Source organism: Ursus arctos, unplaced genomic scaffold (genome assembly GCF_023065955.2).
Source record: "Ursus arctos isolate Adak ecotype North America unplaced genomic scaffold, UrsArc2.0 scaffold_34, whole genome shotgun sequence".
In the NCBI taxonomy this organism is placed as follows: domain Eukaryota; kingdom Metazoa; phylum Chordata; class Mammalia; order Carnivora; family Ursidae; genus Ursus; species Ursus arctos.
In genome coordinates this window covers 20961317-21195727 of record NW_026623030.1, presented here as the reverse complement: position 1 = coordinate 21195727, position 234411 = coordinate 20961317, and the positions used below count along the sequence as shown (strand labels likewise).

Genomic DNA, 234411 nt, shown 5'->3' with positions numbered 1-234411 from the left:
ACATGTAAAACCGTGAGGTCTTAATGAGCCTGGTGGATTGTATTGTTGCCAATTTCTTGGTGGGGATATTGTACTGTAGTGTGCAAGATGGAACCACTGGGGGAAATGGGCAGAGGGAAATGGGATTTCTCTGTGTTACTTCTTCAACGGCATGTGAATCTACAATGATCTCTAAATAAAAAAGTCTTCCAGGAGCTACACATCTATTAGAATGACCTTAAAAAAACCCACCAGTACCAACTGCTGGCAAGGATACAGAGTAATGAGACCGCTCGTGCATTGCTGGTATGAATACAAAAATGGTACAGCTCCTTGGAAAAAGTTTGCAGTTTTTTATTCAGTTAGACATAGACTCACCATATGACTCAGCAATCCTACTCCTACGTATTTATACAGAGCAGAATGAAAGCTTATGTTCACACAAAAAACTGTACATGAACACAGGCTATATTTGTAATTGCCCAGAACTAGAGATGACCCAGCTGGAGGCTGACTAAACAGACCATGATATATAATCAAATACTACTCGGCAATGAAGAAGAAGGAAATACGGGTACACGTGTCGTCTACATGAATGAATCTCAGATGAACACTCCTGGGTTACAGAAGCCAGACTCAAGCAGCTACAAAGTACAGAATTCCATTTCTGGAGACACCTGGGTGGCTCAGTTGGTTAAGCATCTGCCTTTGGCTCAGGTCATGATCCCAGGATCCTGGGATGGAGCCCCCACGGAGCTCCGTGCTCAGTGGGGAGCCTGCTTTTCTTTCTGTCCCTCCCCCTGCTTGTGCTCTCTCTCTCTGACAAATAAATAAAATCTCAACAACAACAACAAAAAAGAATTCCATTTCCAATATTCTGGAAAAGGCACAACTATTGGGACAGAGAACAGGTCAGGGGTTGCCAGGGGCTGGGGCGGGGACAAGGGCTGACTATGAGGGAGCATGGGGACTTCGCGGGGTGATGGAAACATTTTGTATCTTGGCTGTGGTGGTGGTTACGTGACTTCACGCATTTACCAAAACCCATAGAACCGAATGTAAAAAAGAAATGAATTTTACATTATGTAAATTATACCTCAGTATTTTTAAATCAAGAAAAAATTAGGTCGTGTATCTTATAACTTCACATCAATTTATGCAGAAGGATATATGGGCAATTTAATGCAACATGCTCAAAGAGGAAAATGTATATTATTTTTGCTCCTTTCTAAAAATATGCTCTAACAAAATGCTTAGGAGTTGTTTTTAGCAATGTAAGCATTATAAGTATAGTTTTTTCCCTAATGGTGTTATTCTACAATAAGAAAATGCATTTCTTGACATGAAAAAAATTATTTAAAACAGGAAACTAAAACGATAGAAAGCAAAGATGATGAGATGCTAGGGTGTGTTATTTCTGGGTGGAGGACCCAGGGGTATTACTCTGGGCATTTTTCCCTAATACCATCCCCTGGAGTGCTGTTCTAAGAATTAAATTGCTATTATATAGACAGTGCTTGGCACAGTGTCTGAGCCACAGTAAGGGCCCAAAGTATGTCAGCTCCTCCCCTCCCCTATTCTCCAAATCTAGATCATGGGTCCCTTCCAAGCTGGTCTCCACTGGGTGGTGCTAATCTCCCTCACCGGGCTGGGGGCTCCATGAGACTTGGCCAGGGTAGCCCCATCCCCAGCAAAGGGAGTTGACCTTCAGTGAGCTGCAACATAGTAGGCCCTCAGCATCTTGCCAGGGAGTGAATGATCCTGCCCAGGACCTGGCAAACAGTGGGCGCCCAATAAGTATTCTTTTGAACGGGACAACTGAGCATGCAGCCATGATAGAGGCGTTCCATCCCACCCATCCAGAAAGGGGCTTGACCAGACGTGGGGCGCCAAGAAGGTAAATTTTTGGCTGAGGGACCCACCTCCTCCTCGCTGCACCCCAGTTTAGACTGGGAGTTAAAGCCGCCTCTGGAAGGGGCAGAGCCTGCTCCCTCCCTCTGCCTCCCAGGATGGATGCCCCAGGCCTCAGGCAGGCAACGGAATGTTGTGTGGTTGGTTGCCCTGGCAACCAAAGCCTGCTAGGTGGCTGACTTCTTAGAGCACAGAGCTCGCCGCCTGCTGCCCTCCATCTGAAACCCCCAGGGCCTCCGGAGCTCGTGCAAGACTCCAGGCTGGTGGAAAGAAAGCCCGGGGCAATTGCAAGGAAGATGGCCGTGCCCTGGGAGGAATATTTCCAACTGGCCTTGCAAGAGAAAATGCCCAAGTGAGTGCTTCAGAACAGCAGGGAAGGGTGGAAGGGGGGAAGAAGTGGGTGGGATGACCCATGCCTTCCCCTTGCCTGTGGCACCCTGCTTCCTTCTGCAGTTCCTGGTGGCGGATTACTGTCCCCACTTCCCAGAGGGAGAAACTGAGGCTCAGAGGAAAGTGGTCTCTGGGCTAGTTAGGGCAGAGCTAGTTAGGGCAGAGCTGGGGGGCCAGCCCAGGCCTCTCTTCTGGTCCTGATCCCCACCCCGGGCTGACGTCCAGCTGAGATTAAATCGTTTGGACTGAGGGGGAAAGGAATTCTGTGAACTCGTGCTCCCCTCTTCCTGCGAACTCTGCATTTTCAAGGAGGAGTGGAGGAAGCTTGTCGGGGGCCTGCTTTGTGCTCTACAGCGACAGAGAGTCCCAAGCTCAGTACTGGGAATGCCCTGCTGGACAGAATGTTCAAGCAACCCTTCTGCTCTCTACACAGCACCGTGGAGGGCTGTGTGCAACTCCCCTTCCCCCAACACACACCCCAGCTAGACTCCAGATCCCAGCCTCCTCCTGGAGCCCCCGCAGGGAGGTCTAGGGGAGGTCTAACAGCCTTCCAGCCACAGCTTGGCCACAGCAAGGAGCTGACCTCCCCTGTGCCCCATTTAGCCTTCCACCAGCACCTTCCTTCCAGTTCACCTGGAGTTCACCGCGCCCCCCCAACCCCGTCACTGCACCAACCAACTGTGCTCTCAAACTGCAGCGTGACCACCCTCCTCACCCCTCCCCTACAACCACCTGACCAGAACCAAACCCCATTACCATCTCCTGCAGCTGCCCTGCCTCTCTTATGGTCCTCGCCCCCCACAGCAGCCTCAAGTGTCTTCTACAAACCAAGGTCTTTCTCTTGGAGCCTTGGCATTGGCTGTTCCCTGCAGGTATCCACGCGCTCACTCCCTCTTGCCCTTCCAGTCTCTGCCCAGATGACCTCAGGTCTCCTCGGAGACTTTTTCACCTCCCCATTGAAAGATGTCCTTTTGCCTGCTTAATGACCTACCATGTCCTAGCATTATTTATTGTTTGCTAGCTTTGTTTTCTGTGGCCCCCCAGCAGAACGCCGGCTTCTGGAAGGTGGGGATTTTTGTCTGCCTTGATCACATCTGCAGCAGCCCCCCCGCCCCCGCCCGTCCTAGAAAGGTGCCTGGCACAGTGCAGTTGCTCAGTATAATTTGTTGAATGAGTGAACAATTCAATAGCTAGTATATGGCTAATGGGGGCATTTTAGGCACTAGTGGAGAGTCTGGGGGCCCTGACTCTTGCCTCCTTTATCCCCACCTCCCCCTTGGAGCCCCTCCAGGAAGATCCCAGAGCAAAATGTGGACCACCTCCCACCAGTGCTGCGCCTCCTGGAGAAGAGGCAGGAGCTGGTGGATGCAGACCGGGCTCTGCAGGCCCAAAAGGAGGTGAGCCTCCACTGCAGTCCCTGAGATTTTGGGGGACCCCAGGCAAAAAAAAAAAAAAAAGATGGTGAGCAGGGGTTGCGAAGTGATAGAACCAACTTATTAGCTACAGGGTCGGAGACAGGTCATTTCATCACTCGGAACCTTGGGTTCCTCATCAGTGATCAAATGAGGATCAAATGAGATCAGCTGGTGCAAATAAATGTGCACTGAGCACCTACTATGTGCACCACACTGCACCGGGATCTAGAAATCTCGCCATAGTCCCCGCCCTCATGGGGCTCACGTCTAAAGAAGGAGACAGACAAGTGTCCAGGTAGTGACGGCTATCAGGTGGGGAAGCACTGAGAAGGCTGTGGGAACCCGGAGGAAGCCCATATCTCCACAAAGGGGTGGCCAAGGAGGGCTTCCTGGAGGAAGTCATGTCTGGGGATTGGGGAAGGGCATGTCAGCTAATCCGGCAAAGGGGGTGAGGTGAGGAGGGAGAAGTGGGCAGAGGGAACAGCGCATACAAAGATCGGAAGGCAAGGACAAAACACAGGTGGATGAGTGTCTGGAAGACAGTGTCAGAGGAACGGGGTAAGATGAGGCCAGAAGGAAGAACAGGGACAGCGGCATTCAGGGGCTTCAAGAAGGCATTCAGTCTTCATCACCTGTGGTGGGAGCCACGGCGGCGGGGGGGGGGGGGGGGGTGGGTGTTTGAGCAGGAATGTACTGACAAGATCCAGGACAATAGATGACAGAAGTTAAGTATGAACCCGAAAGCACTGGATAACTTGAACCCCCAAACGCACACACACCCCCACTCCTCACCTCTCCCCAGGTGTTCCAGACCATGATGGCAGCGCAGAAGCAGCGCTGGGAACAGGTGGAACAGAAGGAGCGGGAGCTAAAGGGGTCTTTTGTCCGCTTTGACAAGTTCTTGCAGGTAGGTGGAGACGGCTGGGGGAGGGGAGGCAGGTCACTGGGTCACAAAGTCACCATCCCCTAGGGGCCAGACTTGCATGTGAATTCTAAAAGTGGGCTTCCTAATACAAGAGAGAGTAGTACGAAATACTCACGCACTGCCTGATGCATTGGAGTTTTTTAAAAAGCATGGGGGAGAAGCGAGGGACCAAAACCAGAGATACTGGCTGAATCTGCCCACAGGCCATCTGTTTGCAACCAACCGCGCCGCGTGCCAGTGTTGGGGCAGGTGGAAGCGGTGAGCCCCGCCGGCTTCCAAGTACTGAGGGCAGTCGCCTCCTTTCCATCCGCCTCCCCAGGACACCGAGGCCCGACGCAGCCGCGCACTGCGGAGGGCGGCAGAAGAGCGGCTGCAGGCAAGCCGCCAGGAGGCCGAAGCGCTTCGGCTTCGGGCCCAGCTGGAGGAGCTGCAGCGGGAGCGCGCGCGGCTACAGCGGCGGCTGGAGCGTCTGGAGCCCTGCGCGCGCCTGCTGGGCCAAGTGCTGGAGCAGCTGCCCGAGGTGAGCGCCCTGCCGATGGTTTTGGGCCTCTGGGACGGCTCTGGGTGTTCACTACTGGAGCGCCGCCTGTATGCCAGGTATCACCACTTATTGAGCACTGACTGTATGCCAGGGACAAGGTTTGTCCTTGAACTCTTCCCAACGCCCGGTGAAGTGAGTCCTGCTCTTGTCTACAGCATTTTATAAATGGCGAAACTGTGGCTCACAATGGTAACTTCCTCTCTGGGAGACACAGGCGAAAGGCGGGGGGTGTATCCAGACACTCCATAAATAACAGTGGAATGAAACAATCCGAGGTAGTGAGGCTTGGCTAGGCTTTATGCTGGGGTGGGGAGGGCAGGGGTAGCCCTCATTCCTGGGGTAATGCCCTCCTTTCGCACGTGGGCTAACCGAGGAGGTGCCCGAGGGCCAGGTGGCATGGGGACCCCATCTCGACCCCACCCCAGTTCCAGGAGGTCCCCGAGCTGGTGGCGCGCTTCGACGGCCTGGCCGACATGCAGGAGGCGCTGAGGCTCACGGAGCGCCAGCGGCTGGCCGAGCTGGAGGAGGCGCGCGCGCGCCTGCAGCAGCTGCGGGACGCCGGGCAGGACGAGCTGCTGGGGCAGGGCCAGAGGCGAGCGCAGCTGCTGGAGCGCCTGGAGGCTGCGAGGGAGCGCACGCTGCGCGGGGTACGGCACACTGGGAGGAGGTGGGCACAGGGGACCCCAGCCTCCTATCGCCCGGGACGAGTGCCAGGGTTCATAGGAACAGAAGCGGCAGCGCTTACCCCCAGAGGGGCGTTGGCGGGAACGCGCAAATGCAAGCGTCAGAAAGCGCTTTAGGGCACAGGGGGACGGTCCTAGCGGACGTGACCCCGGGTTTCTGCTTTCCTCTCCCCGAGGCGCCCATGTGCCCCTGACTGGAGGGAAGTGGCGGGGCCCCAGCCCTCCTCAGCCAGCTCCAAGCTTGATCTGGAAGGGGGCGGGGTGTTCTTCAGGAATCCAAGTGGATTGAGATCCAGAACACAGCGGCCGAGAAGACCCTTCTCCTGGGCCGCACTAGAATGGCGGCGCTCAACCTCTTCCAGCTTGTGTGCCAGCACAAGAGGCAGCCCCCCGCCCTGGACATCGAGGACACTGAAGGGCAGCTGGAGCAGGTGCGCTCCCTCCTTACAGCCCCTCCACCCCCCGAACCTTCAGGAACTTCCCCGCGCGGGAAATCTCACCCACTCTGGGTTAAGCATGACCCTCAGTGAGCCGCACAGACGCTGCCCGCACCACAGATGTGGGCTCCATGGCCACTTGGGAACCCTGCCTAGGACGCCTGGGTTGGGTCTCGGCTCCGAGGGGCATCTGGTCTGTGGCCACAAGGAAGTCGGGCTCCTCTCTGGGGCCCAGTGTGCTGATGACACCGCACGTTCATGACAGCAGTCTGTCCTTTGTCCCAGGGTCAGACAGCACAAACAAGTGACAACATCGATGAGAAACCAGGTGGAGACTCACCTTCAATTAATCCCTGAGCCTCTTGCTCCCTGCATGGACAGGCCTCAGCTTCCCTAGGAAGGGAGAGGGTGGGGCTGGGTCCTTCCTTGTCTTTCTGCACAAGTGCATCACAAATGTCACTGTGGACCAAGTCATTCAGGTTTGCAAGGTTGTAGAATGTTTGACATGGGTTATAACGGAAGGAGGGGTTTCTGACTTCGGACGACTCTGTTGCTTCTAATGGGGACCCAAAGCACGGTCCCTTTTACTGAAGAAACACGTAGAAATGCTTGCCTGCCCCTGCCACCCCTGTCCTGTGCCCAACACCCTGGATCCCAACCAAACACCAAGAACTTGGGCCCCGGGAGCCTGCCTTTGTGCCACATGCTGAGTGGGACAGATCTGTGGACATCACTGCTCTCCCAAGTGTGACCCAGTACCCTGAGCCACACAAGATGACACCAGGAGGGACTGAGGCTCAGTATGACAGAGTGGGCAAAAGCCTGTCCCTTTTCAACCGACCCTGATCCTACCAAGGAGAAAGGCTCAGTGCAGGGCGAGTGTGCCTTTAACCCCTATAGTGCTCCCTGGGCCTGGGCCCGGGCCTCACACTCCCTGTAAGCAGCAGCGGCGGGCCAGAACCAGGAGTGCAACTGGGTTTCATGTTCATCATAGTATTTTTCCATTGCCCCGCCAGTTACGACAAGGGGTAACTAATTCTATTTTTGTTAGAAATACAGTTTCCTTCTCAAGTGTTTATTTCAGTGACAAATGTGAAGGGAGGACCCAAGGGTAAGTTGGCCTCAAGTTCTGGCACTTGGCAGTGGGCCCATGGGCATTAAGTTCATATCAATAAGTGTTAATTAAAACGAAATATGGAAGTGTTAACCCATGGAGATGAGAGCAGGTCAAACACCAATGAATATGACTGATCTATTAAAAGGGGGAAAATGAATTAATAGAAGTGAAAATACTCATTTAATTATAATGCAGGTGATAACCAGCTAGGAAACTGAGGGTGTCTGCTCACAGACCATTCAGGAGGCTTGGACTGAGGCTGAAGGACCCAGAACAGCCTAGGGCAGGTTGGCTGGCCCCTGGGAACCACTGTCATCGCTTTTAATAGGGATCTCCACCCCCAACCCCTGCTCTGTGGCATCCTGGGTTGGGGGGGGGGGTGGAACTGGACACTCAGGGGCTGGGATGTGACTGGCTGTGCTGGGGACCCACAGGTGAAGCTGTTCATCCTGGACCTCTCTGCCATGCTGGCCAGTATTCGTCAGGCCGAGCCCACACCTGCCTCCCAGCCCTGACCCAGGTGAGTAGGGGGTCAGGGGGTCCCCCAGAAAAGAGGTGCACATTTCCTGCGGGGTGTGTGCTGAATGGTCCTCACCTTGAGCTCCGAGCGAGATGGGAGGGCCGTGCCCGCTCAGACTGCTGTGGGGAGTAATGGAGGGGCATACAACAAGTACTAAATAAATGTGGGCTATGTCCTTCATCCAATCCCTCATCCACCACATGGCCTGGGCCAGGTCCTCCCTCCCAGGGGAGTTATGGCATTAAACAAGCCAATGTGTGTCAGGTGTCTGGAATGAAGCCCAGTGCAAATTCTGGTAAATTCTAGATGAGTGTTTGGTAAGTAAAGTAAAACAGAGCAGCAAGAGGGCCACACAACAAGCACCCACACATGGGGCATCTGCTCACAAAGCTTCCTCTATTGTGGATCCGTGGCCTGAAAATCCAGCTGCTGGAGGCTGCCCTTGACCTTCCCAAGACCCCACACTGGGGCTGGGGAGCCCAGGGCTTGGAGGGCAGAGGCCAGGTCAGGTTCTGACCTCTGTGGGTGTGGTGGGGCCATGTGAACCCCTTCACAGCCAGAGGAGGAGCCGCTGAGCCCTGTGCCCCACACCCCACTTCCCAGCTCCTTCCCCATCCCCCACTCTCTCAACTCAGCAGGCATAGTAGCTGGGACTTTAATACCTGGGTCTGCCCCTTCTGGCTCCTTGGGTAGACTGCACTCCCGGTCCACTCGAGGTGCTTAGTAAAGGTTTATTACATTAAAAATACATCACTGGGCCTTAGGCACGCAGGGCTTGGCCCCATGTGGCCACCACCTTGGAGCTCAGGAACCACCTAGAACACATGGAAGCAGCGGCAGCTGAGTGTCCCGACCTTGCCAGCAAACCGCCGGGCACCCCTGAAGACCCTGTCTGAATGGCTCCATCCCAGGCAGAGGCAGCACCCCTCTTCTGCAGGGGGCTCCACGGCCAGCACAGGGCCAGGCGTACAGTGGCACACAGGGACATCCGCTGACGGAGGAGCACGGGGCTGGCTCACCTGCCTCACATCCTCTTCCTCATCTTGCCCTTCTTGGCGGGGGCGCCGCGGCCGAAGGCGGCCCGCTGCAGCTCCTGCGCCCGGCGGCGGTTGCGGGCCGAGAGCTGTTTCAGGCCCCCACGCTGTAGGAAGCGAAGCTTCTGCGCCCGGCGCCGCTGCTTCAGAATCTGCTGCTTGGTCTTGAGCTCCGAGCGCACGCGGCCTGCAGGGGCGCCAGGGGTGCGGGGCTGGGATGCACCTGCCAGGACAGGAATTCAGGGAGCGTGGCTTTCCAGTCCACTCCGAAAGCCGACTCCTACCCAGACCCCTCCAGACCACTCCCCTCCCCCTGCTCCCGCTCTGGGTTCACTGCTGTGGCCCCAGTGGTCTGGCTCATCGTAGGTGCTAATAAAGCTTCCAGAGTCTGCTGTCGTGGTCAACAGCGTGGACCCTCAAGCCCACACTGCCCGGGTTCAAATCCCAGCCGGGACCTCCCGGACCTTGAGCAAGTCACTTAACTTCTCTGAGCCTCCGTTCCCTACTCTGAATTAGAGAACAGCACCTACCCCACGGGTCCCAATGTGGAGATGAGGAGGAGGTGTGCACCGTGCTCAGAACAACAGTCAGCCCACAGTAAAGGCCTCCGAGGTGCGCTATCACGAGTACAGACCATCCGATGGAAATTACTGAGCATGTGCTCTATGCCAGGCACTGGGACCCAGCACGGACTGAGAAAGGCTCCAGTCCCTGTCTCCATGGACTGCACGCTCTAGGCTTGTTAGCTTAACTTCCTTGCACAGGAGAGAGGTCAGAGAGGGCCAGAGAGGGGAAGGGATGTGCCCACGGTCACACAGCAAAGTGGTACCAGCAGACGCCAGTGGCCCCACCCCAGCCTGCTCTCCCAGGTCTCTGAGAGGGCACTTACTCTCTGCCGCCCTGGCTCTCCACTAAGCCCCGGGTCCCCTTCCTCTACCATGTTCCCTCTTCCTGCCTGGCTCCTCCCTTCCCACAAGAGTGAACTTTTCGGGGCTCCCACACAGATGATCAATAAGGCAGCCCCAGATGTCTCCACAGGGGCCAAGGTGCCTGACAGGGACCCATCACCTCCAAGGAGGACAAAGCACGGAGGGAGAACAGCTGCTCCTTCCCGAAGCCCATAGGCCATCCTCACCCCGCGGCCCAGCAGGCCCAGAGCAGCGGGTAAAACCAGGAGCTGGGCCATGAGGGGTGAGAGGCCCAGAGGAGGCAGGAGCAGAGGCACAGAGAGAGGGAGACGGAGGCACCAAGCGGGAAAAGAGACACACAGAGAGACAGGGAAGGAGAGAGACAAAGACTGAGAGATGCGTGTGTAGAGAGAAAGAAAAATGACGAGGGAGACAGAAGGAGACAGAAAGACCAAGACACGGGAAGAAAGGAGACAAAGACAGAATGAGGAGAAAGGCAGAGAGAAGAGAGGAACAGGGACGCAGAGTCAGAGAGGAACAGGGACCCAGAGAGGAAGCTTCCAAGAAAATCAGAGACAGAGACAGAAAGGGAAAACTGGAAGAGACCTAGCCAGAGAGGCGAGACGCTGAGGGAAGAGGGGAGTCCACACGGAGCACTGAAGGGGCCCAGAGGAAGGTGCAGAGGACGAGCTAGGGGCTGTGACAGAGAACAGGGCCCAGACTGAAGGACCCAGACCCAGAGACACCCAAGAGGAAGTGAGCAGCCCCGCAGGGTTGCAGGGAGACAGCAGGGCTAGGCCCCTGGCCCGGGAAGGCCCTGGGGAGGGGAAGCACCTAGGCCCAGTTGCCGCTCTCGTGAGCTAATTCGTTCCCTGTGCCTGTAAGACAGACGTTCCGTCTTCTTGCTGCCTGATCATGTGGGGAGTGTCCAGCACAGAACCTGTCCCCACACAGCAAGGGGGAGCCCGCTGACAGAGGTGGGGGCAGGGTGGGGGCCATCCCTCCCGCAGGGCACGGTGGACGTCCTGAGCCCTGCCACCCCGTGGCCCTTCTGCCCTGAGGGGCTGACCAAGGCCCTGGCATACAGGGCGGCTGAGCCGCTCGGTGGCTGTAAAGGACAGGCTCTGGCGGACAGAGCCCGCTCAAATCCCACTGCAGCCTGGCACGGGCGGAAGGGCTCAGCCCGGCCAAAGAGAACCAAGTGATGCTGATCAAATGGACCACTTGGCAACCTGTTTTGAGGACCATCCTACCTTGGCCTCTGCCCCGCTTCCCACCTCTTCGCTCTGGGCCTCGCTGGTGGGATGTTCCTTCATCTTCTGAGTCACGATCATCGATTTTCTGTTTCTGTTTCCACTTCTGGTAGCTGGGAAGCCTCGTTAAGGAGGCTGCGCGGGACCATGATGCCCTAGACTCCAGTGGGCGGGGAGCAGGTCCTGAATCCCCTCCAGCGGATATAGGTACCACCTCTCCGGGTGGGGCAACAGAAGCTGCTCACCCCGCCCCCACATCCAGAGTACGCACTGAGAGAGGCTGCTCGGCCCCTCCCCTGACCCACTCCCACCTCCAGGGGCTGCTCGGCCCCGCCCCCTGGCCCCGCCCCTCTGGATACAGGTCCCGTTTGTAGGAGCTGCTGATGTAGCGGCCACTCTCGGTCTTGATCTTTTTCTTGTCTTCCTGTCCTGATTGTCCCACAAACCGTTTCTTCTTCCGGTCCCTGCGGGAGACGGAATTGGGAGAGCTAATGTGGAAGGAGGTGGCCTGGGGCGCCCGCTTCCCCTCGGCGCCTGTTTCCTCCCCACCCCCTCAAGGGAAGCAGCCAGCCCAGGTCCAGCATACAGCAAGTGCTCAATAAAGGCCCATTCCCTGCCCCTCTTCACCTCTTCGTGGCAGCCTAGGTCTCAAAAGGTGGTGTGGGGGTCACTGGGAATTGGGGGGCTTGTATCAGGGGTAGGGGCCCAACGGGGGTTCCCAATCCTACTCCACCACCTCCTGGCTCTGTGACCCTGGGTTAAGTCACAGCATTTCTCTGGAACCAGAGTCCAAATGGGAGAAATGTGTCAGGAGCTCTGTCGAGAAAGACGAGCTGGCAGCAAGGAGAGACGGATCGAGATCCGTGCTGTGTACGGTCACATCAAGGGGACAGGACGTGGGGGTGGGGGCGGTGGGGTCACTGTCCTTGCTGTGTGTCATCACGTGGGACAACCCAGGAGGGCTCACAATCCATGCTGCATACAATCAAGTGGGGGGTGTGATACTTCCTGCTCTAGGGGAACAAACGGGAGTCAGGACAGATAGGGGCCACCTGCCCGCTGTGTGGGACCGCAGGGCAGACAGGGGGGCACGGGGGTGCATGCTCACTTACTCACCACTTGAGCTGCTGCCGGCCCCTGGTCAGGTTCTGGGCCTCGTCCCCCATCAGGTCCAGGACAGCGCCAGCCACCTGCTGCTCGAATGCCCCCCCATCCCCACCGATGCTCAGGCTGCAGACGAAGGGCGGGGACATGCCACAGGGTCAGCGGGGGGCCCATCAGGCCCCACCTACCCCACCCCAGACCAGCCTGCCACTCACCCACGCTCACTGTCGAAGTCCTTGGGCCGGTAGGGGATGTAGAACTCCTGGTCCCGACGCCGGGCTTCCTCCCTCCGCCTCTTGGCTCCCCGGTTGGGTCCCGGCTGCTGCCGTTTCCGGCCCATGACCTCTGTGAAGACATCCTGGCAGACCAAGGCCCGGCGTCACACCTGCAGCCCCCGGGGAAGCCACCGCCAGCCTCTCCACCCGCCAGTCCAGCTAGAGTTAAGGGCCAGCAGCTTCTGGGACTCTAAAAGTTTGGAACTGCCATCTGCACCCTGTTTCCTCGTCCGCACTGCGGGACGACCGCAGCACCAGCAAAGCAGGCCAGGTGCGGGAGGAGGGGCTGTGGGCCAACCGGGGTAAGACCCACTTTCCAGCCCCAGGCCCAGACTCTAGTGTCACCACAGTGGGACCTGTACCTCCACACTCTCTCCCGCTGCCTCCTCCTCCTCCTCCTCCTCGGGCTTCTGTTCCAGGGGTGCCGGGCAGCCGGGGGCAGGGCCAGCTGTGTCCTCCTGCCGCCCCTGCCGCCCCTGCCGTCCCTGCTGGAAGCTGGCGATGGCCTTGCGGTCCTTTTGCCGCTTGGCGCGCATCACCTGGCTGCTCAGGTCCCGGCTGGAGGCGTTGATCTCAAAGATGGTCTGTGGCGGGAACACATGAGTCCTTCACCCATGGGCCTCCTTCTTCCCAGCCCTGCCCTCACCAGCCTGGTGGGCTCCCTACGGCATTCCTCCCCAAGTCCTTTCAGCTCTGTAAGGTGCGTACTCTGGTTCCCTGTATTTCACCATTAGAAAGGAGGCCCAGAGAGGTCAAGTAAGCAACCCGAGGTCACAAAGCTGAGACAAGCGAGTGGCATCTTGATCCTGGTTCACCTGGTTCTGAAACCAGTACTCTCAACTAGGACCCTCTCCAGCTCCTTTTCCCTGATACTGGCTGCCTGCCAGGCTTGCCCACTCCTAGGTAGGTCCTTCTGAGCTTCTGTGCATGCTTGGCATTGGCCCCAGATGGAGTGCCCAGTGGGAGCCAAGAGGGGATGACAGGTGAATGAAATCACAAACAGGCCTGGCACATATCACTCCCCTCTGTGAGCCTCAGTCTACCCCTCTGGAAGGGGCAGGAAGTGGCTACCACATGGGGAATCTGCTGCAGACCAGCAGGGACAGTTCTAGAACAAGAGGCATCTCTAGGGATGCTGAAGAGGCAGTGCCTCAAGCTCAGAAGAAAAGCCCCGCTGGGGTCCTGCTGGGGGTCAGGAGCTCAGCCAGAGTCCTGGCTCCATGGCAGCCACCGTGACCCCTAGACCCCGTGGGCTCTCCCACTCCCTGACTCACCGTCCGTGAGCGGTAGCTCTTGATGCTGTCCACCAGCTTCAGCCGCTGCAGCTCCTTCTCCTCGAAGCGCGAGCCTGGTGGGCATGGGGAGGAGGAGGTGTGAGGCCGGGGAGGCTCCACGGGGCCCACCCGCTGCCCACCGCCCCACGCCCCCTGCAGGGACTCACTGAAGAGGGGGTGTAGGCCCAGCCCCGCGAGGTCCAGCTCCTTGGCCCGCTTGATGGACTCGGGCGAGGGTGCGGGCCGGGAGCGCACGTACTGCTGCTGGGCGTTGTCGGCCACCCGGCCCAGGCCCCGCAGCTCCAGCGCCGCCGCCAGGGTGCTCCGCAGGCTGCCCTCCTCGTCATCCACCACGCTCTGCGGCACCCGGCCCAGCACGCCATCCGTGCCGCCCGCGCCTGCCGCCACACACGCAGCCCATCAGAGGCCTGCCAGCCCGGCGTCCTACCTGCAGCCGTCCCTCCTCTCCCCGGCCCTGAAGCACGAAATAATCCCCAGCTACGGAGCGGCTGCTCCGACCGGCCGCTCAACAGAGCTCGACCCGCAATTACAGCCCGAGGGCCGCTGCCTGTTCTCCCGAAGATCGTTTTCTTGGAACTCAGCCCCCCCTATGAAGGTTCTTATTGTCCTTGGCTAACTTGTCACCAGAAGGGCGGGACTGAGGAGCTGCCGCAGGTCATCGGACCTGCGGAGCCTAAGCCATTCCCTCGCTCGCTCTTTCTGTTGACTCTCCCATGAGACCATGGAATCCCCCAACAATCCCACGTTACAGAAGAGGAAACTGAGGCTCAGCAGAGGTTTAGCCTTGCCCAGCAGCATGCTGAAGGGTTGTGTCAGGATTCGGCCCCCGCATCGGGTTAAGAGCCTGGCCGCCCACCTCCTCTGGACTACGTCGGTCCCGGGCCATGCTGCCCACCCTGGAGAGCTTCGGGGCAAACCCCCCAACAGTGAACTACTCCACAGCTGGCTTCTGTTAGGACCCTGCTATAGGGGCTCCTTCCCTCTCCCTGCCCCTCCCATCCCCACTGCTGGGTCTCAACCCAGGGGGTCTGCCAAGGGCTCCAGAATCTACATTTGGACAATGGGCCCAGCGGCTCAATGGCAGACACTCCTGATGCTCTGAACCTCAGATGCAGCACACAGTAGGTGCTCAGTGAACACGTGCAGGGCTGCCCCGAGTGCGGGCTCCATTTACACCTGGCTTCCTGAATCCAGGCTCCCACCTCCCTGCTGAGTAACAAGCAACGTGGGATGCGTGGCTGGGCCTCACCTGTAAAGCGACCCTCCCGATGTTCCCAGACGGACACAGGAGACGATGTACATTAACAGTTAGACACACAGTAGGACCACAGGAGACTACCATGATCGCTGTTGCCCGCCCCATGCAATTCCGCCCCACAGAGAATAAGGGAAAGCTCTGTGAGCTCGGCCTGAATGAACCTCAGTCTCCCTCTGCCTGCCCCGGAAACTTAGTCAAGGGCAGGGTCTCAAACAGATGCCCGCAGGGGCCAGACAAGAGGAGCAGGGGAGGCAGGGGCTGCAGTGAACCTGGGGACCCATCTATCCGGGGCACATGGCCCAGACCAACTGCGCAGCAACCTCAGGAAAAGGTAGACTGAGCAGTCAGACCCAACCGTTTTCCAACAGACATCAGGAATCTGGATTTCTATGTGAAATTCTGAGTTTAAAATACAGGGATTGCGCCCTGGGGTCAAGTCCAGGCCGGCCTCCTCCCAGAGCCAAGACAGCTTCTCCCCGGCCTGCACCAGGAGCTCCGCAGGTGACCCACAGGGACCTCCTGCCTCAGTGTCCCAGCCTCCACTCACCTGAGAACCCCTCATGGCGGGGGGCAGGGGTGAGGGCGCGGCCGAGGAACAGGTGCAGGTCCAGCAGATAGGGAACCTCGTCTGGGGCCACCAAGGAGTAGGCTGTGCCGCTTCGGCCGGCCCGGGCCACACGGCCTGTGGCGAAAAAAGGTCAAGCTGAAGCAAAGACAAAGGGCCCTACAGCCCAGCATGAGTCCCGCTGGCCCGACTCTAAGGGTGCGGGCCAGGCCAAGGCCACACCTCACTGAGCTGCTGTCCTCCACTACGAAAAGAGAAAGGGCTGCACAAGCGTGTGAGCCCAAACAGTGCTCTGGGAAATGAGCAGAAATAAAGGTAAGGCCCTGTGTTCATTATCAACATCAAAAGTCTTCAGCACCCCCACTTCGGGAGACTTTCCCCAAGGATCCAAAGATGCATGTTCAAGGGTGTCTACGGCAGCTCTGCCCGGAACAAGCCCAAGCGGGAAACCACTTCAAGCCTTGACAGAGGCCTGGCTAAACGACTTAGCTGATGACCACATGATGGGACAAAAACACAGGTGAGGAAAGGGGCCGGCACGCTGTAGCCAGTGACCAGACCTGGCCCCTCCCTGTTTGTGTCAATAAAGTTTTATAGGCACACAGCCATGCTCCTTCATTTACATATTTTCTAAGGCTGCTTTCGAGCTACAATGGCAGAGATCAGGGAGATTACAAGCCCTCAGAGCCTAAAGCATTTAGTATTTGGCCCTTTACAAACACAGATTTGCCAACCCCGTCACAGCGTGATGTTTAATGGTGAATGGAAAACACGCACGACACGCACGACACACACGCGCTGACGCAAGACAAAGGTGACAGGAAAAGAATGTCCAGTGTGATTCTAATTCTGTGTTAAGTGAATCCAAGTGTAACGTTACCTCTGGCTTGTTTCTGCATCTTGCAAAAACAAAGAGTCACCACATTTGCAAGATTCGTTCGGGGTGGTCTGACTCTCACTGTGGGTCACACGGCACGTGAGAAACTTGCTTTGCGGGGGGGGGGGTTCTGCAGACCCCTCAAGGAAGCTGAAGCCAGCTCTTCCCAGAGCCATAGACACCAGGGCACAGCAAGCAGCAACCAACAGGGAGCCCAGGCCCCCAGACCCGCGGCCGGGGACCCGGATGGAGGCCTCCCACACGCCCCGACTGAAGGTGGCAGCAATTCTCCCGGGGCCCAGCATGGCAGCCAGAATTTACTTATTCAACGAAGTTCAATCACATGGAACCTGCCCTCCCGATTCTTCTCTCACGGACACGCACTGAACTTATTTGTACTTACAAACGAAGCACGAAGCACGCACAGTTACGAGTTAAAAGAAGGCAAAGAGAATAGAATGGTGGTTGCCTGGGGCTGGGGGAGGGAGGGCAGGGAGTTAGTGTTAACGAGAACAGAGTTTCCGTTTGGAAAGACGAGAAGGTTCTGGAGGCGGACGGTGGTAACGATTGCACAACCACACGAATGTACTTAATGCTTCTGAACTTATGCCTAAAAACGATTAAAATCGTAATCGTGCATGATGTATACTTTACCACGACTTTTAAAGAGGCAGCAGTGACAAGAGACATACTAAAATGACAGCCATGTCACCAGGGAGGCAAGCAGGGACAGTGGGGAAGAGGAGGTTCCAAACCCAGCCATCCCACTTTGCTAACTGTATGACCCCTGGCCAGTTATGAACCTCCCTGGCCTCAGTTTCTTCTTCTATAAAATGGGGCTGATGCTGCTGGCACCCACTACATAGGATGGTTGTGCAGACAGAAAGAGCCAGTAAAATGCCCGCACCCAGGCCCGACAGGAGCGCTGGGGGGGGGGGCACCAGTTGCTGTCGTATCCCCAATAACAGGCACGTGGCTTACTGCCTTCTGTGTGCTTTGCTTCAGTTTCCAGTTTTCCTACTATGTGGGAGCCTTACTTTCATCCCTGAAAAATTACAGAGTACTTGGCCTGGGAGGGCAGAGATGAAGGTGGGTCCCACGTGCTGACTTAACAAGGTCAGGAGCCCCTTCCCGTCTGCCCTCGATGAACAGGAGGCAGAGGGGTCTGTGTGTTATTTCGATCTTGCAAAGGTTTGAAGGAGAGGAACTAAAAAGACAGAGTTTCAGGGAGAGGACTGTGATGAGGAGGGGGGTCAGGGGACATGCCACCAGGCCCCAGGACAGGAAAGGGAGAGAGAGCCCAGAACGGGGCATCCAGACAGCGGGAGGATTGCAGCTGCTCGGAGCTGTGGGAATCAGGCCTGGGCCACATCCCCCAGAGATGCGAACTCACGGGGCCCTTGGCCAGGCCTCGATTTCTCTGCCTAGAGCACTGAGCCCTGCACTGTCAGCTCCCACCCTGGGCCAGGTCCGGCCATGGGCTCCTCACCCACGCGGTGCAGGAAGAGCTTGCCCTTGGCAGGAAAGCTGTAGTTGATGACGTTGTCCAGCAGCGGGATGTCCAGGCCGCGGGCTGCTAGGTCCGTCACGATGAGGGTGGAACACTTGCCGTGGGTGAACTTGGCGAGGTTGATCTTACGGGCCGTCTGATCCAGGGCACTGTAGATGTGGGTGCAGCTCACCCCCTGCGTTATCAGCAGCTGTGCAGAGTGAAGACAAGAGGGAGGGAAAGGGGTAAGAGGGCTTCCGGGAGACAGGAGAGGAAGCCAGGCCACGGCGGGGGTGCCACGCTGTGCTGGGAAGACCGACGGCTCTGGAGGGGGACACCTCCGGTCTGAATCCTAGTTCTGAGGGGTAGTGTCATCAGTACAAACGGGGCCTCTATCACCTCCTATCTCTCTGCAGGGCCAGAGGGGTATCAAAGGAGATGACATGTGCAGAGGTCTCCTGTAAAAGTGCCAGCCCAGGACACCAACTTCATCCCGCCTCTGCCACTAACAAGCTGTGTGACCTTGAGCAAGTTACCTAACCTCTCTGTGCCTTTGCTTTCCTTATCTGTAGAATGGGGGAGACTAATAGTTCCTTCTTTGTGGCTTTGTGACAAGGACTAAATGAGTTACTACACATAAAAGGCTGAGCCCAGGGACATAAGAAGTACCGTGACAGTATTAACTGCTCTTTAAAAATTACTATTTTGGTTTTATTCATCAGTGATCCCAGCAGCTGCACAAAGGAAGCACCGTTAAACGTACGTGAAACCCAGCGAACTGCGTCCTCAGATAACAGACCCCAGGTGTGGCCACCGGGGTAGGTGGCAACGACTGGCAAGGGGCGCCGGCAGCCTCTGGGGCACCTGGACTGCCCCAGGCCAAGGGTCCCAGGTATATACGTATGGAAAAACTCCACCATGCTACTCCCGGAAGCTCAGGACACTTTACCCAGCTTCCAGCTTGCAGGGCACACCTCCATTTTAAAATGTGAGATACACGGAATGCTGAAAATCTACAGAAAATGGGAGGACTAGGGGCTGGGGAGGTACACATCAAAACAACCCGGATGTAGGGGACTATCAGAGGAATCAAGACTGGGCCTGAGTTGATAGAACTGAGTACTTGGGAGTTCGTGATGCTATTCGCTGACGTTAGTATGTGCTTGGAATTCTTTTTTGTTTTTTTAAAGATTTTATTATTTATTTGAGAGAGAGAGAAAGAGACAGAGAGAGAGCGTGCTCATTTGAGAAAGAGCCGGGGGGAGCAGCAGAGGAAGAGGGAGAAGCAGGCTCTCTGCTGAGCAGGGAGTCGGCTGCGGGGCTCGATCCCAGGACCCTGGAATCAGGACCTGCGCCCAAGGCAGATGCTTAACTGACTGAGCCACCCAGGTGCCCCAGCAATTCTTTATGACTGAAAGTTAAAGAATAAAAGAGGACCATCCCTGGCCAGGCCTGTACCCAGCTCTGGTGCTGCCCTCTGGTGGCCGCACACGGAACTGCAGCTCCAAGCTTGCCACAGAGGAGGTGCTGCTCCCCAGGAGGGTGGCCCACTGGTGGCTTCCCCAACCCGACCCCCTCAGGGCCCCCTCACCTCGCTGAGGTACTCGGCGTGGTGCTTCGTGGCCACAAACACCACCGTCTGGTCCTGGGGCCGCACCACGGTGCGCAGCAGGTGGAGCAGCACGGCAGCCTTGGTGTCCTCGCGCACGACGAAGAAGGCTGTCTGTGGGGAGAGGGGCCGCGGTGGGCTCATGGGGCCTCGGCTGCAGGCTGGGGCAGGGGCACGGGTGGAGCCTCACCTTGAGCTGCTCGTTGAGTTTAGCATCCACATCGAGCCGGATGAGCACGGGCTCCGTGAGGCCTGCGGTTGGCACAGGGCAGGTGTTGGGGGGTGGGTAGTCACGGAAGGACGAGCACCCCAAGGCCCCAAACCGGCGGTGGCCCCTAGCCGCGCCCCGGCTCACTCACCCGCCCGCGCGAACTCCACCAGCAGTTTGGGCAGCGTGGCAGAGAACAGGACGGTCTGGTGGCCCCCGGGGAGGCGGCCGATGATTTCCTGCAGCTGCTCAGCAAACCCCATCTCAAAGAGCCTGCGGACAGAGGGCGGGGGTCGGGAGAGGGGCTTCCATCCCAGCGAGCTCCAAACCCGCCGCCCTTGCCCCCGGCGCACTCTCTGCACTTGCACTGTGTGTGCCCCATGTGATTCTTCACGTCACTGTTTAGTTCACCTTTTCTCTGCGTGACCACCTCATCCCCACAGTGATGACCTAAAATCCTTGAGTCTGTTCTCAGTTACATGGCTCCGTGTCATGCTGAAGCCAAAGCTAGCGGCCCTCCCTCGGCGCCAGGCACGGTTTGCGTGCTTTCCAAGCACTGACTCTCCCAGCACCTGCCAGTGTGGGCTAGTGGATCCCCTGTCCGTGGATGAGCCCACCAAGGGCCACGGACCCTCAGATTTGCCCAAGTTCACAGAGCTGGGTTATGATCCCACCCCGTCTGGCTCCAGTCGGCGCTCCCCACGTTGTGCTACTTTGTATTTCTTTGAAATCATGTGTTTGTTGTTGTACTGGTTCCTTCCATATCCCTAAAAAGAAATACAGTGTACAAACACAAAATAAAAACTGTCGGTGCTGCCCTGGGTCTGTGGCCCGCGTTGGGGGAAACGCTGCCTTGAGTACGGCCACACAGGCCTCTCCTGGCGAAGTGCTTCCTCCGGGCCTCGGGGCCAACCTTGGCGCAGGTGCGCAGGCAGCACGCGGCCTCACCTGTCTGCCTCGTCGAACACCACGTACTCCACACTCTGCAGCCTCAGGTTCATCTCCACAGCCACGTGCACCAAGCGCCCAGGGGTAGCAATGATTCTGGAAGGGGGTGTGTAGGCCAGGTCACCCGGGGCCGGGGCCGCCGGCAGAGCCCTCCTCGCCCTCCCCAGCAGCTGGCCGTCGGGGAAGAGACCCCAGACTGCCATCCTCAACCCAAACTCACATGTCGGGATTTTCATGGAGGGCGGCAAACTGGTCTTCCATCCTGCGGGGGAAGGGGAGGTGTCAGCTTGACACACAGGCCGCTTTAGTCCCTCTCTGTCTCCAGAACCAGGTGGCCAGGTGAGGCCCACACCCGCCCCCAGACACCGCAGTAAGGAAAGGCTGTGGCCGAGCTACTGGGCAAAGGCACTGCCCCGACAAGACATGAGTTCAAACATACAGAAGGACTGATACTGCAGAGTTCCCCAAGAGATGGGCTCAGCCCTGGAGCTCCCCTCACTCCCTCTCTGGACTGTCACCTACCAGCTAACCCCGGAACTGCCAGCTCCCCAAGATGCCAGGCTGCTGGGTCTCTGTCCTTGTTCTTAAACCCCCAGGGCACACAGCCCTAACGCTGGTCCTCCTCTGAAACACCCTCGGGACACCCGTAGGAGCCAGAATTTTGAGTCTGGCCTAGCCCAGGGAGGCATTTCGGACAATCAGGAGCTCCAGAGATAACAAATTACAACGTGGGCAAAGGAACCCTTAAAAGCCAAACATTCTTCTCAGAATTCAAAGCGACCGGTCACAGTGACATTCCGAGAGAAGAATAAGGAAGGGGCTGCCCTGTGAGGGAGAAGCTGTGGGACGGGGCAGGAGGCTGGGGTCCAATCTTAGCTCGACCACCAAATCGCCACGTGGCTCTGGGCCTGTCATAGCCTCGGTCTGCTCATCTGGAGAACAGGTATGGTGACTGCCACCCCAAAAGATGAGACCACTGCATCGGGCAATCTGAGCTATTACAAACACTCCTTGGTTTCTGTGCAACAGCTCACTATTAGGTGTGCGTATTAAAGTAGGTACAACCGAGCAGCCTGAGAGTCGACCCTGTGCACCGCCGGCTCCCCTAGGAGCACCCGAACCCCTGTAGGAGCGGCGTGGGAAACTCCTGTGGTATTTCACTGCCTGTTCCCCCTTCTCTGTGGGGTGCGCAGAGACGCTGCCACTGTTCCTAAGCCGCCCGGGCTCCGTTGACCCGCACCCTGGAGACTCGGCTGGTGCTTGCAGGGTGGGGCCCATGGCAGGGGGCAAGGGGGTTCTTACTTGTCCCCGCCCAGGATCAGGGCGGTCCTGAGGCCTGTGAACTTGCCGAGCTGTGAAGAGAGAGAGAGGGAGAGAGGTGACTCAGCTCACGGAGGCCTCCCCGACCGGCCCGGCTCAGCCCAGCGGCCCCAACAAACCTCCTTGGTGAACTTCATGGTCTGCAAGGCCAGCTCGCGGGTGGGTGAGAGGACGAGGGCGCGGGCCCCGGTCTGGGCGCTGCGGGTCTTGAGCCGCTCGAACATGGGGATAAGGAAGCAGGCCGTCTTGCCGCTGCCGGTCCGGGCCATGGCCACCACGTCCTTGCCATCCAGGATCACTGGGATGGTCTGCAGGGAAGCGGGTGGGAGAGGGGCAGGGTCAGGTCCTGCCCCCTGCACCACACGCTCCAGAGCACTGAGCCCCCAGGGAGAGGGTGAACTCAGGGTCTCGCTAAGTGGGAAGGGGTCTGTTGCCCGGTCCTGAGCCCATTCCTACCAAGGCTTATTTTGTACACTTCCAGGGATGAGCAGCTCACTACTCCCAACTCTTTCCACTGCTGGAACACACCCTTCTTAGGTAAAACCAGACTCTACCTCCCTGTCTTATCCTCGTCCTCGGAACCCCAGAGAATCATTGTCCACCTCTTGGCTAAATGTCTGAGAACAATGCTCATGACCCAGGGGTGATAATGGGGCACCTGCGAGTTGCCTGGGCAGGGGCTTAGCAGTGGGCAGCCTTGAGGAGGCTCAAATGGCAAAGAGGACAACTTTCTCCACCTGGGAAACGGACCAGATGTGACAGCTCAGACAGGGGGCAGGGGTCTCGAGGCTGGACAGGAGGGTCAAATCCCTCCCCCCAAGCCCCATTAACCTTCCCCGTCTCGTACCTTCCTCTGGATGGGTGTTGGCACCTTGTAGCCCTTCTTCATGATGCCCTTGAACACCGGGTAACTCAAGCCTGGGAGAGAGACAGGGATGGTCGGGGGAGGGCAGCCCCCGTGACACACCACAGGAAGCCAACCAGGCCAGATGACCGTATCATCAACATCAACAGCAAGAAGAAACGAAAGGCGGCGGAACAAAACTTAGGAGACAAACCGACCCCCGGGGTGAGATTCACCTCACGCGGATTCTGACTTGAATACACGCTTAGTGCCGTGAGACAACTTGGGGTCTCAAGGTGGCGGGATCTCAGCCCTGCTGAGGACCTGTGCCTGTTGCAGGCAAGGGTAAGGTCACGTGGGAAGTATTTAGGGCTACCGAGAGGGGATGTCTGTGACTCGCGTCAGAATGCTCCAGGATGCGGGGGACAAGCAGGGGGGTGGTGTGGAAGAAACAGGATGGTCGACTGGCGATGGGTACGGGGAGACTGTTCTCTATTTTTTTTATACGTTTGAAATTTTTTATAGCTAAAAGAAATGGATGGGAAGTCGTCAGGGGCTGCGAAGGGCGCGGGTGTGGGTGCTGACCAATGAGGCACGTGGCCCCGCATGGGGGAGGAGGTGGCTTTGGAGACTGAACGTGACTCGGCCTTGTGGCAACGGGAGGACAATCGGAGGCCTGGGGACAGGAAGCACCGTGGCTGTAGCTGCTTTTTGGTCAACCCTTCATCTTTCTGATCCAGAAAGGCAAAAAGTAACCACATGTAGATATTTTTATTTGCTTTTTCTCTAATCACTGATAAAAGTTTAGCAGTTTTAATATATTAATTCACCGTCCAGACTCCTTTTGTGAGTCGACTATTCGTTTTCTTCACCCAATGTTCTGTCAGGGTATCTTTTTCTTACTGATTTGTAAAAGCTCTTTGTATGTTAGTGATGTTAATTCTGTATCCGTCCCCAAGGTGGCAAGTACGTCCCTGATACAGCATTTACTGTAACTTAGTTTACAGGGTTTTTTGGCGAACACACATCTAAACGAAAAAAAGTCAGACAAGGTTCAGATCATACCTAGGGCTTCTTCTTTTTAAAACTATAAAAATATTCACCTTGATATTTATTTATTTATTTATTTATTTATTTATTTTTAAAGATTTTATTTATTTATGTGACAGAGAGACAGCCAGCGAGAGAGGGAACACAGCAGGGGAGTGGGAGAGGAAGAAGCAGGCTCCCAGCGGAGGAGCCCGATGTGGGACTCGATCCCATAACGCCGGGATCACGCCCTGAGCCGAAGGCAGACGCTTAACCGCTGTGCCACCCAGGCGCCCCTCACCTTGCTATTTAAATCTTGGCACCAGATGCTACTGACTGGTAAAGAGCAAGCAGGAGAGCTCGGCATTATTTCCCGCTAGCCAGGTGTCCCCATCCCCCCACTACACCTTTCCGCCCTCTCCTCTGAAGTGCATTCTGTCCTGTAGTAAATCCCTGAACGTCCTCGCCTGTTCTGTGGCCAGCGCTGCCCTGAGTCTGCTTTATCTGCTCTCTCACTGCGCCAGTCCTCAGCCTACCCAACACCTACCACAGAGCTGGGCCCCGAGCACAGAGGGCATGACGAACCCCTGCTGCGCCTCCCCCAAAGTCCCCGGACGCCTGGCTCACCCACCCATGGACTGGAAGCCTCCGGACTTCTTCTTCTTCTTGTTCTGGGCGCGTACCATCTCCCGTGTGTCCGGCTCCACGTCTGAGGTGCATTCCGAGGTAGGGAAGGTGGGCAGGGGTCTGCCAGGTCCCAGCTGGGAGGGAGGAACAGAGAGGCAGCGTCACCCCAGGCACAATCAGACCACTGGGGACAGGGAGAGGGACTACCTTGTTGTGGACACCCCTCCATTCAAGCCCATGATGCCCCCACCAGGTCACATGACTTCTCTACTAAAGGGCTCCCCTACGACTGGGCCAGGGCAGGGCAGAGGGTCAGAGTGTGGGCCATGCAGATTGACTGCCTAGGTTTCAATCCCAACTCTGTCACTTTGTCACTTACCTGTTGTGAAACCTCAGGCGAGAGACTTAATCTCCCCGAGTCTGTTTCCACGTCGGGGAAACGGGGATGACAGACAAGAGCACGTGTCTCACAGGGCGTGTGAAGACTAAATGGGTAAGTGTAAAGCCCAGAACAGCACCCAGCACATAAATGGTATCCTGGTCTGTCATCCAAAGCCCTCAAAATTAAAAACCCTAGGGGGCCAATCAAAGCACATACTGTGTGTGTGGTTCTAGACTTCTCCAAGCTGCCCTGTCCCCCTCTCCTGAGCCTCGTTCTGATCCATCACCCCTCCCAGCTCTGCGCTCTCTCGTGCTGGCCTCCTTCCTGCCTAGCCAGAACCCACTTGTCCTAGAACAGATATATCCAACCCAGACACCTCCTCTGGGGAGCCTTCTCAGACCACAGAGCTGTCCCCCTTCCTCTCGGAAATAACATTTCTGGAGCACTAATTCATAATAATGGTTAAAACTTCTGCGGCACCCACTCGAAGCCGGGTGCTGCTCTGAGCATTCGTATAAATTAGCCCACTTTGAATCCTCACGGCAACTCTATGCAGTAGCTACTATTAGTTTGTCCATTTTACAGAGAAGGAAACTGAGACACAGAGCGATGAAGTGACCTGCCCACGCTCACACGGCCGGCAGGGATTTGAACCCTGGCTTCAGAGTCTATGTTCTTTCCTCTGTGACCTTCTGTGGCCCCCTACAACCGTCTGGGTCAGAGCTGCAGCGGGTCCAGTGTGGTCTGTGAGCTAAGAATGGATTTTATACATTTAAAAGTTTGTAAAAATATCAAACAAAGAAGAGAATGACCTTACATGGCCCCACAAAGCCTAAAATATTTACCACCTGGTCCTTAACACGTAAAGTATGCCAACCTCTGCTGAGTGAGCAGAATGCGTGAACACTGTAATTTAATCCTTTCATGAGTCTTTAAGGCACATGTAATCCTCTGTCTTGTACACATGTGGAAACTTCTGCCTTCTACAGATGCGGCACAGAGAGATTAAGCAACTTCTCCAAAGTCCCACAGCCAGTACACGGTTGGGCCACATTTGAACACAGAACCGCACCAGGGCAAAGCTCTGTGTCTGAACTGTATCTGTGGGCTCATCTTTGGCACCTACTACCTTGCCCTCTTGTGTGCTTTACCAATGTCTCCACGTTTATAGAGCACCTACTGTGTGCCAAACACTGGCTCCATTGGGGTGGGAAAACATAATAAGATCCAGTCTGGTCCCTGGAACATAGATTCCTCCCTTACCTAAACACCCACTCTTTCATCTACTCACCCAAACCCCACTCTGTGCCAGGCACCGGCTGGGCACAAGGCTGTGGGAAATAATGGGCTTTTAGCTCTTCTGCCCCCCTGGTGCTCACATCCGACCCTCCACCTTTTGCATACAGTTGGCACTCAGTAGTGGAAACAGCATGGGCCCTAGAACCAGAGGTTTGAATCCTGGCTCTCCCACTCACAAGCTGTGAAGTCTTGGTCAAGTTCCTAAACCCCTCTAGGCCTCAGGGTTCTCCTCTGGAAAACGGGGACGGCAGCACTTAGCTTACAGAGCTGGTATGAGGATTAAATGATAAGGCTTGTAAAGTTCTTAGCATGGAGTCTGGCACACACTAATCGGTCAGCAAACGCGAGTTTAATTTATTATTTGTTACCCAGGGGCTTGGGGGCGTCGCTGCCTCAAGCCACGAGGCCCGGCCTCCGCTTAATTCAACCTGGCAACAATCCCCCAAAACTCTTGGAAGTCCGTACTTTGGCACCCGCACTTTTCATTGGACCAAAGGGCTCTAGGACCCGCCCCCTGGGCAGGAGGTAGCCAATGAGAGGCCGCGACCGAAAGCCGGCCAGGAAGGCCCGAACGCCCGGGCCCCTGGAACGCATAGGCTCTAGCGTCGGGGGCCGGGGCGTGACGGGTGTGGAGACACGTGCTCAGACTGGCGGTCCTGTCCCCGACCCCCGGCCAGCCGACCTCTCCCCACCCTCAGCCGTGCCCACTCCCCAGCTGGGGAAACCGAGGCCGCAGGGCAATGCGCGGAGCCGGGGCCCGGGCTCCAAAGTGTGCCCCGGCGCCGCGCGCCTACCTTCTGGGCCCGGGTGTCATCTTCCGCCTGGATCTCAAACTCGCCGTCCTCCGAGTCGCTGCTGCGGGCCTGGGAGGCCGCGCCTCGGCGCTTCCGCAGCCCCTTCTTTTTCCTCCACTGGGCCATGGCAGCGCGGGACCGAGGTCCGGCCGCCGCGCGCGTGCCGGCCGCCATGCGGGCCCCGGTGCAGGCAACCGGGGAGGGGGCGGGGCCTGCAGGGACGTACCAACGGCGCAGCCGGGCGGGGGGGGACACCGCGCCTATGCTGCCCGCCTGCGCTGCCTCTCCTTCTGTAGCCCTAGGAGGATTGGCGCGCACGCGCGAACACACACCTGACTGGCGTGAGAGGGACCTCTCCTCGGCTTCGGGGAAACTCCTGGTGCGTCCGAAACGGGGTGCCCCCCCCGGTGCTAGTGGTTCCGGCCGTGCCGCCCAGTCCCTCGCTGGTTGCCTTGGGCTGCGCGCGCCGGACACACGTCTCTAGGGCCTGGCTGTCGCGCGAGCCCGTCCGCGCGGTTCCCGGGGCTAGGGCTGGGGGTGGGGGTGGGAGCTGGGGGCGGCTCGAGCCCCCTGGGCTCTGGGACTCCGGGCTGCAGATAAACTGGGATCTCGGAGGCATCCACGGAGGAGTCCAGACCTGGTGAGGAGGGGCCGCTGAGTTTGCTGCCGACATCCTGGAGCCGAGATGCTCAGGTAGGAAAATTAACTCAAGAACGCAGGGACCTCGGACATCAGCCGGGGCATTGACTTGGGGATCGGGGAATATGGGGCAATTGGAGGGATGGGCGTGATCTGCCAGTAGTAGAATGGTTAAGTGCGTAAGCTCTGCACTCCTCTGTCAGGTTCAGATTTCTCTTCCACTGTTTTAGCTTTATTAGGTGCGACTTACAGGTGTGACTTCGGCTTCTAAAGCCTCAGTTTTGTCATCTGTAGAATGGACAGAACCGAAGCTACTTCGAAGGACTGTTAAGATGATTAAATGAAGCAATGCTCGTAAAGCTTTTTGCACAAGGTAGGCATGAGATAATGCTGGGTATTATATTCACCGCATAAACACAGGATTTAAGGACCTGCCTTGTCTCCCTCATCCCACCATGCGAAGTTTTCTTGTTGGTGCCAAAATAGGCACAGGCCCCATCTCTTCTTCATCCCCGTAGTGTTCAACATTGAGCACTGTATGCCAGGAATGCACATTTATTCATTAAATATTTGCCAGTAACACCCCTCTCCCTATTGTTGTGACAGCCAAAAGACAGACGAACAGATTTCTGAAGTGTCGCCTGGGGTTGGCGGCTCCCCTTTTGCCCTTGGGTTGGGAACTTAAGAGACAGCCCATCTTCCTCTGCTGGCACTGACAATGACAGGGGTGTTTCACAGGGAGCCCTGGAGGCACGACCTGGCAGGCAAAGCATGCCTGCGATCACGCAGAACTATGGGCAGCATGAAGACCCCTGTGGATCTGGCCATCAGTGGGATGCAGACCCTCCACCTTCAGCACCGTTGCCGGGGCAGCCACCGGGTCAAGGCCAGGGCGTCATACGTGGATGAGTCTTTGTTTGGCAGCCCTGCGGGTACCCGGCCCACACCACCAGACTTTGACCCACCCTGGGTGGAGAAGGCCAACAGAACCAGTGGAGTGGGCACAGGGACATCACGGGCCTCAGGGGCCAACGGGAGCTGTGAGACCACCTCCTCCAGCGGCAGCACCCCAACCCTTACACCAAGGAAGAAGAACAAATACAGGTAACGGGATGGGAAGATGCACTCCTGTACTTGTGAAGCCACCTGGGTTCCTATTAGAGCTCTGCTGTTGACGTGCTGTGTGACTTTGGGCAAGCACCTTGACCTCGCTGAGCTGCAGTTTCCTTATGTGGAAAATGGGACCTAGTGGGACTATGGAGAGTAAATGAAGTGAGGTGTGTACAGGGCTTGGCACAATATCCTGTCAGGAAGCTCTCAAAGTGATAATGATGATGGTTGAACACCCATTTCCAAATGCCACAGACCAAGCAAGTGAGGCCCAGGGGGGTCAGGTGATTTGCCCAAGATCACAGAACAGTTTGCATAAGAATATTAATGTGGTTGATCCACGAAATGACATAGATGTAGTGGGTCCCAATTTCAGCGAGTCATTTCGGAAATGGTTTTTGCTGCCTTTTCACGAACGACCTAGAAAAACAGGAGTTGATGCTAATAGTTATTATTGTAAATTAATAAGTTAGATTGTTTGGATTATTTCAGGTTGATATCCGCCTGGAGGAAGGTGTCTAGTGGTGAGCCACAGGGCTCTATCTTGTTTATTGTTATCGGTGGTTTGGACAAAAACACAGAAGACTGGAATATTCGTCATTTACCGCCGCCATAATAAAATACCGTAGACTGGGGAGCTTAAACAATGGAAATTAGTTTTCTCGCAGTTCTGGAGGCTACACGTCCACGTTCAATGTGCTAGCAGACTGAAGCCTCTCCTCGCCTGTTCTCTCGTGGCCTTTTCTCTGTGAGCATGTACGTTCATGGTGTCTCCCCCCTTCTCATAAGGACACCAGTCCTGTTGCTTTAGAGCCCACCTTTATGACCTTGGTTAAGCCTAATTATCTCTTTAAAATTCAGTGTGAATTTTGGGAGGGCATTGTTCAATCCATAACAACTAGCCAATCATATTTGGGGTCCATTCTGAGCAGGAGGGGCATAGACTGGTGGAAAGAAGTGAAAATGGGAATGGTGCCTATTTAAGGACATAAAATTCAATGAGAGAAAAGCAAGGCTCCATTATTATTATGCCAGCTTGAGCGTGCATCTGACGTAGGGGCCATAAGGTAGGGTCAGGTTGTCATTAGCAGCACTGACACCTACAACGTAGCTGAAAACGCTGTTGTAGTGTGGGCTGCATTAACAGGGATATGGTGTCCATGATGAGGGAGGTCAACTCAACGCTCTCCTGGAGGACAGAATTTTGTGCAGGATGCTGACAAGTAGAGGGTGTCAGGTGAGAAGGTACATAAAAGAGAGAGAGGCTATTGAGTAAAACCTTTGGCGCTGGACAGACAGGCAACAAGCAGGTGTGGTTTGAGAAATTAAATCAAGTGGCAAAAAGTTGACTTTTCAAAGACTTGCAGTTTCAACACAGAAGCGCTTTCAGTCCTGGCCAAAAGCCATCAAGCTGACACCTTGTAGGTGTGCCATGAACATTTGTGAGATGAACAGAAAAAAATAATTGCTGAGTGAATCTAATTAAAGGTGAGAAAGCCTAGAAGTCACTTGTGTCTGATACGCTGATCCCAGAGCTTGGGCCCTTGAGCCAGGCTGGATTTGAATCTCGTCTCTACCCTCCTTGCTACAGGGGCCCCCTCCCTATGCCTCCTTTATTTGTTTGTAAAACGGGATTATTCTATCTCCCTCCTGTGGATGTTTGCGAGAGATAATGAGATGAGGCACATGACAGGCCGGAAGAGCCCTCAGTAAATATGCAAAAATTTTAAAAGCTGCTTTGGTGAGGAGGCCAGGTCAGCTTTATAACAAAAGTTCAAACTGAGCACCCTCTCAATGCCAGGCACCTTGCTGTGTCATTTCAAATACTGTGGGACGGGCCACAGGACTGCAGAGGATTCGGCTGACAAGGCCACTAGAGAGAAGGAGAATTGGGGGTAAAAAAGTAAAGACTGTAAAGATTAAGGTTATATTAACTGGGACTCTGAGATGCAAGTGACAGAAAACTTAACCAAACTGGCTTCAGCAGAAAAAGGACATGTCAGGCTTGCTTATCCGGGGCCCAAACTGTTGTTGGATCCTGTCTCCCTCTTAGCCCAGCTTACCCCCCAACGTTCCAGCCGAGCCAGCCACCCTTACATCCTGCTGGCCGGCTTATCAAGGCCAGTTGGCAGACAAACATCTCTCCTAGTAGCTTCAACAAGGGTCCTAAGGCAGGCGCTCATTGGGCAGGATGGGCCATATGGCCTTTCCCAAGCCAATCAGTGTGGCCAGGAAGGTGTAATATGCAAATTGACCAGGCCTGGGACATGTGGGGGAGGTAAAGGGGGAGGTCGGGATGCCGGGGACTGGCTGCTTGGCTGGGGAAAAACAACAGAGATGGGGGTGGTGGGACACCAGAGGGCTGTGGCGTCGCTGTGGCTGCCAGGCTGGGAGACAGGGACTTTGGGATCGACAGGCAACCCTCTCTGCTACTGCAGGTGCCTGGCAGGGGATGGGGGCTTAAGGTTTTTAGGGTTTGTTCGTTCATTCCCTCAGCTGACTGCATTTCTCTTCCCTTTATCAGACTGATCAGCCACACTCCTTCATACTGTGATGAGTCGCTCTTTGGCTCCCGACCATGGGGCACCAACTGGGAAGGACCGTGGATGGCAAAGGGGGATGCTGCCAAACTCCATTCCCTCTTCTGGACACCCCCAGCCACCCCTAGGGGCAGCCACTCGCCCCACCCCAGGGAAACCCCGCTGCAAGCCATTCACCCAGCTGGTCCCTCGAAGACAGAGCTCAAGGTGGCAGCAGACTCCCAGAAGTTGTCCACGGATGGGTTAGACTCTCCACATCCTCTGAGGCGGGAACGTTCCCATTCCCTCACACACCTGAATGTCCCCAGAACTGGTCGCCCACCTACCAGTGGCCCCCACACCAGCGGGCCCCGGGATCCCAGGCCTTCCCCATCGGGGGTGACCTTCCAGAGTCCCCTAGTGACACCCAGGGCTCGCTCGGTTCGTATTTCAGTGCCAGCCGCCCCCCAGCGAGGGGGGGCCACCCAGAAACCAAAGCCCCCTTGGAAATGAGTTTCTTGGCCGTCTCATCAGGTTTTCCCATGCGGTCATGGTGAGGGGCCCAGTTTCAGAGGAGGGCAGCCCGGAGTCTCCTAGGTAACCATGAGTCATTGGAGAAGCTCTCATGGGGGCAGACATAGCGAGAGTGGGCAGCGCCTCTCTTTATGCCGACAACTGCCTGTTTCTTCCTTTACCCCATCATGGGGTTTTGACGGCTGCCCCCTGAGATGCCTGTTCCAGTCTTGCTAGAGCCATAGGCCGTAGAAGTGCCAACCCAGGGGTGCTCCTGGGAGGGGCCCACCACTCCCCCATCACTTCCACATCGTCTTGCTGCCAAGCGTGAATAAATGGCACAATCGCCAACCTGAAGGGTCCCTTCTTCCTTCAAGCCAAGCTTCCTGCTCAGGATGAGTTTCCAGCTGAGTCTGGAGTTTTCCCAGGCACAGTGAATGGACCATGGGGAACAGGATCTGGGTGATGCATAGGTGGACATGTTTTTATTTTAACAATCGTGTATTTATTTTCACATATTAAAAATATATCAGTACCTCATCAAAGCCATGACTTGGACTAATTTTATTTTCCTTAGGGTAAGGGCCAATAGAGGCCTGAGTGGAATTAAATAACAACGTTTAATAATATAATAAGGAAGTGGCAGAAATCATAACTCTGGCCAGTTGACAACTAATGTTTGGGAACATGGGCCTCATACATTTCCCACGTTTTCCCAAAAAACAGAATGACGAGGACTCTGCCAAGTGGAGAAGTCCAAGAAGGCCAGAAGGTTACACATGGCATCCGAGAGCACTTGGGACAGAGAGCGGGGTAAGCACTCCAGGAGCGACCTGCTCTCTGGCTCAGGTGCCTGTCATCTGCACCACCCTGGGTCAGGTCACTTACCCTGCTCGGATGGAGTTGCACCCAGAATCCCAGGATCCTGCTGGATTTGTGTGGGGGCTAGGCTTTGGCCTCTTTGTGTCCCCATTTCCCTCCAGTGCACCTCCAGGAAGCACTGGGGTTCTAGAGAGCCCAGTTAGAAGCCACATCCTTGGTTCTGTACCTCCCCCTCCAGGAGGGGAAGAGCAGACACGTGGGGGAGCAGTCTGGGAGGGACCAACGGTGGCCAGGACCAGGGACACCCATGCACATGCCTACAGGGGTCAGGTGGGCCATGAGCGAAGCAAGCCCACCACACTCTTGGCACAAACACTTTGCAAACATGTAGGATGTTTAAACTCCTAGAATTTTCACAAAGAATTAGTTTCCTCCTTGGTTTCACCAGAGACATCTAGCTCTCTGCCTTTATCTCCTCTCCCTGTGTTATAACAGACGAACCAGAAATGCCTCTCCTTCTGAATAAAAGGGTGACAGCCCGAGTGTGATGATACTGGCGCAACTGACACAGGCCGCGTGTGTGGAAGGCAGCTGGGGGTGGTGGGGACTGGGGCACCCTGCAATGTCTGCCATCTAAAAGGGACTGCTGCTCGGCTCTAGAAGACAGGCAGACCCCGGGGTATCTGGATGAGATGTTTCCAGGAAAAGCAGAAAGCTGGATTTCTCTGGGACAGCCCCTGACCTGAAAACCTGATCCTGGAGTTTTCTGCCTGCCCTCCCCACACCCCCCAACCTCTTGCAGGCAGCTGTGACCACAGCCCACTGCCCTGGTGGCTGGTTATGTCCACTGCAGTCGTGGCAAGGAGCCTGGGGCCAAGAAGGCTGCAGCCCAGGGTCTGGCTTCCCACTGAGGCTAAAGGAAGGAATAGCTCTGTGCTGACACCCTGGCCCGCGTGCTCTCCCCATGGGCAGGGCATCTACACATATGGACACACGCAGCCAACAGCCCTGGGCAAAGTGACATTTATTTATAGGGTATGGTTTAAACGGCTTTTAACTTTGAAAAACCATTCAATCCAGGAATGGCAAGGCTTCCCCCTCCTTGTGGCCTCCTGGCCTGCTCTGTGGGAAGTGAGGAGCCCACTGGCACAGGCCAGGAGCCGGGCTCCCAGGGGGAGACTTATTTCTTGGCCTTGCCCTTGCCCTTGGCCTTGGCCTTGCCCTTCTCCTTGATCCTCCCTTTGCTCTTGCTCCGCTTCTTCTTCCTGGACTTGAGCATGGAGCGGACCAGGTAGCCCCTCCACAAAGCCTGGATGAGCGTGGCGGCCCGAACCATGCGCAGCATCTCCTGCTCCGCCTCTAGTCTCTTCTTGGCATTGACCTCCCGCTTGGCCCGGATCTGGGAGAACTCCTCCACTAGGACGTCGTGCTTCTGCTGCAGCTCCTCCAGCTGGACCTTCTCCTCCTTGTGGATGATGTCAAGCTTCTCGTACTCTTCCTGGGATGAGGGTCAGGGGGTGGGGGTCACCAAGCATAGGGCGCCACCTGCCACCCTCTCCCGCATGCACCCCCACCCATCCTGAAGGGGCTTCCGCCCCAAAAGCGCCGCCTGCACTAAGCCTTTCTGCATCCAAGGCCCGGATGAGAACAGGAGAGGTGCTGTGGTCCATCCCCTCTTGAGGTGGGACCTGACTGAAGTCATCTCAGGAGGAAGGAAAGAACCCAGGCTGGTGGGTTGGGCAGACCGGGTTTCGCATCCCAGATTGGCTATGCCTTGAGGGGGCCTTCACTGTCGGAGCTTCATTTGTCCTCTGAAACATGGGGACAATTCCAAACCCAGGAAGTGGGTGGGAGCTTTCTGCAGGATTAAATGATGGGGTGGACACAGTGTACCAGATGCAGGGCCAGGCACATAGTGGGGACATAAAAATGCAAGCTCTGGGGCGCCTGGGTGGCTCAGTTGGTTAAGCATCCAACTCTTGCTCTCAATCCAGGTCATGATCTCAGGGTCATGAGATCGAGCCCCACATCAGGCTCTGTTCTCGGTGTGGAGTCTGCTTGGGATTCTCTCTCTCCGTCTCCCTCTGCCCATCCCCTCACTCATGCTCTCTCTCTTTCTCAAATAAATAAATCTTAAAAAAAAAAAAAATGGAACTCCTGCCACTAAAGCCATGTGTTTCACAAAGGTACTCAGAGTGGAACTCAGGTGACTGAGTCCCACAGTTCTTTCTTACGTCCAACTGTTGCCTCCCGCTGCAGTTTACATCTCCCTCCCTCCCTTCCACTCCCTTACCAACAGCCTACCAGAAGTGGAGGGCTCCCCAAGGACACAGAGCTGAGTAGACTCGGTCTCTGCTGACAAGGAACCCACCACCCTCATTGGGACCAGAGAAACAAGAGCACAGCCTCTGAAGTCCCTCCTCCCTGGAGCACTCCTGATCAGACAGAGCAAGACCCCCACTTGCCCTTCTCCTGACTTGGGACCACTCAGAGGCTGATGTCATCTCTAGTGCTTACCAAACCTTCCTGGCCCTGAAGTCGGGACCGTGGGCCACCAATGTTATCACAAAGCTGTGGGGAGGGGCCGGGGAGGAGCTCGAGGGCACCCCGTTTTCCAGGCCACCATTCCCTAAGCACTTCCTCCAGGCCAGATCCTGTGCTGCGTGCAAGCATTTGTGACCATGGTGCCCCACTGCATCCCCGTCATGGTCCCAGCACGGTCAGCACTGCCTCTGGGGATCACAGGCACAATCAAGCTCAGAAAGGTCAAGCATGCCCCTTGCTTCAGGTCACCCAGATGGTCAGTGACACTGGAGTATAATCTCCAGGTGATAATGGGGACCATCCTCCCTGTGCTACTCCAGCACATGGCACATCTCAGGCCCATCTGGGTGACTGAGTGAAGCAGGGGAGGCAAGCTCATGCCTGAGTCTGCCGGGAAGGGGCCCCGGCTTGTGAGGCTGCTGGCAGGAGCTGAGCGTGGAAGGGACAGAGAGTATGGGATGTGGACACTAGATGGAGCCAAGATCGTTGGGCCTAGTGACAAGCACTTAGTAGCTTCCAGCTTCTGGCTTCTTCCTTTTCCATCTCTCCCTTCGCTGCCCCAGGCCAGACAAGCCTCAGGCCTAAGGAAGGGGGCAGGGAAGCCTGTCTGGAGAGGCCCAGAGCTTGGCATAGTTCATGGACCATTCCTAGAGGATCATGGGAAATGCACCCGAGAGACGTATTGCAGCACAAATACCTGCTTCTCACCCATCTCCATGTCGTACTTCTGGATCCAGTTCTCGATTTCCGTCTCCACTCTATATTTCTTCTAAAAAAATTCAGTGAGTCAGTGTTTGATGGATTAATATGAACAGTAAACTGCACCAAGCTCACTCTGCTCCAGGGTTATTGCCTTGCCCACCGAATCTACACAACAAGGTAGGTTCTCCTCCATTTCACAGATGCGGAAACTGAGGATCAGATGTGCTAACTCACTTGCCCAAGATCACAGAGCTGACAAGTGGTAGAGCCTGGAACTGGGAGCCAGAGGTCTGGCTCCAGAACATTCTAGGCAGAGGAAGTAGCAAGTGCAAAGGCCCTGAGGTAGGAACAGGCTTGGGGTGTTTCAGAACAGAAATTGAGCTGGTGTGGCCAGAATGGAATGGCTGAGGAGGAGCAGGGTCCCCAGGAGGTCAGAGTGAGAAGCTGTCTCGTAGAAGGAAGGGTCAGCAGGGGAAGGAGTTTAGATCCTAGTGTAACGGAGAGGGGAAGCCATTGGATGGATTGAGATGTAGGAGAGGGACAGAATCTAATTTGTTTTTAAAAGATCAGCTCCCATACGTACTGTGGAATGTTGTTATTCAGCCATAAAAAGGAATGAAGAATTGATCAACGCTTACGTGGATGAACCCTGAAAACATGATGCTAAGTGAAAGAAACCAGACACCAAAGACCACATATTGTGTGATTCCATTTACGTGAAGCATCCAGAACAGGCAAACCCACAGAGACAGAACACAGATCAGCGGTTGCCAGGGGCTGGGGAAAGGGGAGTGGCTGCGAATGGGTCCAGGGTTTTATCTGGGGGGACGGAAATGTTCTGGAACTATCCAGAGGTATGTGTTGTACGGGGTGAAGGTACTAAATGCCACTGACTTGTTCACTTTACGATGGTTAATTTTATATTATATGAATTTCACCTCAGTGAAAAAGAAAGAAACCAGCTCCCTAATCCTGCAGAGCAAGAGCTCTTCACTTGGACACCGCGAATGGGACGGCTTCAGGGGGCCTGTGGCCCCAGGAATCGTCCACCAGTTACGAGTAGGTGTATCTGCACCTCCTTGTGGAGGAGAGGCCCATGGCTGCCACCAGATGCTGTGACACTAGACAAGAACTAGGAGCAAGTGTTGGAGAAGGCGCCCTTTGCGAGGAAACAGATTTGAGAGCAAGCTGGGTGCGTGCACGCTGGGGCTCCGCAGAGGCGATGGAGAAGACGAAAGAAGAGATGACGTTTACCGAGCGCTTACTACGCACTCATTCTTAGGAGAATCTCATTCAATTCTCCTAATGACCCGTTAGCCCAATCTGATCACTTTGGCCTTGAAAATGGCAAAACTGAGGCTGGAGGGGATTATGAAATTCACACCCTTTGTACAACAAGGTGGGTATTATCACCCCTGGGGGTGGGGGAGGGTGTGCTCAGAGCAGTTAAGGAACTTGCCCAAGGTCACACAGCCAGTTCGCTGCAGGACGGGACCAGTCCCTCTGCCCCAGTCCCCGGGCCTGTGAGCAGCCCGCTCGCAGGGGACGCTGGCTCAATCCTGGGCTTCCCCTGCTCCGCTGCCCTCCTCCTCAGGGGAGCTGTTCCCTGGGTGCCTGGAGCAGCCCTACCTTGCCCTGCCCTCACGCTAGACCTCTCTCTGCCCTTCCCCTGCCCCGCGGACCTCCCGTGGTCTCCACCCCTTCCCCCCTGTGCCCTACTGTCCCCCGCACCTTCCTCAGCGCCTGCTCTGCCTCCCGGTTTTCCACAACCAGGTTGTGGTATTGGGACCTCAGCATGAGTAACTCCTGCTGGATCTTGGCCACCCTGGCCTGCGAGGCCCGGAAGTCGGCCTTCTGCTGCTTCTTGGCCTCCTGCTTGGTGCGAAGGAGGCTGTTCTCTGAGAGCTTGAGCACCTGGTGCAAGTGGTTTTTCAGTTCTTGGATCACAAAGTTCTCTTTCTCCACCTGGGCCGGGAAGACGAGAGGCTCCGTTACTACCTCCCCGACGCCCGATAATCCCAGGAGAACCGGCATTCCTGCCCGCTAGGAACAGGCGTAGAGCGGAACAGGCGACCTGCCTTATTACCTTGCAGATTCCTACCCCTCACGCCCCAGGGGGACAGAGACGGCCCGCTTGCAGGCAAGGAAATTGAAGCTCAAGGGGTCAAGTCGTCTGTCTGGGGCTGTACGGCTGAGCCGGGACTCGAGGCCAGGTCTGCCTGATTCAGAGCCCATGTTCTTGGCCGCCCCCCTCTGCTTCCTGGCAGGAGTGATGGGCACAGGCAAGCCGGAGAGCGGCAGCCGGGCAGGTCTGGGACAGTGGCGGTGCTCCTGCCTGGGGTATAGAACGGGAGTGCTCAGTTGGCAGAGACACTTGGCATCATTCTTGAAAGTAAGAGATACACATACTGTGGGGATTGTCACCCGCTGACACTTGAGGGCCTGACTTGTCCCCTGCCCTCAGCTGGTTCTAAGACAGGAATGGGGGTGGAGGATGGGGACTTTTTGTAAATAGGTTCCAAAGGCTGGTCCCAAGCCCTAGAGTCTCCCTCTGAGCACATCACTGCGGCGACTGGCTCAGGCCAGCGGCCTTGGGCTGGGCCGCAGGGGGTCTGAGCTCGCCTCCTGCCCACAGGGAGCAGCGGGGCGGAGGGGCCTTTGGGCAAGCCGATCCTGAGGGCAAGGCTTCCGGCTCTAGGTGTTGGGTTCTAGAGCAGCTGGTATTATCAGCAGTCAGAGCTTTTCTTGACCCCACAGCAGCCTAACTGGCGTCACCCCCTCATTTTACACTGAGATCCAAGGGACGTGATAAGATTTGCCCACCTGGAAAAATGGAATTCGACCCCAGATCTGTCCAACTTGGAGGCCTGAGCTGTTTCCACCACCTGATTGGGACCAACAAAGCCACTCGGGGCCCCTCTCCCTGTCCCTCACCGGCACCCTTCTAACCTGCGAGTGGTCTCCCTTGACTGACCACCCAAGAGCCTGTCATCTCTCCGCTCAGAAAGAGCTTCCAGAGGCGACCGGGCGGCTCAGTCAGTTGTTAAGCATTTGCCTTTGGTTCAGGTCATGATCCGGGGATCCTGGGATCGAGCCCCGCGTCAGGCTCCCTGCTCAGCAAGGAGTCTGCTCCTTCCCCGCCGCTGCCCCCAGCTCTGCTCTCAGTCTCTCTCTCTCAAATAAATATAAAAAATCTTTAAAAAAAGGAAAAGAAAGAAAGTCATTTCCATGCCCCTCCTTTGTGCCAGGCTTACTGGGGACATGACAGCGGGCCGAAAGAGCCAAGGTCCCCGTCCTCTCATGGGGTTGCCAGACCTACACCAAATTACCAAATAATCACATAAACATTTACCAACAAACTCGGATGAATGCCTTAAAGGACGAAGGCGGTGAGAACGTAAGGACGGGGCAATGGCCTAAGCCTATGGGCTACTTCCAGGCTGTATCCCTCCTCCCCTTTCTTCCACTTGCTGGTTGGACCAGGGGTGACATGATGGGGGGGGGGGAGTTTCTGGGTCCACAGGTAGAAGTCCTGTATGGGGCACAGCAGAATGGCCAACACAGAAGGAGCCTGGACCCCTGACAATTTTACGAGGCAGAGTTCCCGTGCCTGCTCCAACTCTTCCACAAGAGAGAAATACATTTCCATCTTGGCTAAGCCACTATTATTCTGGGTCTCTGTTTCGGCAGCCAAGCCCTATACTTAGATACCATCTCACAATGTACGTAAAGCGTAATACATAGTTATGTGTCCCAAATGGTTATTAGGTTGGGATCATGTTAGCACTTCCCTTCTTAAAAATTCTTCTAGAGCTTCCACCTGTCCCATCTGCCCCTTGTCCTCAGAACAGAGATCACATGCCTTGATCAGGCCTCAAAGGCACAATGGGATCTGCTGGCAAGGCCTAAAGTATTTACTATCCAGCCCTTCGTAGAAAAAGTTTGCCTGCTGCTGGCCGGCAGGTCCCTGCCTACCTCTCTTGCCTGCTTCGCTCCCTCCCGTTCTTCATGTGTTGGCTTTGACGTCTCTGACCCTTTGGGTCTAAGCTCAGTTCTCTTGTAACACCGTCTTCTAGCACTCTATGCTTCCCCTTCATTATACTTCTCAAAACTGTAATTAAATCAGCTCTTGAAGACCTACCTCCGGTGAACTGCATGAGGCGGGGGCCATGTGGACTTACATATACGACCTGGTACCTGGCAAGCACTCACGACAATCTTTGTCGAGTGAATGAATGACAGCAGGCATGGCAATCACTGAGGAAAAACCACCACTGCCCAAAGGTCTGGCTCCTCTGTGCGGCTCCTTCCGTAACCTGACCAATACCATAAAACCATACCTCCGCGTCCCTGTTCTTCACGCTCGCCGCCAATTCATTTTCAAGAGTGTCGATGATTCCTTGGTTCCTCCTGTTCCGTCTGTTGATATCCTGTATGAACTGACTCTTGTCTCGAGCTTCCACGGGGCCAGTGAGTAGCTTCTCAAAGAGGAAACCCCGCAGTTCTATCAGGCAGTCGATGAAATTCTGGGCTTCGGCGCTTCTGCTCGGGGTGTACGTCTGCAAGAGCCTCACCGCCTGCGGATTATTGAGTAAGAGTCTCAGGGTGTCCTTGGTGGATTCTTTGATCTGCTGCATAAGGGGCGGGAGGCTGGATTTCTGCAGTTCTATGGAGAGAATGCGATCTCTGAACCACCCTTCCTCCTTATACTCTTCCTCCTCCTGCAATCGCCTTTCTTTATCCTGCAGGTAAATGACAGTGTCCAGGAGGCTGCGGCAGAGGTCCTCGTGCTCGCTCACGGCCTTCATGATGTCCTGCCCCAGCACCCCCTCCAGGGTCTCATAATTGGAAGCCATGTAGGACAGCAGGGTCACCAGCTCCACCTTGTGGATGGTCTCGTCCAGTACGGACATGACCCTCTTGGCCTCGATGGTGGTGAGTTTGGACTTGGACGGGACCAAGGGTTTTAGCAGGGAGGCTGGCTTCTTGGATGGCTCTGCCGTCAGCTTCATTCTGTTGATGTCGGGGCCCTGGTAGAGAGGGGCCACACCGAGGGCATCTAGAGCCATTTTCTGAGCAGTCTTCTTGCCTCCTTACGCCCTGGGAGATCAAGACGTGGCTAGACTGCACAGGTCTCCAGCTGTTATTGTCTCTGGCAACCCTGCGAAGGAAGGAGTGAGCGGTTAGTCGAGTCGTGCTGCCAGGATGTGGCTGGTGTGGCCCTGGCAGCCACACACAGGGTCGATGTCGAGAGTTCATCCCGGGTGCCCCACAGCAAGTACACAGAGCCCCTCACTGAAAGCAGTTTCTAGCTTTGTGACAGCATCGGGCCACAAGGGTGGGACGACCAAGGGGAGAGGTGTCAGGCAGGGAACACCGTTCTGTGGAAGCGACTTAACTATGTAGGATAGTAAGTAGCCCCTGAAATGGATTTGTTCAGTCATTTATAGTAATGAGCATTTAAATGCAACAGATATCATTTCGGGTGACTTAACATGAATGAATAAAAGTCAATGTGAGTGGACTTATTAAAAAAAAAGTATCTAAATATGGAAAACGAGTTACACGGGTGGTGGAAAGAGTTGAGAGGCTACCCAGGGAAAGGGAAGCCATCCAGCCAATGTCAAAGGCAGGAGTCTACCACAGAAGGAGGTGGTGGTGAGCGTGGGGACAAGGGTCACCAGGGGGAAGCTAGAACCACAGCCGTTTCCTGTCCAGGAGGAGCTATAGCCCGGAGGAGCTGGGACCACTGCTGGCAACGCAGCCCAAAGCAGAGAGAAGAGGAAAACGCCATGGTTTCTTCTTCCTCGTGCCCTCCAGTCCAACACCAGTGCCTCCCATTGGCCAGACCCAGTTGGGAAACCAGATGACAAGGGAGCGTGGGCCCTGCAGCCTGCAGGTGTCAGCGGCCTGAGGCAGAGCAGCACAGGGACAGAGCAAACAAGGCAGCTGAGAGCAAACAGGACTAGGACCAGCACAGCACTGCCTCACTGGTCTTTAAGTGTGGACTGCAAACATCAGAGTGGGGGTGAACAATGACATCGAAACACAATTTTTAAGTCCTGTTTCACTAAATGTGATGTCGTATCCTGGATTGGATCTTGGAATGAAAAACGGACACTAGTAGGACAACGTAAAATCCAAAACCAAGCTGATAGCATAGTCAGCAGCGTTGTACCAATGCTAATTTCTTGCTTTCGACAGACACATCATGGCTATTTAAGATGTTAATGCCGTGGGAGCTGAATGAAGGGCATGTGGGACTCCTGAGCTTATCTTTGCAACTTTCCTGTAAATCTACAATTATTACAAAATAAAAAGCTTATTTAAAATTCAAGACACTCAGAAAAATGTAAGGCAGCGATCAGAGACCAATCATCGATGTTGCCCACATGGCACGATGGCTGAGGACTAGATTTGCAGTGGCCCTGCTTGGGCTCAGACCCGTGCTGGGGCACCCTGGGCTGGCTGTCTCATCCCCCTCAGCCTGGGCTTCCTCAGCCATAAAACGGGGATCCTACGATTCAATGGGAAGTTTCTGGCACAGGGCCTGGGCATTGTGAGTGCACAGTAAATGATAACTAGCACGATTAGCCCAGGGAAACCGCGATCCCAAGTCCAGGACTGTGGTGATTTCCTCGTCTCAGTGTCTGGGCTTGGCTGGAGATCTGGAGGGACAAAACGAACACCTCCTGCCCGGGACTGGCTGGCCTTTCCCAACACACCATGTCTAAGAGGGACCCCACCATGTCCCCATCCCTCACCCTGCTCCTTCTTTATCTCTCGTCCTGATGATTGGCAATGCTGTCACCCTAGTTGCTCAAACTGGAAACTCGAGTGCCTCCCCCCCACTTCCCAGTCCCTGTTCTCTCAGTGTTCTCTCCTTGACAGCTCCCAGTCCTTTCGTTCTTGGCAGCCTCTCTGCCACTGAGTGAGGGCCTTCTAATCTCTCACTTGGATGATTAAAGAGCTTCTTAACTGGTCTGCTTACATCTGCTCCTGCTCCCTGCAATAAGGATCATCCCCACAGTCATCTATTCGAGCATTTATTGAGCCCCTGGGGATATAAAAGAGATGCAAGGTATGGTTCCTATTCTCCCAGAGTTTATAACCTAGCTTGAAATGTGAAACATGCACACATGGAGGTTCAACAGCTATAGGAGGAAGGGCATGAAGTTGTATTCACAGAATAGGTTGAGGTCATGACCAGCCTTCAACAGCAGACTGGGGACTTTGGAGTTTATCTTATAGGAAATTGAGATCCATTTTGATTTCAGGAAACAAGTAACAGGATAAAATCAGATTTTTGAGAAAGATCGGTCATAATGGATGATTTATAGGGAAAAGTTTGGTGGCAGGTAGGTGGGCTGGGATATTATAAACCTTCCACCACAGGGCCTTTGTGCATGCTGGTTTTTCTTCTTCTTGAAACACTCTTCTCCCTCCTCCTTGCTAAGTTAATTCTTTGTACTCAGAGCTCAGTTCAGGTGTCCCTTCCTCACAGAAGGCATTCCTGGGCTTCCAGAACGGGTCAAATTCTTGTAGCAGGTTCTTATAAGGCCATGCCCCTTTTTTTTTGCAGGCACCATCCCCATCCCAGTCTCCTTCCCTCTTGCTTGCCTATACTGTAGTGGCTGGAAATACTCAATGCTCAACTTCCCCACCTCCTTTACAGTTAGGATTGGCTATAGACACTGTTAGAGCCAATAAAATTGAGAATTTTTCTAGGGGCTCTAAGGGAGACCTTATTCCTTCCCAATACAAAGGAAAGACATTGTTGGCTTGACCTCCATTCCCTGAACTTGGGCTTTAATGCTGGCAATGGCAGCCACTTTGTGAATGAGAAGGAAAGGTTAAGAGAATTGCAGGAATGCTGTCCCTAATGTCATTGAGCCTCTGGACCTTCCGAGGGTCCATCATCTCTTACCCAGATGACTGTGATAACCTCTTTACCGGTCACCCTGCCTCTGACCCCCTACCCCACAGTCTCGTCTCAGCACAGCAGCCAGAGGGAGACTTTAAAAATGTCAGATCCTTTCACTCCTCTCTTCCAAATGCAGCTCCCCAGAGCTAATTGTTAAAATTTCGGGGTATTTGTGAGCTGGTTGTGAAGCCATTGGGAAGCTTGAAATCAGCCATGGTGGAAGTATTATGCCATGGAAATTGTCAAATACTACAAATCAGCACCCCTCCCCTCCAAACTGGCTATTGAACGTTTACCAGCACACCACCACCTCCCGACAGCTCCCCATCTCACTCAGGATAAAAGCCAAAGTCCTTACAGTGACCAGGAAGGCCCTACATCATCTGGCCGTTGCGACCACTCACTCTTCCGTCCTCATACTGACCTTTTTGCTGTTCCTTGAACATATCAGATGTGCTCCAACCTCTGACAAGGCCTTCTCACTTGCTGTCTGCACACCACTACCCCCAGCCCTCCAGCCCCAGGTCTGGAACATTCCTCTAAATATCCTCAAAGCTTGTTCCCTCCCTTGCTTTCTTCTCTGCTCAAATCTCAGGATAATAGTGAGTGCTTTCCAGATTCTCTTCCTAAAATATAAACCCTCTCCTCCTCCCTGCCCTTATCCTCTTATCCTGTTTACTTTTCTCCCAGTTAAGTATCACCATCCGATGTTTCTAAATGGGCATGTTTGTTTACTGTCTGCCTTTCCCCTCCCCTAAAAAGTCAGCTCCAGTGAAGGTAGGGGCTTTATTTTGATGACTGCTACATACCCGGCCCTGAAAAATACACGTCAGCCTCGTCCTGGGGAGAGGTCTTGGGCTGGCACGGACAGTCTCCCTGTGCCATTCTAATCATCACACTCCGTCTGTGGACGCCAGAAACGTTTTGAAGAAGGAGTCACCAGGACTTAATGAGCGAGACCGTTTTGCATTTGGCGGCCTGAGAGAGAAAGATGGGGCCCTTGAGAAACTAGGAAAATTGGGGGCAGAGGTTTGGAAGGGAGGACAAAGAGCTCGGTTTTAAACTCATTTAGTTCTCGCTCTTATCACTGGTATAGACAGTGGACAAGGGAGTCTCCATCTCCCCACGACCTCTCTGTCAGGTGATAGCACCCCAGTTTTCCGTTGGGGAGCTCATCCTCTCTCCCACTGTATGCAGTCCTGGTGGGACTGCCAATCAAAGAAGGCTGGGAATCCTGAGGAGTCACACGTGGGTGGGAGATGGTGGGAGCTGGGTCATGCTAGTGGGGTGTTCCTAAAGATCCTGCACTAGGACCTCCAGAAACTTCCTTGGCTGCTGTCCTTTCTGGAGCCCGTTCTTCAGCTTCTCCTTCACCGTTTTGCTTTAGTCACAGTGTCTGTGGCTTGCTATCCAAGAACCCTAGCTGAGAACACTCTAGGCATCGGACAATGAACGATCTAGATCCAGGGGGCTCCAGGGAGCCCTTGGAGATGGAGACATAAATGTCGCTGATATCTGAAGCCACAAGAGATATTCGGTTCTCCAAACCAGAGTAAAAGGAGAGAAGAGTGCGCATCAGAGGAACATCTCAAGTGACTACGAGCCAGGAAGAAAGGCAGTCAGATCAGACGCTAAGGATGTTTCGTGGTCACTTGGCCGGGCAAAATGGGTCCCAAAGTCAGAAGCCCCTGGGAAGTGACCACTGAAACGAGAAGAGGCGTTATCTTGCATCTTTGTGTTTCCCACGCGCTTTTTGCTCCCAAGTCAATCTCGTGAATTCCCTCACGGCTTTTCCTGAAGATAACGTTTTAGGGACAGCCTGGAGTTTCCTCAGCTCCTCTCAGGGAGGACGAGGGACCTTTGCCCCATGACCACAGGATGAACTTGAACAAAGTGTTTCACGAACGCTTTCTCCCCCATTGTCCCCCCAAAGCTTTCAGGCATAAATCAAAACGCCCGAATTCTTCAGAGATTGCGGCTGGAAATGCAACGTTATTCGAAATGTTTCCAATTTGCTTTCAGCCAAATTACCTCTTTTGCTTTAAAGGGCAAACTTGTTTTCTTTGATTATGATGATGCCCATCGGTTTTTGACAGCTCATTTGGGTGAACACGAAAAAGCCAGTGGAACGAGGATCGGGGGAAATGCATGACTCTGATGACAAAAAAATCACTGGAGAATCTCTTTTCCTTGAATCCTAATATGATTGTTTCATGTCCTTTTTAATGCCACCAACCTTAATATTTAAATCATTTCCAACTTAAGCCTCTCCTTTTAAAATCCCTGCCCTGAGAGTGAAGCAAGATTGTTAATGGATGGGGAACTTTAATTGGATCTTCCTTTATTTGTCATTAATTCTGCTGATGAACTTTATAAATGGAAATATATCTTTATCATGCAAATTATACCTCGTCTTCATTCAAATGGGCTTGTTGGATATTTTATTACTTTCACTCTCAGAACATTTTGAAAAAAAAAAAAGGTTTGAGTGAAATTATATTTTTTTCCCTCGGGAGAAAAAGAGGAAGAAAATCCAACCCTTGCAGATACCCCACAAATCCAGCAATGGTACGTGGCATAGTCAGAGGGGTTTAAACAAAGTTGGAGTGTGTGTGTGGGGGGGGTCTCATTTTACTTCATTTTATTCTTGGGGGGGTAGAAATCTCATTTTATTTTTTTTTAAGATTTTATTTATTTATTTGACAGAGATAGACAGCCAGCGAGAGAGGGAACACAAGCAGAGGGAGTGGGAGAGGAAGAAGCAGGCTCATAGCGGAAGAGCCTGATGTGGGGCTCGATCCCTGAACGCCAGGATCACGCCCTGAGCCGAAGGCAGGCGCTTAACCGCTGTACCACCCAGGCGCCCCGGAAATCTCATTTTAAAGAATGCCATTTTAATGTTAGCAAACTCTTGAGAACTAACTCCATACCAAAGGCTGTTCTAAATGCTTTGAGGGAATTAACTCCTTCATTCCTTACAACAACCTTTGAGCTAGGTGCTCTTGTTAGCTCTTCTTACAGGCAAACAAAGGGAGGCAGGGGGAGGTTAGATGCTTTCATGAGTTTACAGCTCCTAAGTGGCCAAGCTGGGGTCTCAGCCCAGGCAGCCTTTCTTGGGAGCCTGCCCCCTATAACTGCTGTTCTGTCTGGTCTCACCCTTTTTGGATCGACTTCTATAGTGGTAGTGTTCCTGCTGGTGTCGTGTTCCTGTAGGTATACCCAGGATTAGACACAGTTTGCCACAATAGAGCTGTCACCCCATCCCTCTCACCTAGCTCAAGAGAGCTTATCAGGATGCAAGTGAGTGAGTGGCTGAATTATTTTAGGGTGAGCCTTGAATCATCTCTCATTGACTTTTATGTTTTTGAGTCAATCATTACATACTTTGGAGCCCATTATAAACCAATTACCGAGACACACCTCATAACTGATCACGACACAGGGATCATTGGGCAGCAGGAGGCTGCCATGTATGAGGCAGAACGTGGGTTCTGGATCAGGAAAGAAGCCTTCATGAGGGTTAGTTCTAATTCAGGGTTGTCCAAATCTCTCTCACTAGCATGCCACCTTTGGGATTTCTGCCAAGTCTATAGACCAAGCTGTACTATTATCAACTCAACTTTTTGTTTTTCCTGAAGTATACTTTCATTCGTAAGTACTTTTCATTAAAAAGTATCTCCACTGTAACTGGAAAAATCTATATCATTTTCCTTACATAGAAGGTAATAATGTCTACAGCCTGTTATTTTACTCTAACTGGATGCTATTGCCCAGGACGATAAGTGTGAGCCCAGATCTCTATGGTTGAAAAGCAAGATTCGCAAGTGGTAGGGAGATGTTACAGACATACTAACAGAGAGAGAGAAGAGATAAATGACTAATGTCAAGAAGGAAAGAAGGGCCATCACTACTGCTCCCATGGATGTTAAAATGATAATAAAGGAATATAATGAACTACTCAATGGCCATAAATTTGATAACCTAGATGAAATGGACCAATTCTTTGAAGATACAATCTACCAAAACTCTCACAAAGAGAAATAGATAATCTCAATGGGCCTTTATATATTAAAGAAATTGGTCAATAATTAATAACTTCCCCAAACAGAAAACTCCAGGTCTAGAAGATTTCACTGGTGAATTCTACCAGACATTTGAGGAAGAAATGACACCAATTCTCTAACATTTCTTCCAGAAAATAGAAGCATAAGGAATATTTCCTAACAGATTCTACGAGGCTAGCATTACTCTAATACCAAAATAGACAAATACACTATAAGAAAGGAAAGCTACAGACCAGTATTTCTCACAAACGTGGATGCAGAAATCCTCAACACAATATTCACAAATTGAATCCAACAAGGTATAAAAAGAATTATATTCCGTGACCAAGTGGGATTTCTTCCATGTCTGCAAGGCTGGCTCAACAAAAATCAATTAGTGTAATCCATCACATCAACGAAAAGAAAAATCATATTAACAGATGCAAAGAAGCATTTGGCAAACTCCAACACCATTCATGACTTAAAAAACAACAACAGCAAACCTCTCAGCAATTGAGGAATATAGTGGAATTACTTCAACTTGATAAAGGAGGACATCTACAAAAACCCTACAGCCAGCCTCATACTTAATTGTGAGAAACTAGAAGTTTATTCCCTAAGATCAGGAACAAGACAAGAATGTACCCTCTTATCCTTCCTGTTTAATATCATATTGGAAGTCCTAACTCATGCAACAAGACAAGAAAAGGAAGTAAAATGTAATACAGATTAGGAAGGAAGAGATAAAACTATCTTCATTCACAGTTGACATGATTATTTATGTAGAAAATCCCAAAATATCAATATACACACTTCTGGAATTACACGATCACAGCAAAGTTGCAGGATATAACGTTAATATACAAAAGACTTATTAACACCAAACTGAGACTTTCTTACTGACATAATTAGAATTCTAAGAGACCTGAAAGGGGTCTTCGGAATAGGCTTCTCACCAGGAATCAATGTAAATACCATGAGTGCCATGTGTGTGTCTCTCTTCCTAAACCAGGTATTGTTGAAATAAAAAAGTGAGCTAAACACATCCTCTCTGATACCAGCCTTTGTAGTACGTGGATTCCTAGACAAGTTCATAGTACGTGGATTCCTAGACAACTAAATATTTCCTCAGTGATTCTTAGCTTCGATGGAGATTTTTTTTTTGCCTTCCTAGCCCCAGTCTTGGTACTTCCCACAGCTAGACATAAAGGCTGCTTGCAGCTTAGCTGTGAGAGAGCTAAGAAAGAATGGTTGGAGGCAGAGCAGGCAAAGAGATGTTGTCACAAGAGATGGACCTCATGGGGCGCCTGGGTAGCGCAGTCGTTAAGCGTCTGCCTTCGGCTCAGGGCGTGATCCCGGCGTTCCGGAATCGAGTCCCACATCGGGCTCCTCCGCTATGAGCCTGCTTCTTCCTCTCCCACTCCCCTGCTATGTTCCCTCTCCCACTGGCTGTCTCTGTCACATAAATAAATAAAATCTTTAAAAAAAAAGAGAGAGAGAGAGAGATGGACCTCATGGTCTTTGTTTTTATTTTCTACCTTAGTGGAAAATTGCAATTCCAGCATGACAGCAGATTGAATAAAACCATGTTGTGGATTCCAAAATTTGCATAGCTGTCTCACGTACTTGTGACAGTTCTGCCAAGTTTCTGAGATATACAATTCCCACCCACCCCAGGCCTTCAGGACCCAACACTAACACTAACCTAATACTCCCTGCTTCACTCCCTGGGGTCCTGCTTAGGACTCAAAGAAATCTTTAATGGCTAAAGGATTCCTGGTCACTTAGTTCTGATTTTACCCTCCTTGCTGGGTTAATAGGCAAAGGTTTTTTTGCCTTTGAAGCAGGAGGAATATTCCTTTTAGCCTCAGAAGATCCCACTGGTCTGGGAACTATGCAAACAGCTTTCTTCAGAAGAACTCTGTAGGCTTTATCTGAGCTTTCTAAGTCTAGAGTGGAGAGAGTGAGGGGCTGGAAAAAGGTAGAAAATCCCTGCTGGAGACTGCTCTCCCAAACCATGGTGGCATACTAGGCATTCAACAAATCACTGTTGAATAAAAGAAAAGATAGCACGTCCAGCTGTAACAATAGGCCCATTTCCTCACACCGAGATGTCGGCCTAATAGGATAATGTTATTTCACAAAATACATTATATCCTGAATTAGAACCAGAAAATAGTGTCATGTTTTAATAATGAAAACTATGGGCCAAGATTTGGCCTATAGATTGTTTCCCATCTCTGTACTCGGGGCTTGGAATTTTTAAACAAAAGATTTAAATCGAATTTGTTTTTCTCTTTCATAGTTGTTGTTGTCGTTGTTGCTGTTTTCCCTACTGCCGCTTTTGAACTATTACCCAATCCTCTCTTGTCCTTTTTGAGAACCTATGTTTTGTGGATTATATTTGGTTTGCAAAAGATTCCCAGGCGTGCGCTGTAGCAGGGAACGCCGGAGGTATTAACAGATGGGATCTCATCTGGGGTGATGACTCCGGGGCTGCAGGCTCCAACGTGACCCTGTGCTTTGGAAACAGACGACAGTGCAGAGTGACGGAGCCTAGGAGGGAATGTGCTCCTGGGGACAGATTTCTAAACTTCTGGTTCTAATGAACACTTTCTACTGGACATTGGCCACAGCTATAGCCCTGGGCAAATTCACTTGACCTTCTGGGCCTTCATCTCCTCCTCTCTGAAGTAGAAAAGAAACACACGAGCCTACGGCACCGTGATTAAGTTTGTGGGTTCTCGTGTCAGGCAAATTTGGAGTTCAATCCTCGCTGTGTGGCTTTAGGCAAGCCAATCAACCTCTCTAAGCTTCGGCTTCCTCATCTGTCAAATGGGGACAGTGATGGAACCCATGCTCAATAGAACTGTCGTTGAGTACGAAGTAAAATCCTGGCTCAATAATGTTTAGCCTTTATGACTTTTATTATGACTTCAAAAATAATATAGTTTCGTATTAACATTTGAACATTTATTTCTTAAAATAGGAGAGGTATTTTTCCTCAATATATACATTTTTTTTGTGCAGAAGTGTTTATAAAGAACTAAAATGGACCACTTTTGACTCTTTTTTATTATTTGCTTTTAATTTGACTGGTTCGTACATTATTTTCATTTCTCTGCTGGTGAAGGAGGAGGGCTGGAGCCTCTTAAGCCTCTCCTTTTCCGGTCTCCTCTTCCTTACAAATTAAGTCACCATGATTTTGAATTCTTCTTTTGCTTACAGTGTCGCTTTAGGAGTGTTTATTTCTGGTTATATCCAACTGTGGGTAGTATCCCTGTGGTCGTTTGAGACAGAAGGAAGAATTTCCTGGTGGTGCATTTAGAGTCTTCTAAAATAAACTTCCCCCACTTAAGAAAAATATTTAAATCATAATCTTATCACATGCAAAACACTGGCTTTTCCTGACTGCTTGATTACATTGAAGAAGTGTCTTTTTTTAAACCAAGGATCGTGGCCCTTTAGTGAATGGTGAAATCAATTTGCCCGTGGGGACTAGCATTCAAAATAAATGAAATAGAACAGAAAATATTAGGGTGCATTGCATGTAGTAAGTATTCATGTGTAATTAAACACGCGTGTGCTGGGTCGAGAAGGAAAATGTATTTCTTTGTCTGGTTTGTGGTTAAAAAAAAAATCTGTGTTTGAAAGCCCCCATGTTAAAGGCATTTGATTGGTCGTAGAGTAGAATCTGCCGCTATTATTTGAAAGCTAAGGCCAAAGAGATACTTTTCCCCGACGCTCTGTGTTTCAAATGATCTTGATTTGCAATCACATTTGCTTTTAGTTCCACTAACTAGGGCCTGCAGGGAAAGGTAGGTGTATGTGTGTGTGTGTGTCTGCGCGCACGCTCGTGTGTGTGTGTGTGTGTGTGTGTGTGTGTGTATACCATTTGCCTTGTATGAAAATATCAAGCCAGGGGCTCCTAGCTGGCTCAGTGGGAGGAGCATGCAACTCTTGATCTCAGGGTTGTGAGTTTGAGCCCCACGTTGGGTGTAGAGAGTACTTAAATAAATAAAACTTAAAAAAAAGAAACGAGAAAAAGAAAATATGTCAGGACAGGGTTTCTCAAGCTTCACACTTTAGGTCAGCTCCTTTTTTGTCGTGGGGGCCCTCCTGGGTGCTCTAAGATGTTTAGTAGCATCTCTGGCATCTACCCATTCGATGCCAATAGCACATTTCTCCCACCAGTTCTGACCAGTTGGAGACAACATGTCCCCAGACATTGCCAAATGTCCCTGTGGGGTGGGGCTGGCGGGTCGGGGGATGCCCCTGGTGGAGAGTCACTGGTCTAGCCCACAGTGGCCTTCCTCCTCTATAAAACTCCTGGCTTCCAGTGAGTCCAGCACTCCATCCAGGTTCAAAGGAAGGCTTGTGCCTGGCTAGCTCAGCTCTGTCTGACAAGCTGAGCTCTGTACCATCTGAAGCTGCCATCAGTTACAGAGTCAAGATCAGGTTCACAAGCTGGATGTTAGGAGACCGAGGGGGCATGACTCTCCCCTGCTCTTGGAATAAGTCTGGGCAAGCCCCTTATCTCTCTGGCATCTGGGGATACAACACCTGTCCTAGCCACATCAAAAGGCAGCTGGGTGGAGGAGGGCTGATTTACTAGATGGGAAAGCCCTTTTGAGAGTTAAAAGCCCTCTTCGAAGAGGAGTGATAATTATTATACGTCCAGGCATCAATCAGGTGGGGCCTCATTGCCCTGAGCGCTTGTCTCCTAGGGGAAAAGTGTGGGGGTGAATTGAGCAATCAAGCAGAGAAGACTCACCCTTTTCATTGAATTTTTCACCATAAACGGAGTGAAAACCCAAGCTAAAGCCATGGCATTTATGTCTGACCACATAAGCCTAGAATGCTCCTGAGGGATGCCTTGCTCAGGGCTGGGGCAGACTTCTGTCTGGGATGCCCTGGGCAGACTGTCCAGCCTGGAGGCAGGGAGATTGATGCTGGGACTCTGTCACATCTGTTACCACTGCTTCCAATCTGAGGCTGTTTGGGGCTTTCTGGGTGGAGGGTGGAGTCTGGGAAAGGGAATGGTGGGGTGGATTCTTGCCTTCTACTCACTGCTTGTGTATATTGAGATGATGCATGAACAGTGACCTCAGACCTCACCCCTGCTCATGCTTGCCTTTCCTGCCATTGTCACTACTTTGCCTTTTGTTCTGGCCTGGCCTGGCTATCTGGCTCTGAGTCTACTCTCACTTCCCCTTGACCACCTTACCGGGGGCCTAGGGAATAAGAAAGTCATCCTGATCTGATTGGTTAGGAAATTCAGCCACTGGTCACCTGGGTGGCTCAGTCGGGTAAGTGTCTGACTCTTGGTTTTGGTCTCACTCTTGAGGTCGTGATTTCAGGGTTGGGAGATCAAGCTCCTAGTCAGGCACTGTGGTCAGCATGGATCTGCTTGAGATTCTCTCTCCCTCTCCTCTTGCCCCTCCTGCTCATACTCTCTTTCTCTCTCAAATAAATAAACAAATCTAAAAAAAAAAAAAAAATTCTGGCCACAACAGCTTTCCTCATTGCTCAAGAGGAGGAATCAAAGGCTTGGGTGGGGGGTGGCGGGAGTTTTAAACAGGGAGTAGCTGACAAGACCAGACCAGAGCCTGGGAAATTGTGGTAAAAGGGTTGGCAGGCGCAACATGACAAGAGGATCAGGTTTGGAAGGCTGTCGCAGTGTCCAGGGAACAGATAAGAGTGGCCTCAAGGAGAGACAAAGCAGTGGATGGGCTCCAGAAACATCAAGAAGGCAGAATCAATGGGATGAGGTGAAGGACTGGACATGGGGGGTGGGGGAGAAGGAAGTAAGGGATGACGTCTAATGTGCTGGCTCAGGTGTCTGGATGGATTGTTTTGGTGTTGACCCAAAGGGTGACCACTGGAAGAGAAGCAGGGGTTGAGGGGTTAGGGTGTTTATTGTTGGTACAATTTGCTATTTGCCAACCCTTGAAAACTATGGGGTTGTGTGTGCCTGGAAGGAGCACCTCTTCCTAATTCACACCAAAGCACTATATATGTATAGACTGCACCACCCAAGTGGGACCCCTATGAGATATGCAGGAGTAGTTGGGTACCTGGAGTAGATTTCAAGAAAGACCCAGAAAGATCCAGAAATGTGAGAGCTGTCACCGCACAGATGGTGACTAAAGCCATGGTGGGGGCAGGGGACACACAGAGTGAGAAGGATGAAGCCCCTTCACTCTTTTGATGACATTCCTTCTCACTGGCTTCAACCTACCCGAGCTCCTGCTCTCACTCTCTGTGCTGCAGCCACACTGGTCTCTAAAGTGTTCAAAGCACGAGGATCTTCACATACCATGTTCCTTTTGCCAGAAACCAATTCCCAACCCCTAGATGAGCTAATTCCCAACCTTCGAGTCTCAGCTCAATGGCAGCCTCTCCCCAGACTGGAAAAGAAAGTGCACTATTATCTCTGGAAACCCTCTTCACCTTTTCTGCATGGTACTGATCATGGGTGTAATTTTTTTTTTTTTACAGCTCTATTGGAGTATAATTTACATACCATAAAATTTACCCATTGTAAGTGTACAACTCAATGACTTTTTTGGTAAATGCTTTTTTGGTAAAAGTTATGCCACATCACCACAAAATTTCTATCACTCCCTAAAATTCCCATGAGATATTTTGCAAACAATTTCCATTCCCACCTTTAACTTTTCTAGATATATCATATAAATGAAATCATATAAATGGAATCATATAGTATGTAATCTTTTGCATCTGACTTTGTGCTAACACAGTAGTTTTTAAGCACTACTTAAAACTACTCTGGCCTCCAGGAGACATCTGACAATAATGTGGAGATAGATTTGGTTGTCCCAACCGGGAGGGGGTGTTACTGGCATGTAGTGGGTAGAGAAGCTGGGGAAACACTAAGTATCCTGTTCCGCACAGAACGGCCCCCTACAACAAAGAATTATCCAACCTGAAAGGTGCCAAGGTTGAGACTTAGCCTAATATTTTGACCTTCATCCATGTTGTAACGTGTGTCATCATTAGGTCCACTATTCTACTTTCTGTCTCTATGAATTTGGCTATTCTAGGCATTTTACATAGGTGGAATCATACATATTTGTCCTTTTGTGACTGGCTTATATTCACCTAGCATTGTGTCTTCATGGTCCATTCTTGCAGCATTTATCAGAATTTCATTCCTTTTAAAGGCTGAATCTAATTCCGTCGTGTGTATACCACATTCTGTTTATCCATTCATCCATTGATGGACTCGAGTTGCTTTTTGGGGAAAGGATTTGTTGACCTCCATGCTGCACCATTCTGGAAATGAATCTTTAATTATACATTTATCTGTATATTACTAGATTGATGACTACATCCCACATTAGACAAGCTCCCTGAGTGGAAAAATGAGGGTTTTGTTGTTGTTGTTGTTGATCACTTTACCCCAGCACCTGGCAGTACGCACTCAGTGAATACTTGTTGAATATATGAATATTTAAGGTATGGAACGAGATGACTCCCCCTGATCCATTTTAAACAGGAAGAGTCAAGGACAAATGTGCTTTAGGAAGAAAAAAAATTGCCTGTATTTACTGAGCTCAGCTCCATGCCAAGCTTTTCTTTGCCTCACCCCTTTAATTCTTACAATAAACCTTTTGAAGGTACAACGAAATCACATTTTAAGGCCAAGAATGGGAGTTAAGTTCTAAAGTTGTTAGCACAAAAGGCAAAAATTGGTACAATCAAAATGATCTAATCTGAACACTCACTCAAGTAAGATGCCTTTCGTTGCATGCTCACCTTGGAATGCATGGCCGTTGGGTGGAATGGTAGGGGACTTATAAACAACCCTTTCCTCCCCATCACCTATGTTTGACTTGAAGTTAGCTAACCAGGATGTGACTCCACTGGACTAGTTTCACCCACGCTTTAAGGATGGAGAAGCGGGGGGGGGGGGCATCTGAGTGGTGCAGTCGTTAAATGTCTGCCTTCGGCTCAGGGCGTGATCCCAACGTTCTGGGATAGAGCCCCACATCACGCTTCTCCGCTAGGAGCCTGCTTCTTCCTCTCCCACTCCCCCTGCTTCTGTTCCCTCTCTCGCTGGCTGTCTCTCTCTGTCAAATAAATAAACAAAATCTTAAAAAAAAAAAAAAAAAGGATGGAGAAGCGGGGATGCGAAGTGGTAAGCAGACGCGCAGAGTAGAGACAGGGACACAGAAGATGTCCGGGAGTCCTGGCAGGCAGTGGAGAGGGAGGTCTGGAATGAGGCAGGGGCTGGAGAGCACTGTTCTGGAGCACGAACGGGATCGCGGTGAGGGCTGCTGATTCCTCGGGCAGCCAAAAGATAGCAGACTGGACCCCATTCCACATCTCCCGCTCATTCCCGACCCTTCCCCACCTGGTCAACTCACCTGATCCAAGGGCTCCACGTTTCTCAGCGCAGTTCCCACCGCTGTGCCTGCGTTGCTAGGTTACCCGCCAAATCTCTGAAGGAGGGACTCGGCACCTGACTGACTTTCCTTTCACCATTCAATTTCTTGTTCCGCTCAGTTCGCCCCACCTCCTGAGGCTTGACCAATCAGAAGCACTACCTCTCTGACCCTCCACCAATTGAAAGACCCGGGACTCTCCCTGGGTTGGGCTGAACGCGTAAGGCAGGGAGGGTGGGAGGGGAAAGGGGCAGAAATTATTTGTCCCGCCCCTTCCCAAGGAGGTGGGCAGGGACTCGGGCATCAGCAGCGGGAGAGAACTGGGGAAAGACGTGAGGCTTGGCCAATCAGAGCTCATCATGCAGCCTAGGTAGCCAATAGGTCGCGTCAAAGGAGAAATGGGGCGGGGCCGGCGGGGTTGAAGGGACGGTAGGCGGCGGATGGGAGAGCGGGCGCAGCTGCGGTGGTGGCAGCGGCTGAAGTGGCGGCGCCTGCGGTGGCTGCGAAGGGTCCAGGCTCGGGGCTTTGGTGGCGGCGGCGCCCGCGGGCTGGGCTGCGCGGTGCGGACCCCGGCGCGCGGTCCGGGTTGCTGGGGCGGCGCGTGTAAGAATCCGAGGGGTGCGAGCGATGGCCTGACGGAGAGGTCAGGGGTCAGGGGTCAGAGGGCGCGGAGTGAAGGGTTGCGCTGTGCCCTGGGCAAAGGGAGGCGGGCAGGGCGGGCCCAGACGGGCTGCGGAGAAGTTATCGCCGCGCTTTTCTCCCTCCAGCCCGGGTCGGGGCTTGGCGCCCGCTCTCCTAACTCCCGGCTTCCTGGGGCGACCCCCACGCGGGGGACCAGACCAGGGCTGGGAGCACGTGGGGCTGGAGCCCGCATTCCTTGTCCCCCACCCCACCCCGCCATCTGCTCAGCTCCCTGGCGCCCTGAGGCGCCCCACGCACAGAGACTCGTGCCCGGGTCAGCGATAGCTGCTGGCCCGCTTTCCTGGGACCTGACCCCACGGATGACCCTTCCCTTCTGGGTCCTCTGTAGAGGGAGAAGCTAAGCCTGCCGAAGGAGCATTGGGCTAGGACTCAGGAGTCCTGCACTGTGTGACCTTGGGCAAGTCTCTTCTCCCCTCTGGGCCTCAGTTTTTCCCTCTCTACAAAATGATGGGCTTGAATTCAAATTGGGGGCCTGGACCTGCCAGGAGGTAGAGGGTAATGATTAAGTGGGGAGGCCCCTGAATTCAGACTGCCCTGTGAAATCTGGGCTCTACAACTTGCCTGCTTGTAAGAGGTTAAGTTAACCCCTCTAAGTCCCGGTTTTCCTCATCTGTGAAGTGGGGTATTAGCTAAAAAGGATTTCTCAACAGCAGCGCTACTGACATTTGAGCCACATATTTTGATATTGTGGTAGGTCTCGCCTGTGCATTGTAGGATGGATGTTTAGGGGCATCCCTGCCCTCTGCCTTCGAGCACCACCACCCCGTAGTTATGATAATTTAAAATGTCTCCGTATGTTGGTATCCCCTGGGGAGCAAAGTCACCTGGGTTGAGATCCACAGAGCTAAGATACTGCATGTGTTGCAACCAAACAGTCACGTATTAAACAGTTAAAATAAAAACCTCTAACCATTACAATAACAGCAATAAAAATTTAGAAACCTCTTCTCGAGACGAGAAGGTTGATTGATTCTCTCGCCTGTAAAATAAACATGGGAGAGAGTGGCAAGATGTTAATTGTCAAAGCTGAGTGATAGATGGATACGAGGAGGTTCCTTTACATATTCTTTCTATTTTTGAGTATATTTGAAAATACCTGTGGTAAAAAGTTAAACCAAAATGAAAATAAACAAAACATATAATTCTTAAGACAGCTGAATGGTAGCATCTCATATGGGATTTCCTCTTTTGTCTCTCCACTATTGAGCTTGCAAAGTAAAATTAATCCCCAGACCTGGGGAGAACTTAAAAAAAAGTCTTACAGGAAGTTGGCTGGACAGAGAGCGACAGGCTTAGCAAACAGAATGGCGCTCACTTTCGCTGCCTAGTTTTAAGAAGATATTGACGCACAGGAACTTGCGGTGGTGATGTGGGAAACATGCAAATTGCCAGGTTGCCATTTAGTGGGTGAGTTTGGAGGCCGACTTGATTGAGCCCACAAGGCCTCAGCTTGAGGAAGGAACCTGCTGCTGTTTTCAAGTTCAAAGGTCGGCTGTCAGATCTGCTGAGTCTTTACTTTGCGTATGGTCCTACTCAGCGGAAATGGGAATGTGTATAAATAGGAACTGTAACAGGCTAGTTCTGAGTGTTTTAAAATTGGGAGTCCAGGATGAGTGCTTTTGCTGTGTGACTGTGGACTTCATTTTAAAAAACACTCTTCTCCTTCCTCCTAAAACCTAAATCTAGGAGAATAATGCCTATATAAGAATGATAGGGGCACGCATAGGTGATCTGGCATGCTAATGCTACACGTCATTGAAGCTAGGTGCTTCGTAAATACCAAGGCTGGGTCTCGGAGAAACTGTAGTGTAGTGGATAGGGTAACAGGTCTGGAGCCAGACTGTGTAGTTCAAAGTTTGGCTTTCTAGCTGTGGGTTCTTGGGCAAGTTACTTAATCTCTCTGAGCCTAGACTCTCCCACTCTGTAATGGGGGCTAATAATCCTACTTACTCTTATGAAGTTTCAATCAGATTTACTTAAAAATTGCTTGAAGAACCCCTGGTACCTAGTAAGTGTTCATTGAGTATGAACTACTGTTATTTTAATGGTTGTATTTTTTTTTAAAATCTTTAAAATCCTCACAAAACACATAAACAAGGATAAAGAGGGATGGAGGTAGAACATCTTAGCCATAATCTCAATCTCCAGACATAATTATGCTTACATTTTCAGTATTTGTTCTTACAGAGTCCCCCCCCATATTTAAATGCTATTACAGTAATAGTCTTTATTGAGAAATGATTCACATACCATAAAGAATCCACCATTTCAAAGGGTACAATTCAGTAGTTTTTAGTACATTTGCGTGGTTATGCAACCATTGCCACCCTCTAATTCCAGAACATTTTCGTCAGTAGTGGTTGTATTTTGATCATTGTTTTTCTCTTTTTATCCCCCAAACCCTAGAAGATGCCTCCGATGGAGGAGTTTCTGGGAAGCACCTCTGGGCCAGTGGCTTTGAAGGGGAGCTCAAAGCAGAGACTATTTAAAGCTCTGGACATCGCATCCTGAGGGCTGCAGGAGAAGAGAGCATGGCCGTGAGTTTAGACGACGACGTTCCCCTCATTCTGACCTTGGATGAGGGTGGCGGTGCCCCACTAGCTCCCTCCAACGGCCTGGGCCAAGAGGAGCTGCCTAGCAGAAGTAAGACTGTGGGGTGCGCCAGGGACGGGGCACAGCTTTTCTGTTTCAGGGGGTGAATTGTGGGCTTGGTCATCTGGTAGCTAGACACATGTACGCTAATGCCTGACCCCACATTGGACACAAACTACTGGGAGACCGTGGGGTCCTATCTTGCATCCCCAGCTTAGAGATGCTTCCAGAGAGGGAGCAGCCTGCCCTCCCAGGGCTCTCCCCTCCCTCAGAGTCTTACTTCCCTTGCACTTGAGGTACCCTGGCTTTGTTTGTGGGTGCTTGGTGGGGCAAAGGCAAATCTGCTCTTTGGCTAGTTTCCCTGCCCCATTCCGTGTTAAAAAAAGAAACAGATTTCAACACCAGCCTCCTCTGTCCAACCTGAAACTGTTGGCAGGAAAGCAGAGATGACTGCTTCTCCACTCTGGAACTCAGTCCCTGCATTGCCCAGGACAGGGCGGGAGGGGAGCAAGCATTTGTCGTGATCCATTGATTTGAGGGTGTGAGGTTTTGCTTTGTCTTCCTCTTAAACCAGAGCCTAGCACAAAGTGAGCCCAAGAGAGGTGAACTTTAAATTTTTTACAGTTTAATTGTATTTCTGGCAGAATGAGAGACCTTAAAAAGCTTTCTGGTCCTTGTCCCGGAGCCATTTCCCTCATAAGCTCAGGCCTTGGGTCCAGGAGAGCTGAAAATAACTTTGGTTTTGTGGAGGGTCCTAAGATGTCAGGTACTAACACTTTAGGATCTCCTCCATCCGCTAGCCATGCTCCTGAGCCAGGACAGAGAGGGTACTGCTGTCCTCCAGTTCACAAGCGAAGACACTTATGGCCAGGGAAAGACGAGCCTGGCTCTCCCATCTCCTTTGTCCAGAGAGAACATAGTTGAGTCTCAGGGAGCTCCGCAGCCTTCCCTTGGAAGTGATGAAGGACAGCAGTGTTCCTGTGGATGGGCGTGCTGTGGGAGGCCTGGCTCCCTATAAACTGGCCTGTCCTTGCCACAGCGTGTTCACCCCACTTAAAATGGTAGAGCTGGGTGGTCCAGGAAGGTTAGAATAGAAATCAGATTCTTTCCTAAGCACCATTCAGGGCCCAGAAATCGGTGGCTCTGACTTCAGGCTCACTTCTTAAATGCCCTAGAGCCGGCAGGCTAAGTGTTAGGCTCTTTCTTATCTATTATCTTAACTGAGATCCTTTTGCAGGGTAGGCAGTATTATCCCTATTTGACAGAGGAGGAGACTATGAGTCAGAGAGATAAAATAGCATGCCCGAGGTCACACAGCCAAGCAAGTGGTTGAGCATAGATTTGAACCCAGGACTGCCTGACTCCCCTCCCCCTCCTCCCTGTTTGGCTCTCCTGCTTCTCCTCCTTGTTCCATCACAAGCCCTTAATAAATGCAAGTACTAGCCCTTAGCATTTACGTATAGTAATCTCATCATATAACCTGAAGATAAAATTGTTATTTTCCATATTTACGGAGGAAGAAACAGCCTCAGAGAGGTTAAGTAACAAGTCCAAGGTCACACAGCTAGTAAGCAGTAATGCTCCTCTGATATCCACCACCACACCACTATGTAAGGTGCTTTGAAGAGAGTGATGTAAATGAATGTGACCTAGCCTCAGCTTCATTTTTATTTCATTTTTAATGTTTTATGTAATGAGTTGGATACTCAACCGACTGGGCCACCCAGGCAACCCCTCTTAGTCTCAGCTTCAAAGTAGGATACACCCTAGTGAGGGGGGGGTGGTCAGGTCCACGGCCAACAAGGGAATGGACTGCAAGGGTGGGCGGTTGACATACTAAGGGTGTGGATCATTCTGGAAGTCGTCGGGCTCAAGATTCTAAATTGGAATCCTGGTCATTGTCATGGGTGCCTCTTTTAGGTCCTTCCACAGGATCAGAGCTGATGGCCAGGGTGTCTGGCTGTCCTGCAGATCAAAGTGGGAAGAGCAGCCTAGTTCTGTGTCAAGATCAGGTTTTGAACCACTGATGGAGCTTGAGTGGGAAATAGGCCACATAGACAATAAAACCAACCTTGGATGGGCCGCTAGTGAGGCTATTCCTATCTTGGCGAAGTTGGTGGCTTCTTTGGCTGTTTCAAAACAATGAAATATAAAACCATCAAGGTCCAGGGAAACTGTGCTTTCTGCACAGTGTGTTGGTGCCTCAGTTTCCCCCCACCCTCTTACTAGGTCATTTGCTCAAACCTCCAAGAACTAATAGGTATAATCCACTAAGGCTCATTGGCAAAACGGTCGGGCCTGTCCGAGGACAGTTTTGGCCTGTGTTATTTCGTCCTTGAATTTTGGCATTGACCTTCTACCCAAGGTCCCCCGTCCCTGCTGTCTGAGCAGCCTGTCTAAAACACAAATCGGACCCAGTACTCTCCCCAGCTTGCGGCTCCCCAGGACCTCCCTGTCCCCCACGGGATGCAAGCCAGGCTCTTTAGCCGGCGTACAAGGCCTTGCATGCTCTGGCACCTTCTTGCCTGAATGGTCCCGTTTCCGGCCTTAGCCCGCAGTGTCACACTGCTGCTAGGTCTGAGAAGCCGCCGTGCATTCTTAAACCTCTCTGCGTTGCTGGTGTTGCTGTCTGGAGTGCCTTTCCCAGCCTCTTGTTTGCTGTTGTTTCTTGTTTCCAGTTCTGTCTTGGAAATCCTGCTGATAATCCCATCTCTTTGAAGGCTTCACCGAACCTCCCCTTCCTGACACGGCTAATTACTCACTGCTCTTTTCTGCTTTGGTATCTAGATGAGGCTTCCACTGTTACAAGTAGCTTACTGTGTGATAGTGACTTGTTTAACCATCTGATTACCTCCTGGGCCCCGAGTTCCATTCATCTTGGTATCACCCGGCTTGATGCCTGCAGTATTATAGGTACTCAACAAATCATGGTGGAAATAAACCTCGTTGGGTTTCTGGAGCCGTGTAGCTAGCTCGAGGGAGTGGCCGTCAGGGCCCTGGTCAGAGGTGGGCAGCATCTCCCCCTGCCTCTTCTCCTAACCAGTGCTCGGAGTCTCCTTGCTCACAGTACAGCCGATCGTCCTAGAGGCTGCTGCCATCACCCCCAGTCTGTAGCTGATGTAAACCCTTGCGGTATCAAGGAGTTGGCAGAATTCAGGCAGAGGCCTTCAGCAGAGTTGGCAGCAACGTGGGCATGAGCCGCTGAGAACCAAGCCAGCTTTCTAAGGGCATAAGCCTTGGTCGGGCCTGGGTCTCCACCCAACCCAGCAGCTGTCCCTGAGGCCTTCTGCTGGCTCTGTACCTGTATACTCCTTTGTTTTAGTCCACTCCAGCTGCCATGACAAATAGCACAGAGTGGGGGGCTTAAGCAACCAAAGTTCATTTTCTCACAGTTCTGGAGGCTGGAAGTCCAAGATCAAGGTGTCAGCGGGCTTAGTTTTTTTTTCTGAGGCCTCCATGCTTTCCTTGCAGACAGCTGCCTTCTGACTGTGTCCTCACATGTTTGTCCCTCAGACTGGGTGTCTGTGTCTTAATCCATTCTTACAAGGACACCAGTCAGATTGGATTAGTGCCCAGCCATAGGACCTCATTTTACTTTAATTACCCCTTTAAAATACAGCCACATTCTGAGGTCCTGGGGGTTAGAACTTCAACATAGGAATTTTAGAGGAGACACAGTTCGGCCTGTAACTCTCCTGCACACTCCTCAGATCCAAGTATACAGGAAACTGGCTGTGCTGCCTATGACCTTTGACCCTACGCTAGGGGTGGCCTATGGTGGGGTGTTATCTCCACAGGAAACTGGAGGGTTGGGATTGTTTTTTTCCCCTTTGTGGGCAAGAATGGATTTTATCCAAGACTCAGACGTCTCTGGGCTATAAGAGCGGCTGCCGAAATGCTAATGAATGACTCATAGGCAGAAGATGTCAGCTTGATAAAGGACGCAGGTAGAAGCAGAGGTATTTAAAGCCTGGAAATTAGGAATAACCTTGAAAACGGGCAGTGGGGCTGGCGTTTGACAGCGTCGTTTCGAAATAGCCCACGGTCTGCATTGTGTATCATGGTCTAGACCGCAGCTAGACCATAGTGTCTGAGTGCTGCGGGCAATACGAAGGATTTTCCAAGGGAATTCTGGTCACACTCACCGTTTGCCTTCTCATTGTCTTTTGACCCAACAGTTGCCTAAGATGGGCCTGCACTACGCTTTCTCTGGGTATAAAAAGGATTGGGGTCGAGGGGCAGGGCCAAGACACTTCGTCTCATGGGGCTACTTTGGTGCCGGTGGTCCCTGGTTTCCAGGTGACAAGCCATGCAGGGATAAGGCCTAAGGTAACAAAACAGAGGAGCCCCCGCTTCCTTCTTCACCCTGATGCGTAGCATGTCATCGGGAGTTACCTCGCTCAGTGCCGTATCTAACAGTGTAGAGGGCCACTGTCACCTTGCAGGGGGCCAACATGTGGCATCCTGGCTCCTTTTCTAGAGTCTTCATGCAGCCAGAGGCAGCTGGCACCAGGCTCAGTCAAGGTGGGCCAGAGCTGTTGGCCTTGGGGCAGGTGTAGCCAGGATGAGCTGGGAAAGAGCAGGGGGGGCTGTCCACCTGAGGATGATCAACCCCAAGGTGACCTCTCCATCACAGAAGTCTGGGCCCACGATTCTTGCCCAGTGTCCTCGCCAAAGAGTGAACACCGCCCAAGGGACTGATGTAGCTTTTGCCACTTGTGATACCCTGGGTGGTAGACTGATTCAGCATGTGGACTCTCCTGGCTTCCAGTCCTAGCCACGTAGGGATCTTCGCCTCTGTAAGCCTCAGCCTCCTAGTCTGTAGAGTGGGGTCACACTAGCATCTCCCAGGAGGGTTGTTGGGATTTAGTGAGATCATGTGCATACTCCCCATGAGAAGTGCTCGGCCAGTCACAGGCATTGTTGTCATCGCCGGAGACTGGGCTGCTTCTTTGGAACATCATGGTACACGAGCAGGGGTTCTGAACCCAGGCCAGGATCTGAATCCTGTCTGCTTCCCCCCTGGCACTGCGGGTGGCCACTGGCAAGCCAGGAAGCCGAGGTAGCATGGCAGCTGGAGACCAAACAGCAATTAGATTTTCACAGCCTCCCGGGGAGCCTGGGCATTTGGCTCCGCAGAGTCATTCCCTGGGCTTTCTTCGGGCCTCACCAAGGCAGAATGCTGGGTGTCACCAGGCCGGCGGAGGCACCCATTAAAATGAGCTAGCACCCAGCCTGCTGGGTTCCAGCCTCATAACCCAGACTGGAAGCCCTTTGTTTCCTCGGCTCTCCGCGTCTCAGACGGGGGATCCTGTCTCTTGCCTTGGGCCCCCCGCTACGAAATGCCATCTCTCCCCTCCGCACACAGAAAGCCGCCGTGGCGAAATGGCAGTCGTGGCAGCTGGGTGCGGGCTGGAGCACCGGCTGCTTTGCTGTCTCCCCCATTGCCTCGTGGGGGGGTGGTCTCTGTTCACATTTGCTCTGGAGTGCTCCATGAGCCAGAGCAGCCAGCTTCTCAGCCTCCAAGTCAGGGAGGGAACATGGGAGGGCTTGGATGGCTCACAGCAGAGCGTCTCTGGGGCTCCTGATGGCGGTGCCTTCCCCGAGGCTGCCTCAAATGGTGGCCCAGGAGGGAAACCCAGGCTCTTGAGGGGAAGCCCCAAGACCGACGGCGGTCTCCCAACTGCCTCCATCCCACCTTGGCATTCAGGGAGCCCACGGGGCAGCTCTCCATTCTTATCCCTTTGCTGGGGCAAATTCCCTCATTTGGACGTGTCTTCACTCCTTCCCTTCTCGCCCCGTCAGTCCAGCTGAGTAAGGTCATACACAATGAAGATCGTGGCTCTCGGGTACGAAGCCCCTACCACATGCCAGCCAGTGTCCAGAAGCACTTTGCTCGTGCTGGCTCTCTCGTTGGGTGGTCCCAGCAGGTGTGTGTGGCCGGCGCTTTCAGGAGCCTCGCACACAGGCGAGGAAACCGATGCTCTGGGAGGTTGAAACTTACCCAAAGTCACACAGCCAGGAAGGGCCACAGCATCTAACTCATGTCTTCTGACCCCAGACTCAGGCCCTTAACTCATGTGCCGCGTGCCAAGAGGTAAGCTCAGTGGTAGAGGGAGAATTTTAGGCTGAATTTTCTCTTCTAAAAGGAAGTCAGTTTCCCTCTTTCTCTCTTTCTCTCTCTCTTTTTTTTTAACTTTAATTTCCTACGAGGCATGTTATTCTAAATAGGAGTTCCATACCTAGAGCTCTTTTCATAGTGTAAAAATAACCAAGCTGATGGGGTATCATTGTACAAACTATTGAATCATCACAGAGGAACCAGAAAACATGGGCACGTGAAAAACCAGACCACAAAGGACACCCATGATTCCCCCCAGTAGAAAACTCTGGCTCTCTGCTCCACACATGCCCTTCCTCAGCTCTTCCTCCACACAGGCATTGGGCTCAATTTTCCATCACGGTGGTGGGGCTGAAAATGAGAACTTACAGGAGTCAAGATTGGGGAATAGAAAGGAAGGACAAAGGAACACCAGCGTGGGAGTGTGGCATAAGGCTCAAAAGGCTGGCTGGGGTCCTGAGGAGGGCGACCCCCTGAGGTCAGTGGTTCCCAGGGTATCCCCCTGGAGGACGTCCTTGGATTGGATAACTGAGGTCATGGGTGTTCGGGCTGCCTTTGGCACCAGGGGCCCCTTTTGCCTTGTTTGTTCTTTGTGGGAGGGACTTATTTCGCTGTAAAAATGTGCAGTTCTGCCTCTACTCGAACCACTCATGAGGATCTGGTTCAACGGAATTGACCTTGTAGCATAGGTCCTGGGGCCCGGCAGGCCTGGGGCTTCACTTCCCAGCAGCTGCCCCTTCACCTGCCCCTTCACTCTGGCACCTGCTGCCCTGTAGGATCACAGGCTGGTTGTTACCAGATTTTCCACTGTATCAAGAGAAGTCAAAACCTACACTTTTAATCGGAAGTCTTCTGATTTTTAAATCTCGGTAACCAGTTCTCATTTCTTAAACACAGCCAACCGAATAAAATCTGGTTGGTGGGCTGCTGCTTTATGACCTCTGAGCGAGAGCACCCCGATTCAGCCTCGGCTTTCTGTTTAGAATCAGCTACTTCGAAACAAGGGAACAGTACACAATCGACCAAGGAACTGTGGCGTGTGAGATGTTCCTGACCTTTGGGTGGCATTCAGTGGGAATCAGAACCGGCCGGGAGGTTTTTCTCTCTGCTTGCACATGATTTGCCTAGAGAAAGACCAGATTTCATCCATCCGTGGAATGGAGGCCGAAGCTAGGGGGTAGAAGTGCCAGGCACGTAAGGATAAGCGGACAGAGCAGGCGGGCGCATCTCCCCACAAACCCCTTCGTCTTCCTTTTCTGTTTATCCTTTCCTCCCTCTGGGCTACGATTCACATGACTCTGCTGGAGCGCCCATTTTCCATTCTTCTCATCTGCATTCTGTCCAACTTTAAGGTCCTCCTCTCTGTTCTTAGCTATTTGATCCAAGCTGGCTGGGACTTCTTCTTCTTCTTCTTTTTTTTTTTTTGGCTTTTATTTTGAGATGTAGAATACTCAAGCAGGTGTTAGAAATTAAAAAAAAAGTAGTAGTCTGATAGCTAGTGTCCGTCTCCTAATTCTCCTTATTTTAATAATCACTGTCGTCTTGTCAACTGAAAAACTAAGTAGAGGTTTTCAGCTGGCAGCTGCGTAGTTTTTGAAAAACTTAGAACAACTGCTATGGAGGTCAGAAGGAATGTATCAGATGTAGTTATGGCTTGTGAAGGAAGGATTGATAGTCTGGTTGGCTGCGAGGCAGACGAGTATGTAACGTGTTCCTTTTGCGGCATGTATAACCGTGGAAGGGATTTGGAGGTTGGGAGAATAAGGAAGGCAGGGGAGGTGGGATATGGGGTAGGAGGAGTCGGTCTGCCTGATTTGGGGCTGGAGCAGCATTAGGAGAAGCTCTAGAGAGACTGTGTTTGAGCGTGCCGAGTCTTTAAGGAGATGCGCAGGGAGTGAAAGACCGTCCCAGAGGAAGGGAGCAAGGGGGCAGAGGCCTGGAGGTGTAGGAGTGGGTGGGTGTGGGGGGTGCTTGGGTTGGAGGGTGGGGAGGACAGACTGGCTCTCGATCTTGGAGGTTCTGTCCCCCTCCACCCTCAGGGGCAGGTCAAGGAGCTGGGACCTCATCTTGGGTGATGGAGAGGCCCAAAAGGGTGCTCTCAACTAGAGAGTGACATGGTCATGTTTCCAGGGAGTGTCTGAGAATTCATGCAGGACGCTCTGCGAGGAGTGGTTGGAGCTGGGTGTGGAGACCGGGTAATGTGGTGGCAGCCCAGGGACCTGGTGGGCCTGTTTTGTTCTGCCTGAACAGTGTTTTCAGAAGTGGCATCATCAAGCAGGCCTGATGCTTGGTCACGAGATGAGCATGGAGCACCTGTGGTCTCACACACCCCAGCTTCCCATGTTTGTTACCCCCTGGGGCCTGTAGGCATTGGGTTTGTTGCCCTTGGAGTAAATTCTGGTGGGGACGGCGCTGGCGGGGGACAGCGCTGGCGGGACGGCACCAGGGCAGGTGTGACACTGTGGCAGGAGTCAAGAGACCGAGTGACAGTGAAGGCTCAAGTAAGGGAGTAGCAGACGGGCCTGTGGCCGGGTGGCATGTAGCAACAGGTGGGCATTGGGGATGCTGGGGACACAGGCAGGGGTGGTGGCATGGGCAGAGGGATGGGGGGTGTGCCCTTCCCTGTGCAGGCCAGAGGCCAGTGCTGCAGGGGCTCATGGGATGTGGGCCGTGGTTAAGAGTATGCGCTCGTGGGTCAGACTAGCTGAGTTTGAATCCTCTCTGCCACTTACTGCCAAGGGTTAAACAAGGTGGCATGCCTCAGACCTTCCGTACAGGGCCGCATTTGCACCAGATGGAGCCCTTGGTGGATGTGAGCCATCATTAGGGACAGAGCAGGCAGACCTATTTTCTGGAGAGCCTAGAATGCCAAGTTCAAACTTGGTTGAGTAGGGCTTGGGAGTTTCCGTGTCTGTTCGGGCCAGAAAGTGACGTGATGACAAAGCATCTCCCCTCTGACCTCTTGCCAGCACTGGCTGCCTTCCCCAGCCGCCATTATGCTCTTCCTTAGAAGCCCTGAGGTGGGCGAGCCCTGAACAGGAATGACTTTTCTCCCTGGAGATTGGTGGAGAGGAAACTCCTAGGGTGTTCTCTAGCGGCGGGATCCAGGTTTGGTGTTTTTCTCACTTTCCCAACCAGGCTCTGGCCTTCCCCAGGGCTGGGTCACGCGCACAGCCTTGGAACTCAGCACTGCGCCTGCCTCGTGCTAGGCGCTCAGGAAACATCTGGACGATGCAGAACTGGGGAGTACTCACACACGCTCACCTGGCCCGGGGCGTAGGTGAGTACCTCCTAGACACATCAGGGGCTGCATCTGACAAGGGGAAGGGAGTCAGGGAAAGAAGAGTGAGGTTGAGATGAGTCTATTCCGCTGTGCCCTGGCCCACCATGCCTTTCCTAGGTCCCCTGCGCCAAGCCCTTAGGATCAGAAAGGACCTTCTCTCCTGATTTAAAAAAGCATGGCGTCCGACTGTATCCGGCAGATAAGTTTCTGCTTTGTTCCAGTGCACTGGCACAACCCCCGGAACAATCCATTGTAATCGAGGGTCGATCAGGAAGTTCTTAGTCGGCTCAGCCGGGAAGCTAGATCTAACTTTGTCTGTCCTCCTAAACGATAAAGCCTTCGTGTGTCGCATTTCCCCTCCGTGGGGAAAAAGAGGGTTGGGTTCTGTCCTCGTAACCACCCTTCATGTACTGAGGAAGTGAATACAACTGGGGTATTTGGATTGCAAATTTATAAAATACGTATATCTCTCTATATATATATCTGTGTTTTAGCTATAAAAGCAAGCACAGAGCATGATATTGCAGCCGTAGTGTCTTTTTATTTTTATTTTGGAAGGCATGATTTAGGGGCTTTGTATATCCACGAAAGCTTCAATTACGTTTGGGGACTCTCCTCGGTGAAGCGGGTGGCTTCAGCCAGCTTATGGACCGACACTCACAGACATCTCCCATGAGCGCCCTGTGAGTTCCACCCCTGCTCCCAGGCCCGACACTGAATCCAGTAGCTGCAAATCAGTGTCCTTTATGTTGCCTTAAAGTCTGTCTTCCCCGAGCCAGTCTCCTTACTCTCTTGTTGGAGGCAGCAAGCACTGTGACACTGGATTGCAGAAGGAAAACACGTGTGCGACAACGTTTCTAGCTGGTTTACCCTAGCAGGCCGTGTGCAGTAATGGTGTGCATCCCCATTTTGCAGATGTGTGGTTTGAGGCGTAGAGAGCGAAGCAGAGGGGGACCCATTCATTCCGTCACTGATGGTGGGCGCTGGGGCAGGCAGGTGTGTGGCGAGCCCTAATTCCAGACCCGTGCCACCTCTGCTCTCAGGCCTTGCACGGCGGGAGCGCTTCTCTGCCCAGGCTCGAGCGGCCTTGAAAGTTTCACTAACCTCAGAGCGTAGACAAGGAGACCGTAAACTTCCACCCGCTCCTATGGTGAAGGTTAGGCCAAGTTCTCGGATCAAGTGTAAGATGAAGCCCTTGGAAACCAAGTGCTCTGACCCACCTTCCCTGCCTGGCTCCAAGCCCCTGGCAGGGGTCCCAGCACTTTCCAGGCCATGAGAAATTTCTTCTCAGTTACACTCTGGGCTGAGCAGCCTCCCTTCTTTTACTCCACCCCAGAACTCAGGACCGATAATCAGAAGTCTGAAAACATGGCACCGTTCATATAATCTCATTTGCTTTCTCATTTAAACCACTTTTCAGTACCAATGTCCCTGGGGGTTGCTGTCTCTTGCTTCTGATCTGTCCCCCCTCCAACTTTCTCCAGCTAAAGGCCTTTGTCCTGTTCTTCCACCCAGCCTTCCCCAAGCCTCCCTAACCAGTTAGGGTAGTGGCTGCCGGTCCACACCCTCCCATTCTCTACACTGTCTGTACCTCCTTTTCTGCTTTCCAGGTGCAGAGGCCTGTTCCCTCCCCAGCACCTGCGTGTGATAGATTTGATTAATGTCTTACAGACTGAATCGAGGTTCGTGTTGTGCCATGATGGATTCCTAAAGGTTGTAAGAAAATGGAATTTTGGTGAAGTAGATAATTTAAAATATGGGCAAGAGGGCTGAGTTTGGCAAAGCATCTTCATAGTCTGATTAATACCCCTGAGTTCATCCTGGGTCGAGTTGAGTATTATAAACCAAGTTCCTTTTAATCAGGGTTTAACCTGTTTGTGGATGTCTTTCGAGTGTCCCTGTGATGCCCGTTGGAGGCGGCTGGACAGGGGAGGAAGGCGTAGTGCCCCCCACAGTGTAACGTCTGGGTAGCTGCTGTTGTTTTGGGTGTTGATGTGGGGCACAGATGTACCTCTTTCTAGTAGTATAAGTTTTGCAAAGGCAGAGACCGTGTCTTTTCTACTCATAGCCTGAGCACTTTATAAATAGATGTGAAATAACATATCTGGGAGTGACTCACCAGGTTCACAGAACATCCAAGGCCCCAAGTGACTCTGTGGGTCACAGCGTAGCCAGCTCCTGGAGCCATCTGGGGTGACAAGGAGACTCATACACATGTGACGGGTCAGAAATAGTCCAGGCAGGGCCTGGTCTCTGTTGCCTCTGGGAAGAGCTGACTTTTTGGATGGTTCTAGCACTTTGTGCTTCTCCGGGAGCCCATGCATGTCCCATAATTGCCGTGGCAGCCTGGGGTGCTCAGCTCCCACCTTCCCACCCCTCACCCCACCACCCTGCCATTAGTAGGCTGCCTTTTTTCTCTTGCTATAATCTCTCTTTTTGTTGGATTGGGTATTTATTTTTTAAAAAAATTTATTTTATTTTATTTTATTCCTTTAGCTCTTGCTGAAAATCAGCTTGGGCAGAGTGATGGTGCGCAGTGCTGGCTAATGGCTTGGAGCCCCTCCAAGCTGCCGGATGTGTTGGCTCTCACTTGTGGGTGGTCGTCGACAAGCGTGATGCCTCCTCTCTATGACTCCCGAGGGTGCCCTCTTCTTGCGGGCTCGGCTGTTCACACTTGGCTGGCTGGCCTCGTCGTCTGCAATTGCAGTTTTTACGGCGCACCCCAAGGCCGGTCTGGTCGCCTCGACAGGGCCCAGATTTGTTCAGTACCAGAGCCCGCTCAGCCTGCAGGCCCATTGGCCCGTGTGCTGGTGCTGCAGGCTAGTTTGTGCTGTTTTCGTGTGTGGCGTGCCCAGCGTGTCTAGAGACTCACAAGTCTGGAGACAGGGTTTGCTTGGGGAGTTGTCAGGCCGTTAGAAACGTGTGTGTGTTGGGTGGGCGATGTTGTCTGCCGGCACTCTGCAACATTCTACAGTTTCTCCAGGGACTCTCGGTCTACAGCAAAGGATGGGGTTGAAATTTTGGCGTCACCAGCTGGTAGCTGTGCAGGCTCGGGTGAGGAGCTGAGCCTCGGTTTCTTCATCTGTGAAATGGGGATAAGAATACCTCCATTCAGGGTTGACACAAAGGTTAAGCTGGAAATTCCATATAACATGGCCTAGGACCAACTCAGGAAGTGGAAACAATAAGTAATAATAAAGTATCAGGGTTTCATTTTGAACAAAGTGGCGATGTTGCCCCTTCCTGAGCCCTGAGTAGGCAATTTAAGGACTCTGGATGGAGGGCGTGAACGTGCTCTTCCTCTTGTTAAATTCCCTGACCTCCTCTTAAGGAATGTTGGCTGGTTTGGGCATTTTCTTAAATGGAAAATGGAGGAATAATGTGTTCACTCACTTGACCACCATCCCGGGCGCACTACAGGGATTGTGTAATTCAAGCAGCTCTGTCTCTCGCCCACTCATCAGGTTGGCTTCTTGGTTTCCATTGTATTTTTCTTTATCCGTGATGCCTCTTTTGGGCTGCCTGCCCCACTTGACAGGAAGGGAAACTGAGGAAAAAGGAAGAGGAGGACGAGGGCAGTGCCTGACCACCGACTGCACAGGCTCTCGGACCCCACTTGGCTCCTGTGGGTGCAGCAGGAGCTAGACAAGCGCAGGTCTCTTGTCAAGTGGCATGCCTCAGCCCTCCAGCTCTCTGCAGGATGTCGGCTTCCGACCACTGTCACTTCCCCAAGAGGCCCAGGCCTCTGGCTACCTCACTCCTCATTGCTGCTCTTCCAAGCATAACTGCCAGCAGCCACAGAAGGTCCAGATGCTGGGGCGTGGCCAGTGTTTGTGAAAGCTGGGTCCAGCCAGCCCGGCAGGTGCTCCCAAGCAGGGGCTGGTGCAGACCTTCGAGCTGTGCTGACGCATCAGCTGACGCAACAGGGGCATCGTGGAGGGTGAGTCTCATAGCCAGACTCGTCCTCTGAATGCTGCTTGTCTGCTGACCTCTTGTAGGGGCTCCAGAAGTGCCGCATGTGGTGAAAGATGCCTCTTCTCCCCGCACACTCTTCCATAGCTCCCTTCCTCGGCCCCGTGTGGTTCACAATTAGCATTTCTGATGCTTCCAAGTGAACGCGGGACAGATGTTCGCACAGGTGCTGCACTCCTCATTGGGTAAACAGAGTGGGGCTTGCAGCCTCTGTGTGTGTGTGTGTGTGTGAGAGAGAGAGAGAGAGAGAGAGAGAGAGAAGCAATGAAGGGAGGGCTTTTGTGGGTACGCAGACCTAACAAATGTCTTTTAAAGGCACCCGAAGCACTTTGCACATGGTAGGTGCTCAGCAAACAGTGATGGGTGATCGGTACCAGTGAAAGCCCTTTGTTTCCAGAAACCCAGTGACACAGGAGCAGGAAGCAGCATTCCAATTCGAGTCTTGGAATTGACGGATGAAGGAAGGAGAAATCCCATCCTTCCCGCAGGCATCCGGCAACCGCTTGCTCCCTCTCCGCCCTAGCAGAAGTGGGGGGTGATGCTGGGGCTCGCAGTAGTGGCCAGCGCAAGGTGGTAAGGAGGCTCAGGCAGTGGAGGTGAGCTTTGGGGGCTCCCAGCGAGGCACCTGCCCTACACAGGTGCGCTCACGGTGTTGCCCTGGGAGAGCGAACTTGCAGTTTTGCCTCGAGGCATTTGTAGGTGTGGTTGCTAGGGTCACCAAGACCGGCCACCTCCTCACGTGTTTCCGATCGGCACACCTGGTCAGGTTACTTCCCTTTGGAACCCACTGGCTCCAGCCCGTCTCCCTCAGCGGGTCCTGCTCCTCCTGCCTGGTCTCTGCCTGGGTCAGCTTCAGGATCACCTAACCCTCTCAAATTTCCCAAACATGCCCTGCTTTTTGCTTCTTTGAGCTTTATGCATGACCGTCCCTGTTTCTGGAATGTTCCCCTCACCCCATCCCATCCCCCTTGTGAACTGTCTTCGTCCTTCATCCTTCAGCATTGGCCCAGACATCACGCCTAAATCCCCCCGCCTCTGCCCATGAGCCCCCGTGGAGGGCAGTTCTCGTACTCTTTTCTAGGTTGTTGTAACTAAGAAGTGACTTTAGTGCACCAGAATCACATTCCTTCTCTTGCCTCCTGATGGTGAGCCCCATGAGGACAAAGTACACGGTTTGACTTTTTCAAATCTGACACCTGGCACAATGGCTACTATACAGTAGGTGCTAAATAAATGTCTTTAAATTAAACCATATTTATATCAGGAAGGCCAGCCTTTTAAAATTCCACCCTCCCTTGTTCTCCACCAGATGACTGCATGATTTATGAAGCCTGGAGAGTGGCTGTCAAGGTTATGTTTGCAACGTCAGGGTGCGAGTGCCCTGAGTAGCCAGCTAGGGGTGAGCACCTGGGGCAGTAATCACTACCCTTAATTACTAAGAGGCACTCATGTCCCCAGTCCCTCCCAAGAACCTCTGTTTACAGCTACTGCTCTCAACCTTCTAGCCATTTCCCTGCCAGTTCAAGGCCCTTCTGTGGCTGACCTCCTGTATCCAGAGACTCTCTCTGGATTTGGCCACGTCGGTCTTTGTGAGCTGGCCAGAAGCGAAGTTGAGTGGCACAGGGCATTATCCTGGCTACTTCCAAACCAAGGCTCCTCCTTCTAGAACAGTGCTTGACCCATAGTACTGGCCTAGTTGAGCCTTTTGTTTTTCCTTTCCTCCTCTTGGCCTGAGCCTTTGGCAGGACTGGTTTTGGGCATGAGGCCAGTGATTCAGCTACGTTGGCTCAGTGCCAGTCCTCGCCTTTCTGGAGGTCAGTATATCTGCCCGGGGCTCTGTCTGTGTTTGCAGTCTTTCCTAGGGTGCACTGATAACGTGGGTCTACCTCCCACACCATCTCGCAACCAGTCATCTGAAAGAGAAGGCCTGAGCAGGAGGAAGTGTGCACTCTGCTTTCTTGCGGCAGGGTGTCTCTTGCCCGATTTTTATCTGGGGGCCTTTGAAGAGCCAGCCAGCAGCAGAAGCAGTGCCCGGAAAACTCATCAGTGTCACTCTGGTTTATTTTCCTCTGCTCTTTGAGTTTTTTCCCATGGAGTGGGGCTCTCAGCGACAACTGGTGAACGGTTGGGTGATGGCTCATTGTCATTCGGGTGGGCACTGGTTTCCGGAGGGTTCCGGGTGCTTTGTCTGTGCTGCCCGGAGCACAGCTGGCCCCAGTCCCAGTTAATGGGTGGAGAAACTGAGGCTCTAGGGATTCCGACAGGCGAACCGGGGGAGGGGAGGGGCCCAGTAGGGAGCAAGGTTTGAAGAGAATGTGCAGGGCCTGTGTGTGTGTTTGAGAATGGGCGAGGTCGTGCACATATAAGAGGAGCAGAAGGAAAAGGAGCAGAGATGGAATGAGATCTCGGCATACACCTGCCCAGCAGCCGTCACAGTCTGGTGTTCCTCGCCATCCCGGAGCTCATAGGCCTTTTATCCACAGCAGCCTCTGGTCCTAGGCCTCAGAGGAAGGTCTCGGTGGCTTCCCCAGCCCACGCAGACCCTGCCCTTGCTGGGCGGGGGTTGGATCACAGAAGCCCTCTGCCCGTTCTTTCCCTCTTTCCCCGGTGCAGCTTTATGGCGGCATATGGAAACTGTTTCTATTTACCCAGCCCCGCCAGGATGCTGCTGCACGCTGTGCTCCAGCGAACGGAAACCTTGGATTCCCCGCAGGGTCATTTCAGAGGCTGCATGCAAAGCAGCCAGCTGTTTTGCAGGGAGCGTCTGGGCCCTGTTACATCAGCACGGAGGAAGCGTTACCATCTGTGCAAACAGGTCATCCTGGTTTGGCGGCCTGTCCTCTGAATGGGGAACTTTCCTACTTGGAGTCAGTTTTTTGTTACTGTTGTTTCGTATTCTAATGCCTGCCTGGGCTTTTTCTTTCAGCCAGTGATTTTATGTTCATCTCCCGGGGCTGGTTGCCAGGATTCAGGGAGGGTAGTTAAGGAGTGGGTGTTGCATGAATCTTTAGTGGCTGAGGTCTTCGTCTGAAGAGGCAAGAGGCCCAGCCTCGTTTTCACAGGAGCATTCTCTGCCCAGGGCAGCAGAGGTGCAGAACAAAATGTTTCTCTTCGGGAACTTTCCCCGGAGGCACAGAATGGGATCTTACTGGTTGCCAAGAATGTTCCTGGTCAGCTTCCTCCGGCCCTTTTAAAACCTCTTTTAAAACCTCCTGCGAGCAAGAGCCACTGGAGAAGCTGGCTTGCTGGGAGGGCCTGGAAGCCTGCTCCTCCCACCCTCCTGCACCTGCTGTGTCTTTTTCCCTTTGTCCCTCCCACTCCCAGTCAGTCCGGCCGCCTCCCAGGAACCTGGACATGCGGAGGCCAGGGCTGCCAGCCATTGTCTTTCTGGAGGAGGTGGTGGAGGGCCAGGTCCCCGACGGCCCCGTGGTGAGGTCATCCCGTCTCCACCAGCTGGGCCCTTGCGGTATGCCTTGACCTTGCCTTTCCAGCTCACCTGGAAGAGCCCACCCTACTCCGGGTGAGGACGGTGCCAAAGTCTGAGGTCGCATGTGTTAATTCTCATGAGGTCGGTTGGGCCCGACCTGGGGTGCTGTGGTGAGAGCCCCCCTGACTGCTTGTTATCCAGGACTCTCCTGTGCAAGGAGCACCCATGGGAGCACCAGCCATTCACCTGGAGGCCTGGGGGCCGGTATTTCTCCCAGGAAGTGCAGATTCAACCAGGGTGGGCAGGCGTAGGCGGGCAGGGCAGGTGGCTGCTTGCAGCCCCCAGGGTCTGAGGCTCCCCAGGCAGACGATCCGGAGGAGACCCAGTGGGCAGGATGTGTGAGCCGTAACCAGGATGTGGGGACATGTTATCCCCTGGCACTTCATGCCCAGTAGTGACCAGTCAGGGGAACTAGGAGTCCCTGTGCCGCCTCTCACATCCTGCTTTGAGGGAGTCTTTCCTAAGGAAGCCCACAGGGATCTGTTCCCCAACAGGCAGGGCCTTGTGCCCCCAGGCTCCCCACCATCTGAACCACAGGCCCACCGTCTGTGCTTGGGCTCAGCTGCCCCCTCGACCCTCTGGCCCCTGACCTGCCCCCCGCACCCCTGCCTTCCCTCCTTTATGGGCTGTAATTGTCCTGCCCCTCTTGGGAGCTGCTGAGCCTTTGAACATGCCTTATACTGCAGCAATGAAGCACTTGGGATTTGGAGCATTTCCATCACCTCCGTGGCTACTTTTCCAGCCTAGGAAGTGGGAAGCAGTGTTCGGGGGCAGGGAATTAGGACCCACGTGGTGCCCCAGCCCCCCCATTTGCGGTGCACTGAAAGTGCTTCTGGGCTTGGCTGCAGGGCTGCCCCCTCTGCGTGAGGCCTGCCTATAAAAGGAACAGGGCAAGCCAGGGGCTCCCTGCCTTCCATTTGCGCCCTTTGTATAATCCCTAAATGTGCCGCCCAGCTGCTGGAGCCAGGTGTGAGGGAGCTCTGTGAAATCTCCCATGGCTTTCCTGAAAAGCCTTGCAGCCTGTCCACCGCACCCCCCCCCCCACGGCCTTTCAGCTCTCCCCGCATATAAGAGCCATAAACAAGCTGTGGGGCTTTGCCTTTGGGGACCTAGTGAGCAAGCCAAGTTCTGTGTTCTGAGCAAGCATCAGGTTGAATGGTTAGAACAAAGTCCGCCCTGGAGGGGAGACTCCTCCATTCTTTCTTCTTGGCTCTGCCAGTCATATTTTTCCTTTTCTTTTTAAGGTTTTGCCCTGAATTACTCTTACACGAAATAGTGCCTCTCCAGCAAATCCTTAAAAGAATGATCTTTAGAAAAACGCTGAGATCAAGTCACTGCCCCTCAACGCCCTCTGGCACTCGCACTGTAGTCCTGAGGGAGCCTTCCTGCCAAGCTCTGTGCATACTTCCTGGGCCCTGCCCCCCCCCGGTCACCGGCCAGGGAGTGTGATTCTGGAATCTTTGGGGAGGAGCTTCATTTCGCTTCAATGCAGATGTTTGTGTCCATCCTGTCCAGCACTGTTCTGGGCCCTGGGGACTCCACAACAAGACAAAAGTCCCTGGCCTCACAGAGCTGACATTCCAGGCAGGGAAACAGGCACTGAACAGGCCAAGAAGTAAATAAATGCCTTTCCAGGTGGTGATACAACCCCAGGGGGAAGCGCAGAGCCGCATAAGGAGGACAGGGCGTGCCAGTGACTTCCAAAGATGTGAGAAACCCGGGGAGGGCAGAGGGAACAGGAAGTGCAGAGGCCCCTAGGCAGAACCTTCCAGGCCTGTCGCAGGACAATAAGGAGGCCAGAGCGTGGGTGGGGCAAGATGTCTCAGTCTCATAGGCCATTTTAAATCCGGGAAGGACCGTTCTCGAGAGCTGGAGGCTGCAGTCTATTTGGAGCAGAGGAGTGAAATCATCTGGCTTAGGTTTTTAAAGGATTATTGTTACACTGAACTACAAAGTTTACTTAAAACACACACACACATACAACAAAGGACTTCTCTGACTGGCCTAGAGACTAGATAGAGGCAGGGCAGGGGGCAGGGAGCCCAGCTGGCAGAAGGGGTTGTGCTTCCCTGGTGGAGAGGTGGCTTGGGCCATGCACAGGGCTGGAGCGGATAAGCTGTGGGATCTCACGGGCCGGGTGCAACCGGTATCTGGGCGTCAGTCAGCGTAATGAATGAAGGGCATATGAGGGGCTAAGCCTCCTGACTTCCAAGGAACCTTCCTGCTCTGGGTTTCCTATGGGTGTAGCTGCTTGCTCAGAGCTTTAGGTCAAGGAAAATGTTTTCCCACCACCCCACCAAGACCTTCTGCCTGTCTGTCATTCACTCGCCGCCCTCACTAGGCGTCCCAAGTGCTCCAGCCACTGGGAATGGCAGTCTGTGTGAGGCCCGGTCGCTTCTCTTTGATGGCTCTCACAGCTAGTGAGGGGTGAGTGGTCAGTGGCTCTGGAGGGCGAGCCAGGAGGCGGGAGTGCTAGACTGGGCTCTCCTGCCCACTCCCCAGCCCCCAGTCTCCCACCTCTGAAAGGTGGGCATTGAGTTAAGTGGTCTTTACCATCCATTCCAGATCTGACAGTCATTGTTTCTAAGATGAGCAGCAGAAAGTACCCCCAAATCTATGCAGTGCTCTCAAACTCACAAACACAAGGAGAAAGAATCACCAGGAAAAGGAAATGCAGCAGCCCGGCCAATGACTATGGCAGTGTCCAAATGCGGACTCTGATTCCCAGCCCATAATACACCATTCACGCCCCCGCTCCCCACCTGCCCGAGCACATGGGGTGACCCTCCACTGCATTTAGCATGGTGCTTCCGAACACAGACCTGGTTCGCTTTCTAAACATGTGAGACCCGGGGCAAGTTCACACATCGCTCTGGGCAGCCGTTGCCTCATCCGTAAAATGGGGACAATCATGGTCCATTGGGAGGATGAAGTTCTTATGTATATGGAGTGCGTAGGAGGGTGCCCAGCACAGGGGACCGGCGCTGTAGGTGCAAGAGTCTGTTATTTGGGCAGAAGCTGAGTTGCTGAGCTCAAGGCTATGTAGATCTGTGGGGCTGCGGTTACTCAGGGGAGCTGGAAGGATGAGTGTGCTAAGAGACGCCCTTACCCTATCTGTGCAGCCAGGCGGTATTGGAAGCCTGTCGATAACTGGCAGGGTCTAGGTGGCTGCCCCCCCCCCCATGGGAAGCTCCTGAATTTGAGTTGTTTTTAAGGCCATCTGCCCTTACCTGCCTGTCCCCTCGGAGTCTCTATGTACCGGGAAATATACAGATGCTGGGAATTGCAAGGGCAGCTGGTCCAACTCCCCGCTCGCTGGGTGAACCTCCTTTCTGTTGAAATATCCCCATGGATGGCTGTGGAACCTCTTCTTGAGGCCCCGTGGTGATGGGACCCTTGCTGCAGGGCCGGGGCTCTCCAGGTACCTCCGGTTCCCCCCAGGGCACCTGGGCACCTCCCTCCGCCCCTGGGGATGCCCACCAAATACATGAGTGCACAAACAATTCAATAGTTGGTTTAAAATAATTTTATGAAGAATTATTTCCAACTTATAGATCATGTTTAGAATAAAATAACAACCATGTACCCAGCTATATATAATAGGGCCTAGCATTTACTAACTTACTTTAGCAAAGCAAATATGACAGCTAAAGCCCCCTCTCCCCAGGGCATCGTTGGTCAGCTCTGCTTGGTGGCAAGGCCCTCCCTGTGACATCCCCTCTGGGGTCCTCGTTCTGCCCTTTGCAGCCCTGTTACACGTCTGCTCTTGCACACCAGCCAGCCCTGTGTGATCCGTGGCTGTGGAGCACGTGTTTTATCTCTGCAGTGCTCCCTGTCACGTGGGGGCCCCCGCGTCCTCAGTGCTCCATAGTAACCAGCTGCCCTCTGGAGCCCAGCCTGTAAGCGCCAGGCTGACGAGCCACCCGTCTGTTAGAGCTTGGGAAGGAACGCGATTCTAAAGACCCTTGCTTGCCCGGATGCGTATCAGCTCCTTGCAGGGCAAAGAGGTCTGAATTTTTCCTGATGGCAAGCCATTATGAGATTTTAAGCAGCAGAGCACGGTCTGATTGCTGCTTTGCTGACCTCATCCTCCAACAAGATGCCTGGGGTCAGGTGGCCTGGAAAGCCTGGGGCAGTGGAGCCAGTCCGATGGCTAGTGCTGTCTTGTAGGTGAAAGGCAGGAGGCCAGCGAGGGTGGGGAGTGGAAATGGGTTTGGGAGAGGAGCCCTGCCAGAGCCGGTGACTCACTGGCCAGGATGGTGGAGAGAAAGGCAGTGTCAAAGCTTTCCATCAAAGGCTGGAAGCCTGCTCCTTCTCCCCGTCCCAGTGGTCCCTGTGGATTTCAGAAATGGGAGGGAGCTGTTGTTTGTGGCTTTGAGGAGAAGATGCCAGAGGGCACCTGCAAAGCCGCTGGTGTGGGTGTGAGTGAGGTGCGCGGGTAGCAAGGAGTGACTCGCGCTGGAGGATACTATAGCCGCCCCCCACCCCACCCCACCCCACCCCCGGTCACAGTGGTGTGTGGTCGAAGTGGGGAAGGCTAGAGGGGAGGAACTAGGAGGGCTGAGGGAGCTCCTGGGTGGGAGGAAGAAGCTGGATCCATCTGCTGAGAGCCCCAAGAGGGAGGAAGGGCTGAGGAGGTTCGCACGGAGGGCCTCTGAGGCAGGGGCTCACACAGATGCCAGCATCCAGCACCGGCTGGGAGAGTGGCACTAATGTCCGCTGCCATCTGTGTCGGCTCATCGCCGCCCACCCCACACCGGCCCCGTTATTTCTTTCACCTAGGACTGCTGTGGCGCGGGCGCAGGCTCCTGCTGCGGCGTGTGAAGGTCGCGGAGGACGAGCGCAGGCACGAGAGGTCACAGCACCGTCTAGCTGCCTGCCGGCGGCTTCTCCTACTGGGGAGGCCCATTCCGGCTCCTGCTTCCCTGGTCCACACCAGCACATCCAGGAAGGAGGTTTGACCTTCTCCTGTCTGCGCCTAGGGCTTCATTCTTCCAGAAATGGACACTGGGAGTGGAGTTGGGGAGTGTCGGCCTCGGGCAGCGAAGGACCAGAATGGTCAAGGGCGAGCTGCAGCCAGATGTGCCTCCTCCTGCTTGTAACGTCGTTGAGGGACGGGACTGCAGCTCTGTGTTTCAGCCTTTTGGCACTACCCTGACACCCTTTCTAGGCTTCCGTTTCTTGAGAGGCACGTAGCCTGCTGATGAGGAACTAACCACCCAGTTCGGTGTCCCAGCCCTGCTTCCCGCTCGCTGCTTGGCCTCAGGAATGTGCCTGGCCTTTCTGCAGCTTAGTTTCCTCAAGTCTGAAGGGGAATAATAGTACCTCCTTCATAGGCTTGTCGGGAGCATTGCACAGGTCAGTTGGTAGAAAGCACTTAGATACGTGTCAGTTATCTATCGCTATACAGCAGAGCATCCTAAAACACAGTGCTGAAGATACTGCCTTGAGATATTTTGAGCAAGAACCTGCAGTTTGGGTAGGGCCCAATGGAGGGGCTTATCTCTGTGCCACACGGCGTCAGTTTGGACACTTGTCTGGGGCTAGAGGATCTGGTTTTGAGATGGCTCATTCAGCTGACTGGCAAGTTGCAGGCTGTTGGCTGGGCACTCAGCTGGGCTGTGGACAGGGGGCCTTGCTTCTTCTCCATGGGCCTGTCCACCACACAACATGGTGGCTAGGGTCCAGGAGCAAGGGTCCCAGTAGAAAAAGGTGGGGCCTTATGACCTAGCCTCAGAAGTCATTAGCATTATGTCCTCCATCCTGCGTTGGTCAAGACAGGCACAAAGTCTCACCTGGTTTCAAGAGGGAGACACAGGCTCCACCTGTTTGTGGGGAAGTGGCAAGGTTCTAGACGAGCACGTAGGATGAAAGATCATGCTGTGGCTAGATTTGGAAAATACAATCTGCCACAGCATAGGTTTTGGCATGCAGGAAGCCTCAACAAATGTTTGTTACCACTGGTTTAAAACCATTGTCAGCTGTCCTTCTTCCCAGACTCCTGTCTCTTAGAGGGTGGTCGTAGAGCATAGTGGTTAAATCCATCTGTTCTGGAGCCAGGCTGCCCCTTAGAGCTGGGTGACCGTGGCTGAGTTGCTTAACCTCCTCGTGCAGTAGCATTTATGATAGTACATACCACTTGGGGTTGTGAGGATTACGTCAGCATGGAGCACAGAACACAGAGCCTGCAAGGAGTGTTAACTCCTGACTTATGTGCTTCATTGGTGCAGCCCCTTCCAGAAGGATCTTCCTAGTTACACATCCTAGCAATGGAGATGAAGCTCAGCGTGGAGTAGGTCTGTGAACTGGAAGTCTCTGCATTTCCAGAAGCCTGAGGTTGGGAAGGGAGAGAGGGAAGTGCACTGTTAAAAGGATAAGGTTCTTATCCTATGCGTGAAGTGACACAGTATCACTTGAAAATAGGCTGTGGTAAATTAAAAATGTGTACCGTAAACCCTGAAGCAACCTCTAAATAAGAAAAGAAAGCATTGTAGCTAAGCCAACAAAGGAGATAAAATGGAATCATAATAAATATTCAGTGATCCAAAAGAAGGCAGAAAAAGGGAACAAAGAACAGATGGCACAACTATAAAAAAAATAGCAAGACGATATATTTAAACCTAACCCTATCAATAATTACATTAAATGTGAGTGATCTAAATAGTCCAATTAAAAGGAGGAGATTATCAGATCGGGGAGGGAAGCAGGATCAAACTATATGCTGCCTCCAAGAAACACAGTTTAAATAAAAAGACACTAAGAGATTAAAAGTAAAGGAATGGAAAAAGCCACACTAATCACTAATCAACAGAAATAATCAAACGCTGGAGTAAATATGTTAATAATAGATAAAGACTGGTGTATATTTTGAGAATGCATGTATGTGTATAGATAAGAACTCTCAAAATTCACAAATAAGAAAATAACCCAAAAAAAGAAACAAGTAAAAGATTTGAAGAGGCTTTAACTAAAACATTACAAATGGCAAATAGGCGCATGAAAAGACGCTCGAGATTATTAGTCCTAATGCATGTTAAAAGCATTAGAACAGTCAAGATTAAGAAGACTGAGCATGCCAGGTGTGGGTGAGGGTGTGGAGGAACGGGGGCTCCCCTGCAGTGCAAGTCATTTGGAAAACAGTCTGGCAGTTTTGTTTTGTTTTTTAAGATTTTATTTATTTATTCGACAGAGAGACAGCTAGCGAGAGAGGGAACACAAGCAGGGGAAGTGGGAGAGGAAGAAGCAGACTCCCAGCGGAGGAGCCTGATGTGGGGCTCGATCCCATAACACCGGGATCACGCCCTGAGCCGAAGGCAGATGCTTAACCGCTGTGCCACCCAGGCGCCCCTTAACTGCTGTGCCACCCAGGCGCCCCTGGCAGTTTCTTAAAAAAGTTAAATGTATGATCTAGCTATTTCACCCCCTAGGTATTAACCCTAAAGAATTGAGAGTGTGTGTCCATACATGTTCATAGCAGTTTCATTTGAAACAGCCCCAAACTGGAAGCAGCCTGTCCGCCAACAGGTGAGCGGATGAACTGTGGTACGTCCGTACAGTGGAATACTACTCAGCCAAGACACCGGAATGAGCTACCGATAACACCATTCAGCATGGATGAGTTTCAAAGTATTGACGCTGAGGGAGAGAAGAAGCCAAACCAAAAAAGCATACATACCCGGTGATTCCATCTGTGTAACATTCTGAGATGCAGATTCAGCTAACAGTGACAGTGCAGATCAGTGATTGCCTGGGTGTCGATGGGCAGGGGCGGGGCTTGAAGGGGTGTTGGATGTGGGATCTTGATTGTAGTGATGGTTTCATAAGTGTGTGCATATATCGGAACATAGCAAATTGTGCGCTTTACTGTGTCTCAAACATACCTACATAAAATTGTTTTTAGAAGTGGGTGAAGAAGAGCTTTGCAGGACCCGACTGCCCTTGGCTGGCAGTTCAAGTGTAGAAGGACCAGGTATGACCCTGCAGCCTTAGGACCCCTGCCACTTTCCTCCCCTTTCCTGTCTGGTGGTGAGCTTTACACATTTGCTTCCTACCACCTCTGCGTATCTCCTTATCCAAACATACTTCATTATTTTTCTGTAGGTGAATCAGTTTGAGTGTGAATTGTGGGCAACCAGATTCTCATCCTAGATGATGATAAAAGTTTCCAATAAATTAATTTGTTGAAAGTCATTTCTTGGTGCCTTTGCTTACCATGTATCAGTAGACACACTTGAGGGTTGGGACAAACTCAATTCAGACAGGCTTAAGTATAAGAGGATCTTTATAGGCTCAGATTTTGGAAATGCCAGGAGGTGGATATCAGGTACATCTCAATGCTGGGGTGGAACTAATGTTACCTCTGTGATTCTTTTGTTCTCTGTTGGCTTTCTTCTCAGGCAGGCTTCCCTCACGTGGTGGGGAGGCAGCTACCCGCAGCAGCAGGGGAAGAGCCCCTCCTTCCCGAGCGGTCCAGGAAAAGGTCCAAATTCAGTCCTCATTGGCTGGGCTTGGGACAGCATCCCTGCCTGGGCCAATGACTGTCTGGGGAAACGAGGTGCTTTTATGGCACCTGCCCCGGAGCCAAGGGTGGAGCCGGCCAGAGACAAAGAATGGGTGGAGAGTAGGGAGAGGATGTTCTCCGAAGGCAGATGGGGTCAGTGTTATTGGAAGTAGAGGCATGGGTGTCAGCAGGGAAAAAATACAGATGACCCTGCACCAGGGAACAAATCCAATTATTTTTGTTTTCACCAAGTAGAATATTAACATGCTTCCAAAAGTCAAAAGTGTAAAAAAAAGGGGCGCCTGGGTGACTCGTTGGTTAAGCGTCCGACTCTTGATTTCGGCTCAGGTCATGATCTCAGGGTCATGGGATCGGGCCCTGCGTCAGCAGGCTCCACGCTCAGTACAAAGTCTGCTTGAGATTCTCTCTCTTCCCCTCCCTCTCCCCTTCCTCCTGCTCACTCTCTCTCTCTCTCTCTCTAAAATAAATAAATCTTTTAAAAAAGTGTTCAAAAAGATCACTCCCTTTGAGTGAGACTTCTGTGCTGCTCCCCACACCCCTTGGAGGTAAATTTATCCTTCTTATTTCTTTTCGTAAAGATAGATATCCGCACGTTTTCCTGTTTCCTTTTTTTTTTTTTTACACAAAAGTAGTACATTATATGTATTCTTTTACACTTGCTTTTTCATTTAACAAGAGAATGAAAAGCATTTTTAATTAGCCACACTAATCCTTGCTATTATTCCATGGACGGAGCATTGACTTGTAGATAATGGGATATATGTGTGAGGATACAAGCCTTTTCTACTGGTGAATGGTCTCTTTATCCTCTTGAGCTGGGGTTGTAAGTGAATCCCTCTCCTCTTCCTATGCAGATGGAGGCAGCTATGCCGTCCACGACTCCCGGACCCCCAGTCTAGGCTCAGGGGGTGAGAGTCCCACCGGACACAACTGGGAGATCAATTATCAAGAGGCAGCAATCTACCTCCAGGTGAGTATCTCTGATCAGAATCTGTTTCTGGTGCGGGTTGACCGAGTCGCATAGCCAGGGCTCTGTTCATCCCAGAAATTCATTTCTGGCTCCAGTTCTTGTCCCTACTCCGTGTGTGAGCTTCTCATCTATAAGATGGGGAGAGCCAATGTGATCATGCCCAGATAGGGAGGGTGATGTGCCTGGGCTTTCTTGTGACCCCCAGTACGTGGCCCTGCCTGCCCCCGAGTCTCCCTGAGTCTATCCACTTGGCCTTCCCTGCCCTGGTCCCCCTTCTCAGGGGCACACTGGCAGCCAGTTCTCCGGGGGCGGGGGGGGGGGGGCTTCTTTAAATACGTAACACTATAGCAGTGCTTTGTAAGCCCGCTATGGGAACTTAGAGACCTTTCTTCCTTTCCTATTAACTTGCTGTTGCTTTCGTGTTTGCTGTTTCTTGCTTGGTACTTGGTTGTTTTGGGGGTTTTTTTCTCTTTAAAATAAATACTTTATAGAAGTGATACATGCTTGTTGTGGTAAGTTTAGGCACAAAGGGGCTGTGGAAAAAAACATTCACCTAAGTCACTGTCAACATTATTGAAGAATAATACATAGGTTTTATGTGTTTTGTAAAGTAATCGTAAGGTCATGTGGTATCTACAGTTGTATAGCCTTTTTTTCCATAGTGTGCAACAGAAGCTTTTTTCTTAATGTTATTATAACTCTTATAAACGAATTTTAATGACTTTATAATTATATCTGGTAAATGTATCCTAATTTACTTAAACTATCCTGGTAAGTCTTTATATTTTCCCTTTTTATGCTTTCCTTATTATATATTATGCATTTCCCTATTATAAATTATAATCCAAGGACCATCTATGCAAAGAGCTATTTCTCTCTCTTTCTCTAATATCCAGGATTATGTCATTAGGAAAGCTTCTAGGAAGTGGAATTACCAGATGGAAGGAATCAACATTGTTAGGGCCCTTGGCGTACAGTTATCGAGTGTTCTCCAAAGGGGATATTGCCTCTTAACTGCCCGTCTCACTGCCTATGGCATTGCCATTGTAATCTCGCCATTCTTGTCACTGTAAGATTTCTGTTTCTCGTGCGCACAGAGTAAGAGTCTAGGTGAGGAAATGGAATCTTTCTGAAATTCATTTAAATAATAATTTTCCCTAATCTTTTCTCTTTGAAGCAGCTCTTACGTTGCAAGTATGTGTTTTGTTACTTCTTTTGAAAGATTTCGTTACGTTTGGATATTTGTTTGGTAGTCGTTCAGTCGTCTTTAGGCTTCTCATGTTTTATGCAGTGTCACATGAGTCGTACCCCTCAGCAGGTGCGTTCCGATCCAGGTTAAGGCAATAGAAATGTTTCAGGGGGGGCGCCTGGGTGGCACAGCGGTTAAGCGTCTGCCTTCGGCTCAGAGCGTGATCCCGGCGTTCTGGGATCGAGCCCCACATCAGGCTCCTGCACTGTGAGCCTGCTTCTTCCTCTCCCACTCCCCCTGCTTGTGTTCCCTCTCTCGCTGGCTGTCTCTATCTCTGTGGAATAAATAAATAAAAAATCTTAAAAAAAAAAAAAAAAGAAAGAAATGTTTCAGGGACATTTTGGCGAGCTCAGGCATGCCGGTTGATGATCTGGCAGGGTCCCCCAGGGTCACCCCGTGCACTGTCACCTTCTCCAAGCTTGACTAGATGCTGGAGAAGAGCACGGGATGGATCAAAACACAGAGTTAGGATGGCCTGGGGGACTTAAGAAGTCTGGTAATCCCTTCTCTTCTTAAGCGGCTGAGAACATTAGTAATAAAAATATCTATTTTTAAGTGGGCCCCATTCTAACAACCGCGCCCCCTCCCAAGGTGGTTTGATCATCTCCCATTTATAGAAGCAACTGACACTCAGGGGAGCTAAAGGAATCCAAGGCCACCCAGTTAGTAAGTCACAGAGCGTGGATTTAAACCATGTCTTGCTCACCTCCCAGGGATGCTTTTTCTACTGTACGTTGTTGCTTCATTTTTATACCTGACCACATGTATCCATTTGAAGATGGGCCATGTGGTTGTGGAAGAAGGGACTACAGGACTGCAGGTGTAGTGCGATGATTTTTGTATAACATTTATGCATGTATACACACTCACACACCTATTTAGGCTCACACACGTATATAGCAACATATACCTGTATGTGCCCGTGCACATGCGCACAGACCCCACTCACATCTGGAAGGTTACTCATCTAAATAGTAAAGGTGATTATCTTTGGCTGACAGAATTTTTACTGCCTTATAATCCTGTGTGTTGTTTGAAGGATCTTACCAGCAATGCATCATTGGAAATATAATAAAAATAAAAGCAGAACCCAGATGCCTGGGAACAGTGGTTGTGGCTGTTTCTGAGGGGTGGGGGCTGTAGCTGGTGTCAGATGGTTGTTTTCCTGCTCTGCGGCTGAGCAGCTGGTTGGTGTGCTTGGGTCATTGGCCCCTTGCCACTTGGAGGGTACTTGGTGCCTGTGGTTTCCTCTCTTCCCCAGTTTTACCTGTTGACTCGCTTATCCTCCAGAGCCATGTGCTCTGCTCTGCTCTGCAGTCGCAGTGCCTCCAAGACAATACTGGTTTCTTGGGTGGAATTTCTGTCCCAGGGAGCAGAGAGCGAAGCCAGAAGTCATACACAACTGGCCTGTCGTCTTATTTCTCCTAATCTAGTTTATGATCAACAGCGAGGAAACTAGGCCAGTGTTCTCCTTGGTTTTTGGATCAGAATTCAGTGCCATGAGTAATATTTCCCTCTGTCCTTGGTGCTGGAGACCTTGTCTTTTGTCTCCCCTGGCAATTCCTCGTCTGAGAGGTAAAACCTGAGCCCCCTTGTCCGTGGTCTCTGCTAGCCAGACCTTCAGGCCTGGCTATTTACTGGAAGACATTACCCGAGAATTGCATTTTCTAGTAATCTAAGCCAGAAGCTTCCCAGTCTCCCCCTGCGTGTCCCCCCAGCCACGGCGGTGCTGGTAGAAACCACAACTCTGCACAGATCACAGGGCTGCGAGCGAAGCTTGCCCAGCGTGCCCGCTGTTTGACTGCCGGGATGTTTGTTCTCTTTGTCTGGCCTGCCCCTGTTGAGTCTGTGGTTTGTCTTTATTTTTTGGTAATGAGGGTAGCGATGTGTTGGCTTCAGGGAAGTGATTCGCTCAAAACTACCCTGCAAACCACAGCCGAGGTCAGAGCTCCCCGCCCCACAGCTACTGGGCCGTTCCTGGGCTGATCTTTGGCAGGAGTGGGTCATCGTACCAAACATCCATTAAACACCTACTGTGTGTCCCAGGCACCATGCTGGGTGAGACTTGACAACATCCCGTGCCAGGCCAGAGTGCTTTCCACAGCGCAGTGCGCCCCTCTGGGCCAGTGCCCTCCTTCCTGCTGGCCTGCAGCTTCGGCAGGAATCACTGTGGAGTGTGTGAGTCTCACCTCCCTGGAATAAGGGTTGTGAGGATGGGGAGGGTGGCCTTCATTCCAGAAGAGCCGAATAGATGGAATAGTTGAAGGTCTGACCTCATTCCAGGACAGCTGGAGTGCTTCCAGAGGGCTCTGGGTCGGGGGACCTGGGTGTCCATTCTGGCTCCGCTACTTTCTCCTCCAGGAAATGAAGCCAGTGGGAAACGTCTATGCTGAGCATTCGTGCTGGAAGTGAATGAGCTAGGTGCTCTCAACTCAGCATGACGTTTGGGGCCGGATAACTCTTTGTGGTGGAGGCGTCTCCCGTGCATTTTAGGCTGTTGAGTGGCACCCCTGGGATTTGCACACTAGTTGCCAGGAGCACCCCCAGGGGTGATGAGCGGACGTCTCCCGGCCAGGTTGGGGTGGGGGAGGTGTGGCAGCATCGCTCCCAGTTCGGAAGCACTAAAGCAAGGTGAGGCATGCAGAGCCTTACCAAGTAAGTTTCCACTGCACGTTGGCTGCTGGATGGGGTGCAGATGTGACGGAGCGGGTGAGGTGGGGTGACCCTCATCCCTGGCCCACCAATTCCAGGGAGGCAGTGAAGACACCTCCCCTTCCCCCAACCATGACCAGAAGGCTGACCCTAATGGGGGGGTGGCCCTGGAATGTCATCTGCTTATAGTCACAAGTAGACCGCTCCGGGGCTCCGTCACTTAGTCTCTGCATCAGCAGCCGGAGGCTCGTCACGGAGCCAGGGTGCGGGACCCGACTGCCCAGTTCCGTAAGCTCAGGTGCTACTGAAGCTTCTGTAGCTCGATTTTCTCATCTGTCAAATGGGATAATAAAAGTACCCACCTGAGAGGGCCATGGTCAGGAGTAAAGGAGGGTCTAGGGCTCAGGTAAGGGACTGAGCATGGTGCCTGGTCTGGTGGGCATTCAGTAAGGGTCAGCCCCTGTCCCGTTACTGTTGGAGCACAGGAATCAGGGCAAGGCCTGTCCTTGTGCAGGGGTTAGGAAATGAGGTGAAATAGTCAAGAAAGTTGGAAGCAGAACATACATATATATATAGTGAAGGTATTCTCAGGCTCCTTCTCAATGTTAGTATCATTTATAATCAGAATAACAGGTAACATCTGCAGGAGCCTACTGTATACCAGCCACCGTCCTAAGTGTCTTGCAGGAACCCTATGAGTAAGTACACGTGTTAGCCCATTGGTAGTTGGAGAGGGGGAAGGAACTTCCTGAGCGTTCTTCAGGGAGGAGCGGGGAAGCCAGGACTCAGCCGTGTTTGCTCACCCCAGACCCCCAGTTCCTTACGTTCCACAGACACTTCTGAGAGCGGGAGTTTGGCCTGAGGGGCTCACATGTGTCGCCGCTGTTCGGTCTCTTGGCACTATTCATTCTTTGATTCTTCCAGGTGGTTTTTAGGAAGGATCCCCATCAGCAGACTGATAGGGGTGCGGTTTGGTGAAGATAATATTTTGTTTAAAAAAAAAGATTTTATTTATTTATTTGAGAGAGAGAGCCTACAAGCAGGGGGAGCAGCTGGCAGAGGGAGAAGCAGGCTCCCCGCTGAGCAAGGAGCCTGATGCGGGACTTGGTCCCAGGACCCTGGGATCATGACCTGAGCCGAAGGCAGACGCTTAACCAACTGAACCACCTAGGCACCCCAAAGATAATACTTTTGATCTCCCATCATCTTCCATCTCTGGCCCGACTCTTTGCTCATCTGCCAGGGGCCTCCTTCTCCCCGCTGCCCACGGCACCTCAAGGTGTCTCGTCCTGAGGCCCGTTCACCCACCCTGCTCTCGTTTCCTCAGGAAGGCGAGAATAATGACAAGTTCTTCACCCACCCCAAGAACGCCAAAGCACTGGCGGCCTACCTCTTCGCACACAACCACCTCTTCTACCTGATGGAGCTGTCCACAGCCCTGCTCCTGCTGCTGCTCTCCCTGTGTGAGGCCCCTGCTGTCCCCGCACTCCGGCTTGGCATTTACGTGAGTGTCCGCGTGGCATGCCTGACAGGGAACATTCTGGAAGGGCAGATACTATGAGCTGATGTAAAACAGAGAGGCTCTGGAGTGTCATAGAGGCCTCACGAGCAGCAGTGGATCACCAGTCTTGCCTGGGGACCCTGCTGGAATGAATGTACCCCCCCCCCCACTGTGATACAGCTCACTGGTAAATTCCAGGGAGGGGCACCATCTGATTGCCTCACTTAGGACCATGGGTCACACCGTGGCTCCCGGTGAGCAGTGCACCTGATTAGCCTGGGTTGGGGTGGGGGGTAGCCAGGTGTGACCACCGGTCAGGGAGACAGTGGGGCTGGTGATGCAACCTCTCCCCCGTACCCTTTGGTTGCAGGTCCACGCGACCCTGGAGCTGTTCGCCCTGATGGTGGTTGTGTTTGAACTCTGCATGAAGTTGCGGTGGCTGGGCCTCCATACCTTCATCCGGCACAAACGGACCATGGTCAAGGTGATGGGCCCATCTCCGTATGGCCTTGTCTCTAATGGCACCTTCAAGCCCGTGTCTTCAGTTCAATGCCACAATCCCCCATGGGCTAAGCCCTGCACTCAGACGTGTGACCCTGGGGCCCGTCCTCGTCTTATGGAGCCTTGCTCCAGAGGTCATGGTGATGCCAACAGGAGCCACTGTGATTTGGCATCTAGTGTGTGCCAAGCCCTAGCATGACAGCCTTTGTGGGAGATGTGTTACTGTTCCCAGTTTACACCCTGCCACCCGGATGAGAATGGGACCTAAATCCCAGAGGCCTGGGATTCAAACCCAGGTCTGTCTGGTCTCCAAGCCCACGCTGATCAACAACCAGTAACCTATAGCTCTCTCTGTGCAGTGAGTAGGAATGTGGCAGAGTGCGCTTTGCTATATAAAAAGCACGCATACTTGTCCAGGAGAATGTGCCCCAGGAATGGCAGATCAGCATGCCCGGTGGGCCCCAGCGGTGTGGGGAGAGCTGAAGGCGCAGGGCGGGCAGACGTGGCCGGGCAGAGTGGCAGTTTTGCTCGAAGTACTACCCATCGAGCTTCTGGGAGCTCTGCCTGTGGCTTCTCTCTCCTGGGACCACACGTCTGTGTCAGCGGCCACAGGGCTTGTCTCCAGGGACTGCTTGATGTTGGGGGAGGCCTGACAGAGAGCTGGAGAGAAGGGAAAGGCCTCTTGAGGCCAGAGTGGGCAGGATCTGGCCAGCCCGCTGTTCTGGGTATTTGGGAGGGAGCTGGGTTAGAGGGGCCGATGGTGCTCTGTGCCTGTCCTCCCCCAGACCTCCGTGCTGGTGGTGCAGTTCGTCGAGGCCATCGTGGTGTTGGTACGGCAGACGTCCCACGTGCGTGTGACCCGGGCGCTGCGCTGCATTTTCCTGGTGGACTGTCGGTACTGTGGAGGCGTCCGGCGGTAAGGCCTGGGGGACGAGACGGTCGCTATCTTGGCCTGGCCTGGACCCTCTGGGCCCATGGAGCGGGACCCAGTGAGTCAAGTAGTGATAAGATCAGTCCTGCACTCTGGAAGAACATAAGCACGCTCGCTTCCCTCGGCCACTCGACCCGCACGGAGCGGAAGGCAGGAATCTGCTCAGTTTGGTTTCCCGGCACTGGGTCTGGGGCTCTTTCCCGTCTTCCCCGCAGCCTTCTGGAGCTGGCTTCTCTCTCTGAGCACATTAGTTGCTCAAATACAGCAGTGGCGGCAGCCCGAAGCAGGCCACTCCTGAGAGGCCAAGTGATTCAGCAGGCTGACACCCCCACAGAGCCTGGGGGGCTGGACTCAGCCTGCCCTCCAGCCTGAAGTTAAGCTTAGTTCTGAAGAACCCATCTGGAAAATCTCTTGGCTGGGGCACTGTTGGTGAGAGCAGGCTAGCAGTTCATTCTTCAGGCCCATTGTCAAAGAGCTGGAAGCAAGCGTCCCGGGAGTAGGTGGCCCCGAAATGTCTTCATGCATCCCACGTCCCGCTCGGGGAAGCCTTGTGCCGAAGGCCGTGCACTTGGCCTCCCGCCCTTCCCTCCATTAGTCACAGGGCCCTTGTCTGCTGGGGCTACGAGCAGGGGGAGGGGCTGCGTGTGCCACACCTGCCCCCGGTCTTCCCTCTCGCCCCCTGCGTGCAAGTCCTCCGGGAAAACGCTAATGCAGCAGGACTTAGTGTTGTGTGAATCAGGAGCCCCAGGCCCCCAGCTCGCCCGTGGCGTCCCAGACAGCGCTACCCGCTTCACCCCTTCCTGCCCCGCTCTCTTCCCAGCAACCTGCGGCAGATCTTCCAGTCCCTGCCGCCCTTCATGGACATCCTCCTGCTGCTGCTCTTCTTCATGGTCATTTTCGCCATCCTTGGTGAGTCCCCTGCGCCCCAGGGCCCGGCAGCCTCTAAAAAGCGAATTCACAGTTGAAGAAACATTGACTTTGACAGTGTCAGAAGTCCAGAAGGCTTTTAAAGTGGTTAAACCCCATTTAACCATCAACTTTGGAGAGGCAGTGTTAGGAATAAAATGGAAGCCACCCCTGTATCTTTCCGTGAGGTCGATTCCCTTTCCCCTCAGAGGTCCCGCCTGACCTAGGCTTACCATCACACGCATATCTTTATAGTTTTACTTCCTGTTTCCTTAAATCACAAATAAGTGTGATTGCTTTGCATATGGGAACATTTTACATACATGGTTATGTAACGGGCGCGCGCCCTCCTGCGAAGTTTCTTCTGTTTTCGCTATTACACGTCACACTGCTGGGAACACTCACGCATCTCCTGGTGTACGAGAGTTTCTTTAGGGCGTGTGCCTAGGACGGTAGCAAGTGCACACTCCAGCCTCCCCAGGTTTCAAAGCAAGATCGTGGCCTTTCTAACCCTGAGGAAGCCTTGCCTCTTCAGGTAAGGCCAAGTATTTACGTGACAGCCACATCCAGACACAGGGCTCAGACAGTGGGGACCGTGGGACATGGCTGGGAAGCCTGGGGTCCCTTCTCTGGTCCTGGAATGGCGAAGACAGTGGATCCAGAGAGCCCTGCCTCTAAGGCCAGCGCCTCGGGCCCTTCTGACTGCTGTGTTCCGAGCCATTGGCTCCCGTGTCACCTACCCTCCCTCCCGCCACCTCCAGTCTCTGTAGAGTCTCCTTTGTGCTCCAAGGGGGCTACTTCCCTTGTCCCACTCAGGGGACTTCGAGGACTCGGGGGAATAGCCTATTCCAGGAGGGAGATACTGACGGTGTTCCCACCGCAGGACCCTGGGCTGGAGGAGAACAAGGGGATCCCTTTGGAACGGTTACTTGGCTGTCATGTTCCCAAAACCAAAATTGCAAACCAACAGTCTGGATTCCAAACCCAGCCTGTGGATGAGTTTTATCTGGTCTGAAAATGTTGAGCCAACATTTAAAAATTAGATTTGTTGCTTGAAAATATAAATTTCCAGCCCTGAAAAAAAAATTTTTTTTTTAATTAAAAAAGGGAGATGGGATTGACGAACGACATTGTGTTAGTTTTAGGTGCACAACGTAACGCCTTGGTACTTGTGTGTATCGTGAAGTGATCACCACAGTCAGTCTCGTTAACGTCCATCACCACACACACACTTACAGTTGCTTTTTTTCTTGTGATGCGAACTTTTAAGATCTACTCTCTGAGCAACTTCCAAATATATGATAGAGTGTTGTTACCTAGTCGCCATGCTGTACGTCCAGGCTTTTCAAACAGTAGACCCACTGGTTCTTAGGCCACATTCCCAAATGGCAGCATTTCTGCTGTGTCCAGGCACACCTGCTCCTTTAGACAGCACGGCGTGTTCTCCAGAATTCCGCAGTCCCCACCACTCCCTGACGCTCTCCCTCTGCCCCTGCGCTTGTTTACGTGTATTTGTGCAATCCTTTGACGTCTGGATGGGACCTCTGCTCTAACCTTTTTATGGTTTCTGCCACCTTCTAGGTTTCTACTTGTTCTCCCCTAATCCTTCAGATCCCGTAAGTAATCTCTGTATTTGTCTGTTTCTTTTGTTGTTCGTTGTGGTTTTTTGTTTTGTTTTTGTTTTTGTTTTTTAGAGAGAGAGCATGTGCATGCATGGGAGGGGGGCCCAGGGAGAAAGAGAATCTCAAGCAAGCTCCCCACCAACATGGGGCTTGATCCCATGACCCTGAGATCATGACCCGAGTTGAAATCAGATGCTTAACCGGCTGAGCCATCCAGGCGTCCCTGTTTCTTTTTTTATGTGGGGCCTTTCCCCTCCGGCAGGGTGGCCAGCGTGACGCCCTGGACACATTAGGAAGGTCTCTCAGCATAATTTATGGTGCTGGAAAGTTCCTGTCACCCCTACTTGAACCGCTGCGTTCCTTAAGTGCCGAGGGAATCCCCTTTCCTGCCCTTGAGACGCATGTTTCCAGGATCAGATCTGGAACAGTTGGTGAAGGAGCAGTGGAGGGGAGCCAAGCCGATGGTGCAGACATGTGATTCTCTAGGAAAAGAGTCCCAGTCAGTTGTCTGCTTCTGCCAGAAGCACGGAGTTCAGGAAGGCGGAGGCGGCTGGACTCCACATTTGCTCCTTCCTCTGTCCTCCTCAGGAGTCCTTGGGAGGAGGGGGGAGGGAGGGGCAGGCTGGGGCGCTCCAGGTGGCCCATGGCGGCCTGTTCCTGGTGCCAGTGCATCTTCTGCCTTCTTTCCTTGTAGTACTTCAGCACGCTGGAGAACAGCATCGTCAGTCTGTTTGTCCTTCTGACCACAGCCAAGTGAGTGTGGGCTGGGCTTGGGCTTGGGCCCTCTGCTAGTGCCCCAGGGTCTTTCCTTTTCAGCCAAGAATGTTCCACACCTGAGCACAGACGGGTGCCCGGGGAGGGAGGTGGCCCGATGAGCTCGAAGCCCAGGGACGGAGAGGAGGGGAAGGTGGGGTGGGGCCGGGAAGGCAGAAAAGAGAGAGGTCTTCTGGGAAGATGGAGAATGGGAGAAAGCAGAGGCAGGGCCCTGCGGTCATGCTCCGCAAATCCAGTTTCCCAGATGTGATGATGCCCTCCTACTCCCGGAACCCCTGGTCCTGTGTCTTCTTCATCGTCTACCTCTCCATCGAGCTGTACTTCATCATGAACCTGGTGAGTGAGCATGCGTCACGCCCCCCCCCCCCCCCCCCCCACCGCTGGGGCTTCCATCCCAACCGGCACAGCACCGGGCACCGCGAGAATGGGCAATAGGGGCCCTCTCGGCCTCCTTTGGGGCAGGGGTCCCAGGCCGTGGTCAAGTGTGGCGTGGCGCCAGGCGCCCTGTCGGGACTTGAGTCCTGCTGGTTACAGTGGTAGCAGCCTCCCCGGGGCAGTCCTGCCATTGCCGTTAGCATTAGAGCCAGCCTGTTAGGTCAGGCTACCCTGGGGCCTCTCCTTCTCCAGCAAACACGGGTCAGAATAACTATAAAAGCTGGTTGGGGAGCCTGGGTGGCTCAGTCGGTTGAGCGACCAACTCTTAGTTTCAGCTCAGGTTATGATCTCGGGGTCACGAGATTCTCTCTCTTCTCCTCCCCGCCACCCAGCTCACGCACACGTATGTGCACACTTGCGCTCTCTCTCTCTCTCTTTCTCAAAATAAATTAGTAAATAAACTAAATATAAAAGCTGGCACTAATGAAGTTGTGGCCGGGCAGCGGGCAAGGTACTTTATATAACAAGGATTAAATGATTTATCCCAAAAACCCTGGAGCTGCTGTTATGGTTCTCAACTTATCGATGAGGAAACTGAGGCCAGACCAGCAGAGTGACTTGCCCACAGCTGCACAGCTCAGGGTGGCCCGGAGAGGTGGTCGGATCGCAGAGCCCCACTCTTCCCCACCCTGTCCTGCTGCACCCACGTGTCTGTTTCCACCCCCGCGTGGGAACCATTAGAAAATCCAGCACAGGACCCACTCTGCTAAGGAGAATGTAACGTCCTGGGACCTTTGAGGTGTTTGCTGAGGCCCAGCGGGCCTCCAGGAAGGTTCCTGCCATCAGCAGATTGCCCCGAAGATGAGGCCATTAGGCCCATGTTGAGACCACATGTCAATGCCAGAACTATCGGAGAGGCTTTATCAAGTCTTGTGGTTATTTTTAATTTATTTATCATTTTAAAAAAAGATTTTATTTATGTATTTGACAGAGAGAGGGAGCACAAGCAGGGGGTCAGGCAGGGAGAGGGAGAAGCAGGCTCCCTGCTGAGCAAGGAGCCTGACACGGAACTTGATCCCTGGACCCCAGGATCATGACCTGAGCTGAAGGCAGACACCTAGCCGACTGAGCCACCCAGGCTCCCTTATGTTTATTTTTAATTTTTTTTAAAGATTTTATTTTTAAGTAATCTCTACACCCAACGTGGGGCTGGAACTCACAACCCCGAGATCAAGAGTCACACGCTCTACCAGCTGAGCCAGCCAGGCGCCCCAAGTCTTGCATTTATTTTTACACTTCTGAAGAGCGTTCTTACACTGCTCACCACAGTCAGGGCCAGGGTAGAAATGGAAAGCACTCACCCGGGATAGACTTGTGCAATGTCCTAAAAACTTGAAGTCTTAAAAAGGAAAATATTTTCCTTTTTTATTCTTCCAAAACCAAAATGTTGGCTATCTTTATATGTGTTATAGTTCTTACATACTGTTGTTAGTTTAGAATCATAAAAATATATTCTGTGTAACTGATTTGCTTCAATTTGTAATATATTTAGAGCTGTGAAAATCTAGGGCATGGGTCAGCAAACTGCAGCCTGCTGGCCAAAGCCAGCCCACCGCCTGTTTCTATAAATAAAGTTTTATTGGCACACAGCCATGTCCATTTGTTTATGCATCATCTGTGGCTGGTCTCATGCTACAGCTGCAGGGTTGCGTAGTTTCAACAGACACCATCTGGCCTTCACAGCCTAAAATATTTGCTATCTGTCCCTCTACAGAAAAAGTTTGCTGACCCTCCCTTGATCTAAAAGGGGAAAAATGGGAGACCAATTTGAAGGGATGGAAAAGACAAGAGAGTTTCCCTCAAAATATTTTTGAGAGAAAAAGAAAGTGTTTCCACAAAAGGTTTTTTTTCAGTTCTGCTCCCGCCCTCCCGCTGCCCTTTGATGATGCAGACTGTATCGTTAATACGCCAGTTCTGGAATTAGGCAGCCTGGGAATGTTGTGCCCTGGAGGACAGGCTACCCCACTGCCCTGATTTCCGGGGCCAGGCGTGGAGCTGTGACTCGCCGGGAACAAGGGGACGCAGGAGGAAGCATCACGTGCAGCGGTGTTCCTTCCTGACCGATCTTGGGATGGGCACAGGTTCCCCGGCCATGATGCTGGGCTGAACTGGGTGTAGAACCCAGTGTGTTCCTCTCGCCGCTTCCCCTTAGAACGCTGCCCAGCCAGTCGTAAGCTTAGGCGGAGAGGAGCACCTTGGGAAAGTATAATAATGACTTCATGTATCCGAAGAGAGAAAATTTACAAGTGGCAGTGGATGGCCTTCCTCTGCTGATGCTTGGAGACAAACTTCCTATATGAGGGGCAGGTGGGAGGGTCTTCTCAAGCCCCTCTTCTGGGGTGGCTGGAACTGCCCAACCCCTTGAGGCCCCACCCCGCAGGGGAACCAGGTCTTGTATTCTTCGCTCACAGCTTCTGGCCGTGGTGTTCGACACCTTCAATGACATTGAGAAACGCAAGTTCAAGTCTCTGCTGCTGCATAAGCGAACCGCCATCCAGCATGCCTACCGCCTGCTCATCAGCCAACGGGTAGGGAGGGGTGGGGGCCGGGCCGGGCAGGGGACTGGTCCCTGCTGCCCCTCACTTGCCCCGAGCAGCCCCCTAAGCACGGCAGGGCCAGCAGCTTTAGAAACCAGCAGTTCTGCCCCTGGGAGAACACGAGCGAGCCAGGTGCCCTGGGATCCCTTGCTATCCTGGGGGTCCCAAGGGGCTGCTCCTCAGGGAAGGGGCATCTGGGCCCTGCATTTTCCTGCGTTCACGCAGCCATCTGCCCTCTTCCCGCAGAGGCCCGCCGGCATCTCGTACAGGCAGTTTGAAGGCCTGATGCGCTTCTACAGGCCCCGGATGAGTGCCAGGGAGCGTTATCTGACTTTCAAGGCCCTGAATCAGAGCCACACACCTCTGCTCAGGTAAGAGTGGACGCCAGGTGGGGCGGGGTGGCCAGAGGCATTCGTGAGAGGGAGCTGGAGCAGGCAAGGGCCCCAGGAGGTGGGTGGGCAAAGAAGCTTGTTAGAGACTAGTTTTCCCCACAGAGATTCTTCTACGTGTAGACGGTATTATTCATCAGGTTTCTTTTAACAAGTCACAAAAGTCCAGCCCAAACCCAACTCAAGCTGGCTTGACAAAAAAGGAATCCATTGGCTCATGAAATGGACTGGCCCCACCACTCGCTCTCAGCCCTGAGTGAGCAGAGCCACAGAGCCGGTGAACACACACACACACACACACACACACACACACACATACACACACACAGAGCCCTGGCAGAGCCTCCAGAACCAGCCCTGAGATCTCATGGGCAGTCTTGGTCTTCCAGACTGCTGATGATCGGAGCCCTTCTTTCTGGGAAAGGAAGCAGGTCTGCTGTAGAAACACGAGGAACCGAGCTCTGTTTGGGCTGAACTCAGTCCCCGATGTTCCATTAAGGCCTCTGCTAGAGGAGGCTCTATCCCTGTCCATCTAAGAGTTACAGTCATCCAGGGGGATTAAAGCTGTCTGTGGTCAGCGTAGACAAAGCAGATTCGGTACGCATGGCACCTGGAGGGAGGAAATTCAATGCCCCCAGGTAAGGGTCCCTGGGGCCCTGAGGTGTTGAAACTCGCAGATGTCCCCCCACATTGAAGGGGACCATGGGTGGACAAGGGAGACCTGAGCTCAGAGGGAACAGGTTCTGATTTTTTTACCTTTTCATGTGGCTTATAACAGCCTGAAGGACTTTTATGATATCTATGAAGTCGCTGCCTTGAAATGGAAGGTGAGTGCTCGTGCGGGACCAAAGACCAGGGAGCCAGAGACGGAGTGGGGCCGGCTGCTGGGGGGGGGGGGGCTGCGGCCCAGGTCCTTCCCTGCTAGAACAGCTCAGCTCTAGGCTTGGCACCCCGCACTGTGGGATTACAGGTGGCCCCCCCATGGACCCTGACAGTTGCACTGTCGCTTCCTGGTTAAGAACACCGAACCTCGGGTAGACCCCATTAGTCACGGACATCAGGCAAGTTACCGAACCTTCCCAAGGCCTGTCTCACCTGGGAAATGGGAGAACGATGATCCCTATCTACAGTTATTTTCAGGATTACATAAAAAGAAGGCATGTGCGCAGCTCCATTTACAAGCTCAGCGGACAGCGGCATCGTTGTTATTTCGATCCTTGGGTATTTTCATTGTTCCCCAAGTTAGCCAGGGGAGCAGGGAAGGAAAGCGGCAGCCTGGCCCCCAGGGCGAGGTGCTGGACACCGGTCCTCACACCCCCTCTCCATGGCCCTGTTTCCTGGCCAGGCCAAGAGAAATAGAGAACACTGGTTTGATGAGCTTCCCAGGACCGCATTCCTCATCTTCAAAGGTAAGGTTGAGCTGAGTGTGACATCTGGGCAGCTGGAGACAGATGGAGGTTTCCAGAGACCACAGATGAGCATTCGAAGAGCATGCTCACAGGGTGTGTGTGCGTGCGTCTGAGTGTCTGTGTGTGTACGAGAGACAGACAGTGTGGTCAGCCCAGCAGGCAAATACGTGTGGTTTTTAAAAGGCGGTAGGATTACATTATTGATTCTCTTCTCAAACCTGCCTTTGTCCCTCATAGTGTACTCCGACCATCCTGCTGTGGCAGGACGCATAGCGAGCCCAGATGACACCATGCTTGCCCGGCATGAAATTCCAGATTCTAACATCCAAGTGTTACCCCTGAATTGAATGCCAGTTTTGAAGTTCCATGGAGGGGCATGGTCAGCTTGCAGGGGATTTCTTGTGCAAAAAACCTGAAGCCTTGGGTGTAGGCCATTAGGAACAAGAGTCAGGACAGGGTATCCTATTTTGTGATTTCTTTTGCAGCTAGGGCTTTGGGTACCGCTGTTAGTCCATATTCTTCAGAGGGTTTTCCATCCCATGGAGGGATAGTTAACTCAAGTGGTTGAATGTAGTCTCGGGTCGAGGCCAGCAGCAAGTTAAGGTTAGCAGTGACCAGCCAGGCTTCGCTCTGCTCCATTCTGGCTCCGAGCTGCCCGGGCTCTCCCCAGAGCAGCCGTTGGCTGTGTGGTCTTGCCTGAGCACAAGCGTGGGGTCACTCTCAGAGCACGCCCTCCTTCCTCACCCTTGGGCATAAACACCCCGATTGCTCACGTGTGAGAAGTGTGCCGTAGGGGAATGTGTCCTTGCAAATGAAGATTTTGATGTTAACATTTCTTCTCTTCAAATAGGAATTAATATCCTTGTGAAGTCCAAGGCCTTCCAGTATTTCATGTGTAAGTGTGAAATACCACAGCTCCAGGCCCCTTCCTGCCTGACTCTCTTACCGTTCCGGAAGGTGGAGAGGCAGGAGATTAGCCCTGCAGTCGTGTGGTTGACTTTTTATTATAGAAAATTCCAAGCATGTGTAAAAGTGGGGAGAGGATAACGAGCATCCACGTACCCATCACCCTGCTTCAACGGCCGTCACCCATGGCCAGTCTTTCTGTCCGTCTGTACCCTCACTGTGGCCCATCTTGCCCTCCCTAGACCTGGAGATTTTGGAAGCAGACTTCAGAACCACGGGATGTGGTTGTTTGCCCTGTCAAGTCTGTTTCAATCTGTAGGTTTCTCTTCCATCCCTTTTCTCCGTCTTGTGACATCCCATTTCTCCGTCTCATTTTTGCCATGTTCCTCTGTTGTTTATTTCCCGTCATCTGGTAGTTCTTTCTAGAGTTGTGTTGTCTAGTGTGGTAGCAATTTGCCATGTGTGGCTATTTAAATTTAAGCAACTAAAATGAAAAAAGCCACAGAAGCCACATCTCAAGTACTCAGTCACCACATACAGCTACCGACTACCAGTTGGACAGCACAGAGGAGGAAATTTCCGTCGTCGTAGGAAGTCCTCTTGGACAGCACTAATGGAAAGGCCTGGTTGCATTCAGTCTTTCTAAGGAGCTCTGGTTCCATTTAGTGGGAAATGGTGCTTAGAGACCAGTTTGAAATGCTAAAGGTGCTCACGGCTTGGAGTTGGTTATTATTTCTAGGGCTTTCCATGGACAGAGATAGGATTTTGTTTTTAAAAATAAACCATATCGGGAGTTTATCCTGACTTTCCTAATTCAAATTCAGGACTGTTGTGTTTTTACCAAACTTCCTCATTCTTTCATATCCAAATTCCCCCCCCCCGCCAGTCTTAAAATCCTGGTTCCCAACACCACTTACACAATTACTCATTCGCTGTACCCCACAGTAGACTCATAACCGTCTCCAGACAGTGCTCCCAACACAGTCCCAGCGCTGAGAACACTCCTTTGGGGGCATACGTTCACATGACGGGTGTTACAATCACCTGTAGTAGTCCTTTCTCCACGTGGGGGTGTCAGCAACTGGACACACATTCAGGTTTCTTTATTCCATTTTATTTTTGATTTTCAGCAATTGCTTTTTTTTACATCTAACTTTGTTTTATGTAAATTATCTACATGGTTCCAAGTCAGATCTATAAAACCAAGTGTATTTAAGGATGTCTCATTTGCATCCTGTCAAACCTCCTCCAATGGATAACCTTTATTTTGGTTTCTTCTTCCATTTTTTAAAAACTATAGGTAGATACATACATAAGCCTATGCCCATGTCTTCAATCAATGATGGCATACTTCATACACTTTTCTCCACCTTGCTTTTTTTAGTTAACACTCTACCCCAGAGGCCACTGCCCACCAACAGACAGAGAGTTGATACTTCACTGTTTCCTGAACGTGTCACAGTTGCTCCAGCCAGTCCCCTCTTGATCATTTAGGGCACGTCTAGGTTTTTGCTCTCACGAACAGTTCGCCAGCAAATGGCTTGCAGGACACATTGTTCTGTGTTTTGCTAGTCTCTCACGGGGCGGATCGCTAGAAGTGGGATTGGTATGGAAAAGGCCAAATGAATAGGTAATTTTGCTAACTAGTTCCTGCAGTCATCTTCAAGTCGCCTGTCCCCAGGGAAGAGCAACCATTCTAATGCTCAAACTTTGACACCGACTTGGAATGACCTGTAGGTTTTACTGAAGCAACTGGTATCCCCACGGTGACATAGAGTGTGTTTTTGGAAACCTGTGACCATTTTCTAAGTGAAACCACTGGTTGATGTAACTCATGTAAAAGCACGAAGGGGAAGGAAGCCATCCATCACGTGGGTGTGTGGGGCATCCCCCGGGGGCTGCCGGGAAGGTAGCTGGGGCGAGGGGGGGGGGTGCTGCGGCTGTGAGCTCTAGATTTGCACGCCCATCTGTGTTTTCTCTCTTACGGGCCTGTCCGTTTGCAGACTTGGTGGTGGCAGTCAACGGGGTCTGGATCCTCGTGGAGACCTTCATGCTGAAAGGTGAGCCCTGGCTGGGGGACCGGCCCGTCCCGTGGGCACACCTGGCCCACCGCCTGACCTCCCGCCTCTTATCTCGCAGGCGGGAACTTCTTCTCCAAGCACGTGCCCTGGAGTTACGTCGTCTTTCTGACTAGTAGGTTTCTGAACGTGGCTTTGCTGAACTGCTTGTCTTAAACACCAGCCTGTGGGGGAGGCTGCAGACCCCAGAAGAGCCTCAGTGGGAAACCGAGCCAGGCCAGGTGTGGGAGGGGCCGCGGTCGGGCCACTACTAACTGCATCCTCCTGTTCCCAGTCTACGGGGTGGAGCTGTTCCTGAAGGTTGCTGGCCTTGGCCCCGTGGAATACCTGTCCTCCGGGTGGAATCTGTGAGTGGTGCGCGTGTTTCCTAACCACATCCGAGACTGAGGGAGCCGCGGCTCCTCTCCCTCCACACCCACAGCACGCACGGCGGTCTGCAGCACAGGAGGAGGGGCGGAGGACAGGACAAGGCCTTTGTCTCCTGGAGCAGTTGTACCTGTGGCTCTGGGACTCGCCAGGGTCAGGCCTTGTCTTACTCTCAGGCCCCCCTTGCCCATTCCTCCGAGACAGGGCCTTTTAAGGGTCCTTAGGCTGGCTGGCTCTAACTAGTCATTGAGTCCCTGCACCGATCGCCAACAACTAAGCTCTTTTCTGCCCCATAAAAACCATGATTGCAACAGAGAAGGAAGCTCCCCCACCGACCTTGGTCAACCGCTAGCTGGGGGTGGTGAAGAGACCCGAGCAGCTCTTGTCCCCATTCCACTGAGACCTCTGAGGCCGCTTACCTCCCACTTAAGGGAACTCACCCACGAAATCAGGCTATACTCACGAGGTCTTGGTCTTGGCAGACAGTCCAAAGAGCAGTAGCGGGATGCTGTTTTCAGGGTGTTCACGCATGTCTGCCGAAGAGAGAAGGCCCCTGTCTTGAGCAGGGCTGGCTGGCTGGCCTCACGGGGAATCCGACTTGCCCATCCTGCCCCTTCCCTCAGTAACCTCATCGGGGTCAGAGGTTGCCCATGTAACCTGACATCTGCCGTTAGACCAGTGCAGGACCTTCAGGAGGGGGGTTTCTGGGCATCTCTGATCGCTGCTGCGTGTGCTGTGCCTGGGGGTCCAGCCAAGCCGGCCTCAGAAACCGCAGAGGGGCAGGGAGCTACTTCCCGAGCTGAGCTGCTGCCGGCTCTTGCTCTTGCCGGGGTGGGCACGTGGGCTTCTCGGAAGGGAGCATGGACAACAGGGCTGGGGAGCAGGGAGCTGCGGGAGGGAGGTGGGCCCGGGCAGGCCGAATGGACCGTGGCTTCTCCCTCCCAGGTTCGACTTCTCGGTCACGGTGTTCGCCTTCCTGGGACTGCTGGCTCTGGCCTTCAACATGGAGCCCTTTTATTTCATAGTGGTCCTGCGTCCTCTCCAGCTGCTGAGGTGACAGGGGCAGGGGCAGGGCAGGGAAAGCCTTGGGACTAGTCTGGGACGTGGCTGGAAGGCACCAGAAGATTCACAAGCCTGGGGTCAGGTTCACCCCACTGCGGAGGCACCGGCCCCTGTCTGTACCTGTGCGGGTGTGCGGCCTGCCAGCCTCCTCGCATCACAGGGATGGTAGCCTCTGACCGTGGAGGGGAAGCACGGCCCACGGCGCGGGTGACCTCAGCCTGCAGCCACAGAGACACATGCGCTCATTCATAAACCAGAAGGCCACAGCCTCCGAGGGTGCAAGGGGAGTTTTGAGGGGCCCCCATGCTTTTCTGGCACAGCTTCTTGTCAAGAAAAACCCTCCCTGGGTCTCACCTTTACCAGAGAGATGGCTGTGGGGAATCAGTAAGGGGCACTGCTCCATGGACCCCCCCCCCTTACCACCTGGGGGTCATGAGCTCTTGGTGTCTTCAGAAGCCTGGGTCTCCTTGTGGGTATCCGGCCACGATCCCATACGTGTCCTTCCTGGGAGGAGAGGTGGAGGTAGGGATAGTGGTCAGGGGCCGTGTCTCTCTAGAGGACCCCGCGGCCATGCCCCAGTGGTAGTGGCCGGGGTTGGGGGAATGTCCACTTCCTTCCCATACACGGTGGCCGGTTCCTGACCGCTGAGCCGCTGTGCCCCTGGCTCCTGTGCAGGCGTGGCTTCTGTTCCCTTCTTGCCTCTCCGTCCTGGGCGAGGCCTTGCCCCCCTCGGAGCCTCCTGGCTCTGCTGGTAAATGGCGGCGAACAGCCGCTGCTGCCTGCTCCCCCAAGGAGGAGACCGGGGAGATGCCACCGGGCGGGCGGCAGGGAGGGCAGCCGGGCTCCGGTGGGCGAGAGGCCTGGCCGTCCCCTCCGGCCCATGTTCGAGAGCGGGGCTGCGGCCACGCCGGTGTCTGAGCGCCGCCTGGTCTCTTCCCTCAGGTTGTTTAAGTTGAAAAAGCGCTACCGCAACGTGCTGGACACCATGTTTGAGCTGCTGCCCCGCATGGCCAGGTACTGTCCCGCCTCTGGGCCCCCAGGGCCAGGCGCCGCGAGGCTTGTGCCCCCGGGGGGCAGCTGGGTGGTAGTCGGGGGAGAGGAGGCGGCCCGGAAAGGACTGACATCGAGGGTCTGACGGGTCTCCAAGGAGACTGAGATGTTGACCACCACAGGTCTCCCTGGTACCACTTTTCTCCACTGACCTGTCTGAAATATTTAGTAGGGAGGGCAGGGAGCTGTCAACTCACTTACCACCTGTGTCTACATTCACAGGTAAGGGGTCACCTGTGAGTCTACCTTCACAGGTAAGGGGTGAATCTCTGGTAAAGGGGCATCTGTTACTAGAGTCCTGACTCGGGCCGTTTTTGACCCCAGACCTGAATCACGAGGCCCCTTCCCTGCAGGCACTTTCCAGTTGGTAAACCTGGCTAGGGGCATGCCTGTCCGTCAGTCAGCGCAGTGGGTCTGAGGATGCTGGGGCTGCCGGAGGCGCCGGGCTCTCCTGCCTGGCCCCCAGTCACCCTGTCCCTTCTGACCCTCCTCCCCAGCCTGGGCCTCACCTTGCTCATCTTTTACTACTCCTTCGCCATCGTGGGCATGGAATTCTTCTGTGGAATCCTCTACCCCAACTGCTGCAAGTGAGTACGCAGCGGGCCCGGCCCTGCCCGCCCCCAAGCAGCCCGTGTTTCCGGAGGACCCGGGCCAGGACTGGCGCGCTGCCCCCCGCCCCGCCGCGGGGTCCCCCGCAGCCTCGGGGGGCCGCAGGGACACAGCTCTCCGAGCCCCAGCACCCTTAGAAGCCCCGGGAATCACTTTGCTTTGCTTTTTGGGGGCTTGAGTACAATAGCTCAGTGAGGGACCTGGAATCAGAGGGCTGTCTCCAAAGCGAGGATATCCGAGCAGGTTTCCCTGTCCCCAAGCGGGCCTCTGTCCCCTCGCCCTTTGGGCTGAGGTCTGAAGGCCGCCCCTGAATCAGGAGCAGCCTGAGGCCTGAGTCCTCTGGCTTCCTCCCACTTCTCTGGGGTGGTGCGGACTGGGCAGGATTAGGCCAGTGGACAGCCACGGGAAGGCCTTTGGGGGCAGGGGTGGAGTGTGGGGAGAACCAGCTCCCATGACCTCTCCCTTCCTCCAAGCCGCCACAATGAAAGCAGTGTACTGTGACATTAATTCTCCAGTCACAGTGTTCCCTTCAAAACTGAGCCCGTAAGGCCTCAAGCACAAACTCCTTCCAAAGACACTGGCAGCCGTTTTGAGTGTCGGGCCGAGCTCAGAACCAGGCCGAGAGCAGCGGGCCACAAACCACCGTGCGCCAGAGCCAGCAGGGCAGCAGCACGAGGCCCGGGACTCTGCCTTCTGAACACGTTCCCTGGGGCCCCGAGGACCAGACGGGTAGAAACATCGGCATGAATGTTAACAGAGCAGACAGAAAGGACTGGAAGGGAAACCGCAAATAAGCTCTCAGAACAGGGGCCGCCTTTTGGAGCTTCCTGCCTGGTGCTGGGGCGAGCCCGGCAAGGAGCTTCCCCCTCCATGGGGTCACTGCCCGGCGCCCAGGCTCCGGAGCAGATCCCAGATGGGAGAGTCAGGGGAGACGCTGCCTTTCTCTCCCTTGCCAGCGTCTCCCTCCGGTAGCTGGGAGGGAGACGGCTTCACTGGTAGCAAAGAAATGCCAGGTGGACACAGATAAGCAGGGGGCAAGCCTAGGAGTCCCCAGCAAAGCCCAGCCGGTGAGAGGTGCCGAGGGCTTCCCTTGAGCCGGGAATGTGGGCCAGAGAGCTGGGGGCTGGGCCAGGACGGCGGCTCCCTGGTCAGAACTTGGTTCGCTTAAGCCTTTTGTCCTCTGTCGAGGTGACCAATTGTCTTGTGACCTTCCCTTCCGCCCCTGTCTCCCTGGCCAGTACGAGCACCGTGGCTGACGCCTACCGCTGGCTCAATCACACCGTGGGCAATAAGACTGTTGTGGACGAAGGCTACTACTATCTCAATAACTTTGACAACATCCTGAACAGCTTCGGTGAGTGCAGAGGCCACAGGCGGGACAGTCCCCAGGCACACTGCCTTTGTCACCGCGGGCCCCAGACAGATGGGGCCTGGGCCTCCCCAGTCCGAGCTCTTTGTGACACTTCCTGAGTCCTCTGGAGCCTCAGTGGGGCCTGCGGTTTGCCCCGCCGCGGGGTGCAGGCCAGGCCAGATCCCAGCACCCCCTTCCCACAAGGTTTCATTCCTGGGAGCAGAGGAGCGTCATGCTTTGCTGGGAGGGGGACAGCCTGAGGCTAGGGAACCCACCCCCAGTCACAACCCCATAGCTGCAGGGTAGGACAGCCACACCAGCCTGCCACAGTGCCCCGCGCTGACCCCAGCTCGGGCCCACACCGCGCTGCTCCTGGGTTCCACGGAGAGCCCGGGGCAGGGGCAGCCCCTCATGGCATTCCAGATACAGCCAGTCAGGTCCAGGTGCTCTTTCCCCACTGCCTGCCCCCAGCCCTGGCTCGTCCGTCGCAGGCTGCTGAGGCAGAGGGCACACCCTTTGGGGGACGGGCCAGGATGGCAGCACTCCCTGTGGGGTGCGCGCTCAGAGAGGGCCTTGGCACGCACAGCCCGAGCTGGCAGATGGGGATGCCATCATTTAGGTGCGTGGTACCTGGGATAGGTGGAGAGAGGACACTTGAAACAGACTTGGAAAAAGTGAGTCTGATTGAAACACTCCTCATTCTCCCTTCCCTTTGGCAGTGACCTTGTTCGAGCTCACAGTTGTCAACAACTGGTACATCATTATGGTAAGGACCTCGGTCAGCTCCTGGGGGCATCTTCCCACCATCCTCTGAGACCAGCTCTGGTCTTGCCTGGCCCTGGATGGGATGCATTGCTCTTCTGTTCCCTGTCGGGGTTCAGGCTCCTGGGTCACACAGGGTTGGGGTTCTGCGGAGAGCCCACAGTGTGGGCTGGGCCCCAGGAGCCATCCCTCTGCGTTTGCTAGACTTGGCTTTCATCCCTGCCCCCCGCAGACCCCCTAGCGGCCCAGGGATGCCAGTTAGCCTGTGGGTCTCGGTCCTCCTCCCACGCTGTCAAGAAACAGTGTGGCAAGAGTTGTGGGGTTCTGTTTTCCATTCCTTAAATTCTACCAAGTCGTCCACCCCTGCTTGAGACAAAGACCGCCTGTGTCAGCCCTGAGCCACCCGGGGAGCATCCGAGGCTCGTGCAGCACAGAAGAGTTTTTAGATCCCGGGAGCGAGGGCTCCCTCCTGTGATGGGGCAGGGTCTGTAACGAGCTGGGCGTGCGGGGGACCGTGGAGTGGCCCGAGTACACAATGACCCGGGCTCGCTCACAGGCTGCCTCCCTGTGTCCCCAGGAAGGTGTCACCTCTCAGACCTCGCACTGGAGCCGCCTGTACTTCATGACCTTTTACATCGTGACCATGGTAAGTCCCCGGCCACGCTCTCCGCCCTTCAACACTCAGAGTACCCAGGTGCCCCTGCCTGGTGGGCGGCCGCCCCGGGAGGAGAGGCCGGGATGGGGGGTCAGCATCTGACCGGCTCTGCTGCCTGCGCAGCGGCTCACGCACCCGCCCTCCCGCTCTGCGCCCGGCCAGGTGGTGATGACCATCATTGTCGCCTTCATCCTCGAGGCCTTTGTCTTCCGCATGAACTACAGCCGCAAGAACCAGGACTCGGAAGGTCTGTGCAAGCAGCCGTGGCCGGAGCCGTCCCGCGGCTCGTCTGGCTGGCTGCCCAGCTGTCAGCTGTCTGGCTGTCCAGTCCCGCCGTCTGGTTGTCCAGGCTTCTGGCAGTTCAGCGTATCTGTCTGGTTTATCTGTTACATCTCTCGGTGCATTGATTTTCAAATACTTAGTGACGGAAGAATGCTCTCGATCTCATGTTCAAAATAAAAACAATCCATGTCCTAGATTAGAAGAATCGCAGAGCAGAGACAGGCCTATTGTGAACGCAGCAGCCCTCTGCCCCACCCTCCCACGCCTCCGGATGCTTGTCATCCATAGCTGGCTGGCCTTTTTGCTGTGACGTCTGCATCTCTAATTCACATGGTCACCGTGCAATTCTAGATTTAAAGGGTGCGAATGTCGTACCAGTGGTTCATCCTTCTGCTGCCGGATGAACGCAGCTCTGGTAACGGCCTCGCCTGTTCCGCGGTGCCGAGCTTTGTGTGTACTGGTCCTTCCAGATTCTCCATCACAGCCACCACACATCTGTTCATTGTTTCCAAATCTCTGTCTTGTCAGGCCATCTGACCATTTTGGCTCAGAGACTCCCTGCCGAAACCCTCTGTCCCCTATAAGCTGCTGGCCCAACCAGGGCCCCTGGCACCCGCAGCAAAGGGAGGGGAAGGGACGTGCGTGCCAGATGGCAGGAGGTGGGGGGCGCGTCATGCTGAGTGGGTTTGCTCGGAGAGGGAACCTTAGGATGCCTGCCAGGGCCGCAGGGATGAGGGCTGAACCAGACAAAGCCAGATCGGGGGGCTCTGAGCCCCAGCCTCCTTCCCAGCCCTGGCCTCCCCTCCCACAGTTGACGGTGGCATCACCCTCGAGAAGGAGATCTCCAAAGATGAGCTGGTCGCTGTCCTGGAGCTCTACCGGGAGGCGCGAGGAGCCACCTCGGACATCGCCTGGCTGCTTAAGGTCCTCTCCCAGATGGAGAAGCACGAGGTGAGGAGCCCCGGGGCCGCCTCCGATGGAGGGGGCAGGTTTTGGCCTATTGGAGGGCCTCCCCCGCGGTCATCCCCTCAAGCCAGCTGAGGCAGGGCACGAGGGCCCGCGCTCGGGCCGACCCTTCAGCCCCTGCTCTTTTTTAGCAAAACACCGTGGTATTTCTGGGACGGAGATCAAGGACCAAAAGTGACCTGAGCCTAAAGATGTACCAAGAGGAGATTCAGGTAGGCGCGCCCCTGCCCCCGCTTGCCCAGACCCTCCTGCCTGGGGGTGGGCCTCCCTGCTGCTGAGTGGAGGCTGCCCTCCTGTCCCTAGCCTGAGTGTGGAGTGGGGGAGGCTCGATGCGGGGATCGGGGCCATCCACTGGGATCGCTGCCAGGGGTGTCTGGGACGCAGCGCTGGGCGGGGCTCATGCTCGGCCGTGGACCCTTGGTCCTTCCCCAACACGAGCAGCTCTCCTATATGGCCCTGCCGCTTGAGCATTCTCCAGAACCTACCCCGATGTCTTACTCTGAGCCAGAGCCGCAGGTGCAGTGCATACGGACGGCAGGGGACGTCACAGTCAGGAGGGAGTGCGGGGGCCCGAGAGCTGGCAAGGGCAGGGCTCGTCAGAGAGGTTGGCCTCTGGTCGCGGCCATTAGGTCATCAGATTCTCCTGGGCCTTGGGTCTCTTGGGTGTGTTGGCTATTTGAGGGTTTTTTGTTGTAGTTCTAATTTAAGAGAAGGGAAAAGTCAATTTTTTTTTTAGTAAAATCTCCCCATCTTTCCACATGGGCAGCTAAGTAAACGATCGAGCAACCCCATGTGGGCTGACACCCTGCATTCCAGACAGAACCCACAGAGCACAGGCCACCAGCCCACGAGCTCTGCTTTGGGTCTTCCATTCAGCCTCCGGGTCCCAGGGCTCAGGGGAGAGTCTCCCACACCACCCGTCATGCTTCTGCTGTTTCTGGCACCCTAATGGCCAGAAACCCTCTGTTTTCCCTGGGACAGTGATGACCAGTGTCCATGCCTACGAGGCAGGGACAGCACCCCGAGCTGACTCTCACATTCTCTGTGAGAACACAAGGGGTACGGACACGTGGTGGTTCGTGAAACTGGGGCCGCAGACATGTGACATTCACATGAACCTGGGTTTGATGGCGGGCTCCGTGACCTTGGGCAAGTCCCTCAGTCCATTCACACCTGTGAAAGGGGGACAGGCTCTGGCTCAGAAAGCAGAGAAGATGACTGCATGTGGGCACGCACGCAATTGCTGTCCTTTGTCCTCTGCCCATCTGTCCACTCCCGGCCTCAGTGTCCCCCTCTGTACCTCTCCGTCTTGTTTAGGCTCTCAAGTTCTGTGGCTTAGATTCTTTAAACACGCAAGATAGCTTTTCTCATTCCTTCATCACCTGAACCCCGTCTCTGAAAATGTCAGATGACATGACAGTATGGGTCTTAGGTGGGTTACAGTTTTTTGGCAAATGCTCTCACGGCCTCATTGAAGGGCAGCAAAAGCAACGTGGGGGTTAGGAGAGGCTCTCAACTTCATCCAGCTTCACACAACTTCTGAGCCTCGGTTTTCTTGGGCGTATCATGAGGACACGGTTCCCACCAAGCTCAGAAGGGCTCACACCGGGGAATCCCTTTGTGAGGGACAAAAGATTATGTTCACAATCAAACGGAGGATGATATGACTACCCGGGCCTCGCTTAGAGATGATACGTGCCAAGGAGAATATTTATAAGGAGGCCTGCAAACCTCTAATTAATAAGGGAAAGATTTCACGGTAATTTTTCTGTTTGGGCCATATGCAGAACTCCCAGCAGGTCCCGGTGTCCTGAGGCCGGCTCCCGCTGCCTGCTGTGTGCCCCGGGCAGGGGGCGCTTTTCGGGCTGGGGCAGGCGCAGGGCTGGCTGGGAGGGGTGCAGCCCGCTCAGCACGCCGCCTGCGCTCTGCTCTAGGAGTGGTACGAGGAGCACGCCCGCGAGCAAGAGGAGCGGCAGAGGCAGCTCGGCGGCAGTGGCCAGGTCCCCGCCACCCAGCAGCTCCCAGGCAGCCGCCAGCGCGCCCAGACCATCACCTAACCCCAGCGCGCGACAGCCGTCTCTTCTATGCAATAACACAATAGTATTATTTCACTACGACGTATTGAAAAACAACGCGTGTGTGTGTGTACACACACGCACACGCATTCACATATATGCACATATTTATATATAGGAAGAGAAAAAGACAAGATGGGGTTTGGTGTGTAAGCACAGTGCCCTGTTTTTCTTAACCCCAGAGGTCATTTGGTTTGGGGGGTCAGGCCGCTGTGAGCTCTTCCTAACGTGGAAAGTTCCAGAAGGCCTCTCCAGAAGACCACTTGGGTAGATTCTGCCGATCTCTGCGGGGCTCGCCTTCAAAGTGGGCCAGCCCTCCCTAGGCCAGATCCAAACCGTCTTCCCGATGCTGCGCTCACACTCGCGTCCCGGCTGACAGCTTCCCCACTAACTTTCCCTGCGGCCCGCGTCACGGGGTGTCTGTGGCCTGCTTTAGGGACAAAACCACTTAGGATGTGAGTTAGTATTTCTCTATATATGATAATATAATAGAACATTCCTTTGGGGGACCAGTGCCTAGGACCTAAGGGATAGAGTAATCAAGGGGTGTGATCATAGCCATGTGGTCGGGTCTCAGCCAGGGCTGGGCAGCGCGAGATTGCGCAAGACTACGCGAATTTCACATCCTGGCTCTGTAAGCCTTCTCTCCCACACTTCCTTTGGTCTAACCCTCGTTGCTGCAGATCCTTCTAGAATGGCCTCCTTTAGCATCTCAGGGGGAGGAGAGCAAGCCAAAGGCCGGGCTGATGGCCACCGGACCCATTCCTGAGTTGGGCTTTCTCCACGAGCTCCCTTTTCCTTGTGATTCTCTCTGCCGGCAGAGAGACATCTTGGTTAACCCGGGATTCTGCTGAAGACGGGGGGCAGATCCTTCACATTGTGCGTCAGGTTCTGCTGCTGGGAAGGGGCGCACGGAGCAGATGCTCACCCGGGGAGGTCCAGGCAGGCCTGCGGCTGAGCCCCTGCCGGTGCACTGGGACAGCTACCCCCCCAGCCCCGACCTTGATCAGTCCCCTCTGTGGACTCCACTGAGGCCAGATTGGGGACTCGGCTTGCCCCAGGTTCTTCACTGGGACAGCTGAGTTCAGGTGAGCCCTCAGTTGATCGAGTCCCCCCCCCGTATCTGTGGGGGTTCTCCTGAGGTCAGCATCGTTGGGGTAGGACCGGTGCTTGAATCCAGAGCCAGTGTTGGGGCTGGCAGCCTCCATGAGCGCTGTTGGTGGCAGCAGAAGCAGGGTCAGAGCAGAGGGAGCTCTGGTTCAGCTCCCCTGGGCTGCAAACCGAGCATGGTGCAGGAGGCAGAGGCAGTGGGATGAATGGGGTCGGGAGGGGGCAGGGGAAGCAGCCCCCACTGGGCATCCTCGTCTAACCCCAGCTTTCCAGATGCCGCCGCTGCCTGCCAGGACTTAGGAGGAAGGTGGGTGGGCAGAAGTTTCCCCCTGCCATGCCCTCTTCCCAGCAGGGTATGGCCTGATCCCAGGGGTGCCATGCTGGCTCCCCCACTGCCTCTCCCCGGCTGTCTCGAAGGCCAAGCCTTCTCGAGGGCAGCCCTGGAAGGGCTGATTCCCAGAGCCAGCACTGCACAGCTGTGCCCCTCATCGGGGGAGGAGTGGTAGACGTTTGTTTCTGTTTTTAAAGCACAGCCCTTCGGGGAAACAGTGAACCAGGGAGATCCCCACGGGGCATCAGGAGACGGGCATTGTCCTCTTGGTCTCTGGAGGGCCGCCAGCCAACACACACAGCTCTGCACCGAGCCTCAGGCCAGAACCCCTTGCCCTCTCCAGAGAAGGAACTTTATTTATTTGCACAATTGGGTGCCTTTTAGCATTTGTGTGTTGAAATGGGTATTTTGGAATCAGGAGTCAAAGGACAGCTTTCAAAGGAGGATAGGTCCTCTGCCCTGAGTGTTCAAGCCTCATTCTATCTAGTCCCTTCCCCTGGTGAACCAGGGAGGGGCGCCAGGGTAGTTGAGGCCCCTGGTGTGGGGGGTGGTACCAGGACTGGTGGGATCTAGTCCTCCCTCCAGCCCTGTCCTCTGGGAAAGGCCCTGGTTTCAGCTGGATGGGATGAATGCAGCGGCGACCATGCTGCGGGCCGGACTCCGGCCAGTAGTGGGCGCCTTTGTCATCGAGGCTAAGGACAGCTGGCCCCTTGGGGTCACCCAGGCCTGTGCGAGCTGAGGGACCTAGGACATCATCCAGCTCAGATGCCCTCTCACCACCCACGTCCTAGCCGAATGAAACCAAGGTCAACCTGGCCAACCTGCCCTTGGCCGTGATGGCATTGTGCCCCCGTCCCGCTTTGGGGGGACGCCACCCGGTCCCTCCTCCTCGCTTCCCTCCCCCAACCCAGCCTTACTCCACACCACGTGACAATCATTTTGTATGGATAGCGGGAGCAACGCTGTAAGGTTTTGTACATCGGTGATTTGTTACCTAGAAAAACCCACTGTGTCTCCAGATTTCTGGCATATTAATAAAGAAGCCTCTGCTTTGTAAACGTGGTTGCCGCCTCGTGACTTCGACCAAGTGACGTTCTGTGGCTGCCAGTACCATGGGGGGAAGGGGAGGGGTCCCATCCACAGTTGTTCCTGACCCCACCTTGGGCCCAAGCCTTTGGCCTTGGACCCAACCACTCCTCACCTGGCCCAGGTAAGGAAGAACCGGTAAAAGATGGGTGTGCTGCTTTCTGTACGCTTGAAATATTTAATAACGTTTTTCACTGGAAAAAAGACCGTTGAATCGCTTTGCTGCTGCTGGCAGAAGGCAGTCGGGCAAACTGAAGAGCTGCTTCTTGAAAAGGCAGGGCCACAGCTGACCGCGGGAAGGCACTGGGGAGCACTCAGTCCCGTGTTGGAACCCCGGCCCAGGGCTCCCCCTGAGGTAGGACAGGGCACAGTCCAACTGATGCCCGTTTCACAGCTGGGGAAACCCAAGATTCAGGGCACAGAGGAGTTTGCCAACAGCCAGCAGACAACTCTGGAGGTAGAGGCTAGAGCTGTGCCGTCCAACATGGCGGCCACAATGGGGCCAGTGTCATATGCTGATGTCTGGGAGCCATTAATACATATACTGTAGGACCTGTTTCTTTTGGCTTTTATTACGTCTCGACCAGAACTTTCAAAATTTGGTATGTGTTTCCCGTTCTATTGCTGTCGGATGGTGCAGCTCTAGAACTCAGCCCGGGCTGGCCTGAGGCCCACCGCGTTCTGCCCACCATCTGCGTGGCCCTGACACCCCGAGCCCAGGTGTGGCCGCAGTTTGAGTGAGCCCTGAGGAAAAGATGCAGGAAGGCAGCAGGCAGGACTACAGGCGCTGGAATACTCCGCTCAGCTGGTCCTCCGACCCCGGCCCGGAAGGCACGCAGCCCCCCAGAAGCTCCACAGATAATCCAAGGAAGGCTCCCTTCTGTCTGCAGCTCTGTGCACAGCGCAGCCCGGTCTCCGATGTCCCAGACACAAGGCTTAGCTGTCCTCTCTGCACAGGGCAGCAGCCAGGAACCACCAGCAGAGGCAGCGGGGTCCCCCGAGCCACCCCATTCGCAGCCACCCAGGCCAGACGTCCATGAGGCCGCCTGCAGTGACACCTCCCGGCCACGAGGCGGCCCCAACACGTGGCGTCACTCAAACGCAGTTTTCAAGTGAATCACCCCAAATTCGGTCAGCAGGGCCACCACGAGGAAGTTCGCGTAGAAGAGGAGCAGGCAGAAGCCGTAGACTCTGCTCGGCTGGAAGCACTGCAGTGGGACCGAGACCAGGGAGCAGACGAGGCTGAGGCCCAGGGCGCCCGCCAACACCCACACCAACAGTCCATCTGGCTCCAGCTGTGGGGGCAACGGGGGAGAGGCCGGGTCACCGCAGCCACCAGTCGCCCGCCCCTCGCTAGGGGCCAGGGAAGGACTTCTGGCCCCTCTGGCCACGTCCCACCTTGAACTTCACTGCTTTGAGCGCCCTAACTTGGGGTCCTGTGTCACGGCGACCCTAGGAGACTAATACAGGCGGTGACATGCATGTGTTACACGCCTTTCTCAAGCCTTACACAAGAGTACGAAGTGAAATTGTCCTCTTCCCGCTTCCCTGCCTTCAGACTTCACGTCCGTCTCACCCCACACTGGGTACTGGGCTGGGTGTGTTACCCGCGCCATCTAGCCTCCCATCTCCCCACCGCCTGGGAGGGGAGCGCCGTTACCCCCAGCCACGGACGAGCAAACTAATGAGGGACAGAGCCCAAATCGCCCTCCCAAGCTCTGAACGACACCCTATCCTGCCTCACCGCTCACTGTGACGTATCTGCACACACGGTGTGGGCGCGCACGCGTACACACACACACACACACACACACACACACGCCAGTCCTGCACAGCAGTTCTGAAACCAGAAACGGAATCGCACACCAGGTAGTGCTTAAGAGCAACCTGTGTTTTCCACCCAACACGACCCACGGCCAGCCTTCCCGATGACCTTCCCCGATACCTTGCGTCGTACATAATAGCGGGAGCATTTTGGAAACTTGGTACAAAGGCAGTGGAATGCGTACCCGCGTGCACACATGCGCCACAAAGAGCAAGAGAAAGGAAGAAATAGAGCCAACCCAGAAGCCTCAGTCTGCAACTGCCTGGGAATTGATAATAAAGGGAACCTAGTAAACCCATGAAGAGTATAAACAAAATTTGCAGATGGTGTTCACCTTTCAGAAAAGCAAACTTTCCTGGGCGCCTGGGTGGCTCAGTCGGTGAAGCGCCCGACTCTTGACTCCGGATTTCAGCTCAGGTCAAGATCTCAGGGTTGTGAGATCGAGCCTCTGCTTAAGATTCTCCCTCTCCCTCTCCCTTTGCCCCGGCAAGTGCTGGCGTTTTCAGCCTTTGTTAGAACAGGCTTTCTCAAGTGACCTAGCTTCATCAGTCCCCAGGGAGCCTATTTTAAAATGCAGGTTTCCAGGCCCCACCCTGTGGAATGCCTCGGACTGGAGGTCTCATGCACCCCCAGGAAATTCTTGGGCATCCTGGAAACATGAGAACCTACTCCATTCGATGTGTTTCAGAACCTTCTCCAAACCTGCCAGGCTCCCGCCTGCAGGGGCTGCCTTAGTCCCCCATCCTGTTTGTCCTCTGGGCAATGCTGGGATAAGGGGTTCGGCTTGGCCCTTACCTTGTGCATGCTACCCAGGAGGCCTGCAGGGGTGGTGGGGGACCATCAACCCCACTTCACAGACAAGGAGACTGAGGCCCAGAGATGTCCTAATTCACCCACAATCACACAGCAAGAGACTTCAGTGATGGGACCATTACCTAAATCCAGGGCCTTCTTGCCCCTTCCCGAAGCTACTTCCTAGTTACTCCATGAACTTGTAAGGAACACATCTTTTCAACCCTCTATTCAAGATATTTTTAAAACACTCTACGAATCAGGCTTGTCACAAATTCAGACAACACCTCTCCCCAGCAAGCATACGCCGCTGAGATGGGAATGGTCTCCCCCGGGGGGAGCGCACGAGAAGGGGCCCCTTGCAGGAGTGTCCGGCACTCACCTTCACCTCCGCCGCGTGGCTCCTGGAGATCTGGAGCAGACAGCCCAGCCCCACTCCCACCAGGAGATCTGTGGCCCAGCTCAGGAAGTTTGCCGGAACAACGCCCCACCGCCCCAACCGCATGTCCGTCGGGTTTCCTTATGGCCTCTGCACCCCCACCCCCAAAACGCCCTCTCTGAGGAGAGCCTGCCCAGTGTTAGCCCTTTTAGGAAGGTGAGGGTCTAGCGTGCATTTTGCACTCGATCATATCCGTAAGGAGGGAATGAGCTGACAGAAGGAAGTGCTTGGTGCACAGAGCAAGACGTGCACAGAGCTCCGAGCTCACAAGCTAGCACGTGGGGGCACCAGCACGGGCACCCAAGACCATCTACTTTCAAAGACCTTTCTTCCCCCAGCCCCAGGCTGCTTGCTTATCCTTGTCTTTTCTAGATAGACCAGGGGGTGGCAAGATACAGCCTGCAGCCCCATCTGGCCCACTGTCCGCTTTTATAAATAAAGTTTTATTGGAACACAGCCATGTCCATTCATTTCTGTATTGCCTACGGCTGTTCTCACACGACAACAGCAGAGTCAAGTAGCTGCCAAAGAGGCTGGTATGGCCCACAAAGTCTGAAATATTTACTTTCTGGCCCTTTCAGAAAAAGCTTGCCAACATCTAACATCATCAACCATGGCATCTAGAAGCAAGAGGAAGAGGGTCTTCCACAGGGCACATGTACGCTCAGCATGGGGGTATCTATAAAAAATACCACGGCTCTGGGGCGCCTGGGTGGCACAGCGGTTAAGCGTCTGCCTTAGGCTCAGGGCGTGATCCCGGCATTCTGGGATGGAGCCCCACATCAGGCTCCTCCGCTATGAGCCTGCTTCTTCCTCTCCTACTCCCCCTGCTTGTGTTCCCTCTCTCGCTGGCTGCCTCTATCTCTGTCAAATAAATAAATAAAATCTTTAAAAAAAAAATACCACGGCCCTAACTATAATACCTGCCAACCACCAAGTGCTTGCCACGTGCCACGCATTTCTGTCACCTCATTCAGTCCTTACAACAATCCGCCTGAGGTCGGTCCTCTCAACATCCCCATTTTACAGATGAGGAAGCTGAGGCCCCAGCAGCTGTGTCTCCTGCCCCCGGTGTTACAGGAAGGGCCAATCCCAGGAGTGGGGCACGGAGCACACCCATGGCCCTCGGAGCCCGTGCCACGGGGAGGGCAGCCCCACAAAGGATACTCAAGATGATGCCACCGAAACAGGCTGAGAACGCCATCCGCGGGTAGCCCTGGCGGGCTAGCGTGAAATCTGAGAAAGCATCTGCATGGAAACAGAGAGACGCCTTTGAATGGTGAGTGGCTCTCCTGGCCCTCTTTGGTCATTCACTCCTTGTTGTTACCCAGTCATTCAGTCAACAAACACTGATGAATGCCCATCTGGGCCTTGCACCAGCTAGCTGGGTGCTGCGGCCACAGCATCCCATGACACAATTTTCTCCTTGATTCTTTCTACCCCATTCTTTCCCACCAGGGGCAACTCTGGGGATATGACATACCATTACTGCTAGCATGCACAGCACTTTTACACAAATTCAGAAAAGGTGCCCAAAAACGTGAATGGAAGGAGAACTAGATTTCAGCCCCCCGACTCCTTGTCTGGATGCTCTTGTGCAGTGCACAACTTAGCCAACCCTACCTGGCAGCTATAGTTAGAGAAGGGTATATGTATGCATGTGTGAATGCCTGCATATGTCACACATCCATGTACACATTCAGGATGGTTGACTGCCATGGGCTCCATGTCCTGCCTGAACTCTGGGGAGCCACATGTCCACACATTAGGGAGTGGGGAAGAAGCTGGGGCATCTATAGTCTCTTGGCCCAGGTACGATTCAGGCCATCTCACCCCAAGGCCCAGTGACGGTCACTCCAAAACAAGAGTGGACCCAAGCACATGCTGAGGGCAGGTGTCCTAGATGCCCCGCTCACATGTGCTCTGGCAAGGGGGCAAAGAGCAGTGACGTGGCTGCACTCATCCCGGAACCCCAGCCGTCCCCGAGTCACCTCCAATGCTGTTCCCCCAGGCCAGCAGCGTGAGCCCCAGGACAGTATTGCTCAGCCGGAAGACCACTCCCAGGGACCGCAAGATGTTCACCACCTCGGTGGCGGCCGCGTTGATCCACAGGGCGCTGGTCAGGAAGCCCAGGAAGGCAAAGAGCTGCGGAGGGAATGGGCGCTGATGGGACCAAGGCCCGTCCCCAACAGGGATCCGGTCCCCAACAGGGATCCGGCCTCAGTTCCTCATCGGTAAAATGGGGCGACCCCAGTACCCACCGGCTGAGATTGTCATGAGCATACACGAGTTAATAGATTGAGAGCAGCTGGTGCTCGGCCCACAGTAAGTGTTCCGTAAAAGGTTAGCTCAGTAGTACTGTTTTGCCAGGAAAGAGTTCGGCAAGCTTTCTCTGGCTTCTAGTCTAGGGACCAAATGCTGTCCCATGACCACAAAAAGAAACTCCATGCCCATTAGCAGTGATTCCCCATCCCACCCAGCCGTCCTCCAGCCCGGGCCTCCACTGCTCTGCTTCCTGTCCGCGGGGATTTGCCTGCTCGAGACACATCATTACACGGCCTCCCTCACTCAGCGCTGCGTCTTTGAGGGACATCCATGCTGAAGTGTGTGCGGTACTTCAAGACCCAGGAAAAACACTGGCTGGACACGATTTCTCTAAACAATTGGTTGAAAACTCGACCTGCCTTGGGTGGACACATTCAAGAGTTTCCCAAAATAAAAGTTATAATTTTTTAAATCAATAAATAGTAAAAAAAAAAAAAAATTAAACTTTAAGCGAACTTTGAAGAGTACATCCTGAAAAACTGCCTAAAAATTCCTCAGCGGGCTGCAGGGTGGAGAGGATGGAAAAACCGAAACCCCACAAACACTGGACAATTCCATCCCTGGAACGTGGCTGTGGGACACGCACGCGCGTCCCCGAGAGCGTGGCAGGAGAGAGTCTGGTAATTGTTCAAAAAGTGAAACGTAACGTCTGCCCCCGCAGCTTCACCCAGGAATGCACCCAAGAGAAACAAAAGCCTATTTGCAGACACTCGTGTTTACACAAACGTCACAGCAGCACTTCTTGTTAACATCCCCAAAGTACAAACAACCCATGTCCACTGATGGTGAACACAAAACAAAACGTGCTGTACCCGCACCACCGACGGTGCTCAGCCGTGAAAAGGAGTGACTCCATAATCCCCGACTAACGCACCGAATGACCTTGACAACCTGATGCAAACTCACAAAAGACCACGTATCGTATGATCCCATTTCCATGAGAAGTCCAAACAGGCAACTCTACGGACACAGGACACAGACTGGTGGGGGAAGGGGACGGGGAGGGGGACGGGGGTGCGGGCAGAAGGGAAGGAAGTGACTGCTAATGGGTGTGGGTCTTGAAATGCTCTGAGACTGATAGTGGTAATAGGGGCACAAGTCTGTGAATATAATAAAAAACCACAGAAACCCACACTTTAAATAGGGGAATTCTATGGTATGTGAATTATATCTCAGTAAGATAAATTTATTACCAAAGGAAAAAAAAAAGACCTCAAAAAGGAACAAAACTCTCCAAAGTGGCTTTAAATTACAGAAAGGGATTCCTGGCCTATCTGCCCCGGGGGCACGAACAGCACGCCCTCCTGGGAGATTCCACTGTCCCCTCGCCCCACCTTGGAGTGATGGGATTCTTACCCAGTGAAACCTGGGGGGCTCGCTGTTGGATGTGGCAAAAAAGGTCACTGCAGCCACGGCTGTGCCGACGATCACCACGACAGCCCAGACAGGAACGAGGCCACCTATGTCATAGACGCCATCTGTGGAGGGCAAGAAAGGGAGCTGGTACTCCACCGCTTCAGCTTCGCCCCTGCTCCTGGAAGGCACACCCCTTCCCCAGAATGAGTGGGAGGGACTGGGGGAGAGATCCAGGGATAAAATTCACTTACACTCGATTGTTTGAACATACAATGTCCCCAGAGCCATCCCAGGCGTTCGCTTCCGGGGGGGCGGGGGGAGAGGAATTAAAGACAGAGCCCTTGCCCTCAAGCTAGCCACATTGAAAAGTAGGCAGACAATATGAAAGACAGGCTCTCCCCAGGCTTCTGCTGGGAGACCAGGATGGGAATGGCTAAGCCCACTCACCACTACTGTCCTCTCCCATGCCTGTGGCAGACATCACCAATCAACCATCATGAGCTCCAAGGCCGCACCCTCCAGCCAGGCATTGCCAGTGGATGGGCATCAGTCCAGTGATGAGCTGTACAGTCGAACCCAACCCTTACCCACCGGTCCTGGAGCCCAGCACCTGCTCTCTTGCTAAGTCCATTCCACAAACCAACCCATTCAAAGTTATAGAAGTTCCGGGGGCACCTGGGTGGCTCAGTCGGTTAAGCATCTGATTCTTGATTTCAGCTCAGGTCATGATCTCAGGGTCACGGGATCGAGTCCTACATCAGGCTCCATGCTCGGTGAGGAGTCTGCTTGAGATTCTCTGGCTCCCTCTCCCTCTGCCCTTAGCACCCCCCCCCGCCACTCTCTCTCTCTAAAATAATAAATAAATCAATCTTTTTTTAAAAAGTTATGAAAGTTCCAGGGACTTCACAACAAAACATGAAAAGAGGAAAACCATACAGGCAGACGGGACTCTCTAGAATTCTCCACACACGACCCCTTCCATCACCAGGGAGTCAGTACGGGTCTCAAAGGCAGTGGATGGTCTGGCTGCCCAGACACTGGCATCAAGACTTTCCTGTCGTTCTTCTTCAGTCTAGCTCATTGGTTCTCCGACATCAGCTGGCATAAGACTTACACAAAGGAGCTGACACACAAAATCGTGTCCACCATACCCCGTGCGGGAATGTCAGGAGGTAATTTGACTGAACGCGGTTCTGGCCGGTAGTGCAGCTTTCGAACCCGACTCCTGCGCGAGGCGCCCTTTCTCTGTGTTTGCCAGGTCTGTTCTGGGTGAATTTTAGGAAGTGGCTGGGGTGTGGGGTGGTCGGGAAGGGCTTCTTTGAGTGCTGAGGGTGTACGTACGATGAGGCATAAGCAGACAGAGGGTACAAGGGCCGCAGGGGGAGGAGGGGAGAGCTGGGTGGGAAGGAACGAAGCAGGTGGACGCCAGCAAGAACAGAAGAGACCAGGGAGCGTGGCTGCCTTACAGATGGTCAGGGCGGGGTGGACTTGGACCAAGAGGCACTGGGGAGCCATGGAGGTCTTTGAGTGGAGGAGTGACCACAACATAGGAAAAGCAGCGCTTTAGAAAGATGGTTCTGGGGTTGCCTAGAGAGGGAGGAGGCCGGGAGGCTCTGCTGGCCGACACGACACCCCCTCCAGCAGGGAGCTGAGTCCAGGGCTCAGCCCAGAAGGGGGTCATAAATGCTTTCGCCTGAACCGGTATCTCCGCAGCGCGGACCTGCTATCACCAGATGGTGCTGATATGTGGACACAACCCTACCAGGCCAGAATCACATCTCAAGCGAGCGACTTCCACCTCAGAGAAAGTCTCCAATGGCGCGAACAGGTCTGTTAACGTCTCTAACACCTGCTACAGGGCCTGTGGAACAAAGGCTCCAGGCTCAGATGCTTTACTTTTATCGTGTTTATCTTCGCAGCTACCTTGAATTTACTGGCAATGAAGCCAGTTTCCTATTGGTGCGGGTGACATAGCTTCCTTTTCAATAACTTTAAGTTTAAAAACAGCTGATTCCAGAAAAATCAAATCGAATAGTAGACGATGGGAGAAAAATCAAAGAGATGGCTTGTGAGTGACTAATGCTTGGGGTCTACTCTTTTAAGAAGCCCCAAAGATGAAAACGAGTCCCTGGCAGTGCCCTGGCCCGGGAGGCTAGGTTTATCTGCTCAACAGGGAACGAAAGACTAACGAGCCAGACAGCTGGCACCCCGAAGGGGCGCCCTTCTCAGCCCTGGGGTCACACGGAGCCCTGGAGGTCTCTCTCACAGTGTCCCCTCCCCCCATTAATCTGGGAGGCGCCCCACAGGGAATTTGCTGACCCTGTTACAGCAAAAATGCCATGCCCAGCCATGCATTTGTCCCCAGCGCCCTACCTCCTCCACCTCCAGGGGACGCCCAGGGGACAGAGAGGAGCGGGCAGCATGAGATACTAAAGGCAGACGACAGCAAGAAGCCCGAGCGGCGGGAGTCGGAAGGCGCCTGATAACACTGGGCATTTCTTGAGCCAGATCAGGTCGGAAAGGGCAAAGACAGCCTGGAGCAGACAGAGAAAACTCCAATTCCCCAGCCAGGTCCCCCAAGAAGCAAGGGAGGGGACTGCCTGGCTGCAGACCACGGACAACCCCCCACCGGGGGCGCCCTTCTCAGCGCCAGCCAGTTCTCCCTTCGGGAATGGGGCCCAGGTCTTCTGGAGAAGGCCGGACCTGGATTCTGATGCGAAATCTCCAAGTATTTTAATGCAGGCAAGCGAGCAGAGGGCTGGACCTAGCCTGAGGGTCACCAGTTTGCAGCCTCCATCTGTGGCCGGCAGTACTGGACCAGCTGAGCGTGGGACGCTGGTGTCCCTTACGGTACAAGCATATATTAAGTGCCTGCTATATGCCCAGGATTCCGCCGCGGGCTCAGGGCCCAGCGGTGCGGTTGCAAAGAAAACTCTGGAATGTGGGGGGAGGAAGGTGGGCTGGCCTGGGGGAGGGGATACTCACAGGCCCCCGACTGCAGGGTCAGGACCAAGACCAGCGGGCTGATGGCCAGGTGCAGGCAGTTGAGGGGCCGCTTCCAGTTCCCGTCCTCCTTGTCGGGGTCCACGACGGGGACGGTGAGCAGCAGCAGGAACTCCACAGGCAGCTGGCAAGGGTGCCAACGCAGGAGGGTGTCACCAGGGAGGCCCGCGTCTGGGCTGGCCGAACCCGGGGCAAGGGTACGCCAGAACGCGGCCGCCATGGCTGAGGGCCCGACCTCGGGCAGGCCCGGGCCCCGCGCCGGCAGTCGTCTCCTGCTGCTGCTGGAGCAGCGGCCCAAGCCGAGGGCCTTCCAGCAACACAAATCCATCCCCGTACAGCTCTGGGGCACGGGGTCCTAAAATCGAGGTGTCGGCGGGGCCATGGGCATCCCCTGGCTTGTGGCTCCCGGTCACTCCCAGCTGTGCTTCTGTGATCCCATGTCCTCCGACTCTGGCCCCCCCCAGCCCCCCTCTTTCCCTATAAGGACCCTTGTGATGACATCAGGCCCACCTGCCTAATTCAGGAGACTCTCTGTCTCTCCAGACCCTTCATCACACCTGCAAATCCCTTTTGTCAGGAAGGTAACACAGTCACGTTTCCGGGGATCGGAACCTGGCCATCTTTGGGGGGCCGTTGACTCAGCGGACCGTGGCACCTCACCACTAATCCTGACCACGGCCCCGTGCGTAGGAACTGTTCTTTCCCTCACCTTCCGGAAAAAGAGACTAAGGTTCAGAGGGGTTAAGTAACGTCTCCAAAGACACACAGAAGGGTATGTGAAGCTGGGATCCGGGGCCAGCTCCGACGGACTGCACACCTTGTGCTTTCAGCCAATGACTAAATAATCACATGTATGGAGCGCTCACTACACGCAAACCGCAGACATCACGGGTTCGGTTCCAAACCACCTCAGTTAAGCGCATGTCACAATAAAGCGAGTCAAACGTATTTTTTGGTTTCCCAGCGCATATAAAGGTTATGTTTACACTACGCCGTCTGTTAAGAGTGCCGTAGCACGGTGCCTCGAAAAATGTACGTTTCCTCAATTAAAAAATACGTTATTGCTAAAAGATGCTGACTAGCACCTGAGCTCCCAGCGAGCTGTAATCACCGCTCCCAGATCACCACGACCCTCGGAGTAGTGGTGAAAAGTCTGAAATATTGCAAGAAATCCCAGCATGTGACACAGGGACACGGAATCAGCAAATGCTTTTGGAAAAGTGGTGCCAACAGACCTGCCAAGTGTGGGGTCGCCGCAGACCCGCAATCTGTAAGAGACACAGTGTCTGTGAAGCTTGGGAAAGCCAAGTGCAATGAAACGAGGCAAATGCCTGTCTGGCACCATACTCAGCCCTTCACGTAGTCGTTTTTATGAAATTGTCACAATTTAACAAAACTGTGATAAGTCTGATACCGTTTGCAATTCTTCAATCCCTTCCTGGAACAGAATTAAATGCCCACGTCCTTTGTCAAGTGATTAAAGGCTGCAGAATATGATTTCCTGCCCCACTAACGTGGAACATGGCCACGGGACGAGCTTCGGCCGATGGGTGGTTGGGGAATGTGATGGGAGGAGAGCCTTAAAATGTGCGTGCAAATTTGTCTTGGCCTCTTGTGCCAAGACAAGAGCATACCCACAAAGTACACGGTGGCCCCAGGATGAGATGCTGGGCAGACCAGAAGCTCCGCACACAGCCTGAATGAAGTATGGTCCCCCAAGACAGACGAGAAACAATACCGTCATTGTAAGTCAGTGCGATTTGGGGGGCTTGTTTGTTATGCGGCATTGTTACAGCAATAACTTACAAATACAACCGCTCCAGAAGAAACACTATCATTCGCCCCATTTTCTAGTGGAGGAGACTGAGGCTCAGAGAGGCCCAAGGTCGTGATGCCACCAGAGCCACCGTGGAGTGTAAATATAGTTCATTATTTGCCCCCTGGGACCAAGAAGCTCAGCATTTATGTGCATTGGTGGCTTCTGGGTTATCTCCAGGAGGAGACAAGGGCTGGGAGGTGAGACCCCTGCCTCTTTTGTCCTGGGTGGCAGAAGGCAGCTGCAGGTGTGCCTCGTGTCAAGCAGCTGGGCACCCCGCTCAGATCTAATCCTCAGGAGACTTTAGCCCAGGGAAGCAGCAAATGGTCAGCATAACCCGATCTTGTCCTCATTTGAGCTCCCCTTGACCCACTCCCTCATCCGAGCCCCACAGCCCTCCTCACCAACGCAGGAGGGGTTCCCTCCCCTCTCCTTCTGTCCCAGATGCAGTCCTTCCTCCATGGGGGGCAAACTCAGGCCATCAACCAGACTCTATGACTCAGTTTCCCCATCAAGTCCCATGTAATCTATTCTGAGAGGGTCTCAGCACATCCCAACCCCTCCCCTCTCATTGAGCTGGAGAAGGTTGAGTGGCCATTGTCCTGTGTTGTCACAGAGTCGTGAGCCTGGCTCCAGGGTCCCCCCTCCTACCTTGAACACCTTGAGGGCCCTCCAGTACGCTGACTTGATCCTCCACTTCCTATAATCCAGGGGGTTGAGGGCCTGGGCCAGGATCTGAGCCGTGGTCTCCTGGTAGAAGAGCAGCGGCCGGTACTCTTCACCTGGGTGTACAAGGGGGAGAGGGGCAGGTGTCTGGGGCTGGCTCAGCCTCCAGAAGACCCTCTCCCGGACCCCTGGTCCTCCCAACCCTCAGGAAGAAGGAAAAGCCCAGGGTCTGGCTCAGCTGTTGTGCAGTGAGAGGGCATCGATGGCCCCATCTCCCCACCTCTTTACCCCCAGCCCTGCCCTGGGACCCCACCCCCGCCGGGCACAGAGTCCGCACTCACTGTAGTCATAGCTGTTGGAAGACACGGGCTCCTCTTCAGAATCCGAGAGAATTTCTGTAGGAGAGAGGGGTGTTTCACACGAGCCAGCTAGGAAGCCCAGACACCCCCCGCCCAGCACCGTCACACGGTTCCCCGGTAGGACACCTGCGGGACAGGGCTGTTTTCAGGGTACACGTGTCTAGGCCCTCTGGACCTTGGATTTCCCAGCAATCCCTATGCACACTCAGGATTCTTACCAAGTAAGAAAGTCTAACTCAAAACACATCCTCAGATGTAATGATGTAGGTATAAAGCCAAATTTAATAAAGGCATTTGAAGACGTTAACTCGAACATTTGCTGACTTCGATTTTGTACTTTTCAGAATTTGGAACCCACCATATTTTTCTTTTCCAGTCTGAAACTTTTTTTGGAAGTCCTCAGGAATGCTACAGCCTCAGCCCAGCAAAGAGGGGCCTAAAAGGAAAATGGTCTTCCTCGTTGCTAGCTCTAGTCCTGCCTCTGTGTGACCTTGGGCCCCTCTCCAGGCCTCATGCCCCCTTTTCCTCTAGCCTGATGGGCTATGATGGGTCTAGAAGACAGCACAGGGGTGATGGCTCAGTTGACAGGGGGAGGAGAGGAAAAATCATGGCAGACTTCCTGTAGGGGGAGTCACCAGCACCTGGGTGTTCACGGGTATGTGTATATGTACGTATGCGTGTTGCGTACCTGTGCTCTATGTATGTGTATGTATTTGTGTATGTGTATATTTGTACGACCGTGTGTTGTGCAGGTATGTGCGTGCACGTATTTGTGTACGTGTGGATTTGTACATGTGTGTGCTACGTGTGTTTGTGTGCGCACATATCGGTGTATGCGGAAGCATTTGGGTTCGAAGCCGAGGGCAGTGGGGAGCGTTACTGGATATAAGCAGTGACAGCTGTGAGACAGATGTTGCCCTGGAGACAGCATGGAGGAGGAAAAGCTAGTGAAACCGGACAAGCAGACGATAAGTCCTCACCAGCACAGCCAAAGCATGCAGGTGGGATCCTGGCAGGACAAGTAGGAAAAGTACCAAGAGGAGACGGACAATGATGGTGGCCTCCGGAGCCGTAAGGTAGTCACGAAGGGCGCAGAGGGTGCCGGCCCCCACTGGCCTTTCTTGGGAACTCAGTTCAGACGCTTACCTGGAGTACCCGGCATGGAGTAGACCAGGGATCTCCTGCGCTGCCATCGGTAGATCCAGGTGCCGAGAACCACAGTGACCACATAGAACACGTACAAGCCCAGGTAACCTGCAGACAAGGGTGCAGGCCGTCACCAAGTGGCATCCTGGCCACAGCCCCAGAGAGCAAGTACTGCCCGTTCTGCTGCTGGTGCCTGCCGGTGGCGGTCTGTGTTAGCCTAGCCCAGGACCAGGAGGGAAATGGCCATTTCCTACAGCCCCACCCCACCACCCTGCTTTTCCTTGGCACATCTTTCCTTCCTGCCCTCCATAACTGGGCAATCAAAGAGGTAACGCCTGGCACAGACAGTGGCCTCCAGGACCCGATCCAAGTGCTAAGGGTTGGTGTCCTGCTCTGTGCCCTGGGAAGCCGAGCCCCGCAGACCGCAGCCCCTGAGCTCTGGCGGCACTGGGTGTGGCGAAAAGGGGCCTGATGACAAATCAGAAGGCAGCAAGAGAGAGTCTGTGGTGCCTTTCCAGGCCGCCTCGCTGCTGTGGTGTCCTGTCTCTGGCAGGACCTGTGACCCTCTGTGACTGTCGCCTGTGCTGGATGGCACCAGGTCTAGGCCTTCAGTCCTCGCTGGCGTCCAGCCCCATCCCCTTGCCTCTCAGGGGCTCCTACGGCTGCTGATCCCTAGATGTCTCTGCATCTCAGCATCCCTTGTGGGTTTCCAGAACCCTCTGTGAACTGTGCCTCTGTCCATGTCACTTGGACCACTCGAGGAGTGTGTATGCTGCAGGGACGCTGACGGCCCCAGTCAGCAGCCTGGCTACAGTGCTTGTTAAAACGGGACCCCGCGAAAATCCAGAACGTCACCCCAGGCTCCCCGCCGCCCCCCGTGGTTATTGGAACCACAGATTCCCTTTTCTGGCTCAAGCCAGCTTGAGTAGGGTTTCCCTCACTCGGAACTGTGTCCTGCTGGTACCCGCTCGTGTGCCCCGGCGTCTCCCACCCGCCCAGCCCTGCAGCGGCTCACCCAGAGCCCATGCCAGCGTGACCCTGCCGAGGTAGAGTGCGGTGAAGGTCAGGAACACGGCCACCATGTAGAAAACAATGTCTCTGAGAAACGGCCTGGAGGCGGCCGTGAAGGGGCGCAGGATGGCGATGCCACCGGCCACCACAGTGGTGACCAGCACGCCCGCACCTGGAGGAGAAAACGTGAGCTCAGCCCGCCCTGCACCCCCCCTGCTCCCCCCGCCCCCCCGCCCACCCCTGCTGCCCCGGGGCCGCTCTTACCAAACAGCGCCCCAAAGGCCAGGCCAGCTGTGCGCGGATCTGAGAAAGCCACCAGGGCGCTGAAGATATCGGGTGCGCCATTCCCAAACGCCAGGAAGGTGACGCCATGGGGGGAGCACGTCAAGGGGACACAGAGCAGGGGCCCTGGCCTGGCCAGACCTGTCCTGGGCCGCGAGCCACCCCCCAGTCTCCCAGCCTCCCCCCTCACTGCCCTCCCACCCTCCAGGGTGCAGGCCCGGGACGAAAGGATACTGCCACGTTGTGGGAGAGCTTGAACATGGTGGAAATGGCTGACAAGTTCGGGCAGAAACTACGGAGAAACAGCAAACAGGGTGTGCCTTCATGGCCATCCTCCCCCTAAACACGGGGTCACCCCAATGTCAACCTCCCGGGGACTCCCTCCCCATCTATAAGCTGGATGGGAGCCCAAAGCCACACTCACAACTTTGCCGCGGTGACTCCCAGAATCAGAAACAGGTAAAGCAGCCAGAAAGCCTGGGAGAGAGGTACGGGGGTGGGGGGGAGCGTCAAGTCCAGCCTGGGCCACCAGCCCCGCTCACTCTGCCCCCTGGCCCCCCCAATCCCCACACCCCAGCCTGGGGCAGGGCCTCACGTAGAGGGTGATGGCCAGAGGGAGGAGGTTAGGGGGGAAGTGGCAGAAGATGCCTTCGAGGTAGTTCAGATAACCCCCTTTGCTGCGGCAGTCGGGGGTCGTCCGGATGAAGTCGCAACGGGCAGAGACGTTCAGGCCACACACGTCACGACACTGCAGGGAGGGAGGGAGGAGGACATCAGGGGTCGACACCCCGAGGGCCGCTGGACCAGGACCATCTAAGTAGCTGAAGACCCCTCCTTCAGCCCGACCCCTAAGCCCCCCACACCCTCCAAGTGCCCACTGCACACTTTAACTTTTTTAAATAGATATGTTTACACAAGTCATGAATTTGTTTCTCTGCCCTGCCCTCCATAAACCCACCTCTCCCCGAAGTTCCCACCACGATCAGTTTCCAGAGTCCCCAGCATGACCTTGTACACACATCCTATCATACGGCTGGTTGTGTTTTACGGAAATGGATCCACCCTAAATCTCCTGTCCCCACAATTTGCTCTTACCACTTCCCATGTATGCCACGTATTAACATACTGGGACACGTAATGATGAACGTGACGAAGCGAAAGTACGCTGACTGATTTCCCTGTGCCAGGCACAGGGCTGGGAGCTTAAAATGTATCTCAGGTCATCTGTCCCACAGTCTTGCAAGGAAGTCACTATTGTTATGCCCCATATACAGATAAGGAGACTAAAGCCGTGTCCTGGGGTCCACTCAGGGGTAGACAGGGCTGGAATTGAGCTTCTAGGGTTGGTTTGACGGTCTAGAACCCTGCCCATCACACTCCTCGTGGGCTCCCTGTCGAGTCTTTCTAACATGAGTAGAGTATTTCATGCCCTGAATGATACGGGGCGGGGGCAGGGGGTAATATTTCCCCACTGGCGGGCATATGGGTATATCTGATTTTTCAGTATAACCAGCAATGAACATCCTTGCACGTGACTCTCTGAGTACATATGAGAATATCTGGAGAGAGAGAATTCTAGAAGTGAAAGTGCTGAGTCAGAGTGCATCGCAGTCTGGGTTCCTCCAGAAGCAACCCGGAGGCAAGGATTTATGAGTAAGTACGGGAAGTGTATGGAATATAATCACCACAGTGGGGCAGTGGGAGAAGGAAGGGAAAGAAACCAGCAAGGCCGGGTTGGAACTGTCCACATTGGGCTAGTAATTCCAGGGGCAAGGGAGCTGCGGTATTTATACACCAACTCTCATCAGTCATCGGGCGAGGACGCTGGGCGTGGTGGGTAGGTGGTAGTTCCCTAGCACGTCCTGCCCACCATGTTTATAGAAGGTTCTGGAAAAAGATGCTGGCAACTAGAAGTCAACAGAAGCCCACCAAAACGTAGTGTCCGAAAGACATGGGCAGGGCCCCGACAGCACCTCTTGCAGAGGGACAAACATCTTCAACATCTGATGGGTTTTGCCAAAATACACTCCCCCAAGGCTTGCTGAGACACGCTGGCACCAGCCAACGGCAAATGGGATCCCACACCTGGACCTGCCACCAAGTCTTGTCCAGGCTGATGTGGTAGGAGTCTTCTTGCTGTTTAACGACAAGTCCCTACAAGTCCCTGAGTACTTCTCAGTGCCCTTCTCATGGTCATTTGCATTCCTCCTTTGAGCTGCCAGTTTTTTCAGCTGGAATGTTTGCTTCTTCTCATTGACCTGTAGGAGCTCTCTATATAATGGGCATTGGTCCTTTGTCCTGTCACGCATTTGCTCAGGCATTGTCCCCCACCTGAAAGGTCCCTCCCCTTCTCAAACTTTCTGTGAAAAGCTCTGTAAATACCACCTCACACCCATTAGGATAGTTACTATACAAAGCAAACAAAGCCAGAAGCTAGCAAGTATCGGGCTGGGCTGGGGAGGAAACGGAGCCCTCGTGCACCGTTGGTGGCCATGTGCAAGAGCCACGGAGCACAGCAAGGCAGTTCCCCGAAAATTCAAAAAGAGAGTTAGTCACCAGCGATGGAACACACCGCACGGTGACCAGTGAGTGCTGCTGTCTGGTGAGTAGGAAAGCCGTCAGAACAATAAATCAGAAGAGTTCTCATCATGAGGGAAAAAAACCATTTTTCCTTTCTTGTTTAAATCTGAGAAGAGAGCTGTGACCTAGGCTTATTGTCATCATTTCATAATAGATGTAGGTTAAGTCGTTATGCTGGCTGTACACCTTACACTTAGCGCAGTGCTAGATGTCAATTCTATCTCAGTAAAAGTGGCAAAAACATCGAATGACCCTATGAGCGAGTAGATCCGCTTCTGGGTTTATACCAAAAACAGAACGGAAAGCCAGGTCTCGGAGAGAAGACACGCACACCCGCGTTCCCGGCGGCACTGTTCGCAATCAGCAGAAGGGTTAGAACCAAATCCAGGGTCCCTGATGGATGAAAGGATGAGCCAGAGTTGGCATCTCCATCCAGCGGACCATCCTTCAGCCTTCAGAGGAAGGGAGCTCCGACACACGCTACAACACGGGTGAACCTTCTGGGGAACCACAACAGGGAACACCACGCTCACTGCACAAAGCAACAGACAAGCACCCACTCACTCCATGTACAGGAGGTGTCTGGGCTGGTCAAATCCATAGAGACAGAAAGCAGGGGCTGGGGGAGGAGGAAGTGGGGAGTTCTTATTTACTGGGGATGGAGTCTCGGTTTTGCCAGATGGGAAAGTTCTGGATGCGGATGGCGGTGACGGCCGTACAACAGCGTGAACGTGCTAACGCCACTGATCGGCGCGCTGAGAAATGGTTCGCCGAGGGAGAACTGTAGGTTATGTTGGTGAATTTTAGGTTATGTATATTTCACCCTAATTTCAAAAGAAACCGCTTTGTCAGATTGCGGCTCCAAGATCCTTCAGCCCTCTGTGAACTTCCACCAACACCACGCAGGGGGTGAGATTTCTGGATTCTGAGCCCTCTGGCCATCGTCCAAACCCTGCTCAGTGGCTCTCTGCCGATGCAACACTGAGCCTGTTGTACTTATGGCACCTGGCGTCCCTTCGGCCTGGTACCCCACTCCTTCTTTGTCCCCGTGAATCCACATTCATCCTCCAATCCTTAGTTCCCCCAGATGCTTCCTCTAGGAAGCCTTCCCTAACTGCTTCCAGCGTAGGGTGGATCCCCCAGTTATAAATTCTCATCACTCCAGGTCCTCTCCTTCTAAGCACTTACGTGTTTTGAAATCCCCAGTTATTTGTAGGATCATAGACTTGTTTCGTGTCTACCTCTCCCACCAAAGTCTTGCACAGTGCCGGGCACACAGTAGGTCCTCATAACTGTTTTGCCACACACTGTGCTGGGCACCATCTCACTCAGTCTTCATGACAGCCCCAGGAGGTTGGTACGATTCTTTCCACTTTACAGATCAGAAAACTGAGGCACAGACAGGCGAAGTGACGTGCCCAAGGGCACACACCCCACCATTGCTAGCTGGTTTCAGACTCAGCTCTGCCTGAAAATTACTAGTTGAACTTCCTGGGGAAACAGCCCAACTGGGCAGGGGTAGCCTCCTCTTCCTGCCTGCCCTCCTTCCCTCCTCCCCGTCCTCAGGGTCAGCCAGGGAGGATGCAGGGAGACGCTCCCACCCCAGCTTGTCTCCCCAACAGCAGAGTGAGCCAGCACATCAGGTCCCCCAAGTCAGCCTCCAGCCCCCGAATTAGCCCCCATCCCAAGGGGGTCATGCCCTGCCCCAAGGCCCACCAGCACCTGTCCCCAGCTCTCTGCCGTGGGGTGGTACAGTTATAGTGGCCCTGCTCTGAGTCTGGGGTGGGGGACTTTTCACCTCCTCCCCATTCCCTTCTCATCCTCTTCCCCAAGTCACTTAAGGACACCTGGGAAAATAGTTGGCTCTCTTCTGGCTCTGGCCAGTTTCCCCTCCCTACACTTCAGCACAGAGATGTTTATATCCATCTCGAGGGGTTTAGGGGAGAATTTGTTGAGCCTGACACAGGGCTGGCCTGAGTGCTCAGGAACTCAGAGATTATCTGGCACAAGCCACAGATTACTGCAGTTTTCCTACCCCCGGGGAGCATGCCCCTCCTTGGAGAGGTAGCAGTGAATTTTATAACCGCAGTAACCATAAACCACTTGCCCTTCTGTAAAATGGGTGTAATTATCCGGTCAGCCTCAGAAGGTGAGCATGAACGAACTCTGCAGCCACGCTAAGTTGGCGTGGGCACAAAAAACTCTCAGCCCTTCAGTGCAAGAGGGAGTGATGTGTTCTTCCGTTCCCCTGGGAACAGGGGAGGGCGGGAACCCCAGCCCTCTGCAGGTGAAGGGGACTCCGGGGGGTCATCATGAGCAGTCCCCTGCCTTCAGTCTTTAATTTGGGATCCACCATGACCTCTCCTCTGCTTACAGACATCAAGATGGCATGATTCAAGTCCCTGCAGCCTGTCTCAATGGCCTATGGGAAGAAGACTTCCTGCTTCTCACCCAAGGGTCCCCATTTCTCCTCCCTCCGAACATCTAAGTCAATAGCACCATTATCTCCCCAGAAATCTCCTTTCTTCCACCACTATGCCCTTTCCTCTAATCCATCAGTACGTCCCACTCATTGTGCCCCCAACATTTATCTCAAATCCTTCCATTCCTTTCCTATTCCCCACAACCACCACCACTCACCTAGAATAGCTGCAAAGCCCCCCACGGGTCTCCCTGCTGCCACCCTCACTCCTCTCAATCCATTCTCCCCAGAGAAGCCAGAGAGCTCCTCTAAAGACATAAATCAGACTTTGACATCCCTCTGCTTAAAACTCTCCATGAGCTCCCAACTATTGTAAACAAATATCATCTCCTAGCCTCAGCCCCTAAGGCCTTTTGTAATCTGGCCACCACTACCTCTCCATCTTCATCTCTTAATATCCTCTCCCTCACTCACCCTGTTCCAGCCATTCTGGCCTCCTCACTGCTCCGGGGACATACTAAGCTTGTTGTTGCCTCAGGGCCTTTGCACTTGCTGTTCTCTGCCTGGAAAGTTCTTTTTCCAGATTTTCCCAGATGCCTGTATAAGTGACTTACTTTTTCCATTCAGGGCTTGGCTCAAAGGTCATCTCCTCACAGAAGCCACCTGTGACCACCCACTCTGAAATATTTGGAAATACACCCTCCCACTCACAGCTCCCACCCGAAGAGGTCATTTGCAAAACACTTCACATCTTACCACCTGAAATGTACATGTTTGCTCCATTGTCTGTCCTCCCAGAAGACTGTTGGCTCCATGAGGGCAGGAATTTTTGTCTGTATTGTTCCCTGGTATACCCCAGGGTTCAGCTCAGTGCCTGGCACATAGTAGATGCTCAGTAAATATTTGTTGATTGGTTGAATGCACCCACACCTGATGCCAGCTTCCTACCTGGATGTTCACATCTTCCATGGGGGTCTGGTTCACACCTGAGGCTGAAAACTGGGGGCCAATGTGGGCCCCTGTAAATGGGCCCCTGGCCCCAGACACTGTCGCCACCATCAGCAGCCCCACACACAGCAAACTCAGCACCCGGTGCAGATACAGCTGTCTGCCGGCCATCAGACCCCGCGGAGCCTGGCCCTCACTCTCCGCTTTCCCTTCCGCAGTGTTTCACTTCCAAACAGCCAGGCACTCCAGGGGCCTGCAGAGAGTGAGGTGAGAAGGAAGGACAGCGTCACCAAAGAGCCTAGGCCCCAGCAGGAAGGGACTGAAAACTTTTTCGTTGAGGAACTGCCCTCCCCACTCACCCCACCAAAGGAAAGCCAAGTGTAGAAACTCATTCTGGATGGAGGCTCTTTGGAGGGCCCCAGGGCCCCCACTCAGTCAGCATGCAGATCAGCTATGCCCTTCTTCCTAAGTACCCCCATAGTGTCTCCATGGAGACGCAGGCCTCTCCCACCCACACCCACCCCCTAGCCTGAGACTGGAATATCGGGGCTGGAAGGAGGAATCCTGGGACTCCGGAGGAGATCTCAGCTCGGGGGACCCAGCTGGGGGAAATCAATACAGGAAGTGGGCAGTGGTGGGGACTTGGCTCAGAACAACAAAAACATACTTCTGAGGGTGGACGTGGCCTTTGGGCCACCAATTTGAGACGACTAAGCAATGCTGTTCTGTGTCTTCCAATGAGCTAAGCACTTATCACAGATGACCTCATTTAATTCCCGCAACTGGCCAAGAGAAGGTATTCTTATTATTTCCATTTTACAGACGAGCAAACCCGGGCACAGAGCCACGTCTGCGTCCTCACTCAGCCACTGCGCCTCACCTCTCTCATCCAGTCCTTGGGACAACCGTGGAGATGATGTCATTGCCCCCCCCCACCTGTCTTGCAGAGGAGGGAGCTGGGCTCAGAGGAGTTCCCTAACCTGCCCAAAGCCACAAGGCAAGGAGGTCACAAAGCCAACAGCAGCTCCTCGGATGGGGAAATCAAGGCCCAGAGGGAAGTGAATTGCTCAAAACCACACAGCATGTTAGCAGCAGAGCTGAGCTGGATTCTAGCACCTGCCTTTCACCTCAACACCAGGACGAAACCAGCTTCAATCCTTCCAAAGAAATCAAACTGGGAGAAAGCCCAAGTCCTTGGCGCACCAATTGCCTTCTTTCGGCTCTGCTACAGGTTGTAGATGAACGTGTTTTGGTTTTGCCACCAACGGAAACAACGTCTCCAGAACACGTTATTTTTCGGTAATTCTTTGCGCAGCTATTTCTCAACGCCCTGACAGGGCAGGAGTGGGGAGGAGGCTCCAGAGGAAGAGAAGGAAAAGGAGAGGCAGAAAAGGCCTGTCCCAGCTCTCTTTTCTCACCTGTTAACTTTCCCCTCTCCTGTTGTTTCCGGGAACGTGGCACCGATTTGGAACCAGACACTCCAGGTTTCCAATTCAGTCACAGCCACTTAGGAGCTGCGTGGCCTCGGGGAGGTCACTTCACCTCTCTGAGCTTCTGATTCCGCATCTGCAAAATGGAGACAAATGCTGGCCCATCGGGGCATACAATAAGAGCTCAATAAATGCCTGCATCTCCGGTCTGCCTCCTTCCTCTCTGCTGCCGATTTCTGGCACTCATTCCCAAGGGACCATTTATTGAGCGCCTTCTGTGCGCCTGTCCGGAGCCCTACGTTCAGAAGATCTGCAGTCCTGCTAGGAAGCGGCGAGTACAGGAAGTTGGGGCTGCAACCCCATCTGCGGCTGCACTTTCTAGGTAGGAGACCCCGGGAACGTCAACGTGCTGTTTCCCAATCCTGGACGGATGTTGAGAAGTTGAAGTCCGGGTGCCCCGCCCTCAGGCGGCGCCCTGGCGGACGAGAAGGTTCCCCTTACCTCGCGCCGGGCCTCGGACCCGCCAACTCCGAACCTCGACCCCGCCGGGCCTTGCGGCCTTCCCGGTCCCCCGCCGCCAGCCGGCGCTGGCCGACCTTGCCCCCACCCGTCGCCGCCGATCCCCGGGCCCAGCCGGTGGCAGAGTCCAGGGTACTTCCAGGCTCTGCCCCGGCCGGTCCCGCTCCGGCCCAGCCCTCAATGGCCCCGCCCAGTAACACGCCCCCGGGCTGGGCCCGCCCCCTCCCTTAAAGGCACAGGCTCCCGCGAGGTCCCTGGACTGCCTCCTTTCTTGCAGTCCGGCGGTTCTTGCCGGTTCGGCTTGTGCCGCTAAAGCAGAAGCTGAGAGAAAACCTGACGGCTAAAGACAGCAGGAGGCCGGAGAGGGGGCAGTTAGAGGATGAAACTAGGGGTTTTATTCCCAGATGCCTCTGGGAATCGGCGGTGATAGGGGCGCTTGAAAAGGCCCTGCCTCACCCACAAATAATCGGGCGTCCTGCCTGAAATGCCTCTGTTCGCGAGACCTCCTGATTAGGGTCAGCACTCCCACTCGTAGCATCGCTTTTAAAAGAAGAATATGGCAAATAGATCAAGACCGCGGCGTCGGTGTTGCACTCGTACCCTCTCCCCGATTCCCAGCCTCTGGGGAGGTTCGGGTCCCCGCCGTCTTTCCGCGTGCTGGGTGACAGGGCAGCGGGCTGGAAAACTGGGGCTGACGTCTCCTCCCGGGCTCAACCCGCCCCGGCTCCTGCAAATGCCCCTGCGACGCCTCCGCCCAGCTCTCCGGCCGCCCCGCTTCCCCATCACCTGCAGGCGGCGGCCCCACTCCCAGCGGGAGTTCGGGGCCCCTCAGCGTCCAGCCCTCGCGCCCCTTTCTGACTTCATCTGGTATCCCCGCCGCCAGCCCCTCCCGCCCTGGCCCGGGAAGGGTTCCGCATTCCCCGAGCACCCTGCTACTACTCACACACGGCCGGCCGCACCTCTGCTCCTTCTGAGCTCTCTGCCCAGGATGCCACACTTCCTTTTCCACCCAACAAACCTCTTACTCATGCGCCTGGCCCAGCTCAAACGCCCGTCCTCCGCCCTCCCCTGCCAACCTCCATCGCCCCCACCCTCCCGGGTCCTTACCTTCAAAGAGAGCATACCTCTGGTTCCCCACTCCGGGTCGCATGACACTGTGGCCAGAGCATGTTATATTCGGAATCTCAGAGCGTGTAGTTTCTGTGCAAACACTCTTTGAGCCTCACTTTCCTTCCCTGAAAAATGGGGATGATAATAGTACCTACCACATGGGGTTCTTGCAAGATGAAATTCAACACTGTGCGTAAAGCCCTGGGCCCCATGCCTGGTGGCTGAGTAAATACTCCCTCCATGGAAGCCTGGTTGCAGCCATTATTCCATGAATCCTGCAATATAGGGACTGACATGCCCGATCCCCCATCAGCGGGGAGCCCATCAGAGCAGGGCCAAGGCCAAGCTCACCTGCATGCACGTACCAGCAGCCAACACAGGGCGCCCACAGCTCGTGTCTGTGTGGGGCAATGACTGAGCCCGCTCTGGGAGCAGCTGCTCCCCAGGCCACCCGCGGCTTTGGGAAGTAGCTCCAAAATTGCTGAGTTTGGAGCCAAAGTCCTTCCCTGAGGGGCCCTGACTGGTACTCGGTGGCCCCGCCAGCATCGGAACTCAATGTCACCATCCTAGGTCAGCTGGGTGAGCGGATCACTATCTCCTTGTGTCCCAGGGCAGTTGGGGGGGGCGGGGGAGGACATGAACGTGTGTTGGGACATCCCAGGAAAGAGCCAAGGGTTTGGCTTTTCCAAGGTAGGAAAAGAATCATGGGGGACAGAGAGGGGAGACAAACAGGGCCTGGGACACAACCCCCCCCCCCATGGTTCTTGCTCTGGTGGACAGTGTTCTGGGTGAGGGCCAATTTCCCAGTCTGGGAAAGGTCATTTTGACATCACAGAGTCGTCATAGGAGGACCTCAGAAGTCACCCAATCCAGGTTCAGATCCTAACTTTGCCACTTACTGGCTACTTGACCTTGGAAAAAAGTCATTCAATCTTTTTAAGCCTCAGTGTCCTCATCTGGGAAATGGGGTTAAGAACAGCACCTGCAGGGGGGCGCCTGGGTGGCACAGTCGTTAAGCATCTGCCTTCGGCTCAGGGCGTGATCCCGGCATTGTGGGATTGAGCCCCACATCAGGCTCTTCCGCTATGAGCCTGCTTCTTCCTCTCCCACTCCCCCTGCTTGTGTTCCCTCTCTCGCTGGCTGTCTCTATCTCTGTCAAATAAATAAATAAAATCTTTAAAAAAAAAAAAAAAGAACAGCACCTGCAGGGCACTCACAGGACTGTAGTCAGGACGCACTGAGATCATACCTGTAAACCCCATAGCCCACAGTCCGGTTCTTGTAACAGCTGGATACACGGAAGCTGCCGGTATTACTATTATCACTGTCATCATTATTGCCGCGGGTAGAAGGACCCGACACACGGTCTGACACACACAGTAGATGGAAATGTTGGTTGTGAATGAAGGATTTCCTGCTCGTGTCAGGTATCTATGCTTGCCATCCTCAAAACAACCACATTTTACTATATATCGGGGTTCTGTCCATCAAGAATTCGGGAAGAGCTCAGCTGGCTGGTCCTGGAGCGGGTCTCTAATGTGCTTACGGTCCAGCGGTGGCTGGGCTGGGGCGGCCAGGAGCTGCCTGGACATTCCTCTTTCTACATGGGGTCTCAGGGCACCTGCATGGGGTCTCTCTGCGTGAGCTGGTCTTTGGGCTTCCTCAGAGCATGGCGGCCACAGGCAGCCGGACTCCCCAGATGGCATAGCCAGGGTCCGGGGCAGCTCAGGCTATGTGTAAGGGTTCCAGGGGACGAGGCAGCAGCCACATTGCCTTTTATGACTTGGTTGTGGAAGTGACACTGTGTCACTGTGTCACACCGTAGGCACAGGTCCATCCAGATTCAAGGAGAGGAAATAGACCCCACCTCTCAGGGGGAGATATGTCAAAGTCATGTCATAGGAAGAGTGTGTGATACGTGAGCTCTCAATGTAACTAGGTCTGGAAAGTACGATCTGCTGCCCTCGCCTGCTCCATGGATGACTGATGGTGTGTATTTAGCTGGCGGGCACAGCAACAGAGGGGAGTTATATTTTGGAGGCAGGAGGAAAAAGGACCCTCAAATCCCACTGGGTGGACAACTGCCTGCAGCAGCACATGCGGGCTGGTCCCGTCCTCAGCACCTTATGAACAAACCCCAAATGAATAAAAATAAATAAGGACTGTTTATTGAAGGCTTACATTTGCAGCGAGGGTTCACATGCTTGTCCCATCTAACAGCCCCATGGGGTGAGGGCTACAGTGATCCCCACTTCACAGAGCAGGCAAATTGAAGTTCAGGACATAAAGGGACTCAACCCCAAGGCACCCACTGGGAAGTGGCAGAGATGGGATTTGCACCTAAGTCTGTGTGACCTCAAGCGAGTCCCCTTTACCATCCTGAGCCGAGCATCCTGAATCACTCAAAGGTAAGACCAGCTCTGCCCAACACCCAGCACCCCAGTTCAGGAGGCCCAGGGCATGGCAGCAGTTCCAGGAATAATGCAGGTACCTCGGGAACGTGAGCAGAAGTGGTAAGGCTTGAAGGGGTACGCCATAGAGGAACCAGGGAACCAGAAATTTCAGTCTTAGCCAAAGAGGCCCAGAGACTTGGAAAGTTCCTTCAGGATGCCTAAGTCTTACCTGCAATCAGTCCAAGTTCCCTCTTGATCCTAGCAGCCCTAGGAGGGAGCAAATGGCCACATCACACCTACTTACACCCCCCCAGGGACGTGGCACTCACTACCTATCATGGCAGCCAATTACCAGAAGTGCTTTCATTGGCATTGCCGGGGGAGTCTCCATTGGAATAATCCTTCTAGAAAGTGAGTTGGCAATTGATAGCTGTCCACCTTAAAAGCCACAAAAACACATGCGTCTTTGCTCCAGAGCGTTTCTGAAGTGAAGAAGAGAAGACGTGAGCCGTGCTGTATGCACGAGTGTTCCAGACAGCCACCTCTACAGTGTGCAACAGTGAGAAACCCCTTAATGGTCGGGCAACAGCAGATCGGGTGGGCGTCTCTGGGATCTCCTGGGATCTGTTGCCATGAGGTCATTTCACGTTCTGTTTTTCTTTCTCCTCTTCCATTGCCGCCTCCTCCTTCAGAGAGAGAAAATCTGCTGTTCTAGAATGTCCTCACCTGAGCTCCAGCACTGCCTCGTGGAAGCGATTTAGATTACATGTGACGTGCAGAACTGAGAACTCTGAACTGAGAGAAGAACGGCTGAGGCCAGAGAACAGTGCACCCCAGCTCCGTGCTTTTCTGCCTGGTGCCTCCCGACCATCATGTTCCAGAACGCCTTCCTGTTCCTGGGGGACATCTGGTTCACCTCCAAGATATTCCATATATATTTGGCTTCCTCTTCCAACGGAGGCTTATAATTTATTTGCTTGCTTGCTTTGTTTTTTGAAAATGTTGAAAATTTATTTTTATGTTTTTTTAGAGAGACCTTGAGTGGGGGAGGAGCAGAAGGAGAGAGGAAAATCTGAAGCACGCTCCATGCTCAGCTCAGAGCTGGACACGGGGCTCGATCTCATGACCCCAAGATCAGGACCTGAGCCGAAATCAAGAGTCAGGTGCTTAACCAACTGAGCCACCCAGGCACCCCTTTTAAGATGTTTTATTGTGGACTATATTTTATATGCAAAATAGGGCAAAATAGTTATTTACAGTTAAGATAATAAAATAAACACATAAATGCCCTCCATTCAGGTTAGAAAACAACTTTATCAGTACCTTAGGAGTCCCTGAAATTATCATCAACTTGACTGTGTAAATCATTCTCCCATCATATGTATAAAACTTTCTTTTGTTTCACATATATATGAAATATACATATCATGCATATATGTCTTATTTCTAATGTACTTTATTTGATACACATAACAATATAGGAAATTGTTACATATTGTTATATATTATGTATACATATATATGTTATAATGTATATTATAGATATATTACATGCACATGTATGTATTTATCACTATATAAGTATTCCTAAGTATTCTCTGCCTGTCTTTGAACTCTACGGAAATTGAACAGTATTTTCTTTTTTTTTTTTTTTTTAATTCGACAGAGAGAGACAGCCAGCGAGAGAGGGAACACAAGCAGGGGCAATGGGAGAGGAAGAAGCAGGCTCATAGCGGAAGAGCCTGATGTGGGACTCGATCCCGTAACACCGGGATCACGCTCTGAGCCGAAGGCAGACGCTTAACCGCTTTGCCACCCAGGCGCCCCGAACAGTATTTTCTATATTCTTCTGCAACTTCTTTCCTATACCATTCTGTTCATGGCCTTCAACCCTTTTGTCCCATGTGCCTTCAATTCACACGTTTTTCAGTGCCGTGTCATCGTCATTGCATGACTGGGCCAGGGTTTATGGGATGTTTTTCTGTTGATGGCTGTAGGTGGGTTGTTCCCAGGGGTACTGCTACCAATGACATCTTTTTACACGTCTCCTGGTACATGTGCGAAAAAAATTTTCCTAGGGTAGGGTGTCAGCCAGTCTTCAACCAGAAGAACAACCAGGAGGAGATTGAGACTCAGAGATGTATTGCAAGGAGTGAATTTACAAGACTGCTGGGGGCTGGTTGGGTGAGTCCAAAATCCAGAGGGCAGGCTGGCGGAAAAGTCTTGGGCATGAGCCATCACGAGTAGAATTTCTTCTTTGGGGAAGCGTCAGCTCTGCTCTTAAAACCTTTCGAAAGATCGGATCAGAGCCACCCAGATGAACCAGGATAGCCTCATTTGCTTGAAATCAACTGATTATGGACTTTAATCACATCTACAAAATTCCTTCCCGGCTACCACTAGCTCAAAGCTTGATGGAACAACCGGGGACTATAGCCCAGCCAAGCTGACATATAACCATGCCTTTCATGGTCGTAAACCAGGAAGCGGGACTGCTTGGGCGAGAGCAAGGAGCGAGGTGGGAAAAGAGTCACAGTGTGCGTTTTTACACATGATATCATTCCATCTGTTTCTTTTGTTATCAGAAGGGCAGAAAGAATGGCTGTTGAAGTCTGAAAGCCCATTCAATAAACGATGAAATTCATTCTGCCCTCCTACCCCTTTCTAAGGATGCACCACCCCTCTACCTTGCCCCTGCCCTGCTCCAGACAACCAGTTAAGAGCAGGTGCATGCAACTATATGCCTATAGGTATCCCAACTTTGATTTCATTAAATTTTTATAAAAAACAGATTAGCGATATTGATGTTATTTTGTGACTTGCATTTTAAAAAATTAGTAACATTTTATGGGTGTCCCTCATGCCAGGACACTTAAGTCTAAAATCATTCTTTATAATAACTGCTTAATAGTCTGTTGGACAAAGAAAGGCACCGTAACTTTACAAACACTCCTGCACGGGTGGGCGCTTGCTGGGCTTCTGGGTTTTTGCCCCCATCCATAAACAGCCTTGCAGACATTTCCTCTGGTGCTGCTGCTTTTATTTCCATCAGACAGAATCCCAAAAGCAGAAGGCAGATTGACGGGCATGCGTATTTTAAATGTCAAGAGACTCTAGCAGCAGCTATTTCCCTAAGACGCTGTAGCGGTCCACACTTCCACCAGCAACGTCCGATCAGCGAATAGCCATTCCCTGCAGGCTCACCAGCACTGATTTTTGACAATTTTGTTAACTCTTGCTAACCCAATGGGAAAAAAATCTGGGAGGGGAGGATTACTTTCTCATCATTGCTTTAATTTGTATTTTTTCCCCTGTTGGCAAGGCTGGCAAATTTTCAGAGGCTAGTCACTACTTGCATTTTCTTTTCACGAACTGCTGGCTCACGTCTTTTGAATATTTTTCCATGGGGCTCTCGCCACTGTTGCCAGTACAAAAGGGCATTGCGCAATCAGTTTTGGTGAGACTCTGTGCATGCGAGCCCTGCTCATTTTTGGACCCCTGATTTGGCGTGGATAAGAAGTACGTCTTGGATCAGCCAGACTCAGGACTTACTTGGGTTAGTCCCTGGGGGATGTTGCCTCTCCTCTGGGACGCTGGTTCTGTCAGGGGTCTTGGGTCTCTTAGGCTTGTTGCAAAGATTGAAGGCCTATGTGCACATCAGACACTTGGGATTCCCAAGCGCTCAGCTGGTGGCTGTCGGCTGTTGTTATCAGGGGTGGAGTCTGCAGGAACACAGAATTGCTCCGTGGTCACACGCAGCACACCCAAGGTGACTGGTGGTGGCCATGGGGGGGGGGGTGTCACATGATGCATGGGGGGGTTCAAAGGCCCTGCACTGGGACAATGCTGTCACAGCAGGGGACCTGCCTAACACGGACTGGGCATCGCGGAGCCTGACTGGTGTCCTCTCTGGCTGGGGAGCCCTGCTTTCTTGGCATGGATAGCTGCCTTGGATGGTGGGGATGTCGAAACTGGCTGTGATGAGGGGAGGACCTGGATAGGGGCCAGGGTGTGGCGGACAGGTCAGGATCCTGAGACATGAGGTCTGCCCCTTCTGGGGGGCACAAGGAAGTGGCATTAGGAGGCAGGATGGGAGAGGGTCCCATTACTCCCAGGCTTCTGTAGTGCCCAGGACGATGCACAAACCTCTGCACAAGCCTATATGGTAAAAATGATTATTAGCCCCTTTTCACCGGGCTCAGAGAGGTGAGGTCGCTTTCCCAAGATCACACAGCCGGCAAATGACAGAGTTGGGATTTGAACCCAAGTCTGACTGAATCCCCAACTCCATGCTCTAACCATGACTGAACACTGTGGCTAATGAGAATGCTATTGCCCTTGCTTGCAGTTGGTCAGGCCACAGTGGGCACTTGGACCAAATGCCATTGTGAAGCGTCCCACAGAATTCTCGGTGGAGCAGTGTCAGACAAGTACAGTATACTTAGAAGGCGCCAGTGCTGAGGAGTAACAGTGACGAGCGCCACCAACTTTCAGCTATTACTTAACCCTGGTAGCCCTACGAGGTAGGTCCCATTCTCGGCTCTTTTTTAGAGATGGCCAAACCGAGGCACAGAATGGTGATGTCACTTTAGCCAAGGACCCCCGCCCAGCGAATGAGGGTTGGAGTGGAGACACAGGGCCCTTTCTGTCTGTAGCCAGGGCCCCTGCAACACCATTTGGAGGGAGGCAGGAAATGGTTGGTGTCAGACCTGAAAGGGTGGGAATTGGTGGAGTGCGCCCTCTGGTGGTGGGCACAATGGGCAGCGTCCACAGTACCCCCCACCCCGAGCTGAATTCAAATCCCTGTTCTGACATTTCAAATGACCTAAGCAAGTCATTTTACCTACTAGAGTCTCAGTTTCCCCATCTGCCAAATAGGAATAGTAATAGTGGGGGCTTCTCGGGTAGCTGTGAGGATTCGGTAACAGAAAGGGTTCACTGGTTATGATTAACACATGATAGTGATGACAGGTAACAGTGCCAAGGGAGTGATTCCTTCCTTTCCAGGGATGGGAAGAGAGCTGGAGGGCCCCCTTGGGTCCAGCTCACCAAGGGTAGGCAGAGTAGGGGAAGGGCACCCTGGAAGCTTTAGAAAGTCATTTTGGGGCAAATCAAGGACCATCCTGTGATCGCGTGCCACATTCTCTCCTCTTTCACTGGCCTTCTTTCTGTTCTTCCAAGGCCAGGAAGTCTCAGAGCAGCCTGCTTCCCACATCAGGACTGTAACCACTTTCTACCTCTTGGCTAATCTCCCCCCAAACCCTGCCTTCCTCACTGTCTTCACTCCCCAGCTCAAACACCATCTGTGGCTCCCCATGCTCCCAAAGCTCACTGTCCACCACCTACCTTCAACCTACCCTTTCAAACCGCCTCCCTGTCCAATCAAAACAAAGGAACCTTGTCAAAATACTAAATCAGACCATGCCTTACTCTGCTCCAAACTCCCCTGCGGAGAAAAGTTTTGCAAATCTTTTATCTGATAAGGGACTTGTATTTAGCATCCGTACAAAACTGCTACAACTCAATAATAAAAAGGCAAAATAATGCATTAAAAACCAGGCAAGGGATCTGATTGACATTTCTCTGAATAGGCATACAGAGGGCCTGGAAGCATATTGTTTGTCATTAGGGAAGTGGGAATCAACACTCTGAGATATTACTTCACACCCCGAAGGATGGCTATGGCTTAGAAAGACAGATAATAACAAGTGTTGGAGAGGATGTGGAGAAAATGGACCCTTGTGCAGCGGTGAGAACGTAAAATAGTGCCACTGCTTGGGAAAATGGTTTGGCGGTTCCTCAAAATACTGAACATAGAATTACCATACGATTCAGTGTATTAGTCAACTCGGGCTGCCGTATCAAAGCACCTCATGGCTTATCCAACACACGTTTATTACTCACAGTTCAGAAAGCTGGGAAGTCCAAGGTCAAGGTGCCAGTGTTCTTAGCTCGGCCTCATGGGTTTTATTTAATTCAGTCACTATTATTATGCTCAAAGTGTCCTGGTTTTAACCACTGGGAGCCTTTGCATGCAGGCTCCTGCCCTTTGGATATAGCTCCATCCTTCTCTGAGTAGCTCTGTGGTTTCAAGCACAAGATGTCCCAGGCTCATCTTGTACGTTCCGTGGCTCAGCCCTGAAGTTAGCTTTTTCTCCATGGAGTCCCGACTCACTTTGGTGGATCTGGGCACAAGGTGTGCTCCTTATTGCTGGGGTGTCATTGCCCCTGGGGCTTCTAAATTGGACAGAGCAGGGGAATGTGTATGTAGATTTCTCTGTCTAAATCTGAAAAACCATGAGTTCATGCTGATACTTCCAATTCAGCCCACTGCTACAATGACCTTCCGAGACTTCTAGCTTTCCAGTATCTGTATGTCTCTCGGTGACAAACCTGGATCCCAAATCAGAATTACATTTATTCCTTTGCTCAATCTCACACTACACAGAGGATCGTTTCAGAATACCACTTTGGAAAAACAAACTCATGAGATGGAGTTTAAAATTCCTGCAGTGTGGTTCTGTGATGTATTTGAAATAAATCAACTTTGTTTGTCTCTGCTAGCATTCCTTTTTATGGATTTTCCCCATACTGTTGATTTGAATGTTTTTTAACTATGCAAAATATCAACACATTTCCAAAAGTCAAAACTGTACAGAAAGAGAACACTGTATGTTAATGATACTGGAATTTTTTTTTAAAAAAGGAAACTACAAAAAGATATCCTGATAGACATGTCATTCTGTCTCCTAACCCTTCTACTCCTTTCTCACCCACCTCCTTGAGGAACTAATTTCAGTAGTTTGGGGTTTATCCCACCTGTATTTCCTTTGCAAAAATTAGAAGATTCAAGTACATTTTATCTCCCCTTCTTTCTTACAAAAGATAGCATACCATATATACTTTTTCACACTTTGCTTTTTACAATGAACACTATGACTTAGTAATCACTCCAATCCAGTTTATAGAAAACTTCCCTATTCTCTTTTTTAACAGCTGTGTAGTACTCCATTGTGGGGTGGATCCAGTTACTCAATGACTCTCTTACATATAAGCATTAGGGTGTTTCCAGTATTTTAAAATTACGAACAATGCTGCGGTGAACAAACTTATGTGCAAATATTTAGGTGGAATTGCGGGATCAGAAGGTAAATGCATGTGAAGCTTTTTGAGACACTACCTATTTCCCCTTCATTTAGCGCACCTACCAGCCATGTATGTGTGTCCATTTCCCCAGGGTCATCAAGAGAGTATGTTGTCAAGCTTCCTAACTTTTTCTAATCCGATGGGTGAGAAGTCATTTTTTTTCAAGTTTTTTGAAAAGTGGTACAGTTTCTGTGCAGTCTTCATCCAGCTTCTCCCAAAGATAACATCCTACATAACCGAAATATAATGATCCAAATCAGGAAATTGACATTAACACCTCACTTTTAACTAAATTATAGACCTTATTCCAATCCCACTAGTTTTCACATGCATTCAAAACTTCTGGTGTATATTTCTATGAAATTTTATTCTCAATGTAGCTATAATTTGCATTTCTCTTATGGCCAACGAAGTGAGCATTTTCCGTAAGTTTAAGGATCATATTTAGATCTTTTTTTCATGAATTGTTTGTTCGTATTTTATGTCCATTTTTCTGTCTGGTTTTCACATTTCCATCCCCCCCCCAAATTTAAAGAGTTCCTCATATATTAATGATATTAGCTTTTTACCTATGATATATGCTGTAAATATTTTTTACTGGTTTGTCAGTTATCTTTTGACTTTGCTTATGGTGTTTTCCACATGCAAAAGTTACAGAAGATTTTATATAGTCAACGTATTAATCTTTTACTACATCTGAATTTAAGTCATAGTTAGAAGGCCTTTTTCCACACACAACTTATAGAGGAATTCCCCCATATTTTCTTCTATATTTGCAGTTTTATTTTTTACACATAGATGCTCATCTTTCAGGGGTTTCTATTTGTGTATGGTGTGAGGAGTGGATCCTGGATCAATTAAGTAAATATACCAAAATATTAGCAACTGATGGCAGGCACATGGGTATTTATCGCGGTTGCAACTTTTCTCAAGGTTTGACAATTTGAAAAATAAACAGCTGTGGGTAAAGTGTGTTAAGCAGTTTGCGTAGGTGAACGGAGGCACCGGTGGGGTGGGGCGTGGGCCTTTAAGATGGGCCCCGCCCACCCCGGAAGGACTCGCCCAAGCCCCGCTCCCCGCCTCGCCTCGCCTACGCCCCCGTCCACGCCGGCCCCGCCCTCCGCAGCCGAGTAAAGTCACGTGAGCCGGGCTGCGGCGCCCCGCTCCGCGCCGTCATGGCGGCCCCGATGTACGGCTCCCCGGGCGGCCGCCTGGCCCGGGCGCTGACGCGGGCACTGGCGCTGGCCCTGGTGCTGGCCCTGCTGGTCGGGCTGTTTCTGAGCGGCCTGACAGGCGCGATCCCGATCTCGGGACGCCAGTGGGGGCCCAACGGGCCGGTCCCTCCCGACTCCCGCAGCCGCTCGGTGCTCCTGGACGCCGAGACTGGCCAGCTTCGCCTGGTGGATGGCCGCCACCCGGAGGCCGTGGCTTGGGCCAACCTCACTAACGCCATCCGCGAGACCGGGTAAGGGTTGGCCGGACCTCGCGCGGGACCGGCCGGGGGAGGGGCTTGCACGGGCTCCGGGCCGGGCTCCCCCTAGGGCAGTGCCCCTGGCTCCCTGGGGGTCAGTTTCCCCGCCTCTGAGGCTGCAGCACAGCCATCGGGACCAGGTCCCTGGTTGGGTGGGGGCTAATGCAGCATCCCTCAGCTCATGGGGACCAGTCCCTCGCCTTCAGCCAAGGGTGACAGTACCTCTGTTACACTTAGAGACCAGATCCCTGCCACCCAGGCCCCAGTGCCTCCATCTGGATCAGGTCTGCGGAGCAGCCCCCCCCCCCCCAAACCATCCCCACCTCGCCTTGTGTCAAGAAGGCTGGTGATAGCTGTTCAAGAGAGAAACTCTCACTTCCTTGATTGTGGCTTACCCCATGGGTGCCAGCCTCCTGCCTCTGTTTCAGAACCAGGGCAGCAGGACTGAGCCTGGCTTCTAGGCCAGTGGGAAAACCCAGGATCCCTAAATTCATGTAGACCCAGATAGTATTTTGCTTGGGCTCTGCTCCTTCTTTCTCTCCTCCCACCTGGTCCAGGGGAAAGTTGCTTGGCCAGATAGTTGGTATGGAGCCAAGTGCTCCATCCTTGGTAGTCATGATCAGCTGTTGTGACTCTTCCTGCCTGTCTGGGCTCCCATTTCCTTGTCTGTGGCTCACATTTTGAGGATGTGCTCTGGCTGGGAGGTTGGGTGGTACCCTTCTCAGGCCCTGTACCAGGGCTTGTGCCCATTCATTCATTCATTCATTCACTCACCTGATGTACTTGGCCTTGGGGACACAGAGCTGAGCAAGGCAGGTCTCCATTCAGTGGGGGAGACAGAGAGTGCCAGAACGGTAACCCGAGTCAGTGGGAGTGGGGAAAATCTGCCTTAAAGCCTTGTCAGCAGGGCTTAGGCACTGGATTAAAGCTATGCTAGGATTCTTAGTGAACCCTAAGTCCCCCCCTTCCACCTTCCCACTGCTCCCATCCATTTTGCTGGCATGTATTAATTCCTGCAGGTCCTGGGGACATACAGGATACTGAGGACACCCCCATTTTGATGCTTTATGGTACTTGGGAGGGTATCAGATAGACAGAGATTGTGAGGAGGGGATTTGCTGCAGGCACAGGAGCTGGGTGGGGCTAATCTGGGCAGGCTCCCAGGGAGAGGAGGCCACAGGGTGGGCTGGTTATTGTCCATGGAAGGAACTAGAGCTCTGTGGCTCTGAAATCTGGTGACCCATTCTCTGCTGACTCACACGTGTTTTTGGCCCTGTTTAGGAAAGCCAAGAGGGCATGACGCATCTCTGCCTCCATGCTAGCTAGGAAGGAGGCACAGAGGGGAGGCCCAGCATGGGGAGGGGGCCTCGTCCCACTGGGCTGCGTTGCTCTGAATTATGGAAAACAGAAGTGTAGAGAGGGCTTCCTTGATGATTGTGCTGGATGGAAAACCTCTTTGTGGCCCAGCTCCTTCACTGGGTGACCTTGGGCAAATCACTTCATCTTTCTGAACCCATTTCCTCCCCTAAAGGTGAGGCTTGAAGGGAAATTCAGTGGGATCACAGAACACATCTCTGTTTGTTTACTGAAGGAAGAAATGAGTGAAAGAGAAAGGAGCAGGTGTCCTCTGCCCCCATTTTACAGTTAGGGAAACTGAGGCCTGAGGCGAGAGCCCAGGTCTCTTCATCACTTCTCATTCTCATGTCCCCTTTCCAGCATCCTTTCTGTCCAGTTGGCCCATTTAGCACTGGGTGCTGTGCTGTAGGGAGAACTGTATCAGAAGCCCTTATTTTGGGGCGCCTGGGTGGCTCAGTCGGTTAAGTGTCTGCCTTCGGCTCTGGTCATGACCCCAGGGTTCCGGGATTGAGTCCCGCATCGGGACTGCTCAGTGGGGAGTCTGCCTCTCCCTCTGTCCCTCCCCTCTGCTTATGCTCTCTCTCTCTCTCTTGCTCTCTCCCAAATAAATAAATAAAATATTTTTTAAAAAAGGAAGCCCCCATATTGGAAGCAGGGAAACTGAGGCCCTTAAGATCGACCTCTTAGAACTCACGAAACTCTGAGGTTTCCTGGCCCCCCGATCAGCAGAACCTCTGAACTGTGGGTGACTGTCTCATTTTTCAAAGGGTGGAGGCCAAGGATTTGACTCTTCCGTTTACCTGGAGTTGGGATCTCTCCTCCTTCTGTCCCCCAGAATTCACCAGGGGGGATCCTGGGATTGTCAGGATCGATTCCATGTCCTCTTTCCCCCCAGAGTCTGTCCTCTCATTTGTGCTGTGTCTGACCTTGGACCGATACTCCCCATGAAGCCTGAAACATTTAGGATTTGGTGCTTGGGCCTCACAGGTGCCCCAGGAGCCAGAGCCTGCGCCAGTGTGGTTCCGGCTTTGGTGCTGGGGAGGCTGCACCCCTCCAGCCCTACCTATCCCTCCTTCCCTGACTCCCCAGCCAGCTGCCCGACACACATCATGAGTCAGCGTGGAGTTGGGAAAGGAAGTGAGTACCAATTAAAGGGAATTATCCTCAAGAAACAGGGAACCCACTCAAATCCGCCAACTAATGAACAGCAACCCAGCCCAATAAAATGGGTAAATACCATCCCGCTGCCCCCGGAAGTCAGAAAAGGTGAGCGTGTCCCATCAAGAGTGAGGAAGGCGTGGTAACCACACGTAAGGCAGGCGGGGGGTCCGTGGTGCACCGTACCCTGGAGCAGGGCGTGGTGACTGGGGGAGGTGTGTGACCCCCTGCTCAGCACACAGCAGTGGTCTGGTTTTTCTCAAACGTGGCCTCTTGAGACCCTGGAGTCATCAGGCATTAGGCACCCTGACATAAAATCACAGTGCGGCCCATAGACTCTCCAGATTAAAAAAAAGAAAGAAAAAGAAGATTGGAGAAACAAATCAGTGTTGCCAACTTTTTATTTTTGTCAAGTGAGTACATTAAAAACCAAACAACAGCATTTATTGACCTCTGTCAATTTTATCTCATAAAAGGTCGGCTATTTTAGAACCAAGTAAGCAGGAAGGATGTGTTCTTTAATAGAGAACAGTCTAATGGGTACATTTAACTTTAGAAACGCTTGTCGGTGGTTTTCTTTTGACCAGGGATAGGGATGGAGTTTCGCAAAGTTGTCAGTCGGCACAGCGGTGAGGGAATCTAGAGGCCGTTTACCCAAGTTCAGGCGTCCCCATTTTACAGATGGGGGAGCCGAGGCTGGAAGGACCAGGAAATGTAGTATGGAGCAGGGTTTCACGTTCACTATCAGAGAGATCTAGGCTTGTATCTTCACCTGCCTCATCTCTGTGGCGAGAATGGTGAGAACCTTGCAGGGGTGGGGGGGTGAGGAATCATTTGATTAGGCTTAGGGACTGAGGCAACGCAAGGATCCTCAGAGATCAGCCCCAGGGGCTCCAGCACTGAAGTCTGGTGGCTTGGATGGGAATGTCCCCCACCCAGAGTGTTCTGGAAAGATAAGTGGAAACCCATCCATCTGGGTTTTCTGAGGACTCAGGCAAAGTGAATAAAACCCATCTAAATGGAGTCTCCCCACTTGCCCTTTGGAACAAGGCAGCACACAAGGAGATGGGGGTGGGTGGTGATTGTTAGACAAATAATTAACTTTTTGTGGTAAAAAAAAAAAAAAATCCCAGTAGTTTAGAAAAGTCAGACAGGATGTGTGAGGTAAGTCCCCCCATATATAACCACTGTTAGCTCTTTCTTCCAGAACTTTCTCTGCATAAATAGGCCTAAGTGTGCATGCATATGCGTAAGCATTGGTATGCGTGTGTGCATGCGTGCTTGTGTAAAATGCCTTCACACGCAGGTTATCCTGAGTCTACCGTTCATCCTTCTCTGATCTTTTTGTTAAATGTTGTCTCTGATATCTTGTCAGCACATGGCACCCCTTTCTCATCAGAGCAGTTGCCCTGTTTTGTCATTACCTGCTTACATGCCACCCGTCACCCCCGCATTAGCCTTGGGATGGCCAGGCCTGAATGTCATTCACTTTTGTGTACCCTGGGCGTCTGGCACCTGCTAGGCTCTCAAAATGGCTTGCTTGCCGAAAGTATCAGGTGAGCGTGTTTTGATCGTCTTTTCCTCTCCAGAGTCTAGGCCACAGCTGTTCTTGCCCTGGAGCTCTCAGGTGGCATGTTGGCCACTTCCCCATGAGAACGTCCTGGCGGAGAGCCTCTTCAGAGCCTCTCAGAGGCTTGAGCCTCTTCCCGGTTTCAGAGCCTCTTCCCGGTCTCATTAGCGTCTTTCTGGTGCCCCTTATTTTCTTCGTGGAAATTGCCTTAACAGATGTTTGTCCCCGAGTTACAGAAGCCACGTGGGCAAATAGTTTTGTGTCCTAGGAGCAAGGGTGAAATGCAGAACCATAAAGGAAAAGATGGATAGATTTGCCTGTGCAAAAAACCCGAAAACCTCTATCTGGCAAAAGCAAAAGCAAAAAAATCAATTCAATCAATTAAAATACAAACATATTTTCAATATTAGTGACAAGCAAAGGGCTATGTGTACATAGAGAACGTCACAAATCAATATGAAAAGATAAACACGGTGGCAGAAAGTGAGTAAAGCACTTGAACCAAAGAACTGTAAGTGACCAATAAAAATTTAAAAACAAGTGTAGGGGCACCTGGGTGGCTCAGTCGGGTAAGCGTCAGACTCTTGATCTCAACTCAGGTCTAACTCTCAGGGTTATGAGTTCAAGCCCCGCATTGGGTGTGGAGCCTACTTTAAAAATTAATAAATACATTAATTAAATTTAAAAAATTAAAAGAAGTATAGTTGAACTCATTAAAAGAATTATAATTAGAACAACACGATTGCATTTTTCAACCATTGCCTTGGCAAAGATGAGAACGATTGCTAGAAGTCATGCCAAGCCTGGGAGTGGGCGGACAGTGTCCGTCGTGGTGAGGTGGTCTCCAGCCCAGCCTGGTTGTGGGCTTGTAGCACTGGCCTCACCCAGGCGCTAGGTAGAGATACAGGGTCTCGGGCCCTGCCCCAGACCTCCTGATCAGAATCTGCCTCTGAACCGGGTCTTCAAGTGCCGTGGATGCCCGTCAGAGTTGGGGAAGTGCTGCTTCCCGGAAGGAGTGGGAGCCAGTCTGCGTGGAATTGAATCCCGGCTCTGCCCTTTGCCTGCTCTATAACTGTTGGCAGTTGTAACAGCTAGTGTTGGGCAACAGTGCTGTGTAACGAACCACCTGCCAAAGCCACTGGCTTCAAAAATAACTGCTTGTCCTCATGGATCTAGGGGGCATCCAGGGCAGCTCGGCTCATGCCATGGGTCTGCAGAGCTGGTCTGCTCCTTGTTTCTCTCCTGCTCCTGAGAGCAGCGGCCTGGCCAGGGCATGTTCTCCCAGCACTGGCAAAGGCATAAGAGGGCGCGCGGAAACAAAGGAGGCCTCTCAAAGGCTAATCTTACACCTGGCATACGCTCCTTCCCATCCATATTCCATTGGCCAGAGCAAGTCATATGACTGAGCCCCGCTCAATGGGGCTGGGGAAGGACTTGGCCATGGGTAGGAGGGACCGTAGAGCCACATGGCAGGGGGCACAGATAGGGAGGAGGGGCAGCAGCCAGGCTTCCACGGCACTTAGGGATCTCTGTGCCTTAATTTCTTCCTCTTCTGTACTACGGGGAATAACAGTGCCTGCCTGGGGCATCGTGGGATTGCCACGAGAGTGGAATGGGTTAGTAGACGAGAAGTGACTAGAATGTCACCTGGCCCAGAGGAAGCCCTCAGTTGACACTGGCTGGTATGATGGTGGGGGCCGGGACGTGGATTAGTACAGCTTTCGGGGGGGCGGCTGTTTGTCAGTGATTATTAAAGTTAAAAATACCTGTGCCCTCTGACCCAGCAACTCCACTTCGAGGGGGATTTGGCCTGACTAGTGCACACAGACAGACGGACGGCCATTCACGTGAATGGCAGTTCCTCAGTATGTCTTTTGTGGTTTAACACTGGAGATGGCCGCGTGCCCAGCCCAGGGCTGGCTCTGCATGTGCCCCCGTGCTGACCAGGCGTCGCTCTCCTCCCCGTCTAGGTGGGCCTTTCTGGAGCTGCGCACGAACGGCCGCTACAATGACAGCCTGCAGGCCTACGCCGCGGGCGTGGTGGAGGCCTCTGTGTCGGAGGAGGTAAGGGCCAGACGGGGGAACCTGGGACTCCTGCCTCCCACCCCACCCAGCGTGCGCCCCAGGGAGCTTGGAAACGTCTGAGGGGAGGTGCGTGCAGGGTGGGCTCCCTGCTCCACCCCCAGCCCTCCGCGTAACTGGGCAGCAGGAGCTCACGTGCATTCTTTAGAAACTGAGGCTACGTACTGTTTGATGCATATGAAGGATACAGGACATGTTCCAGGTCACGAAGCACAGCAATAACACGAACACCCAGACTAAAACGTCCGGTGTCACTGATCCCTCTGAGGCCCCCTTCCCAGCCCTGCCCCCAGAGGCACCGTCACCCTGAATGTGACTTCCGTTCATTCGTTCATTCATTTATATTGAGATATAATTCACATACCTTAAAACTCACTATTTTAAAATGTACAATCCAGTGGTTTTTCGTACATTCACAGCATTGTGCAGCCATCACCACTACCCAATTCCAGAACATTCTCATCGCCCCAGAAAGAAACACCATACCCATCCCTCCCTTCTCTCCCTCACCGCGCCCCCTGGCAACCATGAATCTACCCTCTGTCTCCATGGGTTTGCCGATTCTTGACATTTCATGTGTCCACCTTCTTTTTCTCAGCATCCTGTTTTCAAGATTCATCCCTGTTCTAGACTGTGTCAGTCCTTCACTCCTTTTTGTGGCCAAATAATACTGTCTTGTGTGGCCGGACCACATTTTATTTATCCACGCATCTGTGGATGGACGCTTGAGTCATTTCCACTCTCTTACTTTTGTTAAACTAGTTCTACGACACGTGCTGAAACCTCAGACAACATACTGGTTTGCGCTACTTGATTTGGGGCTTTAGGAAAGTGCTAGCATCAATCTCAGAAGGCGGCCCATATCAGAAGTGGGTGAGACTTCGCGGTGACAGCCCGTCTCCCACGGCGTGGGTGGCGGTGTGACACGCACTTGGGAGAGTCATTTGGCAGTGGTAGCCTTGAGCCCGCACATGCCCTAGGGCCGCTGAGTGCCGTATGATAGAGCTTCGGGAAGGAATCAGCAACATGGACGCCTCCCGGATGCTGGCTGCTGAGGGGGAAAGATGACTGCACACAGGGGGCGCCCCTATAAAACTCACGCTCCTCATTCCGACAGCAGGCAGCCGTTTTGGACATCCGCTTGGGACCTTGATGTCTGGGGAGCTGCTCAGACGCTGGGCCAGGCCGGTGCTGTTTGGGGCGCGGTGATGAGGCGGGAGTCCGTGTCTCATGGGGCCCCTAGCCTGCCAGGAACACTGAAGCCAGGCCCCAGGGGCTCTCCTGTGAGGAAACCCAGACACACGTGCCAGGCTCGTGCCAGGAGCCTGGCCCACATTCTCTCCCTCAGCCTGCACACCAGCCTCCCTGCCCCACTGAGGGAAGCATGACTGCCCCACTGAGGCTCAGAGAGGTGAACTCACTTACCTGGGGTCACACAGCCAGTCAGCAGAGGAGCCAGGATTCAAACCCAGCTCTGTCCAACCAGAGTCTCTGTTTCTAAGCGTTTTGCTCTGCCGCCTCCCCCACTGGCCCGGGAGCGTCTCGTGAGTGGTGATTGTGTCCTGTCCCCAGCTGTGTCCCCCGCACCCAGGCCAGAACCTGGTATAGGACAGGCACTTGGGAAATGCTTCTGGAAGTATTGGAAAGCTGCATGGAGGAAGTGGCATCATTTTGAGGCCTTGAGGGCAGAGGAGAATTTGAATGTGTTTCAGGGAGATGGCAATGGAGCAGGGGTCCCTGAGCGATCAATCTTTGGGTACCGGGTGCTACCACAATCCCCTCACTGCCCTGTATGTCTTGCGATTATTTCCAGTGTGGCGAGGGGTGTGGCTGGAAGTTAACCCGCCAGCCTTGGCCCCGTGAGGTCCGTGCTTTGGGAAGTTACAAATCCACACCTTTCCAGGGTTCAAATCTTGACTCTTTGATTGCCTAGAGGACTCTGGCTAAGTCAGTCACCTGCCCGTGCCTCGGTGTCTTCAGCTTGAAAGCGGGGGTGGTGAGGGTGGCACTTTCCTTCCAGAGTTGCCGTGATGTTTGCATGGGTCCATTCATACAGAGTGCCATTCATGTGAGCTCTGGGCGACGGACCACGTCCCCATAGCGCCACAAGATAGGGGACGTGCCTCCCCCTGCTGGAATGCCAGCTGGGTGGATTTGGGATTCCGGGCCAGGCCTGGCTGACCTTGGCCAGGCTCACCCATGCTTCCCCAATCAGCTGGCGGGGCAGCTGGGTGGCTTCGAATGGTCTCCACGCGTCTGGGGGTTGACTGTCTGTCAGCTGGGGTGACAGGGCCGATGGGGCCGACGTGGTCTCGAACCTGCCAGCAGGCCAGCCTGGGCTTGTTCATGTGACACCAGGCCGGGAGGTGTGGAAGGCCCCTCGAGGGCTGGTTGAACTGGGCTGGCATTCACTTGCACGATGTCAGTTGTGAGTTTCCTGCCGTGCCCTCGGGGCTTAGGGCAGGACGCGGTAGGGCGCGAACGTGGTAGTTTGTTGACTGAGCGAATACGTCCATGGCTTGGGGTCTCCAGTAACAGAGGAGGCACAGTCTAGGGCCTGACGGGACACGAGCAGGGCCTCGTGCGGAGGAGGGCCAGCGTGAGCAAAGGTGCGGAGGGGGCCTCAGCAGGGCACCGTGGTTCTCCGCGGCCTGGATAGGGGTGAAGAGTCAGCCCGAGTGGGGAGCCCGGCTCTCCCACCCCTACCCTGCCCGCCGTGCCTGCCCCACAGCTCATCTACATGCACTGGATGAACACGGTGGTGAATTACTGTGGCCCCTTCGAGTACGAAGTCGGTTACTGCGAGAAGCTCAAGAGCTTCCTGGAGACCAACCTGGAGTGGATGCAGGAGGAGATGGAGCGGCACCAGGGCTCTGCTTACTGGCATCAGGTGGGTGCGGCCCCCCTGCCCTGTGGGTCTGCTCTGGGGACCTGCCCCTGCTCCGGCTGCTGCCGTCCCGGCTGGCTGGCTGCCCGTCTCCCAGGCCTCTTCCCCAGCCCTTCCCCCCTCTCCCTTCCTCTCTCCTTCGTCTATCCACCCACCCACCCATCAGTCCCCCCTCCCTCCCTGTCTCCCCTTCCTTCCCACCCAGCCCCCCGTGTGTCTACTGTGTCAGCACACATACCACCCACAGGCTTATCTGTCTTCCTCTCTCTTCCTCTCACCCATCTGCCAGCCCTGCCCATCTTAGGCCACTTCTCAGTTCTCCCACCAACCACCCCCCAACCGTTGACATACCCCATTTGGCTGCCTGTCCATCTCCCTGCCCACCGTCTACCCGTCTGTCCACTGCCCCCACACACATGTTTCCCATTCACTTGCCCAGCTGTCTGTCTGACCAGCCACCTTGTCTGCTTCATTCCCCACCTTCCTCCTGGCCATCGGCCATCGAAGCACCTGTCGGTGTCAGTCTGTCCATCCGTAGCTCCGTCACGGCTGCTCTGTCTCCCCATCTGGAGCCGCCCCATTCCGTGGGGATGATGTCCTCGCTCCTTTTGCACCCTGTCCATCCCCAGCTTCGTCTCTTGCTGACCTCCTCGCTCTGTGGTCCAGCCTCCCTGACCTCCTGGTTCCTCGAACAAGATGTGTTACCTCTTGCCTCAGGGCTTAGGACCTGCTGCCCCTTCTGCCCAGAGCACTTCCTCTTCCCCCCACCCCTCACCTCTGTCCCGTCCCCACACTTCCCTGTGGTGCTCTAGTGAGGGCCTCAGAGTCTGTCTGCAGCGAGACTCGAGCCCCCCGAGGACAAGGCGGGGACCACATCTGCTTTGTTCAGCACAGCCTCCCCAGCGCCTAGCACAAGGGCCAGCACACAGTAGGTGCTTTACATGTAAAGTTGGTTGAATGTTTACTGATAGAAGAATGGATCTGTCTTGTCCTGTCTGCCCATCCAGTCTGCGCACCCGACTAGACATCTGTCCTTCTGTCCCCCCTGCCATCCACCTGGACGATTGCTTCTCTGTCCTTCCCTCCCTCCTACATAACTTCGTGGCCATGCAGCCATCTCTCAGTGCTGCCTGACTGTTCGTCCACGTGTCTTAGCTTTTTGTTCATCTGCCCATCCCACTTGCAGATGCGAACAAAGTGCCTGGTATATACCCAGAGCTGACCAAGGCCGCACGGGGGACACAGCGATGACCTCCCTAGTTAGCAGGGGCGGTGACCATGGGGAGAAGTCAGCTACTGAGACATGTGCCCTGAGGCAGCAGTACAGCCAGGAGCTGAGCTCAGAAGAGGGAGCAGTTGGCATTGGGTCAGGGCTGGCCGGGAGGCTTTCTGGAGGAGGTGGCTTTGAGTTCTTACGGGGGGGCTATTTAGGTTGGCAGAGGGAAGAAACAATTAACTAAGTGATGGCAAGACAGTGCTTGGCACAGAGGGCTGGGTACTGGGTAAGGGGGGTCAGGGCTACCTGGGTCCCTCCTGCCCTGTCTGGATCCCCAGACCAGAGCCCCTCCCATTGCAGGAGAAGGCGTGAGCCCCCGGGGGGAGAGGCCTCACCCCGTCTGTGCCCCTCCCCCTAGGTGCGGCTGACCCTCCTGCAGCTGAAAGGCCTCGAGGACAGCTATGAAGGCAGTATGACCTTTCCAACTGGGAGGTTTACCATCAAGCCCTTGGGGTTCCTGTAAGTGCCACTCCCAGAGCGGACAGGGTAGGGGAGAGGGCCATGCACCTTATCGCCAGGCAGACCTGGGCTCCAGTCCGGGTTCTGCCACCTCCTGGCCCGGCCTCGGACCGCTCACCTAGCTTCCGGAGCCTCAGCTTGCTCCTCTGTGAAAGGGATGTGGAAACGCACTCCCGGCAGGGCAGGCAGGCCTGGTAACCCTGTGGCACCCCCGCCCTCCTCAGCCTGTTGCAGCTCGCCGGGGACCTGGGAGACTTGGAGCCCGCCCTGAATAAGACCAAGAGCAAGCACGTTATGGGCTCCGGCTCTTGCTCTGCCCTCGTCAAGCTGTTGCCTGGCCACACGGACCTCCTGATCGCCCACAACACCTGGAGCTCCTACCAGAACATGCTGCGTGTCATCAAGAAGTACTGGTTCCAGTTCCGGGAAGACCCGCAAGGTGGGTGGACGTGGGTGTGTCTGTGTGGGCACAGTACGGGGGGGAAGGGGTGCGCCCAGAGCTGTGGGCCTTGGCCCCGTGCACCCCGTCCAGCCGCTCTAGGAGTCCATCTTATTGCTGACATTTTTGTTTCCTTTTAGTTCCTTTTCACTAGGTGTATCGGTTCCCTGTTGCTGCGAAACAAATCACTCCAAATTTGAAACAACAAAAGCTTGAAACACAACCGTTTATTTTTGCTCAACATGTCTGTGGGTCAGCCGGACGGTTTGGTTATGCTGGGCCAGGCCTGGCTGATCTTGGCTGGGTCGCTGATGCTTGGCTCAGCCAGGGTGAGCTGGTTGACCCAGGATGGCCTCATCTGCGTGTCTGGGGGTGGCTCTCCGCTGGGTGTTGGGGCAGCTGGGCTGGCTCAGGCTTATTCGTGTGACATCTGGGCAGGGCAGTGTGGAAGGGCTCTTGAAGGCTGATTGAAACGGCCGCGACATTCTGTTGCTCAGAGCAAGTCAGGTGACCAGCTCGCATTTGAGAGGTGGGGAAACAGAGCCCAGCATTTGATGTGAGGGATCGCAGGGTCACACCGCAGATGGTAGGGGTGCAAGCACGGGAAGAATTATATCGGACGCTCAGTGCAAACACTCAGCTACACAAGGAATGCATGAGTACGCTCTTCCTGTCGAATGTGGGAACTTTGCAGCTAAGGCCCCAGTACCCCAGCAGGGCTTCCCCCTCCGATCGCTGCCCCAGCGTCCACCCCAGAGGTAGCCACTGCCGAATGTTTGCACTGCCTCCTTCTTGGAAACTTAAAAATTGAATGTTGCCAGGAGGTGGCGAGGGGGTGGGGAAACGTATACCCTCGTCCTCTGCTAATGGGAGTACCGGGTGGCGCCGCCACTTTGAGGACGAACCCAGCCAGTAGCTAATACAGTTCAAAATCTGTCACTCCCGTGGTCCAGCAATTCTTGGCTCAGATCTGCCCCTAGAGAAACATTTCAACTTCTGCATAGAAATGGTGTACAAGGATGTCACTACAGGAATGTTGGGAAACAGCCTAATGCCCGTTAGCGTAAGTAAATTTCTGCGTTGACACGTGTGCAGAGAAGCGTGCACATCACACGTGTGCAGCTGGAAGTGGCATATTGCCCACACCTGTGTGTAGCACCCACACTGAGAAACAGAACATCCCCAGCCCCCCCGAAGCTGCTCTCCTGGCCCTTTCCAGGCACGTATCCCCACCCAGCATAATCTCCATCTGCCTCTCACGGCGCGGAGGGGATGTGCCTGATTCTGCGTGTCACGTGCATAGACACAGCGCGTGCTCGCTTGTGTCTGACTTCTCTCACGTAGCGCCGCGCCTGTGAGGTTCACCCGTGGTGCTGTTTGTAGCCGCGGGTCTCATGGTCATTGCTATGGATCCATGAACATTGTAGTATCTTCTGACAAAAGCCTGCGGAAGGGGGCGTCCGGCTGGCTCAGTCGGTAGAGCGCGTAACTCTTTGATCTCGGGGTTGTGAGTTGGGCCCCGTGTTGGGAGTAGCGAGTATTTAAACAAAGAAACAAAAACCTACGTAAGTTACACACATATGGTATAGGAAATTGGAAAATACACTTAAACCTTCATATACCATCGAAATCACTTGAACACCCCATAACCCACAGGAGATAATTTCTGTGAATATTTGGTTCTGTTTTTTTTCTAGACTAGAATGTACCTTATTTTTCCATTTGTTTTAATTGATTTTTATCATGCTAGTAATACATGAATACATTCTTGCTGACACAAATTCCAGCAATGCAGGTGAAGAAAGACCTCTCTTGTAATACCCTTCTCCCAAATTCCGGATCCTTCTCAGAGGATACCTGCTGCCATTTTGGTTTGGATCCATCTAGATTTTTTTGCACTAGATGCACTTATATTGTGTATATATGAACCTTGTTTTTATTTTTTAGTTAATAGGCTATTTTTTAGAAAAGCTTTAGGCTTACAGATAAATCGAGTAGATAATACAGAGTTCCCACATACCTCGCCGCTCCTTTCTCCTGCTATAAACATGTTGCATTGGTGGGGTACGCTCGTTACAATTGACCTACCAATGTCGGTACGTTACTGTCAATGGAAATCCATAGTCGGCATTCCAGATCACTCTGAATAGTATGGTCGTGCGGATTTTGGTCAACGCACGATGATAGGTATCCACTTTATGGTAGTATACAGCAGTTTCACTGCCCTAAACGGTTTGCTTTCTGTTGTTGTTGTTGTGTTTTTTTTTTCAAAAATAAATAAGACCATACCGTATGGATTGTTTGCAGCTTGGGCCCTTTGCTCAACAGCTGGCCTTGGAGAATTTTGGATATTGCCACGTTCAGTCCAGCTTTTAACAGCTGATGTTAAACTTCTAACTAGTTCTCCACTGGGGGTTTGGGCCACGTCCAGGTCTTTGGTGTTTCAGTCGGTGCTGCGGCAAGACAAGTGAGTCCCCAAGGGAAAACTGTAGGTTAAAAGATGGACATAAGTAGGGGCGCCGGGGTGGCGCAGTCGGTGAAGCGTCCGACTCTTGAGTTCGGCTCAGGCTGTGATCTCAGGGTTGTGAGATGGAGCCCTGCGTCAGGCTTTGCACTGAGCACAGCGTCTGCTTGTCGCTCTCCCTCTGCTCCTCCCCCCACTTGCTCTCTCTCTCAAATAAATAAAATCTTAAAAAAAAAAAAAAAAAAAACAGAGGGGCGTAATTAGCGGCGCCTGGGTGGCTCAGTTGGTTAAGTGTCCAACTCTTGATTTCAGCCCAGGTCTTGATCTTGGGGTTGTGAGTTGAAGCCCAGCATTGGGCTCCTCACTGGGTGTGAAACCTACTTAAAAAAATAACAATAAACAAGATGGGCATAATTAAACATTTTAGGCTCTGGATACATGCAGCCAGATTGCCTCCAAAAGTGGCTGGTCCAGTTCACACTTGGCCACAAGTCTGTGAGTGTGTCCGCTTTCCCTCAGCCTTGTCAGCACTGGGTGTTACGTTCATTTCAATTTCTGCCATTCTGATGGGTGATAAATGACATCCTGGGCTGTGCTCCCCCCCCCAACCCATGGCTATAAACACACCTTTAGGATGTATATGGGGGGGGTCTGGACCAACACATGCAGTCATGTGACCACCACTCAGTAAAGACGGAGAACATTTCTGTCCCCCCGAGGCAGTTCCCTGTGCCCCTTTGTAGTTATTCCTCAGGCAACCACTCTTCTTGTTTCTTTCCCATTAGGTTAGTTATGCCTGTTCTAGAAGAAAATATAAATCTGCACTGATTTTTAAAAATTTCTGGTAGTAAAAAAAAAGAAAATTCTGGTTGTTTATTTATGTATTGGTTTATTTATTTTATTGAGGTGAAAGTCACACAACATAAGGTGAACCATTCTAAAGCGAACAATTCCCCGGCATTTAAAACATCCACAGCGTTGTACGGCCACCACCTGCATCTAGTTCCCAAACACCTTCATCACCCCAGAAGGAAACCCCAGGAAGCAGTCACTCCCCAGTCCCCTTTCCCGCCAGCCCAGTTTGCTAAAATACCAGAATGGATAGAGGCTCCCCCAAGGTCCGCTGCTGCCCACCTGGAGGCTCCGGCTCTTGGGTTGGGGTGCGGGGGGGGGTCCCCAGGCGGGCTTGTCTGACCTGCACCCCCGCCCCCTGCCGGGCTCACTCTCCCCCCGCAGAGAACTCTCCCCTGGCTCCCGGCAACAAGGTGGTCTTCTCATCCTATCCCGGCACCCTCTTCTCCTGTGATGACTTCTACATCATGGGCAGTGGGCTGGTGAGTGTCCCTCCCATGTGGCCTTTCTCCCCCGGGCTGGGTGTCACCCAGCAGTTCTGGGCAGGTGGGTGGATGCAGGCCACCCCCCATCCCACGCTGGAGCCTCTTCTGCTGTGGTACTTGGACTACTGGGGAGGGGCGGGTGGCTTCTTACAAGCAGATTCCCAGTCCCCCCGGGGGCCGCCAAGTCCTGCAGCCTCCCCGGACTCTGCATTCGGAACCAGCTCTTCATCAGTCGCTGCTCTTGGGGGCCCTTGACCTTGACCTCAGTGACCCCGTTTGGCTGTCTTTAGCATAAGCCATCCCTCTCTCCACACTTGCTGTTTCTCATCCTGCCTCCCCTCCTGCCTTCCTCAAACTCCCTCTAACCCGGCCAGGGTTTCTGAATAAGTGTTGTTTACAATGTGTTGTTTTTATCGGTTTTCCTGGCTGGGGTCCAGGCTCATTTAGAAATCTGTTCCTGGCACCCCTCGCTGGGGCATTGAGCCCTGAGATTGCAACACGTGGAGGAGAAGAAAACACCGCTCTAAAAAATACCCTCCAAGCAGAAGGTGCCAGTCTCCCTGTGGGAGCGGCGACAAGGGGCTCTTTCCTTCTCTGCTACCTTCTGAGAGAATTGGGGGGCTTAGTCCCCTGAAATGGGGAAAGAGGCATGAGAGGGCCAGGTGTAGGTGAGGGGACCCCTTGCAGCAGTCCGGCTAGGGAAAGGAGGGGACAGTCTGGGGAAGGACAGCTGAGGAGGTCTCACCCGGTCACCTGGGAGGGGTCCCGGCAGGAAACATCCCTTCCATCGGGGTCTTTCACTGTTTGTGCCACAGACCCCTTTGACAGCCTGGGGGGCTGTGAACCCCTTCCCAGCATAACATTTTCAGATGCGTAAACCAAAATACACGGGATCATAAAGGAAACCAGTGATACTGAAATATGTTTAGCGAAATACCACATAAATAACATTCTCGTATCATCGATGCGCTGTTTTGTTAACTGACAACATAGCAACGTCTGGGAGCCGGTGTGCTAACTACCATAATTTCGAAGGAATAGGGAGCGTAAATGATGTTTTGGGATAGGGGCAGCCCTGTCCTGTGGTGGGAACACATCTGAGTTCTGTTGGTGACGGTCTCCAGTACCCCTCACGTCACGGCGGTGGGTCACCTGTGCTCGCGATGCGAGGAGATGCTGAGTTCCAGTTTGGTGGCGGTGGGAATGAAGAGGTGGTGTTTTCCCCTCCAAGTCTTCAGACTCCCTGAGTGCTACCCCAGGTTCAGAACTCCCCCGCCCTGAGAGGGGAAACTGCCTTCCAGGGCTTTCTAGGCTGCGCTGATCTGAACCCCGGCCATGGCTTTGGATGCTGGTTGAGGGACAAGGAAGGGACAGGCTGGAAGGAGTGGACGAAGGTGTTGCCACCTGGGCATTGCTCTCAAGAGGCTTACTTTCCAGATTTTTCTTTCAAACATCACATTTATGGCTGTGCTATTGTTTAGCTGGTTTTTTGGCTTTGTATGAAGGAGGAGGAAGCGTGCTAACATCCTGCTATAGAGGAACCAGCATTGATTTAAGAACTGGAAGTTTGGTGGTCAAATCTTGGCCCATCCACTTATCAGACATGACCTTTGGCACGTCTCTTAGCTTCTTCAGGCCTCAGTGTACTGTGCTTTTCCCAGGAGGGCTGTAAGAGGTCAGTGAGGCTGTGGTAGTCTACCAGTCTACCCCACCCCTACCAGGCTAACGGCCTCAAGCCACCCGACTTTCCCTGCAAAACTGCAAGGAAAGGGTAGAAATGGGACACTGTCTCCCCAGGGAAAGAGTTGAGTGACATGGTTGGGGGAATTGGGTCCATAAGGAGCACCACCTTGGGCTCTCCCAGGGTCTGTTCCCCAGGGCAAAGCGGGGTGCATGATTGTGAATCCCTGTTGGCGCTCAGCCAGGGAACCAGTGAGGAGTGTGTACCCAAACCAGCACATGAGGTTTTAAAAAACTGGAATCAGTGTATGGACCATGATTGATGCAGCACTGCCACTTGGTGGCAGCATGCCCCGGTTCTAAGTCAGGGGGCCCTTCCATGCAGTGCCCCCTCGGCCCTCCCACAGGTGACACTGGAGACCACCATTGGCAACAGGAACCCGGCCCTCTGGAAGTATGTGCAGCCCAAGGACTGTGTCCTGGAGTGGCTGCGTAACGTGGTGGCCAACCGCTTGGCCTTGGATGGGGACGCCTGGGCAGACATCTTCAAGAGGTTCAACAGTGGCACGTGAGTGGGCTCCTGGCACTGCGGCCTCCTCACTCAAGAAATGGACCAACCTCCCCGCTAACAGTCAGAGCCCAGGGACCTGACGTGGCACCAGGGCCACATGCCCCACACCCCTGCAGAGCCCTCTCATGGCACCTACTGGAGTTGGAAGGTGTCTTAAAGTCTTCTCCCTTGTTTTAGACTTAGGGAAGCTGGGGCTTTGCCTCTTTTCTGCAGGCTCTTCCTTCCAGGGAAAGGCCCCCAGAGGGAGGCCAGGACGAGAACTTGGGGTTTGGGGGCTTCAGAGATGGGAGGGCCATCTGAGCAAGTGGGCATGGGTCAGTGGGGGCCCTGTGAGCCAGAGACACTGGAGCTGGGTAGTGTAGGGTCTTAGAACGTCAGGCTAAAGAACTGAACTTTATTCCAAGAAGCATTAGGGAGGCATAGACTTCTCTGGAGCAGACAGACAGCATGCTGGGAGCCGAGGACACCTGGTCAAGCTGCAGTGTCAGGGCGACAGTCAGATGGCAGGACACCCCGCCATGCCACCCCTTCCCCTTGATTCCTTGTGGTGCAGGGGACTCGGGCAAGGGGCAGTCTGGGGCAGTGACCCCAAGGTGTGTTCAGTCCTCCTTCCTTGGGCGTGCAGGTACAACAACCAGTGGATGATCGTGGACTACAAGGCATTCATCCCTGGCGGGCCCAGCCCTGGGAACAGGGTGCTCACCATCCTGGAGCAGATCCCGTGAGTGCCCTGGGAAGGAAAGCAGGGACCTGCCTAGGGAAAAGTCTGGAGGCATGCTGGAATGTGTGTGGGAAGGTGAACCTCTAAGGAAGGCCAGGTGGGAGGGGGAGGCAGCCTCTGACTGGGGGAAAAGATCCAGGACCTAATGTGCCTCTGGGCAATAGGGAGCCATCAAGGGTTCTTGAGCAGGGCAGTGCCCACAGGTGCCCCTTTTCTCACCGGTCTTGCCCCATCTCTCTTCTTGGTCCCAGGGGCATGGTGGTGGTGGCCGATAAGACCTCAGAACTCTACCAGAAGACCTACTGGGCCAGCTACAACATACCGTATGTCCCCACCCCCTGCTTCACCCCTATTCAGTTCTCTGTGCTGGTCAGGGGTCCATCCCTGCATGATCTTTTCAACCCACAGAGCAAAGAAACCACCCTGGCCTTTCTCTGGCCGGGAAAGCCCTGCCAATTTGAGGGCACAGTGGTGGGACTTAGGTCTGCGCCCACAGCAGGGTGATGAGGGGTGGCCAGGCTCAGGTGCCGACCCCTGCCGTGGCTCCCCCACTGCGTACCAAATGAGAGATTTGGTCCTTACAACCACCGCATGGTAGCCACGGCCCCTGTTCCCATTTCACAGACGAGGAAACTGAGGCCTCCAGCCTAACTTTCCCCAGGCACATTCCCCAGCTGTCCAGCAGTGAAGTCAGCTTGGACCGCAGAGCCTAAGCTTGGCCACCCCCCAGCATACACAGAAGACGTGACTATCGCTGTCCTGTCGTGGTTGTTAGTGATAATGTCGTGCTGTGGCCGCCCCTCCACCTCCCCGGCCAAGGCCAGCGTGGGCAGAGTGGCGAGTGACCGTCCTTATCCCCCACAGGTACTTTGAGAGTGTGTTCAACGCCAGCGGGCTGCAGGCCCTGGTGGCCCAGTACGGGGACTGGTTCTCCTATGATGGCAGCCCCCGGGCGCAGATCTTCCGGCGGAACCAGTCGCTGGTGCATGACTTGGACTCCATGCTCCGGCTCATGAGGTGCGTGGGGGAGCACGAGCCCTGAGCCCCGCAGAGCTTTCCGTGCACTCCACTGGTGCCCGGGTAAACCTCGCCACGAGCCCAGGGGTTCACAGGGTGGCGGCTGACCGTAACCACACGTGAAGGGGAGGGTGCTGACCCGCTGCTGAGCGGCCACCCGGTGCTGGCCACCGTGCTCGGTCCCGGAGGAATGGCACAAAGCAGGGAGCAGCCTGGCTGTGGGAGATGTGAACTCCGTCGAGCACTCACACTGATGTGGGTGCGGAGCGAGGACGGCCTGAGCCCCCAGAACTGCGATGAAGGGGCAGGATGGGGTGTCTAGCCTGGGTCGGGGATGGGGGGGCCCTGAGGGGCCCTGGAGGAAGGGCTGCCTGAGCAGATGTGAGGACGGGCATAGATGATGAGGTGAAGGGTGAGGGAAGCCCTGGGCTGGGGCGGGGGGCGGGGGGGCGGGAGCTGGGCGTGTGAAGCCAGGTGCCTTGTTTCCGGGTCTGCTACCACCGGGAGCTCGGCCTCCCCTTCCCAGCACGCCTGATGTCCCCTCCCTTCCCACGTCCAGGTACAATGACTTCCTGCATGACCCCCTGTCACTGTGCAAAGCCTGCAACCCCCAGGCCAACGCAGAGAACGCCATCTCAGCCCGCTCTGACCTGAATCCAGCCAACGGCTCCTACCCTTTCCAGGCCCTGTACCAGCGCTCCCACGGGGGCATAGACGTAAAGGTGCTGCCCCGCCCCGGGCCTGGGGGCAGGGGATGGGCTTAGATGCCGTCATCGCTGTGGGGGACGGGGTGGGGGGCTGGTGGTGAAGGCTGGGGTCAGAGCAGATGGTGGGGTGGGGGGCAGGGTCAGCATGGGGCTGTGGGTGGGGTCAAAGGGCTGGGGTCAGGGCCCTCTGGATTGGGGCAGCTCAGAGCCTAGCCCAGGCTGGTGCTCAGTGACCTCTGCCCTGGCCCCCAGGTGACCAGCATGGCACTGGCCAGGGCCTTTCACATCATCGCGGTCAGTGGCCCTACGTGGGACCAGCTGCCCCCGTTCCAGTGGAGCTCCTCACCCTTCAGCAGCCTGCTGCACATGGGCCAGCCTGACCTCTGGAAGTTCTCGCCCATCGAGGTCTGGTGGGACTGAGTCTCCTTCTCTGCCCTGCTGACCCCCAGTGGGGCCACCCACCAGCCACCACCCTGACCTCCTGCCCGCTCCCTCTGTGGGCTTCGTCCCCTGCTGTACCCAGATCGGGGACCTGGGTCTGCCAGGTTCACTCTCGTTTGGGTCATCTCCTGGGTGGGACACGGGGCCCAGTGGGGCCCAGAACTGACTCGTTCACTCCCCTTAAGTGAGGGAGTGCCTCCCCTGTCCCCTGCCATTCTGCATCTCTCTCTCTACTCTGTCTGCTTCTCTCTTTCTCCTATGCTGGGGCCCTGTCCTCATGCTGCCCCCTCTTGAGGGTTTGGGAGGGGTCCTTGGATGGGGTTTGGGGCCACTGGGAGCAGGAGGGGACCATTCCAGTTCCTGCCTCCCAGTGTCATTCCTGCTGGTAGCTCTGGGACTTGTGGGGTTTCGGCCTGAGACCTGGGCATTGCGTCTGGGTGGCATCGGTCTTTCTGTCTCCTAGCCCCAGCCACTCTGCTCCCTCAGGAAGCAGCCCCCTTGTTCCCACTCTGGACAGATTCCCTGAGGACAGAAACTTGAAAACAAACAAAAACCAAAGTTTCTGGTGACTTGTGGCTGGAGGGGCCTTCAGGGGCAGACAAGAGTGTCAGCCGCTATGCTGCAGCCTCATGTCCCCTGCCCCCGGCTTGGGCTTGCCCCAGCCTCAGGGCGCTGCCCACAGCTCCCCTGCTGTAGGAACCAAATTGCAGGCTGTGCTGCCATTAAATGAGAGGCCGTGGCCCCTGTGCTGTGCTTTTTCTCCTCTCTGGTTTGGGTTCTGCACCATCTACCCATGCGTTCTCCTTTCCATTCTTCTGTCCACTCATCTGTCCATTTATTCATCTGCTAACCCACCTACCCATTGTCCATCTGCACTGGCTTCCATCCATCCATCCATCTACTCATCTGTCCATCCAGCCATCCACCCACCCAACCACGCATCCATTCACCTATTCCCCCATCCACCCGTCCATTCACCTATCCGTCCGTCCGTCCATCCATCCATCCATCCATCCATCCACCCATCCATCCATCCACCCATCCATCCATCCATCCATCCATCCACCCACTTATCCATCCATCCATCCATCCATCCATCCATCCATCCATCCATCCACCCATCCATCCATCCATCCATCCATCCATCCACCCATCCATCCATCCACCCACTTATCCATCCATCCATTTGTCCTTCATCCATAGATCCGTTTTCCGTCCACCCACCTGTTCATCTGTCATCCATCCATCCACGCATCCACCTATTCATTCATCTATATCCATCTGTCCGTCCATTCATCCATCCATCCGTCCGTCCATCCAGATGTTCTTAAGCACTTTGTTCTGGGTACTATCCCAGGGCCTTGTTAACCAACAAGACTTTCCCAAGTTCCACTGTAGGATACAGGTCAACACAAAACAGAGGCTGTCACCGTCTGATCTTAGCCAGCTGGTTGACCCCAGGCCTCCACGCCTCAGCTCTTAGGGGGACAGAGGGGTCTGCCTTGCCTTTTTGGGGGGTTTTGTGCTAACTCGGGCGGGACAGGCGAGCTGGAAGCAATCCTATTCTGGGTAGCTTTTCCTGAACTGAGCACTACTTAGCCCCACCCTGTCCCCCAGGAAGAATTCTGGGGCCAAGGGGCTGATGGTTTGCTGTCCCTGCCAGCCTGTCCTTGATGTCCCATCTCCTATAAAATACATGTCTGTCCCTCCTGGCTGGAAGTCAGTGGAGAAGCCTGTGTCTGGGGTGGGTTTGACTCTCCCCTGAATCTCACAGCCCCTGCTGTTTGTCGGGGTGGGTAGGGGTTCTGCAGGCCCATGTGGATCTGCGTCAGATCCTGAGGGGCTAGAGGGGTCTCAGGCTTCACTCGGAACTTGGGGGTTCAGGGAATCACGTGGGGCTGCTATGGCTGGTGTGCTGGTGTCCCTTCCCAGACCTCGAGGAGTCCCGGCAGGCCCTCTTCTGTTTCCGTGTGCTGGTGTCAGCACACGCTTTCCTTGGAGGGCAGACTTTCATGTCTGAGACGGTTTGCATGGCACTTCAAGGCCACTCCTTCCGAGTCCCTGAGATGGGTGTCCGTTGTCAGTTTACACACCCCCGGAGATGGGGGGCTCACTACTCTGCTCCCAGTGGTTCTGTGATCAGGCCATTCCGGTATCAGGCCTGTCAGAATGAGGCCAGCCTCATCTGCCTCAGGTTGGGGGCTGGTTCTGCCTCCAGTGGAGGCAACCCTTGCCCCAGCTCTTGCTCAGCTCCCTCCCTCCCTGGATCACAAGCCCAGCAGGGAGCAGGGTCCTGGCCCCCATGTCCATTGGGCTCCAGGGTTCCAGGAGGCAGGGTGCAGGGGTTAGGACTACAAGCAGGTAGGTGGTGGGGGGAGGAAGAGAGGCAGGGAGGCAGAGGGTGACAAAGGAGAAACTCAAAGGATCTTCATTTCATAAATACATTTTTTTCTTTTTCAATGAAAAAGTCTGCAAATAGAAAAATGCCTGGGGGGCGGGGCCAGGCCGCGCCTCCTGCGGGAGAGGACAGGTGGTTCTCAGTCCTGGACCAGGCCCTGTGCGCCTTCTAGGGAGGAGGCCCGTCCTACCGCAGTCCCCATCCCTCCCGCCCACCGGCGCCGGGGACCTGGTATGGGACACGTGGGCGGCCCTCACGGAGCCGCGGTGGCTAGGGACAGAGAGGCTCCGTTCACAGCCTTGCTGGCTGCCGAGCCGGTTCCACCTCGGAGCTGCAGCCCCTGGCACAGGGCCCATGCGACCAGGAAGGGAACCGGCTGGCCCGGGCCTCAGGCTCCCAGGAAGACACAAGAAGAATATTTACAGCGAGGTGCTGGATAAAACTCCAGCTCCCCCAGGGGTCCCCCTGGGAGGAGAGGCAGATGGGCAGGGAAGGGCCCTCACTTGGGCAACCCGTTCTTCATGCCCAGCTGTTCCTTGAGGGCCCGCAGCTGGCCCAGACTGATGTTGCTGCCCCCACAGACAATGACCACGAGGGAGGACAGCGGGGCCCGGAGCTTGCCCTCTCCCTGCAGCTTCTGAACCACGCGGCTGTACACGGCGGCAAGGGCTGCCCCACAGGCGGGCTCCACCAGGATCTTCTCGTCATCTGCGGAGGAGGGGGTGATGAGGGTGGGGTCTGGGTGCAGGGTTCAGGGGAACTGTCGGGCCATTGGGAAAGCCTGAGGACTCAGGCCCCGGGCCAAACCTCCCCTCACTACCCCAGGTCGACCTTTAAGTCCTGATCCACGGCCAGGTTTCATTATGAGGCTCGCACCGATAAAATGATTGTAACTGCCTGAGCGCGGTGTTGAGAAGGCTTGAGTCGTCATCTGAGCATGACGGCCATGGTTGATGAGCCGGACTGAGTGTTAGTGCAGGAGATTAAGTGGCAGTGTTAGTGGTTACCTTTGTGTGTGTGTGTGTGTGTGTGTGTGTGTGTGTGCGCACGCGCACATGCGTGCACACATGAGCGCACCATCCCTGTCCTAGGCTGAACCCAGGAGTCCAGCCTACTTACAGACCCATTTCTGAAGCCAACCCTGAGGCCCATACTTTCCTTTTTCACCCCGACTACGAGGAAGCTCAGAGCTCACATTTTAAACAGTTATTATTCCCTGCTGTCATGGTGGTCAGGCTTACTTCTTCACTTGTGGCTTTGGCCTTTCTATTTTTACTGCTGCACTGTATTATCTTTCATTAATGGGAAGTTCTAGGAAGGGATGGGAGATAGGACTGTGAAGAAAATTTACAGTGAATGGGATGTCTTAGGACAGCACGTGGACAGCCAGTTAAGTCCTGAACCAGCAGGTCCGGACTTGGCACATACCCACGAACTTCTCAATGGCAGCCACAGCCTCCTGGTCTGAGATGACTTCAGAGAAGATGGGGTGTTCCTGAAACAGCTTCAGGGCCTGAGCCCCCACGGTCTTCACGCACAGGGCCTTGGCCACACTGGGAGAGGTGGGGATGGAGAAGAGGATGGGAATGGGGGAAACAGGTGGGTAGAGGGAGGCAGACATTGGGAAGAGGAGGGATAGAAAGAGAAAGATGGATTTGAGAAGGAGGAAGGAAGCGGGGTCCGTGGGCAGGTGTAAAGCCCTGAAAGGTCCCAAGGGCTCCCTGACCAAGTGTTGTCTTCTAATAAGGCACAGAGGCTTGACTGGGGGTAAATAGCATATTGTGCTCAACACTGACTGAGGAACAAACGCCAGAGAGGCCCCCTTGTGGTTCCCCGAAAGGACTCCCAGTCCCTGCTGCAGGTTGTCCCCCTCCACCCACTTAACCCTCACTAAGCTGAGCACCACTCTGCCTGCCCAGGTCTTGCGCTGTCCTTCAGGGCTCAGGATTAAGGCCACCTCCTCCAAGGAGTCCTCCAGGGAGAGCACTCAGTCCCGTGGTTCCATGTGGAATTCTGAAAGGGTCCTCCCCCATGACACAGGCATAGTGACTATGTCTTGAGGAACTATTAGGTGCCAAGGATTTGGCAAGCATTATTTAATTCTCACAACTGTTTTGCTGTTCATTGGTTTGATTTTATGGGAGAGGAAACCAAGGCAGAGCGCGTGTGGGTCACTTGCCCAAAGTTATGTGCCTAGGGAGTGGTGGTGCAGGTACCTCAAGCAGGATCTATGTAATTCCAGGACCTGCACTCGTAGTCAGTGCGTTCACTCCCCCCACCTTCCCTGGAGTCATCATCGGTTCTATTCCCAGCTCACCCAGGAGCACCTGGGGCCTGAACCACCTTAGCCCTATGCCCAGTGTGTGGCTCACGGTAGGCACCCCACAATTATTTCCTCAGTCCCAACAGTGCAGGATCAGAGCCCAACATGGTAGCTCCTGGGTGCCAGTCTCAGGAATCCAGAATCCTGGACTCGGTCTTCCCTATCTGTGGTAAGGACTTGTCTACCCAATATCTATTGTAGCTGCACACGTGGAGACCCGTTAGGAAGACATTTCCCAGCCTCCCTTGCAGTTGTTGTGGCCGTGTGACTAAGTTCTGGCCAATGAGAGGTAAGTGGAAGTACAGTGTCTGTCTTTAAAGGGAGGGGGCATCACTTCTGCTCTCCCTTTCTCCTCCTGCCAGATGGAGTGTGTGTGTGATAGTCGGCACTTAAGCAGCAATTTTGGGCCATAAGGCTACATGATGATGATGATGAACAAACTCAAGGAACCTGCGCCCCCGACTTCATGGAGCCCCTGGACTGCCTACCTCTAGACGTTTTTTCATTTTATATGAGAAGAATCAAAGTTCAATCTGGGTTTAAGTCACTGTTATTTGGGGCTCCTGTATAATGTGCCAAACCTAATCCTAATTGCCATCTGTCAACAGTTCGGGGCTGGGATATGAAATGAACCCGAGGGAGCAGGGGCCGTGTTTATTCACCGCTTTGCCCCAGGATCAGCAGTGCTTGCACGTATTAGGGGCCCAGTAAATGGCTGGCAAATTAATGAGGTGTGTAAAACCCTGTCACAGGGCACTTGATAAATGCTTAATCTTGGACTCTTGGTGTGAGGAAGCATGATGTCCATGGTACTGAGTCAACGCTGACTCGGGTTCAGTCCCAGCAGTACCACTCAATGGCCGTGTGACTTTGGGCAAGTGACCAAAGCCTCAGTTTCCTCATCTGTAAAATGGGACTGACATGGGGGTGTGCCTCACAGCCAGCGCCAAGGTGGGCTTCCCAAGGCTGACGAACCCCCGACGGAGGCAGCCCCGCTGCTCACCTGGTGACCTGGGGCAGGGAGACGAGCTTGCCAGCGGTGGTAGCAGCGTGGAAGCTGTGGGCTCCATCAGTCTCCATGGCGATGATGGGCACATCCCCCCAGCCCACCTCCTGCAGCCCCTGGACCACTCCGCACAGCAGGCCCCCGCCACCCACCGACAGCGCAATGGCCCCTGGCTTTGTGCTCAGCATCTCCTTCAGCTCCTTCACGATGGACGTGTGGCCTTCCCTGGAGGGGGGGACAGGGGGCAGGTCAGGGCCGGGCTCCCTGGAGACCCCACGCAGGGGTCCCGGAGATGCCACTTGTCCTCATCCAGGCAGCTGATGGGCTCTGGGCTAGTTACCTCCGCCCCAGCTCCACCCCGATTTCCAGCTGTCAGCCTCTGCGTGTCTACCCAAGGGCTTCCTCTGGCCACTGGAGCTGCCTGCAGATGTGGCAGGAGATGACATCCCTGGAGAGCGGCCCTCCACCAATGTGGGGGTCCAGAATGGTGGCAGTGGGTGTCTAAGATCCCCAGCACCCTCTCCTGCACCTGGATCCCTCTGGTTTGGGGCCTCTGAGGGAGTAAGCTCCAGCTGCCCACCGCGGTTGCCCACGAGAGCCCTTTATCCGCTCCCTTCTGGCCTCGGCTCCCTTCCTCCTCTAATGCATCATCACCCAGGGAAAGTGCTTTCCCTGGAATCTTCATCTTGGGGTCAGCTTTCTGGGGACCTGGCTGCAGATCCCTGTGCATCTGAGCTCACACATTCACTCGCGGCCGCGGGGGATGGGTAGTGGCGCACGTGTGTGTGCACCTGCTGCCGAGCCTGACGGCGGGCACACACGTACAACAGCTGTGCACAGGGCTGTGACGACACGCATTGTGGCAGGGGCCCACCCAGTGGTGTAGGAGGTGGACACCCCCCGCGCCAGGGGACTCTGGGCTCCACGTACCAGATGAGGGGGTCGTCAAAGGGAGGAACATAGACCCATCCTGGGTTGTTCTTTGCCAGGGCCTTGGCCAGCTCGAAGGCCTCGTCCAACATCTGCAAGAACGCAGGGGAGGGGTGAGAGGCTGGGGGACCCTGTCCTGCTGCCAGGCGCCCTCCGCGGCCCCGGCCCTGGGTCGGTACTCACCTCCCCCACCACCTTGACTATGGCGCCTTCATTCTTGAGCCGCTCAATGGTGAGGGCAGGTGTGGTGCTGGGCACAACGATGGTGGCAGGGATGCCCAGCTTCCTGGCGGCATAGGCAGCTGCCATGCCTGCGTTGCCCGCTGTCAGGGACGGGGGTGGAAAGTGTGTCGGCACAGGAGGGCCTGGGAGCCCAACTGGGACTGCTCACCCCCAACCTTGGGGCTCTGAACACCTCCCTGAGTGACTGCTCACCTTCCCCCTGGAATTCCAAATTGGGGCTGCTGCAGATGTTTGTCATAGCTCGTTGCTAGGGAAACCAGGGCCCAGAGAGGTGGAGCACCTGGCCCAGGGACACACAGCAGGGGGCATGCAGGCCACTTACCGGAGGAGCAGACGAAATGTTCACAGCCTTGCTCAGCCCACTGTGGAGACAAGGCGGGAGGGTGAGGCCCACTTCCCAGTCTTCCCCTGGGCTCTCCCCTCCCACCTGGAGTGCTTCCCAGTGATTCCGAGATACACAGTACTGCCCTAGCCTCTCAGGTGACATCGCCCCTCCCCAAAAAGACTGGCTCAGGGAAGGGCAGGGGGAAGCAGGCAAATGATGGCTCGGATCAGGCCGTGAGGGGACTCTCCTGGGGGGGGGGGGCGCCCTTTCTGTAGAGGGAGTGCTAATAGCAGATCCTCAGGCATCGTGGGGGTCAGCACAGGACACTGGCCTTGCCCTGTTGAGGGGAAAGGACCCGCCACCGTCACTCAGGTGATGCAGAACCCATCCCGTACCATCTTGCAGAGGTGTCCGATGCCCCGGATCTTGAAGGAGCCTGACGGTTGGGCACTGTCCATCTTGAGGTAGACGCTCGTGCCTGCCACTTTGGACAGGGACATGCTGTCACGGATGGGGGTCTTGACGTGCAGGGGCTCTCCAGACATCATCGCTGGGAGGAAGGAAGGACACCCAGGTGGTCAGGAGAGCCGGCCGGGGTGCGAGCCGCTGCCACATAGCCTTCAGCGTGCCTGCGAGTAACCCCTCCCCTCGCTTCCCACGAGGCCGAGGAAAGAGCCCAGAAAAGGAGCATCCTGGAGACCCGAATTCAAATCTCAACTGAGCCACCTACTCACCAGGTGACATCACACAAGCAATCCCCCCTCAGCCTCAGCTGCCTCCTCTGTAAAATGGGGACCAGGACACCACAGACACACACACACCATGCTGGGAATCTGTGAGCATCAGAAATAACATTCAGACCTTGCACCTTTCAAGGGGAGCGAGATGGAGACGGATTTGCAGTTGCTGATTCGGAGTGAGTTTCAAGATGGTTCAGTGCTAACGGGGCAGGACAGCAGGTACAGTTTATTTGTGCAAAAACTCAGGGACACACACACAATCCACAAGCTTCTGCGTGCATAGAACATCTCAGGAAACACACAAGAAACTCGTTAGGACAAGGGGCTTCTGGGGAGAGCTGGCACTCGGCACCCCTTTTGTGCTGTTTGAATGTTTTAGCGTGTATAGGAATTATCTATTTAAATGCATGTATTTTTTTCATACTAACCTTTGGAAAACCCCATCCCCAGTTAGAGAAAGCTTTTTATAATCATTATTATATTATGTCATAATCGCTTCTAAAGTGATTACCATGTATCACCCGCTGTTTTAAGCTTTACAGATATTAATGCATTTAATCCTTTTAACAATCCAAGGAGGTGCGTTATTAGCCCATTCCCCTGATGGGGAACAAGTCTCAGATTGTGTTTCCCAGAACGGCCACCGCAAGCTCTTCCCATCCCACATGCATCTCTTTTGATGAGACTTTGATGCGTTTCTCAGTGAGAGGCAGGGTCTGTGCTTCCTGCCCTTGAACCCTGGAGGAGGGGGTGATCTGTGGCTGCCAGTGGAAGGGACACTCTGTGGCTTCCAAGCAGCACAGCGCTGGTGAATGTTTAACAACGGACTCTGCAAAGAAAAATCAAGCCCTGATTTGCCGTGTGTGCACTTCTGTGCTGTACCTTCACCAAGGCCACTTGCAAGCTCCCAACAAGATGTCATCGAGTGTGGAGCTGGGAAGAGACGGCCCAGTGTGCTCTCCAGAGCTGGTGTGAGCCGGCTCCGGCCCCGCCCCACGCCCAAGACGAGGTCTCAGAAGGGGACATAGCCTCCGGCTGGCTGTCTCTCTTGGGCAGCTCCGTCTCCAACCCCAGCTGCCGTGATGGGAGTAAGCCCAGGCCACACGCAGAGGCCACACTTGGATGCCCTACCTGACAGCGGATGGCCAGCATCACCTGTGGGACATGAGGGGTGACCTTGAGACATCACCAGCCACCATCACACTGCAGCCATCCGAGAGACCCCAGTGAGAACTGCCTGCGGAAACCGGTTAAGCCCCAGAGCCACGACAGACGACAGACGGCAATACAATGACTACTGTGGTTTTAGATCGCTACACCTTGGGGCAGTTCCTCACACAGCAATAAGGAGCAGAATCTTAATGTGACTTGCCCAAGGCCACACAGCTAGTGAGCTGGAGAGGCAGGATTGGAATTCAGACAGTCTGGCTCCAGAGCTAGGCTCTCTCCAGGACCTCGCGCGTGGCTCAGGCCTCCCTGTCTGGACTGACTCGGGGGGGATACAGAAGCTGACGTCACCCAGAGTCTGGTCACATACGTGCAGCCCCTTTTCCTCCTCTTCTCCTGGATTCTAACTTGGGCTGAGCCAGAATTTGATCAGCAGGTGGTTGGGTGAGTAGCCTATCTGGCGGCCCCCACCTCCTTCCCCATTCCAGAAGGCCAAGCAAGACTGGCTCTTTCTCCGCAGTCCCACCCTATTTCCAATGACCCCACCTGGGACGGCCCTAGCCCTAGGCCATCACCACTCCCAGATTGGGCTAGATTTGCCTGGGTAGGAAGAAAAGTGAGGAGTGGGGTTCCTGACCACCCCGCCAAACTTAGCACCCCCAAACAGGGATAGCTCATGTCTGTCTGAATTGACTAACATCCAGGGTCTGGGAGGGCGGCTCAAAGAGATACCATCTCTCCCCTGGATCTCTTGAACAAAAGCCAGGGATTGGAGGCACCGTATTACAGAGGCAACCCCATATCTGTTTGAATTAACTTTAATTAACCTCCTGGAGGTTATCCCTGAAACAGTGGCACCCCCGGTTCTGGCCGAGCGGACCTTGTGCACGTTGCCAAGCCCTGACCTCAGGGAGCTCTCCTGGTTGGGAGTGGGAGGCATCCCCCACAAGAGCCCTTTCGGGTAGATTTGGGAAGCTTCCTCCCCCACCAGTGTCTGCTGGCAGCATGGATGCTGTCAAGTGAGGGGCAGGGACACCCCTACAGGAGGGCACCACTCCCTCCAGCTGGAAGCTGTCTGCCTACCTGTACCCTCTCTGTCAGAAGTCACTGCCCCCTCACTTGGCTCATAGCAAGAGCTCAATAAAGACGGGCTATTGCTATATCGGGCTGGACATTTTAAGTGCGCGATCTCATTTCACCTTTACACCAGCTTTATGAGGAAGGGTCTGTTATTATTCCCATTTCAGAGAGGAGAAAACTGAGGCCCAGAGCTGGATGCTGACCCCAGCCAGTCTGGCTTCAAAGCATGGGTTTCTGTGCTCCACTGACTCTACCTCCCCCTCTTCCCCTGGAGCCCCCACCCCCACCCCCCCGCCCCTGGCCGCAGGCACTCCAGACTGGGGTGGGGCTGAGGAGGGGGTACTTACCTGCAAGGTGGTGGAGCTGGGCGGTCGGCACAGAGGGAGCAAACCGGGAAGGGATAGACTGGAGATGGTCTAGATGTATAGACTGAGTAGAGTCCTGGGCCAGATGGAGGGGAGAGGGACAAGTACAAGGTCTCCTGAATCGTCCCAGGGGCTACGGATCTGGGCCTTTGGTCCGGGGCTTTATTCCCAGGGCGCCTCCCGGCAGCCAATGGGGGGCCCAGGGCTGGCCACGCCCCCGCCCAGCCCCGCCCCCTGGCTCGCAGCCCGGGGGCTGCCAGGAGGAGAAGGGGAAGCTGGCTGCGCCTCTGCTGGCAGCCTCCTCCTGTCTCTCCCCCATTCAGCCCTCCCCTTCCCCATCCTCAGCTTCTTCACTGGCAAGTGCGAACAATACCAGCTTTCCGAGGACTGTTCCCAAGGGCTTGCAGTAGGATGGCGCCAGATAGTGCACCTCACGTCACTGGTTGTGCTTGGCACATAGTAGATACCCAGGAAACAAACCACGGGAGGAAGCGGGTTCTCTTATTATCCTCCTTTTACAGAAAGGGAGGCTGAGACCCAGCGAGTAAGAGAGATGAGCTGGCATTTGAACCCAGTCTGCCTGCTGCGATGTGATTGACCTTTCCCTGTCATCCTTTACGACTCTGTTGTCTTGAAGGGGCAGATGGCTTTGTGGGTATGACCCAGGAGGCTCAGGGTTCAAATCTGGACTCTGCCATATTTACCAGCTCGGTGGCCCTGGGCGGGTCAGCTTGCCTCTTGGAGCCTCCCTCTGCTCATCTGTAAAATGGGGATGAAAACAGAGCTTCCCTCCTCGGCTGAGATGACATAATAATGTATATGTGGGGGCCCGGAGCGGAGTGCAGGAAGTGTTAGCAGCCATCGTCATCGTCTTCATCATCACATGCACCTGAACTCACTCCCCGCCGGGTGCCAGGCCTCCTGTCCGCCCGCGGCTGTGTGCAGGGGTCTGTATGTCCACAGGGGTGGTGTGCCCAAACACGTCCGGCCGGATCTTTTTCCTGGTCCCCTCAACAAAGCTCTCTTGTCCGGCTGGCCAGGACGAGAATAGCAATGAGACAGAGGGCAGTGAGGGCACAAACAGCCCGCACAGCCGTCCCTCTCTGTGGGACAAGCTGACCCTCCACAGGCACTCCCAAGCCCCCTCCCCAGCGGCACGTCCCCGCGCATGCGTCGCGCATGCGCCGGAGATACACGATGGCAGGACTGTGAAGCCACATGGGCATCGTGAAGTTCCCATGTAGACACGGCTTCCCTGTGTGCATCTGAGCGCTTACAGTCAGCACTCACATTGCCCGAGCCCACGCCAGCGCCTGACCCTGCCAAGTGCTGCTGCGTGGGGTTTCACTGAACTCTCGAAGCCCGGTGAGTGGGCACCTGGAGTCCCATGTCACAGGTGAGCAGACAGGCTCAGGAATTCCGCGTTCTTTGCGGACACAGGGCTGATACGAGGGTGCAGGTGGAGGCCGGGGGGTGGGGGGCACCTGGCTCAGCTTGGTCACGTTCAGAGGACCCAGATGTAGGCTTTGGGTGCTATGTCCATGTGAGGTTATCCACGCAGCCAGGGGGACGACTGTCTCATACTGCTGGGCTCGGCTCCTCTCCCCAGCGGCAGCACTGTGACCGGGGGAGGGCAGGCAGCCGCAAGGGGTAGAACAAGACGATTCTGTCCTTCCGGAGACCTCTGTATATTGCCCCATTTGTTTCAACAAGAATGCATCCCTGATGTGATTCGAAAACCACCGCATTCAGAAAATCAATCACATAAGGACCGACAAGAAGGAAGAAGGCAAAATGTACATCCCTGTTGTTGACATCCTGTCTGAGCATATCCTTTCTTTAAAACAATCACTCTATTGAGATATAATTCGCATACCCTAGACTTCACCCATTTATGAAGTATCTGTTTTAGGACATTTTATCACCCCAAAGAAACCCCACACCTATTCCCAGTTGCTCCCCTTTTCCCCTCCCTGCAGCCCCCAGCAATCACCAGTGTGCTTTCTGTCTCTGGATTCTTCTGTTCCGGACATGTTCCGGACATTTTTTTCTTTTTTTAAGATTTTATTTATTTATTTGACAGAGATAGAGACAGCCAGCGAGAGAGGGAACACAAGCAGGGGGAGTGGGAGAGGAAGAAGCAGGCTCATAGCGGAGGAGCCTGATGCGGGGCTCGATCCCATAATGCCAGGATCACGCCCTGAGCTGAAGGCAGATGCTCAACGACTGCGCCACCCAGGTGCCGCTCCGGACATTTTCTATCAGTGGAACCATACGGCACGTGGCCTTTCGTGTTTGGCTTCTTTCTCTCGACACCGTGTTTTCAAGACACATTACACTGTAGTGTGTGCTTTGTTCCTTTTTGTGGCTGAGCAACATTCCGTTGTATAGATGTGCCACATTTCATTATCCGGTCAGCAGTGGATACACATTTGCTATCTGGGCATATCTTCATTTTTAAATATATATATGAAATATGGAGGGGCGCCTGGGTGGCTCAGTTGGTCGAGGGTCTGCCTTCGGCTCAGGTCATAATCTCAGGGGCCTGGGATCGAGCCCCGCATTGGGCTCCCTGCTCAGCAGGGAGTCTGCTTCTCCCTCTCCCTCTGCCTCCCACTTGTGCTCTTTCTCTCTTTCTCAAATAAATAAACAAAATCTTAAAAAAAAGAAATATGTACATGTGGGGATGCATGTGGATGGGAACCCAAGACTCTAGGAGGGCAGAGGGCTCACCCAAGAGGAGCGAATGCAGCAGAAGCTGAAAGAGTGGCCGTGCGATGGGGACGTTCTGACCAGGCAGCTGCAGGAGGGTCTTGGGCGAAGGCTGGCAGCCGTTATGGTGCAAATATCAGGGGGATCAGTTTGGGCCTGTGACTCCAGCATCCCAACGTGTGTCAGTTTTCATATAGCAAGTGAGTCACTTTTCTGACAGGCCCAAGTTCTAATCCAGCTTTTGTCATTGACTTGCTGGGTGACCTTGGATGAGTTACTTAACCTCTCTGTGCCTCAGTTTCTTTAACTGCTAGTAGTGTCCACCTCTTAGATTTGTTATGAGGATTTAAACCTAATTGGTGTAAAGTTATAAGGATAGTGCCCAGTGACTTGTGGGCATTTTAATAGGTGATGGTCATCTTTATTTTCTGGTGCTCAAGAGGGCATTTGAGTCCCTAGCTCTGGGTGATGGGCACAAGGACTTTTCTCTCCCATCTAGTCCTCCTCTAAAAGATCTTCAGAAGTAGGAGAGGAAAGTGAATGTCACCTTCTCCCATTTAGCAGATGGGCAAACGGAGGCCTGGGTCTTTCCAACACAGAAAGGTGAGGGCAGAGCCCACAGTCCCAGGAGGGGCAGCAGTCTGCCTGGGGGACCTTGGGCAAGTTGCCACCCTCCCGTCTGCCTGCTGGCTCTATTACATCACACCCTCCCCAGAAGTGTCCCCGAGGTTGGCCAGATCAGCGTGTCCTTGGCTGTGGGAGGTGGGGTTTCTGATTGTTTTTGCAGCTCTGAGAAGAACAGGCAGCTCTCATCTCTGTTTGCCCACTGTGGCTGGCACATCCAGCCCTGGAGTCTGCTGATTGGTTAAGGTCTCTGGCTCCTGAGTCCATTACACCTGGGTTGAAACTAATAGCCAGGTGTGACCTCAGAGGAGTCACTTAACTTCCCTTAACCTCGGTTTCTGGCCCCCAGAAATGGGGACCAATCAGCACAGTGCCAGGCACGGAATAAGGGCTCAAAGAATGGTAGCTGTTATTATGATTAATTTTGGTTTCGTTATTATAATCAAGGACCTTCCCAAACTTTCTGGTCCCCTTTCCCTGAGTTTTCCCTCCTCACTCATGTTTCCTCCCCGTCAGGTCTGGGTTGGTACCTCTTTGCGATTCTGCAGTCTGGCAGCCCCTGGAGTCTCTTCCCAGGGGCTTGTGAGCAGCCTTAGGACAGGTCTGTACTGACCCCTTCCTTCCCTGCTGGATTCCGCACTCTTGCCTCCATCCACTCAACATGCTATGGGGCACAGCACAGCACCACCTCCCCCCACAAAGGCTTATCTGGTCCCAAATGTCATGAGCGTCAAGGTTGAGAGACTTTGCCTAAGGGTAATATGGAATGAGACTAATACCTCCCTCATTCTATCTTCTCTACTTCTGTTAATATGACCAGGAGAAATTAATTAATCCCGAGCCGGCGACATGTGCTTTATCTAAAAAGCCTATTGTTCTATATCCAGCTGCTACTCAATTGACCTCCAGGGAAGTTAAAAGATTTTTTTTCTTGGTGAAATTAACCCAATCCGATCAGAGCTATCTTGTTTTGGACCTGATGCACTTGACCTCTGTGGCTTCCACTGTAGGACTTGGCATCCAGCCCTTTTCGTGTTCGTTCACCTGGCTTCAGTCCATCATTTGATTTGATTGAGACTTTGTAACCCCTTCTTGGGTCATTCGACAGCGCCGTCTGCAGTGATGCCTCCCCTTTTTGCGTCATCTGAAAACGTTGCAAACAGTCTCTTGGTGGGCCCTTATGGCTAAAACTGGCCACGGCCAAGGTCAGAGCCCCATGGCCACACTGGGCCTCCCCCTTGGGCTTATCATCACCTATCAGTCAACATGTGATAGGTGGAGTTGGCTAGGTCCAGAGGGCTTATTAGGGATTTTGTCCAAAGTTCATAGAAAAATCAAGATATTTGCAGCAGGATTAAATCTCAGACCACAAACTCCATGGAGACTTCTTTATTTCCCCCTAACTTGGCTGAATTTTTATTTCAAGCAGATAATTAATTGGAGGCAATGAGGGGTTTCCCTTTCTCACCAGGGATGGCAGGGACATTCAGGGGCCAAGTCAGTACGGGGTGGGTGCTGAATGGTTCCATTGTCCGCCCCCCACCCCAGCTTGCCTTGGAGCCCTTCCTCATTCCCAGCCACGTGGGTCCTTGTCTCATAGTCTGGGGCCCGTGGCAACCATTCGAGAGAATGGTTAGAAACTCGAGGTGGCTTCCCCCTGAGTTGTGCTGCTGCAATAAACTCTTTGTCTTAGTTTGCTGTAACTTCCATTCGCAGAGGCAAAAAAGCACTCCTGTTTGTAGGATGCCTGCCTTCTCCATTCCCCCAGCAGTGGAGCTCAGGACTAGACTCCTACCACTTTGCAGGACATATGTGAGCCAGTGATTAAAGCTTTGGTTGCTTGAAACTGTCCACTGTGGGAGTACTGACACCAGGAAAATCAGCAAATCCTACAAATCAGGACTCCTTTTTGCTCGCTTGCTTGCTTTCTCTCTGTCTCTCTTTTTCTCTCTGTCTCTCTCTCTTCCCCCGGGGGGGGGAAGTAAGGGGGAGGGAGCGATCATTAGTATTCTCAAAAGATTATTCCTCCCTCACACATGCCTCATGGCATGCATTTTCCCAGTCATGCAGACAAATAGCTGGTAAAAGGGGAAAAGTTAGGATGATGGTCCTGGGATAGCTCGTGTTCACTGCGCCTTCGTTATCTAATGGTTGTGACCAATGTCTTTTCCAGCTTTTTCTCTGTCCTCCGCTAGCTTCTCCACATCTTTGTCCAAGGGTTGGGCTTGTTTCTCTCTCTGCTGTAAAACACGGGATTTTTGTCAATGAAGTTCTATATTAATGAGAATAAAAACAGCCTCATTATTTGAGTCCTCGCTGAAGAGAAGCTTTCTGCAAAGAATTCGCTTGTTGGGGTTGTTGTTATTTCCCACTGCTTTCGCAGGTTTGGGCGTAGGGACTTAAAAGAACCCTCTTTTTATTTTAGAATAGTTTTAGATTTACAGAAAATGAACTCTAAAACTGTAGACAGTACGGGAACTTCCTGGATTCCTGGGTCCCAACTTCCCTTGTTATTAACAACAGTACCATTAATATGGTACATTTGTCACAATTATAGATCTAATATCGATACACTGTTATTCACTGAAGTCCATACTCTATGCAGACTCCCTTAGCTTTCCCCTAATGTCCTCCCTCTGCTCGAGTCCCAACCAGGATAGCACACTGCATTTTATTATTGTCTCCTTCTGTTCCTCTTGGCTGTGACTGTTCCCCAGACTTCCCTAGTTTTCCATGACCTTGACCATTTCGAATAGTACTGGTCGTGGATTTTGTTGTTGTTTTTTCCTCGTGAGTAGAATGGGTTATAGGATCTGGGGAGGAAGACCACGGAGGTCAGGTGCTCTTCTCAGCACGTCACACGAAGACCGTGTCAGCTACCAACACGACTCACCACTGTTGAGGTTGACCCTCACCTCCTGGTTCAAGTCGTGTTTATCAGGTGTCTTCAGTGTAAAGTTCCTCCTTTTCTTCCCAGGTGTGGTGTTTTTTAAAGTTGCGTCCGTCTGTACGCCCCATGGACCCAGGTGTGTTAATTTGGGGTCCTTACTGTCCCTGCTTTTAATTGTCTTTCTGTCTGCAGGTCACTCAAATCTGTCTGCTTGGGATGAGGGCATCATTACACAAAGCCGAAGGATCGGTTAACGCTCCCCGCTTCCCCGGTGACAATGACCTGGCTATGTTGGGGCCACACCATCTCCTAGACAGATTTTTCAGACCTGTGCTGTCCAAGCTCGCCACCACTGGCCACTTGCAGTATTTAAATTTAATAAAAATTAAGCAAAATTTACAAATTCAGTTCTTCAAATGCACCAACACGTTTCAAGGGGTCGGTAGCCACAGCTGATGAATGGCTAGCCTACTGCACGGCGCAGGTGATGGGACATTTCCATCCACGATTTTGTCATGGCCCCTGCCTCCTTACCCTTCTCCTCCTCATCCCCACTTCCCCAGACGCCCCGGGGACAACCAGTGTGATCAGCACGGTTCTCCACAAGCCTCAGGTATTACATAGACTGGTATTTTAAGCATTTTTGGTCGCTGTTCTTTGTTACAAAAAAAAAAAAGTCGTTACCCACCGTACGTATATATTTTTTTCCTTTTCTCACAATGCACTGTGAACATCTCTGTGGGCCAATAGATTTAGATCTAATTTATTCCTTGTGATGGCTGCATAAAATTGCATGCTGAGGCTATATTATGACTTAGTCAACCATTTCCCAATTCAAGGGCGTCCAAGCTTTCAGTCTTCTGCTTGTTTGTTTGTTTTTCTGAATAGGATTCTAAGAAACATTCTCCTACTCTTATCCCTACCCTCTGGCACTTTTTATTTTAGTGAATAAATCTCCTAAATTAAGATTTCTTAGTCAAAGGAATAGGTATTTACCCAGTTGTAATCAATATTGACAGATCTGTTTTCCAAAAGGCTGTAGCAATTTCTGATCCCACCAGCAACGTGGGAGGGTGCCTATTTTCCCTCATACTCACCAGCCCCGGTTGTTATTGCTTTTACGCATTTTAAAATTCTTTGCCAACTCAATAGTTTTTTGTTTTTTTGTTTTTTTTTGTTTTTGAAGGGCGTTTTATTGTTGTTCTGATTTAAATTTTCCTGTTGCCGCGTCTGTAACACTTCGTTGTATCTGCTTACTGACATGTTGACTCTAAGCCAGGAGGGCCAGGAATATCTATTTGTCTTCATCTCTCTTTTCCTGGGGGGTCTAGATTTTGGTTGTTTGGAGTCCTGTTTGCTGAATGCATACGTGAATGGCTTAATTCAGAAAGCCAGCTGGGAGGTGGACCTGGGTCTCCCGACATCCAGCACAACATAGCATCTTAGCTGAGGTCTCAGACTCTCGGAGCCTTGTCAAGATAAGTCATTCGAACCCAGAGAGGGTCTCAACCTAGGAGGCCACTGGCTTAATCACCAGCGACACTGCTTGCTTCACTGCCCCAGGCCCACTTCTTGAACGTGGTGAATGCATCTGGGTCTCCGTGGCCTGGAAAGTGTAGGATGCAGAGTCCAAATGTGATTCGGGAGGACTCCTCTCCTGTGTCTGAGGCTCCATCCCTCCTCCCCACGCTGGTCCCTCTCCCTGGGGACAACTGGAGGTGAGGATGGTGAAATGAAGCTTAATGAATAACCCAGGGGACTGGCCAGGGTGAGTGTTTGGCGGCCCTAGGTGCCAGGGACAGGGGCTGGCTGACGAACATAGCTCTGGGCTCTGGGACGGGATGGGTCAGTGACCTGGTCCACCTCTCCAGTCTTATCTGCTCTCTGATGCAGCCATCCTGGCGTCCCCACCTCATGCTCTGTCAAGACCGGGGCACCGGAGCCGGGCCCTCTGCTTCTGAGCGCTGGCTCTGCCACTGCTGTGTGACCTTGGGAAAGTGGCTTGGCCTTTCTGAGCTAAGTCTGATTCCACAATAGAGGCTTCGTTGCCACATACACCTCCCCAGGGTGTTGCAAGCATTCTGTGATACGATGATGTTGTGTTCCCAAACTGCGGATATTCGTTGCCACCTTTGCAATTTCTGCCATTTGCTGTGCAACCTCTTATAATAATACTAATACCAACGATAGCATCGAACACAGAAAGCACTTTCTGCTGTTCTAAATAGTTTGCATATATTAACTCACTTGATCCTCACATCAGCTCCACCAAAGAAAGTTGTGTTCTATCCACATCTTACAATTGAGGAAACAAGGCGCAGAGAGGTTAAAGGACTTACCCAAGTTTACACAGCCAGTGAGTGGCAGAGCTGTTTCTTGTGTTAAAACCTGGCCTTATGATCTGTGTTCTAACTATTAGACAGACTGACTCTTCGTGCCAGAAACTAGTACCACTGCTGTGGCTACTACTTAATATTTTTTTAAAAACCAAAAAAACAAAAACAGATTCCATTTGAAGCATCAATTCCCGCCTTAGCTTCTTCCTAAGCAATAATGTTATGAAATATGGATTGTATGATTATGGATTATGCAATATGAAATAATATTATGAAATTATGGATTTGGTATCAGGTACAGTTGACCCTTGAACAACACGGAAGTTAAGGGTGCAGCTCCCCTCATGAAGTTAAAAATTTGCGTATGACTTTTGACTCCCTCGAAACTTAATTCCTAAAAGCCTGTTGTTGACCAGAAATCTTACCAATAACAGAAAGTAGATTAACATGCATTTTGTGGGCTATATGTATTTTATACTGAATTCTTACAATAAAGTAAGCTAGAGAAAAGAAAATATTATCAAGAAAATTGTAAGAAAGAGAAAATACATTTACAGTCCCGTGCTGTAAAAAAATCCACATATAAATGGACCTGTATAGTTCAAATCCACGTTGTTCAAGAGCTGTCATGTTTCTTTTTTTTTTTTAAACATTTTATTTATTTATTTAACAGAGATAGCCAGTGAGAGAGGGAACACAAGCAGGGGGAGTGGGAGAGGAAGAAGCAGGCTCACAGTGGAGGAGCCTGATGTGGGGCTCGATCCCACAACGCCGGGATCACGCCCTGAGCCGAAGGCAGGTGCCCAACCGCTGTGCCACCCAGGCGCCCCAAGAGCTGTTATGTTTCTTGTCCAAGTCTGAGCTGTGTGCTAAGGCCCCACTCCTCCAGGAAGCCCTCCCTGATTCCACCCCAACCCAGCTGCCCTATGAGGACCCTCTGTTCTCTGTCTTCCTGGGAGTGGTAAAATTGTCACTGAATCGGATGGCTTCCTCTCCCCTCTAGTCCAGAGGCCACCTCAGGGTATGAACTGGGTTTTGCCACCTGTCTGTCCCCAAGGCCCAGTCCAGGACAGGACACCTGACAAGGATGAGTCCATGTTTAATGGGAGGATGGCTATGAAGCTGCTAGAGTCCTCATCAAGAATCATGGCCAAGCAGCTCGACTTGACCCCAAGCAGTCAGGAGTTAATCATCAACCCTGGGGAGGTCCCGCACAGTCCTAGAAGGGCAAAGACTATCTTGGCTGCCAGGTGCTTCCTGGAGCTCACCTCCCATTTTGTATATAGGGAAACTGAGGCTCAGAGATGGATGTGACTAGCTCAGTTTCACCCAGTGAGATGGTGACAATGTAAATCTGGTCATGTTATTCCTCTGCCTACAGCCTTCTATGGCTCCCTAGCATTCCTGGGCAAGGTCCAGACTCTGGAATGGCACAGACATCCCTGCGGACTCTGGTCCTTGCCCACATCTCCAGCCCCAGACCTGCTTTCCTCCAAGAAGCTTTCCCAGCCCCGTGGGGCCAGGCAAGGCTCTGGATGTCCACCACCCTGCCCCACCTCTGCCTGACCACATCCGAGAACACTGATTGCAGCTGCTCGGGACTTCATGAGAACAGGGGACATGCTGTACTGTTGGAGACTAAAGTCCCAGGGCTTGACACAGAGTAAGTGTTCAATAAATAGTTGTTGAACGAAGGAACGGTCAGAGGCATTCATTTGAGTAATAAATAATTGTTTGGCTTCCTTTGTTGGGTGTAAAATATCAGAAGTGAGGAGGTGCTTCAGAAAAAAATGATGTCTTCTCAAGTGGCAGGTAACAATTGTGTCTTTGTCCTTTGACCTAAGCTGACCCAGACAGTGGTCAGGGGTCAAGGCTTGGCACTCAGGGCAAGCCCTGGATTCGGAGTAGGAAGATTTGGTCATGTCTGTGTCACAGAAGAGGTGGTCCAGGGTGTCTCTCGGTGGCTGGGTGGCCTTGGCCAAGTGAGTCTCCCTCTCCGAGCCTGCACCTTCATCTGTCAAATGGGACCATGGACAGCGCACAGGGAGGCCGTGAAACTTGATCTTGTCCCCTTTCTTCCTCCAGAGGGAGCTGTCCCTTTAACGTGGGAGGAGGGGCCAAGGCCACAGGAAGTTGCGGGAAGCTGGGAAGAGCTGGTGCGGGCAGGCTGGTGGGCCGCAGGCTGGAGCCAAGCTGAGTCTGGGGACTGTTCGACAGGCAGGTAAGGGGCCTGGGGCCCAAATGGTGCCTCTGGGGCTTTGTGTGCATGTGTGAATGTGAGTGTAGGGTAGTCCGGAAGGTTCTGGGGGCAAGGTCCAGGTTGAGTGGACAGAAAGTGAGAAGATATGGGTGCGAAACCCTCCCAGGAACACTGATTTAACTCAGGGTGCTCTGTGGTCTAGTCCGCCTTGGAGGAGAAGGCTGGGTGCCACGGACTGATGGCTGGGGAGCAGGTCCCACTTGCCAGAGGGGTGGAACTGAGCGGTATTCCAGCTAAGGTTCCCAGCCCTGGCATCAGGGATTTGGCTGGGAGTGTTGCCAGGTGGCCTCTGGAAAAGCCTGAGGGAAAAGGCGGCAGAAACAGTCTTTACTTGGGCCCAATTCACAGAGGCAGTGGGTGAGGCCCAGTGAGGAAAGGTGACGTGGCCACGGTCATTGTTTTCTGGGACCTGAACCGAAGCCCCAGGCTTCCCACTGTATCGCTCCACAGCAGAGAGGGCCCAGGGCTCCCACCTCAGCCTCAGTGGTGGCCACATGCTGTGGGAGCCATGTGTCCCCAGCCCACGGTCTCACCTTGGCCCTAGACCTTAGTCTGGGAGGCCTGCACCCTTATGGGCATCTGGGCTTGATAAGGCTGTTCATTTGACAAGCCTGCTGTTCTCCTGTGGGCCGTTGGGGGAGCCTGGGGATGGAGCTGGGAGCATTTGGCTCCTAAGGACAACTGGCAATTAAGTATGAAATGCTCACACCTTTAACCATCACCACCACCACCACCACTCCCATCATTACCATCATCATCATCACCATCATCACCACCTAGTAGAGAAAGTATGGCACGGTGCTAAGAGCACAGATGCCAAAGTGCACTGCCTGAGTTTGAATCCTGGCCGTGCCATTTCCAGCTGTGTGACCTTGGACAGGTTACTTAACCTCTCTGGGCCTCAGTTTCATGGTCTATAAAATGGAGCTAATAAGCAAACCTATCTCCGGGTTGTCGTAATGTTATATGAGATGCCATATGAGGTTCTTAGCACGGTCCCTGGCTGGCAGTAGGTCCCGCAGAACTATTAGCTGTTATTTATGCCAGGTGTGGAGTTGATGCCTTCACTATGTGGCCTCACTGTGTCCGCACAGTGATTCCGTGATGCCCAGGCCCTTCTCCCACTTTGTTGTGTGGTTAGTTCATTCTCATTTTTCAGGTCTCAGTTTTAATGGCCATTTCCCGCAAAAGGCTTTTCCTGACCTCTGTATCCACAATAGGTGTCCTTGTTCTCTTTAAGGCTCCCTGTATGTGTGCTTTCTTTAGTAGTTTTCATCATTTTTGATTATTTTGTTTGTCTACACAGTTACTTGTCAAATGCTGATCTCCCCATCAGCTCCAAGAGGAGATGTCTGTCTTGCTCACCATGGCATCCCCAGTTCCTAGGTCAGGGCCTGCACCTCGCAGGTATCCTATAGACATGCGAGAGAAAGGGTAAGCATGCCACATGGTTAGAAGGCCCCAGAGGGATGATGCCTCTAGAGGACTCACCTGATGTCTGGCAGAGTAGAGCAGAAGGGAACGTGGCACAGAGAAGTTGAGACACTTGTTTGGGTCACAGCTAGGCATACAGAGCTGGTTGCTAACTTTGGTCTCTGACTGACCCCTAAGCCCAGAGCCGAGGTGAGGCCCAGGCTGAGGTATGCTGAGTTTGGGTGACCCACCAGTCCCTCTCCCTTAGTGCCATACCCAGTGCCCCGATGGAACTGGGTGGAGGTGGCTCAGACTCTGCCCAGCCTGGGGAATCCCAGGGCCATCCCAACAAGGGCCCTGGGGCCAAATCCAGAGACAGGAGACCTGGAACCCTCTGGTGGAGCGGGGGACAGGGGGGCATAGCTGTGACTAAGTAAGGGTGAGCAAGAAGCTTGGGCCCTGGAGGGTGGGGGAGGCTGCAGTGCTCCTCCTACTGGCCAGAAGTGGAACTGCAGGGCTTGGCTCAATGCTTTTCTGCCTGAAAGAAAAAAGAGGGGTTGCATTTGCTTCTTAAAAAAAACTCTCTCTGGGGCGCCTGAGTGGCACAGCAGTTAAGCGTCTGCCTTTGGCTCAGGGCGTGATCCTGGCGTTATGGGATCGAGCCCCACATCAGGCTCCTCCGCTATGAGCCTGCTTCTTCCTCTCCCACTCCTCCTGCTTGTGTTCCCTCTCTCGCTGGCTGTCTCTATCTCTGTCGAATAAATAAATAAAATCTTTAAAATAAAAACAAAAACCTCTCTATTTCTGCCCTCTTATTTCCTCCCTTTCTGTTTCTTGTGTTTTCCCACGGGTTCTTTTACTAACTGTGCCTTTGCTTAAAACCTCCCGATGGCTTCTCGCTGCAAGTAGAATTAGAGTAACATCCCAGCTCCTCACCTTGGGCTAGAAGGTTCACCAAGTCCCTGCCCACCTCTCCTTGCTCACCTCCTGCATCCAGTCCCTTCCCACACCGGCAACACCCCAAATTCATTTCTCCCTCAAGGTGCTTCCACCTGCTGTTCCGTCTGCAGGAATGCTTTTCCCTGGGCTCCCTGCTGTCTCTCATCTCGAACATTCCCCTTGGAGAACTTGCAGATGGAAAGAGAATTCAAAGCGCTCTCAGCCAACCCAATACTCACAGATCCGATTTGCATCCTGATTCAAACTGTTAGAAACCCCAAATCACTGACCACAAAACCAACCATTTATCCCATTTAATGAGACGACTGGAAAGGTGAGAAATTACCAGATATTTGATGATATTGAGAGATGATTATTAATATCTTTACATGTGATAATGGTATTGTGATGATGTTTTTTAAAAAATTAGCACCATTGAGATATGATTTCCATAAAATAAAATTGGCCCGGGGCACCTGGGTGGCTCAGTCGGTCAAGCATCTGATTCTTGATTTCGGCTCAGGTCATGATCTCAGTGTGGTGAGATCGAGGCTCCCTGCTTAAGAGTCTCTGTCTCTTCCTCTCCCTCAGCCCCTCCCCCTGCTCGCTGTCACTCTCTCTCTCAAAAAAAAATTAGTCCACTTTGAGTAAGAATTCAGTGAGTTTGCACAAATGTATACAGTTGTGAAACCATGTGACTATATTGTTTAAAAGAGTTCTTTGCTTTTAGAGATCTGTGCTGAAGTGTTTACAGGTGAAGTAGTATAAGGAGAAAATATAATAGAATAACGGAGGGAAAAAACCCCATAGTTCGGGGGGGGGTGCAGGCGTGGCTGGAACAAGGCCGGCAACGAGCACTTGCGTGAGCTGAGTGACGGGCTACTCCAGGCGTTCATCATACAATTCTTGATATTTTGCTGTGTTTAAATTCTCCATAATACAAGTTCTTAAAAAGTTTTTCTCTCTTGAGAGACCATTTCTGTCCGTTCTTGCTAAAACACTGCCTCCTGCCCCCGTCGCCCCTGTTTGAAATTGTGTGATTCTCTCTCCCCAACTAGAAAGTGAGCTCTGGCGAAGCAGGGGCTGCCTCTGACCTGTGCGCTCCAAAACCTGGAACCACCGGGCACATAGTAGGTGCTCAATAAAAGGCTTTTTTATTTTTGCATGCATGCATCAATGGAGAATGAATGAATGAATTCTCCCATGCCCATTCATTCATCACAATGTATTGGCCACCTTCTGTACCCCCAGCCTTGTGGGCAGCCACAGTTACAGAATGAAAGGGTCCCGTGTCCAAACCTTTTTGTCCAGATGGGGAAACTGAGGCTGGGGAGGAGCAGATACTTGCCTGGAGTCTCACAGCTTGGCAGCCAGATAAGGCTAAGGAGCCCAGCTGAGGCTCCTCTCCATCTACCCCTCCCGTGTCCTGGGGAATGGGACTCTTGCAAGAGCTGCTGGGCTATGGCCTCCGTGCTCTCCTGCAGGCCTCCCGGTGGTTGCTGGAATGGAGAGCTCTCTGACAGGCTATGCTAGGGCTGAGCCCTTCCACACCGTCACGCCTCTGCTGGAGAGCTGGGCGCTTTCCCAGGTGGCAGGCATGACGGTCTTCCTCAAGTGTGAGAATGTGCAGCCAGCCGGCTCCTTCAAGATCCGGGGCATTGGGCATTTCTGCCAGGAGGTGAGGTGTTGGCAGGTGGGGAGAAGTGAGATGGTTCGGGACAGAGGAGGAAGGGGATGGATGCCGGCTGCCTGGGGGTGAGGGCAGGAGGGGAGAAGTGGACTTGTACAGATGGGTGGGGCAGGATGAGGGGCGAGGCGTGTTGGGGTGGGCTGGGGAGGGACTAACTCCGTCCCACACAAGCTCTATGACATCTGGTTGGCTCAGTCCCCAACCCCCTTCCTTCTCTTCCCAGATGGCCAAGAAGGGATGCAGACACCTGGTGTGCTCCTCAGGTGACCCTCAGGGCTGGGTCCTCAGGACTGTGGGGGTGGGGGGTGGAAGAGCTGGTTGGAGCTGCAGTAGATATCCAGGGATCAGGTTCCTCTTAAAGGTCCAGCCCCATCGAGGTCATGGTCAGATGGCCACTTCATATGTTCTCTCCCAACCCTCTTCCCATAATTCAGGACTCAGGGTAGAAGTGACAAAAACCCAGTTCATTCAGGTTTAAACTACAGGCCCCAAGAACTGAAAATTCTTGGGATAAGGGGCTTTCAGGTACAGCTGGATCCAGGAGCTCTCCTTCCCTTGACTTGTCTTTTCTCTGTACTAGCTCTATTTTCACACAGACTTCCTAGCAGCAAGATGGCCATCAGGAGTTCTAGGCTTGCCTCCTATCACCCTATCAGCCTAGTAAAAAGGAAGCACCCCCTTCTTGATGGTTCTCCTCAACCCATAATTGGTCTTTTCCACCCAGCTTGGATCATGTACTCATCCCTGAACCAGTCGTGGGTTAGGGGCTTGAGTTCTCTGATTGAGTCCATCTAGATCACATATCCACCTCTGGGACCAGAAAGAGGACTCAAAGGTGGGGCGTATGAATGCCGGGAAGGAGTGACCCACAAAGGAAAATGGAGGGGGACGGAGGAAAGTGTATTAACTGGCTAAGACAACACTGCCCACTGCACGCCCTTCTATTGCTTCCACAGGGGGCAACGCAGGCATTGCTGCTGCTTATGCCGCGCGGAAGCTGGGTATCCCAGCCACCATCGTGCTCCCGGAGGGCACCTCCCCGCAGGTGGTGAGGAGGCTGCAGGGGGAGGGGGCTGAGGTTCAGCTGACCGGAAAGGTAAGGACCCCAGGAAGGAGAAGCCAGCTGGAGTGGGCTGTTCCCCTTCTACCCGCACCTCACCCCTAGGAGATGGGATCTCCCTGCTTTTTTCTTTCTCTTTCTGATGAACTGTGCCTGGAGCCCAGTCTTCTCTTAGGATGGCTGAGCTGAGGGGTGGGAGTGAGGCAGGATGTATATTCAGGCCTGGGACCTCCTGCCTCCACTTACCCTGAGAAGACTTCGCCTGCGTGAACCCAGGAGAAACAGGAGCTGATGGACCAGGAGTGTGTCCATCTTTTTATAGCCTCCCTAACACTTGGAATTATTCATTTAAAAATGTTTGCCATCTGATGAGACGAAAAGTAAAAAGAAAGATGATGGTGGCATCATTTCTGATGGTGAGACCACCGCAATAATGAAAGGTGCCCACCACCAGGGATATCGCTGTTTCATTTTGTTTATCCACCCGGAAGCCTCCGCCTTTGTCCCAGGAGGCTGCGGGGCCCACCCCAACTCTGGTCTCACCCTTGGGGTTCTCCCCAGCCTGCCAGACCCTGGGGCCATGCAGGAGACCTCAGGCTCTGCTCTGACCTCTAGAGCGGTCCGACTCCTGGGGCTCCTGAGGCCCTCGGTTTCTCTTTAGGTCTGGGACGAGGCCAGTCTGAAGGCGCAAGAGTTGGCCAAGAGGGATGGGTGGGTGAACGTCCCTCCATTTGACCACCCCCTTATCTGGTAAGTTTGCTGCCCTCCCCCGTGGAGCTCAGAGCCCAGACCCTCACTGAGTTGGGATCCTTCTATTGGACAGAAGGGGAAACTGAGGCCTAGAGAGGAGAACAGGCTTGGGAACCAGGCACATTGGGGTTCAGACCCTGCTTCTGTCACTTGTGAGTTGTGTGACTACAAAGTATCTCTCCTCCCCGTGCCTCAGTTTCTGCATGTGTACAATGGAAATGGCAGTAATCAATCCTATTTATTGAGTGTACTTTGGGATGCATTTAATCCATTGGCTCCTCCTCTGAGCCCTAGAGGTGGGTGTTTTATGTCCATTCCACAGGCACAGAGGGGTCAAGGAACTTGCCCGACATCACACAGCTAGTAAGTGGCCAAGACATCGGGTCCCAGGCCCAAAACTTAACTGATGCCATGTGATATGCTGGTCCCCTCTTAAGCACACACACTAATGCTGCCTCTTTCCAAGGCTGTGGAGGGGGTTAAATGGGATAATACGAGAACATGGCTGGGAGGTTGATGGAGGGGAAAGAATGAGTGAGTGAATAAATTGAATGGATGAAAGCTGAGTGAGCTAAGTGTTACAGGGTCTCTGCTGCCCTTGCTGTGGTTGGGAATTGGGGTGGAGATGAGGACAGTTGTGTATACATCAGTCTTTGGGAATGGGGGCCTTTCTCACCCTGCTTTCTCCTTCCCCCAGGGAAGGCCATGCCAGCCTGGTGCGAGAGCTGAAGGCAGCATTGGGGACCCCACCGGGGGCCCTGGTGCTGGCAGTAGGGGGCGGAGGTCTCCTGGCTGGGGTGTCGGCTGGCCTGGCAGAGGTGGGCTGGCAGCATGTGCCCATCATCGCTGTGGAGACCCAAGGGGCACACTGTTTCAATGCAGCCATCAAGGCGGGCAGGCTAGTCACGCTGCCAGACATCACTAGGTAGGTGTGGGCTGGGGGCATTTGTAGGGGGCTGGAGGGTGGGGGTGTTGCTGTCCTAGGGCCTCTCAGTCCCAACCACTGGATGTAGGGGGTACCCAAGAGGCTCAACTTCACCCTAGGACTTCAACCACAGTAATGTGGATCTCGAAAGGCAATGTCAGAAAAGTAGATGATTGATAGGATTCATTTAAGTTTTATTAATGAAACAGATTTCATTGGTCCGTATCATTACAAAAGCAGTTTAAGTGTGTTGCAGGTAAATTAGAAAATGTAGGCAAGCGATAAGCAACAGAAAACAAAGTGGCACCTTCCATTCCACCATCCAAAGATGAACAATAGGGTTACATTTTCCCAGGCTTTGTTTTTTCCCCTGTGCACACATAGATGCATACAAGTGAAATGTGCCTGGCACAGAATAGGTGCTCAACAGATGTTTGTGAAAAGAATGAATGAATTGATATCTATTTTTTAAAGTTTGGATCGTATCATTCCTAAATTCTATTTTTCTAGTTCATATTATATATCATGAACATAGTTTCATTTTCTTCTGCAATTATCATTAGAGAATGATACAAGAATGAACAAGGGCTTCTTGTTGCTTTATGTAACTGATTTTAATTCAACTGAGGAAAAGTTCTTATGAACCAACTAACTAACTAATAGAGAGTGGCCAGCCTCCAGACCTTGCCTCATCTTATATCCTTCATCAGCAGCAGCAGCACTAGGATCCCCACAGATGCTGTGTTCATTTCCTAGGGCTGCCATAGAGATGACCACGAACTAGGTGGCTTAAAAGAGCAGAAATGCATTCTGTCCTAGCCCTGGAAGCTACAGGTGTGACGTCAAGGTGCTGGCAGGGCCCCACCCCCTCTGAAGGCCCTAGGGCAGGAGCATCCTTCCTCGCCTCTTCCAGCTTCTGGTGGTGGTTGACAATCTTCAGTGTTCCTTGGCTTGTAGACACCTCATTCTGCCTCTGTCTTCATAAGACCTTTTCTCTGTGTGTCTGTCCTCCTCTAGGAAGGGCACTAGTCATTGACTTTAGGTTCCGGCTTCATCCAGCCTGACCTTATCTTAACCAATTCCAACTGCAAAGACCCTATTTCCAAATCAGGGCACATTCTGAGGTTCTGTATGGTTGTGAATGTGGGGGGAGACACTACTCAACCCTCTACAGATATCAGCGCTGCCCATATTTTATTAAACACCCATTAGGTGCTGGAACTTAGGATATCGTGGTGTATGACAGAAAGGTGGCTAAAATCAGGACAGGCTGTTAAGTCATCTTTATTAAGCACCTATTGTGTACAAGGTTCTGGCTGGCCAGTTAGAGAAACAGTCCTTGCTTCAAGGAGAATTCTATCTGGACACAGGAATCTTTTTAATGTCTTTCTGGTACCATCTCTACTGCTTTCTGATGCCACCCTCCCTCCAGCGTCTCTGCACCACCTTTCCCAGAAAATTACTTGTGCCTCTAACTTCTGAACCTTTCCTGTCCCTTCCCCCCTGAAATACCAGTCCCTCTGACATGGACGAATCCTCCAAGGCTCAGCTGGGCAGTTGCCTCCCGTCTCTAAAGACCCCGAAGACACTCTGTGTCACTCTTCAGCTGTGAAGGAGCTCGTGGATGGGCTGGTCTGGGCCCCTAGTTGGGAACGAGGGCCCTGAGGACGGGGACTGGCTATTCAGCTCTTAAGTCCCTAGCACCTTCCAGAGCCTGGCGCGGCGGAGCACTAAGTAAAGTCCATGGACCTGCCGTTTTTGTAAATGACACCGCTATCCATCTGGGTGCTCTGACCGGACCCACCCGGCAGTCACCTTGCTGAGTTCTGTCCACTCTCCCTCTGGACTCCAGCCCCTGTCCTGCCCTTGTCCCCACCCCAGGGCATTAGTGCTCCCCCGGATGGCTGTCACAGTCCTCCTCCATCCCCGGGCCATCGTGTTTATCCATCCCTCAGTGGCTGGACGTTTGGGCTGTTTGTGTTTTGGGCTATGACGAGTCGAGCCGCTACAAACACTTGTATGGGCATCTGCGTGTGGATGAATGTGTCTCTGGGCTGCGTCCCTACGAGTGGCACTGCTGAGCGTCCTTGCTGTGTTGAGTCCTTTGTCTACCGCCAGGGCAGTGCGTCCTTCCTCTGCCACCAACCTACGGGATTCTTTACCCCCCGCTTACACCCGTCGATGCCTTCCCCCGGCTCTCGGGCCCAGATCCAGACTTCTCTCAGACCCACTGGCCGGTCTACCAGCCCCTTGGATGGGTCACGCTCTTTCCTACCACCAACCTCTGTGCATGCTCTTTCCTCTGCCTGCAACGTTCTCCCCACTCCCCTTCCCTCCTTTCAGCTGGGATCTCTCACCCCAGAGAGACTGGCCCCACAACCCCCTCTCAGGGAGGGTGCCCTCCCAATGGTCTCCCTCTACTTATCTACTTCATTCTGTTTTCCCTCCCAGACTTTGTTCTTATTTATGTATTTATAATTGAAGTTTATAGTTGACCCATAATATCATTCATTTCAGGCGTACCGCACAGTGATCTTGGAATCCCGTACATTCTGGCTGTGCTCACCCCATACGTGGAGTCGCCACCGGTCACCACACAAAGCCATGACCATATTATGAACTATTCCCTGTGCTGGACTTCTCATCCCCGTGGCTTATTAATTTTATAACTGAACGTTTATACCTCTTCATCCTCTTCACCTGCTTCAGCCAGCCCCACCAGCCCCCTCCCCTCTGACAACCATTAATGAGCTCGTCTGTAGTTATGAGTCTGTTTCTCTCTGGCTGCTGGCATTGCCTTTGGTCTTAGTAACAGCGATGGTAATAGCCACCACCAACCCTTCTGTAGAACTTTCTACATACCAGGCTCTCTTCCAGGCACTTGGAACGTTTTAACTCCACCCCCATCACAATCTCAGGAACCAGGGACTGGCGTTACCTCCATTTTTCAGACCAAGGAAGCTGAGGCTTGGGGAGGGGCAGTGACCTTCACGAAGTCCCACTCCTAGTGTGGGGCCCAGGTTTGACACCAAGCAGCCTGGCTCCCGAGTCTGCACACTGGGCCCCTCGGGGCTCAGAGCCAGTTCTGATGGGCTCTCCAAAGGCTCTCCCGGGCCTGAAACACGGCCCAGCTCAGGAAGGTACCAGTAGGTGGGCGATCCCAAGCACAGAGATAGAACAGCATGGACCCTGGAGCCAGACTGCCTGGATTTGAATCCACTTTCTGCTACTGACTTGCTGTGTGTCCTTGAGCTAATTCCTTAACCTCCCTGAGCCTCTCAGTTTCCTCACTTGTAAAATGGAGCTCATAAATTTCTAACTCGAAGGGGGATTACGAGAATTAAAACAGAAAACACATGCATCTATCACCTGGTAGATAGTCAGTAGAAGGTATCGTATAGACACGATAAATAATTATTAATGAACAAGATGCAAACAAATCTGTTTCCATGCTTGGCTTTCTGGGGTCTGTGCAAGGGAGGCCACCATCACGGTTATAGAGTTGGAGAGCGTGGTGCACATTTGTTGGGACACCAAATGGGACACCCCATTTGGGGGCACCTCCCCTGAGCCAGTGTTGCGCTGGGTTCTTGCCACGCTGAGCCCCAGCCCATCGCAGGGCGGGAGGGGGCCCTGGGGCTTGGAGGGCTGGGTCCATAAGGGGCGGAGGCCCGAGGATTCACCAGCTCTGCCCCACACCCCGCACTCCCTGCCCTGCCTGTCCTCTCCTGCAGCGTGGCCAAGAGCCTGGGTGCCAAGACCGTGGCCGCGAGGGCCCTGGCGTGCACGCAGGAGCTGGAGATCATCTCCGAGGTGGTGGAAGACGTCCAAGCTGTGAGCGCCGTGCAGCAGTTCCTGGGTGAGGGAGCCTTGCCCCCCCTTCCCCAGGCGCAGGAACCTATGAAGATCCTGGGTCTCTGGGTGCTCTCTCTCGACTGTATGCTCAGTGCCTATGGCAGGGCTGGGTGCACAGCAATTATGCACCAAGTGCATGCTGAGCGGGGGGTGGGGTGGGGGGGTGGGAGGGTGGCGCTCTCTCTAGCCTCCGGACATTTGTACGTGCTCTTCTTCCCGCTGGCCACCCCTCCCGGCTCCCTGTCCATGTCATGTGACTCAGGGCTACTCGGTCCTCATGGCACCTCCTCCAGGTCGCCTCCTCTGATCTTCCACCCTCATCCCGCCTGGGTTGGAGACTTCCCATGCACCAGGTCCACTGTTCACAGCTGCCTGGTTCTCATTCATCTACAGCGCTAGATGTAAACCCCGTGAGCGTGAGGCCTGGTGTGTCCTCATTACTGCTGTGACCCCAGGGCCTTTGTAGCATAGGGCCTGGCAGGGAGTGGGTGCTCAATAAATATTTGTTGAATGAATGGGTGAATGTATGAGTGAGTGGAAAGGTAGATAACGGATGGATGGATGGATGGACACATTGATTAATGGACACATTGATGGATGGACAGACAGTCAAATGATGGATAGGGGATGGATGGATGAATGCATGGATGGATGGATGGACGGACAGATGGATGGATGGATACATTGATTGATGGATACACTAATGGATGGACAGACAGACAGTCAAATGATGGATAGGGGATGATGGATGAATGGATGGATGGATAGATGGATATGCTGATTGATGGATACACTGATGGATGGACAGACAGACAGTCAAATGATGGATAGAGGAATGGATGGATGGATAGATAGATGAAAGGTGGATGGATGGAGGGATGGATGGTCAGATTGATGGATGGAGAGAGGGTCAGACGGATGATGGATTGTGAGCCGGCTGGCTAGCTCTCTGGCTGGCTTCGTGGGTTTGCAGCGCCCAGAGCTGCGGAGCGCTAAGTGCTTCTTCCTCCCTTTCTCTCTTCTCATCCACCCCGTTCCCCTGCTCCGGGCAGATGACGAGCGCATGTTGGTGGAGCCTGCCTGCGGGGCCGCTTTGGCTGTCATCTACTCAGGCCTCCTGGGGAGACTCCAGGCCGAGGGCCGCCTGCGCCCCTCCCCGGCCTCGGTCGTGGTCATTGTGTGTGGAGGCAACAGCGTCGATAGTGGGGGGCTGCAGGCTCTGAAAGCCCAGCTGGGTCAGAGCTGAGGGCTCCTCGTCCGGGATGGACACCACTGTAGCTGCCTGAAGCTCTCTCCTTGTGCTCATGGGTGGCCGTGGAAGCTGCCCGTGCTTCTGTGCCAGCTGCCTCCTGCAGGAAGCCCTCCTGAATTGCTTCCCTTGGCTCCCCTGCAGCCCTGGCCATTAAACACTCTGAGTTGAGTTTGTAACTCCACCTGGTCTGGTCTTTCTGGGTCCATGAGCTCGTAGAAGGCGCACAGCAACCTTGAGGCTGGCTCTGCGGTGAAGGGACGCTGCATCACATAGCTTGGGCAATAAAGCCAAGGATTCAAACCTTGGGTCTCTAAAGCAGTCCCGCTGTCTTACAGGTCATGCTGAACTCCTGACAGGGCTTCCCTCGCCTGGCGGACCTGCCCAGGAGGAGAGGGGGGCATTCTGTGCAGCTGTGCTCGGGCTGGGGGGGCAAGGACAATGTCACCAGGCTTTATCAAGTGCTCTGTATGTGCCAGAAACTCCTCTAGAAACTTTCTACTCATTGTCTTCTTTAATGATCACAGAGGTACTATGAAGCAGAAACCATTATATCATCCCTGTTCTAAAGATGGGGAAACTGAGGCACAGGACGGTGACCAAACCCCCTTAAGGTCCTAGTGGGCACGTGTCCCAGCCAGGCTCAAACCCTGTGATTTTCAATATGACTCTGTATTTCTTGGACCTCAGCCTTCTTTGTGTGCCGGTTGGTGGTGATGGGACCCTGGGGAAGGAAGCGGGACCTCCAGGTTGGTATGGACACACTGGTGGGTCCCAAGGAAGGTGGGTGCTGGTCCTGGAATTGGGCACCTCTCCCGGTTGGGAAGCATCTCTTAGGAAGCGGAGGGGAAATTAGAATCTGTTGGAGCCACCAGGGGGCAGCAAAGTGTCTCTGATGGGTCAGCCTGGCTCTGGGCAGGGAAGGCCCAGCCCAGCCCCTCCAGCTTCCCTTGGCCCTGCCCCTCTGGGGCTCTCAGCCCAGTTGGGGGCTGCTGAGGTCCCACAGATGGCTGGGGCCCACAAGATCTTGGCATCGGGGAGCCCTATCCAACCCTCACTGCCCTTCTGGAAACAAGGCTAGAGAATGTGGGGTCCACCAGGCATCACAGCCCCTGGTGGGTAGTGAGGCCTCCTGCTGGGCCCCCTTTCCTGCCTCCTGCAGGCTGTGTGTGCGTGGGCCAGTGCCCTCCCTTCTCTGGGCCTCAGTCTGCTCTGTGCTGGAGGAGGCCCACTTGTGGCTTCCCACCTCCTTTCCTCTCCCCAGGGTGATCCCCCTGCGGGGCGCCTCCTCCCTCCCTCCCTCAAGGGGAGAATTTGAGAGTGACAGTGAGCTCCCTCTGTCTCTGTCCCATTCTCTTTTCGGCCCCAGACACTGCCCTTGATTGTCAGCATTGCCTCTCCCGAAGCCACCGGGCCCAGCCATATTTCCTTGGAATCCTACAGTGTGAGCTCCCCAGAATAGAGGGGGCGCAGAGAGCCCCAACGGTAGACTCAGCCAGAACCGAGCCTGACGCTGTTCCTGCTCACTAGCCTTGAGCAAGCAATGCTCTGCTTCAGAGCCTCAGTGTTCTAATCTGTAAGATGGGTGCTTTGTGGATTCTTGCTATGGACCTGGCATATTTCAACCAATGCTGGTTCTCAGTATCTCCGAGCACTCCTCCCAGCACAGAGCGGTGGGGAGGAGCCAGAACGTATTCCCGTCTTGAGTAAGCTACTGTGTGCAAATAGGCCTTAGCAGTCATTTCATTTAAGCCCCACAATTACCCACATGGTCCATACTATTACGTTCATTTTTGCAAATGAGGAAACTGAGGCACAGAAAAGTTGAGCGCTTCCTCCAGGTCTTACAACAGGACCGGAGCCCCGATGTGTGAACCCCTGAGGCGCGTGCATGGAACTGCTACTGTTCTCACTACTCCTTTCCTTTGCTTCAGCTGTGGCTCCCGCCTGCCAAGCCCTCCGTGCTTCTAAATCCTACACATTCTTCAAAGCCCATTGGGAGGGCAGCCTCTTCCCAGAAGCCCCACAGGATTGCTTCAGCCAGAGATGATCTTCCCCCACCCTGTACTCCTCCAGGTGAGTGGCAGAGCTCACCTCAGTACCAGGTGCTCTGTCTCCCAGTTGGGCCTCTGCCCTTGGCCGCACTCCTGGGAGACTTGTCAGCTGCTGTTTGCTGCCCTCCTGGTCTCAGCAAGCCAGAGATAAGAAGCGAGGGGCCTGTTGACCCCATTGAGATAACACCTGTCAGTGACCTTACTGTAGCCCTTCCTGGTTGACCCCCCAGGAATGCCACGGGCAGAGCGGAGGCGCAGGGAGAGGGCGGGGACACGGGTGGTCGAAGCTGAGGCTGTGAATGCCGCGCGTGGATGCCGTGCCCGGTGTCGCAGGCTGGGTGACAGGCACAGGGACCCTCACTTCCCATCTCTGCCCTCTCACACCGCTCTGTGGGGGGAACGGGGAGCCTGGAGGAGGGTCCCGGGAGCAGGAGCTCCTCTGTGTTTGCCCAGGGCTGTGCTGAGAGCACGGCAGCCTGGGCCACCAGGTATGTGTGTACCTGCCCCGGACGTGCCCAGCCTCCCCGGTCTCCCTGCTGGGGCTCCTGTCCTGGGGCAGAGGACCCCTTGGGCTCCCTGTGGTTTCTTCTGTCCCCTCACCGGGCTGACTCCAGCCCCCTGCCTCCCGAGGCCTCTCCTCCATCTGGTCCTTTATTCCGGCCTCAAGCCTGGGAATCCAGACAAGGCAGGGTGTGAGGAGGGGGCCCAGGGTCATACCACTGTTGCTCCCCCTTTCCCAGCCTTGGCAAGAGACTGTACAGGGTAGGACACAGGGCCCGGTCCCTGCAGAGCAGGGTCTGACCCTCTCGTTGGGGACATGATGGCTGAGGCTGAGGCTTGGTGTCCCAGGTCATCTTTGTGTGGTTGTGTAGGCACGTGCATGCTCGTGACCTTGCATGCACGCGTGTTTGTGTCCGTGTGTGTGCCTGTGGGAGAGTGCACACTCTTGTATTTAGGGGGGAATGTTGTCATGAAGTGAGGGCTCTTTGATTTTCCTCCAGGTATGTAGAGCTTCACATTTTTGCATTTGGGACTTATCATCTCGTCACTAGCCACATATCAAACTTCAGTGTCTACAGTGAGGCAGGCAAGGAGCTAGACATTAGGGAATGGTGGGGACTGGAGCAAATGGAGCGCTTATGCTCTGTCGAAAGGAGGCAGCCACTGCTTGAGCACATCTGATCATGGGCCCGGTATAATAGATCTCCCGATTATTTAGCTCAGATTCAAAGCAATTTAGGAAACACCATAGGCTCTCTTTGCCCACATATTCATATAAAGTCTCTGACAAGTCCTGCAAGAAAGTGACTGCTCTGAATCGGGAGGAGGAGCACGTGGCGCCAGCTTGAGCCAGTGTGAGGGTTGTATCTCTCCTGGCCACAGTGACTGGTTCAGGGGTAGACCTAGGAGCCAAGGTGTCCAATTAGACTGTCTGTCAGGACTTCAAGAGGGAACTGGGAGGCACCCATGGACCGTTCATTTATGCAAGCCAGTACATTTTCCTTTATGCTTCAGCCCATGACTTCTGTCTCTCGGGAAGGGAAGGACCCTGACCGATGGCCCACAGTTTCTACAGGTCTCCTGAATTGCGCTCACTTGCTTTGAGCTGCGTAGGTTTGAGCCCGATCTGGGGTTGGCCCTCGGCAAAAATAAGGCCAACTCGGGAGGTTTGTTTTTCATTCTCTGCCTGTCTTGGGGTGCACTTTTCACTCTTGCTCGCAGGCACAAGGGTTCATGCTGCTTATCTTTACAGGGAGAGCGAAGCATAACCCAACGTGATATTAATGACATTGGGGGGGCGGTGTCTTATGAAGCTGGGAGGCTGTTTTAAATCAGTGGGTAGGAGCCTCTTTTGGATGTAGCTGGTGTGAGTGGCGGTTGGGGCTGGTGGAAGCCGGAGATGCCATCAGCCCTAAGAGTACAGTTGCCTAATTTTCCGTGCACCCTTGGGGCCTGGGGCCAGCATCTCTCTGACTCAGAGCCTCATGCTCCCCTTTCCTGGGAGGCCTGGCAGGACTGTTAGCTGATGGCGAGGGAGTGGATGAGCCTTAGAGAGGGGCAGCTACTCGCTCCAGGACACCTGGGGCAAGGGCCCAAGCCTCATTGCGGTGGCCTGGTAGGGCTCCTTGTTCTCACGAGGATGTAGAGCCCACTTATTCCTAATTTTTGTGTCCAGCTCCTCCAGAGCTTTCATGGGGCGTCCCATGCAGAGGGGTACGGAGGAGCCATCCCAGACCTGCACACCCAGTTCCATTATTTTGTGTCGCTGGTTTGTTTCAGAACAAATGAAGGCATGTGAGTTTATCAGGATTAGGTTCAGCTTTGTAATTCAGAAAAGGCAAAATAAGTGGCTTATACCAAAATAGACCTTTATTTCTCTTTTACTTAAAAGCCTGCAGTTAGGTAGCCTAGGGCTGGTGTCGTATCTCAGTGGCGTCAAAGACCCAAGCTCTTTTGCTTTTCATTGCACAGCTGTGAATGGATTCCATTCCCATGGTCACTTCATAGTCCCAGATGGATGCTGGGGGCCAGCCATCATACCCTCATTCCAGGCAGCAGGAAGGAGGAAAGGGTGAAGAAAGGCACCTTTCTTTTCTTTAAGGACACTCCCTATAATTAATAACACTATTTCTGCTTATAGCCCATTGGTCAGAATGTAGTCCCATGCCATAGCTAGCTGCAAGGGACGCTGGGAAATGTAGTCTTTATAACAGGCAGCCATATGCTCAGCTAAAACCAGAGATTCTCTCACAGGAAAAGAAGAATAAATGAATATTGAGGGATGGCAGGAAGTCTTTGGCATACAGAATAAATGTGTAAGCATACAGATTAAGCTGCTATAATGAAAAGACCCCATTCTACAGCACTAGATGCGAGAAGGTAGGCAGCTCTGTTCCACTGGGTTTTACGGGGACCCAGGTTCTTTCTCTCCTGTTGTTCCACCATCCCTGAAAATACCATCTTCATCCACGTGGTCTAAATTGGTCCATAATAACCAAGGCTGCAGTGGGAGAAAATAGAGGGCAAGAAGTTTCTTTTGTAAGGCCATCACCAGAATGTGGCACACTTTGCATCCATTCACAGCCCACTGGCCTGGACTAGATCACATGGCTCACCTAGCTGCAAAGGAATATGGGAAATGTAGTCTGTAGCCCAGGAGGCACTTACCCAACTGAAGCTCAGGGGAGAACTGGGATCAAAGGGCAATTAGCAGTCTTCACTAGGATGAGGAATGAAGGGATGGGTAACTGAGTGGCCGTGGATGAGGGGGTAGGAGGGGCCCTGACTGGACTGAAGTCTGTCTGCTCCGGGGTTAGATGGGAAGATGCCCAGCTCCAGACTCACCTCTGCTTGGCTGGGTGATGCTGGGCAAGACCCTGGAGGCTTTGACCATCTGGTCTGACCATGTGGTTTGCTTTGGAGAAGAGGTGATGAGTTTGGAGAAATATCGAGAAAGTGGAATCGACCCAACCTGGTGATTCATTTGGTGGTGAGGGGACCCCCAGGGTTGGTGACCATCTGGGAAGATAGCTGAGAAGGGAGATCCAAAGGAGGGAGGATGTGGGAAGAAGAGCTAGTGGATTCATTCATTCATTCATTCATTCATTCATTCAGTAATTCATTTAGCAAATATTTATCAAGCACCTACTTTGTGTTGGACACTTTTGTAGGTGCTGGGAATACAGCAAAAGCCCTGGCCTCAGCGGGCTTACATTCTAATGGAGAGAGACAGACAATAACAAATCCCCAAATAAAAATATGACATGTCAGGTGCTGATAGATGCTGTGAGGAAGGATGGGGCAGGATAAAGGGAGACAGAACGCCTGGAAGAGGTGGGGGGCTATTTTATTTTGTTGGAGTATGCCAAAGCAATCCCAGGTATTATGTAGTTTCACTCATACAGTACGTCAGTATGGTCCCTAACAGATCAGGAAAAAATTTTTTTAATGTAAGCATCACACCATGACCGCATCAATCACAATTAACAAATAACTCCTTAATGTTATCTACTACTCAGGCTGTATTCAGCTTTTCCCAGATTGTCTTGAAAATGTCTTGTTGGTTTGTTGGAATCAGGGTCCAAAGGGTTCACATTGCATTTGGCTGTGAAATGGGTCTCTTGGGTCTCTTAATCTATTGGTAGGTTGAGGTAGGATGGGCCAAGTAGGCCTCTTAGAAAAGGTGAAATCTGAGCTGACGTCTGAAGGAAATGAAAGAACAAGCCATGTGGGACATGTGAGGGAAGAGCAGAGGGAACAGCCCATGCAAAGGTCCTGAGGTAGGGACATGTGAGGATGCTAACATGGCTGCAGGGGAGTGGGTAAGGGAGAGAATGGCAGAAGATGGGAAAAGACAGAAAGGTTAAGAGTGTATGTGTGTAGGGAAGGGAACAGGACATTGGATCATGGAGCATCTTGCAGGCTGTGGGTTAGGACTGTGGTTTTTACTCTGAGCATGAGGGAGAGCCCTGGGACAGTAGAGCATGAGACCACATCCCCCCGCCTGCATCCCTCAGCCCTGTCCCCAGCTTTGAGTTCCATCTCCTGTCCAGAGACACCTCTGTCTCTGCAGTGGATTCTATGGGTGCCCTTCCCCCTGACTCAAACCCCTTTATCAGGTGGGCCCCCCCAGCTGCTGGGTGTGTGGCTGCTAACAGCCCATAGCTGCTTCCACCTGTCTCCAGAGAATAGCCAATGGGAGTCCCTGTGTCCAGAGACGCATGAGAGGTCCTGCCCTCCTGGGGTAGCCCATAGCCGATGACCCACAGATGGAGGGATAGAAAAGGCAGACCCCCTTGCAAGCTTGGGGGGGGGCAGCTTGGTGGTGCCATCCCTGGAGCAGGGATCCCAGGGGTGGTGGGTGGGATCAGGCTGAGGCCAGACCCCCCCCCCCAGCCCTCCTCTCCCTCTGTTCACTCCTACTGCCCTCCGACTCCGAGCGCTCCCTCCAGAAGTCAGGTGCCAAGAATCCCCAGCTCGAGCCCTCCCTCCAGAAGTTGGGTGCCGAGAATCCCCAGCTCGGACTCTGAGCCACCCTAAACAGACTCTCCCGCCCCTCTCCCCGACCCCTTGGCCTCTCCCTTCCCCAGTGTTTGTGCTTTTTAAACTCCACCAAAAATGTCACGGGCTGGTTTCTCTCATTGCTTCCAAACTCCCTGATAAATTCCACTGGCCGGGCAACCCCAGGAGAGGTTTTCTGGAGCAAGGAACCCCATAAATCACCTGGCTGCCACTCCGGCGTGGGCAATATCTTATGTAAAAAGGTGTTTCCTGGGAGCGCCACAGGCAGGAGAATCCTATTACAAGCCGCCCCATTAATTATAAAGAGTCAAGTCGACCCTTTGCTGCGATTTTTTATCTTAAGTCCGAAAACTGATTACCTTCACCAATCCTTCCTCTTCCCTCCCACCTCCTCCCCCCCCAAAAAAAAAGAAAAAAGAAAAAAACCAACCCAAAGAATAAAATAAATGTTTGAAGAACAAATACCAAAGTTTCTCCATTGAGGGCAGAAGCAGCGGGGAGAGAAGTGGGTGGGAAAGGGCCTTTGATTTTCCCTTTAAGGTAAAACGTATCAGTGCTTGGCCTGAGCGGGGCCGAGCACTTTCCTTGACTGGTCAAGCCTGGGAAGTGGGAGCTCTAATCCGTCCCACATTACAGACAGGGAAGCGGAGGCTCCTCTGACGTTATGTGACGCAGCCGCTTCTTCTGAGCTGGTGAGGTGAGCAGAGAGAGGGCCAGGCTGGGTATTTAAAGACCTAGGTTCAAACTCTGCCTCTGCTTCTTACTAGGGGGGACCTGAGCAGGAGAATTCACCTCTCTGAGCCTCAGTTTCCCCTCTTGCAAAACAAGGAATAAAAGACCCCACTGGGCCCCCTGACCAGTTTTGAGGCTGCCCCCTGCCCCCTGATCTGTTTGGAGTCTTGAACAAGCCAAAGGCAGATCTTTGCTCCCAGCCCTCACCCTGCTTACATTATCCCATGTCCCCTCTGTATTCAGAATAAAGGGTCCACCCCTCACTTTGGCCTACAGAACCCTATATCATCTGACCTCTGCTGACCTTTCAGACCCCAACAACTGCCTTTTCCAGGCCCCTCCTCCCTTCCCTCCCCAAACTACAACCAGACCAGCCTCCTTCTCTTCCTAGAATTCACCAAGCTTGATCCTGCCTCAGGGCCATCATCAGTGCTGTTCCCTTTGTCTATCACACTCTTCCCCCAGATCTCAGCTAAGTGGGCACTTCTCCTCATGCAGGCCTTACCTCAGAGGGGCCCTCCTGGCTCACAGCCTTGCCTCGCAGGGCTGAGTCTAGGTTGAGGCAAGCAAGGCACTCACCTGGGGAGCAAAGAGTGAGGGATGCCCCAAACTCAGAAATCAAGATAAATTATATTGTAATAAATGATTTTTTCAATTAAAATTAATGCAAAAGAAAATTGTGATGAAGAAAATAGTGACATTTTAAATGAAGATAGGGTCTCACTTGGCCTTGCGTGTCTTACCTCACTGAATCCCAGGCCTGTCAGATCCTGTCTTGACTGGACAGGTTGCCATTTTGCTCATTATGGGCTATTTTGCATTAATTGTGATTTTTCAAAATATTATATGAAAACACAATTTACCTCGATAACTGAGTTTTGGGTGAGCATCTCTCCCACCCCGCCACTTAAATTTTGCACCCAAGGCGAGTACCCCTCTTGCCCCACCCTGGCCTGGCCAGATGCCCCTCCCAGCACCCAGGGCCTCTTGATCTCACCGCCTTCTCCTCCTACTGCTATTTGAAATGATGCTTCTTCTCTCTTGGCTCTTGTCCCTCCCAGTGAAGTATCAGCTCCATGAGGACTGGGATGGAGCCTATTGTATTCACATCGGTAACCCAGAGCCCAGAAGAATGCCCACACATACTAGGCATTCAGCAGATATGTGCTAACGGAAGGAATGAAGGAATGAATGAACGGAGAGAAAGTTCAAGAAGTCAGGCAGGTGTCTGTCTGTACAACTTGGCCACAGGGTCTTTGGTCCATTTTTCTGATGAGGAGGCTGAGGCCCAGAGGGGATGAGTCACCTCGTCAGGGGGAGAATCCCCTGGGGCTGCGCGTTGACCACAGAGAAGTCTCTGGTGACCTGGAGTGGGCCAGATCGCGGCCAGCTCTGCTGGAGCACGCACGTTCCTGAAACGTGGTCCCCGAACTCCTGCTGCCACCTCGGATTGTGTGACTCCATGCGTCATCTTTACTGTTACCCAGTTCGTACGTTTCTTGAAACCTTAAATGCCTTTTAGAAAGAAAATGTTATCACCACTCTAAGTGGAGAAACGGTATCACTTCTCAGAATTAGGTAATAAACATAGCGATAAATAAAAGGAGAAACAAAACGATCCCTTTACGTGGTCGCTGGCTTCTGTGTGCCACGTCTCCCAGCCTGCCTGTAGTGCATCTGATAAACAAGCGTGAGACGAGCGTGTAAGACACACCAGCACCCAACAGAGACTGGCCCCCAGACAGAGGAGCGGAGAAAGAACCCCAAGTGTGACCTCCTGCTGTGTATCGGGCTTCGTGAAAATGCCCATTCCCCCAGAGGTCCCTGTCCCTCGCTGCAGGGACACTCTGCCTTGATTAAATAATGGTCTGGCAGAACCACACAAAGATGTCGATCTTATTTCAGGGACCCCTCCCCCCCAAAAAAGTGCATGAAGCAAACTCCCTCTAGCAGGGTCCGCCAGGAGGAGCCCCCCCCCCCCCAGCTCCAGCAGAGGCTCCAAAGCTTCTTTGTGCAGCAGCAGGGATGGATTTTTTAGTTAGGTTTGGGTGTCCTGTAGGTCCCAAACATAATCAAATTGCATTTCTTTTTTTTTCTCTCATTTTTAAAAAATAAGGTGAAACACAACATAAAATTAGTCGCATGAAGGTGAACAATTCAGAGGTGTTTAGCGCATTCATAACGAGGTGCGACCACCTTCTCGAGCCAGCAAGACATTTCCATGTCCCCAAAGGAAACTCGTGCCCAGTAAGCAGCCACCCCCCATCCCCCACCCCCTAGCCTGTGGCAACCAGCGATCAGATTTCTGTGTCTATGGATGTGCCTGTTCTGGACATTCTGTATAGATAAGACCAGACAATATGTGGTTTTCTTTCTTTTTTTTTTTTGAAGTATTTTTATCTAGAGAGAGAGAGAGAGAGAGCGTGCATGCGTGCGCGTGCGCACTCGTGCACAAGGGGGGCGGGGCGCGGTGAGAGAAGCAGGCTCCCCAATGAGCAGGGAGCCGGAATACGTGGTTTTCTTGTGCCTCGCTTCTTTCCCTCAGCGTCATGTTTTTGAGGTTCCCCTGTGTCTTAGCAGGTGTCAGTCCTTCATTCCTTTTTTATGGCTGGGTAGTAACATCCCACTGAATGGACGTACCACATCTTGTTCATCCTCCAATTGTGGACAGTGCATTTCTTTTTAGACAGATTGCCAAATTATTCTTGATTAAGCCTCGACCTCCTACTACGTGCCAGACACATTCTTATCTTCCCAGGCCCTATCATTTTCCAGCTGACAACATGGATATCTTTAAGGACGTTCTGAAAAGTCGTAAATCGCGTGTCTGTCTAAATAGGCTGTGAAGTTAGTCCTTGTTTTAAAAAATGCTTTAGGCACTTCTTCAAAGAAGAAAACAGGTTCATGGTAACAATAGCATCCAGGAAGAGGTCACTGTTATTCTAACTATCCCATTATTACGTCAGTCAGGGTCTGTGACTCTGTGGCCTGCTCCCTTCCAGGCACTGTGCTTGGACTCTGAGAAATGTCTGACCTCAATCCTGACCATGAACCCTCGGGTTAGATCTGATTGTACCCTTTCTGTACACGGCAAACCTCAGAGAGGTTGAGTGTCCAACGTCAAGTCACACAGTTCCTGGTTTCAAGTTGCTCGCAGCCTGGGGATGGGGACAGAGACCCAGTGTGGGTTGGGATGTTCCATGGGGAAGATGTGGACACTGGCTCGGCTGGTGGCCTCATCTTCCCTTAGTCAGTTTGACCGAGGAGTTGGGAACCCTGCTGCTTCTGAGCAAAGAAGACTTGCGTGGTGAGATTTTCCTCCAGCAAGAAAGGGATCAGTCAGAATCTGGGTGTGTTCTAAGCGAGTCCTTCAGAAACCAACTGTGCGCTCCAATCCCCTGAGGATCGGACGCCTTGTGGCTCTGAAGTTCCAGAGTGGAGCCTGAGGTTCTGGATTTCTCCCCGGCTCCCAGGTGCTGCCGCTGCTGGGCTCAGGACCACACCTGGAGCATCACCGGGCTGGAAGATCTGGATTTGGTTCCCAACTCTGCTGTGAACTCTCTGTGGGAACTTAGGCCAGTCTCTTGCCCTCTCTGAGTCTCGGTTTATTTCCCTGGTCAGTGGGGGCATTGTCCTCCATCTGGAACATTCTCTGAAGGATCAAAAAAAAAAAAAAAGTGGTGTTGGCACCAGAAAGCCATGGGCACCTGCTGGGGTGAGGGATTTCCTCCCAGAGCCCCCAGGAGCCCATCAGCAGGTGCGAGAGGGGAGTGGGGGCAGTCCTGAGCCCTGGCAGAAAACTCAGGAAGAGGAGGCCAGAGGCAGCAAGGCCCCAGAGAAGTGGCGGGAGAGGTTTCTGTTCATCACAGAAATGGCCCATTTGCAATGATCGGTTGCCCAGGTGTTAATAACGCTAATGGCATAGGAAGGGTAAACTCGGTCACTTGGCTGAACAGAAGAAATATGCAGAGAAGTGTTCAGGTTTCCATAAATCAGCCGTGTGCGGCGCTACGAGGGAGACAGGACTTAAAATTCCGGTCAGGAGATGGGTATTCTCATAATCCGAGCTGGAGAGGTAATTTATTCTGTTTATATCTTTTTACTGCACGACAAGGCTTGGGAGCAGGAGCTCTCCACAGCCATTCTGCATTTTAAATATTAGTCCTAAGCACAGTGGGTCAGCTTTCGTGCTCTGTGGGGTGTTCATTTCAGGGCAGGGGCACAGGGCTGGGGCCGGGGGAGAGCCTGACGATGGGGGCTGGAATACATGTGGTTTCACTGGTCAGTGTTGCCAGGGTGACAGCCTGGGGGCCGCCAGGGACAGGTGACGGGGCCCCTTTTGCCCCAAGCTGGAGGGCACGCCAGGAGCTGGCTAACCTCCTTACTGGCACAGCTCAGAGTATTTTTTTCCCCTCTCAGAAATCTTTTATTTTTAAATGATAATAAATACAGGTGATGGAGAGATAGAAGGAGAGGAACAGATACATTAATGGAGGTGGAAGGGGAAGGATGGGAGGCGCGGAGGGGCGATGGGAGGGTGATCGGGAGAAGCAAGGGCAGGTGGAGAAGCCGGAAGTCCTTGTGTCTTTTGACCTTGGCAGTTTTCATTATGCCCTTTGCCCTCTGACTGGTTTTCTTGAACCCCCACCCCCCACCCCCGGAACAAAATCCAGTGAGGTGGCTACCAGTGAGAATTAGAATTCATTACAATTTCTCCTAAAGAGCCTCTTTTCATGGCAGCTGGAATGCATACATTCATTCGTGTAGTTGTTGCTCTGCCGAGAACGAGACCTTCCCGGGGTCAGGCTGTGTCCTGGATCCAGGGGCAACATGAGCTCTGGGGGCAGGAGCTCTGGATTCAAACCTGGCTCTGTCATCACTCCCTGGTTGCATGCCTCAGGCAGCTCACTTCACCTCTCGGGGCTCAGTTTTCTCATCTGCAAAGTGGGGTTAATGGCACTCATGCTGAAGGGTGGTGTGTGAGGGTCTATGTGGACTCCAGATGGACAAGGCTTTGTCGGGCAGTGGTCCTGCAAATTTGGGGGACATCAGAATCAGCTTGGGAGCTTGAACGTGTGGCACATGCGGGGCCCCATGCCTGGGAGCAGTGCCAGCCGTGGGCCCGGAGGCCTGGGGAGATACGTACTTCTAGCAAGCACCGTCATCTGGTCACACTTTGAGAAAATGGTTGGGGGTGTCCAGGGACCAGCAATCCTCCAGCTCTCCCCTTTCCCTGTCCCGCTGTCCTAGGGAACTACCTTCCTACCTTAGTGGGCCCAATACCATGACCGTGGGCCCCGCAGGGCACTGTGACGGGGTGGCTGGGGCTGCAATTTCTACTCTTACAGTCCCTGGGTCCAGTAGGCTCTTGGGGAGTTGAGAGAAGCTCACAGGAGTGGGTGTTGGTTTGAGCTGATGTTGACCAGCACCTCCCTTGCCCCCCCACCCCGGCCACCAGTTGTCGTTCTCCAAGGAAGCTGGTGGGGGCAGGGAGATGGGGGTGGGGATTGAACCTGGGATCTAGATTTCCAGAACCTTGACCACAGGTTGAACGACATCCCTCCAACGTGAATGAAATGCCCTTGTGAGTCCATTTTGCAATGGGGCAAACCAAGGCTCGGAAAGGTGACGCAGGGACCAGTCAGATACTCTCTGAGACCCCAGGGCCCTTGCTCTGTTCTGCCCCCATCCTCCTCCCAGGGGACCGCTGCTCCCATCCCGACTCACTCAAAAACACTCAGAGGAAGGGCCCTGGGAGTTAGCCTCAAGTACTGACCTGGACCCCACAGATGCCTCTCCCTCCTGGAGTCTGGTGTCTGGAACTAGCATCCGAGATCTTGACGAGACCACCCCAGGGTTATTCAAGTACCCCCTGATGCACGGGGTGGCTCCTTCCACACCCGATTCTCCCAGCTGGAAACCGTGGGCGTGTGAAGGGCAGGTATACACTCCGTGCATACGTGTGTATACCTGGGTCTGTGTGTGTCCACAGGGGCTGGGCATGTGGGTTCAAAGCAAGTATCTGGGGGCGCCTGGGGGGCTTCGTCAGTCAAGCGTCTGCCTTTCGCTCAGGTCATGATCTCAGGGTCCTGGGATCGAGCCCCACATCAGGCTCCCTGCTCAGCAGAGAGCCTGCTTCTCCCTGTCCCTCTGCCCCTGCTCGTGCTCTCTCTTGCTCATTCTCTCTCTCTCAAATAAATAAATAAAATCTTTAAAAAAACAACAGAGCAGGAATGTGTAGACATGCACGTGTGTGCTTCTATGCACTTGCATATCTGCACTCACGCGGGGGGGGTTGCACATTAACGTGCGTGTGTTTGCACGTACCTACGTGTGCACCAGCGTGTGGAGTGTGTGCCTGTCATCAAGAGTGTGCCTGTGTGTGCGACTGCAGGAGTGTGTCCATGTGGCTGGTGCGTGTGTCTACGTGCCTGGGCCCGTGTCTGTATGTGTGGGTGTTTCTGTTTGTGCACATTTTGTGTGTGTGAATGTGTAATTGTGTGAGCATATACACGTTTGGGGTGTGTGTGTGTGTGTGTGTGTGTGTGTGTGTGTGTGTAGCGGGATGGCGGGGGGGAGGGGTGGTGCTACAGTGAATTCCCAGCCTGTGTGTCCACTCGGCTGCCCCGTGACGGAGTTCCTTGGCAGCTCTGGCTCAAGCTTTCCACCAGGGTAGGCAGCTGGGGGTCTGAGTGCACCCACAGGAGGGAGTGCTCCCACCTCTTGCAAATCCCCTTCTCCTTCCTCCTCCCTGCCTCCGCCACCCAGTCACAGGCCTGTCTGTGGGGAGCGGAAGTAGGTCCACTCCCCTGAACTTCACTTCCCCGGGTCTCTCTCTGGTGAAAGTTCTAAGGGAGCCCTCCTCAAAAAATTCACATGTGCCCAGCAAACATTTGGGGGCCTGGCAGAGATGGGGCCCAGAATCTTGCAAATTCTCTCTTGGGTTCTATGATTCATTACCATCAGGGCACCGTTGTGGGACAGAAGCACAACCCAATGCCTACGTGGGCTTGAATCCCTGCTCTGCCACTCCCCGGCTATGTGACCTTGGGCAAGTCCCTTGACCTCTGTGAGCATCCTAATGGGGCAAATAACACCTACGCTGATACAAGTCCAAAGATTTAGCTAGGAGGACATTTATTCCAGCATGGTTTTAAGTGGTAAAAAAAAAAAAAAAAAAAAGGAACAGACCCAAATGTCCAACAATAGCACTGGTTAAAAAGAAAACAAAAACCCAGCAAGGGTGGGTCAGCCATCACCAGCAGGTTTCAGCCAGTCAATCCCAGGATGACATAACTTTGACTACGATCAGGTCATTAATCTGGGAGATACTGTTGAGTGAACCGGAGCCGGTAACCACATGGCAATGTTGAGAATGATCGCTAGTATCAAAATGAAGAAAAAAAGAAAAGTCTGGAAGGAAAGGCATCAGATACATTACCAAGGTGCTTGAGATTCTGGGTGATTACATTTTCTTCCCTTCGTTTATCTGAAATTTCTAAATTTTCCTCAATGAGCAAGGAGCATTCCTCTGAGAAAGATAAACGCATGTAAGGGCAAGAAAAGAAAAAGCCAAACCACCTTGCGTGATTCTCACGAGGTCCGTATACAAGAGGGAGAGATTAGCAGGACTCTTAGCCCACTCCTTGGTGGTCCACGTCTCCTCCTCTCCTTCGCCCCCCTCCCCTGTGTCCGGCTGCCACTAAAGGGGGCAAGCTCCTGCCCCCAGTTTGGCTGAAAACCAAGGCAGGACACGTTCATATTTATTTTTATCTCCCTCATCTGCTTTCCTAGCCCTACAGTGTCTGAGTTGGAAGGGAGGGTAGGAAGCCCATCTCCCATCCCCACTTTTGCAAGTAAGGAAACAGGCCTTGTCTTCAGGCAGTGGCCCAGGCCTCCCAAATCTCACCTAGCACTCTTCCCATCACACTGATTTACCTAACGGGGCCAGATAGGAGGTGGAGAACACATCCGCTTTGCTCTCCCTGGGGTCCTTCCGCCCTAATACAGCCTTGCAGATAACTAGCAACAGCTTACCAGCCGGATTTACAGGAGGCCTCATCGGGAGGGAAGCTAGAGTTCTTCTGACACCCCGGGGACAAATCATACAACCACTCATCCGTCAAATATCTTGAAGGCCTACTATGCGAGGGGCAGGCTCGTGTTAGATGGTGGTCTTTATATAAAGCATGGGGCCATACTGTGCCGGACACATAGTGACTGTCAAAAAAATTGGCAGCTACTTTGATTACCAAAAGCACCCCCTTCCAGATGGCTTTATACCCATCAAGTCTGTTTTATGTGGGACACATGAACTAGAGAGAAGGACTCTGTTCACTTGGAGGGACTCTGGGGACAGGCACACACACGAAAGAAAACTACACAGCACTGAGGGAAAAAAGAATTTTTTTATTAATCTTTCTTTTAAAAAAAGTTGATTTTTTGTTTTTTGTGGGGTTTTTTTAGGTAAACCTCTTTCTGTCTCCCCTCCCTCACTCTGCCCACCCTCCTCTTAAAAATATAAAAATGTCCAACCCCGGATAACTAGAGTACAATAAATAAACAGTAAACACAAAAACATACTTTATTTGTTTCTTCTTTATACAAAATAAGGAAACTAGAAGCGTTCGACTTCCAAAAAAGTATAATACTGTACATCCTGACGACCCAGCCTCCAGGCCCCGGGCAGGGAGGGTGGTCTGTGGGCCGGAGCCCAGAAATCTTGGCGCCTTGCCCAAGGGGAGAGCAGGGTGGGCGAGTGTTCCAGTCTGGTCTGGACCCCCGGGCTCACAATAAATGTCAAAGGAAGGAAGGGTTGGGGGGTGCCTGGCCCGGGGCCGCGAGGTCCGGACCGCCCCCTTCCTAGAAAGCTGACCTTGATCCTCAAGTGTGGCCACCTGGGGGCGCCCGCGCGCAGGCGGCTCCGTCCTCCTCCCGGTGACACCCCCACTCGAGCGCGCTCCTCTCTCGCTCTCTCTCCATCTTCTCGCGCTCTCTCCGGCTGGCGCTCTCTCCATCTTCTCTCTTCCTCATTTTGCTCCCTTCCCTCGCTCTCCCTTCACTCTCTCTCTTTTTCTTATCTCGTTTTAAAGACGGGGAAAGCAGAGTGAGAAATAAGGTTACCAAAATGCCACTCGGATTGCAGAGATGGGGAAAAATCGGCTCCGCCCCTTGGTCTCAACCCTCTGTTGGTCCAAAGAGGTGGTGGCAGCGGTCGGGGGAAGTCTAGAGCGTGCTTGACAAATCTCTCGACCCTCCGCAGTATCGACTTTGGTCCCAGGCACCGCTCGCACCGCCGGGAAGAGCGCTGGCAGCCGGCCGGGGGGGGGGGGGGGGGCCGCGGCGCCCGCGGGGTGGACTCGGGGGCGCCCCCCGTGCGCCCTGCCGAGGAGCGGCGGCCGCTGCGTGCTGACCCGGGAGGGAACCCCTGAGGGCGGCGTGTCGGTTCGGGCGGCTGCGTCCGGGGGCGGCCCGGCCCGGCTGCCTTACCACACGGCAGCCTCGTTGAGCTCAGGGTTGGGGTGCGACAGGGGTCCGCTGTAGCCGCTGGCGCCGCTCATGGGGAAGGGCGGGCTGGGCCCGCCGCTGAACACCTCGCCGGGCAGGGGGTGCAGCGCGCCCGGCAGGCCCGGCTCGGGGCTCGGCGTGTCCGGGTGCGAGATCATGTCGGTGAACCTGGGGTTGTCGGCGGCGTGCGGGCCGGCCAGCGGCGGCTCCAGCGCGCCCAGCGGCGTCGAGCCGGGCCCCGACGCGGCAAGGAAGCTCGAGTCGGCCGGCGACTGCGCCTGCGACGGCGGGCCGTGCGCGAAGAAGTCATAGTTGCCTCCGGGAGCGTAGTAGTCGCCTTGGTAGTCTGTGGGAGGGGACCAGGAGGAGACAGGGAGAGGTCAGAGGCGACCAGGCCAGGAGGGACTCGGGAACGCGGGAGGGGCCCCGGGCGGATGGAGGCCCAGACCCAGAGGGAACCGCGGGACACTAACTCAGGTTGGCCAGCCCCGGCAGAGCAAGGGAGGGGGCGGCTGGCTGAGGTGTCAGAGGATGCAGACTCAGAGAGAGACCATGAGAGGTGCCCAGGCACCTATGCTGAGAGACCCACGGACCAGAGGGATGGACTCAGAGACAGAAACACAGAAAGATGTTGTGACTTCAAAGTCAGAGGTTTCCGGACAGACAGAGATGGAGAGAGACACTGGCAGTGGAGACGCATACAGTGACCCCTAGACTGTGTCTTAGAATTGGGAAGAGATCCACAGAGAATCTGAGACATGGAAACAGCCAACAGTCAGTGAGAGATCGGCAGAGAACAGAGTGACAGGGGAGCTAAGACGGGCGCCCCCAGACTCAGGTCAGAAAAGAGACCCAGAGGCACCAAGCTCAAGGCAAAGACAGAGACCAGGGCGATTGTCTAGGACAAGCACAGAGAAAGAGAGGAGACCAGCTGCGTGGTTAGACCACACTGGTAATAACCGGTGAGAGACCAGGGGCGAGATGAAAGGTCAGGAAAGACAGAGGCGCCCACAAAACCGCCAGATGGGTCAGAGACGCCAGAGATGCCTGGAGTAGAGCTGGGTGGCGATGCTGGGGTGGACAGAGACCAGAGCACCAAACGGTTGAGAGGGAGCGGCCACCTGGCAGGGGAGAAGCCACACCTGGACCCCACACCCAAGCAGCGGAAAGGGGCTGTCGAGTTGGGCCGAGGACCTGGCAATAGCACTCGGAGCTCGTAAGGCGGCTGAGTGCCCTCTTCGTCACCACAGGCACCCCGCGGACCTGGCCAGCCCTTCACCCCCTCAAGTACAGCCCTGCGACCCTCTGGGTGAATGTGTCCCTAGGGTCCGCTCCCGCCTCCCTAGGCCTGACTTGAGGGAGGGCGTTTGCCTGATCATGGGCACTTAAGCGTGCATTTGCCAGGACACCCAGGTTCTGAAACATTTGGTGACACTGAGTCCTTTTGAGAATCTGGTGATAGCTATGGGCTCTCTCCAGAAAAATGCACAAATTGCATTTTTGCCCGCAAAATCGGGGCTCAGGGACTCCAGGTTACAAGCCCACCCATTCTCAATAAAGTGTTTCTGCATCAACTCTCTGACCTCCTCCCAGAGCTCCCACCCTGGGGACTTCCTCCAGGTCGGCCTCGGGAAGGTTTGGGGTATGGGACCCCAGGAAAGGAGCACTTGTCGCCGGCACTGGTGACAATTACCCGCTTTGTGCGGTGGGAAAACCAGCGCACCCCCAAGCCGGGTTTCCTCTGCAACACCCCCACCCCGCGCTGGGTCTTGGGGTCTCAGTCACCTGGGCGAATTCTGGAGGTCCCCTGCCGCCCGCCGCCCTTCTTTCTCCAAACCCTGAAATCAGTCCCAATGGGGGTGCCCGGAGGCGCGCCTTGTAGACGGTTTAAGCAACAGCTAAAACGGTCGCCAATTACTTTTTAAAAACCACTCATTCCATTCTCCCCGAAAGTGAAGGGAAAGGTTGGACGCAGCGAATTTGGGGCCCCTAAGGGACGGGGATGGGGGACGGCCGCGGTCCGCAGCGAGCCGGCAAGCCAGCAAGGGCCGCGGCCCCCGCGCGGAGCGCGCCGCCTCCGCCCATATGGCGGCCGGGCCGGAGGTAATTGGAACAAACGCCGTCTGAAAAGGGCACAAAAGCCGCAGCTGGGGCTTTGTCCGCGCTCCCACGGGGAGCCGCCGGCTCCGCCGCCCAGCCCCTTTCTCGCCCGCTGCCGGCCGCCGCCGCCCGGATCTCCCAGCGCGGACTAGGCGGGGCTGCCTCCCTGGGGCTGGGGGGTCCTGGCCCCCATTCCGGAGAAAGAGGGGCCCGCGTGTCCAGGCTCCCACCCCATCCAGCAGACGCGCGGGCAGAAGAGGCAGCGGCATCGGTGGGGGCACACCAGTCCTCGGGGAAACCTTGCTTAATTACCCAGGCGGGGAGAAATTCCGGACCGCACCGCCCCACCACCTCCCCGAGCCCGGGCGGAGATGGTATGCGGAACGAGGCAAAGATAGGTAGGGAGAGTTCGTGGCTGAAGACGGCCCCACACGTCCAGCCTCTGAGCTGCCTTCCGTGTCTGTAGTCCCCAATCCAGGCCATGCCAGCGCAGAGTCTCTCCCCCAGAAGATCAGCCGCGCAATTTCCCCACAATTTCAGGGGACCCTGGCCGGACCTGAAGACCTAACCCCCTAGGTGGACAGTGCACTGAAGCCTGCCTTCCTGGGTCGGCCTGGGTGTACCGCGCTGCCTACGCTACCAGGGGCCTCGGCATTGCCTCCAAAACCATGTTTGTAAGAAAAGTCACCTCTCCCCAAACTGGGCCGCTAGCCTCCCCACCACAGAACTCAGCAGAGATCAGTCTCAGGCACAGGCATTCCGCGGGCTCTCCAAATTCAGAGGCTCAGAAACACAAGCGGGAGGTGTTTTCCTCCGGCCCAAAGGTTGAGGAAGTGCAAGACAGTGAGTGGATTCCGTAGAGCACCTGGGGTCTCAAAATACCAGCACGAGGGAGCTGGGATGGTCGTGGGGGGTTGGGATGGGTCGCCAAGCAAGTACGAAGGAAATGCAGGGGTGAGGGGACAAGGGAGGAGGAAAAAAGGAGAGAAGGAAGAAAAGGAGTGCCGGTGAGGAGAGTTCACTCAGGCCAGAGCCCCGGAACGCCAGCCGCAGAATGCAAACTCTGCCAACTCCAGCTCCTTGCCCCTGCAGCCTAAAGACAGAGAGTGGGGAACTGGGTGGGCCCAACTCTTTCACTTCCAACCCCAATGAACCCTGGTGGGCTTGGGGCTGGAGAATGGGCGAAAGTCCTGCCCAGAGCAACCGCCCGCAATCCTGGCTAACAGTGCCAGTCGCTGAGCGCGTGGTCCCCGAGGCGGAACAAGAGGTGCGACTTGGAAGCTCGCTAGCAGGTGACCCGGGATGGATTCTGACCCCTCCATCCCTACTGCCCGCGCTGCCCTCCAGTGCCTGTGTTCCTGCTGGTTCCAAGTGCAGGGGCAGCAGGAAGGCTGGGTGTCCGGTTGGGGCAGGTGCATGTGGATTTGTGGCGCTCGCCTTGGTATGATGCTTGCGAGTGTGTGAGCCTGTGAATCTCTTTGGGTATGTTTGTCAGCGAGTGAATCTGGGGAGTGGCGCACACCTGTGTGTATTGTTGTGTGTGATCACGTGCCTAGATTTGTATCCCTGAGGTCTCTGAACTGTGGGTGCGTGTGTTTATCTGCGTGTATCACTGTATGGGTGAGTGAACCCCTGTGTCTGATTGTGTCCAGGAGGTGTCTATGGGTGAGCGTGCGTCCGTCTGTGGCTGTGTGTCTGTTAAGGTGTGTTCATGATTGTGTCTGTTCCGCGTGCGTAGAAGGGAGGGAGGGATCTCTGGCGGCCACCAGTGCCAGCATCCGGCCCTGCGTCCTCCGACCCCAGAACCGCACGGGCCTGGGTGTAGGGCAGCGCGCTCCGGGGTGGGGGTGGGGGGTCCTTACCTCCGTAGTAGGTGTACGGAGCGGACCCCAACATCTCAGACTCGTCCAAGCGGCCGCCCAGCGGACGCATGCGCCGCGGACTCCGGAAGAAGGCGTGTCTCCGGGCGCCGAGTGCGCTCAGTTGTTTCATCCTGCGTTCTTTGGACCTTCGGTTCTGGAACCACACCTGGGACAGGGCGGGAATTGTGAGCTTCGGTCCAGGGCGCCCTCCCCTCCCTGCCCAGGCCGCCCCTTCTGGGTCCTATAGCCTTCTCCGCACCAAGACTGCCCAGAGGCGGGGGCCGGGCGGATTAGGCCGGGAGAGGTGGAGAGGGGCTTCGGGGAACCAGCCAAGGGTGAAGGATTTTGCGGACCCGTGGGGCGACTCATAAAGACTTGGGCTTCCTGGTCCTCGGCCCGCCCTCGGCCTGACGGCTTTATAAAGGCCTCCCGCCCGGCAGGGCTCTAGTCCCGGCCCCTCGGCTCCCCAGCCTCCCCAACCTCCCCAGCCGGGTTCTCGCGGTTTGTCTGTCAGCCCATGCACCCGCGCGGGGAGGGGGGCACGTGAAGAGCCTTGCTTCTTTCTCTGCTCCGAAAGATGGGAGGAAAAGAGGGGTACCCCAGCGAGGCTTTAAACTCTCCTCGAACGGGGAGGGGGCGGGATTCCGAGGGGTGAGTGACCCGCCCAAGATCGCACCCTCAGGGGGACAGCAGGACTAAGCGGAATCTTTTGGTTAGAAGTTGGACCAGCGGGCCCTGATGTCGGGCACACAGTCTGCCCTCCAGCAGCCCCGCACTCGGCGCACTCTTCGCCAAGGAGGCTGCGTGGAAGGCTCTTCTGAACTTCCCGGCTCCCGGGCTCAGGAGGCTGGGGAAGGGTGACCCGGGCCCGGCCGCACCTGGATGACGCGCATGTTGAGGCCGGTCTCCTGCGCCAGCTGTTCGCGGATGTGGCGCGTGGGCTTGGGTGTGGCGGCAAAGGCGGCCTTGAGCGTCTCCAGCTGCTTGGCTTTGATGGTGGTGCGCGGGCCGCGCCGCTTCGTGCCGGAGTTCTGCTCCTCGTTCTCGTTGTTGGCTGTCTCCTTGTCCGACGACGTCGAGTTGTCCGTCTCCTTGGGGTCGTCCTGGAGCGGGTCCTGGAGGTCCGGGGACAAACTGCGGTCCGTACAGGACGACACTGCGGGCGGACGGAACGGAAAGAGGACAGCGGCGTCAGCGGCGGCCCAAGGTCTCTCCAATCGGGTAGCCTTCCCGCCGACCCAGGCCCCCGCCGACCCAGGCCCCCGCCATCCGCGCCGGGCTCCCTTCCGAGCCTAGCGACAGCCCCTCCCCCAGCGGCCCGGCGCCCGCCCACTCCCTCCAGGCGGGGCCGGGCCTTCGGAGGGACCCTTCCCTAGCCCTCGCGTCACTTTTCGCCTACCGCTTGGGAAAGGGGGAGGCACGCCCTCTGGGGGAGCCCGGCTCCTTGGAGAGGGGACCGGAGGAGGCCACAGATGCCCTCTGGGCCTCGGATCTTCCTCCCCCATCTCTCCTTCCTCCAGACCCCAATTACCGTCCTCCCAGTGCAGCCTGAAATTACCAGGAGCTGAAAAGACTCGGAAGGGGGGGAGGATTGTGTGGCTCCAAATTGGGGGAGGAGAAAAAGGCCCCCAGCAACTTGGAAAAGGCCCCTCATGGAAGGAGGAGGGGGGAGAACCGCTAGTAGTTGTATCCTGTAGGACAGACTCCAAATGCTATCCCCCTTCCCCAGCCCCCCAAGCCCCTCGCTCCCCACCCTTCCATTTGCCCTAGAAATGCCCGATGGGAGTGGAGAGCCCTGAGCCAGGTGCAGAAAGTGCCCAAGGGTCCGAGTGGAGAGTGCCAGGCGGGCTGCGGCTGCATGGTCTTAGGGCCTGAGGCCGGGGAGGGGAGGCGGCCGCCTACCTGAGTTGAGGCTGCCCTCCTTGAGGCTGGAGGAGCTCAGGTAGTCGTCCTTGCACACGAACTTATTCTCGTCGATGACGTAGAGCTCCTCACCCGTGGACAGCTGCTTGTTGCACACCATGCAGGTGAAACAGTTGAGGTGGAAGACTTTACTGCGGGCCTTGCGCACCAGGTCGCTGGGCGAGATGCCTTGCGCGCAGCCCGCACACTTCGTGCCGAAGCGCCTGCACACACACAACATGGCCTGTCACCTTGCAGCAGCCCAGGTCCCGTCCTCTTGAGCCCCTGACCCTTCCCACCCAGCCTAGCCTCTGGGAGGCCCCCGTCTCCACATCTGTCCAATGAGACCCCAATCCTGTTCTCCCTGGCTAGTGAAAGAGAGGTGAGACGAATGTCCTGGGCTGTTCGTGGGGTTGGGACTGTCACGCCCTGTTCAGGTTTATTTGTCCTCCACAAGGTTTAGAGCAATGGCTGCAGCCTTCAGCCAAGCAGACTCCCCAAGCACAGAGCACCCCAAGATGCTCCCTGCATCCCTACCAGATCTGCCTAGGCTGCCTGGGGCAAACTTGGCCGGCCAAGTTATTTAGCATTTTAAGCCAGGGCAGCCAGGTTCAGGCCACTCCTTGGCGTTGCCTCCTGGATCCTGTCCAATCTGCTGGGGCCCAGGTAAGGCCAGTTGGCCTGGCTGGCAGGTCCTAACAATGGGGTTAGGAGCTCCGCTCCTGAGCTGGACCTGAGCAGGCAGGAAGGAACCTTTGGCTGATTCCCAGGGCCACCAACACCGGAGGCCTTCCAGTCTCGACTCTGGGATCCACAGGAGCTAGTTGGCCCTGTAGACAGCAGGGCCTCAGAACGGTAGACTCTGGAAAGCAGGGATTGAGTCTCCAACCCCCCAAAATCTTTGGCCCTGGCAGACACGGGGAGAATGTGACCAGAAGGCAATCCTAAACCTGCAGGGCCGGTATACAGGATCTCTCAAATTCCCCGGTATACAGGATCTCTTAAATTCCCCCCTTGCCCACGTTCCTGATCTAAATCCTTTCTTTCTTCCTTGAGCACTTGGAGAAGGCCAGCCTCCCCCAAAATGGGTGGTGCAGGCCAGCACTGGGAGGGGTGAGGTGCAGGTTGAGGGGGAGAGCGAGGGCCCAGGACATTGGGGCCCCACATCTACTCATACCCATGTCTCTAAACAGGGCGAATTTGGGTGACGTTGATGTAGTGAGGGCATTAGAAGCCATAAGTCACTTTTGGCCTTATCCGGCAGTGTAATTGGCCATATGCACCTTATCAAAAATCATTAGGCACTTTGCAAGCACAGTCACATTAGGGGCCTCAGGCCTCCGGAGCCAGGGAGTTTACACGTGTAAAGCCGTGGCTGACATTTTCTCCTATTCAAATTCCCTAGTGCCGAGCCGCTGGGGCCCGTGAGCAGCCTTTCTCCACGGTGTTAATCACGCCCCCCTTCCCTCGGTGCCCGGAATTCACAGGCACAAAGCCGGTTCCCGGCGCCTGGCGGAAGCAGGCAGTGCTGAGCTGCCGGAAAACCCACAGACTTCCAGGCTATCCCTTGGCGTTTCCCAGGTGGGGAAACTGAGGCCCAGAAAAGTGCTCTGCCCTGGCTCACCTGAGGGCCCCTATGGGCAGCAAGGGGAGGTGACACATCGCAGACTGGACCCTGGAGGTCCTGGTTCTCAGCTTCGATTTCGTTTGTACATTTCAAGACGGGAGAAAATGTGTAAGGAGTTGGTGGGGTGGGGGGCGAGGAGGAGAAGGTTCCCTCCCCCCATCATCAGAAGAGATCTTCCCGGCTGAGCCCCCTTGGAGTTGGGGAAGTTTCTGTTTGTCCAGGAGGGCTCTGGGGCCCTGGCCTGCCAGGAGGTCAGCCCCTGGGCTCCCGCACTCTGTCTGGTGGGAGAAGCCTCCAGCAGCCCCTAACTTGGGCAAAAATTCTTCCTTTCTCAGAACCGGGCTTGAACTTCCGCCCTGGGGTCGCAGCTGTGGGGAAGGGCGCAGACACAGAGCGGGGAGCAAGTTTGTCAGGGCTTCTTCGCCCTGCCCCACCGCGGCTCCAAGCCGGCCTGGAAGAGCGAACTAAAGCCAGCGAAGCAGCGTTCTTCTTACCCCGCCCGATTCGGGCGCTTTCCCGGACCAAGGACAGGACGAGAGCAGCGGGCCGCCCCGCTTCCCATTTAAGCTTGTGAGCCCAGGAGGCTGGTTTCGCGGTCTCCCCTTCCCGGGCGCCCCAACGGAGCGCGCGCAGGGCGGGCGCGCGGGCGGCAGGGCTGCGCGGCCTCTTACCTGAAGAAGTCATTTTTGCAGTAGAGCTTGCCCTCGCGCGAGAAGCACTTCTCCGAGAGGTTGGTCTTACACTCGCAGCACTGAACGCATTTGATGTGCCACGCGCGGTCCAGCACGTTCAGCAGAAAGCGGTCGAGGATGGGCCGCTCGCAGCCGGCACAGTGCACCATCATAGCGCCCCGGCGGCTCGGGCCGCTCTGCCCTCCCTTTGGGCCCCCGGCCCTCGGGCCCCCGGGCCCCGCCGCTGCGCTCCGCCTCTTATCTCGGCCGCCGCCGGACGAGTCCGGTCCGGACCAAGACTCAGCCGGTCAAGTCCTTGGGTGATCGCTGGCCTGGCGCTGGGCTGCCCGGGGTAGGGTGGGGAGGGGTGGTTTTCACAGCCTCATGCCCCGGGCCGCGCGCCCCAGTGCTTGTTCCGGGCTCCCCCAGGTGTCTTGGGTGGCCAATGGCCTCGGCGCTGCGGAGCGGCTTTCCCCGGTGGCGGAGGCGCCGGCACTTTCCCCCACTTTCAAGCGGTCCCGATCCTCATCTTTGTCTGGCCGCCGCCTAATTCGCGCATCCTTATTCAGATTTGGTGACGTGGCGCGGCACGTAGGGGGCCCAGCGGCCAATGGGCGCGCGGTGGCCATGGCAACCTCTTAAATTTATAGCATATCTAAATTGGCTACAGCGTTGCGGTCCGGACAGAGCAAAAAAAACAAGGCATCAGTATTGTTGAGTATTAGCTTGTACCTGGTTCGGAGGCTAAGTAAGTATTCACCTTCCAGTTTGGGGCTGGGGGCGGGGGGCCGCGCGATCTGAAAACTGCATCTCCCTTCCTCTCTCTTCTCACCAATATCTGGGGGCCAGAATTCCAGGGCCTAGTGGGAGAGGACCCCTGCCCCGTTCGCCATCCCCGGAACTTGCAGAAGTTGCCCGAGGCCGGGAGCGCGCTCTACATCCGCCTCCTCTTCCCTAGTCCAGCCCGCCCAGATTAGACTCCCTCATCCCCGCGTCCCTGGGGTCTGCGTACTGGAGCTCCGACAGCGCGGTTCACGCGGCTCCCAGAGCCCGGCCCGGGTTCTTTTGTCATACACCGAGCTGGGGCCCAGCCCGGCCTTTCTCATGGACACACAGAGAGAGCGAGAAGCGAGGGCGAGAGAGGGCAAGTGGGCTTGAGTGTGAGCGCGAGCCGCGCCCTTTGGGTGTTTTCCCCGCGCAGGCCTAGGCCCAAGTTGGGGGAGGGTATCATCTGGCCTAGCCCGGGACCCCGGAGTTTCAGGCCTGAACGCGCAGCCCACGGGGCTCAGGAGGAGACGTGGGGAGGAGGCGGTCAGGGCAGGCGGGTCTTTCTGAAGCCGTATCAGAGGTGGTGTTCACCACGTCTCTCCTTTCCTCGACGCACCTTCCAGATCCCAGGTCAGCCAGTCAGGGCGCGGTGGTGAGTGGGTCGCACTGCCGAGGCGGGGGACGCTAGAGATTGCGTGGGCGCTGCTTGCACACGCGGTGCGCTCGGGCTATGTGTGCGGGTTCCAATCTCCGTGGGACGCAGAAGAGTGGCTCGACGTTGGGGAGCTGAGGGTCTGGGGAGCGTGTGTGCGCGGGAGTGCTTGCAGGTGTGTGTGAAGGGGGAGACGGGGGTCTGGGGAACGCCGGGAGAGGCCAGGCCTCCTTTCCCAAGGGGCCAATCTGGCGATGGGGCTCTCCAAGTTTGGGAGGCTGGGAAGGCTCCGCAGGATTTTTCCATCCTGCTCACGGAAAGTCTCAGCTGCCCGCTGACCCGGTAGGTAGGCCCTGGGAGGCAGCCAGAAAAGTGTGTTTGTGCCAAGCTTTGGCTGTGAATGCGTGTTTGGGTGCATGTACTGAATTTGTTAGTGCATATTTGCTGTTTGAGAATTGCATTTTTTGCCTCTGTTTATAGATAGTAATCGATCATGCGAGTACATTTCGATATGTGTCTTTTTTGTGCAAATTTGTGTGTTTGTAGTTGTGTATAGTTCTGCTGTGTATTCGTCTGTGTACTCTTATTTTCGTTGGTCTCTGTATAGGCGTGTATGCTTACTTTTGGACACTCGAATGTGAGGGTGTTTGCGTGCATGAGTGTGCATCTGTGTACAGTTATTGCGTGTGTGTGTACTAGCATTGATGTGTAAGTGGACTTTAAGAAAAATCTCCATGTGTGTGTTTTTGTGCGGGTGACCGTGTGCATGCTTGAGACCCCATGTGGATGTGACTGAGCAGGGTTGAGTGTGTTTGTGAGTGCAGAATTTTGTGGGTCTGTGTTTGTGTGCCAGTCACGATGTGTGTGTCTGCATGGGATAGCAGTGTTTTTGTTTCTGTGACTCCTGGAGGTTTTGGGGGTACGGTGTGTGTACTCCTAGCATTACCTTTGTGGGTGTGACAGGGGCAGGGTTTCTGGATGCCTGTGTTGGGGCATTTGGTGGAAGCACAGAGATGCTTACTTCTCTCTCTGTTCCTGTCTAGGCCTAGTGCTGTCCCCCACAGTCTCTAGGGGAGGTGATCTGGCTGGGGACAGGAAATTGACAGATGCTGGTCACCAGGTGGGACACTGACCCACAGCTGGGCCTCTGAAAAGAAGTCCCCAAATCAGGTAGCTTCTGCCTGATGGTGCTGTTATTCCATCCTCTGGCTTGCCCAGGGACAGGTGTCTACACCACATAGCATAGCAGTGTGGCTGGTTAGAGCCTGGCTCGGCCAGCACAAGTAGACTGCATCTCACCTGGTCCCCCAGGCCCAGCTGGGAGAGGTCCAAGGGCCCCAAATGAAACTGCAGTTTCTGGAGGGCCTGGCCCTGCCCACCTGGGGCACGAGGAGCCCTGAGCCCCAGCGGGGCAGGGTCCGGAGAGATAACCAAGAACACAGGAGGAGAGAGGTACCAGGCTGGAAGTGGAGGCCAATTGGGTTGCCGACTCACCCTTTGTTTCACGGGGGTTTCTCTCTCCCGCGTTCTCTGCACGTCTGTTTTCCTTTCTGTCTCCTTTTCTTTCTCAAGTTCAACCTCTGTTCTCTTTCCATTTCCCTTTCCCTCTGTTTCTCCATCACTTTCCTTCTTGATTTCACTGTTTTTATTTCCCTTCCTCTGCCTCTCTCCTGGGCGTCCAAATCCAGCACCCGGCTCAACGCTGCAATGAACAATTCTCATCGAGCACCGTACAGCTCTTGGGGTGCTGGGAGACTCACATACAGTCATTAAAAGCCTCCATCTGACAGCCTTTCCCCAGCTCTGAACTAGGCGCCCCGAACCCACCCTTCTTTAACGCCCCCCCCACCTCTGTCCTCCCTGAGAGCTGGGTTGCTGTGTTTTCCCAAGCCCTGGCTTTGCCAACGCTGCCCGGCTGCTGGGGGCTGTGCCCTGGGTTCCATGTAGGGGCAAATCCACCCACCCCCAACCTCCTGGGTGTGCTTAAATGCCAATGCGCAGCCAGGCCCCAGCACCAGTGGTACCAGGCCAGGGAGGGAGCAGGAATTGGGGGACAGCCTCAGAGAGCAGCTCTGGATGTTGCGAGGGGGCTGAATGCTGGGTTGCAGGAGATGAGGGCTCTGCTTCCAGAAGCGCCTTCTGGCCTTCTGGCTCCTAAAGCTGGGTTTACCCATCCTGTCCAGGTCACAGCCCCCCTGAAGTCGCCCTGGGAACCTCCACACAGCCTAGCCCCAGTCCAAAACTTCCATGCCCCAGCCCCGCTGCAGGAAAGCCTGCTTGGCCTTTGCCAGCCCTCCACCTTCCAGGGCGCGCAGCATCCGAAAAACGCCAGCAGACCAACTATTAGACGAATTATCCCGCCCTAACAGCGCTAACAGATGGCGACCAGGCAGCGAAATCCCCTCCTATATGTAACTAATAAACCGCTTGTGTCTTAACAGGGTAATGCATGGAGACGCAATGTCACTTATACAAGATGTTGATGGAATTTACTATATAAAAATCTTCCTCCTAGACTAAAGAGTATCAACATTACAACTCGACAGACGGCGGCGGGATAAGTAAAACAGACAAAAGACAAACAAGATAATAATCTGTTTCCAATCACTTAAGCCCTGTAGAGTTAGTAATATGCGGCTTGCATATTCCCCCTTGAGTTCGGTAATTAATTACCGGCGAAGAGGCACACACCCGCCCGGGGTGGGAGTTTTGAGGCGCGCTGAGCTGGGGCTTGGGGGGCGTCTTTCCTGTCTTCTCCAGCCCGGGACGCGGGGCAGTGGCCGGAGTGAGGACTCTTCGGGGCTTCTGGAGCTGACCTACCCCTCAGGCTAAAGAGAATTTTCAGTTGCACCTCCCTGCTCCTCAGTGGAAACACTCTTGCCTTGGGTGGGGGGTGGTGGTGGTGGTTCTGCAGCCCAGCGGGAACGTGGGGCTTTTCTGGCGGCCCGAGTATCTCCGTTCGACCCTCTGAAGGCATTCCCTCCCTTTGAATGGGCCGGAGTGGCTTGCTTTCTTGGGGAACGCGCGCCCTGAGGAAACCCGAGGGGTGCGCCCCTCGTCCTCTCCTCCGCGTGGTATCTCGGGCGGCGCAGCGGGTCCTCTCCCGACTTCGATCATTACCTCCCCCCAACCCCCCAGCCAAACGCATTCTCCTCATCCCCCCCCACCCCGCCCCCCAGAGCCAGAGCGGCTTTAACATTAAACAAACGCAGCCAGCGCCTCAGAGCTGCGCTCTCGGCCGGGTCTGCGCGGCGGCGGCGTTACAAATTGTAAATTTAAATTGCTCGCCGGATTCATTACCTCCCCTCTTTGATTTCAGCCAGCCGTGAAAAATTATACTGGTGTACCACTGAGAAACTGTTTTGCCGCAAAGAGCCCGCGCCTAATCACTGGCTTTCTCCCTCCGACAAAAGTGTAATTATTTTGTTTGGGGTGTAAATATAGGCCGCGCCGCGCACACACACTCAGCGTCCCGCCGCGCCGCCGCGCACTGCCCGCCGCCGCGCGGAATCGGCCCCCGAGTA

The 234411-nt window shown here is 53.8% G+C and overlaps 10 protein-coding genes and 1 long non-coding RNA gene across 35 annotated transcripts; 6 read left to right on the top strand and 5 right to left on the bottom strand.

Annotated features, from left to right (window-relative positions):
• The first annotated feature begins 2022 nt into the window (after nucleotides 1-2022).
• On the top strand, nucleotides 2023-7913 carry CFAP73 (cilia and flagella associated protein 73). The gene is made up of 7 exons (XM_026514921.4): nucleotides 2023-2242; nucleotides 3572-3677; nucleotides 4498-4602; nucleotides 4940-5140; nucleotides 5587-5808; nucleotides 6117-6275; nucleotides 7833-7913. Exons 1-7 carry the CDS (start codon nucleotides 2187-2189, stop codon nucleotides 7911-7913), a joined length of 930 nt encoding a protein of 309 aa, XP_026370706.1. The 5' UTR covers nucleotides 2023-2186.
• A 721-nt stretch (nucleotides 7914-8634) lies between these two features.
• On the bottom strand, nucleotides 8635-27254 carry DDX54 (DEAD-box helicase 54). 2 transcript variants are annotated; one of them, XM_026514916.4, is made up of 21 exons: nucleotides 27037-27254; nucleotides 24566-24695; nucleotides 22909-22979; nucleotides 22181-22369; nucleotides 22044-22093; nucleotides 20962-21003; nucleotides 20742-20837; nucleotides 19945-20066; nucleotides 19776-19837; nucleotides 19568-19699; nucleotides 17977-18187; nucleotides 15593-15727; nucleotides 13934-14164; nucleotides 13767-13840; nucleotides 12855-13076; nucleotides 12433-12575; nucleotides 12230-12343; nucleotides 11473-11577; nucleotides 11114-11226; nucleotides 8938-9175; nucleotides 8635-8733 (listed from the first exon to the last, which is right to left on the bottom strand). In XM_026514916.4, exons 1-20 carry the CDS (start codon nucleotides 27208-27210, stop codon nucleotides 8943-8945), a joined length of 2649 nt encoding a protein of 882 aa, XP_026370701.2. In that variant the 5' UTR covers nucleotides 27211-27254; the 3' UTR covers nucleotides 8635-8733; nucleotides 8938-8942. The 2 variants fall into 2 exon arrangements, with proteins under 2 accessions (XP_026370701.2, XP_057161933.1); XM_057305950.1 differs by having other exon boundaries at nucleotides 8635-9175.
• Nucleotides 27255-27381: 127 nt separating this feature from the next.
• RITA1 (RBPJ interacting and tubulin associated 1) lies at nucleotides 27382-32364 on the top strand. Of its 2 annotated transcripts, none has more exons than XM_026514920.4 (4): nucleotides 27382-27729; nucleotides 27970-28048; nucleotides 28414-28779; nucleotides 31310-32364. In XM_026514920.4, exons 3-4 carry the CDS (start codon nucleotides 28469-28471, stop codon nucleotides 31815-31817), a joined length of 819 nt encoding a protein of 272 aa, XP_026370705.1. In that variant the 5' UTR covers nucleotides 27382-27729; nucleotides 27970-28048; nucleotides 28414-28468; the 3' UTR covers nucleotides 31818-32364. The 2 variants fall into 2 exon arrangements, with proteins under 2 accessions (XP_026370705.1, XP_026370704.1); XM_026514919.4 differs by having other exon boundaries at nucleotides 27906-28048.
• A 1282-nt stretch (nucleotides 32365-33646) lies between these two features.
• Nucleotides 33647-56373, bottom strand: IQCD (IQ motif containing D). Of its 3 annotated transcripts, none has more exons than XM_026514922.4 (5): nucleotides 56246-56373; nucleotides 40226-41046; nucleotides 37617-37850; nucleotides 35881-35952; nucleotides 33647-34137 (listed from the first exon to the last, which is right to left on the bottom strand). In XM_026514922.4, the coding sequence occupies exons 2-5, from the start codon at nucleotides 40952-40954 to the stop codon at nucleotides 33820-33822; spliced, it is 1353 nt and encodes a 450-aa protein (XP_026370707.1). In that variant the 5' UTR covers nucleotides 40955-41046; nucleotides 56246-56373; the 3' UTR covers nucleotides 33647-33819. The 3 variants fall into 3 exon arrangements, with proteins under 3 accessions (XP_026370707.1, XP_057161930.1, XP_057161931.1); XM_057305947.1 differs by lacking the exon at nucleotides 56246-56373 and adding an exon at nucleotides 44234-44399; XM_057305948.1 differs by lacking the exon at nucleotides 37617-37850.
• Nucleotides 56374-56678: 305 nt separating this feature from the next.
• On the top strand, nucleotides 56679-115478 carry TPCN1 (two pore segment channel 1). 9 transcript variants are annotated; one of them, XM_057305783.1, is made up of 28 exons: nucleotides 56679-56823; nucleotides 59375-59608; nucleotides 85796-85911; nucleotides 91140-91316; nucleotides 91684-91797; nucleotides 92600-92730; nucleotides 93566-93654; nucleotides 95233-95267; nucleotides 95968-96026; nucleotides 96284-96383; nucleotides 98894-99010; nucleotides 99266-99390; nucleotides 100187-100235; nucleotides 100754-100817; nucleotides 101668-101712; nucleotides 103727-103783; nucleotides 103863-103916; nucleotides 104076-104148; nucleotides 105113-105220; nucleotides 106172-106243; nucleotides 106777-106866; nucleotides 108127-108242; nucleotides 108959-109005; nucleotides 109579-109647; nucleotides 109819-109903; nucleotides 110750-110889; nucleotides 111036-111116; nucleotides 112839-115478. In XM_057305783.1, the coding sequence occupies exons 2-28, from the start codon at nucleotides 59497-59499 to the stop codon at nucleotides 112959-112961; spliced, it is 2448 nt and encodes an 815-aa protein (XP_057161766.1). In that variant the 5' UTR covers nucleotides 56679-56823; nucleotides 59375-59496; the 3' UTR covers nucleotides 112962-115478. The 9 variants fall into 9 exon arrangements, with proteins under 9 accessions (XP_057161766.1, XP_044245808.1, XP_026370710.1 ...); XM_044389873.3 differs by having other exon boundaries at nucleotides 59372-59608; XM_026514925.4 differs by having other exon boundaries at nucleotides 56679-56866; nucleotides 59372-59608.
• Nucleotides 115479-115658: 180 nt separating this feature from the next.
• SLC8B1 (solute carrier family 8 member B1) lies at nucleotides 115659-138573 on the bottom strand. 2 transcript variants are annotated; one of them, XM_026514929.4, is made up of 17 exons: nucleotides 138408-138573; nucleotides 137895-138042; nucleotides 136477-136729; nucleotides 131122-131274; nucleotides 130951-131003; nucleotides 130761-130818; nucleotides 130509-130614; nucleotides 130249-130416; nucleotides 129234-129341; nucleotides 128070-128123; nucleotides 127714-127844; nucleotides 125229-125370; nucleotides 122244-122365; nucleotides 120554-120707; nucleotides 119730-119810; nucleotides 118506-118573; nucleotides 115659-116801 (listed from the first exon to the last, which is right to left on the bottom strand). In XM_026514929.4, exons 3-17 carry the CDS (start codon nucleotides 136645-136647, stop codon nucleotides 116598-116600), a joined length of 1773 nt encoding a protein of 590 aa, XP_026370714.1. In that variant the 5' UTR covers nucleotides 136648-136729; nucleotides 137895-138042; nucleotides 138408-138573; the 3' UTR covers nucleotides 115659-116597. The 2 variants fall into 2 exon arrangements, with proteins under 2 accessions (XP_026370714.1, XP_044245810.1); XM_044389875.3 differs by lacking the exon at nucleotides 138408-138573 and having other exon boundaries at nucleotides 137895-138401.
• On the top strand, nucleotides 117187-122018 carry LOC123001926 (uncharacterized). Its single transcript, XR_006411237.3, has 3 exons — nucleotides 117187-119220; nucleotides 119592-119841; nucleotides 120574-122018. It is a non-coding gene; the product is annotated as an uncharacterized LOC123001926 (long non-coding RNA).
• Nucleotides 138574-150201: 11628 nt separating the features above from the next.
• PLBD2 (phospholipase B domain containing 2) lies at nucleotides 150202-172429 on the top strand. The gene is made up of 12 exons (XM_026514931.4): nucleotides 150202-150539; nucleotides 156600-156693; nucleotides 159443-159601; nucleotides 161233-161333; nucleotides 161558-161772; nucleotides 165473-165570; nucleotides 167661-167821; nucleotides 168450-168545; nucleotides 168797-168868; nucleotides 169410-169562; nucleotides 170122-170284; nucleotides 170522-172429. Exons 1-12 carry the CDS (start codon nucleotides 150250-150252, stop codon nucleotides 170687-170689), a joined length of 1770 nt encoding a protein of 589 aa, XP_026370716.1. The 5' UTR covers nucleotides 150202-150249; the 3' UTR covers nucleotides 170690-172429.
• A 708-nt stretch (nucleotides 172430-173137) lies between these two features.
• SDS (serine dehydratase) lies at nucleotides 173138-181433 on the bottom strand. The gene is made up of 8 exons (XM_026514932.2): nucleotides 181270-181433; nucleotides 178331-178485; nucleotides 177933-177972; nucleotides 177551-177690; nucleotides 177368-177459; nucleotides 176435-176662; nucleotides 174537-174661; nucleotides 173138-173816 (listed from the first exon to the last, which is right to left on the bottom strand). The coding sequence occupies exons 2-8, from the start codon at nucleotides 178481-178483 to the stop codon at nucleotides 173608-173610; spliced, it is 987 nt and encodes a 328-aa protein (XP_026370717.1). The 5' UTR covers nucleotides 178484-178485; nucleotides 181270-181433; the 3' UTR covers nucleotides 173138-173607.
• A 1045-nt stretch (nucleotides 181434-182478) lies between these two features.
• Nucleotides 182479-220376, top strand: SDSL (serine dehydratase like). Of its 12 annotated transcripts, none has more exons than XM_044389883.3 (13): nucleotides 182479-182683; nucleotides 191935-192070; nucleotides 193416-193543; nucleotides 194565-194795; nucleotides 195520-195591; nucleotides 195946-196139; nucleotides 196375-196414; nucleotides 197108-197247; nucleotides 197873-197961; nucleotides 198659-198886; nucleotides 202621-202745; nucleotides 205925-206066; nucleotides 215272-220376. In XM_044389883.3, the coding sequence occupies exons 6-12, from the start codon at nucleotides 195966-195968 to the stop codon at nucleotides 206038-206040; spliced, it is 912 nt and encodes a 303-aa protein (XP_044245818.2). In that variant the 5' UTR covers nucleotides 182479-182683; nucleotides 191935-192070; nucleotides 193416-193543; nucleotides 194565-194795; nucleotides 195520-195591; nucleotides 195946-195965; the 3' UTR covers nucleotides 206041-206066; nucleotides 215272-220376. The 12 variants fall into 12 exon arrangements, with proteins under 12 accessions (XP_044245818.2, XP_044245819.2, XP_044245817.2 ...); XM_044389884.3 differs by having other exon boundaries at nucleotides 212860-220376; XM_044389882.3 differs by having other exon boundaries at nucleotides 205925-220376.
• A 907-nt stretch (nucleotides 220377-221283) lies between these two features.
• LHX5 (LIM homeobox 5) lies at nucleotides 221284-229640 on the bottom strand. The gene is made up of 5 exons (XM_026515110.1): nucleotides 229468-229640; nucleotides 227170-227393; nucleotides 226146-226423; nucleotides 225268-225433; nucleotides 221284-221651 (listed from the first exon to the last, which is right to left on the bottom strand). Exons 1-5 carry the CDS (start codon nucleotides 229638-229640, stop codon nucleotides 221284-221286), a joined length of 1209 nt encoding a protein of 402 aa, XP_026370895.1.
• Nucleotides 229641-234411: the final 4771 nt, after the last annotated feature.

Excerpts from the sequence above, each read along its gene's own strand:
- SDS (XM_026514932.2), bottom strand. The coding sequence starts at position 178,483 with ATGATGTCTGGAGAGCCCCTGCACGTCAAGACCCCCATCCGTGACAGC. Across the intron at positions 177,691-177,932 it reads ACATTTCGTCTGCTCCTCCG|CGGGCAACGCAGGCATGGCA; the intron begins GTAAGTGGCCTG and ends CGTCCCTGACAG. Across the intron at positions 173,817-174,536 it reads TGCCATTGAGAAGTTCGTGG|ATGACGAGAAGATCCTGGTG; the intron begins GTATGTGCCAAG and ends CCTCCTCCGCAG.
- TPCN1 (XM_057305783.1), top strand. The coding sequence starts at position 59,497 with ATGGCCGTGAGTTTAGACGACGACGTTCCCCTCATTCTGACCTTGGAT. Across the intron at positions 95,268-95,967 it reads CCCCTAATCCTTCAGATCCC|TACTTCAGCACGCTGGAGAA; the intron begins GTAAGTAATCTC and ends CTTTCCTTGTAG. Across the intron at positions 108,243-108,958 it reads CAACATCCTGAACAGCTTCG|TGACCTTGTTCGAGCTCACA; the intron begins GTGAGTGCAGAG and ends TCCCTTTGGCAG.
- IQCD (XM_026514922.4), bottom strand. The coding sequence starts at position 40,954 with ATGGCTCTAGATGCCCTCGGTGTGGCCCCTCTCTACCAGGGCCCCGAC. Across the intron at positions 37,851-40,225 it reads TGAAGAACAGGGACGCGGAG|GTGGAGAAAGAGAACTTTGT; the intron begins GTATGGTTTTAT and ends TTCCCGGCCCAG. Across the intron at positions 34,138-35,880 it reads TGGAGATGGGTGAGAAGCAG|GAAGAGTACGAGAAGCTTGA; the intron begins GTATTTGTGCTG and ends CCCTCATCCCAG.
- PLBD2 (XM_026514931.4), top strand. The coding sequence starts at position 150,250 with ATGGCGGCCCCGATGTACGGCTCCCCGGGCGGCCGCCTGGCCCGGGCG. Across the intron at positions 167,822-168,449 it reads AAGAGGTTCAACAGTGGCAC|GTACAACAACCAGTGGATGA; the intron begins GTGAGTGGGCTC and ends TTGGGCGTGCAG. Across the intron at positions 170,285-170,521 it reads ACGGGGGCATAGACGTAAAG|GTGACCAGCATGGCACTGGC; the intron begins GTGCTGCCCCGC and ends CCTGGCCCCCAG.
- SLC8B1 (XM_026514929.4), bottom strand. The coding sequence starts at position 136,647 with ATGGCCGGCAGACAGCTGTATCTGCACCGGGTGCTGAGTTTGCTGTGT. Across the intron at positions 130,615-130,760 it reads AGCTCTCCCACAACGTGGCA|GGCGTCACCTTCCTGGCGTT; the intron begins GTATCCTTTCGT and ends TGCTCCCCCCAT. Across the intron at positions 120,708-122,243 it reads AGCCCCCCAGGTTTCACTGG|CTCTTTGCCTTCCTGGGCTT; the intron begins GTAAGAATCCCA and ends TTCCCTCCGCAG.
- SDSL (XM_057305703.1), top strand. The coding sequence starts at position 195,966 with ATGGAGAGCTCTCTGACAGGCTATGCTAGGGCTGAGCCCTTCCACACC. Across the intron at positions 196,415-197,107 it reads ACACCTGGTGTGCTCCTCAG|GGGGCAACGCAGGCATTGCT; the intron begins GTGACCCTCAGG and ends TTGCTTCCACAG. Across the intron at positions 198,887-202,620 it reads ACGCTGCCAGACATCACTAG|CGTGGCCAAGAGCCTGGGTG; the intron begins GTAGGTGTGGGC and ends CCTCTCCTGCAG.
- RITA1 (XM_026514920.4), top strand. The coding sequence starts at position 28,469 with ATGGGCAGCATGAAGACCCCTGTGGATCTGGCCATCAGTGGGATGCAG. Across the intron at positions 28,780-31,309 it reads AGGAAGAAGAACAAATACAG|ACTGATCAGCCACACTCCTT; the intron begins GTAACGGGATGG and ends TCCCTTTATCAG.
- DDX54 (XM_057305950.1), bottom strand. The coding sequence starts at position 27,210 with ATGGCGGCCGGCACGCGCGCGGCGGCCGGACCTCGGTCCCGCGCTGCC. Across the intron at positions 24,696-27,036 it reads ATGACACCCGGGCCCAGAAG|CTGGGACCTGGCAGACCCCT; the intron begins GTAGGCGCGCGG and ends CCTCCCTCCCAG. Across the intron at positions 11,578-12,229 it reads GGCCGGCAGCAGCTCAAGTG|GGACCGGAAGAAGAAACGGT; the intron begins GTGAGTAAGTGA and ends CGTCTCCCGCAG.
- CFAP73 (XM_026514921.4), top strand. The coding sequence starts at position 2,187 with ATGGCCGTGCCCTGGGAGGAATATTTCCAACTGGCCTTGCAAGAGAAA. Across the intron at positions 3,678-4,497 it reads CTCTGCAGGCCCAAAAGGAG|GTGTTCCAGACCATGATGGC; the intron begins GTGAGCCTCCAC and ends ACCTCTCCCCAG. Across the intron at positions 6,276-7,832 it reads CTGAAGGGCAGCTGGAGCAG|GTGAAGCTGTTCATCCTGGA; the intron begins GTGCGCTCCCTC and ends GGGGACCCACAG.
- LHX5 (XM_026515110.1), bottom strand. The coding sequence starts at position 229,640 with ATGATGGTGCACTGTGCCGGCTGCGAGCGGCCCATCCTCGACCGCTTT. Across the intron at positions 226,424-227,169 it reads GGAGGGCAGCCTCAACTCAG|TGTCGTCCTGTACGGACCGC; the intron begins GTAGGCGGCCGC and ends GTCCGCCCGCAG. Across the intron at positions 225,434-226,145 it reads TCAACATGCGCGTCATCCAG|GTGTGGTTCCAGAACCGAAG; the intron begins GTGCGGCCGGGC and ends GCCCTGTCCCAG.